At 40.3% G+C, this 210242-nt stretch overlaps 16 protein-coding genes across 27 annotated transcripts; 5 read left to right on the top strand and 11 right to left on the bottom strand.

Moving 5' to 3' along the window:
• Window positions 1-10021: 10021 nt before the first annotated feature.
• Window positions 10022-13157, bottom strand: LOC113136832 (gastrula zinc finger protein XlCGF57.1). Of its 3 annotated transcripts, none has more exons than XM_026317919.1 (3): window positions 13022-13157; window positions 12295-12758; window positions 10022-11715 (listed from the first exon to the last, which is right to left on the bottom strand). In XM_026317919.1, the coding sequence occupies exons 2-3, from the start codon at window positions 12722-12724 to the stop codon at window positions 10331-10333; spliced, it is 1815 nt and encodes a 604-aa protein (XP_026173704.1). In that variant the 5' UTR covers window positions 12725-12758; window positions 13022-13157; the 3' UTR covers window positions 10022-10330. The 3 variants fall into 3 exon arrangements, with proteins under 3 accessions (XP_026173704.1, XP_026173706.1, XP_026173705.1); XM_026317921.1 differs by having other exon boundaries at window positions 12325-12758; XM_026317920.1 differs by lacking the exon at window positions 13022-13157 and adding an exon at window positions 12840-13010.
• Window positions 13158-13955: 798 nt separating this feature from the next.
• megf8 (multiple EGF-like-domains 8) lies at window positions 13956-32611 on the bottom strand. Of its 2 annotated transcripts, none has more exons than XM_026317023.1 (44): window positions 32240-32611; window positions 31331-31520; window positions 31050-31213; window positions 30759-30968; window positions 30465-30645; window positions 30094-30182; window positions 29658-29871; window positions 29344-29527; window positions 28919-29064; window positions 28713-28823; window positions 28401-28552; window positions 28126-28227; window positions 27811-27958; window positions 27270-27433; window positions 26670-26873; window positions 26111-26308; window positions 25700-25957; window positions 25471-25589; window positions 25224-25355; window positions 24907-25020; window positions 24669-24752; window positions 24044-24283; window positions 23724-23908; window positions 23343-23556; window positions 22966-23215; window positions 22714-22846; window positions 22310-22557; window positions 22002-22112; window positions 21778-21896; window positions 21445-21682; window positions 21175-21346; window positions 20842-21005; window positions 20580-20715; window positions 20262-20493; window positions 20026-20152; window positions 19726-19936; window positions 19274-19488; window positions 18986-19181; window positions 18685-18853; window positions 18367-18559; window positions 18117-18287; window positions 17870-18000; window positions 17385-17517; window positions 13956-17141 (listed from the first exon to the last, which is right to left on the bottom strand). In XM_026317023.1, the coding sequence occupies exons 1-44, from the start codon at window positions 32267-32269 to the stop codon at window positions 15654-15656; spliced, it is 8670 nt and encodes a 2889-aa protein (XP_026172808.1). In that variant the 5' UTR covers window positions 32270-32611; the 3' UTR covers window positions 13956-15653. The 2 variants fall into 2 exon arrangements, with proteins under 2 accessions (XP_026172808.1, XP_026172809.1); XM_026317024.1 differs by having other exon boundaries at window positions 19726-19924.
• Window positions 32612-33081: 470 nt separating this feature from the next.
• On the bottom strand, window positions 33082-36770 carry trim35-28 (tripartite motif containing 35-28). Of its 2 annotated transcripts, XM_026317874.1 has the most exons (7): window positions 36712-36746; window positions 36117-36568; window positions 35743-35838; window positions 35182-35412; window positions 35066-35088; window positions 34748-34866; window positions 33082-34594 (listed from the first exon to the last, which is right to left on the bottom strand). In XM_026317874.1, exons 2-7 carry the CDS (start codon window positions 36537-36539, stop codon window positions 34062-34064), a joined length of 1425 nt encoding a protein of 474 aa, XP_026173659.1. In that variant the 5' UTR covers window positions 36540-36568; window positions 36712-36746; the 3' UTR covers window positions 33082-34061. The 2 variants fall into 2 exon arrangements, with proteins under 2 accessions (XP_026173659.1, XP_026173658.1); XM_026317873.1 differs by having other exon boundaries at window positions 36117-36770.
• Window positions 36771-43084: 6314 nt separating this feature from the next.
• LOC113136160 (C-X-C chemokine receptor type 3-like) lies at window positions 43085-50948 on the bottom strand. Of its 2 annotated transcripts, XM_026316687.2 has the most exons (4): window positions 50402-50948; window positions 49466-49819; window positions 45673-49171; window positions 43085-45543 (listed from the first exon to the last, which is right to left on the bottom strand). In XM_026316687.2, the coding sequence occupies exons 1-3, from the start codon at window positions 50402-50404 to the stop codon at window positions 48416-48418; spliced, it is 1113 nt and encodes a 370-aa protein (XP_026172472.1). In that variant the 5' UTR covers window positions 50405-50948; the 3' UTR covers window positions 43085-45543; window positions 45673-48415. The 2 variants fall into 2 exon arrangements, with proteins under 2 accessions (XP_026172472.1, XP_026172473.1); XM_026316688.2 differs by having other exon boundaries at window positions 49466-50948.
• cxcr3.1 (chemokine (C-X-C motif) receptor 3, tandem duplicate 1) lies at window positions 43169-46011 on the top strand. Of its 2 annotated transcripts, XM_026316685.2 has the most exons (3): window positions 43169-43219; window positions 44327-44725; window positions 44817-46011. In XM_026316685.2, exons 1-3 carry the CDS (start codon window positions 43199-43201, stop codon window positions 45549-45551), a joined length of 1155 nt encoding a protein of 384 aa, XP_026172470.1. In that variant the 5' UTR covers window positions 43169-43198; the 3' UTR covers window positions 45552-46011. The 2 variants fall into 2 exon arrangements, with proteins under 2 accessions (XP_026172470.1, XP_026172469.1); XM_026316684.2 differs by lacking the exon at window positions 43169-43219 and having other exon boundaries at window positions 44157-44725.
• Window positions 50949-52224: 1276 nt separating the features above from the next.
• LOC113136161 (C-X-C chemokine receptor type 3-like) lies at window positions 52225-55276 on the bottom strand. Of its 2 annotated transcripts, none has more exons than XM_026316689.1 (3): window positions 54733-55276; window positions 53797-54150; window positions 52225-53502 (listed from the first exon to the last, which is right to left on the bottom strand). In XM_026316689.1, the coding sequence occupies exons 1-3, from the start codon at window positions 54733-54735 to the stop codon at window positions 52798-52800; spliced, it is 1062 nt and encodes a 353-aa protein (XP_026172474.1). In that variant the 5' UTR covers window positions 54736-55276; the 3' UTR covers window positions 52225-52797. The 2 variants fall into 2 exon arrangements, with proteins under 2 accessions (XP_026172474.1, XP_026172475.1); XM_026316690.1 differs by lacking the exon at window positions 54733-55276 and adding an exon at window positions 54313-54726.
• Window positions 55277-56364: 1088 nt separating this feature from the next.
• cxcr3.2 (chemokine (C-X-C motif) receptor 3, tandem duplicate 2) lies at window positions 56365-59329 on the bottom strand. Of its 2 annotated transcripts, none has more exons than XM_026317936.1 (3): window positions 59300-59329; window positions 58495-58567; window positions 56365-58169 (listed from the first exon to the last, which is right to left on the bottom strand). In XM_026317936.1, exons 2-3 carry the CDS (start codon window positions 58528-58530, stop codon window positions 57069-57071), a joined length of 1137 nt encoding a protein of 378 aa, XP_026173721.1. In that variant the 5' UTR covers window positions 58531-58567; window positions 59300-59329; the 3' UTR covers window positions 56365-57068. The 2 variants fall into 2 exon arrangements, with proteins under 2 accessions (XP_026173721.1, XP_026173722.1); XM_026317937.1 differs by having other exon boundaries at window positions 56365-58166; window positions 59300-59326.
• Window positions 59330-68896: 9567 nt separating this feature from the next.
• Window positions 68897-69522, top strand: cnfn (cornifelin). The gene is made up of 3 exons (XM_026317784.1): window positions 68897-69020; window positions 69098-69234; window positions 69433-69522. The coding sequence occupies exons 1-3, from the start codon at window positions 68897-68899 to the stop codon at window positions 69520-69522; spliced, it is 351 nt and encodes a 116-aa protein (XP_026173569.1).
• Window positions 69523-69986: 464 nt separating this feature from the next.
• Window positions 69987-73993, top strand: tlr21 (toll-like receptor 21). Of its 3 annotated transcripts, none has more exons than XM_026317707.1 (2): window positions 69987-70028; window positions 70770-73993. In XM_026317707.1, exon 2 carries the CDS (start codon window positions 70910-70912, stop codon window positions 73847-73849), a length of 2940 nt encoding a protein of 979 aa, XP_026173492.1. In that variant the 5' UTR covers window positions 69987-70028; window positions 70770-70909; the 3' UTR covers window positions 73850-73993. The 3 variants fall into 3 exon arrangements, with proteins under 3 accessions (XP_026173492.1, XP_026173491.1, XP_026173493.1); XM_026317706.1 differs by lacking the exon at window positions 69987-70028 and adding an exon at window positions 70509-70606; XM_026317708.1 differs by lacking the exon at window positions 69987-70028 and adding an exon at window positions 70535-70606 and having other exon boundaries at window positions 70784-73993.
• A 520-nt stretch (window positions 73994-74513) lies between these two features.
• prr19 (proline rich 19) lies at window positions 74514-78304 on the bottom strand. Its single transcript, XM_026317332.2, has 4 exons — window positions 78175-78304; window positions 75901-77156; window positions 75337-75443; window positions 74514-75253 (listed from the first exon to the last, which is right to left on the bottom strand). The coding sequence occupies exons 2-4, from the start codon at window positions 77141-77143 to the stop codon at window positions 74636-74638; spliced, it is 1968 nt and encodes a 655-aa protein (XP_026173117.1). The 5' UTR covers window positions 77144-77156; window positions 78175-78304; the 3' UTR covers window positions 74514-74635.
• Window positions 78305-78763: 459 nt separating this feature from the next.
• pafah1b3 (platelet-activating factor acetylhydrolase, isoform Ib, gamma subunit) lies at window positions 78764-82438 on the top strand. Its single transcript, XM_026317924.1, has 6 exons — window positions 78764-78827; window positions 79129-79218; window positions 79840-79929; window positions 80070-80186; window positions 80343-80465; window positions 81045-82438. The coding sequence occupies exons 1-6, from the start codon at window positions 78825-78827 to the stop codon at window positions 81303-81305; spliced, it is 684 nt and encodes a 227-aa protein (XP_026173709.1). The 5' UTR covers window positions 78764-78824; the 3' UTR covers window positions 81306-82438.
• Window positions 82439-85578: 3140 nt separating this feature from the next.
• Window positions 85579-91911, bottom strand: ceacam1 (CEA cell adhesion molecule 1). The gene is made up of 11 exons (XM_026317931.1): window positions 91662-91911; window positions 91149-91460; window positions 89287-89568; window positions 88921-89190; window positions 88319-88594; window positions 87904-88155; window positions 87542-87793; window positions 87164-87415; window positions 86747-87016; window positions 86073-86324; window positions 85579-85733 (listed from the first exon to the last, which is right to left on the bottom strand). The coding sequence occupies exons 1-11, from the start codon at window positions 91714-91716 to the stop codon at window positions 85645-85647; spliced, it is 2562 nt and encodes an 853-aa protein (XP_026173716.1). The 5' UTR covers window positions 91717-91911; the 3' UTR covers window positions 85579-85644.
• A 1179-nt stretch (window positions 91912-93090) lies between these two features.
• On the bottom strand, window positions 93091-99275 carry LOC113136748 (carcinoembryonic antigen-related cell adhesion molecule 5-like). Its single transcript, XM_026317783.1, has 6 exons — window positions 99196-99275; window positions 95543-95729; window positions 94114-94378; window positions 93689-93955; window positions 93515-93604; window positions 93091-93104 (listed from the first exon to the last, which is right to left on the bottom strand). The coding sequence occupies exons 1-6, from the start codon at window positions 99273-99275 to the stop codon at window positions 93091-93093; spliced, it is 903 nt and encodes a 300-aa protein (XP_026173568.1).
• Window positions 99276-100435: 1160 nt separating this feature from the next.
• LOC113136747 (carcinoembryonic antigen-related cell adhesion molecule 18-like) lies at window positions 100436-107121 on the top strand. The gene is made up of 12 exons (XM_026317782.1): window positions 100436-100478; window positions 100680-101000; window positions 101285-101560; window positions 101730-101978; window positions 102080-102143; window positions 104049-104088; window positions 104455-104527; window positions 104670-105011; window positions 105328-105430; window positions 106057-106091; window positions 106207-106259; window positions 106423-107121. The coding sequence occupies exons 1-12, from the start codon at window positions 100436-100438 to the stop codon at window positions 106558-106560; spliced, it is 1737 nt and encodes a 578-aa protein (XP_026173567.1). The 3' UTR covers window positions 106561-107121.
• Window positions 107122-115461: 8340 nt separating this feature from the next.
• grik5 (glutamate receptor, ionotropic, kainate 5) lies at window positions 115462-181133 on the bottom strand. The gene is made up of 20 exons (XM_026316977.1): window positions 181068-181133; window positions 141412-141573; window positions 140371-140535; window positions 138006-138103; window positions 137436-137601; window positions 133692-133870; window positions 132864-132917; window positions 131889-132047; window positions 131334-131486; window positions 130161-130265; window positions 127649-127756; window positions 126375-126578; window positions 125212-125325; window positions 124512-124621; window positions 124111-124284; window positions 122364-122529; window positions 121020-121245; window positions 118764-118892; window positions 117291-117457; window positions 115462-116076 (listed from the first exon to the last, which is right to left on the bottom strand). The coding sequence occupies exons 2-20, from the start codon at window positions 141521-141523 to the stop codon at window positions 115462-115464; spliced, it is 3204 nt and encodes a 1067-aa protein (XP_026172762.1). The 5' UTR covers window positions 141524-141573; window positions 181068-181133.
• A 12936-nt stretch (window positions 181134-194069) lies between these two features.
• On the bottom strand, window positions 194070-209821 carry znf574 (zinc finger protein 574). 2 transcript variants are annotated; one of them, XM_026317143.1, is made up of 10 exons: window positions 209738-209821; window positions 207614-207771; window positions 202327-203539; window positions 202033-202247; window positions 201564-201743; window positions 201278-201372; window positions 199752-199846; window positions 198254-198402; window positions 197563-197850; window positions 194070-196415 (listed from the first exon to the last, which is right to left on the bottom strand). In XM_026317143.1, exons 2-10 carry the CDS (start codon window positions 207767-207769, stop codon window positions 195816-195818), a joined length of 2991 nt encoding a protein of 996 aa, XP_026172928.1. In that variant the 5' UTR covers window positions 207770-207771; window positions 209738-209821; the 3' UTR covers window positions 194070-195815. The 2 variants fall into 2 exon arrangements, with proteins under 2 accessions (XP_026172928.1, XP_026172929.1); XM_026317144.1 differs by lacking the exon at window positions 209738-209821 and adding an exon at window positions 209528-209638.
• Window positions 209822-210242: the final 421 nt, after the last annotated feature.

Genomic DNA, 210242 nt, shown 5'->3' with positions numbered 1-210242 from the left:
TCTCCACAGAGGCCTATTGATTTTATTCTCTCACCAACAGCAAGGCCCACGCTTTGAAATTACAAAATCAGGAAGCTGTAAGATTCATCTCTTGTATCCACCTCAGAAATGTTCCGATAGGCGTCAGAAAGTTCTCAGAGGCTTAAAAGTTGGAGATGAAGGCCAAGTGAGCTTTGGCCCTGAGTCATGAAGACAGATGTAGGCTGCTCAAATCAACAAAGGAAGTAAATCTGAATCAATTTGATTTTATTACACTTCAATAAATCCTTGAGTATGTTTACAGCCCTAACATGCAGGTAAAGATACTGAAGGAAAGAAGTAAAAGGGAGGGAGGTTTGCACAACATATGAGCATTTCCACAAGTCCAACTGAGGTGTAATTCCTGAATCCTGGCTCCACATTCAGCATAATGAGCTCCTACCCAAATTCTAAACCACACAGGATATATCCTCGACAATCCAAAATTAAAACATGGCAATATCTTGATATTTGACAATATTATTTCCACTGAGTTAGTCACAGGTGTATATTATCATAACACAACCTGTAAGAGCATAATGCATCATGGGAAAAGTATTCAGATTTTTTACAAAAGCAGCACAATCACTGCATACAAGTATAGCATTTTAGATGAAAGTCAGTAACACTTTCACTTGAGTAAGTATAATGCAAATGTATCAAAAGTATTCATTATAAAAACAGAATGGCTCCACTTGATGCTAATTCTTACAGATTATGTGAATAGTATTGTCTACAGTAAGACTCAGCCATTGCAAAAATGGAAGCTTTTTGATTGACCTTTAGTGAAAGCGAAATAAACACCCTAAAATCATACTTGAGTAATTGCACTATATCGCTAAGATAAATTGTCAGGCTCCAACTAAAACATATTTCCATACACATGTGTGGCAACACTGTGTACAGCAGCTTAAGGCTCATGCTACTGTCGAGCTGAAGGGGTTGATAAAATTGAAAGGTCTCTGTGCTCTGGGTATCCTTGAGGGGTTTACACTTCCACAGCAAACAGGACTGATGGTCGACCCACCCGGCAATATGACTTGTTCACTCAGCCCCTGCAATATCAGTGTCTCTATTTCGGTCTCCACATCTGTTATTGTCTGATTCTTAAGAAAAAAGTGGCTGAGCAGAGGATAATGAAATCAAAGCCCAACACACGCAGTCAACAAGCCCCTGGTAAGAAACACACTGTGTCAATATTAATCTCCCAGACAGAAAGTCGAAATATGGCATCTGTCACACATCATCTTCCCTCGCTCCTGTCTTTCTGTGGAGTGGAAAAAGATGGAGAGGAGGTGGTTTTGGTGGGAGTGAAGAGGGGGAAGTAGTTGGAAATTGAAGACATGGACCGGAAAGGGCAAAGGACTCTAGAACTTTTAAGAAATATTTATATTTGTGTCTCTTTGCATTTGTAATATTGAAAACTTTACATAAACATTAGAGGGACAGCTGTAACTGATGACACAAGTCCATAGCTCAAAGAATGTGTTGTTGCAGTTTAAATATCCATCTTTGTGACCAGTCTGTTCAACTGAGATTCAAAGAAGTGAAATTGATTTGCTTAACACTGGGGATGAACCACTAATCAATATTCAATAATTACTGTATGTGTATCAATAATCAAATACATCTTGTGCACTGCTCTTGGCTGCAGGTTCAGTTTTGATGCTGCCACTAAAAGAAATCATTAAGTCCTACAAATACAGTTTAAACACACCTGCTGTTTCAGATCAGATTATTTTTTTGGTGGAGATCTGTCACTCCTATATATATATATATAAAGTAAGTGGCATAAATTCATCCCCAACAAACCTTTTTTACTTCCCTTGGAGTAGTTTTTAGGAATAATTTGAGTGCCCAGCTGTTAGGAAATTATCTTGTCCTTTACAAGAAAATATATTCATGGCCCAACATAAAAACAGTAGTCCTCAGCAGGAAATGAATGGGCCTGAGGCTACGAGCTACATTTGCTGGCAAAGTTGGAGAGTTCTGCTGGTAACAACAGTTTAGGTTTAGATAACCAATACATTTTCTCGCCTCATGGCTTACTGGCACTTAAACACAAATAACTGAGTTCACATTAATCCACGCACAAATCCAAGTGTGCATATTCAAGGTCAAAATGTGAAAAGCTATGAGAGACTAACTTCCTGACTGTGGGGCAGCAAAACTAATGTTGCTCTCACAACAAAATGCTTAAGGCACTGATTACAACACATCTCTGATGAGATATAAAGCGTCCTGCTATATTTCATCACTTTTTCCATGCTTGAGGTTTCTCCTCTCTGTGCACATCTGCTATCCTTTATCTTTCAATCATACAGGACTCTGTCCTCCTTCTCAGCATGTTATCTCTTTCTCCCACTCGATTCACTCAGAACATTTTCCTTTCTTTCACCCCCTTTCCCTCTGCTTCCTATTCCACCCACCTCTCTTCTTCCTCCTCTTCCTCACTCTGTTCTCTCTTGTACATTTCTCTTAGTCCTTTCTGTATCCCTGCACACAGTCCTCTCCACCCCCTTTCCTTCCTCTTTCCCCTGTGATGAATGAGACTGTCTGCTGGGTGCAGTTCATATTTATTGAGCAGGGGAGCGCACACTGTCAGCCTCTCTCGCCCTCCACATCTCTATCCCTCCACTAAAGAGACAGAAAGAGCAAGAGGTTACAGTGGGATGAGAGGAGGAGGGAGGTCGTGGTCAAGAGATCCATTCCAGCAGTCACCACGATCGCAGCTGGTTTGGTGAGGAACATGTTAGTTTGGACCAGCAGAGTTTCTCAGCACTAGCATTAGAAGTGGTTGAGGGAGAGAGACACTTTCCCTACCTTTTGACCAACCTGTCAATGTGGTGATACTAATAGGGAATAAACAGCATCTTACCATCCCTTTATGTGTAACTTGGCAGCCCACTCTCAGCACTCAATGCAACACAATTTAATGGTGTTTTCTCTCTCCTTCCTTTGTGTGAGCTATGCTTTTAGGCACATTTGGACTTGAGAGGCAGTGAAGTAAGAGCCGCTACGAGCTGCAGCTTACCAAAGGCCCACAAAATACCCGGTTTCATCTACGCCCACACACACCAGTGTGTAGCAGGGAGTCAAACGGTGTGTTTTGACCCATGTGTTGACCCCTTCATGAATGAGAGGAGTGGATGTGGGCCTACCGGAGCCCGAAGGGACAGGCCAAGAGCCGCCGCAAAGCCCTGCTGAGCCACCATCTCTTCCCACACACCTGACCTCCGAGGCCAGCCAACACCAAAACCACCATAGCGTGACGGCATCAGTGACACCCAGCGCCAACGCACACAATGTGTTCCTCTGCCAAATTGACAAAATATAGACAGTAAATACAAGGAAAATTGGATAGCTCAAATTACATCACAAAAAGAAAATCCCCTCAACTAGACTTTTATAAGATTCAATATGGGGTAATTTAATTCTCAGTCTGTAACCTAAAACATTACCAACTGTCTGTCAAAGGGGGCTGACTGAAAATGTTTTTGCCATTTAGCTTTGGGACAAATAAGGCTAAAATACATGTAAGGTTTTATGTTGCAATTTGCAGATGCTTTGTGGTAGACTTTCAGCCACTGTAGCGTATCTATACCTGTGCTGATCTAACATAATATCATAGTAAACATTAATATCATGCAGCCATATGTCAGAGTCTAAGGAGGACAGTGGAAGAGAATCAGGGGAAAATAGGAACAGGAGAGGAAAAAAAGGAAAATGCTGAAATGAGGGAAGGAAAGCATCATGCCATAATCATCTGAATATTAGGGAAAATTGGACATGGGAAAGGCGAAAATTGGATATGGGATAGATTTCTGAGGAGCAGAGAAAAGCCTGAATGCATCAAATGTGAAAACAATGACCGATATCAAAACGGATGGAAACAAATGTAGGCTCCTCTGGATAAATCACTGCTGTAAAATATCCTTTAGAGGTTCTAAAAGCCATCTTCAGCAGACAATGACAGGGTCAGAGGTCTTACACAGGGAGCACCATCAGCTGCAACAACACTGTTTATGATGGAGGAGGCGGCATGGTGTTGCTTTACAATGGGACATAAAAAACATTTTCTATATGCAGTGCTGACCACAGGCTTATTCTATATAGTTCTAAAAAAAATGACCTGAACTTCAGAGCGAGAGGCATTTCCTGAGCTCGCCTATTCCCTGAAGCATCCTTTCCACAGCTACCCATTTCCCCCTGGTGCCTCAAGAGAGGAACTACTGCTGTTTGACTGCGGCCTTTCAGGGAGGATTCCTCAGCTGAGTCGTCCACTCGAAAACTGATGCAGGCCTCAAACTGCAGTGTATCCGGCTATCACCTGTCATACACTGAGATACAAACAAACTGAATGAAAAGGGTAAACAGTAAAACCTTTATTTGTCAGAATGCATTCTCTGCCACCCTGTGCTTGTGTGTTGCAGTGTCCTTCCCACCTCTTCATCCCTGGGTCATATTTGTCCATCTGCCTGCCACGGCAATGGAACATTCCAAAAAAGGCTGCTGTGCAATCTATCTCAATTTTCCAAATCTATTAACTTTCTTTGTGCGGCCTGCCTCTCCACGAGCTCGATCTTTAAAAACCGTGGTTGTTCAACAATTATGATAACTGCAACAGGGGGAATTAGAGGATCCTCCCATTCATCTCTCTGCCCCTCCTCCGCACAGACATGACGCGGCTAAATGAAAAATGGACACGCTTTAAGAAGTATTGATTCCAGCTTTAAACAAAGGTACAGTCAATATTATTTACTCCTAAATATATCTTTGTTATCTGTGCTGGAGTCGTAGTTACTGGTCTGTCCTTGTAATTGCGGACATAAAAATAATAGACCAATTCCCACTGAATTGACTGAGACAGGTTTGGTTGTGGCCCTTGTCCTAGTGATGCATATCCTGAGTGTAAATGAATGTGTGAGCAAGGTTTTCCTCTGATGACTGCTCTAGTAGAGGCAGATATATTGTCCAATCCAAACAGAAAATATAAAGCATGAGACACAGTAAGATTAAATCACTCTCTCACACACACACACTCACTCACTCACTCACTCACTCACCCCCCCCACACACACAATCCATTTCAAAGGTAATCTGAAACATTAAAATGGCAGTTCATCTTCTTTCCATTATTGGTTTTCATACATTTTATTTTAAAAGTTGTGTTTTCCTCTTCATAGAGGCTTGTTGTGTATTTAGTTTTGGATTTTATTAAAGAGCATTTTGTTTGAGATATTTCATAAGCCCCCTGTGGTTTCGGTTCTCATGTGGAAAATCCAAGTTTGTTTTGTTTAACAGTATATTATTTTTTGTGTACCACTTCCTGGAAAACTTCAGTTTTTATGCTAGTCTTTTTGCAGATACACACAAATACACATATGGAAAAAAGTGTAATTGCTTTTACAATCTATCTTCAGAACACAAATTTCCAACACTAGATAGGCTGTGTAAATATGTTCCAAATAAAACCATTGATCCCCAACTAATCTAACAAAGTTTTTCATATATGCTGTGTAACAAGTCATAGTATTTATAGTGCATCATGTTGTGTAAACCATAAGCAGCAAGAATGTATGGTAATTACCCATTTTATGGCAGTAAGTGTTCTACAAGTATTTCTTCTGATCAGGTACCGTATTTGTTTAAATCCTGGACATCAGCAACTGGTAGAAGTGGCCTCTTCCCTGTCAGGCTCAGCAAAGGTACAGAAACTCTGGAGTTTCCTATAGCAACAGCTGGAAAGAGAAAGAGTATAGCAGTGAATGGCCTAGAATTTTGTGGAGGTGACAGAATTTAAAAGATAGGCAATAATTAATGAATATATGGTAAAACACAGAGTAGAGAAGACATTTAGAATCCATATTGACACTTGTAAATCTTGCCAAAAATCACACACATTTACAATTTGGGAAAACAGGAAACTTGCTTACCTGCTTTTTATTTAGATGGAACATTGATTGCTTGTGATGTTGAAGTGATCCTAATTAGGTGCTTGAATCCTGAAGAATTTTTCTGTAGTTCAATTTTAATACAGTGCAAAACCAACAGTGACCCAGGCAGAGTTCTTGTTTTCTGGGTCAATAACAGTTACCTCACTCTGATCTATGACCACACTGTGGCTTATGTTACTTATAAACAGTAGCTTTTTTTAGTCAATCAACTTTTCAGAAGTTGAGTATAACACCAGAATTAAAAAACAAAAGCTTTGAACTACCCACAGCATCCATGCTGAACCTCCACTGTTAAAACTAACAGGCACCTTGTAGCCATGGCAAAGCATACTGTATATATTTAAAACTTTATCATTTTAGGCACACGTGGGTTTATTGTTTCCTACACCAGCAAATAAAGTAAAAAATAAGCAGAAATAGCTTAATTGCCTGGCAGAGTCCAGCCTTTAATTTTTGGCACAGTGAGGTTATTGTTTATGTATCATTTATGTTTATATGCAGTTTTAAATTTTCAATTATTTCGGGCTGCTTTGAAATTACCACTTTAAGGTTCACTAATTTTGGAATTTGAAACTGCACATTCCAAAGAAATCTGTACTGGTCTGAGCAAGAAATGAATATTCAAATAGTTATTAGAAGCAAGCTTGAAAAAACTCTTCAGTGAAGCATCTGGCTGCCTTGAGGAGAATTAGTAAAGATGAGAGTTAAGAATGGCTCAGTCTCTCCCCTTAAAAAATGCCTCGAGGCCTTCAAACTCCCAATTCCCAAACTTTGTTACATGGCAGATTTCTTATGTCTCTGGGTCTGCTGGCTCCACTATGACTTGTTTACAGTCTACATGACTTCAACTCATGCACTCCTGATCCTTTTTAAACTCTTCTTTACTTTGTGTAGTGCTATTTCAGTGCATCTGTACCACTAGGCAGTCAGATGTTCTTTTTGGTCACCCAAGTCCCATTTGACAGAACTTTTGATTTCTTCCTTTGTAATGCTTTTTCTATGGAGCATTATTTTCTCTTTATAGTAGTCTGACTTGTGGGATAGTCAATTCCAGTTTGTACATTTTTGTTTGGGGGTTCACCATAGGACTTACGAGAACAAATTATTCAGTTGGCCAATAATATCTACTCTTTGTTCCCTGGTATGGTTTTTCTCTATTAGGGCGACCTGGCCCTATCCATCTTACCTACAACAGGAGTTTTCTTCTTGGTGTATAAATGCAGTATATGAGGACAGGCCAAATCCCATCTTGGCAGAGTGGGCCATAGATTCTGCCTTCCTTTTCCCAGTAGAGGAAATTATCTATAAAAAAGCAAAGTCAGGAATCAATTCAAATGCCAAAACACTTGCAACTATACAAATAGGGAAAGGCAATTCTTGATTTTCTTTCTTAAATCTTGCCCAGAAATTTACATTATATCATTATATTTACATTAATTATACATTTCCTTTAGAATGTCAATTCATCAGTGGATTTCACTGCACATTACATGTAATTGCAAATAAATATATCAATTATATCAATAAACACATATTTAAATTATTGACAATGTTTGACTAATGCTTTGTGAAAACACATTGAAGCTGCTGTTGTGCTTTTATCGTGTCTGCAATTGAAACAAATTAACATAAAAATGAATTCGCTCGCTGCCTGCTTGTAAGCTGTCCATTTTAATGCCCATCTTCACCTTCATTTGTCCTGTAAAAAATACCCAAATGCCACTAGAGGTCACTGCATTGAAGATTGAGCTTCATCTTATTCTATGTGAACCTTAGAGGCCACAGTGCTCCGTTATTGTTTACAAAATAACATGTTGCATAATGCATGGCCTTATGAATGTTATTCTGACATAAGTGTGAGCTAAATGTATAACTATGTAATGAAAAAGTGTCACATTCTGTTATTTCATTTTAAATACAGGGAGAAGGTTATTGATTATATGACAAACTGAAGTGGGCAATTTACAGTAAACATGTGATGCACAACCACAGCTCAGCACACACAAAGAGAACCTTTCACTTGTTTGTCAATAAATCATGCAATACACATACATGTCCAAATATTTTTTCCTGTTAATCTGTAAGAGTAGTTTTAAGTGGATCGTTTGAGAGAGAACTACTTTTAAGCTGTATCTATTATTCTGGAGAATGGAAATGAGTATAATAAGTATGATGGTAAGCTAGTAGGAGCAGTATGGTCTACAACAGCAGGGGTCACTCCAAGAGGGCCAGCTCTGTACTGGGAAGTACCCTTGACCCAGTGCAGGTGGTGGGAGACCAGTAGGATATTGGCCAAGTGAACATTCCTGCTGGAGAATGACTCTCACCTGCTGCATGAGACCCTGGCAGCTGTCAGTGAATATACAATATAACGGAGTGCAATATGATCTGTTTTCACTTGTGTATAATATGTGTAAATATCTTGTTTTTTCATTTTGTGACAATTTTCTGTGACAATGTAAATGTCCCTGCTGTGGGACAAATCCAGGTTTTTCTTGTCTTATTAGGAGCCTTTCCCACTGTTTGTTTGACCTGCTGAGCTCAGACAAACACATTTAAAAAAAGTTTCTGCACACAAGCCAGAACCGCATTGAATACTCCTCAAACTGATTTTGGACAGAGATAATAACCACAGGAGCTTTATGTTTCATGTGTAATATTAAGTGTATGTAGAGACTTGTTTATTTTTAGTTTTTCCTTAGCTATCTTATAATTTTGTAGAACTTTTTAAAAACTTTTAACACCAATGAGGACTATATTTAATGAAAGTAAAGACTATTGACGTCCATTGAACAGTTTACAGAGCAGAGGTTAAGCTAACTTTCACTGTGCCTACACTTTTAGGGGGAATTTAAGCCCCGGACACAGAAAGCTCCACGTTTTCGACCTGACTAGAGCTGACTAGTTAATGTTATGTTGTTAAAGTGCTGACGGCTAATTTAATGACATTCTCCTGTTAGCTAGCTGTTAGCAACAGTCCCTCGTGTATTAGCATGGCTACATTACAGAGTTAAGCTAGCCCAAGTATCAGTTTCTATTCAAGACATTTAGAAAAAGCCGGAGTCGCTTAACAAACACTTACCACTGTTCTCATTGTACTTTCAGAATCCTCCAAGACTTCTCTGACCACCTGGATGAACAAATACTCCGTCCCCTGCACGACAAAAATGTTTTTTATACTTTTTCCAAAGGTGCGGGTCAGCTTCCGGTCCAGGTTGGACTGCCATGTTTGTTTTGATCCCAAACCAGAGACGCAGCTTTGGAAATGGTTTAATGTTAAATATCTTCATTATCAGGCCACTGAAATATCTGGAGATATTTAGTGAAACTTCTTTCCCATATATACACAGACATACAATGCAGATATTTTCTTAGCAAACTGTTGGTAAAAACACCCAAATTGTGTTTTCATCCATAAGATCTCTCATGAAAGAGACAACCTGTGCCTTTATTTTACCACAATCCCAGAAATGAAAATGCATGACATTTTTCTCTGAATGTGCTATTGTGACATCATGATTTTAATGTTCATGAAGAACATTTGTTGTATTGGGAGAAAGAAATATCCAATTATCACATACAGAATATGTTTAATTCAGAGTTCAAATAGTGTTAGTCTGGAGTTTTCAAACAGCCTTCTAGGTTATGGTTATTACTGGTATATCTGTATATATACATGGTAACAGAACATAAATTACAGACTATTTTGACAATAAGTTGTTTAACTAAATTTCTAATTATTATCTTGTTTCAGCTTCTCAGATGAGAGAATTCGCTGCTCATCCATGTTGATTATGAATGTTTAATGAATAAGCTTTGTCTGGGTTTTGGGGCTGTTAGTTGGATTAAACAGCCAAACTGAAAACATCATAATAGTCTAAGAAACTGTTAAATGCTTTAGTGCAAAAAATACCTCTCCCTGTGACTTCACACACAGCAGCATCACACACAGTGTTCATGCAATCTTCAAATAATTTATTTAATTTACACAGGTATTACAGCACTGATTAATGAAAAAAACAATTATTATCTGCACATCCCGCTGAAGTCCGCCTCGTACTAAATTCTCAAGGCTCCGTCTAGTGTTCTGCGAAACCGTTTTAGACCTGATCATAAATCATACACGTCCTGGGAGAGAACTGTAAAAAAGTTCCATGCAACACAAGTCTTTTTCAATTCATTTTTTGTAACAAGTTAGAATAGTCCTTTGAGTCAAAGGATGGAAAATTCATATTGTTATTTACAATTATGGGTTTCTACTTTAACACATTCATTAGAAAATCTAGTAGTAGACAGCTCCCACAATTACCATTTTAACACTGACACTTGCTTACTTACATTTTTGTCAAGAAAGCTCAGCGACATTTAGCCAGATGCCCGGAAAGATGGTGAGAGCGAGCAAATCTGCGGAGGCATTTGGGGCAGGAATATGGCTTCTCACCCGTGTGGGTTAACATGTGAGTTTTCAAATGGCCTGATAAGCGAAAGCTTTTTCCACATTCTTGACACGTGTAGGGACGCAGGTTAGTGTGACTCCTCCTGTGCTTGCCCAGATCGCCAGAGGAAGTGTAGCGGCGGTGGCAGTCTGGACATTCAAAGGGCTTTTCCCCAGAGTGTATCCTCTTATGCTTCACGAGGTCTCCGGACTGAGTGAAACTCTTGTCGCATTCATTGCATTTGTAGGGTCGCTCACCTGTGTGGGTGCGTTGGTGGTTTCGTAAATGTGCAAGGCGAATGAACCTATTGCCGCAGACTGTGCAGTGGTAAGGCCTTTCACCAGTGTGTGTCCGCAGGTGTATTTTCAAAGCCCCAAGATCTCCAATTTTCAGCCCACAGTCCCCACACTGGTGAGCTTTTTCGTTAGTGTGGAGTTTGGTGTGAACCCTGAGGTTTCTCTTGGTGTTAAAGTTCTTTCCACACACATTGCAGTGGAACGGTTTCTCACTAGAATGTGTTCTCAGGTGGAGATCCAGACTTGACTTGAATCCAAACTGCTTTCCACATTCAGAGCAAGAATATTCTTTCTTGCCAGAGTGTGTGGTTAAGTGGCACTTGAGGTGGTGAGATCTTAAAAAGGCCTTCTCACACACCTGGCATTTGTACGGCTTCTCCCCTGTGTGTATTTTCATGTGTTGACGCCAACCGCTGCGCTCCACGAATCTCCTGCCACAATCCTTGCAGACAAACGGTCGGTCACCAGTGTGGGTGCGCATGTGATCATCCAGGCTTTGAGGTGTGCGCACCTTCTTGCCACATTCTGGGCACTGCACACCAGTATCCAGACAGATTGGTTTGTCCTCAGGTTCTGTACTATTGGGTTTATGACACAAATGAGGCCCTTGACCCCAGGTAGCTATGAAACTCTTCCCACAGTCGGCACAGCTGAGATGACCTCCTCTGGTAAGCACAGACATGTTGTGCCAACGCTGACAGTGATTCTTCAGATTCTTCAGGTACTGGAAACTACGTGCACAGGTTGGACAAGGATGGAGCCTGCGTGGAGGAGCAGACGGGTGGGCTTCACGTATGTGAACCCTTAGGTGTACTTTAGAGTTAAAGGTGCTGCTACAGACTGTGCAGGTGTGTTTGGGGATGAGGTTCAGTGTGCCGCTAGAGAGGCATTTTCTTAGTTTGGCAAGATACTGTTTCTGATGAACCCATTTGACATGCTTCTCCAAGAAGTCCAAGTCGGTAAAGGAGACAGTGCAGTGAGGACATGGAAAGAACTCAGAGGACGACTCTGAGAGGGAGGAGAAAACACAGAAAGCAGAGTGCATTAAAAATGGGAATCATTGATTATTTTATTTTCAAGTTACTCCTAATTTAATATTTACTGATCTAATGTTAGAAGAAACAATATAAGGGTAGTGAAAATATGAGCGATGCACATTTTAGGCTCATTTGATACATATGACAAAAATGAGGTTGTGCATGTGTTCTACACAGGTTTCTACACGGCTGACATTGAGATGTATCTAACAAGGTAAATACAAATACAATACAGCAAGTGTATTTGTCCATGATAAAATATACTGGGTAAACTTGGAGGTGTTAATAAAGTAAACAAGTGTACCACATAAAGTGACAAATTCATTACAAATGCAGTTCCACAAATGACAAAATACTGACCATCTGCAGAGTTCTGTTACACATAGGACAACGTACTTTGTGTATAGGCTTTTTAAGATGGATACATCTGATAACATGCCACACTGGACAAATCTGATACAATGCCAGAGAACATGCACAAACAAGCACAAACAGCAAGTAATTCCCAGGGATTGGGAGGTGTTTTTTGTTATAATCTACTTGCTTCTACCTGTGCAGACCTCCTCTCCCTCTCCATTACCTCCCTGGGTGTTGCCTGAATGAGCTGCCTCCTCTTCATCAGCTCTGTCCTGTTTAATCCAGGACTCTGACTCCTCCTTGACAGCGGCTTTGGTGAATTCATATTCTGGCTGATGGTCGCAGTCGCACTCGTCCTTTATGTGTCCCAGTGTCCCAGTGTCAGGTTTAGTGTCTGTACAGCCCGAATCTCCATCCTGCCATTCACTGATCTCCTGACAATGTGGTTCCTCCTTGATTTGGATGTTAAGTCCATCACCATTAGTGTTAGTCTCACTGGAGTCTTCCTTTAATTCATGAGTTGGCTCTGATTCATTTTCACTTTTAACTATGTCCACATCGTGCTGTCTCTCTCCTCTGTGTGCTTTTTTCAGCAAATATTTACTCTTGGCTGGATCCTTCATGGTGTCACCATCAGGACCTTGTCTCTTTAGTGTGCTGTGGATCAGAAGAACATATTACAGATACACTGCAAGGTAACGGCAGCTGCACACAAAGCGACGTGACGTTACGCAGTACCTGAGGAAAATCAAGCTTTAGTTAATCCTTTTACATTATTGTCGTCTGTATAATCTAACGGAGCATCACCGCTAAGCGACAGTAACGATAGCATTAGCCTAGCAGCAGCGCTAGCTCTGTGGCTCATTTACTGCACTTTTCAGTGACATTTAGCTACTGTCCGCTATAAAGAAAGGACTCACCAAAATGACGCAGTCCAGCTAAAGGTGCCTTTAAATACTGACCCTGTGTTTTACTAACTGGCTAACGTTGCATTACGGGGTAGTGACAATAACACAGGAAGAGATCAACACTTCCTCCGATTCTGGCCAATCAGCGCGGAGCAACGATGACCTGTTTCCATCCCCCAAAAGTGAAGCAGCAAAAATTCAATGTTTTCAGAAAACCTGTTCCACTCGTTTACCATATTTAAATTGCAATAGCATCAGTGTAAAGTATAGCTTATAAAACATTGTACATAACTCACATTGTATTGCATCGAGTAGTTTTCCTTTTAATATTTTTCACTACACTTTACTGGTAATACTCTTACTTAGGTAACATTATCAATAAATACTTTTTAATGGTACAGTGGTTTAATTGTTCATCACAATTAGACGTAGATATATACAAATGTGACACCACAATCACATGAAATCTATAGCACTTTATTGCTCACTGTAATCACCCTATTTCATAGTGATAATATACTATTTATTTAAAAAGCAAAACAACCATAACACTTCTATTTTAGGAGCTATTAAGTAGTAAACAGATTTAAAGTCAGAGTCTTGATACTAAATACTATATAGAATATTGACGATTTAGTTTATTTAAGTTCTATATTTTTTCTAAATATCAGATTGGTAAGATTTAATATCATATAAATTCAAAATTCTGATCTCACAAATAATTGCTTACATTTTAAATTTGTGCACATACATATTGGGTATTTAGCTATAAATTACTACTTGCATTTGACATTTACATTATTAGAAGCATTATTTTAGTTATCATTCCAGTTTTAAACATGTATTTACCAGGTCTCAAGTCCTCAACAAGACAAGGATTTTAGTACTGTCTTATTAAATGAATAAACGGTATATATAGGTCGGATTAAAAAAAACACACACACAGTTATGTTTCACAGAGTTTATTTCAGCCAACTCTGAACAGAGAATTTTCACGCAGTTTTCTGTACAACACTGTTCCCTTCTTTGACAACAAAAAACAAATGCAACAAAAGTTATATACAAAAATATGTAAAAAAAATACACAGATGCAAGACAAATAATTATTAATGCTTATTTGTGGATGGCTGCTATAATTAGTGACAGTATTTATTTAGTTTAGGTTTGTTTTAGTTTAACTATGCTTTGAGTATTTCATGACAAAAGCTCTCATGATTTTTGTCAGTTGATAAGAAGCCAGTAGCACCATTCTGAGGTCATCCTTGACACTGTGTGCCATCTGAGGCAGGGCAGCATCCATGTGAATAATGGGGCTCATTGCCTCCATGCAGTGCAAAAAAGGAAATCAAAGAGAAAAAACAAAACAAAAAAAATGTTAACACCAAACAGTGAACAAGCAATTCATTGCAAATAAAAATCCTGTCAAGTTACCCCAAAACCTCTCACCCGGAGAATCTTTAAATGAAACTATTTCCTTTGTCATTAATATTTCAACATTCTTCATCGTCTTTTTCCCCACAAACAAAGTTTTTTTAATATCATATTTTAGCTATGGATGGCTAATACAATCATTTAGACAGGCAAGTTGCCTGAAAAAAAAAAAAACAGGCCAGTAAAACTAGCCAAACACCACCAACATTTCATGTCAACAAAATGTAACCAATATTTCCAAAACACGAAATTTCTTCACTTAATGGACGAGTTGTTGTGTTAAATTACCATAGTGTTAACAACTGAAGACAACTGAAACATTATCCTTCATTTTTTTAACGAACGCAATTCATGAAACAAAATGTAAAAGATGCTGCTATTATGTCCTGCAGGAGCTTCACCACACATTTTCATTAACACAAGTATTAAGTGTCAGCCAGTTGACTCACAGACAAGGCAAGAAGTGAAGGCAGATGAGCAGAAAATCAAACAATGTAACAGAGCGGGTGAATGAATATGCAAAAAACATACTAATTTTGTCAGTTTAACATAAACATCATAGCTTAGAAGCCTGCCACATACTGGGTTACAATTAGAGACCACTTATATTGACTATGATATTGAAACCATCTCACAAGCAACTTTAACTTTTTTCATCTGCGCTGAGCTGACAATCAAAATATTGCACATTATGCCGAACCACTTTAAAAAGTCTTTTGTTCGCAACAGCTATTTTGATTGTCAGGTTTTCGATAAAGCATAAAGCACATACGGGTTCCAAAGTGAGCAGATGTGTTTCTGAACATCTGTTGGTCAATGAGAAGAAAAGTAACAACGGTTGAGCTACAGTTCATTTCTAAGATTGACTGTCGAGTGTGCTCATACTCCTTTAGTAATCACAGACAGGATGCAACATTGTTTTGTTGATACGTATAGCTGCTGTAGTGCATTATAGAGACAGCTGGCTTGGTCATGTGAAGCACTGAAATGCAGTATAGCAATACATAATACAATAGGAGACAATAATTCATTATACAGTGTATGTACAACTCTGTTCGAAATGCTCACATAACGGACTCTGACTTAACTCTTCCTTTTGGACTTTGTAGCTATGTTTCTTTCAAAAAATTAATTTATTGTATATCAAACATTTACAGACTTATCCCATATTTTTTATCTTTGTGTATTTTATGTATATTTTTTATTTGTTTTCCTACATGGCCATAGTGGTCAGGTGCTGATGCCCTAGCAGCCCCTTTCGTCCTGCTCCCGCCCCTGGGTGCCCCCCTCCATTACCATGGCCACAGTATTCTTGCAGGTTCTGACGCAAAGTAACCAGTGCAGAGCCCAGACAGGCACGATTTGGAGCCAAGACTCCTCCGGGTAACTGGAAGAGGACAGTGGCCACCCCAGCCATGCCATCATCCGTGGGCTCTAGAGTGATGGGCCCTATTTTAAAGGAGGAATAGGAAAAGCCCATGAGCTGAGAGAGGAAGGGGTCAGCGCGACAAAAGTGCTGGTAGCCACTGTATGTTGATGGATGGTGATGTGAGGCCGGGGTGCCAGTGGTGGTGCTGGCATAGTGGTGGGTGTTCAGGTAGTGCAATGGGAGGTGCTGCCCACTGTTGCCCCCTCCGCCCAGGGTGAGGTGATGATGGTGGTGGCCTGTGGGTCCAGAGCCTGGGTCATGTTTGTAGGAGACAGCCCCTGCCCTGCCCCTCTGGCCCACCACCACTCCTAACTTGCTTGTGCGGGCATGAGCAAGTGATACAGTGCTGCCACCCACACCTCCACCAGTTGAAGGCAGGTAGATGAGCTGAGGCTCCTCTGGCTCGAGGTATATGGTGAGTTTAGCAAAGGGTCTTGAAGCCATCTTTGTCATCTCTTGAATGTGGCGACGCTGCTCCCGACGGAAGTCCAGGAACTGTTTAACCTTCCACAGGAGGACGCAGACAGACAGGAAGAGGAAAAAGCAGGAGAAGAAAACAGAGAAGAAGACAAAAAGATCTATGTGTGCTTGGTCCTGTCGCAGAAACAGTAGGCCCTGGGACTCTCCCTGTCTCTCGCCAGTTCCCACACCTCTCAGAGCAATGTAGAAACGGCTGGATTTCAGAGAGTGCACCTCGTGCGGGAAGGTGATGACCACACGATCTCGAACGCCACGGACAATCAGCACTGTCTGTGGTTTCCACACAGTGATGTAGGTGATGAGTCCTTCGGCCCGCTCCTCCCTAATTTCTCTTTCTGCCCCTGGGGACTTTGCTTGTAGCTGCAATGGACTATGAGAGAGCACGGGACCCCCGAGACTGGATGAAGCATTGGCAAAGACCTTTATAGGGGATGGAGGTGAATCCTTATCCATGGTTGTCCCTCGAGTTACTGATTCCTCCTCAATCTTGATGGTGTGAATCCCTGTGTACCGGTCCACATCCACAATGAAAGTGTCATGAGAGTTGGACACATACACCTCCACCTCACCAAAGGTAACATCAATGGTGACCCTAATGTCCACGTTTGTGAACTTTGGCTGGGCAGCAAAGAATACGGTGCGTCCTTTGGGCAGGTTGCGAATGGTGGGATCATGGAAGCAGTTGGTCTGAGATGTGGGGTCAAAGCAGCACTCGGTGTCAACGTTGAACTGACGGTAGCACTGACGCCCATTCACCGGTGTGCCATTAAAGGAGTCTTTGCACTTGGCGCACTGAATAGAAGCACAGAACAAATACAATTTGAGTAAAACCAAGTAATGAAGATAATAATGTCCTTTTAACCTTTTTCTCAATTTTTAATTTTGCTTTTAAAACATAGACAAAGAAAATCAAAGGACACATTTGTGTGCAGAAATATAATAAAAAATTATATATTATATAATATTAATAAAAATATTATAATACTATTAAATTCTCCCTTCTCCCATATCTGAAGTAATCTCAATCGTGTGAACCTGTTGCCTGTAGCAGTCTTTCCGGTCACTCTGAGGGCTGCTCAGACAGGAGGAGGTCTCTGTGTTGTTTTGGCAGGGGCAACCTGTGCCATCATGTTCATTACATGTGTCTGCATGGCCATTACACTGACACCTGCAATGAAGTGGAGAAAATCCAATCACTAAAAGAAAATCTGAACAAAGAAGAAAATTCTAAATATATCTTCTTCTTATATGAAAATTTCCATCTCATCACTACCATTTTTGTGGCGGGATGGCCACATGTCTTTGGCATGGTAAAATAAAAGATGAAACATTTAATAATACAAAATGCATTGCATGATGACATTGTGTATACCCAGAATGACATCAACTGTGAACACAGTCTTAATATACAGTGCTTTAAAACACTTTAAATGTTTAATTATATATAAATATATACAGTTTTTACAACAAAGTTTGTGACAGCATGTGAATCCACTGACTGAGCAATAAACTTTACTCACTTCTCACACTTTCCCTGCAGCAGGAAGTAGCCACTGAGGCAGCTCTCACACTTATCCCCAACACTGTTGTTCTGGCAATTCACACAGACGGCATTCTCTTCTGTGGGACCCTCAGACACCCAGTTCTGAATCTGATAAAAGAAAAAAAAAAGCAATGAAGCTACAAAAGAGATTGTCTGAGAAAAAAAAAAAAAAATTAAATTTACTTATTTTTTATTATATAATCAACATTATTTCAGACACTTACACTGTTGGGGTCCAGAGAGAAGCGCTGTGGGTTTTCAAGAGCCTTCTTATGTTCATCCCTGGACAAACACACAGCACTGTTTCCCCTGCAAAATTCCCGACATGGGCGACAGGTGCCGCCCCCCTTGGCGGAGCCCACAAACAATGGCTTACATTTCTCACAGTGTTTACCCTAGAAATCAAGGAAGGTAAAATTAATGTACGAAATGTTGAAAAACAGTATATGAAGGTGTATTATTGCAAGCACTTACTATGGTGTTATTGTGGCACTCAAGACAAACATCTGGTTTGTTAACACCAGCACAGTTGCTGTGTTTGTTGCAGCTGCACTGAGAGGAGCAGTTGTCCCCCACAAAGCCAAAGTGACACTGGCAAACTCCTGGGGACACACACGTCCCGTTCACACAGCCTTGTGCACACACTGGCTCACACTGACCAGAAACACTGAAAAGCAAACCAAAGTAGAGGACCACTGGGGAGAACCATTGCATTTACTATGACAGGCAATAAAGTATCTCATAATTATATTTGAATACTCCTGAGGCATAAAAGCTACACCCTAATCTTACCTGCTGAGTATGTAACCCTGTTTGCAGGTACAGTGGTATCCCTGGGGTAGATTGTGGCAGTCCTGGGTGCTGTTGCAATGGTGATGGCCATTGGCACACTCATCCTCTTCTGGACAGTAGAGGAAAGACCAACTGCTGTTTCTAAGGGGGCAAACACCCTCACTTACACCTGTGAAAGAATGGATGAAAGTGAGTAGAAAAGAAGAAATATATTGAGAGAATAATCTAACACTGACCTGGTTACACTCAATCATCAGCTCTTTTTGACTAAATCAACAGAAAAATAAAAAAAAATTCTCACCATCAAGTCCTCCTTGTAGGCAGTGTCCAGCCCCATTGCCACCCTGAGTAGCACACCAGCCACACTGAGGCCTTGCAATGCACTGGGAACATTGGGTAAGCTGGGAGCACTGTGGAGAGCAAGAGTCCCCCCCAGAGAGCAGACGACCACACTGACCTGCCTCACATCGGAGGGGTATGAAAGATGGGCTCATGCACTGGAGAAAGGGGAGAGAGTTTGGTTTAGCTTTATGCTTTAAAGTAAATAACCACACAAATAATCTGTAAAGCTTAAGCAGGACAGTTTTACCTGCTGCAGAGCCATGCTCCACACACAGTGCTGCCAGCCTCCATCAGAGCCTCTGGAGCCCAGACAGAGGCTGCAGTTATGGAGACTGTGGCAAGGTGGAGGGCACGGCAGAGGAGGAGAAGACTCCACCTGCATCGGCGAAACATTGAGCAGGGCGTAGCTGAAACACGTCCAGTCATAGGTGGGGTTCACACTCAGGATGCGCCTCGTCTCACCTGAAGGAATAGCAACACTGTTTATTAGTGGAAACATCTTGAAAATGTCCTAAATATAATTAACAAAATTCAGCTAAAGCTTACAGGGCTCTTTTATTTGAGCCATTCAAAATAATAACTCATCCATATGATACTTGGGACCATAATTACACTATCCCAAACTTCTAGTGTTTTTTTTTTTTTGAACATCTTATCTCTGTTCAGCTATGGACTGAAGATTTTCAACACTCCCCTTACCTGTGCGTTTGAACTGGCGAGTCCACATGCATTTTCCAGAAGCCGTACACTTGGGGCAGTCAGAAGCCTCACAGCTTGTCTCAGTGCAATTGCTGGACAGGAAAATCTCCCTCTGGTTGATCCGACAGTCATGTTCAGACGTACAGCTAACAGAGCTGCTGATACAGGCCCCCTCTGGACAGTTTGTGCACCATTTACACTGTAAAGTATGCTGTGAAATTCAGTGTACAACAGACTTTAGTTCACAGTTGCTGCCTCTCTTTGTCCTAAAGGTATGACATGAGGGGTGATGTATCTCACCTGTAAAGGGTTTGAGAATGTCTTAGGGTGTCGGGCGAGGCATTCGCTGCAGGTCTTCAGTCTGCGACACTGATCTGGCTGACGAGGGGTCGGAGAACAGGGAGACTGGCCAGTGAGGCAGCCCATTCTGATAGAGAGAGAATTGTCAGAAGGGCGAACATTGCCAAGACGCTGCACATAATTTCACATTTAACAACGGAATGTGCTCTAGTTTCTTTCAGCCAAATGCCAAGTACCTCTCTGCAGTATCAGAAGATACACAGGTTCCCCTACACCAGGCGCAGCTGCCTGTGGTGGTGTTGCAGGCCTCTTGCGTAGGAAGTAGGGCACAGGGGTCAGAGGGCACAGTTAAGGTTAGGACTCTGCCCAATGTGACACCATTGAAGCCTCCTGACAGGAAGAGACGGCCGCCCCAGTTTGTCATGGCAAGAGACACTGATCGATTAACTGGCTCTCCTATAACCGAGACTGAAAAGGTAGGGGAAAAATGGTTACGTTTTGTTATGGTAAGATATTTTGACCATTCCGATGTAGAAAGGAATCAAGACAGTCACCTGGTTGTATCCAAGTGTTGCAGTTGATCTGGTACAGAGACACCGAGTTACTGTAGTCTTCTGCCTCTGTTCTCCCTCCAACAATGACCATGGTGTCTTTGATCAGGGCTGCGGCGTGGAAGAAACGCGAGAGCGGCTGCAGAGCCAAGAGATGACACAGCATGAACATATAGGTTAACTTCATGCAGTGTACTGACAAATGCATAGTTTGGTCTAATACAGCACCTGTAAGAGAGGCAAAGACACTTGGTTGGTCTCTTACCTTGTTACCCTGTGAGGGGACCAGCAGAGACCACGTAAGGTTGGGGTAGTACAGACTATAGAGCTCGCCTGAAGGCTCTACAGTCTCCACATGAAAGCGGTAGCCTCCAAAGACATAGATCGCATCAGTCTGCTCATGGTAGATGGCTGAGTGGCCATATAAACCTAATTTAAAGAAGATATAAGGCAAACAGGTTCAAGGTTTGCTACATGTGTCTTTGTATTGTCTATTTTTACACATTTTCAAAATGTAATACTGAATTTCTCTGTGGGGCAGACTAAAATAAACTTCTTTTGCATCAGTCAGTGATTTACAGCAAAAGAATTCAAAAACCTGTAGGTGGTGTGCCAGTGTGAGGGGCAATGGTCCAGTTTCCAGAATGAGGGCTGAACTCCAGCAGGTGGTGGTTGAAGCCGTTCTCTGGAGAATAACCACCAATTAACAGTACGGAGGAGTCTTTCCGTACAGTCAGAGTGTGGCCTGCCACTGGTGGCAGCACGAAGCTCTGTCATGGGGTGGAAGGAAATTCTAATTTGTTAGAGGTTTAAAAAAAAAAAGAAGAACACATTTTCAGATAATTTCCAGTCCAAGTCTAATACCAACCTTGTGTTCTCTCCAGACTAAACTGCTGAGATTGAGACTCCAGGTATCCATGGTAACACCATTTTGTGTGACACCACCCACCACCAACATGAAGTTGTGACTGGCCCCATGGCTTCCAGAGCCAGACTCATGAGTGGTCAGCAGAGCAGCTGCATGGTGATAGCGAGCGTTAGGAGTCAAGCCTTCCTCCGCAGAGCTTGTCAACATCTGGGTCCAACGGTGCTCCAACACAGAGTATCTAAATGAAGAAGAGACAAAATTCATTATTATACAGATAAGAGAACAATAATTAATTAATACTACTTGTAACAGTCTCAAATTACATGCTCCTACCTATACACATTTCCCAGAATGCCCTCTGACAGAGAGAGGCCCCCATACATCCAGAGGTTGCCCTGTGGTCCAGACACCAGAGTGTGGCCCATCCTGTGGAGGAACCTATGGGCCTGGTTCTGTTGGGCAATAGTGCATTTGAATGTGAGTTTGTTTGAGGAGTGTAAAATTCATAAGATGGACCGTTTAAAGCATCTTTCTACAGTTTTATGTTCTGCCCCTACCACAGTCAGCTGTGTGTCCAGCAGTGTTTCCCAGACCAGGCTGTTGGAATCCCGAGGAATAGAGCAGTCAGAGCCAGCCCAGTTGGTAGAGCACACACACACTCCCAAAGACTGAGACCAACAAAATATTATTGGTTAGCAATGCAGGAATAATTGTTCTCTAATTTTTTTGTATATGAAAATTCAAACAAGAATTTCTTGCAAATCTGATTTAAAATTAGAATTAAATTATTCCTGTTCACAAGAGCAACAGAAATTAATGCAAAAACAAATACAAAATTGTTCATCTCAATTGTCACATCTCTTACTATATTACAGGTTCCTCTTCCTTCTGCTACTCCGCAATCCTGAGGACACATGGGCCGGTCACAGTGTGGTCCCCCAAATCCTTGAGGGCACTGGCAGAGTCCCCCTTGGCACTGAGCTCCACCTTGACATAAAGATGAGCCCTCTTCACCGTCAGAGGCCTGGTGACATCGCCGAACCCAAAAGGATGCATTGAAACCTTGAGGTTTATTTGAAGAGACGTTTGCCTCAAAGTAGACTGAGATCACACCTGGTGATTAAAGAGAAAATACAACACTGTAAAAGTGACTACACTTTACTTACTATAAGTCATTCATGGTAAATACATAGTTATAGCTAAAGTGTTTTCAGTGAATGTGACACTGAAGCTGGTGCCAGAAATTTAGGTGCCAAATTTGAAGGATACCTGACGTAGCCTCCACTGTGATAGGTTGAGTCCTTGTGGTGCCACAAAATGCTCCAATTAGGTTGTGGTCTGAATGTACCACCCCATTGCCCAGAAAACGAGGAAGTCCATCAAAGACATAGACATATGAGCTCTGCAAAACAAAACAAAAGTGAATGTAATGACAAGAGTAAAGAAAAAACTGACCATTTTTGATGTTACAGCACAGCTAATGTGCATTTGTTTGTATGATCACGGCATGTTTGTACTCACTTTACAATATGTATGGGAGTCTGGGTGTAGCGTGAGGGCTATGGGGGGACATAGAGCTTTGGGCAGACATGGTTCTAGTTTGTCATTCACAGACAGGACCCACAGGCAATGAGAAAGTCCTCCTTTTCCCTCTGTGCCACTTCGCCATCCGAGAGAAGAGGAGAGAGGCATGGTGGAGGAGGAGGTGGAGGAGGTGGAGGACAGCAGCACAGAGCGGCCTTGGCACTGGCGGTAGCATGTGCCATTGTTCCTATTGATAATAAAAAGACATCAGGATAGACAAGACATGTTAAAACAATCTGAACATATAAAAAGTAACCAGATGTTTCAACAGTTTTCACAGCTTTTATCTGTATCTTATAACTCCCACTCCTTACCTAGGGTCTCCGTAATAACCAGGCAGGCAGGACTCACAGTGTGGTCCCTGAGTGTTGTGGGTGCAGTAGCACTGGCCTGTCTGATTGTGACAATAGCCTCGTAGAGGGTCACCGTGGCCATTACACTCACAAGGAACACAGCCTCCACCATCAGCTAGAGCTGAACCAAAGCTCCCCGGGCGGCAGTGCTCACAGTGTGGCCCTGTAGTCCAGTCTGAAAACCCAAGAAATTACCCAATGCAGTTTCAGTTTCATGAATTGTGAGTGTGATTTTGGCGGTGGCATGGTGGAGCAGTGGATAAACTGGTGTCTCTAGATTGCAATTAAGTGTGCATAGACATTTGGAAATAAGCTGCTAAAACTGATTTATTTAGGTCTTACCCTGGCATTCATCACAGATCCCTGGGGCGGTAATACAGGTGGAGTGGAAATTGCACCCACAATCAACATCACATTCAACCCCACTCAGAACCAGAGTTGCAGGGTCGGATGTCCATCCCAGGGAACATTCACACTCAAACCGTGGGCTGCCGCTACATTGACCCTTACGACACTCATTGTAGCATCTGTGAATGAAAATGAAATGAAATAAATATCCTTTGTTCTGGATTTACAAACGCCATCTTGATGACTAAATGGGAATGTTGAAGAGGATTTTAGGTTAGGAGAGTTTAAAGATGACTCTTTAGGTGAAGACTTACGTCTGGTTGCAGTGCAGCGTGCCATCCCCTGTGTATCCTCTCTCACAGTGACACTCGTAGGAGGTAGGAGTGTTTATGCAGGTGGCAAAGGGGTGGCAGTTGTGGAGTCCTAATCTGCATTCCTCCACATCAGGGCAAGTGGGATAGGACCAAATTGCATCTTGTTCTTCGTCATCCAAGTGCTCCAGCTCTATCTCCATTTCCAGTGGTCGGGGCGGGGCCGAGGTCTGGGGCTCAGGGCTGAAGGAGCAGGAAAAAGAGATGGAAGATGCTAAACTAAGGTATGTGATGGTTTCAAAAAGTAAAGCCTAGCCATTACAGTGAAAATGTTTATTACAAGAGTTAGGAAAAAAAGTACTTTGTGTAAAGAGGAACCTTTACAAAGTAATCACTGTTTTCATTTTAAATGCAATTTTCTTATTTATCTTGGAGTGACTGGATTGCAAACAATTTCAGGATTTCTTCTCATTTCAAGGTCTAAAATATGACAAATAAATTCGGATCTTTTGGGAAACACTCCGCATGCGAAATTTAGAACATTATTATAAATGCTAAAAAACAAAGTCATATGCTTATATACAGCTTACTGTATCATGCCACAATTGTGTAATAAGAGATATCGTACTTTGCAGCCCGTGCTTCAGCTACAGCCAGACTGCAGTTATAAGCCAAAGGGTCATCCATTCCTGCCCAGTCCCCTCTCAAACATCTGAGGAGATGTAAACGAGGAATAAATATTAAAAAAAAAAAAGGTGAAAAACATATTGAGGAGTTGAAAATAAAAATGATTTATTCATTAAAATTTCAATTGAGTGGTGTGGTTGTACTCTTTTTGTAAACTGTGTATATATTTGCCTACTTACTTTCCAATTGTGGGATTGTTGTAGTCACCACACCAGCCACACTGGAACGTTCGCAGGCAGTCTGTGCATGTGCTTAAAGCTGAACACTGCTTACACTGCGGAACTGAATGAACACTGAGGGTTGGAGAATAGAGTGCAAATATGAGATCATTGATATAAGAATAATTTCAACTCACTAAGTGCCAAAACATAAAATTCCTACATTTTTAAAATTGAGTTAGTTTTTACAATAATAGGAAATTATTTGTGCAACTGTAAATGGTTATCATGTGCAACACATTTCAGCTAAAAATAAAACAAAGATGTTCTTATTTTACCTGTCGTACCAGTCCCTACACTCTCCATAGGGGTATTTTGTGAGGTAGGCAGCAAAATAGAAGCAGGCCTGGGCTGACTCACACCATGCACACTGGCTGGAGTTAGAGAGACACTCACCACATGTCTTTCTCCTTTGCAAGACAAAAAGATGACCGGAGAAGGGAAGAGGAGGGTGAGATGTGGGTCCTTGCTGAAAACATGTATGATCTGTAATTACTGCTGTTAAAATATAGTTTTTCAGCTCACTGGTTGCAGACTTTTGGACAGCCCCTTGGATCACGTATAGATCCGTCTAGTCTTCCTCGACGACTGCACTGGTAGTCGCCTTTCTTGCTCGAGTTTATCTGCCACTCACAATAAGGGTCCTGTGGGCCAGAGTTATTGTTTCATGAGCCATAAATACAGCTATAGGCTATATCGTAGAATCATAGTGATACTCTGTGTTAAAATATGTCGCACTGCCATCGTGTTGTACCTGAGTACAAGCAGAGCAGTCTCTGTACTCTTCACACAAGGTGCAGTGTTGAGGCGCCAACAGCAGATGGCGCTGACCTTCTCCTTTGCCTTCCACCTCTCTCTCGGGGCAGAGCTCCAGGTCTGTGCCATCCCGCAGGAGGCAACGGGACAAAGATGGACACCAGCCACATGACTGGTCTGACAGACAGGCTAGACAAGACATGTAACCTGCACAGGAACCTGAGCGGTACGGCTCCAAGAACAAGAATGAGATCTCCTAGATGAAGAAAAAAATATGGAAAAGAAATATAAAGGTTCAGACTTGACTCACAGTATAAAAAACATATCTGAAATGTAAATGTGCAATGACCACCAACTTAAGTTTTTAACTGCTTATAGAAGTTAAATTTCGAACTACAGCAGTACTCACACTTCCTCCTGGTAATGTTCTGTTCCAGGTCAGGGCCATTTCACTGGTCTGTCCTGAGCCGGAGTTGTTAAGGTAACCCTCAGCCTGAACAAGGTAATGGTTGCCCCTGGTCAGGTTAGAGAACAGTCTACTTCCATCATTGCGAGTCAGCAGCTTCAACTCCTTCTCCTGCTGGGCTGCCCAGTGTCCCACCACCTCCTGCAAGAAGTGGAGAGGAGTTTAGTGAAATGGTAACACATTTAAAAAAAAACAAAACAACTTTTGGTCATTTATTATTATTATCACAGCTTATATTTGTCAAAAAGCCCTTTTTGATTCTAGAATTATGCATTGTGATACTTTTCCAGACAGTTTCACTAGCAGCAAAATTGTCAAAAGAATGACATTTAGTCATGTAAAATAACCCAATCCAGGCTACACTAGATATACAAAAATTAGGTATACTATAAAATATATTACAAAATGTAACCTTCAACAACTAATCCATAGATGAGCAATTTGTTAATCATTTAATTAATTAAAAACACAACTTGAAATTTTGACATGCATTTTGTCTCACCATTTGACTGGAGTTGGGCCCTGATGCCATGCGAGCCTCAAAGTGGAGCCTCTGGATACGGGCCCACATGGACACAGTCTCAGTGGGAGCGGGCGCAGGTGGAGGGGCCCCCCATAGAGGGTGGATAAAGCCCTTGAACTGTAGTGCTACGTCCATTTCTGTGGTGGGACTAAGGATGATGGTGGTGCTGCGGAGGATGGACACCTGGCGAAGGGGTGAGGAGGATGGAGGATAATGGAGGATGGATGGAAGTGGAAACACATCAACAGAAGCACTGTTCTCTACAAACTGCTCCACAAGTTTGACAAAGTACTTGAAAAAGGAATCTTCTCTATGAGCACATTGCAAAACAGACAGAGAAAAGGGGGAAAAAGAAGAGAAAAGTGAGCATTGTATGTAAGAGGTTAAAAAGCAAAAAGCACAAAGGAGAAAAATTAGCTATTTAGGAGGAACAACGATAATATTCAACTCGGAGAACTGCAGTGGAGCTTAATGTCAAAACAATGTTGGAGGAAGGAAGGAGGGATAAGTATTAGCAGAGAAGGAAGTAGTTAACAACCACAATTAGTACAGTTAGCACTTGAGATTTGGACTCCATACCTTGTCAGGCTGGGAGTCGTTGCGGGGGTGCTGGAAGGTGAGCAGGTGCAGTCCCGGGACATAGTTCTCGGTGCGACAGGAGTGGAGGGAGGTTAGGAAACGGGTACGCTCCCCCCACCAACCGTACGCCCCTGAGATCTGGTCCACACGGCACGCACTTCGCTCTGTGAGACCGAGAGGGAGAGGTCAGCACACAAAAAACACATCTGACCTCTTAAAATCTTATAATACAGCAGTTTCCTAAAGTGTACTACTGTACTGAGAAGGGTGTGATCTGAGACTTTTGTGTGACGTGTTCAAAAGGAGTAAAAAGACATGACCTCACTGCACCAAGAGAAATAGACCACTGGACAGGCAAGTCAAATCATGGTCTGAGTAACCTGCCCAATCTCAGCTAGGTGTAGTCAAGTCACTGTGCTCCATCTTTGAAACACGCCCAACATGAGTCTAGTCCCTCCCATGTCAACTCCCAACATCTTTTTTTCCGGTCTGCAGCATAGCCCTTCTCTTCAGCCCTCCTTCCTCCCTCCCTGGGTCTCACCTGACACTGGTAGGCAGGACTCATTCTGAACACACCAGCCAAAATCACCGGGGGCACGGGCCAGAGAAGCTGGAGTGCCACTGAACACCAGACAGGACTGACAGTCAGACAGGAAGCGAGCCAGGCCCAGGCAGCCAGTACTGCCGCACTGTCAACAGAAAAGAGGGCTCTATCATTATATTGGTAATCCTGACAGTTTCATACTGACACATGAAAGAAGAAAGAATGTTCTGAATCAATATAATCATAATACCCTTTTACTACTTGAATCAGTCAGAGACAGTAAACGCAATGTCATGGAGATAAAGGTGTTACCAGATTAGTGGGCTGGTACTCTCGACAACGGCCTTCACACCAGCTGCACTCTGGGTTCTTAAGGCACATACTTTCATCTAGCGCCTCAGCACAAACAGCATCCTGGTAAGACAACACACACACACACACACACATATCAATTTAGTTGTACCTGGCTGCTCTTGTCCAACACAATGTGTACATCCTTTGTCTCATCAGCCCTTACACAGCTTAGGGAAATTTGTCAGTTTTTCCAATGATATGGCTTGTTTTCATATTATGAAACTATCACTCACCCTGTCACCTTGATCGCTACTGACAAAAAGTGGAACTTTATAGGCCACAAGATCTCCGAGGGCAACACCACTGTAACCCCCAGCAACCAGCAGCACTCGCCCTTCCATCACAGCAGCAACATGCGAGTAACGACCCCGCACGGCATCTCCATCTTTGGAAAAAAACAAACAAAAAAAAAAGTTTTGTAGGCGCTGTATGTATACAGTAGGTGCACAAGTAAGAGTAATATGGAAACTAGTTATTAAAAAAAGTAGACAGAGCATCCTGGCGTGTGAGAGTTGAGAGAGAAGACAAAGTCTACAAGAACTCACTGAGTGACCATCTCTCCCCAGCAGACACCCACTGATGACAGCCCAGATGGTAAAAGAAGATCTCCTCATCATAGCACTTCTCCTCCTGGTAGTGAATATGTACATTCCCCCCTAGAAGAGGAAGACAGAGGAAAAAAAGGAGGCAAATAAACAAAGGACTGCACTCACTAAACTGTATCATCTCTGCTGAATTTCTCAATGCTCACCATAGACCACCATATAGTTTCCAATGACAGTAGCTGAGTGAAAAGCTCTCTCTCTGGGACCAGTTGCTGGGAAACGTGAACGGAAAGATGTCCAAAACCGCTTGTCCACGTGGAACACGTCAGTGTTGTTCACCCTCACACTAAATCTTAGATAAATACACCAAAAATGTGTTAAATATCTACAAATATACTATATATTTTTCAGTTACTTGCCTTAATCTCGACCATGTTTATTTCTATTTTTATCTTATATACAAGTCTACAAAGTTTGATACACTCCAAAACTAGGCAGCAAAACTGTTCCCCTTTATTGCTGACAACCACAAATACAAAAGTGTGTACAAAATGTTGACAACACATTGCAGTCCTCATTGGCTCACACTCTTCAGTTACTGTGTCCAATTTGCCAATAACAGGGTATATACCTGGCAGTGGTCGGCCTGTGGCCCCCATAGACCAACAGTGTCCTGGATGGACTGTGGAATACCATGGAGTGGCCAGCAGTGGCTGGGGGCTTCCCACCAGTAGGATGAATGGTCTCCCACCGCCCAGAGCCATGCAGATCAAACCGATACAGAGAAGAAGAAAACATATCCTCCTCAGTGCGACCTGGAAAGTAAAGCGAAAGAACAAAGATGATGAAAAAAGCTTAAGCTGCTTAAGTATTATTTATTTTTCAAGGAATAAACTTATGAATCCAAACACAGAGTGAAAGACAACAATATAATATGAAACCCACCACCAAATACATATAGATCACTGTCTACTACAGCTGCAGCATGATTGGCCAGTTTAGGAGCGCCACGTGAATTTGAGAAGCCAAGCTGTTGCCAATCATCTTGGGATGGCCGGTACATCCAGACATCACTGGCCAGGTAGCCACTGGCTAGCTCTCCTCCAAAGATAACCATATTACCCATCCATTCTACTGCTGTGTGGGAATGACGAGCCACCTGACAATATAGCATAACCAAAAAGTGCATAAAAAACGTAAACAAAGAAATTTAACATAGTAAATTAGAGTGCCAATATCTACAATTACTATGTATATTGCATATGTGAGAAGAAAAATAGTAACCCCGTTATTTTCATGCACATAAGTCAATAAATACGATGCAAGAGGAGGCATAAAAAAAAAGGGGGGATTGTGGTTTGTGTATCCACAGACTACTTACAGGAGAGTGACCATAAGACCTGCTTTCCCACTGGCTTGATGTGAAATTGTATTTGATCAAGTCACCAAGAGCTCTGTTCAGATCAAACCCTGTGGGCAAAAGAAATAATACTCAAATATATACCACAGTCATTCATCGATAAAAGCATATCAGATACTATAGAGATGAGTAAAGGTTAAGTAAGGCACTAAAACAATTACTAAACTCTGACCCTTGGTGTCAGTTTTACAAGTTAGACTACAACAAATCTGGAGAATGAAAGACTATTAAATTACAACAAATGTGCAAAAAGGTACCATAAGATAGTTTAATGTTACAATATTTTAAAAAAAAAATAACACCAGTGGAAAATAAGAGCATGTCATTCTCACCTCCAAATAGGTACATTGCTCCAGCGGAGGACAGGTATACGCCAGCAGAACCTGTCCTGGGAGGAGTGTAGGGGTTTCCATCACTCACGCGCCACCATTGCCCCGCTCCGTTGTCATCATGGAGACCAAGCTGGCAGCTGTGACCCACAAAGCTGGCATTACACAGACAGCGCTCTCCTTTCTGAGACAGAACATGCAGAACAAGAATAATTTAGAGCCAATAATCCATGTTTCAAGAAACTGTACAAATGACACACACTTTGCTTGCAGACTATTTGCTCTGTGTGTTGGTACCTTGTCACATTGGCCATTGACAGAACAAGACTGGGAGCACAGGGGGGTGGTACAAGCTGCTCCTCCCCAACCCTGATGGCAATAGCACTTTGATGTCGAGGAATCACAGCGGCCATGACCGCCACAGGCTCCAGGGCACAAAGAGAAGGTGTAAGTTGCATTGAAGCCCAGAAGGTTGTAATTGGCATCGCTGAAGAGATGGAGTAGCATCTGGAGCAAGGACAATAAATAAAAGAGACGTGCCATACCCGTAATGCTTAATCATTTTATCATCATCTCTTAACAGCTAACCTTGCCAGACTTGGCTTCAATGGGTTGAGGCAGAGTGTTGCCACTCAGACTGGCTAGCAGAGGGCTCTGGTAGGAGTCTCCATCATAAACAAACAGGTAATCATAGGTACACTCTGTGTCCATGAAGGTGAAATTCAAGACAATGCGGTGACTGTTGCTTGGAGCTGAAAGATATAAAAAACATGGTAAATATCGATGAGATTAGTTTTAAACTCATACCTTTAAATACCCTTTTAGTCATCAACCTTCCTGTCTTTGACACAAGGTAACGGTCATAATACCTTTGATAAGCCACTCGCAGTTCCCATTGACAGAGTAGTTTCCAGGTCCATCTGTGACATAGCCTGGTGGCCCCCTCAACACCTGCCTGTGGCCCTTACAGTCCCCTGCCTGGCACACAGGCATCTTAGCCAACAACAAAACCACAAGGATAAAGGAGACAGGGAGGAGGGAGGCCATCACTGGCGCCGCCTGTGCAATAGGAAGCAAACATATATAGAGTATCATTTGGTCTGTCTCCTAATAGATAACCCTGGACGTGCTTTACCAGAAATGTGCAGCACCATCTTACAACAAATACATGGACCAGCCTCCCAAATTTCAGCTGGATCATCACTTGATCCATCACACCAGACAAAGAAACTCTACCAGCAGGATTAAAGGATTATGTCTAATGGAAAACCAACATTCATATGGCTTTATGGCCCCATAAACAACTCAATGTGGCCCGTTAGCATCACCCTTATATTGCTGACTGGTTTTTTAAACATGCGCAACCCCTCTGTAAAGTGCTATTCCGTTCATAATGCACAGCTGAACAGACATAGAGATGCTTGATGCTCACTTCAGGGGCAGCCTCAGTGTAATAAATCCTGATTCGGATGGAGCTAACAACTATTAGCCCTGTGAACAGCAGCGTTAGCTCCGTGCACAGATCTTACGTAGTTAGCTAGACAACTGCAATTTTAACGCCAAATGACGGTTTCCACACACGCCGCGGTATACATTAACAACGCTACACATCGACATGACATTAGTAATTGCGTTTATTTCACCCATTGCCACAAACAACCGGCTCCGTGGAGGCTATCATAACAAAGCTAACGTAAGGGGTTGCTAGGCTAAGCTAGGTGAATACCGTTAACAGCCTGGGTCCGTTAGCTGGTTAGTTTGCAGACTATCATACTCACCAGTTCCCGTCTCTTTGGCCTCATGGTCATTTACATTTTCAATGACCCTTTAAATGCTAACTGCCAGATGGGACGACGTATCGCCCGTGAGTGGTCGCTGCAGACAGCTAGCTACTAACTAACGCTAATTCCCAATCACTGCTGCGGCTACAGCACAGCGCTCGGCTAGCTTGTCTGCTAGGTAGCGGTTCCAATCCAGATGCGCAATTGTCAATGGCTGCAAGATCTACCAGGGTATGTCATTCTTCATAGCAATTCATCATCAACTCTGACATTACACCAGTGGGAACTGATGCTCACTAACAACAACGACGCCGTTTCACAGCACGGACGCGGCTCCAGCGGTTCATGCCAGTTGTTTTGGTGGTGGACCGGTGGTTGCCAACACAAAAGACAGCGCCGCGAGTGGCATAACCCTGCACTGCCATCCAGCGGAGAGCAGAAACATCGTTTAAACGTCTGGATAGTGTGCTGTGGATAGTGTGGCGGCCACTCAGCAGAATGTAACATTCCTCCCTCTGTATCCTTCTCTCTCCTTCTTTGTGCTGTCATCCAAATAGCAAGCCATATTGATTTATAATGTTATTCTAATTGAGTATTGAGTTGCAGTCAGGTAATGTTATTTTCACTTTACTTCCTCACCTGAACCTGTTTTTTTATATTATAATATATATATATATATATATATATATATATATATATAATAATCCTCTGCCAAAGGACCATCCTTCCAATTATTCCCATGTAATCTTCAATTTCATGAGCCCAAGGCACTGCGTTTCCTTTCATTCTAATTAGATCATGGATTTATTCTATTCAACAACAAATTAAACAAAACAAAATTGATTTAAAATATTTTATTGATTTTTCACATTAAGACAGAATATTTTGTTTTCTGCATAAAACAACAGTAGTATCAGTAGGAGTATATCCTACATCAAAGCCATGTCCAAAGCTGACCATGACTTTTGTGGCCACACTTCTTGTAGTGACTGAATAGCAACCCAACACAATTATCCTTAAACCAAGCAACCAGCATTACAATGCATAATTAAAAAAAATTATACATCTGTAAAAAAAAAAGCAAAAAGCAAATATACCCAAGCATCAATAAACTGCATGATCCTGGCAGTTAAAATCAATATAAATGTGCGTAAAGAAAAAATAATTATTATAGCAATATCCCCTAAATTTCATATAATACTATATTGTGCAAGACAAGAGTGGCCAAAGAAACAAGCAGCTTCACACTTACTTTCAAACTCAAATTAAAGTCTGCCTCTTCCTAATAAAATTACAAAAGACTGGTCAATCCAGTTTTCTATCAGACATTTGAACAGGTGATGGCTCCTGAGAAAAATCAGGATGTTTTTTAAATGAACTCTTCTCTTGTCTCAGCTTGAATCTAAAATGCAAAGTTTAATAAAATCAAAGACTACATTACACCTGCTGTAGCCTTGCTTTACTGGCGTCCTGCATGTTTTATACTCTAAATGACATTTCTGACATTAGTTTCTTACATGCAATCTTAACCTCTGCCTCAACATTTCAATCTTCAATATTTTTTATGCTTTTAGGTAATGTAATATGTTGTCTTCTCTATATTTTAATTGTCTTTCCCCAACCTTTGGTTTCATAGCCCGTTTCTGGCTGACTTTACATTTATTTGATGATTCTTCCCTGATTTGACATTTTCCTTGTTTGACTTCTGAAGTTTTAAGTTTGTCATGTTTTTATAAAATCCTTTTAACAATGTTACTGTTCTTATTTTCATTCCTACATCTGTAGATCAACAAACATCATTCTGTAGTTTCCTGGCCCATTATGTGTGTACAGCTATTTTTCCTGGAACAAGAGACATAGGTGTACTATGGAGCCCAGGGCCAAAAATTGGAAATATCTTCTCATCAAACTTGTGTGTAAGAGTGACCAGGTGCTTCGCTGTTCCCCCGTCCCAAAACGAAACCTCTCCCTTATCTATATTTAGTTTAATGCGAATTTTTTCAGGACGCTGCTGCACCTTTAGCTCTGTACGTTGAGGTGTAAGGACATTGTACGCCCCTTTACTGAGTGATATGGACCACACACCACGGCTTGTAGATACCGTAAACTTCTTTTTACGGGTCACTGACTCTTTGCATACCCCGACAATCCACCTGGGGTTGTCACCAACAATGACATCCCATTTGTGTTTCCCAGAGGTGTAACCTTCAGCACCCAGGACAAAGACACAGGGATCAAAGCGCTCTGGGTTTTCAGGGGCAGTCAGACGCTCTGAGCTTTCCCTCACACTAGTCAGGTCAGGATTCAATGTCAGCCATGGAGATGCTGTGTTCGGGTTCAGCACCACTGGATCTACAAACACAGGAATAGACGCAACAGTGTCATATAGCCTCCAACAGACTTGCTTAATGCATTGCAAAGTGCAGTATTAGTCCAGCTGTGGCTTTAGCTCTCAGTCCTTAAAACTGCAGGCCATTCCTAGTTTTCACTGTGTAATTTACTCACAATATTTGACATGGCTCTGCAAGTTCTTCCAGATATTGAAGCTCAAAGAACCAACATGCTTTCCCATGTTCAAAAGAGAGTCTTCAGGGAGGCGAGGGTCTTCGTTAGTCCACTGCGCACTAGGGCAAAGATGGAAATATGTGAAGTTAAAAAGAGACATTGGTAAATCAACAAAAAGCAGCAGAAACCTGGAAAAAAGTCAACAGTTGAATGAGAAATCTGCTGGCAGTCATATACTTAAAATATCCAGCAACAATACCAATATGATGTATAGGTGCATTACATATACACCACACAGTGAGTTTTACAGTTACTTACTTTCTTTTTAAGTTCTGAAAATTCTAAAACATAAAACAGAGATTGAGATTAGTTCAATGCAATGCAATGCAAACGTTTTAGTGTAACAAGTGCTGGGATCAGACGGCTTCTCTTACCCGCAGGAGGGGTAGATCTTCATTACCCATCTCTTTCTTCAGAGTGTCTATGAGCTGATTCAGAGAGGCGATGTCCCGTTTTGTGCCGTCAATCAGCTCCTGCATAGTAGCGATCTTCTGCTCCTCCTCAACAGCCAGGACTTTAAGACGCAGAGCTTCTTCTGTGACAAGCACTTTGTGGAGCCTCTCAAACTCTGTCTTTATCACTTTCTCTGCCTGTCCAGCTTGATACTGCATTAAGGAAGTACAGTACACATGTACAAAATTAGATGGATGTTGTGTCTGTCTTGTGCAGCCTCTTTACACTGTATGACAGCCCTAGACATACACTGTGAAACACTGTATCTTGATGAAAGCTTTCTGGAATCTTTGGTGTAAGTCACTGTAGCAGGGCAGCTGTTCACAGGTGGTGTAAAACTGGGGTGTCTGCTTCAAGGACTGTTTATATGTCTGCATGCAAGGCATCAGTTTTGTAGCCTGGTTAATAATAAACCAAGTTAATGACCATGCTTTTTGTAAATAAATCCATTCTAACACCATAAGGCATGTCAGTAACTTTACCTTTATGTATTCCACCGTGTTGCTGAATTTGTGTACCGCTTTTTTGTACGTCTCCACTTTCTTTTCAAAAATTTGAACTCTGAATCCGAGCTCTTTCTGCGGGATGAAAGGACAGAACATGAAAGAACAAAAAGAAAATAGTATCATCAAAAGCTGTTTTAGGTTAGTGATGATGATTATGTGCCAAAATCAATATTCCTTTAATCGATGCATAGGTATTATAATATAATCCAAATCTGGAGGCACTGCCCTATACAAAAAGGTGCTTCTATTATTTTGTCCACCTATTCTTCTTCTTTCTTTCTGTAAAACTGAGGCTAAATTTCTTTTCACGGAAATAAATATTTTAGGCCAGCACCACATGGGCACCTTACCTTACACAATGGTGCGCCCTCTCTGAGTTGCAACAGTCTGTGTGCGCCATGGAGACTGACGCACTCCACGCACACAGGCTCCTCGTCCTTCTCACAGAAGAGCTCCAGGGGCTTCAGGTGCAGGTTACACATGTACTCACTGGGACGTTGCTGGGGCGTCCGCCAGTTTGACTGTTTAAGGAAGGTTTCGCAGGCGTTGCTGAGCGCACGGTTGGAGATGGCCTGTCCCTCCTCAAAAGGTGCCCGGCACACCGGACATTTCTTGTTCATCTCAGAGCTTTTCTGCAGGCACTCCCGACAGAAGCTGTGCGTACAGTTCAGCAGTACGGGGTCCTGGAAGACGGCCTGGCACACGGGGCAGGTCAGTTCCTGCTGGAGCGGTAAAGACTCCTCCGCCATGTCCTCATCCACATTGTCAGCCATGGCTTCACAGGCCTTCCTCTTCACTTTCGCTACCGAGAAAAACCAAACCCACGCTACACACTGTGTAGTATATAAACGCTTCAGTAGTTTGAACTCACAAACAAAGTAACAACAGCCTTAGAGCCAGACTGAGAAAGACAAAAACATAAACTGCACTGTCACTGCACCTTACATTACCAACTTCGTTGACTTGTCTGGGCTGTTTTTTCCGCTTTTCTGTCACAGGCTGCAAACCTGATTGAAAAACCACAGCGCCCTCTACTGGAGCCTCCTCATTTTATTTTATTCGTTGGCTGGCACTAACCTCATGGAAGAGCTTTATCGCCACCTGCTACCCAAGAGTGTGAACTACAGTTACTGTCTCCTTTCTCTTCTTTTTTTCTTCTTTTCATCATGCTGTGTATGATCAGCCTTTAAATTCAATACTTAAATTTAAATCAGTGTGCTATTTAACCCTGTTTGTCCAAATCCTCAGTCTTGGTATAATTTCTTCTTCCCTTCTATTTCTGCAGCTCCATCTCATTATCCCCAGTTTATGTTGATACTGTACTACCACCTTCCTTAATATCCTCTATCCCACTCTTCCTGACACCTCTTAGTCAAACTTTTCATTTCTGCCTTACCATAATTTACTTCCCTCTTTTCTGCTCACCTTTTTGCCCATTCATCTGTCGTTTCATTTTCTTGCACCCTTATCCAAAATGGTACCCAAATAAACATAATTTTCACTCCTAACCCCGTAATCCTAAACAAAAAAACTGTTATATATAGTCTGCTTGACTCAGGTTTCATATTTCCAATACTGATTAATGCCCTAATTGAATCTCTTACGTCTAAGCTAAAGTGTAGAGCGAACACAGGGTTTTACTCTATTCTGTTGTTAGAGAAGTTAATAACAGCCAGTGACTCTCATGCTGTACCAAGGTGCTGTGTGACTGTTACTCCTTGCAAGTAAAACTTCTATATAATCTTACCGAAGTTCGTCCTCTGAGTCTATTTGTTAAAAGAATTTACCTATCTATCAACATTATCCAGTTTCCTGTGTGCTATGACATTACACAAACACACATTAAATGTCATCTTTTATTACATTTTGTGTGGAGCCTTTTCTGTTTTTTCTAATGTTTCGACCCTGAGCTTGGGAAGCAAATTGACATTTAGCTTTAGCAGGGATTAAAAACTGAACATGACCCTGAACGTGAACTTTAATTTAAGCTCTTGTATTGCTGCTGGTCTCTGAGAACACACAGCAGCTGTTGTTACATTACAAGTGAGCTGTCTTCCTGCGTTGGTGGAGACTTTTTTTTTTTAAAAAGCACAGCCCTTTTAGCTTTTTTCTTGATATTTTGGTTTTGTTTTCTGTTGTCAATGTCACGTTCCTGTTTGCCGCAACTGCCGAGATATTTCTTCTTATCTGACAGAGCAAAACCCAGTTCTTGATAAGCTGAATGGAACAAGACTCTGCATTCACTGCAGAGTCTGCTCTAAAGAGTCTTACAGGCTTATTTTTTTTAAAATCCCCTTTCCCGTGGTTTTAATTATTCATTTTTGTAGCTGAATATCCTCTTTAAAAACATTTTCCTGATCATCTTGTTTACTGGTATATACAAACCAGTGGCTGAATTAAATCATATGAAACTCCTTTATTCGAAACACTACTAGTGCGAGTACATCCTAGAGATGGAGCCACAGTTCCATTATGTGAAACTGTATGTTTGCATGCACTAGTTTGGTCTTGTCGCACCCTGTAAAACTGTGAAAACACACCGCACTACACTGATGTCAGATGTTTTTGGACATGAGCTACAGTTTGTCTGTTTTTGTAACATTACGCTTTATAAAAAGTAAAAGTAAAAACAGCAAAGGGGTTTTCCATGTCTGTTACCTTGGATTACTCACACTACGACTGCATGAAGCCATTAAAAGACAGCACTGATTTATGTGATGGTTACCGTAGACATGGTGTTTTTTTTTAATACTACGAAATCATAGATGCCCTAAAACACTACACAGCAACAAAAAATGTTGTTCTATAACCAAACACTGATGGTAAGAGAGGAGAGGAGAGGAAAGGAAAAAGGAGGAGGGGAGAGGAGAGGAGATGAGATGGGAAGAGAGAAGAGGACAGGAGAGGAGATGGGAGGAAAGAAGAGGAGAGGACATGGGAAGAGAAGAGAGGAGAGGAGATGGGAAGAGACAAGGAGAGGAGAGGATAAGGACAGGAGATGGGAAGAGAGGAGAGAAGAGGAGAAAGAGTTTAAATTCTATTCAGGATTTTACAGGAAGCCAATGAAGGGAAGCTAAAATAGAAGAAACCAGAACTTTGGCCCCAGCATTTTGGACTAACTGTAGGCCTTTTATGGTTACTGAGACATCTTGATAGTAAGTAATTACAGTAATCGAAACGTGAAGTAACAAATGCAGGAGCTAGCTTTTCTGCATCATTTTGAGACAGGATGTTCCTAATTTTGGCAATACTGTGCAGGTGAAAGTAGGAAGTTCTAAAGGTTTGTTTTGTGTGTGAGTTGAAGGAGCAGGGCCATTTGTGCATTATATATAACACACAAATGGATTTCTATGTCTTTATTCCTATCTACAGACAACATTCATGCTACACAGTCATTGTTATGTACAGTTCATGAATAGTAATAGCACTGCATCATAATAACACATTATCTCAATACATTTAGTTTTTATTAAAAGTTATGTTTATTCATTTTTCCTTGTTGTTACCATCAACAAAAATGTGTAAAAAAAAAAGGGAATAATAGAGTGATATTTCAGTCACACATCAATAATCATGTTTCTCCCTAAAAAAAAGTTAAATGGGTATTTTTCCTTTAGTGTTGGTTTTGCTTAACTATACACGCTGCACTGCTAAAAGTTGAATATAAGATTAATAACAGTCACAAGGGCATATTTCATACAGGAAATCCGCCAGGGTGCTGTGGGTTCTCTCTTTCTAAAGTAAAGCTGCATAAAATCATCTTTTTTTATGAGAGAGTTTTGAAGTCTGAGGGGGCTGTCAGACTTTTCCCTCATAAAAACAACATTACAACAACAGGAACATGAATACGCCATTTACAGTTAAAACTGGCATTCCCCTCTGAGCCACTGAGTCCCATTTTTAGTTTTTAGTCTATTAAGCCAGAGAGTGGAGTGCATGTTAATTACAATAACAGAGTAAAACCCCTACCCATTACACAGACAATCCTCAGTCAGCCAAGCACCAGTTTTGCATCTGAGAAAACATGAGTAAAAATCAAAAGCTTGACCAAAAACCACATGTGGAAAGACAGTTCTGCATTAAATGTGTCAAACCAACACCCTCATTCACTTGCACAGTGTTGACAGTGCATCAGGTCAATGTTGGGACAAATCAAAACGTGATACATGTGCTTAGGAAAGCTACCTTACTGTTTAATACAAGCAACATAAAGTGCGAAATGTGTATTATCAAAATGTGCATTAGCCAAAATAAAAGGCATAGAAACATCAGTCTCCTGAAACTTGGATCGATTATATGCAACAAACACAATGAACTTTGCTCTTCACGGGATCTTTGTTTACTGTAGAACTGGTCAAGCTGCAGCCTAATCAGACTGTGACACTTTAAACCAAACGCGATCTTGTCAAAGTGATTTTTTCAGAGATATGAGTATGACAACTGCCTTCAGTCATGGCTTTAAGTGTCAGGAACAATTTCAGTGCATCTTCAGATGATGTAATCATCACAGCTGCCATTTCTGGTTAGGCCCCTCCGGTAAATTTAGGTTCTGATGTTAGTGGCACATTAACCTAAAATGAGGTGATACAACCGCTGATAGTAAAAACCAGAAGGAAGAAGACATTCAAATAGAGGGGTGTACAAAATAACAGTGAACAGAACATATTCTTAAGGTGCTTTGTTATTTTATCTCCTTACTAATATCACAAATAATTAAATATTAAATCAACATTAAGTCTTCATTTTCCTACCTAATATTGATTTATGCATTTTAACACCAATGCACAATAATTCAATTGGACTGTGTAAATACTATCCTAAGTTAACAACAGGACTAGAACTATAGGAATCAAAACTAGCACGTGAAGAGATTTTTATAGCAGATATTTTTGTTCTTTCAGTTCCCCAAGCAACACATTTCCATGGTTTCACAAATGTACTTAATGAAAAGAAGCTAAATGTAGGGATGCATTCATAACCTAACATGCCTGGAGATTTATTCCGAGTTCCTAACTTCACCTACCATGCCTTGTCAAATGTTTTCTCATTTTATTCAAATTCTTAAAGCCAAAAGAGGAAAGAATAAAAGTAATTTGTGAAAGCAGTGATTTATATAACAACTGTTGGTAAGAGGCATTTGCAGAATCTTTAAGAAGTAGTTGTAAATAAAGAAAATGTTACAAAACAGCTAAAAAGAAGACACAAAGAGACACAAGGAAACCATATGAAGACACAAATCACATGGTTGCACCTAAAAATGTAGGAGATAGAGGGTCCTGATTTCCCATGATCCATCCATGAGTCCAACACTGCAGTGTACAGCAAAATGTGCAAAGAAAAGTCTGGGGGTGCATGCTGTTTTACTTTTATTTTAAATTGATAGATATTTTAAATGGTTAAACAAATATGACACTTATTTTCCAGCAATGTTTTTCTTTGGTTCTGGGCTGTCTTGATTTTCATGGTCGGATGAGTGCACTTCCATCAGCCCCTCTCACCACATGTATCATATAATGCTGCAAAACAGAAGAGGAACACAAAGGTGTGAAAACAACAGGAACACATTCTCAGCCCTTCTCGCAGTAGAGAGGCATGGGGGGGAAACAGTCAAAGACCTAGAAACCCTGCAGGTGCTTTGTTTGCATGTCAGTGTGACTGTGTGCAGACACATTAGTAATACTGAAAAAAGGTGTGATGCAAATCTTGTGGTTTTTGAGAGGATAACTCCATCTATAAAATGATGAGTGAAAATGCTTTAAGAGATTTTACACTGATATGCAATATATATTTATAACATCAAAGCAAAGAAAGTTTTTGATTATGTTGATAAGGCTGCAAATATCAAACTGAATTTCATTCATTAGTTTCATTCATTAAATATTAGTTTCATTAGACAGTACAATATAATAACTATAATCATATCTGAGTACGACCTAGTGCTGTGTTTCTGTGGCACTACACACTATTCCAGTACATCATCTTTGTACTAATAATACAAGAGAAAAAAACACATTTATGAATGATTGTTTCTCTGCCAAATCACATGGCTGTACAATTTTCACTAGTTTCAATCTTTTTAAAAGGTGATTTGCAAATTTTTTTGCCATAGTTGTAAGTTGCTCTTTAATTCGTGTTATTTTCCAATCATCCATTCACAGTGATTTCTACCGGTAAATTATCAACTTGTAGCTTAATCTCAATACTGTTTTTTGTTTCATTGTGATGTCATGAATGACATAATATAACTGCCCAGAGATATTGAAACTGAAATGGTGAAATTAATCAGGCATTATACACGTGGCCAACTTGCATTCTGATGGTTCATTTCTAATGATTCAATCTGAAAGAAAAAACAGCAGCAAGTTGTGTGACTTTTCCCCCTGAACTAAGCTGCTAGGGAAACATCAGACAGTCTGAATAAGATGATGCTTGGGGGAGGAGGGGGGAGACCTGGAAGATGGTTAATGTCCTCCCAAATCATATTTTTCATACATGTTTCGAAGCTTCAATTTTGTCATTCTTATGTTCCACTCTGGCTCTATTCAACACAGCTAAAATCTAATGCATGTATGTCTATACTGGACGAGAGATCCTGCTAAGGTTTATTAGATTTTTAAAAAAATCAGACTGAAGGGTTTGTACAGATTTTAAAGTCCCTTATGGAAAATGTGTGCATTATCACAGTATTCTACCTAAATAAAATGGATCTGATGCAATTCATCATGGTGGTGTTCAGTGAAGAGAATAAATGATGAATTATCTCTCCAATCTCAACAATTAAAAAAAAAAGTCATCACTAAGCCTATTTCTTATAAACACCACTGAGAACATAAGAAACTGACATGTTTTTAGATTCTGTCTGCAAATTCAGAGAAATGTATTACTTCAGCAGTTGTCTGGAAATTGTAGCAGCCTACTCGACCACAATGCCATGTCATGTTCTTAGCATATTCAGATCTTAGTGTAAAACCCCTTTAATAACGGTACCAAAAAGAAAAGGGCAACACTTTTAAAAAATTCAATTCTAAGGGGATTTATTTATTGGTTATGTAGCAAGGCTGGTTTCAAATGTTTGAATTTTCACCTTCACTTCAGATTTGTTCAGTGTTTTTATTAAATGAAGTGAAACAATAAAAATCAACGGGCTTTGTCATAATAAAACTGAAATATTTAAAAAAAAATCATCCCTTTTTTAAAAATATATCAAAATAAGTTAAGCTACAATGCTTTTTTGTAAATGCAACAGTAACAAAGTTATTCTAATTTCTCCTAGAAACACAATGGTTTTGTTTTTCATTGTAAAATACTGTAGGTTGTGAAACTGTTTTTTTTTTTCCTCTGTGGACTTCCTGATGCGTCTATAACTACTGCTACACATGACTTGATCACCAGAGCTAATTTCTGCATCAACCTGTTCACTGAGGAGATCAACATGTCTGAGGATTACAATTTGGTATGTTATTCATTTACAGCTTAATTTGTATATATGATGCATCTTTTTTTAATTCAAATGCATATATCAGGATTTTAATTCACATCTGCAAATTTGAGCTCTTTACCTTATTAACTAACAGAAGTTCAACTTCATAATTTTATTTTACTACATTATTTTTTCTTTGTTCACTTTTGACTCATAATAACAAAGTTTACACCATATTAGACTGTGATACTGACATTCAGTAAATTATATATATATATATATACATCATTCAGTAATATAGAAAAATATCCTACATAGCTCCTATATAGAATGTTGGCTTTGGAAAGCTTTACTATGTCAAAAGAGTCATTTATGCAACAAGATGCACAATCTAAATAACCTTTTGATTCATATTTGAGTATCTCAATGGACTTGCTGCAAACATTATACATGCTTCCGCAAATACATGTGATTTAATTTCTCTTCCCCATCTGCGAGCATAAGGAAAATTTCTATATAGCAACAGTAATATCACTGAAATGATCATAACTTTCTCCGGTTAAACAAGAAACTGAAATCATGCAAATTGGTACAAAATCGTACATTTTTTTCAGATGTCAAATCTAAAAAGTTTTTCTTTCAGCTTCAGAATGAGCTGCAAATTTCATGCCCACTTCTCTGTCCAAGGGGCACTAAATGACATGTACATTTTTTGTAGAAGCTCCAACTTGCTTTTTTTCTCGTGAAAAGTACGTACTGAATACTCCAGCGACAGTTTCAACAAATACCTCAAAATTTTGACCTCAGGTTTCTAAATTTGTTTAAAATTTATGTATGTTCTGGATCATGCTTACTTGCTGTAATGGTCATTTATTTGCTTTTACTTCACATTAATGCAGGTTCAATTACTATGGCTTCAGTTTTTACCTTGTAGTGATGTTATCTAGTCTGCTCTGGTTTATTTAACTTTAAAAAAATGCTACAAATATCAGAATGAAGATAGATAGACAGACAGACAGACAGATAGATGGTTCTGAAAGATTGATGGATAGCACCACCCTGTGTTTGAAAATGATACTACACAAGTTAAATGCTCAAACCAAACTAATACATGGATTTCTTCTTCCTCTTTCCGTACAGGATTTGTGGTTGGAGACAGGGGGTGGGTTCACATTGAATGAAGACTACAATAATTCGTCTGAGAGCTATGACAGTTTATATAATGACTCCTATAATGACACTTGCTGTGAGGGGGGAGATGTATGCGACCTGACTGAAAGCATGACTTTTGAGGCAGTGTTCATCCCAGTTCTGTACTCTGTGGCATTTGTTGTGGGTATCCTGGGGAATGGAGTGCTGCTGGGAGTTCTGGTTCAGAGCAGGAAGACCTGGAGCGTGACAGACACCTTCATCCTCCACCTTGGAATTGCAGATGTCCTTCTGCTGATGACATTGCCCATTTGGGCTGCACAAGCGGCTCAAGCTGAAGGATGGACATTTGGTACTCCTCTCTGCAAGATCACTGGAATGGTTTTTACGGTAAGAGGTGTGCAACAGTAAAGCTGCACTAAACCTACCTCTATTAATCAAACAATAATCAGAGTAAACATATATATTTTTGCACCCTCAGATCAACTTCTATTGTGGCATCTTTCTGCTGGCCTGCATCAGTCTGGACCGCTACTTGTCGATTGTTCATGCTACCCAGATGTACTCTCGCAGGAAGCCGTGGGTTGTTCAGGCCAGTTGCTTAGGGGTGTGGCTCTTCTCCCTGCTCCTCTCTTTCCCTGACTGGATATTTTTGGAAGCTGAAAAGGATGACAGACGAAAAAAAACAGAGTGTGTTCGCAACTACCTGAAGTTTAACTCTACGGCAAGCGACTGGAAGCTGGCTTCCCGTTTTCTCTACCACACAGTGGGCTTCATTCTTCCTTCAGTTATCCTGATCTTCTGCTACTCCTGCATTCTGCGTAGGCTGAGGTGTGGTACCCAGGGCCTTCAAAAGCAAAAAGCTTTCAGGGTCATCGTGGCTGTAGTGGTGGTTTTCTTTCTCTGCTGGACACCGTTCAACATCACCCTCTTTTTGGACACACTTCATTCCAGCAACAACATCGACACCTGTGGAGTTAGAACATCTTTGGAGAAAGCCAAGATTGTCACCTCCTGCGTGGGTTACCTTCACTGCAGCCTCAATCCCATCCTGTATGCCTTTGTGGGTGTTAAGTTTCGGCGTCAGCTGTTGAGCATCCTGGGGTCTCTTGGCTGCAAGCTGAAGACAAGTGTCAAATTCCAATCTGCTGTGAGCAGCAGGAGAAGCTCCATTTGGTCTGAGTCTGCCGACACCTCCAAGTCCATTGCTATATGAGACAGAACACACAAACATGACAAGAATAAGGATGAACCTGGACAAGCTTACAAACTGACTTTAATTCATATGGAGACATACACATGAGCATGCAATGTGTGAATATTTTCTGTTACATAACCTGAAAGAGGCTGCGCTTCCTTCCAATTTCCTGCGGTGCATTAATGCCTGAAATGAACATGGACACAAGACAAAAGACTTCATGTCATACCTGTACTTGTGGTCAACACATTTCTTTTCTTTCTGTTTTTTTTTTTTTTTTTTGTATAGCAGAACTATAATGTTTCCCCTGCCTTATTGCCGTACAATGCTTTAACATAAAGTCAATGTCACATATATTAATGCAATTGATGTTACTATTGAGCTATATTTACTACCACAGCTATTCTGTAAAATGCATCATATTTTTGTTTGTGGACCTATTGAAATACAGAATAAAATTGTGTTTTTATATCATAAACCAGTGTGTTTCCAACTTTACAATACAGCAACAGGGCCCTTTAAAAGAACATGAGACAGCGATTCAGTTCCAGTGGTGGAAGAAATATTCAAATAATTGCTTAAAATAGATCAACTGCAGTGCAGGAACACTGTTACAAGTATACTTGATAAAATATACTTCCTAACAGACTTAAATACTGTATACTATATTCCACAAGGAGACTCCACACAGTATTTGTTGCTACATCTAAACAGTAACACACATTACAGAGTGGATACAGGATACATAGTCTTGTATTTGTATTGATCAGGCGTGCTGTTGTTCAGGTTTCAGCTTCCCTTTAGAGCCTGTAGACCACTTTGCTCCAGTGGAGACCTCTCCAGCTGATTACAGGTAATGGCACAATGCAGCCTTTCTAGCTGCAGAGAGCTCTGGGGGACGTGGATCCCACCCACACTGAACAAAGGCATTCCACAGCAATCAAATTGACCTCTTGCTTACATTACATTCTACATTTCCTTTGTTAATGCTTTTGTTTTACTTGTGATATTTTCACTGTAATCTTTGATTGATTAAACAGGCATTTGTGCAAATTTCTCTTTAAAACTTGGAGCATGTATATAAAACATGTCACTTATAAAAAATGTAAGATTGTATATCATCCCTTTGTATTCTCTTTCTGTCTGTATCTATTTGATAATTTTGTGAATGTAGATCTTTCTAAGAGATTTTATCTATCTGGTGAGATCAGATGGTTACGGAAAATATATGCAAAAAAAAAACAACAATGAAAACTTCTAACCCATATGGTTTCAGTGGAAACACCTTAGGGGTTTGTGACAGGAAATTCAAAGTGACAATAAGCAACCGCACATGATTAAGTATGTAGTTTAAGCAGAAGAGTGAAGCATGTACATGAAATGCTGTGACTGGCAACCAATTTGTGTATGCTTACTACAAAAAAAAGACTATAGGAAAACAGAACACAAAAGGAACGTCCCAGGAACAAGCACTTGCAACAAGTCTACAATATTATCATTTAAGTCCTGAAGCAGAAAAGCTACTGGTTCAGTCACTGCTGAGAGAAAAGCGGGTTCATTCCATGCGTTCTTCAGAGTGCAGGGATAGGCTCCAAGCCCATTCAGACAAATAAATCTTTGTGTGCTATGTGTGTGTGGTCAGAATGCATGGGTTTTTGTTTTCCATGCACTTCAACGAAGCAATGAGCCCATTCAGAGGCAACTGTTCCCTTTCCTTTGAAGCAAGCTTTAGGTTTGTACTGATAACAAGGTTTTTACACATCTAAGTCTTGATTAGCCACTTGTCACTACCTTGGTTGACAGCTAAGTTCTAGCTGAAACAGGAAATACCGTTTCCATCTCAAGACATACTTACTGAACTAATTATAACCAGTAAGGCTCTAAATGTGACATGTCACAGTAAAACAGAATTTCCCAGATTAGGAAAACAGGCTGACCTGGGGGGGGGGGACTTTATTTTCATATGACACATGTGAAGTCTCTAAAAGATCTCATTGATATTAACACTGACATTAACATTATCGTCTTGCATTATACAAGCACAACAATGTGGAGTTGAAAGCACAGAGTTAGTGTGCAGAGCGTGCTTTCTATATCCTCTTCGTCCCTCAATTTTCCACCTACATTTTCGTCTAGTGAGAAGCCTTTATAAACAAAGCATGCCACAGTTCCATCTCTGTCAAACAGGCAAGTCTTTAGATGGAAATAAACAGAGCTACAATGGTGCTTTATCTTCCTCCTCTGTTGTCACCTGACTGATTATAACATCACTTGTTTTTGTCATCCTGTGTCCTAAAGTATGATACTACAGCACACATGTACCAATGTTGCAACTATGAAGTCAAAAATAAAAAAAAGGATTCATGAAGGGGATATTCCTTCATTATATCATGCTCAATTACACAATTACAGAAGTCACAGTCTTTAAGATAAAACAATCCGTATATGACACATTATCAGAAAAGCTTCTAAGCTGTGTTAGTGTTTAATGTAAGAACATGATAACACTGGGACCGATAAGATCTTGTAGATTATGATTGCAGAAACTGTTCATTGACAGTTCACTGCATATCAAATAAAAGGAAATGAAGTTTCCTGCCACTTATAATAACATAAATATAATGTACCAGAACAAACAACAACTAAAAATCTCTATATATAACTGAATAAAAAGCTCTTAATTTGTAATTCACAATTAAGAGTGTGTAATGGTGATTACATAAAGGTTCAAGAAGTATAAGTTACCCACTGCACATCAAAAACATTAGTGTTAAGGAGATGAGTCATTTTTTATAATCAGTACTTCTTGTTACAGAGAATACAGTCACACCACCTGAACTCTTGATATGACTTAACCCTAATTTCCCCTCTGTGGTGGAACATTATTCAGTAGGCCTTATTTGCCTGTTTTTCAGCGCAGTCGACTTGTGATTCTTTACACTTATCTGCTTCAACTCCTCCCCATCATGACTTTGTTCAGGTCGGACTTCCTCACCCACACCCAAGTCCCACAGTGAACCTCTAGATTCAGCTGGAGCACACCTCAATATGGCCAGTGTCATTTTCCTGAAATTTTCATGCAGGCAGAAATATAACAAAGGCCTGATGCAAGCATGAATGTAGCCCAGAACAGATGTGATGCTCAGAGGTGTTTGCAGGGAAACATCAGGAGCATTTTTAGAGCTGGTTTTGAAGGTGTCCACAATGAGGGTGATGTTGTATGGTGCCCAGAAGAGAAGGAAGACCATCAGCAGGACCATAAAAGCTCTGTGCTTCTGGAGGCCTTTTGAGCTGCGCTGCAGCCGTGACAAGATGCAGCAGCAGCAGATGATCAGGGTGGCTGCAGGTAGCAGTAAACCCAGCGTGTGATGCAACACGCGTGACAACAGCTTCCAGTCAGCCCCTGACTGAGAGTAGCTGTGAACGCACAGTGTTTTCTCGTGCTCTGGGGCTTTCAAATTCTCCAGGAAAACCCAGTCAGGAATAGTAAGAAGCAGGGAGACGAGCCACACCAGCAAGCAGCTGAGATGAACCAACACAGGTTTCCTCTGGGAGTATAGCTGAGTATTGTGGACGATGAACAGGCAGCGATCTAGACTGATGCAAACCAGTAAGAAGATCCCACAGTAGAAGTTGATCTAAACAAAAACAAAATGTAAACTTTAGCCATCCAGGCACATCCAGCCAACTCTTACCAACTTTCACTTCTCCCTATTCTGATCCCATCTTTTTATCAATTCCCAGAAATGCATGCAAGTATGAGTATATTCAATAACAGCAATAAGTACAAAGTCCCACGCCTGTCAAGAGTCTTCAAAGAGCAGGAAATAGCCTATTGCCAAACAATATGCATACACAATCAACTTTCTCAGAAAACTTCTCCCTTTCGGTTTTAGTCTCATCCTGTTCTACACACCACTGAAGTTACTTACATTAAAAACAGCTCCACAGATCTTGCAGAGAACAATCCCAACGCACCACCCAGAAGTTCGAGCATGCTGTGCAGCCCAGAAGGGAAGCGTCAGCAACAGAAGGATGTCCACTACGCCCAGGTGGAGGACAAAGGTGTCAGATATCCTCCAAGACTGCCTCTTTTTAGCCAGGACAACCAGGAGCAGTGCATTCCCCAGAAGACCCACGACCAAAACCAGAGTGCACAGAACCACAGGCAACGCAACTGCACTGGCTTTTCGCTCAAAGTCATAGTCGCACACATCGTACTCAGCAGAGTCATAGGTTGTGTTTTCTTTAAAAATTCCATCGAGCTCCACGTCCATGTTCTTCCACTGTAGAGACAAAAAGTTTACACAGAGAGAAATCAAAGAAACACCACAGTGACCCAGAGACCGCCTGTCAAAAATACCAGCATACACACTCTCCTCCTATTCACACCTTCATCTGGAAAGCCCAGACGGGGGATTTATCAACAATACTGACACAAGACTCACATGCTGCGATGTCACTGGATGAAGCAACTGGGTTTAAACGGAAAGCACAGTTCCTCTTGTTCAAGCCCTGCACGAACACTTTAACAGCAATACTTCATGCACACAGGGGATGTGAGAATTTGTCGGTGTTTATTGTCGGTGCAATAGGTTTGACATAAACCGTAAACTGCAGTAAGTGCTAAGATAAACATGTGCAGATCTTCAGTCTACACCCAGAAGCAGTTTCAGAACAGAGAAGTAAACAGAAACAGAAAGTGAAGGGCTTACTTAGCAAAGTATTAGTACTGCAATTACTACTACATTAAATATGGATCGAGTTAACATATGTTATAGATATTCTTGTTACAAAAGACAATCTACTTAATACGACAGATAAATCTAACCTTGAAAGATTTACATACAGGCCTATATGTCACTTACCATGAAGGGTTTCAGCTGTAGTCTGACGACAACAATCTGTCCGTGCGCACTTGACAGATACTAAACAAATGAAAAACGGCGACCCGCACGTCTCTCTTCATACCGAGGTCAACAAACTTTAAACTACCATCGGTATTTTCCGAGAGCGAGGGCGGAAGAGCACTTCAAGTCCAGCTGGCAAACACACACACGTCTCTGTGTCTGCGCGCAAACTTTAGACATCGATAACACAACACCTTCTTCAGTGGGTAGGTCGTGTGTTTAAATGAAGTGACAGGGAATCCGAAAAAACAAGACAAAACTACCAGGTATCAGGTGAAACTGAAAAACAAAACGCTTATGACACAATAACAAAAGCAACGCTCACCGGCTGGTCGATTTTAATACATTCACGCCCGGTTATGACACTGACGGGATCTTAATAGACTGACTGTATTACAGGTATAAAACAGACTTACATGTACTTTATTTAACTTAGCAGGAAATTGTTTGGTTTCGTTACAAGTAACCTTGTTCGCGCGTTGGCTCGTTTGCCAAATCTGCCAAGTCACACAAAAACCAATCCACTTTTTGAATTGTTTTTCAAAATAAAATCTTTCATCAAAATCACAGCCCCTACAAAAGATTTTTTTAAAACGTGTCTAATAATTCTACAATATTCTTTAGTTTATAGTTAAAACCATATGAAATTATTAATAAATCTCTATCCTTAAGGACTAAGCCATTATTGTGGAAAACAGGTAATTTATTTTGAAAATCAAACCGTCAACTTCCCCGTCCCTTGACTATGGGACTGGAACGCAATACGTTCAAAACAAGGTGCCGTACAAACAGACACTTTCCACCAGATGGTATTATTGTGTTGTTTCCAAACTGAACAATAGATGCAAACGGAAACCTGCTCCAACCAGCGGATTTGACCAGCTGTCACGTTAATTAATATTATAATACATTTAAATCCTGAAGCAGAAAAGCTACTGGTTCAGTCACTGCTGAGAGAAAAGCGGGTTCATTCCATGCGTTCTTTAGAGTGCAGGGATTGGCTCCAAGCCCATTCAGACATAAATCTTTGTGTGCTATGTGTGTGTGGTCAGAATGCATGGGTTTTTGTTTTCCATGCACTTCAACGAAGCAATGAGCCCATTCAGAGTCAACTGTTCCCTTTCCTTTGAAGCAAGCTTTAGGTTTGTACTGATAACAAGGTTTTTACACATCTAAGTCTTGATTGGCAACTTGTCACTACCTTGGTTGACAGCTAAGTTCTAGCTGAAACAGGAAATACCATTTCCGTCTCAAGACATACTTACTGAATTAATTATAACCAGTAAGGCTCTAAATGTGACATAATGTCACAGTAAAACAGAATTTCCCAGATTAGGAAAACAGGCTGACCTGGGGTGGGGGGGGGACTTTATTTTCATATGACACATGTGAAGTTTCTAAAAGATCTCATTGATATTAACACTGACATTAACATTATCGTCTTGCATTATACAAGCACAACAATGTGGAGTTGAAAGCACAGAGTTAGTGTGCAGAGCGTGCTTTCTATATCCTCTTCGTCCCTCAATTTTCCACCTACATTTTCGTCTAGTGAGAAGCCTTTATAAACAAAGCATGCCACAGTTCCATCTCTGTCAAACAGGCAAGTCTTTAGATGGAAATAAACAGAGCTACAATGGTGCTTTATCTTCCTCCTCTGTTGTCACCTGACTGATTATAACATCACTTGTTTTTGTCATCCTGTGTCCTAAAGTATGATACTACAGCACACATGTACCAATGTTGCAACTATGAAGTCAAAAATAAAAAAAGGATTCATGAAGGGGATATTCCTTCATTATATCATGCTCAATTACACAATTACAGAAGTCACAGTCTTTAAGATAAAACAATCCGTATATGACACATTATCAGAAAAGCTTCTAAGCTGTGTTAGAGTGTTTAATGTAAAAACATGATAACACTGGGACCGATAAGAGCTTGTAGATTATGATTGCAGAAACTGTTCATTGACAGTTCACTGCATATCAAATAAAAGGAAATGAAGTTTCCTGCCACTAATAATAACATAAATATAATACACCACAACAAACAAAACAACAAAAAATCTCTATATATAACTGAATAAAAAGCTCTTAATTTGTAATTCACAATTAACGTTGTGCAATGGTGATAACATAAAAGTTCAACAGTATAAGTTACCCACTGCACATCAAAAACTTTAATGTAAAGGGGATGAGTCATTTTTTTATAATCACTACTTCTTGTTACAGAGAATACAGTCACACCACCTGAACTCATGACATGACTTAACACTAATTTCCCCTCTGTGGTGGAACATTATTCAGTAGGCCTTATTTGCCTGTTTTTCAGCGCAGTCGACTTGTGATTCTCTACACTGTCATCTGCTTCAACTCCTCCCCATCATGACTTTGTTCAGGTCGGACTTCCTCACCCACACCCAAGTCCCACAGTGAACCTCTAGATTCAGCTGGAGCACACCTCAATATGGCCAGTGTCATTTTCCTGAAATTTTCATGCAGGCAGAAATATAACAAAGGCCTGATGCAGGCATGAATGTAGCCCAGAACAGATGTGATGCTCAGAGGTGTTTGCAGGGAAACATCAGGAGCATTTTTAGAGCTGGTTTTGAAGGTGTCCACAATGAGGGTGATGTTGTATGGTGCCCAGAAGAGAAGGAAGACCATCAGCAGGACCATAAAAGCTCTGTGCTTCTGGAGGCCTTTTGAGCTGCGCTGCAGCCGTGACAAGATGCAGCAGCAGCAGATGATCAGGGTGGCTGCAGGTAGCAGTAAACCCAGCGTGTGATGCAACACGCGTGACAACAGCTTCCAGTCAGCCCCTGACTGAGAGTAGCTGTGAACGCACAGTGTTTTCTCGTGCTCTGGGGTTTTCAAATTCTCCAGGAAAACCCAGTCAGGAATAGTAAGAAGCAGGGAGACGAGCCACACCAGCAAGCAGCTGAGATGAACCAACACAGGTTTCCTCTGGGAGTATAGCTGAGTATTGTGGACGATGAACAGGCAGCGATCTAGACTGATGCAAACCAGTAAGAAGATCCCACAGTAGAAGTTGATCTAAACAAAAACAAAATGTAAACTTTAGCCATCTAGGCACATCCAGCCAACCCTTACCAACTTTCACTTCTCCCTATTCTGATCCCATCTTTTTATCAATTCCCAGAAATGCGTGCAAGTATGAGTATATTCAATAACAGCAATAAGTACAAAATCCCACGCCTGTCAAGAGTCTTCAAAGAGCAGGAAATAGCCTATTGCCAAACAATATGCATACACAATCAACTTTCTCAGAAAACTTCTCCCTTTCGGTTTTAGTCTCATCCTGTTCTACACACCACTGAAGTTACTTACATTAAAAACAGCTCCACAGATCTTGCAGAGAACAATCCCAACGCACCACCCAGAAGTTCGAGCATGCTGTGCAGCCCAGAAGGGAAGCGTCAGCAACAGAAGGATGTCCACTACGCCCAGGTGGAGGACAAAGGTGTCAGATATCCTCCAAGACTGCCTCTTTTTAGCCAGGACAACCAGGAGCAGTGCATTCCCCAGAAGACCCACGACCAAAACCAGAGTGCACAGAACCACAGGCAACGCAACTGCACTGGCTTTTCGCTCACTTTCATCTTCGTACTGATAGTCCTCATCATAGTCATAGGTTGTGTTGTGTTTAAGAAATCCATCGAGCTCCACGTCCATGTTCTTCCACTGTAGAGACAAAAAGTTTACACAGAGAGAAATCAAAGAAACACCACAGTGACCCAGAGACCGCCTGTCAAAAATACCAGCATACACACTCTCCTCCTATTCACACCTTCATCTGGAAAGCCCAGACGGGGGATTTATCAACAATACTGACACAAGACTCACATGCTGCGATGTCACTGGATGAAGCAACTGGGTTTAAACGGAAAGCACAGTTCCTCTTGTTCAAGCCCTGCACGAACACTTTAACAGCAATACTTCATGCACACAGGGGATGTGAGAATTTGTCGGTGTTTATTGTCGGTGCAATAGGTTTGACATAAACCGTAAACTGCAGTAAGTGCTAAGATAAACATGTGCAGATCTTCAGTCTACACCCAGAAGCAGTTTCAGAACAGAGAAGTAAACAGAAACAGAAAGTGAAGGGCTTACTTAGCAAAGTATTAGTACTGCAATTACTACTACATTAAATATGGATCGAGTTAACATATGTTATAGATATTCTTGTTACAAAAGACAATCTACTTAATACGACAGATAAATCTAACCTTGAAAGATTTACATACAGGCCTATATGTCACTTACCATGAAGGGTTTCAGCTGTAGTCTGACGACAACAATCTGTCCGTGCGCACTTGACAGATACTAAACAAATGAAAAACGGCGACCCGCACGTCTCTCTTCATACCGAGGTCAACAAACTTTAAACTACCATCGGTATTTTCCGAGAGCGAGGGCGGAAGAGCACTTCAAGTCCAGCTGGCAAACACACACACGTCTCTGTGTCTGCGCGCAAACTTTAGACATCGATAACACAACACCTTCTTCAGTGGGTAGGTCGTGTGTTTAAATGAAGTGACAGGGAATCCGAAAAAACAAGACAAAACCAAAAACAAAACTACCAGGTATCAGGTGAAACTGAAAAACAAAACGCTTATGACACAATAACAAAAGCAACGCTCACCGGCTGGTCGATTTTAATACATTCACGCCCGGTTATGACACTGACGGGATCTTAATAGACTGACTGTATTACAGGTATAAAACAGACTTACATGTACTTTATTTAACTTAGCAGGAAATTGTTTGGTTTCGTTACAAGTAACCTTGTTCGCGCGTTGGCTCGTTTGTCAAATCTGCCAAGTCACACAAAAACCAATCCACTTTTTGAATTGTTTTTCAAAATAAAATCTTTCATCAAAATCACTACAGCCCCTACAAAAGATTTTTTTTAAAACGTGTCTAATAATTCTACAGTATTCTTTAGTTTATAGTTAAAACCATATGAAATTATTAATAAATCTCTATCCTTAAGGACTAAGCCATTATTGTAGAAAACAGGTAATTTATTTTGAAAATCAAACCGTCAACTTCCGCGTCCCTTGACTATGGGACTGGAACGCAATACGTTCAAACAAGGTGCCGTACAAACAGACACTTTCCACCAGATGGTATTATTGTGTTGTTTCCAAACTGAACAATAGATGCAAACGGAAACCTGCTCCAACCAGCGGATTTGACCAGCTGTCACGTTAATTAATATTATAAAATACATTTAGCTATAATGGATGGATTTTAGGCTATATTATGGCTTTTACCGAATTATTTAGACAACTCAAAAAAAAGAGAGGAGAAACTGAACCATTAAAAATATCTATGTATATATTTTAAAAATAATATTTTGCATGGAAACGTTTAATAAGCTTACCAATGCTTAGTTAAAGCTAGTTGGTGGTCTTGTATTCTTTGAAATTTCTATGATTTATTAGCAGATACTCTGATATGGTTTCAGTTGTCACACAACCTCTAAGATTTATCTTGTGACCCTTCGATTGGGTCACAAACTATGTCTGGAACCACTGGACTAGACTACTTAACTGTATGGATCTATACACTATTAGTGCTCACACCATCCATCCATTTTCTATACCTGCTTATTCCTTAACCAGGGTCACAGGGATCTGCTGGAGCCTATCCCAGCTCTCTTTTGGGTGGAAAGCAGGGGTACACCAGATGCATCAATCTCTCCAATGCACTTTTCCCCACAAAGAGTTCACTGTAGTGCTAAACATATATTCATTGCTATTTTCATTTACCAAATCTGCGAGTGCTGTGCTGAATGAAAGTTGATCACAGCAAACCTGCAAAGACGTAACCTCAGATGATGTATTATATATATATATATTTTTTTTAATCCCAAAACATTTATTATAAAAATCTTTGTACATCACAGAGGGGTTAGGGTTTTAAGGGCACATACAAAGTTCACAATATGTCAATCATTTCCTCTGTCACGGCTCAGAGTATTTTTTTAGATGCATGTGTTAGAAAACAACTGCAGGAGTACATTGAAAAAAGAAAAAAGCTGAAAAACCTTTCCATATATACAACCGTTTTCACAGTTTTATAAACATGTTTTACTGTAAACTGTCAGAGTGTATTTATTGAGAAAACTCCACTGAGTATAAGGGTGTGAAATGGCATGAGTGACTACTGAGGCTACAAGCCAAGTCTTAACTGATAACCAGGCTGTTTTGCAAGTATGACAAAAATCTAGATGCTGCATGAGATTTGAACCACAAATCAAAAAAAAAATTCAGCAAATTCTTCTGAAGAAGTTATATAGATGCATCAGCATGCAGGATGTTGAGTTTTTCCTCCAATATTTTATAACAGCGTTTTTTAAAAAACAAACAAAAAAGGAAAAAGGAACAAAAAATGACAACTAAATGGCAAATCAGCAACAGAAGAAATACATAACAGGCATGAAATATTTCCCTCTGAGAACATTGTTCAGTTTTAATTAACCTGAACAGAAATTATTCATTTAGCCCTTTTTCCACCTCCTCACATCAAACTACCCCCACATGCATACAACCACAGAGATATCTCTTGCTTTCACATCTTGTCTCTCTAACCCGTCACACCATGACAGAGTAGGAGGTGTTTTCACTTTCTGCAGAACTGAATGATCCTGTGGCTCTTCTAAGCCTCTTCTCCCTCCATTCCTCCATCCCACGCCATCCTCTCTGTCCCAGTAGCCCCTTACACATTCTGGCCAGCTCCCTCCTGAACTTAACCCCCACAAAGCCATACAGCAGAGGGTTCAGGGCACAGTGTGACAGCCCCATACTTTCAGTGATTATAGTCCCGATGTCTACCACACGGCCAAACTGGCAGCCTCCAGTCACAAAGCCCAGCCTCTGCAGACTATCTACCAGCTGGAAGCAGTTGTAAGGTGCCCAGCAGATGACAAATACAGACACGAGCGAGATGATGAGACGGAGAGACTTGCGCTTTTGGCGCCGAGTGGCATTACACAGAGACCTGAAGATGCGGATGTAGCAGTAGAGCATGATCAACAAAGGGAGCCCAAAACCCAGAATCACACTGACCAGCTGCAGCCCCACCTGCCACTGTGTGGAGTTCTCAGTGAACCACACTTGGCACAGGAGTGTATTCTGCTGCTCTGCAGTGTTCACATTCACTACCTGTTTGAAGGTAATGTCCACTCCACTCAGGCCCAGGCAACACATCCATATGAAGGCACACGCAATCTGGGCATGGCAAGTGTTGCGCTTCCAGCCAGAGCTGACAGCATGAACGATGGCCAGGTATCGGTCAAAGCTGATGCAGGCTAGGAATAGGATGCCACTGTAACGGTTTAGAGAGAACAGGGCACCAGAGATCTTGCAAACAGTCAAGCCAAACACCCACTGGTGAGCCCACTGAACTGCAAACAGGGGGAGGGTGAAGGCTAGCAGAAGGTCAGAAATGGCCAGGTGAAGCAGGAAGGTGTCGGTCAGAGAGAAGGCACAAGCTCCGCCACTCTGCGAGTTTCGGTAGCGTCGGATCACGCAGAGCACCAGCACGTTGCCTACCACAGCCAGGAGAAACACCAGGCTGTACACAACAGGGGTGTACCTCTGTGCAAACCCATAGATGTCTTCCTGCAAGCAGGGAGCTGCATGAGTCCTGCTTGTGTCAGGGTAGTTGGTGTAATTTTCATCATAATTGTCCTGCTTGAAAGGAAAAGAAAATGATTATTCCAGAAAATGTCACTTCACTTTGATAGGTGTCCAGTCTCATCGCATCTTTACAAACCAAAAAAGAGCTGGGAGTCAACAATTTCCTGGTCCAGTGTTAGAAGTGATAAAAACAATATAAGCCTGTATATGCACATGCTTAATTTTTTAATATCTATTGATTAACTATCATCTGAGAAATATCTAGTTTTCACAGCAATTGTAATTTACTTGCTTATGTTACAGAAAACATTATCTGACAGTTTCACAGTTTTTGGATACTTAAAGATGCACATATTATTTTATAAAAATATCCACTCACCCAGTAATCCTCTGTGGTCGGTGTGATTAGTTCCATATTCACAGTGAACAAATAGGCAGAAGGACACTTGAAACTGTACAAGAGTCAAGAGCCAAACACATTAGCTAAATATCCTTTTTTACAGTCCCTTTTCATAGTGCTACAATTGTCTGGATGAGGGAAGGTCAGAAAGAAGAAGTCATAATTTCAGGAACTGAATCTCGGCACATTTTGGTCGTATGCAAACATAGGAATCGATGACTGTCTCAGGGAAATTGTGACATATTTTTAAGACAAAGCTGCAGACAGCCATAAACCTCTATCAAACAGACAGTGACTGACATACTCTATATGGAAAAATATCCTATTTTTGTTCACTCACATGGAGATCAAATCTATGTTATTTTGAAGCATAAAATGTTTATATATTATTATATCAAAAATAGAACAAAGTTTGTGGGAATTTAAAGTTCAAGAGACAGAAACTGGTTTTGAAAAACAATTCACCACTGGAAGAGAAGTGAAAGTGCTGAACTGGCAGGAATTTCACTCCAGTGTGTTGTTCTTTGCAGCCAGACTATTTTGTAGTAACCTAATACAAAATTGTCTGAATTTTTAGTAGTGCTCTTTGATTGTCAGGAATTTTACACATCTCACAATGTCAAATTCTAAAACGACAGAGCAGGATTACAGTTACGTTTTTAAATGTAACTAATTTAAAAACGTCAAACCTGGTAAAAAGGTAGAATCATTTATCCGTCAATATGCAGTAAATCAACATAAACAAAGTACATTCAATGAATTTAATATAGGCGATAGGTCTCACCCTCTGAGATCTTGTACAGAAGACAGAATGGAAAGTCAATGGCACCACCCAGACAGATAGCAGGCTTTAAATATGCCTAAAAAGAGCTTAACAGGAAATGATTTTTTTTAAAATTTGTTAAAACGTAGGCCAACGATGAAGATTATCTAAGTGATTATAATGTAATATTAGTTTTGCACTGGACAATCTCACACCAAAAAAGAATCCTCAAGAAGGGTTTTGCATCATAATAAAATAGATGTAAACCTCTCTCATGCTTTGTACATCAACTTGAACATGATGAAGTCATCATGGTCGTATGGTAAAAATTTCACACCTTCACGCCTGATATGATGAAAAAGTCAACACAAGTAGTTTAGCAATGAGTCACAAAACCCTTTTTAACTACTGTCGCAGACAGAGAGTTGGCCAGAGGTGGCAAAATCCCCTTCCCCTATCACTACAAATCATCTCCAAAAATAAGTGCGTTACATGTGTGTGTAACCAAGCACGCCTGTGGCTACTTCTGTGTTAACTGAAGTCTTCTGGTAAATTATATGATTTTGCAACATCACTGATGTGTTGCTTCCTTGTGCCATTTTTTGTTTGATGAACAGTGCAATGCAAATCAGCATATGTTACTTTTGTCTGTATATAATCTGGTGTCAACACAAGGAATGACCACACTCTTCTATAAGGCCAAAGTGCCAATTTAAAGAAAAGATGTGTCTGGTGCCACAGAACACTTTACATTTCTTTTTTCTTTAAAACTTTCTCTAATGCTATTTTTGCTACGTAATTGACTGATCAACCTGCCTGATTTATCTATCCAATTCTATTAGAATTTCATATCTCAGCCACATTTGTAAGTTAAATCTCAATATCAGCTCAATATCAGCTCTTTAGTCAACCGAGAAAAACAAATGTGGCTTCTTTTTTTTTTTCATACAAAACAGAAAGGGTATTGTACAGCCTATTTTTTTTGTTCCTGTTTGGCATTTATAGATTTCAGCCAAGCCCTGATTGAAAATTTGAGCACTGTGAGATAAAGGTCAAAACGTGAAAAATGCACTTGAAAACCTCAAACACGTTCATTTGACACATCAATGGCAAACTGCCCTTTGACAAATAGTGAAATTATACACAGGGAATGAGTCACTGCAGAGCATTATGTTGCTTTTATCTAAAGCCTTGTCTTGTTGTGGCAGGTGTTATCCTATTAGGCTTTGAGTTTTGTTCATGAGATCATTTGCTGTTTTATGCCACTGGGATTTTCCATATAAATAGGGGGTCTACTTTATTTGAATGTAAACGGCTAATATTGATTTAATTTCAGCCAGAAATGTTAGATCTTGAAAAATATAATGCATTGCCTTGATGCAAGAAAGTAGTGACTATGCATGTAATTTACAGTGTCTCTACCGATTCAATTCAATTTATTCAATTCAATTTTATTTGTATAGCGCCAAATCACAATACAAATCATCTCAAGGCACTTTACAAAAACTAAAACTAAGAACCCAACAATTCCCTTATGAGCAAGCACTTGGCGACAGTGGAGAGGAAAAAACTCCCTTTAACGGAAGAAAAAAAAACCTCCAGCAGAACCGGGCTCAGTTTGGGCGGCCATCTGCCTTGACCGGTTGGGGTGAGTGGATAGAGCAGAGAGAAAAGAACAGCAACAATAAACAACAAATAGACACTGCAAGTTGGTGGGGCCAGTAACTGCACATCAGCGATAAACAGCTCCAGGACCAGGGACACCTGCAGAAGGTACAGAGAGAACAGAGAGAGAGGGAGAGAGCACAAACTAGGGGAGAGAGAGAGCACAAGGTTAGTAACATTCAATGGTGGAATATACATGAGGTGGGAGAGAAGGGGGGGGGGGGGGGGGCTCAGTGCATCGATGGTCCTCGGGCAGTCTAGGCCTATAGCAGCATAACTAACTAAGGGATGGCTCAGGGTTGCCTGAAGCCAGCCCTAACTATATGCTTTGTCAAAGAGGAAGGTTTTAAGTCTAGCCTTAAAAGTACAGAGAGTGTCTGCCTCCTGAACCCAGGCTGAGAGCTGGTTCCACAGGAGAGGAGCTTGATAGCTAAAGGCTCTGCCTCCCATTCTGCTTTTGAGAACTCTGGGAACCACAAGTAGGCCTGCACTCTGAGAGCGAAGTGGTCTATTGGGATAATATGGTACTATGAGGTCTTTAAGGTATGAAGGAGCTTGATTATGAAGGGATTTGTATGTGAGAAGAAGGATTTTAAATTCTATTCTATATTTTACAGGGAGCCAATGAAGAGAAGCCAATATAGGAGAAATATGATCTCTCTTGCTAGTTCCTGTCAGGACTCTGGCTGCGGCATTCTGGATTAATTGGAGGCTTTTTATTAAGATATTAGGACATCCAGATAGTAATGAGTTACAGTAATCTAGCCTTGAGGAAACAAATGCATGGACTAGTTTTTCTGCATCATTTTGAGACAGGATGTTCCTAATTTTGGAAATGTTGCGCAGGTGAAAGAATGCAGTTCTAGAAATTTGTTTTATGTGTGAGAGTTAAAGGACATGTCCTGGTCAAAAATAACTCCAAGGTTTTTTACAGTAGTGCTGGAGGCCAGGGCTATGCCATCTAGAGTAGCTATAATTTTAGAAAAGTTATTTCTGAGATTTTTAGACCCAAATATAATGACTTCTGTTTTCTCCGAGTTTAAAAGTAAAAAGTTACTGGTCATCCAGGCCTTTATGTCAGTTAGACAGGCTTGAAGTCTGGTTAACTGGTTTGTGTTAACAGGTTTAATAGATAGATATAACTGAGTGTCATCCGCATAGCAGTGGTAATTAATAGAGTGCTTCCTAATGATATATCCTAAAGGAAGCATGTACAGGGTGAACAGAATCGGTCCTAGCACAGAACCTTGTGGAACTCCATAACTAACTTTTGTTCGTGTGGAAGGTTCATCATGGACATACAACAAACTGGAATCTGTCCGATAAATAGGATTGGAACCACTTTAACGCTGTTCCTCTGATACCAATCACATGCTCCAGTCTCTGTAATAAGATGTTGTGGTCAATGGTGTCGAATGCTGCACTAAGGTCTAGGAGGACAAGTATCGAAACAAGTCCATTATCTGAGGCTAAGAGAAGATCGTTGGTAACTTTCAACAGTGCTGTTTCTGTACTATGATGTGCTCTAAATCCTGATTGGAAATCTTCAAATAGTTCATTCCTGTGTAAGTGGTCTGATAGCTGCTTAGCAACAGCTTTTTCTAGGATTTTAGAAATAAATGGCAGGTTGGATATTGGTCTATAATTAGCCAAGACTCCTGGATCAAGACTAGGCTTTTTGAGTAAAGGTTTGATTACTGCAGTCTTAAAGGCCTGTGGTACGTAGCCTGATACTAGAGATAAATTTACCAAGTCCAATAAAGATGAGTTCATTAATGGCAGGGTGTCTTTAAGCAGTCTAGTCGGGATGGGGTCCAAGAGACACGTTGATGATTTCGATGAAGCAACTACTGATGTAAATTCAGAGAGATCTATAGGAGAGAAGCAGTCTAAACATAACTGAGGTCCTACAGATGATTCAAGAGCTACTGTAGTAGAAGATTCATTTATTGCAGGTATAGGAAGCATCTGCTGAATTTTATCTCTAATAGTTGTGATTTTATTTGTAAAGAAACTCATAAATTCATCACTGCTGAGAGCTAAGGGAACACTGGGCTCAACGGAGCTGTGACTTTTTGTCAGCCTGGCTACAGTGCTGAAAAGAAACCTGGGATTGTTCTTATTTTCCTCTATTAGTGATGAATAGTATGCAGTTCTGGCTTTACGGAGAGCTTTTTTATATGTTAGTAGACTGTTTTTCCAGGCTAGAAAAATTTCCTCTAAGTTTGTGGAACGCCACTTCCTTTCCAGCCTTCGTGATGCCTGCTTTAAGGTACGAACATGTAAATTATACCATGGGGCTAGTCTTCTCTGAATCACTAACTTCTTTTTCAGAGGGGCTACAGAATCAAGCGCTTCATGCAGTGAGGTTACAGCGCTATCAACAACATGATCAATTTGGTAGGGAGTAGGATTAAGGCAGCTGCCCTCCACTATGTTTATACTTGGCATAGATGCAAATAAAGATGGAATCATTTTCTTAAATTTATTAACAGCGTTGTCAGATAAACATCTGCTGTAGTGGAATTTTCTTCCAGACGCTGCATGATCCATCATTTTAAATTCAAAAGTTATTAAAGAATGATCTGACAAAACAGGATTTGGGGGAAAAATTATTAGATGTTCAATTTCGATGCCATAGGTCAGAACAAGATCAAGGGTGTGATTAAAACAGTGGGTGGGTTTATTAACGTTTTGAATGAAACCAATTGAATCTAATATAGAATTAAATGCAATGCTGAGGCTGTTGTTTTCAACATCTACATGAATGTTAAAATCTCCCACTATAATGACTTTATCTGATCTAAGCACTAAATCAGACAGGAAGTCAGGGAATTCAGTTAAAAACTCTGAGTAAGGGACAGGTGGACGGTACAAAATGACAAGTAGAACTGGTTTTGTGTTTTCCAGTTTGTATGTGAGAGACTAAGAGTGAGGCTCTCAAATGAGTTATAACTGTTCTGAGGATGAAAGTTTAATAATAAGTTTGAGTGGAAGATTGCAGCTACTCCTCCACCTCGACCTGTGCTTCGAGGAACATGATAATTTTTATGACTGAGGGGGGTTGATTCATTCAGACTGACATATTCATCCTGCTGTAACCAGGTTTCAGTAAGATAAAGTAGGTCAATTTGGTGATCAGTTATCAAATCATTTACTAACAGAGATTTAGAAGAAAGGGACCTAATATTTAATAATCCACATTTGACAGTTCTGTTTTTCTGTTCAATAAGAGGAGTGGTCTTAATTTTTATTAAGTTTTTATGAATAACTCCTCTTCTATTAACTTCTGATTTATTTGATTTATATGTTCGAGGGGCAGACACAGTCTCTATGTGGTTTGAGGGGGGCGGCGGCTCTAAGGAAACTGCAGAGAAGCGTTTTAGACTGAGTCTCTGCATCCCGGTCCCCACCCTGGATTGTCAGGCTTTAGGTCGGCTAAGAAACTCGGCCAAATTCCTAGAGATGAGAGCTGCACCATTCAAAGTGGGATGGATGCCATCTCTCGCTATCAGACCGGGTTTTCCCCAGAAAGTGGCCCAATTGTCTATGAAGCCCACATCGTTTGCTGGACACCACCTAGACAGCCAGCGACGGAACGACGACATGCGGCTAAACATGTCATCGCTGGTCAGATTGGGGAGGGGTCCAGAGAAAACTACGGAGTCCGACATTGATTTAGCAAAGTTACACACCGACTCAACATTAATTTTAGTGACCTCCGATTGGCGTAATCGGGTGTCATTGCTGCCGACGTGAATAATAATTTTCCCATATTTACGATTAGCCTTAGCCAGCAGCTTCAGATTTGACTCGATGTCGCCCGCTCTGGCCCCAGGAAACATTTGACTATGGTCGCTGGTGTCTCTAGCTTCACGTTCCTGACTATGGAATCGCCAATTATCAGACTCGGTTTCTCAGCAGGTGTGTCGCTGAGCGGGGAAAATCTATTAGAAACATGAACAGGCAGGTGATGAGCCGTGGGCTTCTGCTTAGGAGTATGTTTCCTTCGGACCGTCACCCAGGCTAATTCTCCGGGCTGCTCCGGAGCTGCCCTTGGACCGCTAACAGACCCTGAGCTCGGTGGCTCCACACCAGCTAACGGGGCCTGGCTAGCTGGCTTTTGTTCGAAGGTGCGGAGCCGCGCTTCCAAATCAGTGATCCCCGCCTCCAAGGCTAACAGAACCTTACACTTAATACAGGTATCATTATCGCTAAAGGAGGCAGAGGAATAACTAAACATGTGGCACACCGAGCAGGAGAGAGAGGGAGAGGCCATGTTAGCAAGCTAACTAGCTAGCTAAGCTAACCGGTAGGCCAACGAGCGCTAAGTCAGGAAATAGCAACAAACACCGGTCAAAACAGAAAGGTACCCGACCAGCACCGGAATGCAGCAGCCAGTGAACCGTTCAAAGTCTAGCCGGTTCCCAGGTGTGCCAACCACAGCTAGTCTGCCGCCAATCTGCAGACGAACCACCCAACACACACAACACGACACGCCTGCAAGACAAAAGTGATTCGCTTACCCGGATGTTCAGCTCAACATGTGGCCTTTTTCTTTAGCTACTCATTAAACCTGCTTGAATGTTGGGATTACATACTACGCAAACATATTACAAGTACATTTATTTAATAAAGATCAATATTACTATTGAGGCCCATAGATATGTAGGTATGTCATCCCACATAGGAAATTCACATTTGGGGCATACCCTAGAGATGCCTATATCCCTGTCACACCTTTTATGAATGAAAAACTCCAATACTCCAATTACTTGGGAGGGTAGGCTTGATTAAAAAGTACTGTTAGTACATTTTGCAGAAATAGAGCACATGAAATATATTATTTATATTAGTGTATTTTCAGGTGTCTTGGTTTACAAGTGAGCAGCATAAACAAGTCTTGTTTATGGCCAGGATCACTATGGAAATAAATTATGCCTGTGATTTCATCTGATGTTATACTAAAAGTTTATGCATTATATATATACACAGTGGGTACGGAAAGTATTCAGACCCCTTTAAATTTTTCACTCTTTGTGTCATTGCAGCCATTTGCCAAAATCAAAAAAGTTCATTTTATTTCTCATTAATGTACACTCAGCACCCCATGTTGACAGAAAAAAACAGAAATGTAGAAATTTTTGCTAATTTATTAAAAACGAAAAACTGAAATATCACATGGTCATAAGTATTCAGACCCTTTGCAGTGACACTCATATTTAACTGTGTTTAATTAAACTGATTGGACTTGATTAGGAAAGGCACACACCTGTCTATATAAGACCTTACAGCTCACAGTGCATGTCAGAGCAAATGAGAATCATGAGGTTGAAGGAACTGCCCAAGGAGCTCAGAGACAGAATTGTGGCAAGTCACAGATCTGGCCAAGGTTACAAAAGAATTTCTGCAGCACTCAAGGTTCCTAAGAGCACAGTGGCCTCCATAATCCTCAAATGGAAAAAGTTTGGAACGACCAGAACTCTTCCTAGACCTGGCTGTCCAGCCAAACTGAGCAATCGTGGGAGAACAGCCTTGGTGAGAGAAGTAAAGAAGAACCCAAAGATCACACTGTGGCTGAGCTCCAGAGATGCAGTAGGGAGATGGGAGAAAGTTCCACAAAGTCAACTATCACTGCAGCCCTCCACCAGTCGGGGCTTTATGGCAGAGTGGCCCGATGGAAGCCTCTCCTCAGTGCAAGACACATGAAAGCCCGCATAGAGTTTGCCAAAAAACACATGAAGGACTCCCAGACTATGAGAAATAAGATTCTCAGGTCTGATGAGACCAAGATTGAACTTTTTGGCGTTAATTCTAAGCAGTATGTGTGGAGAAAACCAGGCACTGCTCATCACTTGCCCAATACAGTCCCTACAGTGAAACATGGTGGTGGGAGCATCATGTTGTGGGGGTGTTTTTCAGCTGCAGGGACAGGACGACTGGTTGCAATTGAAGGAAAAATGAATGCGGCCAAGTACAGAGATATCCTGGAAGAAAACCTCTTCCAGAGTGCTCAGGACCTCAGACTGGGCCGAAGGTTCACCTTTCAACAGTACAATGACCCTAAGCACACAGCTAAAATAACAAAGGAGTGGCTTCAGAACAACTCTGTGACCGTTCTTGACTGGCCCAGCCAGAGCCCTGACCTAAACCCAATTGAGCATCTCTGGAGAGACCTGAAAATGGCTGTCCACCAACGTTCACCATCCAACCTGACAGAACTGGAGAGGATCTGCAAGGAAGAATGGCAGAGGATCCCCAAATCCAGGTGTGAAAAACTTGTTGCATCATTCCCAAGAAGACTCATGGCTGTACTAGCTCAAAAGGGTGCTTCTACTCAATACTGAGCACAGGGTCTGAATACTATATTATGACCATGTGATATTTCAGTTTTTCTTTTTTAATAAATTTGCAAAAATTTCTACATTTCTGTTTTTTTCTGTCAACATGGGGTGCTGAGTGTACATTAATGAGAAATAAAATGAACTTTTTTGATTTTGGCAAATGTCTGCAATGACACAAAGAGTGAAAAATTTAAAGGGGTCTGAATACTTTCCGTACCCACTGTGTGTGTGTATGTATATATATATATATATATATATATATATATATATATATATATATATATATATATATATATATATATACACACATATATACACACATATATATATATATATATGTATATATGTATATATATATATATGTACTTTTATTTTTAGATTATTGCATTTTTACTTTTATTCTTGTAGTGGCTTGTGGGGAGGGGACAGGAACGTAAGTCAGCAGCACTATGCTAACCCCATATTGCTGAAACTTATTGTGTGTTGGACATACACTATGTGCTAATAGTTTTATGTGATCTTGTATCATTTTTATATTGTTTTCACCCAATAAAGCTTAGTCTAACTTATTGACACTCATCATGGGAAGCTTTGTATTTGTTTTGATTTAATGTAAAATGTGTTCTAATATTTCTAATGGATTTTTCCTGCCTTTCCTACCTAAATGTTACTCTTGTGTTATATGCCTGTATGAACTCCACAAAGAATCCATTACTGAGTATACAGGAAGACGAAGGCTACCTCTTGCCGTACACAACCATGGCATGCTAGAGTTGAGCACTAGCCACTAGTGAGTTCTATACACCCATATGCACTGTACATGTGGACATACCATATAAATACACACATGCTGTGACACATGTATGACATAAAAAGATGTATTGAAGCAACAACCCTTTTCGCAGTCAACTCAGGTTAGCACTCAAGGGTCAAATCTCAATTTCACTCTTATTTTCCCATTAAATTGTTGGGCCCACAGTGTGTCCACATGCCACACCTGCCCTGAAAGCAATACCTACTTTATGAGTTATAGAAGTACAAATATGCACTGTCTACTTTGTTCTTCAGTTACTGTATGCTGATAAAGAAGGCATAATCCCTTTTTCCAAGCACGATACGCCTCAAAGCTAAACATCTGCAAGTTGTTACAAGATGTTTGCACCTGCCCAAATGGTCACTATTTGCCATGTCGTATCAGCATAGAAACTGGACTGACGTGTACAACTGATGTCACAGTGGGTATAAGAGCTGCGGCCATGCCCTTGCCCTCCTGTTCGTGGACTTGTGACGGGCTACGTCAGACCACTTTTTCACGGAGTAACTACCCTCCGAAGGAGAAATCAGGTGAGATGTAATCTTTCTTTAAAACCAAGACTGCTTGGTCTTTCTCCATGGAAGAGCGTTCAGGTTATCCTTCCTCTCTGGTGTGTGGCATGCTGTTAGTTAAAGAAGCTCAAACTGGATATTGGCTTTTTGCAGAAACATTGGGAAATTAGTCAAGAAAATATTGCCTTTAGTATTATCCAATTATTACATTATGTGAAATCACATTGTGATGTTTTCACATTTTACATACATGGCTCACATTCCTTTTCTGCTATTTGCAGCAATGGAGTTCCAATCAAATGTGATCAGCTCACAGCCTCAGATCTCAGTGACACAGTACACTGTGGCCAATGGATTATCGGACTGGAGTTCAAATGTGTGTGACTGCTGTGAAGACTGTGGAATCTGTACGTGTTTTTGTGCAAAATGAACACACAATGCTATGAAATGAACTCCGTTACGATCACATGTCTCACACCTCCAGGTCTTTGCGCAACATTCGTCCCTTGTATTCTGGCCTGTAAGGTGGCTCAGGACAACGGGGACAGCTGCTGTGTCCCCTTCCTTCCCGGCGCTATGATTGCCCTAAGGACAAGTATCCGCAGCAGATACAACATTGGTGTAAGTGTACTAACCTTTTCTAATCACCGATTAGACTGGAAAAACCATTTAATAATGTAAGAAAAGCAACAATAGAACTGATTTTGTATAGAAAATGATGAATGATATTTAGTTAAGAGCATAAAAAAAAATGCTGTCAATGCAAAACAATTATTTAAAATAATATCTGACAAAAGCTTTTTCTTTCTTTCACCCCAGGGCTCTGTGTGTGATGACTGGGTTGTCATGGCCTGCCTGCCACTGTGTGGACTGTGTCAATTGGCACGTGAGCAGAAGAGGAGAAGCTAAAAAGAAGGAATCTAATTTTCAACTTATAAAACAAGCTCAGATGTGAACATCTTATTCTTCAACAACTTGCAACCGACTAAATAATTTGAAGGAAAAAGAAAAATGGAAAAATAATATAATATTTTAGTAAGGCTAAACTAGTGTCTTTCATAAAAAGTTAAACAGCCACGCACTAAAAATAAATCAAGTTTATATTGGTGAAAGTATACACATTTATTTTGGAATGTAATTGTACTTGAATAGTACTGTTCTTACATACAACATTGCTCAATAATGTATAGCATGTTTTTAACTAATATTCTAAAAAAAGGACTATTTTATGTTTGTTCAAATAACTACTGTATAGTCAAAAAACAGTATTTCAATAAAACCTTTTTGGAATTATCTTGTGTCAGTAGTTGCAACTGAATATGGAAGGAAAAGAACGGTTTGCACCATGTTCCTCTTTCTGAATTAGTGGATATCCAAGATGGTTCCAGTACAGTGAAGCTTTCTGAAGTAGCAAGGTGAGGTGACCAACTTATTCGAATAGTTAAGGCTGCCATGGCTAAATAGTGCTATACTTTGAGCACAGTAACATATGTGGACATTTCAAGAAAAGTATTTTTAAGTGTTTGTTTCAGAGTACAGGAGAATCACTATCACCATTATTTGTAAATGAACGCCTTCCTTAAAGAGGTTGACTCAAAAGGAGAACAAAAAAAAAAAAAAATTAATAAAATCGGAGAACGTTTATGACAGAAGAACTACAAGCTTTAGTTCAGGAGCCTCCCTTTTTGTGTTAGCTGCCATGACTCACATGACTGTCACACATGTTGCAATAATTAAAGTTGCACATTCCCGTAGCAGTAAAGTTGAAATTATTTGCTATTTAGCCAGCAATGTGATTATATGATAATATGATTACCATATTATAATAAATGAAGCACATGTCAGAAAAAAAAAAAAGGATATGAAACCAAAACAAAAGAGGAACAGGTATTTCTATAAGCTTCATATTTCTTGGTAAACACTACAGTTCCTCAGGTGAACATTACAGCATGCTTTAAACTTGGTTGACTTCGATAAGGACCTGGTGAAACTGGTAAGATATATATCTATATATAGATTTGTGTTAAGATGTCTCTATTTAGAAAGTTCAAATTTGCGTACAAGAAACGCAGCAACAGTTTTGTTCTTATCCTGACTTGAACATGCATCTGTCACTCTGTTAGTACAACATAACATGTGATATGTATTATGTCCAGTTCTCTGTCCTCAGATTCCTTTACCAAGTGCAACTACTGACCAACGCTGGGGCATTTTCAACATTTATTTTCGAACCAACAAAGGCACTGATGAAAGAAATTTAAAAAAGGACAGTTTCTCAGGACTACTGCACGACAAAATGGCAAGTCTAACTCAGCGGCTGTTGTCACTTACAGTCATTCTAGGTGCTGTTCAAATCAGTGGCTACAGCTTTAAGAACTGCATTGCAGACCCTTACTCAAATGGAAAAAGCTTCAACTGCATCCGCCGGAAGGAAAAAAGCATGTCTGCTATTATAAATGACCTGCCGCAATCTGTCATCAATCTCACCATCTCCATTAATCCTCTGTGGGACATTCCCAACTCCAGTTTTGTTCATCTCTCAAGGCTTCAGAACCTCAGAATAGATCATAACCACGTGCAGATCATCGCTGAATTTGCTTTCAAAGACCTACATCAACTTAAGTCTCTAAATTTGTCCTTTAATAACATTTCAGAACTCAGCCATTCTGTGTTTAAGGACCTACACAATCTCACTTTCCTCTCACTGACAAACAACAAATTAAAGCAGCTCCCTGTGGGCATTTTCAGCTCTCTTTTTAATTTAGACACTTTAATCGTGAGGCAAAACTTTATGAAAGATTTCTCAGGAATTGCTGAGTCTGTGTCACATCTAAGCAACCTAAAGAAACTAGACCTTTGCTTTAACAATTTGACCTCTCTTAGCCACTCAAACGTATCACTACCCAAATCCCTCACAGTTTTATATGTATGTAAAAATAATCTGCTCAAACTAGGATGTAACTATTCATTTCTCAGGTACATTGAGACACTTGATTTGTCATACAACTATAGGCTCAACACAATGGCTTTTCAAGGAGTGGATTTGGGAAAAATAAACTATCTGCGTTTGCGTTCAACAAGTGTCAAGGTAGTGGAGTTTTTAAATATCAGCAACATTAAGGCCAGTCATGTTGATTTCTCTGGTACAGGTCTAAGAAATGACAGCCTGCTCATGGTGCTCTGCAGATCGCTAAAGAAAAAGTTGAGATGGATACAAAATTTGAACCTAAATAATAACAAAATTAAAAATCTAACAAACTACACTCTGTACTATTGCCCAAATATCACAGGGGCTGTGAATGTATCGAATAATGAACTGAAAACCACAAACTGTCTCAACTTTCTCCATAATCAAACAAACATAAAGAGCTTCAGTGCAGAGCATAATCATATCACCTCCCTTAAATCCTGTAAAACACAAAATATGGTTTATTTCCAAAACCTGGAAGAGCTGAGCTATCGTTATAACCGCATCCTCTATGTCGATTCTTATGCTTTCTATCATACACCAAATATAAAGACACTAAAACTCAACATAAACACAATTGCTTTTCTCAGCCGTAAAGCCTTCAACGGGCTAGAAAGACTTCAGACACTGCGTTTGGACAATAACCTCTTAACCGATTTGTTCAATGAAACTTTTGAAGACAACGTCAACCTGCAAATCCTTAACCTACGCAACAATCGGATTTCTGTCATTTTCAATGGGACATTCCACACCCTCGGAAGACTGACAACACTGGACCTTGGCGGTAATAAGATTACTCACTTTCAGCCATCTGGTCTAGATGGACTAAAAAGTCTGTCCAAATTCTACCTTGATGGAAACAACCTCAAACAAATTGACACTTCTTTTTATCATGTGTTTCAAGATACACTCACAGTGCTCGATTTACAAAGTAATAAGATTAGCTTCCTCAATGAAAATATCAGTTCACCATTTATTAATCTCACCAAACTCCATGATTTGAAATTGGATGGACAGCAACCTTATGGCCTCACCGTTTTACCCCACACTCTTTTCCGTGGCCTCCACTCATTGAAATCTCTTTATCTCACTAACAATAACATCTTCCATATTGCTCCTGAGGTATTTGATGATCTGATAGGCTTACGTTTCCTCTCACTGGATAACTGCTGTGTTGGGGTGGCAAATCTACAACCGGGAATTTTCAAAAATCTTAGAAATTTGACCAAGCTGACTGCAGAAAATATGGGGATTCAGAACTTTTCCAAGGAGGTTTTTGGCAACCTTACACAGTTACACACCCTGCAGCTCAACCGCAACGTGATGCAGAGCATTCACATAGATGCTCTTGAAAGTCTCCCTAAACTCCGCTACCTTGACCTACGGAATATTCCTTTAAGCTGCACCTGTCAGAACAGTTTGCTGCAAAACTGGACACTACAAAACCCAAATGTCCAGATAGTCTATCTCTACAATCTCTCATGTCAACACAATGCAAACCTTAAATTCTATAACTTTGATACCAAAGTTTGTTACATAGATCTAGGAAAATACCTGTTCATTAGCACAGCAGTTGTGATCTTCCTGTTCACAGTCATTCCTTTACTTTACGTCAAACTCTACTGGAATCTGAAGTACAGCTACTACGTGTTTCGTTCCTGGTTTAGTGAGCAATGGCTCAAAATCAGAGAGGAAGAGGAAAATTGTAAATATGATGCATTTATTTCTTATAATTCCTCTGATGAACAATGGGTCATGGACCAATTACTGCCCAACCTGGAGGGAAATGGATCATCTTTTAAACTTTGCCTTCATCACAGGGACTTTGAGCTTGGACGTGATATTGTGGACAACATTGTCTCGGCCGTATACAGCAGCCGTAAAACAATTTGTGTGGTGAGCAGGAATTTCTTACAAAGTGAATGGTGTTCTCTGGAAATCCAACTTGCCAGCTACCGACTCTTTAATGAACATCGAGATGTTCTTCTGCCTCTGTTTCTGGAGTCAATCTCTGAGAGACAGCTGTCATCCTACCATCGCATGAGGAAAGTCATGCTAAAAAAGACTTATTTGCAGTGGCCTGGCTCAGACTGCACTAACCCAAAGCAGGCCCAAGATTTGTTTTGGAATCAACTGCGTAGGGCGATGAGAACGGGGAGCCAAGTCAGAACAGAAGAAAGTGACAAAAGTGAATATTGTGTTGCTACTGAAAGCGAAAAAAATGAACATTTTGAAACATCAGATGAAAATTATTACTTGCTACCTTAATTTTGGGGAATTTAAATATGACAATTTTTAATGTACAGGGTGGGCCATTTATATGGATACACCTTAATAAAATGGGAATGGTTGGTGATATTAACGTCCTGTTTGTGGCACATTAGTATATGTGAGGGGGCAAACTTTTCAAGATGGGTGGTGACCATGGTGGCCATTTGGAAGTCGGCCATCTTGGATCCAACTTTTTGTTTTTTCAATAGGAAGTTACGTTAAAACCAAGCACACCATTGTTTTTCTTGTGAAATTCCCAATAAGTTTGATGTGTCACATGACCCTCTTCCTATTGAAAAAACAAAAGTTGGATCCAAGATGGCCGACTTCCAAATGGCCACCATGGTCACCACCCATCTTGAAAAGTTTGCCCCCTCACATATACGTGAATATAAAGTATGATTAATTTTAAGACCAACAATAACAATTGTACAAGTGAGTATCAGCAATTTCTTGTGATTAGTTTATTTTTAGCTTGATATGACATTTCTCACTTCCTCTTATAGCATCTCTGTTAATGAAGGTATGTGTTTATAAACAACTCTGCATATTAAAAATGTTCCAAAGACGCAAACAATACATAATCGTGCCTTATCACATAAGACAAAATAATAAAAGAGGTAACTCATAACAGCTATTGCTATTACATTTAATGCTGGCTTTTTCATAAAATATGCATATGCAACAGTGAACAAAAAGTCTTGATGGTATAAATTAAGAGAGCATTGTTGTTAGCCAAAGAAATGATCACAAATATGTCTATATGCTGAACTTTACCATACATTAATACAGTTTCATAGGAGGGAAGGACCAGTTCTCAGGGCTTGGGAAAGAAGAAAAAGGAGATGATAGTTTTGTTTCTAGCATGTGGGATGGGGGGTAATGCATCATGTCAGTGTGATGGGACATGAGGGGAGGGCAAGTGGAAGAGTGACCAAATTCGCTAAAAGGATGGAAGTGTCTGCTCTGATTAGATTGGAGAACTTTGGTAGAGAAGGAGGAAACAAAACGATATCGGTCAGTGTCAAAGGGGTCTTGCTCTGGTGGAAAATGCACCAGTTCTGCTAAATGTCTATCTGGTATCTGTTCTTGGTGAGAAAAGAAAGGCTGGAGGTTGCTGCTGCTATTTTGTGGCTCACAGCTCCTCTGTTTGACTGGTCTGTTATGGTTCATAAAGCTGCTTCCAAAAGAATCAAAAACTACTGTGTCTTTTGTCTTTTGTCTGTTGAAACTGTCATCCCACTTCTGAGATTCTCCCCACCGTGGGGTGGCAGAGGAACAGAACAAGTGATCACTTACTGGCTCAAAGTCTATGCGCAAATGAGGAGAGCAACTTTGTCTGAAGATATTATCCAAAAGACTGGCAGAAGTATCTTCAGGGCCTGTTGGCCATTCAGCAGCCTTCACATGAAAAACAAGAAAGCATTTATTCATGTTCCAGTGTAAACTTCAAGTAAATGAGTAGCACACATTTAAGGGCTTACCCTTTCTAGGCTCTGCTGTGGTTGTACATGTGTACTTCCTGGCATTTTGAAAGAAGTGGATATTTGGGTGTCAAAACAGTGCTGGCTGGCAGTGCTAGCATGAACTGCTGATAGAAAAAAAAAAAAACAACTGAAAAACAGTCCACAAACTACTGTATAATGCAGTATTTATTGTAGTAACTTTTCAATGCTTGCTACTGCTGCTTTGAAAACAAGAATTTTACATTATGGCTTGAATTCATGCTGTTGTGATGTATTTAACTCCTGAATATTGCCACTTTAAACACACCAAAACAAGAAAGAAGAAGTCATCAAACTAGTTAACATCAATGCTAACAAAAAGTGGTTTTGAAAATGTTACATGAGGAAAGAAATTAATTAAATGCATATGTCAGGCCCCAAAGATACAGTGAGTGTGCTACAAAACCAAATATAATTATTTTGCTTACAAAAAAACTCAACAGGGCAGCTTTAAAAGGTCTATATGGACAATTATCACAATGTAATCGCCATATCAACAATGTATTATCATTTATTGAAGTGAGAAGATGCTTTGGTGCCTACCTGTAAGTAAGAGCTCATTTTCAACAATCACGGTTGGTTCCTGATCCTGGACTGTCTTTGCAACCAGATCAGTACCAAAGTTGAGGCATTGCTGCACCTTAAGGAGGTTCTCATGAAGTTGGGGTCCATGCCTCTCCTGCAGAGCTTTCAAAAGCACCTCCCTACTTTCTGTTGCCAGATTTCTCCTCGTCAAAAATGGAAAGTGCAGTGAATCACACAAACGCGCTGCCATTACACTGACAGAATTAAATACATGGTTGGGATCTTGTCTGTGTTGTATGTCAAAGCTATCAGCAGTGGGTGAAGTAGAGATTTGAGGTGGGCTTGAGTGGAGACCATGAGCTTGGTTCTGTTGGGCAGGAGGCTCTTGCTTCTTAGGGGTGTGCTCAAAAGTAGAAATCTGGTTTAATATCTTCATATTTTCAACAGGAGGAGACAGAAGTGACTTTCTGTCCTTATCACACACGACAGAGTTTGGCTTCTTGCTCTTCACTTCCTTATGGGAGCTGCGTTTAGATGAGAAGATGCTTTTGTGGCTTCCAGAAGAAAGATAAGGTTCTTGCTGTGGCCTCTGGCCTGATGTAATATCTGATCCGTGACTGAGTTTCTTCTCCCAGCACTCATCATGAGTATTTGTAGCAGGGTCTGCTTTCTTTTCAAATGGCACAACCCTGTTAGTATTAGCACCCAACAAATCATTATGGGAGAGTGGAGAAGCAATGAGCAATGTTGAAGATGGATCTGACACAGCATGGTTCTCTTTGTGTAGTTGCTGTCCACTTTTCTCGACTTTTCTTTGATCACTTAACAAGCGTTCAATGTCAGTCGACTTGACCTCATGGTTGAAGAGGCCGTGGTGTCCTATTAAGCGGTTGTCTGTGATAATGCTGGGCTCCTGTGTAGCAGGAATGGCATTTGGAAATGGTGCATTTCTCTTTGAAGAACATGGACAACGACTGTAACAACAGTTATGGAAACATGCCATGTCTTTTCTGCTTTGCCAACAGCAATGAGGGTGATGTGATTTGGTCTTTGAAGCCTCTTGACCACCACCTCTCATGTGACTCCTCTCCTTGCGAGTCTTTAGTCGTTTCATTTTGTGCTGCCCATCTGTCTTACTATACTGGTTAAAACAGTCTGCAGTGAATCTGTTCACTGAGCAACAGTTTTTCTCTGTTATTTTTGATTGTTTGTTGAAAAGATTTAAGATCTTTTCTTTGTTCAATAAAGCCTTGTCACTCATGTTGCACCTGATTCTGTAGGCAGAGAAAAGCGGTTAGTAATTTACAAGGAAACAGGATCTAGGTAGAAAGATACAGTAAGAGAGAAAGAGGTAATCTCCACAGGATGCTATTTCACCTCAATGATATCTACTCTACTAGATTATGAAGCAAACTACTAAGGTTTAGATACCAAATGCATTTTTCTTAAGAATAATATGGATGTGGGGAATTTGATTGAAGATTGTTAAGAGTCCACTGTTTAAAATATCATGAAGAGCATAAGAAATCAGGTGACAACAGAAGCAAAGCATAAGAAACTGTGACCCCACTGTGTTGTTTCCTGAATCATCATATTATTGGTAAAAGGAGACTGACGTTCTGAAAAGAACCATGAACAATTTTTTTTTTCATCCATCAGAAATATTTTCTCTGCATGATCTATTATTTCACCTTTGCACCCTGAGTGATATTATAGACAGGAAGAGCATCTGATATCCTACAGCAATTTCCTATTTTCATTCCCATTTAGTGTGTCAGAGAGAAACCCAATTTGTTTAAAACATTTGGGTTAGTAAATAAAGTTGTTTGGAAAATGTACGTGAGAAAAAACAAACTCCACATCAACCAAAGTCACCTGAGCTCAAAAACCCGAGTGATGGCTGTTCCAGCTAGTTAAGCCGCCGTGATCAGAAACGCTTCAGACAACGGCTGAAGGACGTCTTATGTTTCTAAATACTCCTGCTTCTCTTCTAGCACGTTTCTCTTGCATCACAAAAAGACGCAAGTGAAGGAAACGTGGACACAATTGAAACAATCGAGATTTATACGTTAGTTAGTCTATACCGCAGCTAACGCAGCCTCGCTAGCTGTTAACTAACGTTAACCAGCAAACAGGTGACAGTGTCCGCCAACAGGTGTGTGAAGTTAGCATTTAACTGGAGATGCTAAAATCAAATCAAACTTTGACTAACTTAGACATTTGTCAGGTAACACCACACAATTAACCTACAGAAAATATTTTATACCAATGTTCAATCATCAATTAACTTACCGAAATTGTTGGCCGTTGCATTTGCCACATGTCAGTCTGGCGTTGCTGGGCAACACACCGCAATCAGTTTTACCGGTTTAGATCCGTTTAGGGTCACGTCACGCATTTTACGTAAGTCATCTTATATCAGGGGTCCACCGGCATGTCCCTTCACACAGTATCTTTGCCTTATATCGCTCTATCAAAGCCTACATTAGTTTGAAAACCTCTGTCACTGACATTTTAGTACATGTTAAAACACCTTAACGGTACAAATATGAGACCACGTTATATGAACCCATCCAATTAAGAAAAGTCTAGTCTAATTAGGCGACAGGCCGCCCAACCTGCCTTCATCAGCCACAGATGCGTTTCATTGCGCAGCATCAATCACCGCGAACACCACAGCTCCGGGCGAATCCACTTACACAGAGGAGGAGGTAGAACCGTCTCGGCTTTTTTAAATTCCTCTTAACTTCAGCAGCGCTTCATTTGTTATTTCTTCATGTCATTTATCCCCAAATTATCCATAAATCACACTGTAATAATAAACTCTTAGACAATGCTAAAATGTATGAAAATATATATTAGTTGCCCATAGAAGATGATGGTATGTTCAACCGTAGTGAAAATTCACTTCCTGAAACTGGATTGGGAGCTATTTTGATTTTATGGTATCTTACATTGAGTAATATTTCTAAATGTGACCACGATGGTTATGTTAAGCTGCGCCTTTTTCTGTGTTGCATAATTAAGCATTTACGGTCAATAACAATCTGTGCTACTAGCTAGTGTGTGACCGTTGTCTCTCTGTTAAACTATTTTGTGTTTCAGTGAGTAGGCTAGCTGCTGTGGCTAATTCTGTCACGCTTCATACATTTATCTTGCAATTAGCCATAGAGGCTTTTAATTTATCGGCTTGTTCCCGTTGTAAAACAATACCAAAATCCTACGTGACTGTTTTCCACCACACAGAGCCAAGGAATGAGTGCAGAAGAACCAAATCCAGCCGCCACACCCACTCCCTGTGAAGACACCCAGGGAGATGGACGATGGATGTCTCTGGTGTGTGAAATAACATTATTATTAACGCTATGGGTTTTTTTGTTTTTCTTAATGTTTTATCAGTCTTTATTGTGGCTGATGTTTAGTTTTGTCAGGTTATGGCTTTATGGCGCGAAGAGGGCCGTTCAAAGCAGGTGAAAATGGTCTGACATGTCGTACTTCATATTGTTTCTATCATAAAGACTTTTTTTTTTTTTTTTTAATTGTTTGGATAAATAATTCATTAATTGCAATTCAGCTTTATGAAACATCATTATATAGTTACCCAGCAATTATCAGTTGATTCATTGATGAGTATATTTAGAGAAAAATGATCGTCTATTAATTATTTTCATATTAGATTTCATTTACAGCTTTTTTGAGGGGGGGTCATATTTCACAATAAAATTAATGTTTGTTGGACAAAACATTTGCAGCCAACATCTTCTGCTCTTCAAAGTCGTGTGCAGCTTTTATTCACATTTTGCAAAATAAATCATAAATCAGTTGATTAAAAACTAATTTAGTAATGACTTGTTTTAGAACCCTATAACATGACATGAATCCTGACATGAATTGCCTTTCACAGGAACCTTTGATAATGGAAATGAGCAGTTTTGACATGTCTTTTCCTTTTTGTAGCATAACCGCTTTGTGTGTGACAGCAAAGATAAAGAACCTGATGTTCTGTTTGTTGGAGACTCCCTTGTTCAGCTTATGCACCAGTTTGGGGTAAAGCAGATCACATTCTGTATGATCCTGCTCTGTGCAGTACAGTACAGTCATCACATCTTATAAACATGTATGCACACTTTCAAATTCTATGAACTTAAGAGTTCAACATGTGGAAATTCATTTTGGTTTGTCTGCAGATATGGAGGCAGCTGTTCTCTCCCCTCCATTGCCTCAATTTTGGCGTGGGTGGTGATGCAACACAACATGTGCTGTGGAGACTGAGCAACGGCGAACTGGATAATATCAGCCCAAAGGTTCCAAACCAAAATAGAGAACACGATGCTTGTTTATTAAGATAGTAGACTGATTGTTCTCAGCTTTGTGCTGATATCCTATTCCTAGGTTCTCTGACCCCAATCTATCAATGATATCTGCTTAGTTATACAATCTTTTCTCTTTTGTTGTTTTAGGTTGTAGTGCTGTGGGTAGGCACCAACAATCATGGTCACACAGCTGAACAGATCTGTGGAGGCATCATGGCTATTATCCAAGTTATCAAGAACAGGCTCCCCCATGCCCACACGCTTGTGCTTGTAGGTTTTTGTTTGAAAAATTCCTTCAAAGGCTTGCAATTTCCTATTTTTTTCCACAAATCCCATCCAGATAAAATTTGGATAGTCACGTGTCTGTGTGAATCCAGAATCTGGTTCAGTTTGTTCATTTTTGCCCCAGGCTACAGCAAAAACGAATGAAAACACACCAGTGAGTTACATTGCTGCACTGAACGACATATTACTTTCTCACAACATATATGAGTTAGTTCTGTTTTTAAAAAAGAGCTCCAGAGGCTTAAAGGACCATTACTTCATAACTCACTGAAATAAGAAAGAACTGTACCTTCATTTGATCTCTGCTCTGTTTCCACTAACTCATAACCCACTCACCCAACTGAGAATCTTCAGACACTAACTCAAGTACCCCATGTATTTCATAAGAAAGAAACATGTCACCTAGTGCAGTGGTGTGGCTTTGATAGATTCTGGACAACAGTGGAGGTCTACAGCACAGATGAATCTGCTAAAATGGGTTCTGGATTCACAGACATTACAGTGACTACACAAAATACATTGTTACATAACAATGGCAATTTTACATCTATTTGTTTGATGCAGGGTATTCTGCCAAGAGGAAAATCACCTAACCCTCTGCGAGAACGAAATGCCAAAGTGAACAAGCTGGTTCAGGAGGCTGTATCATCCCTGCCCCATGCCTCATTCCTCAATGTGGACCCAGGCTTCGTCCATTCCAACGGTACAATCTCCCACCAGGACATGTACGACTACCTTCACCTGACCCCTAAAGGCTATCAGTCTGTGTGTGAACCCCTGCATGCTCATCTCAAATCCATGCTAGATAAACCTGCCGAGAACTGAACAACAAGAGCACAAACGTACACTACCACAGTGGTCCCTGTCCCTGCTTCAAGAGAGCATCACACCCAGCTTATTAATGCCCTTTTTGGTGGATATAATCAATTATTCAGGGCTAAGTGCTGCAGAAACTATTTGGGTTAGTCCTCTCCATGATCAGGGTTGGTGACCGCTGTTACAGGTAATGGGACAAATAGGATAAAAATGTCTTGTGTTAACGATGCAGTCAGAAATTAAATGTCCTGTGCTATAGAGAGACCAAAGTGCTGCCATAATTTCCAGTAGGCATCTGTCACACTAGTTTTTGGCTCTAAACATGTTTTTCCATCAATGGATTATTTCACCTCTCTACCAAGTTATAGCAGGTTTGAATATAATAATATGTAAATAAATCTAGATGTTCAGTGGTTATGATTAAAGCTTTTAACAAGATACAGCAGCTTTTTACTCTAGACATACAGTATGTGCTTGATGTCAAAATATTAGTTGCTGCAGCTTATCTAGAGCTTTATTTAAAACCATAGTATTTAGATTTCTGCTCCTCTATCTGAGGCTACTGGAACAGAAACTAGTTGGAAAGGATGTCAGACTGGACATATAGGTTCCAGCATATGTCTGGTAAAAAATAAAAATAAAAGATACAAAAACTGTCTTGGAAATACCTGTAAGTTGTCAATTACCTTCTCAGTTCCACTAAGTTGTATGTGTTCCTTTTTTTTTTTTTTTTAAGTAATAGCTCTATTTACTCATCTGTCTTTTGTACATGTTAATTTGAATGATCAGATGTTTTCGATTGACCGTTACTGCCTATGTGCTTTTGATCATGTCATATATTATCTCATTATTGTCCCTTTTTCTTCACCTCTTGTAACTGCAAAAGCTTTTTCCATGAGAGGCTCTGTTTCATTGCAAACATAGATTTGAGTAGGTTGTGAAATGCATTTAGACCTGCTGTTTCAAGTTCAGTCTCGTCTACAACACAATGGACCATTTGACTATCTAAAAGGCTTGATTTCACACTAAAATGCTTCTGAGCCTCTCCGATATGTAAGGATTCTGCTACAGAACTTGAATTTATGCTTCAGGGTGCCTGATGGTGTAAGTGATGAAAGAATGCATTAAACATGAGAAAACAATTTCAGTTTTCTTTGAATGATTAGATCCACATGCTGAGACTGATGGTGAAAGATTGTCCCTGATCAAACTTCGAAGTTCATCAAGAGTACACATGCTTAGGAGTTTGCTGACAAAAGATTGATTGCATTTGGATGAACGGTTTTGTTCCTGTTTTAAATGTCATTGTCAGCACAGAGCTGCATTTCTGAAACATGAGGAGAGCGAACAAGTTTGACTTTGCTTTTACAAGCATCCAGCCTTGCTAACATTACAGTTTTTCTCCGCTGCTGCGGTGCACTCCTCAGATCAAAATTGCAGTGAGCAGAACAGCAAGTGCATTTCTCAAAGCAATTCTTACATGCTGCACCACATTGATGGCCCACAGAAAGCACGTGACAAAACGCTTAACCTATCGAGTTTTTACATCAACGATCAAGTTACTGCCATCAGAAGGTTAAGTGCATGTTATTGAAAGAAAAGTGTAAAGCATATTCAGATGTAAACTATGACTAAGGTTTTAATGACAGTGTTTGAAAATCCACAATCCTGCACCCCTTTTCTGTGTAGCACAGATTATGTTTTACAAAATAAAGTTGAAATAAAGTTAAAAATTAAAGTATGAGGGAGGCTCATAAGAATAGATTAGACAGGATTTAGATGTACACTCACTGTTTTTACTGGCACTAACATACAGAATTTACAGTACAGTGTTTATACAGCACTGCAGAAGACAAAGAAAAACATCGGAAAGACCCCTTCAGCTCTGTCTACACATGCCTGCCAGCTAAAGGTTCATGAGATGCACCTCTGAGCTAATTCACAACACTGGTTGATCGTTGTTTGATCTAGCACATCACACTTTCCCCTTCATTAGTGTCATGATTCACCTGACAGCACTTTTATCAGTTCTGGACACATTGCCCAAACCTCTACTAGAAATGTATACAAAACAAAGATATATTGGCATATTATGAGAACACGTTCAGCAATTTTCCTAGTGTAGACTTCTGAACTCAAATAGTGACTTTGTTTTGGGGGCTATAACGACTCAATGGAGAACCAGAACAAGTTATTTTGTCGTCTTGATGAAAGCAGCTGGAATTGGAAGAGACAGCGAAAATGAAATACTACTTGTTGAAAGCCAGAAATTGCTCATATGATGGGCGTGACTACATGGTGTGGCGGTTCAACGGATAGTTTTGAGAAATTCACCAAAACAATGGAGAAAAACTAGTGTATGACTGATGCCTTTTCTAACAGGTATCACATACTGAAATACAATATCTGTTTCCTGAAAAACAGCGAGCATGATCTCACATGTGAAAGTCAGTACCATGTATCAGTTGCTCTGGCACTGACAGGGCTGATAAACCCCTAAAATTGTGATTGATTGTAAGTCTTCCCCGAAGTAGACGGCTTCAGATTTAAAAACAAGGGTATGATGCAGGTCCACCACTTGCTCCCAACAATGAGCCACTACTCAAACAACTCAGGCGTGCTTGGCAAAAATACAAAAAAAATTTTGTTCCCATTGTTCAGAGCCACCCACTGTAAAGGTGGTGGTTGGGCAAGACATTCCTTCCTGCATCTGGCAGTTGATTAATGTGTCATGGTTCTAATTTCAGACATCAACCCTAACCTTTATAAAGACTCACACCAACAACCACTTCATGCCCTCACTGAGGCTGAAGTTAGTGCACCATTTCTTTCCCTGAACACACTGCATAGTACCGCCTTTACTAGAGCATGGGATTAAGGATGTATTTGCTGTTGGTTCTTGCCTTGCTACTTTTCACTCATCAGAGCCAAGGTATTGTATACTTTTTTAGAACGCAATTATAATGACTTGTCAAAGTAAGTTTACAACCTGGGCATTTTATTCCGTGATTTTTTAATTTTTTAAATTTTTTATAAAGGTGTTCCTGAGAGACAAGAGCATTCCTTGTCTGTCAGCAGGTTCACTACTGGTATGGAAAATTAGTGTTTTACACATTTTCCATTTTATTGATTTTCTTAAAAATGTCCATTCATTCATTGTATTGATTTTTTTTTTTTTTTTATGTTTGATGCCAATTGTGTTGTAGACTCTGCTGCTGGACAACCACTGCCAAACCCAAATCCAATCAGTGCCAGAAAAAACTTCAAGAGACGGTGTGACTGTAAAGGTGAAATAAATGTTATCGGACAGTAAAGAAAAAAATCTCTGGTAGTGTCTCACGGGTAAATAAATAAATGGAGCCTCAGTATTTGTGGGATGCATTATTCTAACCCATTCTACTGTATTGTGTATTTATTTGTCCAGGAAAGACTGCATCCGAATGTCTGCAGCAGTCTAAGAGACAGAACAGCAAATACAAATGTGAGTAACTTCTATTTTTTGAAATTTATAAAACAATGAAGAAACAACCACTAAGTGATAAGACAAGTCTTGTATTTGGTCTGTTCTCCTGTCCTAAACATAAAGGTGATTCCAACTTAAGAGCTTTTTGTAAATGTGAGTTACAAAATCTGAAAATATTTCGGACAGTGAAATTAATCTGTTGTTTTTCTTGCTCCACTGCTTTATCTGTCTGGAATTGCTCAAACCACGAAGTCAAAATGTGCCAGAAGAAAAACAGGAATTCCAAATATGGTCCCAGTGTCCCCATATGAACAACAATAGCAAACCATCTTCTGTATATCTTCATATATTAATCATCAGTTAAACATGTTACTCCGTATACAATTTCTTTAAAAAGCAAAATGTTACAAAATGATGTAACTTTCTGAATCTGCCCAAAGGCATGCTGTAGCCGCTTCAATAAAGTTCCTGCAAAATGAACTGCGGTGATTTTTATTGATTAATAAACAGACGGTCAATCAAAGTATGATAACACACATTTTGTTACAGATTTAATGTTATCATACATGAAAGAAAAAAAAAAAAAGCTAAAAGGTGTTCAGAGTGAAGAACTGCAATTTGTACCAAAAGAGTATGGAGGTATTTAAGAGGAACACACTTGGACTGCTGTGACACAATAATGCTTACTTGCAAATAATAACATAAAAGCCCAAAACCAGTTACTGCAATAATATAATTCTATATAATTTAATAATACCCGTTCCCTGTGATTGTGAATGAAACAATAAGGCTACACAGTACTTATCTGATATTTTAAAGTAGGGCTCTTTGAAAGCAAGACTGCCGACACTGACTGCAGAGGGAACCGTCTGATGGGTGAGTGATTCAAGTGAACAGCACAGGGACACACAAAGTTAACAGACCCATCAACATCAGGCTGCCACGGGACAGGAAGTGGATGGCCGAAGCATGACCTGTGGGGACAGAGAGCCACAGAAATAATAAGACATGAAGAGAAATGTCTGGTGTTCTGAATGGAAAAGAAAGTTACACTTAATAAAGTTTATCTGTAATTGTAGAGCAAATGCACTTACAGTGTTTTAACTGCAGTTATTAGCAAAATGATTTAAGTGGATATAATCATGTTTGTTTTTCCAACTATGGCACTTTAAAAACCATCATTTGTTCATGAAAACACATTTTGAAATAATCTCGTCAAAGTCAAGGATCAACTTTCACTCATACTTCACTTGTGAGCTCATCCCATACCACAAAATAACTTCTTCAAAGAACCCATTGTAACCCTAACTCACCGACAGTAAAGGCTTTAGTCTGGTAGTCTGTGATGTTGGTCACAGGGTTCCATGCCTTGCAAGTGTAGTTCCCCTCACTGTCTTTTATGGCAGAAATTTTGATAACAGAGCCGTCCTGGAGAGGCACTGACTGATTGTTGAAGAACCACTTGAAGTAACAATTTGGCCTAGACGTAGCAGAGCATGTCCAAGACACAATGAGACCAGGTTTTGCTGAGTTTGGACCAGAGATGTTCACACTCAGGGGGCCGTCTGCAAGTACAGAGAGTTTGTTAGAATGATGTACAGTTAAATGATGAGTATTATAATGTTTTGTTACGCCACAAGTGTAAAACATTTTCACAGGTTCACATTTATTCTGATCAACTTTGGAGGACTTTGTAAAACTCATTCAAGTATTTCTGGTAAAAGTCAAAAAGTCGCATCATGCAATTATAGTAAATATCATCAGTACCTAAGTACCAATACCACAGTGTACAAATGTTCCATTTCAAGCTCTGCATGCAAAATTCTACTTCAGTAAAAGTAGCTAAGTACATGAGAAAATCATTTACTTAACACTAACACTTTTCATGCAATGTTTTAAAATAAGATTTCAAAAAGCTTAATTAAATGAACTGAATGTGTTTTTGAAAAAATAAAAACTCGGTTGTTTTCTACAACACTGTACTTACAGTTCACCTGCAGCATGTATTCAGGGCTTTTATGTGGTGCCACCTGATTGGTAGCGACACACTGATATGTCCCATCATCGTTCAGTGTCACTGGAGTGAATTGCAGAGTGTTGTTAACAAATTTAGCATCAGAGTTGTTCATGTTGAGGGTCTTGTTGTCTTTTAGCCAGGAGATACTGTCGTAGGGCCCAAAGACTTCACAGGTGAGAGTGAGGTTTTTCATATTTATTGGTACCGTGTCGTTTTTGATGATCACTGACTTTATGGCCTCTGTAGACACCAAACCGTGAGTAAGAAAGCAACGCATCATGATTAATGCTTCATTTTTAAGCAGAATTAAAACTTTACACAGTAACTTGGTCAGTTATAGCAACTTGACTTGTGCTGAAAGAAGCACATTCACAAATGTTTTCTTACCAATAACAGTGAGCATTATGGAGCTTTGGCTGTAGTTTTCTGTCACAGAATTGTAGGCCTCACAGGTATATTGTCCACTCATGTTTAAAGACGAAGAGTCAATTATATACTGTGAGGTATTGGCTACAGTTCTGTTATTAAACAACCAGGTGAACTGACTGGGAGGTTGTGACTGGGCAGAACAGCTGAAGTGGGCAGAATGTCCTGTCTCAGCAAACTGTGGTCCATTAATGATAGGGGTTTCTGGTCCAACTGCAACAGCAAAAAAAAAAAAAAAAAAAAAAAAAAGATAGAAGGCACTTAAAGTATTATATTTCAACAAATGCAACTAGTATGCCTTTGTGTCAGTTGCATGAATCCTTTGAATGTTATACTCACAGTTCACAAGGAGGTTGTAAGGAGGGCTGGTCATGTTTCCAACAGCATTCATAGCTAAACATTGATAGACTCCTGTGTCGCTGATTTCTAGTGAGTTAAAGATGATGTCTGTGTTGTTTTCATCAAGTGGCACATCATTCATCATCCAGGAAACACTCGTAGCAGGACCCGTCACGTTGCATGTAAGCTTATATGAATGACCAACTATGGCAGGATTTGTCTGTGCTGTTATTTGGACGTTTGTTATTGGATCTGATGACAAAGCAAAAATCCACAAGTTATGCATTTCTCATCTGAGCCACCTTTACCAGCTTTTGCACGAATGGAAAAAATGTATTTACAGAGATATAAAAATAACTCACCAATAACATCAAGCATTAGGTATGCAGTGCTATTTTGGCCTGTGATGTTGTTGTAGGCCATGCAGGTGTACTTCCCACTCATGTCCTTGGTGAGAGGAAGTGTGACATACGTAGATGTGTTGGCCACTACAGAAGAATTGAAGTACCATTCATAGCAGCTGGGAGGGTATGATAATGCAGAGCAGGTGAGTGTGATGTTGTCTCCTGTCTTTGCCACATTTGGTCCCGTGATAACTGGATCCTCTGGTCCATCTAAACACATGGATACCACTTTAAAATCACCTTCACTAAAAAAAACACGACTTCAGATGATGAAATGTACATGAAAAGAGTATTTCACACTGGATTTACTGACACCAACAATCTGATGTTTATGTCATTTCCGTGCGTATTTTGCGATAAATAAAATACTCACAGTTTACGTAGACGGTGTAAGGGCTGCTGGTTAAGTTGCTCACAGCATTTAAAGCCTGACACTGATACACTCCATTATCTGAACGGTACACTGGGTTGAGGACCAGTGTTTTGTTGTCATTGTGAAAGAAAGTTGCATTGCCAGAGGTAATAAGCTGATCATTCCTCCACCACTGTATACTCCCTAAAGGACCAGTCACTTCACACTGCAGAGTGAATGGGTTATTAAGTATTGCTGGTCCATTGGCCGGACTCACTACAACACTGGATATTGGCTCTGTAGAAGGAGAAGGAAGTTCAGTGATTTATGTGGGCTGAGTGGATAAAGCACATGCCACTGAACAATTTGAAGGAATGGTTTAACATTTAATCTTGTTTGTTTCTTAAATACAAAATCAACAGCTGCCTGATGATTTCCTGACATCACGGTGACAAATGTGTGAGAAAGCCGTAATGCATGACAAAGAAATAGCCCGATACACAAAGTACAAATCTTGCACAAAATGCTGAACTATGTCTTACAATCTAAGCATTTTTGTTTAGAGAAATAAACTCAAATAAACAAACAAATTATCCTCTAAAATATTACAAATCCAACCTTACCCATAATCAAGATCGCTGCACTTGCAATGTTGAGCCTGAGCGTAACGTTGTTGTAGAACAGGCATACGTAATCTCCTGAGTTGTTTACTGTGGCATTCTGTAGTTGAAGCTGTGGGCCAAAATGTGACAGGTACACATCATTAACCTTCCAGGTGATCATGGCTGGAGGACTGGACTCCGCTGAGCATGACAGTGTGATGCTAGATCCTGTTCTGTAGATGCACTTTGATGCCATGGGCGTGATCATCATCGCTGGGTCACTTGGCCCATCTGAGGAGGAAAACAGTTTTAGGAATCACTGTAAAGTGTGGAGTGCTTATTCAACTATGGAGGACTATATATTATCTTCGTTTAGGTAAAACTCACAGCTGATGTTCAGATTCACAGAGGGGCTGGCTCCATGGCTGACGCCGTTGGACACGTTGCACGCGAATGGCCCCACATCATAGCGGGTCACGTTGAAAATGGTGAGATTAGTGTTTCCATTACTGAGCTGTACTCGCCCACCCTCAGTAACCACAGAGCTGCCATTGAGCCAAACATAAGACAGGGATGTGCCACTGCCCACAGAGCAAATGAACACTGCTGTGTCATTGAACTCCACCAGGTTGGTTGCTTTTGCCCACAGGGTCACATTTGAGATAGGCACTGCAGAAAAAGTAAGTAAGCCATTTGTCAGGTTTTGTGTCAATGTGGGCATGCACTAGACAAGCAAAAACATGTTATCTCTGGGCAGCAGGAAGACCTGGAATCAGAAACTCCATAACTTCAACTTAAGTCGGATCCAAGCCAATAAACGCGTTCCTAGCATTAACAGCGTCTGTTGATGGTAATATTGATTTTTTGATCTGACCTTTTGTAAAATATCCTTTACGTTAAAAATGACCTTTGGTGCCCATAAGAGGCGCAGACGCCAAAAGAACCTGTGCGTCGATGAGACGCAGCGTCAGTGACAAAGAGTCACTCTTTGACGAGCTGAAGTGAATGTGGTTAACAAACCTGCTAAAATATCAGTCTGATCTTCTTAAACAGGGTTTACATGAACATTTACATCAAATCCCTGCAGCACCGAAGATTTGCGCAGCCTCGGTGTCCGCACCTGTTAACTCTCACCTGATCTTCCCTGACAAAGGGGAGGTCAGGTGACCAAGACAACGTATTTTAACTGTAATAACTCTTCCACCAGTCCCATTACATTTAAATAGTTGAATTATATTTACTAACTTTTAGCGATGTGTAAAAATGAACGGAAAAACATGTTTTTTTAAAAATGATTTTTAGTCAAATATCCCATTTATCTTATGTGACGACTGAAACTAAGACCAAGACGAAATTGAGACCGACGCAACCGTGAATGAATCTGCCGGCAAATGCAAGGTGGCCATAGTAGCTACAGCCTCCCAGTATCTCCTCTTCTTTTGACATGAGAATCAGCACTTTGCAAACACAGAAGAAGACAAAGGAATATACAGATACTATGTTCCTTGAATGTGGTGAAAGAAGTAGGTACTGATATCTTTTATTTTAGCAAAAGTATAACTAGTAGAATATAATATTCTGTTACAGGTAAAACTTTTTCATAAGTAATATGAAAAAGTTTTATTAGCAGCCAAAAACACCTGAAGTACCAAAAGTAGGTTTACTCAATGGCAGATCTCAGATCAGTATATTTAGAATTACTGGATCATATTTATTGATGCCTTTTTGTGTTCCTCACTTTAATGTTGCAGCTGGTGAAGGAAGAACTAATGTGTAACTAATATACAGGTGTGTATAATTAATTTCAGCTACTTTACATACTGCTGGGTCACTGGGTGAGTTACCTTCTGAGGATAAATACAGTTGTAAGATTATACTGTATTATACTGTTAAAGCTACAGTTCTAAAATAAAAGTAGTGGAGTAAAAATACAGTATTTTGCTCTGAAATGTAATAAATGAAAGTGTGAAGTAGCAGAAAATGGAAATACTCAAGTAAAATACAAGATACTTCAAATATGTAGCTAAGTACTGTACTTGAGTAAATGTACCACCACTGGATTTCAATACAATACAGGATTACAATATATGATTAACCCACAGGTACAAAGGGGTGGAAATAAACGTTCATGTACACGCATGTGTGTGTATAGGCTGACCTATGGATTCTCTCCCATGTATTTATACAATGTGGGGAAGCATGTTAAGAAATGAGTGAAATAAAATGAAAATCAAAAAAATGGTCCTTACCTTGGACTGACAGTGTTATCTTAGAATTAAAGAGATTCACTGCATCTAATGTGTACACTCCAGAGTCGTTCAAACCTAGTGACCTTATACACAGTGATGAATTGGTTGGATTGAATGTAATCCTGTTGCTCCAAGTGTTAGCTATGATGGAGGTTCCTGGGTATGATATCACAATGACTGTGCTCTCAAAAAGCCATACACCTGTAGTGACACTGGCAGTGCTATAAATTGTGACATTGCTGCCCACAGGTATGGGGTTCTGAGAGGCATAGATCGCTCCTGGCACGTTGCTTGTCTGACTGCACACCTGATCTGGAAACAGACAGTAACAGACAATATGTTAACTCACCCCGGAGCGTAATTATCAACACACACATAAATATAGGTTTTAGTATTACACTATATTAAAGTAGCACATTTTGAAAACTTGTCATCTTTACAATTTAGATTTTCAAAATCTGTAAACTGTTAGAAGTCAATATAATAAAAAATGGATAAATAATTCAAACATACCTGTGTTGAATGTTATTGTGGCCAGTATTAGAACAAATACAACTGAAGTCTCCATTTTGATCTTCTTATGGTTGAAAAAGTCCTCCTCAACTAAATGGTCTTGACTCTGGCTGCAACAATATGAAATCTGGGAATATTGTGTGGTCACCGCTGCCTTGTGATCAGCAAATATTTACTCTACATCACTCCGGCCTTCTGTTGTCTCGATGGAAATGCTTACCCCTAGTCTACCATCACCATGCCACCTCACACACCTTGTAATGGCCACACCTTGTTTTGCCCTGGTCCACTTTGAGGTTTTGCTAGTACACATCAAGGAGTGTCCATTTACTGTAAACCTTTTTCATTCTGTAACATTTAAAGACCAGAGGAGGACATGGGGATATTTTGTAGGTGTGCTGCGTGACATGAAAATGTAACACGAGCGAAAACCCATTTAGTGGAATCATGCACACTTGATAAAAGATAGGTGCTATCTCACAAACATATACTGTGGTCTAACAAAGCACTTAGAGCTATCTGGTAATAAGCTACACCCATAATAACAATACTGACAGGATTTAAAAGCACACGTGAGACCATCTGTCTCTTTGTTAACCTTAATATTTCTCTTCCTCTCTCTGTTTACTGTAACCATAAGCCCACAGAATGATTTTCCTATTTAGGTAAACTGTCCATAAAAACAACATAAACACTTTGCAATATGCTAACTAAACCTAAAGAAAAATCTTTATTGTTTAAGGCTGCATAGGAAACACCCACTCCCACCTGAAATGTATGTTTTCTTTATTTGACTAAACAATGACTAAAATAACAGCAGCATTGAACTAGGATATAAGTTCTTTACCTTAAAGTTGACCCACATGCAGGGAGTCTGTACAGTGGCATTTTAATTGAGGATTAAAGGTGAATTGGCAGGATAGTACAGTTAATTTACCTACAGCCTATTCTGTGTTTGAGGTATGAGGTTGTGCTTGTGCAAAGCATTTTCTACGCATTTTAAGTTCTCTTAGGGCATGGCTTGGTTCGCATTACAATTAAAAGGTTAAAGGTAAAGCCATTTATTGTCAGTAATGCTAACAAAATAAAAATCACAATATGATTCAAGTTTAAACATTGTTAAATTTTAGAAAGTTTCCCTGCCTCCATTGTATTTTCATCATCATCCACAGGCTGAATGAGCCACCAACATCTGTGACAGAGAAGCAGTCATTCAGGCTATTAGTAATTTGATCTAGATTTCTGTATGGCAAAACAAATTAATTGTGCAGAAACATTGTCTATCAAGACAGGCTAGGATAGGCTTAATAACTGGATTGGGTTAATCAAATAATCATGTTAAATTGATTCATGTTATCTGCCCAATACAAACACAGTCTGACCTGTTGGCCATGGATCTGCTTCACTGGAGCAGTTGGCATTAAAGGCCTTATTCAAGGGCACCTTAAAAAAGGTTAAGGAATGAAAAAACATTTGGTTTAATCAGCAGTTCAAGTTTTTGTTTACAAAACAAGCTGTGTGATTCTTTACAAACTTAACTTAGGAATCTGACATTCTGTACACTAAATGATAACTCAGTTACTAACAAAAATAATTATCACATTAGTCAGTGATGAAAATATACAATCATTTCATCATTTCTGTCTGTTGGTTTTCAACAGGAAGCAGATTTGACCCCATATCATGTAACTGTAGCTGAATTATTGTGGAAATGTCAATATTTCCATGGAATAATTCACCCTTTTCTTTTCTAAGGGACAAATTAAGCAATGTATGGCAATTCATAAATCTAAATATTTTCTGAGTAGCATAGCTGACAAAACGTATGATAAAGTAGTTACTGTGTAACTTGCCTGGTAGTGGTAAGAGTAATCCAGTCAACAATAGCAGAGGAAGGAAACACACAATAGCTACTTGTTGTTCAGATGCTGAGAACTGAGAACCTGTAGGGATAAAACAAAGAAAGGGATAAGATGGGATCAGATGGATAAATATGGATGATGACATCACTTTACTAACACACTCACTTGCTATTGTGACCTGTGTGGTGATTTTGCTGGTCATGTCGGTGAGAATATTGAAGGCCAGGCAGGTGTATGGACCACTCTGAGCCTCACTGATGCTGTACAGCTCTAACAGCGGACCTGTAGTGTTCATAAGCTCTCCTCTGAAAGCCCACTGAAGCTGAGCTGGAGGATTGGACTTGGCTGAACAGAGCAAGGTCAAATTGGATCCAACTAAAAAGGAAGTCGTGATCTGTTCATTCACCGTGAGAGCCATGTTATCTGGGCCATCTAGAACACACAGAGAGAACGAGAACCAGGGCAAATTAGAGCTATGTAATGGAACTGGACAATTAGGCTTCATAAAATTACAGCAAACATCGATTACACTGACATTGTCCTACTCACAGCTGATGGTAAAGTTCAATGGACAGCATTGAACACATAACACATAAATGGTCCTTGGTCATAGCGGGTCACATTGACTATAGTGAGAGTGGAGTTTCCGTCAGTGAGCTGAACTCTGTCGCTGGCTGTAACCTCAGAGCTGCCGTTGAGCCAGAGGAATGAAAGGGACGATCCAGACGAAGCAGAGCAGGTAACGACAGCTGAACTCTTGAACTCTATTAGGTCAGTTTGATTCGCCTTTAATGTCACATTGGAGATGGGTACAAGTGGGAAACAAGTGGATGAATCAAAGATCAAGATGTGCCACTAAGAGATGGAGGAACAGCACCTTTAATGAAAACAGTGAGTTAATATTTCATAGGCCTACATTAAGTGACCACATTTTAGTTAAAATTACAACAGGTTATAATATCTTTTGTTACAAGGTTTTTAATGTTACATGCTTGGTGACATTGTCAGAAATGTGTACACTTAGTATGTACCCTGGACAGATCACCAGCCTGTCACAGGGCTGAAACACTTACACTCACTCCTATGGGTAATTTAGAGTGACCAAGTAGCCTATCCCCAAACTGCATGTGTTTGGACTGTGGAAGTACCTGGAGAAAACCCACACAGACAAGGTGAGGACATACAAACTCTACACAGAAAGGCCCCAGGTTAGAACAGGATTCAAATCATGAACCTTCTTGCTGTGAGGCGACAGTGCTGATTACTGTGCTGCCTGATATTCAAAGTTGTACAATTTTATAACATACTGAGTTTGCTTCTTAAACTGTACTTTTTTGTTTTTATTGTGGGCTCACAGAGATACGTCGGAAGCAAAACCATCGCCTATGTGAAACAGAAAAAACAAGGAGTCTGTAAGACAAAAGGACAATATGGAGGTGAGTGTTGACAGACAGACAGAAACAAACCAGAGGGCACCGTCACGTGAACAAAAGGACAGGAAAACCAAATCAAGCAGGCAGTTACAGTAAGCAGTAGTTTGTCGTTTGTTGGTCTAAAAATCACGAGGAAGAGACACGAATTCCCGTAAGTCCTTTCTCAATATTGTTTTGGGTTTTTGTTTGTCATTACACCAGAAACCCGTTTCAGTTAAGAGGACAGTATCAACAATTCATTAGCTCATCTTTCTCTCCCTCTTCCATGTGATTCTCAGTGCACCTGTTCAGTGCAAAGAAATTAACTCACATTCAACTCGCCACAGTTTCTTTTTATGCTTCTATTATGGTCTGGTGGAAAACCTACAGCAAAACCTATAACTAACTTCTAACAATTGTGGAATCTGAATAAGGCACAGACATGACTCATCAGTTTATGTTGGAAACACTTCACAAACTAAATGCTAAGTCAGTTTTTGTTGTTAAATGAAACTCTCACCTTGAGTGACATTTAGGCCAGTTACTATAGGACGACCTCTGATGCAGTGTTTTGGAGCAGTTATGGAGTTTCTAATGTATAAACTACTGAAATCAGTTCCTCCCATCTGTGAATATTGGTATATATCATGTGCTTAGTCTCATCCAGAACAGTGATGGAGGTGTTGGCCCAAAGCTTGGGGTCACTGCTCTGCACTACGTAGACTCCTGAGTCGGCCACAGTGATGGAACTCAGAGTGAGCGCTCCAGTCAGGTCGTTGAATGACACTCTGCCACTGAAACTGGGGAAGACTGCCTGCTGGTCCCCCAACCAGGTGATGATGAGGGACCCACCCACTGCCTAGCTTCCACTCCTGAGAGTCGTCGAAGGAGACAGGGACAGCGTTAGCGTGCCCCTGGCTGCAGCAGGGTTGCTGGATGGCAGGATCTCCACGTCACTGAAGGCCAGAACAACTGAGGAAAACAACAGTGTTTGTTATTTGCTGTGATAAATGACATGAAAGACTCCATTACATTTCTATTTTAACTAGTCCATTTGAGTTGTCATCACAAATTCAACAGCTGTAACAGAGCTTACCTTGGATTAAAACCAGCACTATAATAACCAAAGTTCCTTCAAATTTCTTTTCAATTTTTTATCAGTAATCTGAGGATGTCCTCACTATTTCTGCTCTGTTATATATATCCATTGTATGTCCAACCCCCTACCTAAAAATATGTATAGTAGTGACCCCTGTTCTTATCTGCAGGTGTTTCTGGTTATTTGGTGTTCACGCTAATCAAACTTACAAAAGGTGAATTACATTTTCTGTTTACCCATGTGGGTGAAGGTCTGTAAATATTCTTTAGGAAAGATGACAAATTATGACAGAAGGTATGTGCAGTAGTGGTGGGTTGACGGCGGGTTTGTTTGGTATCATTTATCCTTTATTTGATTTAATTTTCTTAAACATTTAGTGGAAGATTTATGTTGTTTTCTCCCCATCAGCATCTCATCCAACTCTTTTATTCCTATTTTGCAGGGGTTAGATGTTGGGAATTTTTCTTTGCTTTCTGCCGCCACTCCAGACAGTTTCGGTGTACATATCTCACAGGTTGACACTTTCAACTCAGTATTTTTATCTACGTATATGAGTCAAAGAGTTGCCAAATGTTTTCAGTATCATTACCTTCAATCAGACCACACCTGACCCGTGCAGCAGCTTTGTGTTGTACATATTGACTGAGACCTTCAATTTGTTTTGTTCTGTGTACACAGTATATCTGAATCTTGCAAGTAGCAGAGACACAATACTTACTTACTTACACTTATTTTTTGAGCTAGGTAGAACAAGATATGATATACAGATGAGTCCAAAACATTTATTTGTATTTACACAATTCATTTAATTCATTTTTTTTATCGGTTTCATTAGGAGTTGATTCTAATTTTAGTAGGCAAAGCATTATTTAGCCCATTACACCACTCAGGAAACACCTGTGGTAATATTTGAATGGTGGTGATGCAAAGTTCGGAATCCGAGCACACCAGTGTGATGTGCCTCACCACAGTACCTTGGGTTATTTGTAAAGCATGTGAGTTAAGTAGCAGCATTAAAAGCTAAATACCATGGAAGAAAAATCTGATTTTAGCTATTAAATGAAATTCTTTAAGAGAGAGGTGTACAATGCTATTGTTGGTAATATTTACATTTGTAGAAAAATAGGCTGTTGCATTTTTACTGTGACACTGTGACACTCAAAGCTTGTATTTAGGTACAGGTATAGTATAGTAAACTACAGTAAAAACTCTCTGAATTAAAATTCCTTAAGTAAAAATTTTAGTGTGATGGGGCCTTATATGCCCAGCATAGGTACAGCAAAAATGCATGTGTAGGTAGACATCCATGGTGTTGGTAAACCATGTGTCACAATCGTTTTGAATATATGTCATATTTAAAATTCTGTTGCATGTATTTTTCAGTTGTGTTCTAGTTTCACTTCACTAGTCCACATGTGCCACATGAAGAAACAACACACCTAGGCCTCTGTCTCCCTCATCTGTTTTCTCTCTGTGTTATTTGTTCAGTCTCCCTCGTCTGTTTGCTCTCTGTGTTATTTGTTTAGTGTGAAAAGGGTAAGAGAGAGATTGGCTGTCACTAACCACAGGTACTTTACAAACACATCGGTGTGTATGAGTCAAGGTTGAAAATTCTATTTTATGAATAGAGACAAACTTCACAAAAACCTCTATTCAGCATGCAAGTAAATCAGTAACATTTGAACATTCATGTGATAAGTCAAAGTCTCATTATACTAAATCACTTTACTTTTGTTCATTTACATAACATTTGTGTCTCTTAAACTTTAATGCTACATGTGGCTGAATATGCAGTTCTATGAATAGCTGCTGTATTTGTTAATAACATAATTAAATATGTAAGTCGTTCAGATTGGGTCAGACACTGTGGAAGTGAAGGTGTCCGATGCCGCTTGCAGCTATATGTTATATCAGAATGTAGCAGAATCAACATTGTCCAGTAAGCTCTGAAATATTCTTGACTTTTATTCATTCACTTATAAGAAACAATAATTATAAACAATAGAAATGTTAGTGGTTAAACAAAATTATTTGCATTAGAGTTTAGGATAGTTTTTCATTAGTTTGTGCCTCTTGATTTGACTCTTAATTGATTGCAACATCCTATAGAAGCGAAATGAATGTTTTCAGACTTTCCTCCCTATGAATGTGGCCATTTGGCAGCTGTAATTATATAACTGTTGTTTCAGTAAAGATTAAAAATCAACCTATCTGTTGTATGGCAAAATGTCTGAATTATACAATAAACCCTTTGAATCATTTTCATGCCAACAGCTGCAGCATGCTGCCCTCCTGTGGTCTACCTGGAGTGTTGCTAGCACTGTGGTAGATAAATGATATTGAGCAGTACAGTACTGGTAACACACAGCTGAACACTGATATTGACAAAGCTATTTTATAGAAAAAGGGGCCTTGGTTGTAAATGTAAACTTGTTAAACAACCAATCTGTTAAACAACAGCCTTCCATTTAGAGCAGACTAACTGCAAGTTAAAGAGCCAGAGAATCCATTCAGAGCTCCTAAAAACGTTGTGTCACATGACTCCCTATTTAAGGAACATATTTTGGATCCCATAAAACTTCAGTTCAGTTGTAAAATGCAGAGTTGTAAAATATGAGTCAGTAGAATATTTAACAATGAAGACTCTTTCTGAATAAGGACATGTTTTACACAAGGCAGCACCTCTGGGCCTGGTAAATATTTCAGTTCTGTGTGTCACCATATAAATCTAAGGATTTGCAAGCAGTGTGACAACAGAGGTCCACCAGGCACAGTCACAGTGTGCCATTTCCAAAACCCGTTATGAAGCACATCATATCAGTTAGTGACAAATCTCTGATGTTTCACCTCCCACACACCGTCCATTCAGCACGTACGATTATAGACATGTGACAGATTGCTCATAACTGCATCTGGACAGTAACATATCAAACACACAAACTGGTTAGGACTTAAATAACAATAACAAGCACATACATAGTTATGGATACTCCGCAGAACTTCTTGAGTTTTGTCCAATTTATAAATCAGTGTGTCTGCAGAAAATGTGTGTTTGCTGTAAACCTGTGTGAGGGAGGCTCAGTGTCTCCTGGACAATCTTTGATCCTCCTCGTCAAGGAATGCTACGGCTCACTGCTGCTTCTCAAACACAAGCCACTTACCTGAAGAGCTCATAAAAACCGACGCCTAACAGCACACCGCCACCATGACTCAGACCTCTACTAGATATCTTCACGTGCATAATATACACTTTAATACTGGATACGCAGCTGGCCTATTATTAAAGACAGTTACTCTTGGCTGCTTGTAATGTTGAAGATTTATAAATTTAAGCCTATTTAAATCTTATTTAAATTTTATCCTGTGGCTCACTTCCTTATCCCAGAGGCCCTTGTTTTAGAGTAAATATGTGTTTCTTAATTTATGCAGAACTAATGAATGGCTCATCTTAATCTGAGGAATCCAGAGTAAACAGCGGGAAAAGCTTTCCCAAATCGGTCGGTAACAACATGCAGAAAAAAAGCAGTGGAGCTCAGCTTGGATTTAATCAGTGACATTATAGGTTTTTCAGCTCTTGTGGCTCAATATTAAGACATGACCACGTCAAAATTATTCAATAGTAGTAGGCCAAGCCTTCTCTGAACAGTGGTCAGCTGATCCAAAGCAAAAGGGCTAAATACATGACATCTGTTATGTGTGTATTTTTGTGAATATGTAAGTTTTAGTGCAGAGTTCTGGTGCAACCACTGATACAACCAGCTCCATACAGATCTGGGACAATGGACTGATCAGTTCCACCACAACTTCTGTAATCTACCGGTAAATGTTAATTCTAATTAACCTAAGAATTCATTTGAGTCAAAAGTCAAATTCTGATGTTGAATTAAATGTTAAGTAATTACATGACATTAGGATTTTTTTAGATGAGATTAACTTTATTGATTAAAGCAATATGATTCCAAAAATGTCAAAGAGTTGAGTGTAGAGATGAGATGTGTTAGATCTGAGCTGTTGATTATAGTTGATCCATCGCTTGATTCAATTGTTTTCTGGCAGTTTTAAAGTGACATTGGGTCAAACATTTGTCCCATCTGTACAGCTGACTACTTTTTGTCTGTTCACAGGGCATTTCTACAAAAACAGGTTAGTCCAACAGAGTCCATCAACCTGAGTCTGGGCAACGCCCTATCTGATCATATATGTACACAGGTATTTTAGTGTATGTACATAGTGGCATTGTAAAGACTGATTCTGTCTTTACTTACTGAGTGGGGGGCTGGAGTCGGCCATGTGCTGTGGGTGTGGGCTGATAAAAGAGCAGGAGAACCTGTGATTCTCCATGTTATTGACTTTTGAGACTGTGAGACAACTTTCCAGAGGACATTGTTCACCTAAGACAAGATGATGCCCTTGACCACTGCTTCCCTGGTGCTTGTTTTATCAGGTAGAGTTACAGAAGCTTTCATTTATTTACCTGACCTGATGTAATGAGTTACATCACATTATACGGATTATATGTAATTTTGTTTTTTGTGTTATATTTGTGTGATAAACAAGGTTTATAAGCTTGTTAAACATTCTATGTACTATGGCAATTTCAGAGGTTTTACACTTCTGTTCTCGACCTATTCTGTGGGTTAATTAGGTATGTGTGTAGGTGAGGGTGTCTTACCCGCAGGGCCCCTGAGCGGAGCTGTGGCCGGCACCGTGAAGTTCACCACCATCCTCAGGCCTCCTGAGACTCCATTTCTCTCTGTCAGCTGGAGCTTCAGAGGGGTGAACATCATCACTTCTACCAGCATTAACATCACTGACCCCACATACACCAACAGGATCTCATTGGATCGAGCCACAGGGGCCCTGGAGCTCCGGAACCTGGTGTTGGAGGACAGCGGACAGTACACCGTCACCCTCATTCCAGACAGAGGGCAGCAGAGTCAAGGGACAATCTCGCTGAATGTGTATGGTGGGTCTGCCGTGGTAGTGGAGTTGGAATATTTCCTTCAAAAATCTGTAAAAGAAAAGGGAAACAGTTCCTCTGAAATTGATTCTGTACTCTGACTTATTAGCAATCAAACAGATTTTATTCAAATAATCTTGTGAATAAAAAAAAATTGAGGACTGGTCTTCATTTAAATTTTTTTTTTAATTTGAATCTCCAGCTATACACTAGAGAGACAAATATTATAATACATAGTTAATACCCTGAAACAGAAACTGAATTGATTGATACTCTTTCTGTCCTGCCAGTGGTAATAACAGAAGCCACCATCCGCAGCCCTGCAGTCATCCTGATAGAAGACAGGAGCTCCGCCAACCTCACCTGTGACGCCTCCGGCTCCATCAGTACCAAAGTGTGGATGAAGGACGGCCAAGCCCTTTATCCCAGTGACAGAATTAGCTTCTCCACAGACAACAGGACAGTGTTCATAAAACCTGTCCGCAGCTCGGACCATGGCACCTACCAGTGTGAAGTCAGCAACCCAGTCAGCACCATGACGGCTGCCTATAATCTCACTGTGAACTGTCAGTACTGCGTAATGTAGACCCCCAGTAGTTTGAAACATTTTCCTCTCTAAAACATCATGTTCTCATTTTAAAATGTAAATGAAATGCATTTGATGAAATCTTTAGAAATTTGCTCTACACTTTCACTGCCTTAATTATTATGGTGTAAATTCTTTTTTCTATGTAGTTGGACCACACAATATCTCGATTATTGGCCCATCGACAGCTCCACCAGGCCAGAGAGTGACACTACAGTGCACAGCAGACTCTGTCCCACCAGCAAACTTCAGCTGGATGTTTAACGGCAACGAGACATGGGTTAATAACTCCATGTACATTATTGAGAGGCTGGCAGCAGAAAACACAGGAAATTACACATGCACTGCCAGAAATACGGTGACCATGCGGCAAAGCTCTGCAGTCTTGAATCTGAGAGGTAAGAAACTAAAAGGTGATGTATCACATTGCATTATATCCATTTCAAAGCCAGGTGACATTTAAATTGATGGTAATTGCTATGTTCTTTACTCTCTGCAGCGTCCTGCACTGCTCCCTGCTGGTCATTTTCAGTGCTGCTGTTCAGTGTGCTGACACTGAGAGGGTTAGTGTAAGAGAAAGTGACAGGTGAGATTTGAAACTAATGATATATCTGTTTAATTGTTTATATTGCAACATCCATGGATTGTGTATATATTCTTTTTAATGTTATTAATTTCCATTGCTCCATTTTTCCACTCAGATTAATGATCTGTTTCATCTGGTTTGAACCAAAAGTCATGATAGTTTGTAGAAAAAACAAGGGAAGCTGATCAACATTTTAAACAACTCATATCATCAATCATGAGGGAAACTTGGATTTCTGATTTCTCCATCACCACTCAATGATAAACCTGAAAATTGTGTCAACTTTTTTTTTTTTTTCCCCATACGATTGGCAGGCTTTGGCTTGTCCACGCAGTGATATATTTGATCATATCATAAATAAAGAGCTTCAGACTGACATAGGCATAGTGAAATATAAGTTTATGTCAGTGGCATGCTTAAGAGATTGTGTATTTGAAATTAAATAAATAAAGATAAAATATACATGATGTGTTTTGAACAATGATCCATAAATAAAGACATAACTTTCAAGTAGTGAGTAATAAAAAATGACCTTGCTGAAGAAATGACTGTGCATTTACAAGATGCAACAAAGCTAAAGTCTTACTGTTCCAAATGCTGTTCCTGTTTAAGATAAGATACATGAATAAACACTGTAGTGCCTTTTAACAAATTCTACAACCTTTCTTTTTACAAAGTCTGTGTAACATAAATATTTAGTATACTATATAGAGTTGTATATTGAGAATAATAAGTACGTTTTCTAATTTTAAGTGATATAAGTTGGCCCCTGATAAAGGGCCATCATAGATAGTCAGAATACAGAGCTGGGCTGTTTCAGTTGTTATCCCTGTCCTTCCCTGTAGACCAATAATTTACATGCATGCAACAGGCTGGGTTTGACCAACTGAAACATCCCTGACCCGATTACCCTGTTGAACACCTGGGGATAAATTAGTAAAGGACTCTGATTGGTGGAGATAATTACATGTCATTTCTCTAAGATGCAGCTCCTTTAGGAGGCTTGACACAGTTCACTGGTGTGAGGCTTTAAATTAATGCATTGTTCTCCTGTATGCTCTTTACTTCAACACTGCTATCACTCAGGATCTTAATAACACTGTTGAGCATGGTGAGCTGTAAATTTGCATGACAGACTGAGCATGTGGTGGTAAGGTCTGTATAGAATTACTAAAGTGGGAAGCCGCTGTTTCCTTGGGCACAATTGTCAACTTCAGTCTGTCCATTGATTTGATTTTAAAGTCATCATTAGATAATTTGAACATTTCCAGTATTTTAGGTAAACCTGATATCATATTCATTGCAGCTCTTAGCTGTAGCTGACCTTTTCACTTTTTTTTCCCAGCTGCTGTAAAGGTCATGAAGCTCAATACATCACATATGGATTAATAAAGCTTATCTTATCTTATTCTTATATTATTAATAGCTACAACTATGTCATTTAAAAGAACAAAATTGCTAATTGAACCTTGATATTTACAGAGCTAGTTTGGACTTGCTGGCAATATTTCTAATTTAATCTCAAGAAACTCTATTTTTTAATTTTTTTAAGTGATTTCACAAGGAGGGAAGTGATGTAACTTTTCATACATGAAAAAAATGTATTTCCTTGTATCTCAGGATGAATGATAACTAAAATTATATAGTAGCCAAAATATTTTCATGTTTCTGTGGATGTCATTACCTATGTTTGACCACATGGGGTCACTATTCTATCAGGGAGGGTACACCCAAACATTTGGATGTATGCTGAATACAGTATAGAAAACCATACGCTGAAAAAAAAAAAAAAAGACAGCGACCCTAAGAGTTTTGACAGTTTTTTTTTTCTAGTTAAATGCTGACATGTAAAAAAGAAATGCTGACGTAAAAAAAAAAAAAAAAAAGCTTTCTTCTGGAGATCTATCCACTTCTCTTTCTTGGTAAGTTATTTTGTTTACCAGATGATGAATGTAAAATACAGTAGCGCTACACCAGTTTGGGTTTAAGATGCAGTGCAGAGTCGTATCAACAAAATGTTCCGCAGGCTGTCAGAGCTGGTGTTTACCTGGGTCAGACTATTTTCGTTGTATTTGCCACATGGCCACAATCTGTCCTCACGCTGCGCGTCTCCGTGTTTGCGAATAATGAAGCAGAAACCGGCCCGATCCCTAAATGTTGAAGTGAAAACTGTCATAGAAAAAAGACGATCGCGTCCAATTCACATAGTGAAACACAGCAACTTCCTAAATTGCTGCTGTGTTAAAGGAAGATTGTATTGTTTCTGTTATTCTGTTCACCGCCTGTAGCTGTGCACGATGCGAACCTACAGAGAATCACCCGCTGTACTGCTGGAGCTGTTTTACATGGTGTCACTGACAGGTACGACATATTGTTTTAAGTCTGGACTGTTGATTTTTTTTTTTTTTTTTTTTTTAACTCTGACCTCAGTGCAAACAATTTTCAGTAATAGTGTATAACAAAAACTGCATCTGCTGCCATCATGTCATTGTATTTTCTGTAGTTCTGGAGGCGCAGCAACTCACAGTGTGGCCTGAAGTGACTGGATACCTCGGACACAATGTCACCCTGCCCTGCAAGTTCAACAGTGGAGCAAAAGGCACTGCCATGTCTCAAGTTCAGTGGGATCTCCTGCAACCTGAGGGGAAGAACATCATAATTATTGTTTCTAGTGTTCAACATGGAGCTCACATTCATGAATCCTCCTTGAAGGGGAGAGTGGGAATTTCAGAAGAGTCTTTGATAATTAAAAGTGTGGAAATGAGAGATGCAGGGTCTTACACCTGCAGGGTTGCGACCTTTCCCAGTGGTTCATTTGAAGGAACGACAAAACTTATTGTTTTAGGTGAGTATGTAATTGGTTTACCCCACATTGAAAGTATTTGAATCACTGTTATTTTATTTATTTGAGCTTTGATATTAGATTTTTTAAAATTCTGTTGTCTGTTAATTGTAAGAGGAGAACAACATGGCTCTGACTTTCTTGGTAAATAGTTTTTTTTACAGAGATTTTAAGCTACCATGATAAATTCCTAAGTTTATCCTACCTACTTTGTACTAAACACTGACACATCTCACATCTCAACAAGTGGGGGCTATATGAATATTTCAAACTAAGATTAGAGTAACGCAGCAATAAATAGGCATGTTTGTTCTCCCAGAACAGATGCTGCATATCTCATCAGGGCATACCTCTGCTATAGTGGTTGCTGTTTTGCTGCTGGCAGGGATGGTAGCAGCCATAGTCTACCTCATCTTCATCAGGTCTGTGTATGTGTTTTGTGTAGGTGTGTACAGTAGAAACAAAGACTCAAGTCATACAAATGCAAATTATTAACTAAATATTTTAGATTGTGTTATATTTAAGAGTATCCTGCAGATACTGGACTAGAGAGGACGATGATATTTAGATACATTGTGTATGTATGTGTGTGTGTATAAATATAATTGCAGTGATGGATGACAAATTAGAGGAAGAACCAAAAAGATTCTCTATTCACTGAAATGCAGTTATTGATTTAACTTGTTCTAAACATTGAACCAAAATAAGCATTTAGGAATTATTTTAGGTTTGAATGTTAAATTAAATTTACAACAAGTAAAGCTTGGTGTTAATTTCCTATAAAATGTAAAAGGATGATGATAAGACAGGAGTTTTTTGGAACTGATGAGTCAATCAGCAGAAATATAAGTGGCAACTACTTTGATAATTGGTTATTTGTTTGACATTTTTAAATAGAAAATGTGGAATATATATCAATTACTCTCCAATTTCAGTTTCTGAAATACATCCAGCAAAATAATCAACAATGAAAACAGGTTAGTTGCACTTATAGTTTCTGGAGATGGAAAGAAAACCCAATAACAGTCCTTTTGATTCATTTGCACAGACGTGGCTCTTCAGCCCGACTACATGTCGACATTGGTGAGGACAAATACAGCTTCTATTTCAGTCTATTTCTAAACAGGACCTAAACATTTTCTAAATATATGTCTTGGATTGTTTTTAGTTCATTGATTAAAGTCAGCCTGTCTTACAGATACAAATGGTCCGGTGATGGATGCACATGGGTCATCTGATGTAAGTGATGAGGTGAGCTCAGGGCTGGTTTGAAGCTACAAGTGACTTCAGGTTTAGGTCAGATAAAGTTTGATTACTCTGTGAAAAGAAAATGTGAGGTATGCAAGGTTTTAGAAAAGTAATATGATGATACAACTAAGTCTCCACTGAACACTCTCTCTGTCACATTTCATAGACTGTGGTCTACTCTGATGTCGTGGTGAAACCAACCAGAGATGCTGCACAGTTTTACAATGACAAACCCACAGAGATGGCACCTGCGGATGATGTCGTGTACGCCAGGGTTATGGTTTTGCACAAGCAGCCCAAATAAGATGACATGTACATAGAAGTGCTGCAGTTCACTATCCTATGCAAAAAGTCACTGTTAAAGCTGCTGTATAGAAGATACATTAGCCATGACTGTGGTATCATTTAGTCAAATCAGCATATCATTACATTTGGTAATGATTCAGCTATGCTGGTTGCTATGTGAGGATAAACACTGAGCTATAAGAGTAAAGCTAGCAGGCATGTTTACCATCTTCACATTCTAAAAAAAGGCTAATTAGCACTAGGAATGTCATTCATTTTGCAGTAACATTCTGACCTGGTGGTGTTGCTAAATGAAGACAAGAGATGAAAAATGTGGAGATTAAAACATCCTATAGAACCTGAGTGTGCATGCTACTTGCAGAAACCCTTCTAGTCCTAATTGATGAGATATTTTGAAATAGAACTTAAAAGCCAGCGTAATGAAGCCACTAGAGTCTTTATACTATCTGGACCTTAAAAATCTAATAATTGAAATATTTTACTTTGAAACAGAAATATCAGCCTCACATGTTACCATTTGGTCAGCAGACCAGGGAATAAAAGAATATGCAGAAACAACCACAGAGAGCTCTTTTTTTTTCCAAACCCACAAACCCACGCGCCTGTTTTACTTTGCTGTACTTTGAAAAAGCACTTGCATGATGCCAGCACGGCTCGAGTTGTCAAGTTTTCACACAGCTGAGATCTTCACGACCGTCTCTAATCTCATTGAAAATCTTCCGAATCTGCACCTGAATCTAACTCAACCATCAGCATCTGTGTCTTCGGATTTCAGTCAGTAAGAACAGTTCCAGCTATGGCTGTGCATGGTTGGATCATGGCTTGCAGTTTTGGCTGTGGCCATACTAAACTCCCCCAAAAACACGGAATGGCGTATCAGCATTAACTAAAAATATTAGCAGGCTTTACACGTGACACCAGACTGTAACATTAACTTTTGAATTTGCAGTCTTAGTGTTTTTCAGAACTAAGCCAAAAGACTATGTGGCAGCTGCTTTGACCCTTATTTAAGTTTAGAGAGAAGTCAGAGCAGACATCTGTGGTGGTTTTATTGGTGGTTGTTATCTAAAAATCCTTATTCCTTTTTTGGTTCTGCTTATTTTCCTTTTGCACACAGATTAACAAAATAATTCACTCTACTTTGGGTCTGTTATATGGAACACTTCTCACATTGTCACAGTCTGTTCTGCAGGTGTTGCAATCTAAAGATGCCAGATGCATTAAGGTGACAAAGCAGGGTTTGCAAAGTTAACTGTAGTGATTCACACATCAATCAATATTACTTACAGTCAACATCGCACATGTCCTACTGCAGCAATGTTATTTCCTGACACTAGCATGTGGGTGTCTGCTACATTCACTCTCAGTTACAACATACGGGAACAGCTTTCTGCTGTGTAAAAAATATTAATGACTATTATTTAAATGTATTGTGTGTAAGTCAATGGTTAAGAAATTATATTGTAACGAGTGTAATAATAGGTGTAGTGCTTCTGAAGTAATAAGTGACTACTAAATTATTTTTCTGCATTTTCGTTTAAGCAGAAAGTTCTGCATTTTCACAGGTCTAATCCAGTCTGACTTGTCACCTCTTTTATGAAGATTTCTGTTATGGCAGGAAATAGATTAGCAAGATAAGAAAAATGCTGTTAGGAAGGTAGTGCATTGAATAATATCATGTCATAGAAGGCCTGTTAACAAAGATGCACAAGTTTAGACATTGTTTAAAGGATGGTATAGAAATTTATCATTAAATAAAAAAGTCTCATACCTGGAGGTGTTTGTATTTTGTCCATCACTAACAGTCGGGCATAATGAATGCTAGCAGAAGTCTTCTGATGCTAAAGTTGATTTATTTCACTTTACCAGGTAAAAGCTAATATTTTCAATTTTCTCTAATTTTCTCTATGTCAGGTAAAATTGTACATTTGGGTTGTTTACTTTGGATCTGAGATATGGGGATTTGAGTAATTGCCAAAAAGTAATCCCAAAGGTGGTCTCTGAGTTACTTGTTTTGAATGATGAAGCATAGAGGATGAAAATCAGCAAGATCTATTTTCTGTAGTTCTGGAGGCGCAGCAACTCACAGTTTGGCCTGAAGTGACTGGATACCTTGGACACAATGTCACCCTGCCCTGCAAGTTCAACAGTGGAGCAGAAGGCACCGTTATTTCTCAGGTTCAGTGGGATATCCTGCAACCTGAAGGAAAGAAAATCATAATTATTATTTCTGGTGTTCAACATGGAGCTCACATTCATGAATCTCCTTTAAAGGACAGAGTGGAGATTTTAGAACAGTCTTTGATCATTAAAAGTGTGAAAATTAGAAATGCAGGATCTTACACCTGCAAAGTTACATTTCCCAATGGTTCATTTGAATGAACGACAAAATTTATTGTTTAAGGTACGTGAAGAACATTTACACAAAACTCTCATTTTAACATGAAGTGTATGAAACGAGCATCTTAATTCTACTATATATAAGATGTTTGGCTTTGTTACGTTCTCTGACTCTTCATGCTGCTACATACAGATGCAAATGTACCTTTTTATACAGTATGTGTCTGACCTGATCATGTAATCACTGGGCTTTAACACAGAACTTGTAAGTAGCTTCAATTTTACATCAGATCAGAGAATGTGTAGTTGTGTGATGCTTCGGTCAAGCACCATGCTGGCAATGGTGAGTGAATTATTACTCACCATAATTCACAGGTTCCTCTTCTCCTAACACTAAACATGTTTATATATAATATCTCCTGTTGTTTATTTCAGTTCCCTCTAATGTAGCTTTCCTCTCTGATATATGTGGTTCTGAAAGAGACGGGGTCAGCTCAGAGTTGGTTTTGAGGCTGCTATTTTAACACTCGGTTTCCTCTAATGTTGAGCTGCTCCAGAGATTTTACTTCTGTAACCAGTGACAGACAGAAATTTTAAAAGCTTAAGGTGCTGCATATGCTCCAACAGCTGCCGAATGTGAGTTGTATTTATCATATTTTATGTATTGCGTTGATATCCATCCATCCGTTATCTATACCCAGCCATCCATCCATCCATTATCTATACCCGCTTATTCCAAACCAGGGTCACAGGGATCTCCTGGAGCCTATCCCAGCTCTCTCTGGGTGAAAGTATGTGGGACTGACTCTTAGTAAACTGCAGTTTTTATAGTGAAACGTGTCACCAAGTGTTACATCACTGATGTGTTGGTAATAGTCTCTAGACAACAGCAGATCAGTATTGGTTTTGTTCTTTTCATGGGATTTGTTGACAGTAAGAAAAGCAGTGAATATGAGCACTCATCTCTTAAATAAAACCTCAAACCAGGGGTTTCCATGGGTCTTTAACTCATGCTGTCATAAATCTTACTGCACCTGTAATTGAAGTATCTTTGAATGTATGTTACACCCAGGAAATTTGTTTCTTACAACTCTGTCAGTTTTGATGGATGAGTAAGTGGGAAACGTCAGTCTTAGTCCCAAGGTGTTACAGTGCATGAAATGTAATATTGAAAGTGGCTATTAAAAATCCTTCCACAGACAAATGTTGAAGAATGGAACAGAAACATCTCTCACCAGACTGGAATTAGCCAAAATACAAAGTTATGTGAAATGGTACTAGAGCAGTAGCCAGTTTTATTTTTCACTGCTGCTCAAATGTGATAAAAAAAGACAATATGTTCTCACATTCAGTTAGCACGTAAAGTTCCTATTCTTCTGAAAGCGGAACAAATAAAAATACAAATAGTGTGAGAGCCAAAAGAAAACTGAACCCAGTGTATTACTATTTTAATTTTTTGTGGCCATATCAGATTCTAGGTTCTCAGTTTTATTGTGATTTTTCTCAACTAAACTGGACATCACATTGTTTGGCAGCAATGATGTGTACATCTTTCTTTGTGAATGAGAGATAGAGGCTGGAATTGTGGTTGGGCTAATTCCGTAAACTTCTCTACAGTAGTTTTAAACCGAAAAAAGCAGATTTGCATGTCATGTATTGTGTCTAATCCAGTAATACAGGTTGTAGTAAAAGTTGTTGTATCCTGCTCAGTATTCTGTGTACAATGTCTGTCTATTGTACCAAAAAAAGTGCTAAAATTTGGTTTGTAAAGCATTATTATACTGTATTAGTTTTAATTCTTTGTATGCTTCCATAAATTTTATATTGAAATTTTGTGATTACAGTACGATTCAGTGGTGTGCTGTCGATGTGTGAGAACACTGAGAACTTGTTTTCTGCTGTGTAAAAAGATGTGTTTAAGGGTTGATATTTAATTCTAATTTTGTGTGACATTACAATTTTTCTGTGAAGTGTGTACTTTGTTCACAATCTGTTTGCTTTGAGATTATTCTGTCATTTATCAAATCATGCTGGCAATTAGGCAGACAAAATTATTGCATGCACAGTTTGGAAAACAATACTTTGTTAAAAACATAACTTTGTTTGTCACTTTGTGGCTTCACAAAGTTCTGCATTTTCACAGACCTTCCCTAACATGTGTTTTTTAATCTACTTAGAGATCTGTCACAACAGGACAGATGACAATTTAAAGGGAGTGCACTGTGCAGTGCTGCAAAGTAACTAAGTACATTTACTTGAGTACTATACCTGTATGGTTTAATTTGGGGCCTGACCTCCCAGTTACTTTACTTGATCACACTATCAAATAGAAGTATATTTAAATACATAAACTCACTTCATCATGACCAGCTCATCAAATCACCCATGGTCTGCATACAGTACATGATTTACCCCAAATGCTCATTCTGATGCAACCTTCAGCCTCTGGTATATCTGGAGAATCTCTTATCCACATACTGCTCAGCTTCCATGGGCTGCATGTATCGTATAACTCAGACATAGGAATGCAGTGAACGGTCCCTGTGAAAAGCAAGCCACATGTCACTGTGGGACTGTTTGAACATTTTTATTCCAAAAGACGTTTGTGTGTCTATAGGTTTGAACAACAGGGCGAGCTCTCTCAAAAACATCTTTGCACCTCCACCCCTGAACCTCCAATGCCCCACCTTTAACGCACAAGCATACTATAGAATCTCTTGCTCTGCAATAGGAATAATACCAACAATTGAATCATAGTATTTGTCAGTTTTAATAATCCATTTAGCACTAGTATAGAAATATGAAAAGATACCAAAGGAAAGAGAATAAAAAAACAAAAAAGGTTTCATTTGTGGAGCGACCATTCACCCCATCTGATTTGTTTTGTTACCCTCCCTTCCCTTTGAAATTCATATTAGCAATATTTTGGCTTTTTAGGATTTATACCCTTCTGTTTCCTCTCTACAATAATGCTTTGTAGCTAATAAATGCTTTCGGCTGTAGCTATTAAGTGACTATGTTGGTGTTGTCATAGGTGTTGTATACAGAACAAACAAAAGACGAGGAAAAGAGACTCTGAAGACAAATTTGACAACAACAAAAACAACAACCAGATGAGTTTACAGCCTTTAGACAACAAGGGAATCAGAAAAGAAGATGTTGTGCGTGAGTGTGTTTTTGTTTGTGAATGCATGTATACAGTTCAGCTTGTTTGGTCTTGTCAGCATTCTGGTCACAAAGCAGAAACAGACACACATCAGATCCAAGCCCACTTCTGCTGACAACAATCAGTCAGAGAAGCAGAGGGATATGTGCAAACAATGTTATCATTCATTATCTGCAACACAACAGTATTGACAAATCTGTTTCACTGCTAAATGCATATTTTTATACATCAATGTTACGTAGACAACAATGCCTTCGTTTTTCAAGGGATTTTGTAAAGGAATAAATTGGTGGTTTTGCATGTTAACTCACATGCTTTGTATTGCTGTTGATTATGGATGGGTGGGAGGCCAGTGAGGGATCATGTCCTTGTTGTAGTTCCTCAGTTACAGATGAAAAAGCAGCTGCTAACGCTGAACTAAAATGGAAAAAACTCATGGCACTCAAAAGGTTAGAAATCATTTTTAGAGAATTGTCATTGATATGTTCAAGAAAGCACTGAGAAGGATTGAGAATCAGCTGCTGAAAAAGGAATTTGGTAATATTTTGCATTTAAACATTACATCAGCCAATTCCAAAAATCTCTGGATCTCAGTATTTCCATAAACACACTGAACCTGTAGAGTTAGTTAATATATACTATTACAAGTATATTAAAACTAAGAGTGTGTACCAAAACCACCCCCTTGTTCAGTAAGTAGTGAATCACTGCAGGGAATATTCTGGGAACTAATTTGGCAACCGATTAAATAAACACTGCATCACTGAGTCACTGACCTGCATGATAACAACATATCATCCTGGAATAGATATTATGACTGTGTATTCGGTCTGTGTATTAAAACATCAAAACATAATACTAACTAGACTGTTTAATAGAGGTGCATGTGCTTCTGCAGAAAACCTTTTACAGAGGTGGTATATCATAAAATACACAGATGCAACACAGAAAACGATGAACTAAAGAGGAGTCATTCCTGATATATGTGTTGCTTTCATGTAAATAAATGGATTGCATCTCATTCCTTAGTGCATTCCAAAGAAAAAGACAAAAAACAATGTGATTGTTCTACTGCTGTACCTAACCTTCAATGGAGGCTAGCACTTCATTCCATGTGAAGGATCAGGATGACTGATGTGCCCACAAATAGCTGAGGATCTGATGATGGGAGGTGACTGGGAGGTGATAGTGCAGCCTGATGCTCGTCACATTTCATACTGTAAGATAAAACGCTGTAAAGATGATTTAAAGGGTAAGATGGACAATATTTTTGTGAGACCAAAAGACCAGAGCAAACACTGAATTAGTTCAATACCCCAGTCTGGCTCCAGCTCCATCTGAAGATGCAATAAATACACAGTTTTTAAAGAGGCAGTGTTTCTCAAATTCCAAAAACAACTAGGCACTATTGTTTACAGGAAACATTACACAAATGGGACTTGTAGATTCACCTGCTTGTGTTTACTGCAACACAAAAGTGTGTTGAATTGACTACACATAAACTACAGTGTTCATGGTCATCGGGACTTAGCTATTTATTAGTCAGTTCAACTCCCCGTTTGGTAATTTCATGGGATTTGTTGACGGTAAAGAACATTTTGAATAACACAGGGGTTATATTTGAATGCTCAAGCTTGTGCAACTTTTCTGCCACAGCTGCTTGGTGTGAAAGCAGCGGCTACTTGGGAAATCGAAGAGGTGTTTAAAAAACAGATGCTTGGCTTTGATGAGCAGCAATAAAATCAAATGTACACACTAGAAAATTAAGGGGCTAAAACATGCAAATCCACCAGTGTATTCCTTTAAGCACCATAGCTGATATAATGTAGTGTTTAGAATTTTAGTTGGAGTTTCACAGAACAGTGGGGCTGTAACATTAACAACACACACAAAAAAAACACAAGATCTTCTACCCAGCTTCAGTGGAAAAACATGTATTTCTCCTAAACCTATTTATCTGCATGTTTTTCTGTTTAGTTCCCTTCTGAATGGGTCCCCAGCCGCTGAGGAGAGTAATTAGGCGATCAAAAGCTTGAGACAGTATTGACAAGGCTGTGTTGAGACTATCACTCTGGCAGGAACCTCTACTGTGAATGGCCAAGTCTGTCTGTTAAACAGAGAGAAGGGAAGAAACTGCAGCTACAGCCTGCTGGCACATTAACAAGCCCCTTAAAAGATGCCCAGAATTAACAGATCAGGACAGGATCTAATAATGGATGTAGTTCAGTCAGGGATTTCTCATTCAAATTCACTTGTATCCTTTTTGCTCTCCGCATCTCCAGATCTCCTCTGTCTGTTCTTCCCTCTCTCTGCTCTTCTCTATCTTGCCGTTCTGTCTCTGGCGCTGCCTCACCCAGCCTCTATCTTTTGCACGCTGTGTGAACAGAGGTGAAAAGGAAGTAAAGGCTTGGCAAGCCGTACCCAGGATAACGAGGGACATTAATTTCACGTTTCAAAGGCTCTCGCTCACTCTTGTCTCTCTCTCTCTTTCTCCTCTTTCTGTGGCTGTCTGATTATCTAATATTAGGAGAAGGATGCTGTCGCTACATGGTTCTCCTCGCTGTGAGCAGTAACAAACAGACTTACAGGAAGCACAAATTTTATATGTACACACAGACACAGTGTAAAGAAAGGCAGACCCACAGTTTCCTCTGCTACTGCTTGTGTTATGTGTCTTGAAGTCATTTCACCGACCTTCCGAGAAGCCATCCAAAAAGCAGCTACAGGGCACAGGGAGGGACACAAAACTTTTGAACACAATAAGCCATATTAAAGATTCTTAGTTTGCTATAATCCACCATACTGTCACACACAGTCTGTATTTAACTCTGTACTTCCCACTGAGAGCAATTGTAACAAAACAAGAACAACAACAAAAGAAAAAAAAACAACAGGAAATAATTCTCTGGAAGTCTTTTAGTTGCTGTTTTAAAATCACATACAGATACAGTATGTCCTCCACCAAGGCTTCATTTTACTAGAGGGGTGGTTAGCTTCCAGGAAAGTGTCTGTGGAAGAAAACCAGCACCTGCCAAACTAAAGGTGAAGTAAGAGGGGAGTAAGGGGAGACAAGGGAAGCTAATGGGAACCATCATCTGGTCATGTGCATTTCCAGTCAGATTTGTCCAAACTGAACTCTTCGGAATTGATTACAGAAGTTTCTAGCCAGTTTTGTATCTGTAGACCAAAGGGTTACATTTTATCTTCTTTATTCATCTTTTAAAAGTTGTCTCATTTCCTATTGGCTGACCTGACCGAGTTCAACTTTTTTTTTCTTACCCTCTTTTATAATGTGATGAATTTCATTTGTGGAAACAAAACAGTGTTTCAGCAGCACAAATGTCCTCACATTACTCAGGCTCCATGCAGCCCTCTCATCCCACCCACTGCCTTTCAGTCCTGCTCCCTCAGTAGGTCTGTTGTGTTGCTGTTCTGTGGAGGCGGAACAGGTCTGAGGGTGTGAGGTGGGGGGCTGTGATGTAGCCGCCGTGGGCTGGGCCCCCCTCCACCCTCACTGTCTGTGTTGGATGAGGATTGGGGTGGGGGTGGGGGTAGCCGGGGCAGGGGTGCTGATGAAGGTGGTATTCTTGTTGAGGTTGATCCTATACTGCTGCCTGATCTCAGGCTCTGAATCCTTCGGCACTCCTGGCAGATCCTCACATGGGTGCAGCTGCGGGCAGGCAACATCACAGGGGTAGGCGCTGGTGGAGGAGGGGTAGTGTTGGCTCCCAGTGGATCATCTAGGATCCGCTGTGGTCCAGGCCCCAGATCTGAAGGCCCTGTGCCTCCTGCTCCACCTGTCAGAGGGCCAACTCCACTGTAGAGCTTGCCATTGCTCAGGCGCATCTCCCGGACCATGCGCAGGGGCCTAGGGGCCCCCAGTGCTATGCGTGTGGGGTGACGCAGTGCTACTGAGCTGCTGAGGGGCCGACGGCGACGCATTCGTGAGCTCTTCTTACAGGAGACGGCGTTTCGGAACTCTGTGATCATCTCCTGACAGACAGACACCTATTGGAGAAAAAGAAGGAGGAGGAAAGAAGGGAAGACAGAAGGGAAGGGAGGGGGCAAAGGTAGGAGGAGTGCCACAGACACAAGGTAGGCAGGCAGCAGAACAAGACAGTGGTAAGGCAGTACATAAATAGGAGAGCAGAGGGAGAACGAGAAAATGAAATAAAAAGCAAATAAAGAGAACGAGGCAGAAAGAGCAGACACAGTAAGGCATGGTAAAAAGTCGCAGGAGAAGCAAGGGCACAGCGATCAACAAATGGAGGGATGATTCAAAAATAAGAAATGAGGAGGTGACCAGGGAGGATGTGGAGATGGATAGAGATGGGAGAATATCCAAGGAGCAGAGAGAGTTATTACAATCCAAACACACCAAACACCAAAATGTTGTTTACATTATGGGCACTTCATTATGGCACTATGCACTATGAACACACAGGCAGGCCTGCAAACTCAGGTGTATACACAAATGCACACTCACGCCACTCACACATACGCACGCACGCATTTCTTTTTACATTCCGACAGTATGACGACTGCAATTTGCACACACGACAAATACGATGCATCACCATGTCCACTACAGAGAAACAACATTTTCATTGAAATCATAGTAAAAAGTCATGTGCTCACATAAACAGAAACAGTACTCGTTATCCGAGAACAGACACTGATGGCCGAATGAGAGGAGGTGTGTGTGTATGTGTGTTTGAGGGAGAGACAAAGCCAAACGCACAGTGAGATGGGTGAGAAGTAATCCAAGAATGGAAACGAGGAATACCAGCGTACATGTGAGGCATGTAAAAGAAGATACATCATGACATTTAATGCCAGGGAAAAAGATCACACTACTTCTTTATGCAAGCAAATATTGGCATTTCTCAATATTGCTTATCCGTACCATCAAGATTTAGCTCACAAACACTGCCAAACTGTTACACACCAAACACTAAAAGAGCACAGCAGGCAGGACATGCAACGCAAAGTTATATTGTCTATTTTTTGTAACATTTTTGGAAGCTATAGCAGTTCAGTGCTGCATACTTCAGCATTCCTCTCATATCACATGCACATAAAACATTGAACCTCAAAGAGCACACACGAACAAATACATAGAAATGGAGTCAAAAGCTGAAAAAGGAATCTATCCACTCCCATACACAAACAAACAAAAACAGCATAATTAAAAGTGCTGGCGGGATGCCATGGTAACCTACTGGGGTGTGTCTGTGGGGTCGGCGAGGGCAGGTATGAGGGCATACCTCATCAGTCTCTGCCGAGCGGCGTGTCGACCACACAAACTCCATAATGGCCACAAACACGGCAATGATGAGGCCACAGATCAGCACCACAAAGATGCCCCCAATGTTCTCCATGCCCAGACCTGAGAATGGGCAACAGGAAACACATGTTAGTACATATATATTCATATACATTCACAATGGACACACAACTTGTCATGTGTGTACTGCACAGCCTGTGGAAATTGTGATATTCTGTGGTTAAAGAACAATTAAATATTTTTGACAACTTTGCTTATTTGGTTTTGGTTAATATTAGAAGCTGGTTAGCACAGTATGGCATAAAGACTGGAAACAGCTAGCCCGGTTCTATCCAAAGGTAACCCAGCCAGCATAAAATCACCTTCAAACCTCAGTAATTAACAGGCTTTAAACACACACTTTAAACATGCATTAAACATGCATGTGTTTAAGCCACAGAAAAAATAAAAACAGCAGTCTGGGGTGTGTGTTGTGCTCATGATGAACTCTATCTAGGGCTGGTGTGTCATGACTTTTCTGAAAACACAGCTTACTGAGAAAGAACAGACTAAAAAGTGACATTTAGAGCTTCTGATGGTGAGATGTTACCTTTGGACAGAATCATACTAGCTGTTTCTTATAAAAGGTTTTATGCTAAGCTAACCAGCTGCTAACTGTAGCTTCATATTTATTCCACAAAATGTTTAACTATTCCTTTAAGCACCTGAAAAAAAGTGCATAACATTACAAACACCACAGTGAACCTGGAGAGCTTGTTATGATGTTGCATTATAGAAAGTGCAGGATCCAGGATTTTTGGAGCTTGATCCATACAAAAGACTAAAAATCAGGTTTTCCTCAGCTTCAATTTTGATCATTCTTTTGAAAAAAAATCCCAATTTTGAGCATGTGTAATACTAAATTGCTGGAGTGCTCTTTCAATTCCATTAAAAAAAAAACACAAATTACCTAAGACGACATGTCTGAGTAGATATCAAAATTATGAGAGCCTGAAACACTTAAAACTGTGCGGCTGAACGTCAATGGTGCCGAACAGCCAAGCATGAAGTGTTTAGTTCAGAGTTATCTTAACCGTTTTAAGAGAGATTTACATCTGACAGCAGTGGCATTATTGCTGAGGCATTTTCACTGTACTGGTCATTTCTACTGACACAGGCATTTAACACTCACACGTGCACAGTCACCATGCATGACAAACAGACACACTCATACTAATAAAATTCCCATTACACACCACCTGGGACAAACAGAAGACATTTAGGAAAGTAGACTGTGCTAAGCACCCTTCACAAGGACATTAAGTTAAGCATTAGCCATTAGCAGTACTGTAGCGCAGAGTGAGGAGACTATTACTGGGTACATTAGAGAGAAGGAGGGAGAGGAGGCAGACAGATGCAGTCGACTGACCCTTGGCACGGTGGTCCTCCTCTTTGGGACACTGGCCTCCTTCCCACCACCTCCTTTTTAGTATCTCCAGCCTGTTATTTTCCTGCAGCTGGAGGATGGCCAGGGTGATCTCATCTCTGAACGGAGACCCTGGCAAATGACAGGAAAGTAGGATAAGAGCAAGTGGTGGAAGATGGAAAAGGTGCAGTAAAAGAGCAGAGAGAAAAAAAAAGAAAAGGTCTATTTTAGAAGAGAACATAAACATGAAGTGAAGAAAGTGTAACAAAAAAAGAAAAAGAACCGCTGTTGCAGCCTGGAGATGCCTGAGTGATGTTATGGTAAGAATGAAGACAGGATTAGTGAGAGATGAAAAGTGAGATTACACCCAGATAATGCCAGCGGTTAAGCTGCTGGTCAGGCAGCATACAAAGCATGTTAAAAACTAAACACAGTAGAAGAGGTTGGAACAATTTAAAGGATCAGTTCACCAGAAATTGCAAATATATTTTAGCAGTTTTGTTAATGTTATCTAGACATGAAGATAATCAACAAATGACATGAACAGTTTTTCCAATAGAGCTACATACTACAAATAATAAATAATATAAAAACATTTTTTGCGCCCACGTGTTTGCTTTTGCAATAGAAATGCTGTTACACACTGTACTAGTGACAAATTCCAGTAGCACTGTTATGTGTTCACAGAGTCATTTCAATTCAATTAAAGGAACTGCACTTAGATGTAAATGAGAAGATCAATACCACTCATGTTTTCCTCCTAAATGTGAAGCTTCAGCCAGGAGATGATTAGTTTAGTTTTGCACAAAGGGGGAAACAGCTAGCTTGGCTCTATCAACAAAACTAAACTAAACCAAAAAAATCTACTAGAACCTATAAATCCCACAAATTAACAGATTATGTCTTTGTGTTTTTATCTCGAGAAAAAGAAGAAAACGTTTTGCAACAATTTTCTAATTTCCTTTAATAGGTTTGTTGATTCAGAAAGCCAATGTTTCCTACCAAGAAATAGTTTAGCACATTCTCACTATCTTCAGCTGTATTGATCATCATCAATAAAGCATATTCAAGCATATTTCCCAGAATTCCTTTAAATTGGACTCAAAATCCCTATAGGTAAGTGAGAGAATATATTTTTTCTATAATTTAGGTAAAGGGACCTTATAAGAAATCCTTCAGAATATATAAATGTCTTAGGATCTCTTTCCGTTTGTCTACTCAGTAACTCTGCTTTATCCTTCTTCACAAGTTTAGTCTGTCCTTCCTCTTTCTAGTCATGTCTTCCTCTTCTTCGCAAGAATAGATCACTGTGATTCAGGGACACCACCTCTATGTGCTAAAAAGGAGCTTCAGAGGAGCCAGATGTGTGTGGAAAAGCAATTAACCGCATGTTCATTACTTCCACTTGAAATATGTACTAAGCCCTCAGATAAAAAAAAATTAAATCAGCCACTTACAAGACATTTTCAGATCTAATCTCTTAGTACAACTATATGTGTCTATTTAGCATAAGTGATCTCATGCAGGTGTTTCTGCCTCTCCCCCTGTCAGTAAATGAGTTTTTATTCATTTTGAGTTTCGGGATCAAGATAACCCCTCATCACCCTGCACTCTGTTGGACATGAGCAGTCACAGTATGACCATTTCTCTGCCAGATCTTATGAATACTGTAGCTGTTCACCAGTCCAGCAGACTTAATACCAGCTCTATTCTTTGTCTAAGAGGTCACTGGGGCTATAGGTGACCTACTTCACCCTTAACTGTAAATAGCCCACAGTTTAATGATTTTGTCTCTGACTATTTAAATAGAGCAGGAATCCAGTTTTTCTGAAGAGATTCACCTTGAGCTTAAGGATTATACAGAAAGTCCTTTAAGGGGATCATTTTTACACAGTTGTGGGGATACATTATGTATATGTCATCTTTATATTTTTAGCTACAGTAAATTTGTGAGATACCACTACTCATAACAGACAAAGACAATATATTTACTTCCCCGGCACTGCACTGGCACTGTTCTTATTTTAACCTTCAGGCTGAAAATGTTGTGTCCCATTGGTCATTATGTCGCTTTTGTGTCTTTAGTTACATGTGATGCCATTTCCTTGTCTTTATCCTTCCTGTCTGTATATTGCATATCAAAAAATTAAGAGGCTTTACTGCATATTTTAAGATTTAAAAATAAAAAGGTCATTTGATGTCACCAACAAGTTGGTATTAAAACATGCTTTGTTTGAGAAATGATGCAAGTATTATTACCCAGAGGCATGCCGATGCCATAGCCTTTGGTGTCCAGCAGGCCTCCTATCTGTGTGAGATTGCAGTTGAGGCCACGGTGGTACTCGTTCATGGTGCTCTCCATCAGGAAGGCGTATTTGGAGTTGAGCACACGGGCAATGCCCTCCTCTGTGCTTTTTACAAATACACTGGGCTGCTTGGAGTTCATGTAGTTCCACATGCGCTGGTAGGTCTGGTAACGAGAGTTCTGTAGAAGAAAAAACAATAGGAATTCAACACAGACTACAATTGAGTGTTCATATGAGCTCCATGTCCTATCATCTGTCTTTGCTGCATTAAACAAATGGAGGTTGATACAAACGCAAGAGAGGAGACAGATAAAGAGAAATATGCATTATGGATAAAGAGGGAAGGGAAGTACACGCAGAACAGTAAATCTAGTGTGAATAATGATAAGCAGAGTAAAACATCAATGGCAAACAGGGATAAAGGAGAGAAGAGAGTAGAAGGAAAACAGCAAGGTGAATCAAGGCAACAGTTTAATCGCTGACAACGTAGCTGATGCACCATCTTTCATGCATATGGAGGAAAATCAGCACACGAGGTGGTTCGGCTCCAAAACAGGATTAAATGTTTAATGTGTACAATTATATGTGGTATGTCTATGTATTGTCAGAAGAAAGGGAAAGACTTGAGAGTGTGGCAACAATACAGGTATATAGTGTATGCATGGATGGATTAGGCATTGAACAGGGTTATGTACTGTACCACTAAAACTGGATTACATAGGCAAACATAAACTACTTTTTCCATACGGAGAAACACCAGGAGAATGCAAAACACACACATTCACAAACTGGCATGAGGCCATTTCCCAAGCATGCATATAAATAAACATATACACTCACCTGCACACACTCCTACACGTAAATACACCTACACACAAGGACGAAACCCAAGCGCACGATGACAAACACAGATGTCGACACACATGCCGGAAGCGGTCTCATAAGCAAACACAGGCAGTCAGCCACTTAACACAAACACAAACATCCATAAAGAAACAACACAGGAACTCAAAGATATAGTAGCAAATATAAGGACAACCATTCACTCTAGGCATGGCAATAAAGACAGAGGTGCTGCACTAAATCACACACACAAAAACTTTATGAAAACTGGTTGCTATACAGGCAATTCAGGAAAGTCCATTCAACTGCAATCAAAAATTATACAATTTAACATGTACACACTAATACAAAAACACACATATTACCATCCATATTACCATCCACAAATCCCAAGAAAAAAGAAAAGAAACAAAAAAAAGAGAATAAAAACAGAACTATTTGAACTAGGTCCTACCATGAAGAAAGTCATTGTGCTCCCTCCATGGATGGTACCATATTCGATGTTGGTCTGGTCAGCCAAGTCATCAGGAGACTCGATGGGAACCTCCATCCTCTGGACAGTCAGGAAGGCTGCCAGGTTGGCTGTGTAGGAGGAGATGATGATCAGGGTGAAGGCCCACCTGTGAGGTAAAGACAGAGGAAGGAAAAAAAGTAGGAATCAGAAATATGGATGAAACTGCCTACATGGCATCATTATACAGAACTGCGCAAAGGTTTTAGGCAAGGAGTAGCATCAGGTAGGCATCTGATTCATCCCACATGACAAAGAGCCCAAAAAAACACACAGTTCGAGTCAGAAATAACTATCTTCAGAGAGCAAAAGAACAAACAGTCATGCAACAGATGTTTTAGACCCCACAGAGTTCCGATCTCAATATCACAGAGTCACTTTGGTGTTACATGAAGAGACGGAAGACACTGAGACAGACTGAATCCATAGAAGAACTGTGGCAAGTTCTTCCGATGCTTGGAGGAACCTATATGCCATGTACCTTGAAAAACTGTGTACAGGTGTACCTAAGAGACCTGATTTTGTTATTAAACACTAATGGAATTTAGTGTTGTTCTCTTTACTGCACTTTGTTTGAAGGGATAAACATCCATGGCATTATTGCTAAAAGCTTCCTAACATTACTTTTATGATGTAGACCCTTTGCACAACACCATACATAATGAAAACATTTTTCCCCTGATAAACCAATTCAGAGATTATGAGTAAATTAACTGATTATGTTGTGTGGGAATGTTTGTTTTTAGACAATGTAAATGAAACAGCTGACAAATCAAGACATTTTATCACATTAATGCAAAAACCATGGACAGTGCTGTAATACATCCCTAAATGTTAAAGGGATACATACAGTGCCTTTGTATAAATAGTATTCCTAAATGTGCAACATTGCATTGTAAGTTTCATTACATGGATAATACTCTACAATTGCAAACCTGAAAATGGGACCCTTGCTGAATATCTAAAATCTTCATGAAGAACATTATGCACTTACTATATTTTATAAGATCACTTATCCCATTATCTTGCTCAACTCAGCGTAATTTGCTCTTCCTTCCTTCCTCCTTTATCTCCTTAGCTCCTAGCAACTATTATTTCTTTCAGTCACTGTTGCCACAGGAATATCATCAGGCTAGTAATTCTGTGAGCTTAGTGTTTTTTGTATTATTTGCATGAAATACTGCCTCCTAGAAAATGTAAAAAAAAAAACTTGCGCTCTATGGAGGCTATTGTATACGCCTATAACTAAGAAAATCATGTCATTCTTTTACACAGCAGATATGTTAAAAAAGAAACTCTTGAGAAAAGATAAAGATTCCTGATTAAGAAACGTATAACTCTGAATATGAAATCACATGTCTACATATGTGGTTTTAAGGTTCATTTAAAACTATCAATTATTGGAATCCACAGGTGCAGGCCAATGGCACATAAAGCAGCATCACCTCACATTTTAGTTCTAGTCTGGAGAAGGAGACACTGGATTACGATCAACTTCAACATCACTTGTAATGTCACAAATACTCATACTCATATCTCATTTTCCAGCGACGTAATGTCAGAGTGCGCATGCATCATTCTGCACTGTGAAATTATCAAGTGAATTAATAAGTAAAACACATTTTTGAGTGGATAGGGGCTTCAAACTGGATGTGAACACAAGCACAAATTTAACCCTTCAATAACTTACCACACTCCACTGACACATCGGGTGGACAGAGCTCTTGGCATTATCTCTGATCCCTGCTGCATGAAGCCTCCGACCGGAAACCACAGGCTGTTTCCCAGAGTGTACTGGTTCTCCAGCATGTCCCTGCGCTCTCGCAGACACGGGTGGGGGTTGTACCACTCATACGGGCTCAGCCTGGTTGGGGAATACAGGTGTAGGTGAACGACCTTGAAATCATACTTAAGCAGAGCAATGTACTTCTGTCATCTTTATGTAGTCACCACCAATGAGCCATTAAATTCCAGTCAAACTGTCTGCATGAGGCTAAGGTAAAAAAAAAAAAAAGACCCATGTTTAGCAAGATAACTAGAGCACAGATGTGAGCTACAGACTATCAGTAGTGTCCAATGTAATGTATTGACCTTGCAGCGAGGAAGAGCACACAGCTGACAGCCAGGTAGGCCAGCAGCATGAAGAGCCAGACAGCTGGAGAGAAGGGATCGAGGAAGGAGAAGTAACCCGGTTTCCGACCCTGGAGCAAAGAAAAAGAAGAAGAAGAAGAAGAGAAAGAAAAGCAGAAAGATGAAGAAAGAGAGAGAGAGTGACAGGTTGTCAGAAACAAACGTGTCAGGAGTTAGCAGTCATTAAATGCTCCTTTTGCACCACAGGAGGGCAGTATCCTTCTCTGCACATTATTTACTGATAGTAAGTCTGCAGTGCTTTGATTCATTAATGCTACAATCCATATACGCTCCATTTCACAATGCATACTACTGAAGCATACGTGGCTTAGTCCCAAAACCTAATTTGCAAAGCTGCCACAGTTACACAGCACTGACATATTGAACAATTTAAATCATATCTATAAATTTCAATGTGCACACAGCTGATGCAGCAAACAGCATACTACACACATACAATCTTCATCTTCAAAAGATGAGATCAACTATTATGCGATAAGCAGCCCGATTCTTTATGCTTCATCTAACAAGTGTAGCCCATTGGCTTTGCTATGTCCCATTGGCTTTACAGCAGTGCAAACAAAAGAAATGAAATCCAACACAAGATCTGTTGTGATTATCACTCAGCATGAGCCTTACATGCCCTAGATAGCACCCTCACCAGTTGAACTCTGTACAAGATGCTGATCCCCAGAGTCATGAACGGCTTAGAGAAGTCAATAACTTTCTCTCTCTCTGACGTGATGGTGAAGCCTGCCACAGCCAGGTCTGCTTTCTGTAGAATTGAAAGAAAGGAAAGGTAGGCAATTTGGATAGGGAGAGAAAAGCGAGAGCGAGGGAAGATAAAGACAGAGTTAGTGGAGGAGAGTCAGGGAGAAAAATGACAACTTGTCAGGTAAGTGTATACAAAGACACTTGATGCTTCACTGAGTATATGAGAGCCCTGTTGGAATAAAATGGAGGTTTCCCGAATGATAAAGGAAAAGTTTGACTATCCACTTGAAAACACATCTGCAAAATCATATAGCACTCACTGCCTTTCCCCGTGGTACACACACATTATCCACATCCAAATGAGGATAATTGGAAGTAAGCATTGGGTGGCTGGTCTTTGCACCTGTATAAAGCCTTGCAGATCTCTGGTTGCAATGCCTCCCCTCCATCTATTCCATTAAAAGCTAATTGATGAACATGGGCTGCTAATTAGAGCTGAATGATCAAGCATTGAGGAGGGCAGGGAGGGAGAGAAAGCGTGAAGAGCTGGGGGAGCAGCAGTGTGGAAGGCCCCACACAGGGACCACAGCCTGGTAATTGAAGTATACCGTATGGTAATTAAGCAGAGAGGGGCTCTCATTAGCCTGCTTCAGCCAGAGTGACTGTCAGCGGCACACTAGGCCTGGACTGGGGGAGAAAGAGAGGGGGCGGGCTGGGATGGGGTGGGTTACTGCGAGGAAAGATAGTGCAGATGATTTTAAGCAATGCTACCACTCTCTTTTGGGGAATTATCAAGTCAGCTTTTGTCCTAGATAAGAGTCTTACTCCCCTCTGAGGGCAATTTGAGACATGGGAAGTTACAGCAGAGTTGTGGTTTGGGGCTACAGAGTGAGAGTGTGTGTGTGAAGGAGGCTGTGTGTGTGCTTGCTTGTGTGTGTTAAATATAAGCTTCTGTTTGTAGAGACACTAGAACATTTTAGCATGTTTCTGTGTTTCTGGTGTGTGTGTGTGTGTGTGTGTGTGTGTGAGAGAGAGAGAGAGGGAGAGAGGGAGAGAGAGAGAGAGGGAGAGGGAGAGGGAGAGAGGGAGAGAGAGAGAGAGAGTACTCACCCTGTTGATTAACTCTCCAACCATGCCAGTCCAAGAGCCATTGGGCTCTGGAGCCCCATATAGCCCATCATCCACCAGCTTGATTTTGAAGGAGAATTTCAAGATGTCTGCCAGCTCCCTCAGCATGTCGACACAGAAGCCCTCATACTGATCATTGCCCTGGAAGTCCTGGTAGTTGTCTTTACGCATCACATATGGGTTCTCCTGAACATGGGCGAAACATTACCCAGTTTGAGGAGATATTACTGTCTAAAATGCAAGGCTTTTAATGGTCCAAAAACAGATTTCTATGGTTAAAAAAATGACTTATGTCAGAAAAAATGTAAATGATTGTCAACACTTCATTGATTTCTGTCTGTGTTGGATGTGAAGATTAATGCCACTCTAATATCTACTCCTTCAATATGAAGCTACAGTATATCCAGGATATAATTACTTTAGCTTAGCACAAAGACAGGGCACAGAGTGTCGCCCACCTGCAGCATCTCTAAAGCTGACTAATTGACACGTTATTGTTTCTTTGTTTAATCAGCGCGGTTCAGTCTTTACACTAAGATAAGTTACCTGGCTGCAGCCTCATATTTGCTGTACAGACATAAGAGCGATATTGATCTTCTCATCTCACTCTTGGCAAGAAAGCAAATAAGTGAATCGAACTATTTCTTTGCTTGAGTGCGCCAATTATACTGAGCTAAAGAAAGAATACTTTCACAATGCTAACATCCTATGAGCAGAAATCCCACGTTACACAGTCAAGGGTAAACTCATCTTGGGAGAAAGCAGCAAAATAGCTCATCTGACTGCAAACACATATGCTTGTCACAACACTGAATATCTGATTCACCTCCTTTGTTCTAGGTTGGTCTATCATCTAGTTTGTTTTCTGCAGTATTTAAGGTTTTTGCTGTTCTGTTGGATTGTCAGCATTAGGTTATATTAAAGCACAGAGCAGTGCATAGGGATTAACTCTATCAAGTAAGAGCAACATCATGTAAGAGATGTATTGATTTACTAATATGGAATGACTCAATTCAAAACCAGAAGGAGACAACTTCAAGTGTTTTAACATTATCGCAGGACTCGGGTTTCGCCAGTTTGAATTGACTAACACGTCTCTTTCAGTGCTCTGTCAGTTTCTATGACAGCTACAAGAACAGCAAAATTAACAGAAACAGACCACAGCACAGCATGAGCTGTGGCACAGCCTGTGCAGCTCCACAAAAACAACTCTAACCTCACCAGTGTGGTGGTCCAGAAGGTAATTGCAACCTTACCAGTATGGTGGTGACAATGAGGGTCTTGTTTGCCAGTGTTTCAGAGACATTAATATCCAGGCTTGTGGAGTTCATTGCCAGAGTATTGTTGGAGTACCAAATCCCAATCTAACAGAGCAGACAATGTAAGAGAAAATCAATGGCTATTGTAGGGATAAAAAAATGTACTGTTAGGCAAATAAGGATTTCAGTGAGTGCAAGTAACCCTATTGGTCTATTTTGCAGAGCGCATGTTTAATATTTCATGCTTTATTCTCCATTCTGTTACATACTGTATATGCACGTTAATTTAATTGTTCCCTTTGGACCTATACACATACCTGCAGTACCATGCACTATTGTAAAGAAAACGTGATGTTTATAAGCAGAGTAATGAACTGGGACGAGATGGTAAAGACGGTAATGAAAAGCATTCATGATCAGCTTCATCGCCATGTCTATTTTCCTTTACTAACACCCTTCTTAAATTGCATAAAAACAGCTCACATATTTTGACTTTATGGAGACAATAAAGTCACTTAACTACATAAGTGTGTGATTATGACATAACCAGTGTGCAGAAGTGGAACCGCAGCTCGCAGAGGCATTTCTCTAGAAGATATTACTGTACATCTTTCAATAGGTCAGAGGAGAGGTAATGACTCCTCAGACAGAATCACAGTTTTTCTTTGACTCTCTTTATCCAGCCTTGACATTTAAGACCAGTCTCTCTCAATGAACCACCGCTGCTTGTCTACAAGGTGGGTGTCGCTGTGAATAGAGGTGGTAAGAGAGTTAAAATGTTAATTGTCGCAACCTAACTTTCCCACCAAGTTAAAGATTACATTTAAGCGCCATTTAGTGTTAACACTAGAGACAGCTGACCTAGTAGAGCCTGCGAGGACATATTAAGGGAAGGTGAAGAGGAAGTGCTTCCTCCTGTCAATGAACCACAGCAAAATTCTCTCAGTCTAGATCTGCAGTGATGTGTGTATCTATGCTTCATTTACACTAGTCTTGACTTTGAAATGCAGGCAAAATGGGTTTAGATTTCCATTTTCTGCATTTATTGCTCACTACAGAACTTTTCATTGACAAAATAATGCCTCAAAATGCTCCTAAACGCTTTACTGATTGAGTCTGCCAACATTTTATTATGGTTTTCACATTGTCCAAGTACCCATAACAAATGTGTTGTGGCTTTTATCTAGTAGATCAAAAAGACAAGATGCCCAGAATATCTGATCCAGTAAAATGAATTTTAAAAAAGATATATGAAATAAAGGTTAGGATTACACAGAGGCAATGTAAAAGAAAAAAACGGCACAAATCCTTTTCAAATTAAAGAGACCCTTGCTTGAGATTTGGTGCTGCAGCCTTAATTGATCATTAGCTTATAGAGGATAATGTTAGCTAATGTTTGCAAACTTTAGATAGATATTGCTCTGTAACTGACATTACTGAAGATGTTTGTCTTTACTCTAATTGAGAAATTGTTACACCATGTTTTAGCATTCATAGTTATCTAGTAAATGCTACTTGTGACGAATTTTGGTGGTTTTTAATTACATCCATCCATTTATTATATATACCCGCTTAATGCTGTTTTTTGGGTCACAGGGATCTGCTGGAGCCTATCCCAGCTCTCTTTAGGTAAAATGCAGGGGTACACCCTGGACGGGTCACCAGTCCATCACAGGGCCACATAGAGACAAACTACTACACACACTCACACTCACTCCTATGAGCAATTTAGAGTCACCATTCAACCTGACATACATGTTTTTGGACTGTGGGAAGAAACTGGAGTACCCAGAGAAAACCCACCCAAAGACCAGGTCCACATTAAATAAAACCAGTGCAGTTTAAACAGAACTCCTGTTCTGTAAAAGACAAAGGCAAAAATAAACTCCATGAAGACCTCATAAAAATTTTACATATACTGTAGAATGAACAGTAGATCTATTTACTTATTTACGCTACATTGAGCTTGAGGCTAATTAATGAACAATGATTTCTGCAAATAAAGCAATGTTTAGTATAATAGAACATTCATTATTGAAATAGCACTTTCAGATTAAAAAAAACAAAAAAAACAAGTTAACGCTAATATTCTGAAACAAGCCTGAAAAAGAAAATACCTACATGTGTCCTACAATGACAGATAATAAAACACTCAAAACTACAGACCTGCTAGAAAATTGAGCAGTTGTTTGTAATTCAATTGATGAACTATTCATGCTGCTAATATATTCTAATAGTCTTAAGATAAAACAAATATTAACATATATTTGCAGCTGTTACATGACCCACATCAGATTGTGGTTACACTACAGTGCCGGCAAGTGAGACCCATTAAACAGGCCTAACAAAATACAGATTTTTGACCACTATCAAAGGAGTCTGTGGTGAGGCTGACCTCAGAGTTAAATGCTTCTCCCGGCATTGTGAAATCAGATGGGTGACCTGTAACTAACCCAAAGCCTATTGGCGATGTGACCTGTCTGCAGCATGATAACAGGTGACTCCTGACCTCTTTGTGGCCTCCTCTGTGTTTCTCCAGGATCCGCAGGGTGTAGTTGGTTCTCTGACCTTTGCTGTTGAACTCCACACGCCCTGTCAGCCCATCGTACTCCACCTGGCAGGCAGACACAGAGGGAGAGGTGAGGACATATGAAAGAGGCAAAGAAAACAGGCAAAGGAAAGATAAGAAAATGAGAGAATAGTTGGTAGAAAAAAAAAGAGGAGAGATGGAGAAATAAGCACTATGTTCTGTATTCTTCTCACTACCAATCATGATTAGGCAAACAGATACAGAGACCAGGAAGCAAGAGAGGGTGAAAGAAAAAGAGAAATAAAGTGTAAAAGAGATAGAGGAAATCTGTAAGACTGGACAGGGATCATCAGTTTTGGACTAACTAGGAGAAAAGTGACTGCAAGGCTCAGATCGAGCAGCACAGAGTCAACAGCTGCCTAATAAGACTAAGGACTGCACCTCACAAGTCAGCTCTCACTTTCCAAAACCCAGGTGCTGGCACAGTTAGTGAGATCGATGACAAATGGCACAGTGCTGGAGATGGAGCGCACCATGATGTTGACTAACAAAGACAGATGTTGGGCCGGTGGGGCAGAGGCAATGAAATATGGGGCTCGGGCTGCCTTGACAACAGGTCGTCGATGAGAGAAACACACAGAAAACCAGAGATGGGAGATGACAAAGAACAATAAAAGACAGAGATTACATGCAACATGAGATGATGGTGATACAGGAGGTACTTGTACTGTCATCATTTATCAATAAGTCAACCAAAGAAATTCATTAATATATGAAATATGAGGCTTGAATCTTTTAGCTTGTTTATATTATGTGATATAACATTGTGTGTTGATCCTCATAATTTGTGTGTTGATCTTCATAATTTTGTCATTTTGCTTAAAATAAATCACAGTTTTCTGTTCATAATGAATCTATTGTTTCAGCTCTAATTTGAAGTTACAGGGATTTTTATTTTATTGTTCACAAGTTTATGACTTTTGTTGAATAAATAATTAATGGCTTAACAAAAAAAAAGCTGTTTAATCAAGGAAGAAAATAATTGTTAGTAGCAAACATATTTTAGAAGTATTGTTCATGTGTGTGAGCATGCTTGTCATCAGGTGATTGCAGAAAACATACTGCACACATGCAGATTTATCAAGCGTTTACCATACGCAGGTAGTTCATAAGGCTGGTCCCGTGTTGCCAGATCTGAGGTGAGGTGCAGCTGAGTGGTTTCACTCCAATTTCCTGACTGCGGTTCAATTCCCTCACTGCGCCCACTACCACATGCACCGCATCAAACATCAGTGCTGATGAGAGCTGTGGAAGGGGAAGAGGAAACACGAGAGGAATGAACGGCAAGAGAGGCAGAAAGAGGAGGGGAAAAGAGCCATGGGAGAAGATGCAACGAGGGAACAAGAGAGAGGCGTGAGCACAGATAGTTGAATGTTTAACAAGGACGGAGGGAAGGAGGCAGAAAAAAAAATCAGAGGGGAGAAAGAATAAAGGTATGAGCAAACCAGTGGGGAGGAAACATAAATGGCTACATCAATACCTATTAAATACAAGAAAAAAGACTAGTTGAATCTTTTTAAATGCTCAATGAATCAGTTTAAGAAATAAGGTAGCTTAATGTTACTCAGCACACGCACACACACACAAAGCTCTAAAAATTACTCCTGAATTTGCATGTGTGACTACTCATGCATCAAAGAGACTTACCGCAGGGCCGGGGTACGTTAGGTCACAGCCTTCCCTCCAAGAGAGGTTCAGGCTCCTGATGAACTCCAGATAGAAGGGATGGGTGGTGTTAAACATGGAGAAACCCACAATGTTGGACTGATCATCCACTATATCATCCAGTCTCAGCAGGGGGAAATCCTAGAGAAGCAGAGAGAGAGAGAGAGAGAGATAGAGAGAGAGAGAGAGCGGGGAAAATGTTTGCAGAGAGAGACAGAATATTCAGGTGAGTGACAGTGTTGACAGTGTATCAAATCAGAAGAAAAATGCTATGCAAAGAAAAGTGTGATAAAGAAAAAAAGAGACTACAGTGAGTGACAAAATCTAATCTCTGAGGGAGAGAGAAAAAAAGGATATAGACAGCTGGGAAAATGGGAAAACAGTGATACAGGGGAAAGAGAGGCTGATGGAAATGACTCCAGTAGCTTTTCAGAGATATACACACAAGATGCAGCATCTGAAGCACGAGAGCACATCAGACACACAGGGCAAAAAAAGGGGGGGGGGGGGGGGAATAAAAATCAGGCACACAGCATAAAGTGACACATTAATTCAAATGGTTGAAGGAGAGGGAAGCGTATCAAAGAGGCAGATGAAAACAGCAGAAGTGTAGAGAAGGTGGCGGGTGGCAGAAGAAGGGTGCATCACGTCTGTCATCACCTTCACCTCAGACCCCTTTTTCTTCAGTTTTTTTTTTTTTTTTTTGACATCTTCGTCTGCACTTCCACATCTTTGTACAGTGTGTTCGTTTCTCAGATCTCACCCTCTCTCTCTCTTCTTCTCTCCCCCTTCATCTCCTCTCTCTTTTTTCTCTCTGTCACCTCTGTCTTCTTCCTTTATTGAATACTTTCCCCACCTTACACTGTTGCTTGTTCATAAAGGGACAGACGAGGAGGAGGAGAAAATGGAGGAACAGACCCCACTAAAGGAGAAAGTGAAGAATTGGTATGCTCTTACCATGGTCGTGAGAATATACTTGTAAAATGCTGATGTCATCCCCAGCTCTGATGCCTGTAGACCAGAGAAAAAGAGAGAATAAAATAAAAAAAAGATGAGGCGGGTGGGATACAGAATGTGGACAGAGAGATTAACAAAAAATGCAGAAAGATTGAAGGTAGAGTTAGTGAGGGCAAAGGGGAAGAGTTACTGAGAGTCAGAGAGCAAAGGAGACAGTTGGGGAACAAAGCAGGGGAGAATGTGGGGGAGGAGAAAGGGAGGGAGAGGAAGCATACGCTAATCACAGTTTTACATCATCAGGCTAACACTAGGACATTTTGCTGAGGGCGGACAGCCTCTTTGATGTGTCCAGCGGAAACCCCCCCCCCCCCCCCCCCATGCATTCAAACTGTGACTCACCGAGCTGGCTATCGGCATCACAGGCCATACTATGAATCAGAACAAGCCTTGGTAACATCTGCACCACGTCCCAGCACAAGATATTCTTTTGTCAAATACTTTAAGAGTGTAAGTGATTGTTGCTGGCAGACATGTATAAATATTGTTCCCTATGCTGCCCCAGAGGGCAGAGAAGGTAAAAATAGTTAATTCTTTTACGACAACAAATGTATCGCCTCGGGAACTTTGAGAAGGAGTGTTTTATTATTTTACAGATGGTAAGCTATGCATGCCCTTCATGACTGTAACCTGAATTTCCCACATGAATGCATAAAAGAGAAAAGTGCAAATCCCCTTGAATGTTACTGGGTGTAATGTATACAAGACTAAATTTGAATCCTGAACATGTGTGGGTTGATCTGAAGAATGTATTGATCCTTGAAAGTTGACCTTCTTCAGGATGAGATAGGACACAGAAGCGTTGGCGTCAATGATGATGGTTGCCACTTTGTCATCACGGATCTCCTTCAGCAGTGGTGTAGGGTCCAGGTTGTCATCCAGCATCCTGATTGACAGCGTTTCCCGTGAGATGAGAAAGCGGCGGACCAGTTCCTCCAATCTTAGCAGGCCTGAGGCAGAGCAAAGGCAGAGCTGAGCTGAATGCCAATGTATCAGTAAACACAGCTCATACTTACAAAACATGAGTTTTGCGGGACCTATGAAAATCTTGATTCATCGTCAAATGATAATATGTTTGTATCAGTTTTGTGAAGTATGATCAAGTTTACAGTGTCAGGATTCACAGTTTCTTTCTACTCACACTCCCATTCACACCTATGGGCGATTTAGAGTCACCAAACAACCTAACCTCCATGTCTTTGGACTATGGGAGGAAGATGGAGTACACTAACCTATTTGACACAGTTAACAGTTGGGCTGGGGAAAAGGTGATTAGTTCTGGTGCAGCTAGCGCCACCAAGTGGCCATTTATACATTAACACTGTTTGACCATAATGCTTGAACTCTGATGCATCAGAGAAAAATATTTACCCATTGATCCTTTCAATCCACTTTACTACATCCATTTATACCTAAACAGACTTCCCATTACCATTAACATTTTGCAAAAGTAGGCAAAAGTACAGATAGACTTTATTAAATAAAATGTTTTATTTGTTATTATATTTTATATCTCATACAATCTTTAATGTTCTTACTGATGCAATCTAATCTTCACTAAATTTGGTATGTATAGTACCTGAATGGAAGATAGAAAAACACTCTGCTTTGATAAATAATACATAGATACATGGTGTGTCTCAATTAACATGACATGGTGCTTGTGAGTCTGACTCAAATGAAAGTCAAAGCCCTAAAATTCCCAGACAGGGTTTGGTATCCTAAAAAAAAAAAAAAAAAATCAAAATAACAAAATTGTAAACATTTTCTACAAATAATAGAATAACAGAATAGTAAATGTGGGCATCGTGCAGCTTTGGTTGAGGTATGCACTGTTTGAGTGCTTTGTAATTAACTTTGTGTCTGTTGTCTCATCCCTCAATGTTTTTCAGTTCTTCGAGTGATGTGTGTACTGTGAGTGAAATAGTCTGTCTTTATAAAACTCAAAAACCTTAAACTAAATAACAAAACTGGAGATGCAAGGATTCTGCAAACCCCTTGGAAAAAAAAAAAGGAAAGAAAGGGCAGAACAGCTGCAGGAGCAAAAAGACTGAAATACAGTACTTGAGACAATTTGCCCACTTCAAGTGAATTCCTCTTGAAAATAAGCATAACCAATGGCAGTCAAGACTCACTTGACATCCTGCATGGAAGAAGCCTTTACTAGAAAGTCTACCCTGCTGTTTCCTAATTGTAATTCTATACTAAAGCTCCCCTAGCTATGTAAATAAGTGGTGAGGCATGGATCTGGGGGACGGAGGGGAAGGAAAGAAAGAGGAGAGGAGGGGAGAGGTAGTGTGCAGAGCCCTTCAGCAGAAGAAAGCCTCTGTAAGCAGTGGGGTAATCACTGAACCAGGCCAAAACTTTAATTAGTTTGAGGAAGGAGGGGAAAAAAAAAAAAAAAAAAAAAAAATCAATGCACTTTACAGCTTCCTTTCCACACCCTTCTCTCAATTGGCTTCTTTCATATATTCTCTCTCTCTCACACATAAGCTCCAACCTCTCTATCTCGCTCGTCTTAGCCCTGTGCTCTAGTTAACTCACTCTGTCTGTATCCATCTCGCCCCTATGCTGCCACCATCTCCTCCTCTTTGTACTCAGTCACTCCCTCTCGCTGTCCTTAGCCTCATCCATCTTATAAAAACAGTATAATGAAATTGGGCTCAGTAAGCACGTTGTGATATAGGTATATTAAGAAAAGGATACATCAAAAAATACCCCAAATCTCTGACTCAATCCCATTCATAAGAAAATCTATGGACTGCTACCTGCATGAACTAAATAAAAGAAAATTAGATTTCTACCATCATGGTTTTACAAAAATGATCCGTTTTTAAATACATTCAGATAAAAAATAGAGATCATGTCTACCACCCTTGGACACACCACTCCACAAAAAGGGATTGCATTCAGCCACTTCACTGCCAAAGCAGAGCTGCGGACATAGACACTCAACCACACGTTCACACAAGTTCCCCTCACTCCATGTAAAGATGTGCAGCATACTCAGGCGCAACAGTACACAGACACACTCCTGAAAACGTAAACTGGCACTCAAACATAAGCTCAGGTATGAACAAAGTTAACCAAGCACTCAGGGGAAAAAAAAAAAAAAAAAAAAAATCTGTCACGCACACACATACTGTGCCACACACCCCCACACTGTCATTCAGAGTGTGGAACAAGTCTGTTGAGTGGCAGTTAGCACCTATTCTGCAGCCATGGCAACCAGCACCATGGCGATAGATAGCGCAGCCAAGTGGGTCAGAGTCTGTGAGTGTGATAACCTTGTAAAGATCACCTTCAAGCCAAATATATTACACACACACGCATCCCTCAGTCTCACCACCATTAAAAGCAGCATCTTCTAGCCCAGATGGTAAATCAGGCTATCTGTTGCCTCTAATTCTTAGGAGAGGAAAACCCTGGTGAAAGACAAGGCTCTTATCTACTCATTCAACTGATGATCAAAACTGGAAAAAAGATGTCTGATGCCATTTCAAAGCTCTTTTAGTTCAGTGAAATGACAAGTCCACAAGGAATTCAGCTTAATTTCAGGAAACCTTTGGAAGGCTGGCTAACTGCTGGGGAGATAATGAAAGCCTCTAAATGATTGAATCCATTTTTCATAATATCCCAGCTTTTTGTTTGTCACCCATCCTTTGTTTGTTCACCATCCACCCTTTTTACACTGCCATGAGAAGTGTTCAGACTTCAATGGTCCCACTTATTCTTTATATGACTGCCGGTTCTTGAAATTGTCAGTACTCGTATGGTTGTACTTGGCTGCTGTGAGAGGTCAACAGCTGCACGGAAGCTCATCCCAGTTCAGTTTCACTGGACAGATGTGACAATAAGTCAGGTGATTATTATTCAGTGCCAAGGTTTTGCCACCTCCTACAACATATAGTGCATCCTGACATGTGTTCACAAACCTCCGTTCGAGTAGTACAACCACCATCTGACCAAGCCCTTGACTGGATGCAACTCTCAATAGGACAGTGCATAATAACATGCTCTTTCAAAAGAAAAATAAAGAAGGCTACTAACTACCTGAATCCTCTGCGATGTTCAAGTTCACTGAGTGTCTGGCAAGTTATATCAAATGTCCCCTAAATTCATTCCACACTGGAAAGCATTTCAAACACGAATATTTATGAAATTGGTTTGGGCTAATAACCCTCCAACAAGGATACACAGTGCACAGTGTGCAAGAGCATGAGTTATAAAAAGGAAGGTTGCAGTGTGAGCCATGTTCTCATCTCTGACAACAGACAGAACTTTATGACCAGACTGTCAATATGAGTATCCAACAGTGCAACACAGTCATATCCACCCCACTAGTGTGAATGTGCCAGCACTCCCACAGAGGCATTTGCAAACTCACATATACACTGCATAAATAAGCTCAAAAGAACACAACTGATGCATTTACACCCACCTAAATACATCCATAGCCATGCAGTCACACATAATTTACTGTATAACTATACAACAGACTGCATGGGGACTCACACTCAGCTTTGGCGCAGACCAGGCTGGCTGATGGGTAACTGAAAGAGCCTAAGATGGCTCCTATGGCCAGGCTCAGGTCCTCATTGCTAGGGTACAATGTGACAGAGGCAAAGCGCAGGTACGGCAAGCGAGGAGTTTCCTCTGGACCAATTTTTACATGAGGGATCTGTAAAAAAATAAAAATAAAAAAATAAATAAAAAAAGAGATGGGAGAGGAGAGAAACATTAAGGATGGCAAACACACCAACAGGAAAAACTGTAAATAAAAAAGATCCATTAGAGAGGCTAGAGGGTACAAAGAGATACATGGCAAAAGAAAAATGGCAGAGGCAGGACACAGAGAGACCTACGGATAAAATACTAAGTTAAGAAAGAGGAAAACCGTTGGAAGAAGTGGATGATTGTTAATTATAAGAGAAGGAATTCAATAGAGAACAACGATCAAATCTCCAGATACATTCATCATGAAGTCTGTGTGGGTAGCAGAGGTAGTAACTCAGAAAGCTGTACTATACAGTATGTGCACAGATTTGTACACATCTACACGTGTGTGTTTGCATCCACACTCACCTCCTTCTCTCCACATATGTGACTGACAGTAGAGCCAGAGGCGGGGCTGGAGGCGGGACCTATCACAGAGACGACGCCTTTGGGTAGAATCTGACACACTGAAAGGTAAAATGCAAAATAAACACTGAATGCACAGACATACACATTCCCTCTGCTTCGTTGATGGCAGCACAGAGCTGGCATACAGTCGGAGCTGCAGTCAGGTCAAAAGTGTGGAAATTTAAAATGCAAGTAAAACTCAGAGGACACATTATGATTTCACTTTAACCACTGATTCTATTGTAGCAGCACAATCTGTCTCATTATAATCTGATTTATTTTGAGATAAATACTCCAAGGACTACAGCAGGGTAGCCCACGGGTTGCCTTCTGCTATTATTCGCTTGTTTACACAGTCATTTTAAATGATTTTTAAGACATTTTTTCTCAAATTACATCTCTGGCATTAGAACAATACTAACAGATTGGTGATACCCTTCAATTAACATATGCCAGTTTGTATTGTTACCCTTTTTGCAGGAGGACATTAATAATGCAGGAGAAATGCTATTCATGAAATTATATGGCTAAAGTATTAACTCAGTTTCCCCAAGTCTCCATTATATTCACATACTACAGTGAATTTAGGCCTAAATGTTTTATACCTTTTGTGAACACATATGCCAGCACAAAAGTATTCATGTGTAGTTGTTCTTCATTTGAGTCAATTACCATGTTTACCTTTAAAGACCAGAAACAGGGGGACCCAACAGACCTCGTTCTGTCCAAAAGTTGCAATGGTCTACCTACAAGCACCTTTAAAGCTCACTAATGAACATTTTATATCTCATTTGTTTAATCTGTACAAAAACCATGGAGTAAAAACATTTATGGGGTGTTATACAGGACTATTTTCTTGGCTCTCAGCTGAAACAGTCCCACACAAAACCCTTGATAATATAGCAAACTGTTTTTCTTTAAAGTTTAGTTGTTGTACAGAGTAAACAAACAAACTGCAGCGTGCTAATTAATTAGCTGTAAAGGGGTTTTTGTTACCTTTGGACAGAGCCAGGCTGGCTCCCATATTTTCCCTGTTTTTACATCAAGGTAATGTAACTAGCTGTAAGCTGCCGTTTTGTATTTACAGTAGCATGCTTAATTTTGGCAAAAAATCAAATGAGCAATTTTCCCAAAATGTTCACTTGTTGCTTTAAAATGAAATACCTACTATTGAGCAGTATCCATAACAGTCAGAAGTTGGCCCATGTTGTACATTCAAGGGCAAAATTCTTTATGCTACCAAAAAACTTCAATGTCTGTGTACACTATGTCCCAGCTGTGCACCAAATTCATAGCTTTCCAACTAGACACCTGAAAAAATACTAGATAGGTAGAGCAGAAATGAGTATGATGACTTATGAGTTCATCTTACTGGTATTTTAATTCATCCCAATTAGTCCCCCTTAGTCCCTGCCATTGTCTGTGTGAGCGCATACACCCACACTCTGCCAGTGTGTGAATGTGCATGTGTGACTGCAGAAAGTCGTGTGTGTGTGCAAGCGTGCGTAAATGCCTGTGTGCAGATGTGTGCGTGCCAGCATGCCTCAGACAACCGTAGCTGTAAGATGATGAGTTTCTGATCCAGAGACTAAAAAACCCTGCAAGCAAACAAGCCTGTCAGAGTCTCCTGCCCATTGGTCAAGGACGCACACACAAAGACACGTACATACATGCCCACAACTCAAGCATGCACATATGTACAAAAACCTTCCTGAATACACAGACATTTTGCCAGTAGCTTGTGGCAGGGTCACTGACCCAGTAGAACGGGAACAGCGAGACTCTGTCTCCTCAGTGGCTAGACTCAGCAGTACATCTTCAGTCTTTACAGACTCCAGACAATGTGTTTTAACTCCGTGCATCAATACAAATTCAACAGAGCAGTCTTTGTGGTATGGTGCCGCTTATCTTGGGACTGCATTTCTAATCTGTACTAGTATTTCTTGATTTGTTTTTGACTTGGTCTGCACAGCAAACAATGCCAGCTGTTACTAGAAGGCACTGGTCAACTATTTGTAATTAAAGAAGCTCAATGGCTCATTACTGGTCTCCAGTGACTTGTAAACTAAACAGGACTAGCTCTTACTGGGTCTGTTTTGGAATAAAAGCTGTAGTGCCCAGTAGTACTGTTCCTTTCTGTACTGGTCACTATTAATATTAATAGTCTTTGTTACTAATAATATCTACTGGTATTTTTAGTGGTCACTTTTTGCCTGTGTTAATTAGACACTATGTCCTATGGCATTTAGCTGGAGTTCATCCCTCTCCGGTGGGTTGTGTGAGTCTGCTGTACTGGTCTTCATTGGCAGGCACTGGCTCCACTCACTGGTGTCAGTAGTGTCGTACTGGGAGTCTTTTTGCAGCTCATATATGTCCACCTCCACCCGGGCTCGGGCCGGACCCTCCATCACACTGTTGATGTTCTCCCTGGCCAAGGCGAGCGCCAGCCGCTCCCCACGCCCACACACGGATTGGTCATCCAAGATTGCAGCTAGAGAGGCAGAAAGGGAAGCATGGATGAATGGAACAAAGGAGTGAAGGAGAGAAAATGAAGATGGAGGGGAAGAACCAGTGAGGAGTAAGAAAAAGATGTGAGGAAGTGAGAGGTGGAAGATTTTTTAACAAAGGTATCCATGCTCATATGTGGGCAGGAATGTGTATTGGGAAGATAAGTGTAGTATGTGATGATAAATACGAAGTGAAATTCAGGAACAGGAACAATACTAAATAAAACTGTTAAATATTAAGCTGGAACTAAGGATAAAACAAAAAATTCATCTACCTGTATCTCCGAAGCACAAGTGAGTCATTATATCCTTTTGATTTATGCTTTACACAAAGTAAAGTGTAAAAACATCTCTCACCTTTGGACAGCCATGCTAAATGCAAACCCCCTTACTAAAAATGTAAAAATGCCATAAAAAAAAGCTTTGACTTCACAGCTAAATCACCACTGCAAACATTTCCAACAATGGATGGAAAAATGATGGCTTCAGCTTTTGACTACAGACCTTTAGCTTGTATCATTTTGTCATACCATCTACAGGAAGTTTAAAGTCCAGAAAAGGAGAGACAAGTTGTGGCTCGACAACACCTCATGATGAATGTTTTAAGATAAAATGAAAAACTTCAAAATGGAACAAAGCATCTGTGAAAACTTTATATCTGCTAGTCATTCTTTGACCAAAAATAGTTTACTGCACTTTTTGGACACCAGCAGGTATGCTTTGCAGTCATCTTGTCTTTAATTGCACTGTCCTCTCTGATAATCCCCACTTTGCACCAAAGCAGAATGAGAACAAACCTCATCATATGCTGAGGAGGTATTTGAACCAGGTGGAGTGGGAATAGAGGGATGGCCACTCACCCATGCGGACGGAAGATAGCAGGGGAGCCTGACTAAGGGAGCGTGGTGGCATGGTGACTAGCAGGAAGGAGAGGAAGTGTACTGACAGCAGCAGTGCTGGCAGAGCCGGCATCTTCTACTGCTCCTCATGGAGAATGGTCTGCTGGCTGCCTGTACCACCACCTGCAGGAGTGGTGGACACATTGCAAGTTATTAGACACTGTCATTCTCCTGACACAATATATATCTTTTATAAGATGCCATGTTGTAGCTTATCTTCAGTTTACAAGTGGGAGGACCTGTAATTTTACCGAACATACAATAAACTTCATATTCAGTTCTGAAGATGTTCACTGTCATGTCAGAAAGGCAGCCTAGACCCATGCACACAGCCTGTCAGAATACACACAACACAATACACTACACACATCTCTATTCATGTCTTATGTTGAGAGACAAGTGTTTAGAAGTGACAGGATTCAGCCTTGAAGAGATCTCCAGAGGCAGTTCACCATCATAACAACTAGCAGACACGTCACCGCACATTCAGTCACACACACTGTAAATACACATGCATATGGACATATAAACAAATGCAAACACACAGATACTCAGTCATGTACTAGAAAGAATAAGTGTACACATGCACAGAGATTCACAAGTACAAAGATCAGTGCTGAGAATAGACACAAGGCCATGTTTTCCATAACCTAACCTCTGCCTCGAAACACACACACAAACACACACATACACACAAAAAAAAAAACTCAAAGAGTTGAGCTGACTTCCACTCGTGCTAAGCAGCCCTCTACAGGAGTGACAAAGTGTGGCTCTGACTGACAACATGACAGGGCAGTGTGAAAGGACTGAGAGATGAAGGCAGGAATGAAGCCAGACGAGAGGAGGAGGCATGCTGTGTGACAGGTAGACAGGCAGGTTATGGGAGGAGTTGCACTGGTGATGATGGTGATGGTGGTGGGGGCTGTTGACCTCGCAATGTTTCATACATCAGGTTTTTTAGATAAAAGTCTCATGGCCTAACTTCGTCCCTTGCAGCTGTAAACAGGGTTGTGCTGGAGCATTAGGATGCTGACCTTTGACCCTGACAAGTGCATGTCAGGGCAGAAATTAGTTGGTGTTCTGTGTCTGTGCATACACTTGTGTGTACCTCAAAGAAGCAGATGAGGATTTGTGGTCATATTGAAAAAACATCCTCCCACCCTTGCTGCCAACCTTGATTTTTTGCTGCCATTTTCATTTTGAGATCTTCACTTTGGCTTTGACGCTTAAAGCACATCAGAAAAATCTGCAACCTTGTGCTTTTAATCCATCTCCCCCTATGATAAACCAACTACAGTTTTTTTTTTTCCCTCCTTTTCCTCTTCACTTGCTTGGCAATTACTGAGCCCCCATTTCTTCTGGTCTAACTTTACGTGTCTTTCATTTGCGAGTTTGTTGTGTCAAAGGGTGGCCAGACGTGTGTGTGCGAACATGTTTGTAATACTAATGGCATGCGCCATACTGTGCAGATGGCTGTGTTGCTCTCATTATGGTGACCACAGCTCAAAGTGAACAGAGGCAGGGCTTACTTGAGGCCATCTGTATGTGTGACACAACATAGAACAGGCTCACAGTGAGAATATTGTTTTTGTTCCCCCACTCATTGATTAAGGAAAAAAAAAAAAACTTTCTTCTTCTACCACAGTATGTTACATTAAAGTATCCAGTAGCTAATTACTGCGAAAAAAAACAAAAAAACAAAACGAAAACAAAGTTTCATTCGGTTGTGATATGTGTGTGTGCATGTGTATGGCGGCATAACTTAGACATGTGCAGCAGAGAGAGTTACGAAACAGCTGATTATTCTGACCACACAGTGAGATTACAACACTACACTACAGACAGCTGTGCATTATGCTGCCCACTGTTCCATTTTGCCAGCTGTTACTACTGTATTCTGTTTCCTTCCCACACCAGTGGTCTCTCTCTCAATTTACTCCTCATGACAAAGTGTGTATGGTGTCCACAGCATGTATGGGCATGCAGTTGTGGCAGTGTGATAGCGTATTGATTGAGCCCAGCTGAAGTGACCCTCAGGTGCAGTCAGTCAAAACAATGGGGAGCCTATCATGGATGCAGTGCATTTCACAGAATCCATCCGATTGGCTATTACCAAGAAGCAGATTGCCATGATGACAAAAAAGATCCTAACTGAGGCTATGCTTTCATCAATGATGAGATGGAACCGGTGCTATTTCACTGTTAGTGAGAGCTATTGACAGCAGTAGACAGAGAAGATTACAGCATCTATACTCCAAGGAGATGGAGAAGAGGGGGGAAGGGAGGAGATAGAAAATGTGATAGAAGTATGAAGAATGAGAGAAAAAAGAAGCAGAGGGAACGTGCTGGAGACGATGAGGGAATAAAAGAACAAAATTGAATACAAAGAGAAGAGATTGGAAAGTATTTCTGCAGACAGAGAGACGGATAGGTAGATAGAGATGGAACGACAGAATAGTGGTGGAAAGTACATTTACTCAAGTACTGTGATATAATTTTGAGATACTTACACTATATCTGTATACTATATCTGTATCATTGTTATAGATTAAGTTCCAAATAGCACATTAAGTAAATTAGCTCCATAGCTCATATGCTGCAGTAAATCATCACAAATAATAGTAATTCAGCATAGACTTATGCTGCCCCATCATTAATTCAGTAGTGAAACCTATCACAGGGTCCAATGCTTCATCACTATTGACAAATTTTGTTTTCATCATTGCTCTCTATATCGACACAAAGAAAAAAATCATAGTAATACTAATTTCTGAAGCGGACAAAGTTCCCAAACTATGTCACATATCTTGATCTCTTGCCTCATGTTCTCACATTTCTCTTAAAAAAGTTGTTTAGTCCTGCCTGATTGAAATACACTATAAAACACAAACACTTTTAAGGCAGCTATTACACTACAAAGTACGCTAGTACTTTCACTTTACACAATTTACTTTAAGCATTAAGCTCCTCAACCTAAGTAAGTTTTTAAATGCAGGACTTCTGTGACTGATTATTAGAAAGCAAGCAGCTATATAATGTTATAATATAGTACAACCCCAATTCCAAAAAAAACAAAAAACAAAAAATTGGGGCACTGTGTAGAATCTACATAAAAGCTGAATGCAATGATTTGCAAATCCCATAAACCCATATTTTATTCACAAAAGAACATAGAAAACATATCAAATGTTTAAACTGTGAAACTGTACCATTTTAAGAAAAAAAAAAAGGTAATTTTGAAATGGATGGGAGCAACATATCTCAAAAAAGTTGGGACAGAGGCAGCAAAAGCCTGGAAAAGTAAGTGGTGCTTAAAGCTGGAAGAACTTATTGCAACTAATTAAGTTAATTGACAACAGGTCAATAACATAATTGGGTACAAAAAGAGAATCTTAGAGAAAAGTAAAGGTGATATAATTTTGAGGTTCATCAATCTGTGAAAAGCTGCATCCACAAATTGCTGAACCATTTCAGAATAATGTTCCTTAATGTCTTTAAATATATCATCATCCTAAAACATGCCACGTTCTCTGGGCCAAAACTCATGTAAAATGGTCTGTGGAAAAGTGGAAAACTGTCCTGTGGTCAGGTGAATCAAAATTTGATTGGCCTCTGGACTAAAGAGGAAAGGGACCTTCCGACTTGTTGCCAGCTGTTCAAAAGCCTTCATATCTGATGGTATGGGGGTGCATTAGTGCCTATGACATGGGCAGCTTGCACATCTGGAAAAGCATCATCAATGTTGACATATATATCCAGGTGTGAGGGCAGCATATGCTCCCATTCACATGACGTTTTTTTCGAGGAAGGCTTTGCATATTTCAGCAGGACAATGCTAAACTGCATACTGCATGTATGACAACAGCATGGCTTCATAGCAGAAGAGTTCAGGTGTTGAACTGGTCTGCCTGCAGTTCAGGCCTTTCATTAACTGAAAATATTTGGCACACCTTGAAACGAAAAACATGACAGAGACGACCCAGGACTGTTGAGCAGTTAGAATCCTATATCAGGCAATAATGGGACATTTCCAAAACTCAAGCAAATTGTTTCCTCAGTTTCAGTTGTTTGCAGATGAGGGGATGCTACAGAGTGGTAAACATGGACCTGTCCCAACTTTTCTGAGACGGTCTATTGTGAAAATGGGTTTATGAGATTTGCAAATCATTGCATTCTGTGTTAATGTAGATTTTACACAGCATCCCAACTTTTTTGGAATTGGGGTTGTATTATAAGGTGGAGTGACTGAGAGAAATAGACACTGTTGGAGAGAAAGAGAGAGCACAGTGAGATATTCTTTCCATGTTTAATCTGCGAGGACTTTGTGTCTAGTTGCTATACGTGATCTGTTGCTGTAGTAGTACATGGTTGAGTCCCTGTAGCGGCCGGTTGTCGGTCTGCGGGGAGCTGGAGCAGCGAGAGGGCTGAGCAGAGTCAGACTCATCCAAGCTGCACAGAAAACAGCGCTTCTAGCCCACCCCCCAGTTCACTTTCATTCTGCACCCTGCTGTAAGTCACCCCATATGCTGGCACCACTGAGAAATACACAAAAGCAAAACTACATAAATATCCTGACTTGCTCAGTGTGTGTGTGCGTGTGTGTGTGGTGCAGGAGAGGCAGAGACAGAGAGAATGGAAAGTGAGAGAAGGGACATTCATCCCAGTTTGAGATTTAGCTGTTGGTGCATGCATTCATCTCAGTGTGTGTATGAAGGCATATGCATATTTGTGTGTGTTTGCGGTTCTCTTTGTCTGTGTGTGTGTGTGTGTGTGTGTGTGTGTGTGTGTATGCTCAAGACTTGGCGGCTTGCTTATAGTGTCTGCAGTGCCTATTATGAAAGAGAAAACCGTAAAATCAGAGGTCTTAATTATCTAGAGAGAGCGTGAGGGAAAAGGGGTGCGTGGCAGGCGAAGGAAGGGACACAAAAGGAGGACCAGACTGGATGTTGGCAAGGGGGGAGGACTGTGGGTGTGGTGGTGGTAGTTGAAGATATGAGAAAAAAAAAAAAAAATCAAAAAACAAGTGAACGTTATCTTGCCTCACACCCCCCAGGCAGATGAGGAGAGGATGAGCAGAGACTAAGGCAGAGGAAGCAGAATGAGCGATAACAGGGGAGGAGTGGAAGAAGAGAGGGATGCGGAGAAAGACAAAAACAACTCAGATGGAGAAGAGTAGCTTGAGGGGGGGATGAAGAGAAGGAGAAGAGAAGGATGTTGTTGGGAGTGGGGGGCTGGAGAATCATTTGTTTTTTTCCCCTTCTGCCTTATTGTATGACACAAGGAAATCTGACAGTTATCATAATGGAAGGATGAATCATTCTCATAATTGAATTTGCAAGTGGAACGGCTTCACTGGCTGTGGATTTAAGAAGACTGTACCACCAGCCATCATGGGACACAAGTGTTATTTTGCTCATTCTTCTCACATTTAATAGTCATTGTTGACTAGAAAGAGCCTGCTGCAGACAACTGGGCTGCTGTCCCTGATTGAGCACCCTTAGACCATTTCAGAGTATTTGTTCTGAGCATTTGTTTGTTTGTTAACCCTCAAACAATACGGTCAGGTGGGGTTGGTGTGTATGTACAGGGAAGGTCAGTGGGAGTGAACAAATACCAAGGACCCTTTGCTCCCCCCTTTCAGCTTGCTTTAGGATTAAGTGTTTAGTATATGAAAGCATCTAATATAAAAGCAGAAGCAGATGTTCTTGGTTGCACTGACTCACACTTGTATTTCGCATTTTCTCCCTCTTCTTCTATAACATCTATCTCTCTCTGTCTGACCTTAGTCCAGATCTCTATAACCCCACCTCACTGTTCCTCTTATCCCTTTTCATCACTTCCATTTTGGGGGGATTTTAGCCCTCGCCTTTCATTCTTATAGCCATTGTCAGTGTTAAAAGTTTGTGAGCAGTTGGATTTGAAGAATGCCAGAGTTTAAGAAGATTTATTCAGGCAATTTTATTCTGCCATGAAGCTGCTACATCTATCTAAAGTTTGAATTGTGTGTGTTGAGTGTTCGGTAGAAGAAAGGTAAATGTTTCATATCTACTCTACTGTAAAACCACTATAAATGCAAACTAAACCACATAAAGGGGGTGGACAAAATAACATGAACAGATAGGGTACATAATGGTAGTGGTAGTAATCAACACGACCTTGAGAAGCTCATAGTGTGAAGTGTTTTGAGAGTTCCCTCTCCCTCTAGTGATGAGAAAAAAAATAAAATGATCATCTGAAAATATAGTGCAGTCTAATACAGCAAAATCACAAGCGTCATCCTCAAACATCAGTTGACGTAATGCTAGTTTAGAAAATGCAACTTCATAGCCATTAGTCAGACATCTTCCGGTCTTAGGGACACAAATTTGGGACTGTGTTTCATATGATTAGAAAATGATTCACTTTGGATTTTGGCCTGATGGTCAAACAAATCATGGTGCTTGATGACATCACCTCGGGCAATGGGCATCATTTGTAGAATAATGAAAATAAAAGTCAGACAAAAGACATAAATAGAAATTTTGTGTACTTAAAGAGGTAAATGCATGAATAATAATTACTCTGATTACTAACTACACAATATTTATTACTGGGAGAATATCACACTGTACTGAATTTTACTGTGTCCAATCCAAGTAACCTCAGTCTCAAGCCTTCTGTCTCACAGATAATCCCAACCGCTTCCTATATGTTTTCACCTTGTCCTCCCTCAACAGGGCTGCAGACACTTTGATCTCTCATTGTCACCCTCTCTGCTCTCTCCACTCCTCTCCCTCACTCTCTCCACCTTCCCCCCACCATCGTATCTCCTCTCACTCAGCCTGTATTTATTTTGTCTCTTTTCCTCTGGAACACTCTATACCCCTGTCTCTTCAGTGACCTCTCTCTTCTTTCTCCCTATCTTAGCTCTCACCGGTCTCTTCAATCTCGACAGTGCAGTTTCTCTGTTACAGTCTCGCCCCCCTCCCTCCCTCACTTTCTCTCTTTCTCTCCCTCCCTCTCTTCATTCGTTGGACATGGATAAATTCTTCCCAGTGTTCTCCTTGACAAAGAGGCCCTCAGTCAGTGACACCGGCTGCTTGGGGAACCACTGTGCTCCCCTGACATTGTCACATCTGAGTATGTCATGTACAGGCATACACACAAGGATCCACAAGCTGCACACACATGCACCAACTCTCAAGGAAGGTTCAAAGAAAATCTCATGCATGTTTGTACGTAAGCACTCATCCTTTTGTTTTCTCTACATCTGCATCCTGATGCATGCCTGCCTGCTATTTGTTTGTATGTGGAAGCAGTTTGCATCTGAGGATTCCTGCATGGATGTGTACCACCCACTGTTCAGATTCAGATCAGAGCAGTTTAATCACAATTAGAAAATCCTCCTTGAACTCACTCAACCCCTGGAGCTAAAATTTGAATTTAGAAGAAAGCCTTCACAATATGTAAGTGATATTATTACACACGGCACTGCCAAGATAACAACATATGAGTGAGAATAGAGTACTGTCGGTTTAAATCAGTGGTCAGTTCGAGTATTTTATACAACAGTATTCCTACATACTTCAGCAGTTGACTTATTATCATCCCATTGTAAGAGTATAAATTTTTACAGCTTTTTTTGTAGTTGTCTTTTTTCCACCTACAGCTATTGCTTTACAGCCGGCCATTCAAAAAGAGTCTTTTTGAATTGCTTCTCCTGAGACATCTTTTCATTTTTTTTTTTCACTTACATGCTAAAGTTTTTTTGGTTTTTTTTTTTTTTTTTGTGAGTGTGAGTGGTATTTTCCTTGTCTTCTTAGAGAGCTTGTAAAACCCATTGAGACATTTGGATGTTGGCTATACAAATAAATCTTGACTTGATTTGACTTGGCACACAGGCTTGCGGGATCTCGTATTAACATATTCTTCTGTACATCTCAAGTGAGTACTAATGCTGAGTTTTTACATTTTGTACACTTACTGCCACTGTAAAGTAGAAAAATAAACATGTTACTGTACATCAGGAAAGCAGAGTCAGATGTTTAGTTTGAAGCATCAGTCAGAACATGATGACTTCACTACACAGACGTCTGAGAATCATCAGAAGCTGGTGAGAGAATATTGCTCTAAAATAACTACATATATACAGTGAACATGAAATAGGAAACGGAAACGACACCGCTACATGCAGACAAAGTGTTTGCTTTCGCACTACCATAGCTCTGTGATGAACCAATGAACTGCTCTCCCACTTAGACACCCACGAGCCACACATACACACACACACACACACACACACACACATATAACAGATACATAGAGACATACACAAACAAACATAACATATTCATGTGGACACACACATAGATATGTACACACATACACAGGTTGTGGATTACATGACTCAGATGGCATTTGCTCTTTCTGTCTCTCTTCCTCTCTTGCTCTCTCATTGTGAGGTTTTGCTGCCGTGGCAACAGAGTTGAGGATGAGAGGAGGAGGAGGAGGAGGAGGAGAAGGAGTGAGAGTGGGGAGGGGTGTGAGGGAGCTGGTGATGGAAACAGGTAAATGAGTGATCGGGGAGTCAGAGCCCAGTGGTCATGTGAGGCGGGGCTTTGTTGGTGCTGCAGTGTGTTTATGTGTGTGTGTGATTGACGGCGCAAGTAGTGAAAGGCAGAAACAGGAAGAATGTTTTCGCTACGTGACTTGGAGCGAGTGTGTGTACTGCGCCTGACTCGGGTGTATGTACTGTATGAGGACATGTTGCGTGTCCACTCAGATTACAGTTGTATAATTCTGTCACCCACGAACACATCTAAAATTGGTCATCTGAGCTCAGGACAAGCCATTCACATATGAGCGCTGATACAGAACGACTGGAGGGAGAGGCGATAAGCCAAAAAAATACATGAAAATAAAAAGCCAACTGAGTGCTGTGAAAGTGCTCTTGTGATTCAAGTTTACATGTGGGGCTTCTGGTTTGTGTTTTCGTCTGTACTAATTTGCTCTGCAGAAAGCAGCATGCTCAAATTTGGTTTGTTTTCAGCTGCCTGGGGCAAGAGACAAATTCTCTCTGACTGCACTTCTCAGGCTCAGTTCAACATCTGAAAAGGACTCAGTTGCAAGTACACAAAGTAACTATGCAAAGACCACAATATTTAGGGCACAGCAGAATAGGAATGATCATGCTCTCCAATAAAGTTACAATGTCAAGTATTACTATATAACTCCAAGGTTAAAATCCAGTTAACAAACAAAGGCTTACATCATGTTTCTACCGACTCTTTCATTTAAGACATTTCACAGAAAAATCAATAGGAAATTTGTTTCTCTGCTCAAGGAACGTGTGCACGGATGTGTAATAAATGAACACAAATCATCTCCAAGTAAGATGAAATGTATTTTTATGGTCGCTGCAGGTATTATGAAAGGCTTTTAGAGAGTCAATAAGACTATATAAAAGCATCATTACAAGTTTCCAGTAAATGTATTTCTGTGAATAGACATTTAATTTGATCACTGAAATGATAAGACAAGGTGATAATTTCAAAGTAATTTCAATGTGTAAATACTTGCTGACCTGTTCGGTCTTCCTGGTTGAATCAAAGCATTTCTGTGCATATTAGCTACCTTACGTGTCACTGTAATACATTAATGAGTTCAGTATTCACCAGGCAGCGGAAGAAATAATAATATTTAACGCAAGCAAATGTAGTAATTATCTTCTTCATCTGACGTTAAAATAAAATAGCCGAGATCTGCGTTAGTGGCAAATGGTGAATATACAGTATGTTGTGTAAAATGCCACAACCTTATTAATCTGACTGAACTCAGCGACAATCTTAAGTCTCTGTCTTAATAGATAATACTGATGTTGGCCTTTATGTTACTATAGCAGAAAATTTACTAAACTAATTCTACACATGGCATCTACTATTAAATGAATTCTTGTAACAATACGAACAACTCTAGTAACTCTATTTCATAGCCCTGAATGTGCATGTAAAGGAATAAAATTATATTGAACAGTGCTGGATTTATGGGATTACATAATTGACCAAATTATTCATGAGCAATTTCATAAAAACAGAGCATCAGCACATGGGGAACAAAGAAACAAAACAGAATCGTCCATTTTAAAAAGGTCACAGTAGCAATATGATAACATAATGAAGCCATAGGGGGGTTTTTGTCTTTTTTTTTTTTTTTGTCAATGTGTCTCATGTTGAAAACAACATGGGTATGAATATTACCCATCACCTTAGATGATGTCATTCCCTCCCTCCATTTATCCATCATTTGAGATGCTAGTTGTAAGCCATATAAAAATTAATGTAGATATTCATATTTCTGTAGTAAGTTGAGGAACTACAGTAAAAAAAAAAAAAGATTTTTTAGTATTCTGTTTGTGTTAAGCCATAAATTATTCTTTCACACAAAATATTTTATCAGTTTTACTGTACAAGCCTAGAGACAAAAAATACATTAATATTTGTCTTTTCATACTCACCATGAAAACCTGCTTCCATCCAACCACATTTCATTGAAATAATCCTAAAGTTGTGCATATGTTCTCTCTCAGCTGCTTAATACAGATTATAATTGCATATAGTGAATTGAAAGTTTAATTTATTGGTATTTATGTTGTTTAAATTGCCCAGAGATAATTTGTCCAATCCTGATTGATGTTAGTCTTACTGAGCTATTCAATCGACTGTGATACATAAATCAGACCAAATTAGTCATGTAATTGCATTTCTAGATTTGTGACCTCACCAGACACTAATAGTGGATATTTATCCAAATTTGATTCCCCTAAAGAGTATTTCAACAGTTTACCCAAATAGGCATGTGTCCTCAAGATGTTGTATAATTCTGTCACCCATGACTGAATCTAAAATTGGTCATCTCTGCTCAAGATGAGACATCACACTATTAGACCTGATAGGGTCTGACTGGAGAGGAAAGAGGGGACAGGCAGCAAAATTTGGCAAAATGCAGAAATGTGGAGTAACTGGGCACTTTCAAAATGTTGTTGTGCATCAGTTTTGCATTAAAGCTTTTTATTTGAGTATCCAGCTCTGCTCTAATGTACTGCAGACAACAGCATTCTCAAAGTGCTTTCAGAAGCCCTGGGGTGGAGACATTTTCTTCTTTTGTGTACTGTTTAGGGCTATCTGGGAAACAAACCAGGACAACATGAAGCAAAAGGGAGGGCTTTTTCAGGTTTCACCAGCTTCGTATGTTGGAATGGTATTTACTATCACTGATGTGAATGAGTGAACAGATTACACATTAAAATTAATGTGATAAATGTGCAAAATTTACCCTGACCAAAATATATAAAAGGAATGAACTAATAGATTGAAAAATGAAATAGTAAAGTAATACTGTTTCAATAAATGCCTTGCTGAGCTACAAAGAGTAATTATAAAAAGAAGATTTTAGAACTCAATTGTGTTGTGATGTTGGTAAGGGGTGGAGTGGAAGAAGAGGTGTTGTGAGCAAACGCAGTTACCTTTGGTCAACAGTTAGTATAAAGTTAAAAACTGTTGTGTCATGTGTAAATTCCTAATTTCATCTAGTTAAGTATATTTCCAGCTGCTCAAATTGTGCTTTTAAGACATAAGCTGTTAACTTTAATATCTATTACATCTTATGATGATATTCAGCCCAACGTCAACAGCTCAGATTGAAAACATTGCATGTGACAAATGATGAATAATTTCTTGCCATTCAGGCCTTGATTCTGTGTGTAAGTCAATATTTAATGTCTTACACCAGTTGAGACAAATTGGTTGTTCCATATCCACCATATTCACAAACTATCTGTAAGCTAAGCAGGAGAGCTGCTTCACTGCAGAAGAGCCATCCAGTTGAAAACGAAAATACATTAGTGCTTATTTGTGGCAGAAACGAAGGCCACTTTCAGGTTGTCTGTGTTCGTGTTTGTGTGTGTGTCTCTATCACTAGCATGTAACCTTCATAAGGTCAATTAAGTGATTCAGATAGTCATTCAGTAATCAAACACTGCTGGCTACATTCAGTTCTGCTTTCTGATGATAAATTGTTGGGTATTACTCCCCTGGCTCTATGCTAATATATGGTAGCATATGCTAAAATGTCTGTTAGAATATTTATACACTAGTACCATATTTAATACTTGATTAACATTTGTTTGCTCCATTGTTCAGTAAATCAGTACCAAGCACTGGTGAATAAATGAATAATGCATTTAGTTAGCCCATGGTACATTAGCCTTAGAAGTTCCCCAACTTACTAAAGAATTATGAATATCTACATTCATTTTTTATACGACCTACAAGTGGCATCTCAAATTAGAATCACTCATTCAAGTTACTTGATCTAGGTCAGCTTTAACTCAATTATGTATGAGAAATGTGTGTCTGTTTAATTGCTTATTTATTTTAATTGCTATTTGCTGTGTACTACCACCGTTTCAGGCCACCAGCTGGTTTTACACTTTTGAATACAGAGTGAATGAAATTATTAAAACTAAATGGTTTGAGGGTGAAAGTGATCTAATGTCGTGCAGTCACACGATGTGATTACATGTGTATAAGCATGAATTACATGTAGTATGTGCGGCATATTATGACATCAGGAATGATGATTCCACCCATGCTGTATTAGGAATATAGAAATAGAAATCACATAATTAGGCATTTGGCATGCAATAGATGCATCAGAAATAAGTTTAGATAGGTACAGTATTTGCAATAGTATCTGGCTTGGGCCCAAATGTCACAGGCTCTCTCCATTAGATCAGCACCATGAAACAAAATCCTTTGCACTGTCAAAGGAGCTGCTGCATAAAACTCTGCAATCATCATGACAATGTCCAAAAACTGCCCAAGAGAAGAGAAACCCGACTCTTTGTTTCCATAATAATCCATAAAAGAGTGGACACAAAAAGCCACAAAATGGTGTTATGGGCGATGGTTTTAATTGAATCGCCCATATTAGCATTTTAACTGCAGTATATATCTAACAATGTGTTGCTGTCCATGCTGCAGTGGTGATTATTGAGGAACATGGCTCAGGATTTGGCAATAAAAAAAAAGAACAGAAAGCTTTTTGAAAGCCTTATTTTTGATGTCCTGCACATCTGAGATAAATGTAAAACAATGGCATTGCAGACCAGTGACTGCAGTTCCTGAATTTAAGCTCCAGTGTTTTTACATGATGCCCTCATCAAAAATTTGTTCCCTGAGGAAGAAATAGGGTACGATTGGAGAGTTGCCCTATATTTGGCTCAGTTGCTTTCAAATGCAGCCTGTCAAGTTGCATTGCGTGTTGCCGTCCGCTTGGTCAGGTGAGTTATTGCCAGGACTGTTGCTTAAACACCCACCCCCCACCATACACACACACATAAACACCCACCCCAAGTCATCCATTACTGTGCCTGTCAGCCAAGCGTGCAATCAATACGCTCCCTCCGACAGTGTGCACACATGTGATGGAAGGCAAAAGCGAAGGAGAGGAGGAGGACAGCTAGGGTAAAGAGGGGATGCTGGAGAATAGGGAGAGAGAAGAGGGGCAAAAAGGCTGGGGAGGCAGGAAATGTTAGTGATGAGAAGGTGTAGGGCTCAGGGACTGAGGGTGAAGGAACAGGGGAAAAAAGAGATAACATGAAAAATATCCAGAGACAGAGAGCACTAATATATAACAAAACACGGAGATAGAGTGAGTGTGGGAGTAGGAGATGGAGACCAGAGATAGGGAGTGGCAGAGGCAGAGGAGAGATGGAAAATAGAGGCAAAAAAGAGAAAATGCGTTTGAGAGAGAGAAATGGAGAGAGGTTGTGGGTGGATGAGGAGAATGCTATATATAATGGCTGAAGTTCAGGAATAGATTAGAGTAATTGTGTTTTGTGATTACCTAACACTCACATCTGCAAACAGTAGCAGCCACCAGCTGACATAAAAGACCACACACACACACACACACACACACACACAAATACCCAAAAAACTCACACACACACTCATTGACACACATACACGCAGGAATCCACTCGGCAAAGTAACACTGACACATGCAGGCCAGCAAACCTCATCGTCATGCTAAACTGAACTAACCCTCCACTAAAGGGTTTCTGTCGTCTGGCCCGGATTGATAACAGAAGCAAACACTAACCCCTCACAAACACAAACACACTCCTGCCATGCCACTAACACATCTCATATGCATAAAACGCTTCATAATCGCATATAAACACACAGACATGGCTGTATTGTAAACACTCCATCCAAGTAGCCATGCTACTCCCAACACAGACATACAAAGATATAACACACAATAAACCGTGGCAAGGGCATAAATTGTTCTTTTCTTGTGCAAGAACTCTAAACGTTTCATACTTTTGAGAGGAGGGGTTTTAAATAAGGTTTAGCACTTACAGTTGAGAATCTGAAAATGCCTGGAATTCTGGCCCACATCTACTCCGTTTTTAATCTGTTTGAGCCTTACGTGTCTGTGTACACTTCAGTGTTCACATAGTGACTATGTTTATAATCTTATCAAATTTCATTAAGGTGTTATATGAAGTCTAACCGTGATGTGGCATTATTAGGGATTCATTCTTGCTTCAGTTTGTTAACCCGTTCTGCTAAAATGGTAGGTTACAGTTCAGCTGTGTGGCAAATTATCTTTAAAAATAACTGTAAAATTTGTCTAACAGCTGGCTTAGTAAGACATTCAACAGGTGGAGCATCGCTTGTAGAAAACAGTGGCAATGTTAAGTAAATATATAAACAAAAAAATAAATTTGATCATTACTTCGCTGTAGTTCTCTGTTTAAAAAAAAAAAAACAATATAAAAATAAAATGAAGGTACCAGGGGATGTGCACATATGAACATGTGTTTATGTGTATTTGTGTCTGGCTCCCATATTGTTTCTTCCAACCTCGGGATTACCTGCTCCCAGATGGGCCAGTGCTCATCTACTTCTCCTCCTTTGATTCCAAACAACTGGGGAAATTAGCTGTATATCTATGTTTGTGTGTGGATGTGCTGTATAAACGTCTACACAACATAGCCTGGTGTGTTTCCTTACATTCTGATGCGATGAGAGGAAAAGCTGAGGGCTCAGAGGGAATGCTACAGCCAGGACACAGGAGGAGCCGATCTCCTCTCAACTTAGAGAACAAATTACTAACAAAAACTAACTATCATTTTGTGTCTCCTTAACAAGCTGCGGAGTCCAAGAATATCTGAGTGGGGAGATAGTAATGGAAGTGCTCCAGTTTCATGCCTGCATAGAGCAGGCCGTGAGCTGCACACAGCCAAGGTGATCCCTGCCAGCCATTTTGCCCTGCATTTAGTATTCATTTTCCAGGCGATCAAACCCACTGCCAGGAGGTGGAGAGTATGTGTGTGTGAGTATTAACGTGCTCTCTCAGATTGAGTGTGTGTGTGTGTGAATGTGTGCATGCATTAACAAACACATGGATGTGTAGATGTAGGCTTAAAACCTTCACAGACAACAAAAGTGCCTGTGCACGTGTGAGGATGTGCGTACGTTAATGAATTTGCAAACACATGTGCAAGGTTCATTAGGAACACAGGGGTTGGAGCCAGAATAGGCCAGGGGCCAGCTGACCAGGCTCCCTGTGCACAGCCAGTGGAGTAAACCTGGATGTGTAGAGTTCCTGTTGGGGAAGGATAAGGAAGAAAGGAGGAACACAGGAAGTAATGAGAGGGGAAATAAGAGGCAGTAAAGGAGGGGTAAGGCAGGGAGAAGGATGGTGAGTGGAAAAAGCTGGTTTGGGGGAGAAAAAAGAGGAGGAGAGGAAAGGAATGATAAGGGGCAAAGTAAGAAGAATGAGAAACCAGGGGAGGAATGAAAATTGTTCAGCTCTGGTGGTGGTGGTAGTGGAGGAGGAGGAGAAAACAGGAGAAACAGGGATATATGACAAGAACTAAGTAACTGAGCAGCAGTGCCCTGGCAGCATGTGGCGGAGTCAGGCAAGATGGCTGCAGGGGACAGAGCACCCGGCCAAATATGGTCATCAGGACCCAGCTCTGTCCTACTTTCTCTAATGGGCTAAATCAGAGCCTGGATGATGCAGGAAAAACCATATATGGTCAGCGGGCAGCAACGTTGGCTCCTGTCTCTTTGATGTGCCATACTGGAATGAGTGATGCAGGACTGGGGCTTAATATACAAACAAAGGCCCACAGCATGGTACACTCACAGTCGCATACACATACAGTAATGGTGAAGTAGTTGGCGTGCTGACTCTCTAGACACAGCAATGAGGGATGGTTCCAGACTGGGCGAGAAGGACCGAACAAGCTGTGAGGACATTGTACCTGGCCATCTGTGTTTTGTTTTGAATGTGTGTCTTTCTCTGACCACATCTGGTGTGCCCACTTGCTCCTATGCATCTGTGTCACTCTACCCAGTGCTCCACTGACCTGTGTGAACTCTCATCGATCTATGTGGGCTACTGTGAGGTTTCACTATAAGCAATGGTGTAATAGACTTGAGATGTGCACCATACACACACCATGTAGCCAGTCTTTAGCCACAGCATCTTTACGCATGCCCCGCATTGAGGAATGGACAAATAGGTATCAACCAAGGGCATCGCAGCAAGTGGGTGACCTCTTGTTGCTGTTATTTCCTCTGTAGTTTGCACACAGCCTGATAAGTCAAGGCAGCATTCTCAGAGGGGGAAAAAAAAAACAATATACTTACTGTACTGTTATGTGATAAACATTATTTTTCATTTGAAGTATTCCAAGTCCTAATTAGGTGCTTTTGTCCACAGTGTTTTTCTTGGCAGTGTTATCCACCCCAGAATGTGGGGACAAACTGACAAATACTGATCACAAAAGCATTGTTATGGCCAGGAAATAAAGCATGCCAACAGTAAAGCACTGCTACTGATTCATCTCATCTCTTTCAGTTGTCCTACGCAGGTCTTGTTGCTATGTGAGTTGCTATGATTGACCAGTGGCTCTCACATCATACGCACAGCAAATTCCATTCCTGCCTGAGTTAAGGTATTGCATAAGTGCCAGTGCTTCAAAAAAAAAAAAAAAAGGGGGTCTCTTTCATTATGTCTTCTGTGTCAGGTGCTGCAGAAACAGTCACATTCCCTCAGCTTTAGGACAACTCCTACATTGAACAGTAAAGCCAGTCATGCTGTAATAAATGCCTTCAAAGAAAAGAGCTGCTAGGTGAGATGGCTCCAAATGTGACAAAGTGAAGTTACTGTACACTGTTCCATATATGGACACATAAGGAGAGGTGTCACTCTTACTAACATTGAAGCGAATAAGTCTTAAATGATCCCATCACAAGAGCCTGCAGGCTAAAACAAAAAGCTGACAAGCTGTATACAAACTGCTGAAGCAGCCAGGAAGGCAGCATATAGGTTCAGAGAATTATGACTTTGTTATTCTAGGCAGAAAACATACATACATTTCATGCAGAAACTGAAACATACAGTACATTGTAGCTGCCAGCATACTCTAAACAGTGGCACACCAAAGAGATGCTGTACACAGTATGTATGTGACAGCCCCTACACAAATATATCCATAACTGTCAAATAAATATTCTCAGTAAAATCGCATCTTCAAGTGTTTTCCCTCCACGCAGGAGATATTTTGTTTAAGTGTTCAAATGTCACTTGTGTTCTTTGGTAAGACACAGTCTTCTTCATCAGCCACTCATCTGGTGTGTGTTTGAAATGGGCCCCAGTGTGGGCTTAGTTCCTGTTCCTCCCGACAGCTACATTCACAATAAGGCCTGTTGGCATTACAGTATTGGTTAACATTCAGCTACAATGCTGCTTAACAACTCCGCTGTGGCTGCTAAGCCCTGTATTAAAGTAAGATAGCACGCCAAAATAGTTCTCTGCATGCCATGTTAGACAGGCATGCTTTCATTCAGAGTCCCACTGAGCAGAGAAAATTATAGACTTCCTGAAAACAAGAATACCAATTTCAATAAGCAGTTACATGTCCAGTATCCTGAATATCCTGGCAACTGCTTTATAATTCTCTACAAAAAAAAAATGAAGGATTTATCTGTTTAAAAATCCAGCAGTGGTCATGTGTAATAGAAAAATAAGGGATACCCTGATTTAACAACTTAGTTATTCTCTTTGCTCTTCTGTGTTGATTGAAGCCGGGTGCACTCGTAATCATTAAAGGAGACTTCTGCCTGCAATCTCTTCATGTTTACTCTATTGTTGAGTTCATCTAAGAAGAACTTATCTAACAATAATATGCAACAGAAGAATTAGATAAGGAAGAGAAGAATCAAAGAATGAGTCAAAGTTAAGTGTGTATACATCAACTTAAGTGCTGTCATAAAGGCTCTGCCTTAGGATAGGGGAGGCTGGAGTTAGGAAAAGTGATAGTGAGTGAGGAAAACTTCCCCCCTGTTCCTGTCAGGTGAACTGACACACACTCAGAGTTTCTGACAGTGTTTTGTTATGAGTTTGCACAACATACACACTTGCCAACATCCAGTGAGAGAATTGACTGAGCAGGAACCCTATGCATTTACGTCGTAGCATGGCTTATATTTGTCTATGTTCGCAGAATGCCCAAGAAAGATTAAATCAAATATGCAACCGTGTATGTATTTGTGCACATTTCAGTATTTATGCTTTTGTGAAGGTGTGCCCATCTCTGTCAGTGCTCAGGATGCAGTCAGCAGTGTGCTGACGGCTGAGCTGCATGTATGACACCTCCCGCTGACAGTGGGCTTGGAGCGAGGACGCTAGTCATAATATAACAGCAGGAAGGTGGGAGGACATCACCTCCAAGCACACACACATAAACAGTGACACACTATGACACAGTGCTAAAGTCATATCAAGGTCCCTTTTTAGACTGGCTATCATCTCTGACCTCTCTCTCCATCCTCATTAGTCGGACGAGACAGCCTCTGCAGGCCTGAAGCTGCCGCTGGCCCACACACAAGATGTCACATTGCTTCATCAGTGGTAAAGTAACTAATGCACACAGCCCATGGGTTTCATCCTGCTCGTGGATGTCTTGCTGTGCCATAATTGACTGTTTGATTGACATCCAGTTCTTATGATAGCTTTTTTCCTAACCTGGAAACACTTTCCAAATAAACTTCTAAACACTGGTTTCTAATAATATATTTATCTGCTTTTTCTCTGAATGTAGGTGCTGTGGGTTGTACAAGATCTTTTGATAGACTTGAAATGGATAATATTATGTATTATACAACACCATGGCTCTGTAATTTGGATCCTGTCATTGTCACTGGAGGAACAGTTAGAGGTGTAGAATGACTGAAGAGGAGGACATAATGTGAAATCTGGCAATACTTGAGAACTGACACAAGAGCCAAAATGGGTTTAAATCAGGCCTGTGTCACATTTCTCTCTTCACATTTTAGCTTCAATGGACTCTCCAAAAAAATATACAGTACTAATAAAATGCCAAAGTTAAGTCTACTGCCCACCGCTTTTAAATGTCAGATGTCAAAATGTCAAATGCCCCTCAAGTACGACCTTAAAAATCAAAATGAAGGTTGAAACAAGCATTATTTAAAGACGTCATCTGCCCTTATCTATGGACCCCATCTAGCCTGACTAGCCTTTAAATATTAATCTTAGCATGGGTGAGAGAAAAAAATCCACAAAATTCAGACATACCTTGGCAGGTCTTTACCTAGAGGACAAAACCTTTCATTATCTCTTTCCTTCTTCTAGTCTTTGTTCCTAATTCCCTTTCCCTTTTAGTTTTCTTTCTTCTCCACCCCTTTTTCCACATGTCTCAAGTCAATTCGGTTCAGTTCAAAGGGTCTTTATTAGCGTGACTGGCCCCTGGGCAAAGTGCCAGCTCAGTAAGAGGGAATACTATGATGGAACATCAGCACACTACAGGAATCTCAGCACCCACTATGTAAACACAGGCAGTTGGGTGTAAGACATGCCTGATGATCATGATGAGAAAATGGATGTGCATTTATGTACCTGCCTGTGAAGACATTTGTTCACTTCATCTTCTATCATATGTGATAATCCAGGCTTATGTATATTTAGCAGATGAAATTATTTTTAAGCACACACCAAAAAGGTAAATGTGAGAGTGCGCTTGCCCACACACATCTGGCTCTCTTTGACTGGCAGATATATTATGTGTTCCATGCATTAGTTAAGATACAGATGGAGCAGCAGAGTGACTGGCTGGACTATTTTACTGTAGAAAACTGGGGGATTTGCGTCGGGAACATCATAAAAAGCTGACTGATGGGAGACTTTAAACCCTGTAGTTTTAATCGCTCATTGCCATCAGATACCAAAGCCAAAAATGACAAATTTCATAAATGGCATGGCAACAGAGATGGTTTGAGCAAGCAGCAACCACCACAGCCAAGTGCAATTCACAGAGCCCTGCTTCAAGTACAAATTCAAGTACAAATGTCGCATTTATGGAACAATATCTAAATCACCACCATGAAACACTTCATAAAATGTACAATCAGGGAGCAAGACTGATTTACAGAGTGCTAACCTTCGATTTCTAAATGGGAGTAAAGTGTTTTATCTCAACAGAGTCAAAGTGCTGATGTGACATTTGGGCATTTCACTATGCACACACTAAGATAAATGAGAATCTGTTATAGCTCCTTTCATGATAAAGGTGAACAATTAATTTGTTGTCATTCAAATGTAGCTCCCACAAATTCTTTTCCTGATTTACCTGTTTATCCTCATAACTGTTTCTTCATCAGCCTTCCTTATCTTTATCGTCTCCTCTTACTCCTTGTTACAGCCATGTCTGGACTGGAGATTGAGAGGTCCATTAGCTCACAACTCAACCAGCCTCAGTCTGTCAAACTGGTAACCTTTAAAGGAATATTTTGTTGTTTTTAGAAACAATATGTCATTTACACACTTAAGTCTGTGGATTTGGGGAACAAACAAGAAACAACTTGTTAATTACAGACCTTTAAAGGTCGGTTCATGTAACGTTGAACTTGCTGAACTTTGAAAGGTGCCAGACAGAACCAGGCTAGTTGATCCCCTTAGTCTCCAGTCTTATCCTAGTTTATGCTAAGCTAGGGCAACTAATTTACTGCCACCTCCAGACTCTGGCTGTGTAGTTAAGGTACAGATATGAGAGTGGTATTGATCTCCCCAAGAACTACTGAGCATATTTTATAAATATCTAACTAGTCCACACACCCTCAGTAGTGTTTGGCTTTCTGGAAAGGAAAAGGAGCCTAAATCAAAATTACAATACCAAAACAAATTCTTAAAAATGTCACCACCTTGGTTATGCAAGCAAACTGAACTGCACAACATATAATTAGCTGGATTATGTTAGGACAGGATTTTTATTTTCCAAGTTGTCTTAATGACAGTTTGTTATTTTAGGTTTGAGTCCAGCTCAGTATGTTATATTTGGTTCAAAGACTCCGAGCTTAACATAAGTTTTGTCCTCTGATTGTTTAAGAGGACAACTCAAGTGCTGCCTCAGCCACAGTGGCTTTATGCTGGATAGTATGGCAGCTCTTGTGCTTTGTAATGAGCACATACCATCTTCATCATAGCCTAATGAGCATAACTAAGGCAAATGCTGCTGCGCACTCACACATACACGCACTATCAAACAGGCCATGAAACATATGTGCATGTACACGCACCCAGGTGCTCCTCTATCCTCGATGTGTCTCAAGCCAGCTTACCTATTAGAAAACCAATCATGCTCTGCACCTGGGCCTATCAACGGTAGGAATTTAGAGCAATGCTAGAAATCTTGTTCTCCTGCAATCTGCTTATTTCTTGTCCTACAAATGTTCCATTTGTCATAGAAGGAAAATCCTGAATGCTGCTGGAAAAGCTGAGAAATTGGGCAGCATTTGCTAGACTGTTTATATATATTGGAGTAAATGTTTTGTGTCAGACAGGTATGTTTATGTGTATGTGTAATACAGTGAGAGAAAGACATTAGACATAAACAGAGCAAAGGGGAGGCAGCATATGTACGGTAATTTATGAGTTTTCTGTGCACAAATACTGATCCAGAATCATTTTAAACTCATAAATGATAAAGTAGAAGGTCAAAGTGGTCAACACCCTCTCTGTGTTGTCATATTTTCTATAAGAAGGAGATAGAAAAAGGTTAGTGAGTGACTGCTTCAGAGTTATATAATGGCAAATACGGAGGTCAACTCAATAACATGAACACCCGTACAGTATGATGTGAACGATACAACAAACCTGCAACAGCTACAGCTTATGAGAGGACTTTACTACCATGGAAAGTTATCACTGCCACTATAACTTGAACCCCTTGTACTGACGGGATGATTCTTTACATAACATTGTAATTTACCAGGAATATGCAAAACAGCAAGAATATGTAAACCTAACAGAATTGACATTTTTTTATCCAATCAACAATTTTGTTTTCTGGTGTATAACAGGCATTAGAGTCTCAACACAATGAAATACTACACACTACAGCCATTATTTTTATTTTAAACTGAAATTACTGTTCAGATGTGCAGAAAAAATAATAAAATACTAGACTCGTAACCATTTGTTTAAATTTAAAAACTGAGTGTTTGTGTGCAACTGTCCACAGTTGTACTTGAGAGTATTCCTAAAATGTACTGTTCTCCTGTCAGAAATCTAAGTAAGAGCAACACTAAGTAAGAGGCTATGATGCGATACAGTTGTCTTTGTGCACTGCACTGTGTCAACAGCACATTCAAAAGTCAGGGGTTCTACAGTATGCATACTGACTATTTTGATATACACTTACTTTTCTCATTTTTTCCAGTGTGAACACATTGCAGTCTCAAAACCAGCTTGGAATTAATGTGTAGCATGGAATTAGGACACAGTTCTTTTTTTAGCATTACTTTACAATTAGATCATTTTCAAAGCCTGTAAATAATAAAGTCTAACTAAATCAAAAATATGTAGCATGTAATTAAGTGTCTGTGTCCTTCGGTAACACTGTGAGACCTGAGTGCAGCCCTCTAATTATCCTGGGCTGTAAACATTGTATAATTCCATACTGAGTTGTAAATTACACTGGGCTGCCACAGCCGGTACTAAATATTGCTGATAAGAGAAGACACGCTTATGCCTCAATCTGTAGCTGCACCGTGTGTCTGACCTTTCACCTATTTCCTAAGATAAGCAGTCTCTCAACACACCAACATCAGCATTCCCACACACCACACCACAAACCACCTAATGCATCATCTACCATAAGCACTTTCACACCACAGAGGGACAGAGAGAGGGAGAAAAACAGTGAGAAACAGTGGCAGAGTGATTAGTTTGACATCACACAAAATAAGGGTGTGATAGATGAGAGAGGGGGCAAGCATGAGGGAAAAAAGGAGAAGACGTGAAAGAGGGAATGAGAACAAAGCTAATAAGAAAGTGAGGTAGAGCCAGTCACAGAACAGAAGCATAGAAATGAGAGACAAAAAAGAGATGGCCAGTCACCGCTAAAAAATAGATGGGACATTGTGAAGGCAGACAATGAAAATCAACACCATTTCATTTTTATTTAAAAGAAAGAAGAAAAGGAGAAAGAAAAATTCCTTCATGACCAAGGAAAAAAGAGCAATAGATAGAGCATGCCTGGAGGATATGACTATATTTATACTCTACTATGCTATTATTTATTTCTTTCCCTTTCTCACTCCCTGCTCCATTGCTCCCTTTGACGGGCCTGCTTTTTAATAACATGCATATCTTAGTTCATAGACTCTTTCTGCCCCTCCCTAACTCCCTATCTCCCTTGTTCCCCCATCTACACACTTCTCATCTTCATCTCATCACCCACTCTCTGAGTCACTGTCATTTACATAGGATGGCCTCTATTTCACAGCCCTGTTTATTCATTTTGTGGGAACACATTTCACCCTTATGCTGGGCTGGAAAATGTGGCTGAAACCAATACCACAATTTTAAAACTACATTTCCAGATATTGATATACATTCGATATATATGCAAAATCACATATAAAATTGTTAAATTTATGTTGTGATGTCTGTCCAGCTTTCCATCTGGCACAGCCTAGACGCATTTGATGATAACAAAGATAGATTGACCATTTGGAAACTATGGGTATTGATGTCACACAGCGGCAGGTGAAAGCCAGCTTTTTATTTCTATCAAATGATCCTCGATTTTGCCAAACCTATTGCCTGCCGCCTCCAAAGGTCACTTCAGTGTAAATATACACACACATAAACATATAACAAAATGACTGCAGTGCAAAATTATATCATCTTACAATAATTGTGTTATTCATGTTCAAGCATATATGAAGGATATTTGATCTTATGTACAAAATAAAAACAAACAAGTTAAAGTACATTAAAGAACACAGCGTCCAAACCTCAATGGAACAGGATTACACCTGTGAACACTGTGACAAGTGAGACTAACGGCATGAACAAGGTCATAACAGAAGCTGTGAACACCACAAATTTCTCAGTTTTCAGTCTGGATTGAGTCCAGTGTGATATGGCCTGAACAAGGCAACAACCAGAACGTGAGCCTTTGTAAAATTGGCAGCTGGACCATAAGCTAAAAAAACATTTGCAGCAGCAGTTAGAAGGTATAGGAAGAAAACCAATAACAGAGAATAAGCAATAAAATGGCCCCATGCACAATTCACTATTTACACAACCTTGCACTGAATAACCATCAAGTAAGTAGACCTAGTTCTAATTTGGCAGCAGGATTATCTGTGGAAACCAGTGATTCACTGACTGATCAGACAGTGTGAAATATATTACATGAAGTCAACCCTACAGATGGTGTCCAAGAAGAAAACTGAATATTGGCAGGACAGTCTTTGATAAAACCAAAATAAATTAGTTTGGATCAAATGGGGTCCAGGACGTTTGGCATGGTCCTGGCCAGAACTACCACAGTGACTGCATAGTGCCAACGAACCTGATATGAACATAGATGGCACTATGAATACAAATTTGTAGATGCTGCCTGAAAAGATGACTCCCAATATCAAGCAGTTTGGTAGGAAAAGAATTTTCTAAAAAGACATTGACCACAAATACAGCAACAAATCAAATAGCGAGAGGTATGATCTGGCCAAGTATGGCCCCTAAGCTGAACCCAAAACAACACTTCTGGAACATTTTAGAGCTTAAGGTTGAGCAACAAATGCCCTCCAGCAAACAGCAGCTGAAAAGAAACATCTGTGAAGAAAATCACAACATCTCTTCACACATTTGTGCAAGGCTGTCACCAGCTTCTTGCAAAATATTAAAATAATTTTTAAAAAAAAGGAAGTTAGACCAATTCTTGTTGAAGTGGTTCTTAAATTACAGCAAGTGATTATAGTATAATTAATGAAACATTTTATAATTTGGTTTTATTCTACTTGAGGTTTAGCTAAAACAAATGAATGTGTGATAAGTGGAGAGTAGTTAAACACAGGCGTATACTTTATACTTTAGTTCATTTGTGGGCATTTTCTGATTGAACTGCTAGTTTTTTTTTTTGGTTTTTTTTTTGGTTTTTTCCTTGGGAGAATACCTTTTCAAAAGTATAAAAGCTTGGAGGACTAACTACTGGATTTGGCAAAGTCCTGACTCTACTGAGTTTGGTGTTACTAGAGTGCAAACTTTGCCAAAGGCAATAAAGAGCAGGACAGAGCTACTAATGTGACTGTACACTCTAATACAGTAGCATGGCATTACTGTGTGGCAGAATGGGGCTCAATGCAACGTAACCTGTAAACGAAATAAATGAAGTAACGCTAAAGATGTGCCAGCTGAAACACTTTACACAGACGTATGAGAGGTTTTCTGTACATTTAATTATTCTGCTGGAATAGCTGTCACTTCCTGTTAAAGAGCTGGCTAAATTATTTAAGAATGAAAGTTTTCCTTTTCTGTACACATCACCTTCATCCTCCCACTTCTCTGCTCCTCCAGCTCATCCTGCTGGTAACAAACCAGTTCTCCAGCCTTCCTGGCATATTAACATGACAGCCATCAGCACCTCTGTGCAGCTTGGCCTTTGCGCTGTGAGTCTGTAAGGATGCGTGAATGGATGTGTATCTGTCAAGACGTGTCATGGCACGTGTGTTTCAGTCAAGTGTGCGGGAGCGGAAGCAGACAGCACATGCATGAATATTTGCTGTGTGTGTTTGTGGGCAAGTTGTCTTTTCTCTGCTGTTTCTTGAGTTTTGCTTCAGTGTACTTTTTTCTAACACGTGTATTTGACAGCTTTGGGTACTTGTTACTTTTCAAATTAAGATTTTAACACAAAGCCATCATCAGTTCATAAACCTTCCTTCTTATGAATTAAAATATCATATAATGCTAAAGTAGTTCAATTTAAGTGCAACATTAAATTGCTGATTACTTTTTAATGCATCAGTATTATCGAATAATAGAATCAAAATATCATTTACTGTAACACTGAAAAAGGCCATTCTGCATAGTCTTACTTTTTTATACATGTAATATGTATGTAAAAGTCTATGTATGTATGTATGTATGTATGTATATATATATATATATATATATATATATACATATACACACCATATTTATTGTGCTATGCAGATCATTTTTTTCGTTTTGTAATACACTATCAATAGATTTCATAGTAAATATTTTTGGGGTAAAAAGTCGTTCCAGTGAAAAATGTTCGCAATAAGGTCTGTGGATCATTCAGAGTTACTGTGGCAGTGTTTCTGAAGAGACACAAGCTGCTCAATTTTTTAAAGATAATATTTTATTTGGTGAGCACCACAAGCAAAATTCTGCTCACCTATAGTACAGATACTGGATTCCAGAGAAAAATCTTAGAGATAGATATCTCAAAAAGCTGGGTGATTAAAACAATAATTGTTTGCATGGATAGATACCTTCAGACTTAAGTGAGAAATCATAATTTTAGTGAACTGACTATTTAGGTATGATTAGAAATGCAGACGTTTTGTTAGTAATAGAGTATTTGTGGCAGTGTTACTTATGGAAATAAAGGATTCAAATGCATCCTCCGCCGCTGCTCTCTTGGCAAGCATCACCACAGCAACCAACCCCAGACAGGCCACTGCTTGATGCCAGCATTTATTGGTCCGATAAAGCTTGAACAACGCACTCTTGCCTGCAGTAAGCTGCTAAAAATACACAAAATAAATAGGCCTAACGAAATATGTGTGTACATGTCTGTGTCAAAGCATTTGTGTTCTATGAGTGACAGAAGAGTCTGTGTGGCTTCAGTCACTATGTACTGTTCCAAATTTCTCACTAACATCATGCACTCTACCTCTCCATATCTCTCATTATCTTCTCTTTCTTTTTGCCATTTCATGCTATCTGTCTGACTGGGACGCATTTTCTGTTCCTTCCCTGAAGCCCTAATACATGTGTGGCCACGCACACAAACGGATTGCGGATGTGCTGACACAAGGATATTCTTCCTTCCGCATGAGCCTTCTGCTCTAAGCTTCATATCAGGATAGAGCATATAGCATCCACATACTAGTAAGAGTGTAAAGATTGGATATCATTTTTTTTTAAATTGACATACATAAACATGTGTGCACAGACAGTAGTAAACATACATACACAATAACACATCTATTTTTCATTACCCTTCATCTTCTCTGGAAGCTTGTGTAAGGAACACAAGCTTCCAGAGTAACAGCCATCTTTCTCCCCCTCATTCCCTCCTGGAACAAAGGTGAAGGGCACAGAAAAGAGCAAAGGAGGGAGGGAAAGAGATGGAGACTCTAATGGTGATGTTTTTCAATTGGGTTGATTTATGGCTGGCTGTTACCATTATTTTACCATTTACTCCAGCGGGCTGGAGGAACCAGGCTGGACAGCTGAAGCCAGAGGGAGGACAGAGGGGAGCACAGAACAGAAAGAAAAGGGCAACACGAGAGCCATGAAATATACAATAGGGAGGACACAGTAAACAAGAATGCAGCCAGGCTTTCAGGATGAAGACAGCCAGGGCAACGAAATATATAAGAGAATGAAATAATAAAGGAGTGTGCTGGAGAAAGATAAAGAGAGAGCGGAGGGGGCGTAATGAATGTAAAAGCTATAACAGTGAGGAGAGGTAAATTGTCCATTAACACGAGTTTCTCATGTGTGTTGCCTCCCCATAACATTCCAATTTAACAGGCTACACTCTGGTGCCTCCTGGCCAGACACATGCAAAATGGCTCTGGGATACCAGGTCAGGCTGATGTGAGACAGAAGAGAGTGACTGAGGTGGACAGATAAGAGGCAAAAGAGAATTGTGACAGAGCAAAGAAAGGAGGAGGTGGGGGAATAAGACGGAGAGTGAGATGGAGGAAATGTAGTGATGAAGGAGAGATAGGAAACCCTGAGAGGAAATATTGAAAGTTGAGAAACAGAGCAATAGCAGGAGAATGGAAAATTCAACTGGAGAGGAGAAAATTCACAAGGGGAGAGAGATACCATCAGTTCTTCAGATACAGAGGGAGATAGCCACTACAGAGGGACAGGATCGAGATTTCAATACAGACCCGAAGAGAAGGAGAGTGCTTCACATTATCACACAGCAAGAAACACAATTATTACTTTCGACAGCCTCTGAAAGAGTGGAACAAAAAACAAGTGTGAGCCTGGGCAGCCACAGTGCTCTGTAAATAACACAACAATTCGGTGGCACCGAGGACCGGACTGGGTAGGGGGGTTAATCCAATTTAATTGGTCTGTGCAATCACTGGGTGTGATGAGGAAGATAATGACAGGACAGACAAAATGACTTCTTACTCTGATGTAACCTAACTGAGTAAATTGAGTCTGTCACATCAATGTCATTAAAGCAATTCAACAATGGATATCAAATGTCACATATCAATTAATTTTTAATGAGTTGACTGAGTGTGCAGCAATAGATAAGGCACCTCGTGCTACAGAATATTTGCACACGGTAGCATTTGATGCTAGTGACAGCAGACATTTGGCAGAGTTTCCATACTGCAAACTAAACACGAAGGGACACCTGTCATTAGCACTTATAATGAGTCCATTTGGTGTCTAAGTAGCTTTTAGTGTTGTGCCAGGAATAGCCAATGCACTCTGCTTTAACACCTTAGCCAATAGCATGACTTGGATGAATACTACATGGCCTGGGTCTTGGTAGGTGGACAACATCTATCTGGTTACTGTGGTCTGAGTAGTTTTGATAGATGTCAAACTTAAGTAATAAAACAGGTGAAAAATTATCAACAGGTCAAAGATCATTTATCGGCTGAGCCAAAAATGCTAAGATAAAAGCTTAAATAACATGTGTTAAATGTTTATGAATGTATGCTTCTGTGGCCATGAGTATATGCATATGTGTGTGTGTGCGTGTGTGTGTGCACGCTCTGTGCCTGTGTGTAAGTGGTAAATGTGTGTTTGGAGGTCGCCAATATGTTTAGAAAAGGAAAACAGACAGACACACACACACACACACACACACACACACACACACACACACACACACACACACACACGCACACACACACACACACACACGCACACACACACACACACACACACACACACTGTATAAAAAGGATTAGCTCCCTATTATAGAGGAGCTGTCAGATGCCTATAAAACCAAAACACATTTCCCCTCCTATCTCTCTTTAACCGATGTTACTTAATCTCCACCCCAATCCGCCTCAGAAAGACTTAAGGGCTGTTACTGATTCTTCTAATGCTTTTAGATGAACCTTATGCTCTGACATGTTTTCAGACAGCTAAAAAAAAAAAAAGCCTTAAAAAGCCTAATGGAAAGGCAGTGAAAACCGTGTGTTACACCCAGAGTGAGATGGGGGAGGGTCAGTTATGCAGAGGGTTATTCAGAACCAGCAGTCTGCCATACTGGAGCCTATCAAGCTCCTGCGGATCCATTAATAGTTCACCATGGAGGGTTTCTAATCACACCACCATTGTACAGGGTTGCATGGAGTCACAAGGTGTTGGTTCATACTCTCGGCTTTAGGGCAGCATTGATTAATAATTTAAGTGCCTATGGAGTTGTTATGATGTGGAGTGGAGGTGTGAGGACTGTTATGTAATTTGTTGTTATCAGCAGTAATAGACATTATCATCAGCTTGTTTCCATCAACTAAAAAATGTAGAACCCATCCCTACAAAATGGAATCACAGCAAAACTACAAATTATTCTAATGGTGTTCTCAATAAATGCGTTGACAAAATAGCATTATTAGGTAGTTGACAACATAATTGGTAGGTAATTGTGAAATTCTGAGCAATGAATAGATATTATGGTGCAGCAGATGGTCTCAGGTGTTTTCGTGTGTATTGTACATGATTCACCTATTGGAACATTGTTTCTAACTAGTGCCTCCGTTTTTTTTTTCTTGTCAGCATGATTAGAGATACATGAGGGTTAAAATGATGAATCCTAAAGGGCGATCCTGCAGAGCATTTCAGTGCAGTAAATAATCCTGGGCACAGTGCTTTCATCAACATGGCCTCTTGGTCTCTAATGAACATCGCACCTTCAGTCTTGCTTTGCTTGAAAGCAAACAGTGCTCATGTATATTCATGATATGCCAATATGGGCCACTTCAAAAGATTGTCCAGTTGGTTCTCTCAAGAAAGTTTCTCTCTTCCTCCCTTTCTCTCTCTCTCTCTCTCTCTCTCTCTCTGAGTTAGAGTAGCTCTCCATTGGCCCAGCCTGCTGCACCTGTCTCCCTGCCAGGACTCAAGCTTTATTTACCGTAAAGCTTTCACACAGATAAACACAGCACCAACACAGCTGTCGTGCACAGACACTCACAGACATGCGTACACACTCAGGTAGACACACACAAGCTCACTTGTGCACAGTCTTTGTCTTATGATCAGAGAAATAAAAAAAACATGACTGTTCTGGGCTCGCTTGTTTGTTTGGTTCCTGTCTTTTGTCGATTGTATTCATTCAACACACCTTCCTCACACTTTCTGCCATCTTCTCATCCTCATCCCAGTCTCCATGCTGTATCCATATGTTCCTGTGATAAAGCTGTGGCCTGAGGAGATGGTGGCACCGAGGAGGACAGGGAGAAACTTACTCCATTTCTCCCTTTTTGCCCCCCAGTACACACACACACACAAACACTCACGCATGTACACACATGCGCGCGCACACACACACCTCCTGACAGTTAATCAATGTGTTTGGGTTTCCCCTTGTGGCTGTGGCCCAGGCTGTTTGCCCCTTCCTCCTGAAGGCATGGAGAAAACCAGCCGCCCTAAGCCGGGAAGATTAGCTAACCACCGGAGGACTTTACACCTTTTTGCTGAGCTATCGCTTCCTATCTCCTCTCTCTGTCCTGCCTCCCCTCTGCCTCCGAAATCCCCTCACCATAGAAGGATACAGTTGTACACACACACACACTTCCCTGTATTAGCATATTTCATTTATTGTACAACAGTGTTTTAATAGCGAAGCCACTGAGGAAAGTAAATCAGGTTCCTGCTGAAATAGTGTAGTATCCTGTGAAAGAAGCTTTATATTTTCTCCAGGTTAGCACCAACACACACACACACACACACACACACACACACACACACACGCACACGCACACAGACACACAGACAATCACACACATACTGTACAATCATCCAAACTGCACACTGATCTCTGCAGCAGCGTGGCCCGACAGGCCATATTGCCAAATGAAAACAAAGGCTGCATGTACGGTGCTGACACACACCATCAGTCACAGATAGCCTGCAGTCACAATGATTACCTGCTGTATGTAAATCCATTGAGCAATAAGGCAGGTTATCCCCTTATGAGGCCGTGTTGCTATTATCGTAGACAGGATATCACCAGCAAGTGCCACTGGCCAACTGCTAGCGACTGATTATATCCCATTGAGACTTGATGGAACAATTGGAAAATGGTGATATACAGAGCTGAGGTTACATAAATCTTCAGGCAAATGATGGCTGTGTTTTTGTTTGTTTTGTTCTCGTTTGTTTAAGGTCTGACACTGTCAGAAGATGAAACAATGAATCTTCATCATATAACTGATAGTTAGCTACATGGCATTGTGTCACTAGGAAACAATCAGATTACAAACCCAAAATCAAATTTTTTGGTCTGTTATTTAGATTACCATTAAGTGTACCATTGTATTACATATTATGCAAAAGGGGTTGTTTGTAGATCAGATCACCTAATTGCAGTTCCCCTCAGCCGTGAAGCATATTTTAGCATCTTTGAGCTCATTGTTTCAGCTTTAATGTTTAGTTAGTGGAGACCAAAAATAATAAGCAGTAGATTTCAGTGTTACATTCATAATGTACATGAATGATAATGTTAGGTGTTGAAATATGCATGTTAAAATTTTATGAGGTGGTAATATGTCAATATTGTGCTCAGAATCAGCTTCTGAGGAAACAATTAACAAAAACAAATAAATCAATCAATTGCTGCAGGTCTAAATGTCAGTAGGAAAATATTTTATCTGTTATATTTTACCTACAATCTATTCCTAATCTCCACTTTGCTCACTAATACCCAATGCTTAACTGCTGGAAGCTAGCAGCTTTTAGGTAAGACACTCAATATGTTGGATCCCGAGTTATTTTGCTGACTTCTTTATAGTATTTTTCTACTACTGACCTGCCAGCAGCAGGGCTGAGGCTGACTGCAGGTACTAATAGATGAGCGTTACTAGTGTAGATCAGTAGAGTATGTGCTCTCCTAGCCTGTTTTACTTTGGATCAAAGACTGTCTTATGAGCAGTCAGAAATCCACTGTGCCTCTCAGCATGACCACAGCTCAGCTTGTGTGAAACACATTGATTCTGGCATCTATCACACAACAGCGCTGCTACCCATGACACTGGCAGAATGCACAGATGAAAAATCCTAATAAGGCATCATCACATATAAAATTATAAACGCAGAGGCAGCATAACACAGATCTTGCTTTGACGGATCACTCATAACACATGACAACAAAAACACCTACACAATATTTATACATATGCACACACGCACACGCACGCACGCACACACACACACACACACACACACACACACACACACACACACACACACACACACACACACACACACACACACACACACACAGAGGCTGTGTCAAATGTTCATGTAGAAACAGCAGAGGTAAAAAAATAAGCTATGATGCAAACAGCAAACATTTAGCCAGTGTTCTTGTGTTCAAATGGAGTTCATTGTGAATAGATCTACCATGTGTTTTTTAATGTCTGGGTGAAAGTCACTGCAGGACTTGCAGATCCATTGAAAAGCACTAGATAAATTACTCAAGCTTTAGTCTTTGATTCCTGAGTATGTGACTATAGCTCAGGAGGAATTGAAATAAAGGCTGGTCAAACAACTCTGTGGATTACACTAAGTACCAGGGAACCAGAAACGAAAAATGTTTTTCATCTTAACTGAGCCTCTTGAACGATGTGCTGCTATTGTTCAGTTTAAGTGCAGTTTTTAAAAAAAAGCCAGGAAGGTGGAAATCTGTTTAAAAAGTTACTTTTCTTTACAGAAACATTTTACTTTAACTCCATATTAGCTTAATTACAGTCAACACTTTCTTCCCTGGGTGTTTAAAAGTTATACCTCCAAGAGAAGTGATGCAGATAATATTTTACTGGCTCGTGTCGTGACACTTTTGCGTATATATAGTTGTCGCAGCAGGAGATGGTGGCAGGGGGTTGTCTTCACAGCCAAGTTTTGACTCAGCAGAAAAAAATGTTGCCATATTCTCCAGACCCACCACACGGTTGTGCAAATCTAAAAGCCATAAACCCGTAAAATGAGTTAATTAATCACATCTGTTTTATTTCTCAAATTCATTTAAAATGACATGATATTTGCCTGTTTTTTAGTATTTCGTTTCATTGAGGCATTTAAATATTCAGTTTAAGCTCAGGCAGTAGACCATAATCAACTACCACCAAACCAGCCGAGCTGAAACCAACTCCCATGTTAATACTTCGGATTGGTGGAGCTGATTACAGACTTACATCCCAAAACAGCAGTGTTGTAGAAAGACACAAGATTCAGGGCAAATAATGGAGAAAAAAAAAGCAAAACTTGGTCTTGTGCTACATTTTAGGAGTGGGAGTGGGAAGTAGACACTGTTGTAATTTAATGTGCTAAATAATTGCTGGCCATATTTTCAGTGGTTTACACTGTTTATAACTGCTGGGTGGTTGAAAAGGGTGAGTATCAGTGGACTAAGAGAAGAGATAAGAGAAGAGCTGGGAATGACAACTCTCAATGACAAGTCTCGATAAATACATTTACCATTTAAAGATTCTTCTGGACAGGTTGATGTATCTGCAGGTTATGTGACTAAATGCTGTGTGTTTGTGCTGTTGTTGTTTTTTTATAAATAGTACTTACCATAGTTGGAATGATGAAGTGGATGGAAACCTTTAAATCATCAGAAATCATTTATAAGTATATAACTAGTGAAATTATCTGGCTTTGGAAAAGACTTGTCAACATGTCTGAGCTTTAACAGGGATATCTTGCATGGACATCCTTGGATTACTGAGGTGAAATCTTTACATGGAAAAACTAATTCCAGTGTATTAATCAAATCTTGTTTCACTAGTGCAATGATATATTTGTCCAATCCATGGAGGCTCTGGCATCTGTGCATAACAGTAAACAACAAGCGCAAACTAAATACTACATGAGCAGTGTGCGACTACATTTCTATTTTAACAGCATTTTGTTTGTCCAAGTACACTGAAGGAAAATTTCTCAAATGCTATAGAGTCCTATAAAGACAAGCGGCTCCAAGCTAAGTCATACATGTGTTAATGATTGCCTCAGAGAGACGATACCAGGAGATATCAAGAGTGTCATTATTACACTTTTGTTTAGCTCCTACACTGCTTAGCAGGAGCAGCAGTGAAACGTTAAAATGTAAAACAGAATCACTAGACCAAGGCTGACAATGCTGCAACCTGAAAGTATTTTCAACAAATCTTCACACAAAAGCAGTTATGTAGAATCACACCGGAGTGGGTGAACAGTACAAGGCTGCTTGCACAGTGCTTCAGCTCGGAGTGTAATAAAAGACTGTAAGGTTTTCTAAATATGGCGTTTTCAAACATCTTCACAAAAGGCTCCTTGAAAAAAAAAAAATGAATGAAATGAAAATCTCTGATCAGAACAGTTATATCTAAAATATGCAGACATTATTGTATCTGAAAATAAAACAACAATGAAATTAAATGGGTTTTCCTTACTGTGCAACATGACCCCCCTTTGGCCTCCTCAGGGGTCTGCAGACTAGTTTGATCATTGATTGCAGTATGACATCTCATGCTGAGACTCCATTTTCCACCTCCTGGCCTCTCCTGCTTAGTAACTGATTAGATGAAAGGTGCATTCTCTCACTCAGAAATGTATTTTCTGATCTTCTGATACCTGCCTGACACAATTTGATAGGATTTTTTCAGTATTTATTAAAATGTGCTAAAATTAACAATACAAAAACTATTAACTCTGTCTGGCCTAATTTGTAAGTGTTTTATTCTGGTTAATTATTTTCTCATGACTTCATATTGATTTTGCCTGAAAACCATCTTTGTGGTCCATTAAAGACTCAATACAAGTCAGCTGGACCAGCCAAAGCTAAAACTTAAAATACGATGAGCACAGTGATGTAAGCTATCCAAGCCTCTGGTAAGAAAGAAGTTTACACACTTAATGAGCAGTCATGCCACCATGAAAACAACACGCAACACTACCCAGAATGCCTTTCACTAGCCTTTCTGTGTTCTCTCAGGGGCAGGTCCTGAAATGACTTCAAATTAGGATTTGCAGCTTTTGTCACTTAAACACTCACACAAAGCAGCAGCAATCTGGTGAAATGTTATAATTGTGACTTTCTGAGCCTTCTCCAATCAGCTGATTAGGACGGGCCGAGTCAGGCCTGATCACCTGAGCCTCAGACAGTAGCTACACTGATGGAATACTGACCTTTCCTACTAATGGTAATGCACTGCCACCTTTAGTGTTGTCCTGGGTGCAGCTACTGAAGCACTAAATAACTAGAAATACACAACGCAGTTACAGTAACAGTACACAGATACAAACAATCACACGTCCATTCGGTTCACACACATTATACACAATGCTTTTATCTTCTTGCTATCCAATCTAATGACTCCATTAACTGAGAGGCCATTAGTGGCATTCACTTTATGGCCAGCCAAACAGCCCAGCCGGGAGCACATTATGGAAAGGGCATGTGTGTCCTAATGTCCATTTCTTGTCACCCTCCTCACACACACTCAGACACTCAGTCAATCTTTTGGCCCCCAAGGCCAGCTAGCCTAAAGCAAGCAGGAGTGGACAAACGGCTAAGCAAACAGGGCCATTTTTTGTGCTCCATTAGGCAATGAGGAGCAAAGGTTTAGTGCAGGCTGCAGTGCCTCGCGCTGGTGGTCAAGCGGCGGAGGACTGAAGGAAGAGGAAACTGAAATGCTGCTCAGTGTTCGGAGAGATCTCATAGCCCAAATTAGTCTGACTGGCTTTGGAGCAGGAGCTGTCTGAGACACTTCAGGAGCGAATTGTCACACAGGAGGCATCATGGGGCATGACAGTGGGAGCTAATCACACTCCCAAGTTGACAAGAAAATGATAGATTCAATGTTGATAACAGTGCAACAATGATCTATTTCTGCCTTAACACTATAAATCAATGACTTTCTGAGAAAAATGAAGCATTTCCTGCTACACTGCAGAAGAGTGAAAAAAAAAAAAAGTTGCTGACCACCTTAGAAGAAGGAAAAGCTGTTGCCATCAAAGTACACTAAAACATATTAATGATGCAGACAATGTATTTTTGCTTAAACAATAATTGGAAATGATATTGACAAGCAAAATCAAAACCGGAATCAGAAAATTAAAATCTGAACCAGCTATTAGAAAATATAACCCAGAGGGATGATGGGATCACTGATCTGAAAGGACCTAACTGGTACAAACAGGGGCAATAGAAAGCTCTGAAACGCAACATGTAGGATTATCTTCTGAACCATGTGCATTTCTGCAGCAATTTAGACCAAGTCGAGTGAAATGATTGGAGAATACTGTAGTATACTGCTGACGGGAAAAGCACTTAAAGAGGGGAGACCGAATGACACAAACACGTAACTGATAATTTGGCACATCATCTCCATGCCGCATTTTTGTTTCTGCATGTCTGGATTCATTGAGCTGAGTGCATGTGTTTCAACATGGATGCTTTTTGACTGGAGCTGTACTGGTTCTACAGAGTGACTCATACAGTAAATGTGTGACCATGGGGCTCAGCTGGGGAAGGCCTGGGATCAAAGTTCATTTGCTGACACTGAAGCAGATATACTCCATGACATGTACACGAAACCTCCACTAGATCACAAACGTGCTACACAGAAACCCAAACTGAAATGAATGGTTGCCAGCTCGCAGTGGTTTAGGGCTGTGTGTCATAATTCATTGATTTCGTTTTGCGCCCTGCGCTGTGGTTTGTTAGTCCTTACTCTTACCCTACAACATCACATGCTAAATGCATCTTTTCTGTTTCCTGCTCCAAGCTAATCCTTAGCTCAGCAGGCAAATGGTTGTTCACGCTGAGAGGCGAGTGGAGATTCTTCATATCGCATAAGAGGGGGGTTTGAGGCCAGCACAACCCTGATATTAGCTCACTACTCTGAGATCAGTGGGTTTCAGACACTTGTACTTTACTTCCACTGAGCAGAGCTGGACAGCGGTTTCCACTGCCTGCTTGTTTTTTCCCCCTTTCCCGAGGGTTGGGAGACCATTTATCAGCTACCAGAAGAACACATATCGATGTGCAGCATAGCCAGGGAATTCAGTTTTTATTACACTTTAAAGTATGAGGTCAACTTGGCAGGAATGCATGCGAAAGCTGTCAAGCGCAAAAAGATGCAACAAATACACGGAGACTGGGGTTTACACATGAAGATGAGGGGGGAAATGCCTCACCATGAGAACCTTGGTTTACATTTACAAACAGATTTGAGTGGTTTGCCTGTTTGCTTGTTTTGTAGTCCCCTTTTGGAAATGACAACTGCCATCAACAACTGAAACGAAGACCGAATAAGCCAAATTGTTTGGCACATGGCAACATCCATCCGTACGAAACATCTGGGCTTGCGTTTGTTTTGTCTCAGTATCCTTTTGTCTGTGGCCACTTGTTGTATGAAAAGTCACATCAACTTTTCCATTTTTACTCAGCAACAAGCAGCGAAGCCTTGTTGTGTACTAAAAAGGCCCCTGTGACACAGTGTAATGTAGTCAGTGTTGTCACGTCTTTGATGCCATCATATGCCACTCCACCACTCTCCTCTGGGTTTTCTGACAGTGACAAAGGGGATCAGCAGCAGCGTGTTATCAGTGTGCAGCTGCAGTAATCGTATTATTTAGTAATCTTAATTCTGAGAGGGTGACCAATAGTGTGAACAAAGCAGGGCCTTGCTAAGCCCATCACACTGCTCCCATAGAGCAGAGGTCTTTTCCAGCTCTGCAGCCCCTCCGTCTGTTTCTCACCCTCCCTCCTCTCTGTTGCTTTCTGTCTCACACTCCTCTCTCAGTCCTCTTCTACTCTTGTTCTTCTATCTCCAAAATGGTTTTTATTCTCCCTCTATCTTGCTTGCTCCCATTTTTCCTTCATTTTTCTCCCCCCCTCCCACCCAATCTTTCTGTCTCCGTAACACTGTGAGCTGGGAGTTTGTGTAATGGCGTTATTCACAGTTCATTGGTCTGTTTGAAGGGACTATCTTGATTGAGCGTCTCCCGATGCAAGGCCTGGTGACTGTGGGAGTGTATAAAGATGTGGATGTGTCCGCGGAGATAGATGGGCTTAGTAATATGCAGGACATTGCAGAGGCTGGGTCTCAGTATATGGTTTCATTCAAGGCAACACATAGGAACATAAAAAGAGGCTGAAATGATATGTTGGGTATTAAATGTGAAATGAAAGCAACAAAGAAGTAGTCAGAGTCATTCTCATTAGCCAGTTCACCCTCTTCATCTGTAGTCGCCCCCCCACCCCGCTTTCCATCTCACCCTAATAAATGCAAGTACACTGACACAGAACCAGAAAACTGCTCCAAGAAGCAAAAATACTCACCACTAATTAGTTCAAATTAACCTCAGGAGCAACATGTAGCCGTGAACACATACACACACATTCACACCAAGAGAAAGGCACCTCCTTTGCCTTTTTCTGACACCACTCTGATGCTGTTGTAAGCTTGGATGTAAGATCAAAATCTTTCTTTGGCAGACACACACACAGACACACACACACACACACACACACACACACAGACACACACACACACACACACACACACACACAGACACACACACACAGACACACACAGACACACACAGACACACACAGACACACACACACATTGCCGGGAGCAGAGGAAGCACAGGAAAGCAAATCTGCTGTGAAGACACCCTAAAATCAACACTGCAGAAAAATGGACCATGTCTGTGTTTCTGTAAACATGAGCCAGTGACATTCAATGTACATGTGAACACATACATTCACACGGAGAAAGAGAGAGAGTGCTACTTACAGAATGAATCAGTCGGTATCAGAAGCGCTGTGCCATGTTATCTCCGTAGTAGTGAGTCAACACAGGCATTGAGATCTGAAACCACAGGGTTTTAGCACTTCAGCCAAGGGGTTGGCGCCGTGGGGGAGTCAGTGGGGTTCACAAGGATCATGAGGACATTTTGAGGGAATCGAGAGGATTCTAGTGTTAATACTCAGATTGAGAAAATAATCCCTTCAGAAAAAGGCAAGAAAAATCAGCAACTGATAAACAGTGAGGTTCAATTCTGTGTACAAAGATAATGAGGGATTGATTGGGCTGGTGTTTTTCTTCCTTCTGTCTCTAACTTCAAGGGAAAAATAAGAAAAAAACAAGAGCCCCTTTGTGACAAATAAGAAAAAGAAGGGTTGAAAGTTAGTCAATCAAAATTGGGTTCCACCTTTTGTTTTATGCTGTCTCTTTCTGCTGTTCTCTGTCTGCCCACCTCTTGTGTTCCTCAGGACTGCGGCGGGCCTATGAGCAGAGAAATACCGGCATCAGAAAACCAATCACCTCTCCAGACAACGGGAGAACATAAAGGAGTAAATGACAAGCAGATGAAGGGGAGGATTTCCGACACCTGCTCTCTCCCACTGTTTCTCTGCCTGCCTCCTCTCTCTCGCCAACCTGTTTTTCCTTTCTAGTAATGCCCCCCTCCCTCCCTGGCTGTTTTTTTAGTGCATGGGCTTTCCACAGTACCAAATGAGGTGGATGGCAGAGGAACTGAGATTCTCCAGAAGCTACAAACACATGGATATTCTTCTTCTATCTTTCTGTCTCTGATTTCTTTCCTTCTCTCTTCTCCACACACTGCATAGAATGACAACCAATCACACACTGTCTACTGTGCTGGTCTGCCTGGCTTTTCTACCTGTCTTCCTGTGGGTCTGTCTTACCATCCTCATAGCTTGTCTGTCATTCAATACAACTGTCTGTTTACCAGGCCATACTCCAGTCTCTCTTCCTGCCAAACACTAAGATGCAGACCAGGTGGGTGCAGGGGGGCACATAACCCTATTCTCCTACTCAAGTGCCCCCTCTGGTGTAAAGCCTGACCCCTCCCCTGCCCATTGCACTAACTAGCTCTAACACAGCGCAGACAAATTAGAAACACTCCAGCCTCCAAGAGGATTTCAAGCAATTCTAGTTAATTCTCTGTTTTCCTCTCTTGCTTTCTCTTCTTTCTCTCTCTCTCTCTCTCTCTCTACCTGTTTCCTTTTATTTCCTGCGCTTTTTCTCCTTCTCCTCCTGTCCTCAGTGCCAGTCTTCTTGCTCGTTATCTAGTCTAGACAGTCTGTCCCTTCTCTCTCTCCGTCACCAAGGGAAGATGAAGAAAGGAGCCGCTTCATAATGTATTTCTGCACAATTTGTGAGAAGGACGGAGAAAAAGAAAATGGGTATGTGGGATGAAGAGTTTTTTTAATGCTTTCTTTAAAAAAGAAAAAAAAGTCTTCCTCTCAGACAACAAATCAGAACAGAGAGTCTCTCAAGGGGCAATTTTCAATTACTCGCTTTTGCCCACAAGCCAATCTGGAAAAGTGGCCCAGCTCTGAGGTATGCACAAAGGTGTTATAATCTTGAAAAGATATCCAGTTGATAAATCCGGACATGTCAGAAAGCTCCATGACATTGCTCAAGCATCACTGCAACCTATTTCGTTTCTCATGAAGTCCAAGAAGGTCACTCATTTGCGCAGGTTGACTCAACAGGTTGTACAGGGCTGCATTAACTCGTCTCCTGAGCTTTGTCACCCTCTGCTTTTCTCTGCTTCCAGGAATCACAGACTGGCTTGTCTGGCCTCAGCTCTGCAGCCTAAAACCTTCCTGGTATGGTTCAGGCTGATGGCTGGGGATGGTGCAGGCAGTTAGGTTTGGAAAGCTACTTGCCGGAGGGTGTGTGTAGACGTCCATGCTGCCCATTTGGTGTCCATCTCTCCGAGACTTCAGATCTAGAAGGAGAGGAAAAAAGTAAACAGGAGAGAGTGAGAGTGCATGAAAGGTTAGCATGGTGACATTTGTGTCACTCCACCTTATCCCGTACATCATTCTTCTCCTCGTCACACTCCACCCTGCCTGTCGTCCTGCTGTCTATTCTGTCCTTGTCACTCTTCCTCCGACTTTGCTGCTTGTATGCTCCTTCCTCCTCTTCCTTCACTCTGTGACTTGATCCTTTCACTCTCTCCTCTCCCAACAAGCTCATCTTCCAACACCCCTCATCACACCTCTCTTCTATTCCCTCTATCTAGCCATCTACATCTATCCTGCTTCCACCCAATCATTTCTGCTGTCAAAGTTATTTGTCCATCATGTTCCACAGTATCCAAAACCAGAAGCATGTGAGGGACCATCCTGATGAGCAGAGAGACCTCTGCTCGAGGCAGGTGGATGACCGCAGTCCAGGCTCATAGCACTGATCCCATACAAGTAGACACACTTGACTGACGTAGAGCAGAACAGACATTTTTGTTATTCAAAATTCAAACTTGTGTTTGAACTTCTGAAAAAAATTCAATATCCCGCTCGTAATGATCTGTTTTATTTGCAGTAAACTTTGCAGTGTAGAAAACACACTGTGTATCTGAACCATCGTATGCCTTGTTTGCCTCAGTAAACTTCACAATTGTTTTCTTTGCTACGCAAAAACAAGAAAACTAGTGAGCCATGCTAAATGGATAATTATGACACCAAACAATGAGAGGTAATGGGAGAAAGAATTCTCTATTTGACACCAAAGATGGAAAAAAACTGTGGATAAATATAAGACCTTTTATTACCTTTGTAAAATAAAGCTGCCTTACAGTAACTGTGAGACAGCAGGAATTAAAGTTAATTCTAACATACTTTACGATTAAGCCACATGGGCTGCATGTAAATTAATTAGAACAAATGCTATGTTAGAATGTGCTGTACACAATACAAGGAACACAGTTATAAATGTGTCAAAAACAGAAAAAAAAAAAAAACTTACTTGCTCTTAATTACAAAAATGCTTAGATTTTCAGTTTTACTGTTTGTACTTTTGTGTTTAGGTTTCAAATGCAACAAATTAAACCTCTTAATTAAAATGCAAAACAGTTTTGTTAAATAATTGTTAGTCCTTGTATAAATAAAGTAAAGAATGCATGTTTCTAGAGGAGAACATCCCCTTTAAAAATCTCTTAACTTTGGGTGACATTCTTAGTTTGCAATTTTCAGCTCTTTCCACAAACTGATTATAGATTTAAGAGAAAGACAAGTGTAAATGCAGGAAGCACTTCAGGCAGGTCATGATAGCGTTATATAACTGTGCTCTCTTGGATATAGACTGTACTCCCATAAACATCAACCCCCTAGTTGCTGTGAGCAAAAAGCTTATTGTGACCGATGTTTAGATTTTATTGTTAAGACTTCAAAATGCTTCCTAATAATATGTTCACTTTCAAGTGACAAAGCCTTGTAGCGGCTCTAGTAATTATGATGGGAACAAAGTCAGGAAATGTTATTATACAGTGACCAACTCCATAGGGAGGAGGTCACAGGCGCACGAACATGTAGAGAAAACTTTAACATGGCTGCTGTTTGTCATCACAGTCATTACTTTTTCTCTCAAAAATGACCGTTCCACAATCTTAACCACATATTTCTTATTTTAACCATGACAATGAAGGTCCTCAAACCTTAAATGACCTACTGTAGTTAGGCTGGAGGACTAGCTGTGGATTTGGTCTGTTCACAACTGAGATTAGTTTATACTCATTTTTTCAGCTCTACAATGCAAAATGATATATTTATGTATCACTTCATATTGTGCCAAGATGTATTTTTACATCCCTTCCAGGCACAAAGGTACACATGTAGATGACAGACGGAAAAACTAACACTGGCCCAAGCTTAGACAGACTGCCTGTTGAGTGTCTTTTTACTTCCTAGTAAATCATACTGCCTTTTGCCAAACTGATACATACATATAAAAACACCAGCATGATGTCAAATCAGTACCAGTGCCTGTAAGAAGCCTCGCCCACGTGAATACACAGGGGTTTGCACCTGTTGAATATATAAATACTTTTTGAATTCTACTAAAACACCTCAACTTGCAGCTGAGCAACAATTCTTAATTCAGAACTATACAGATGCCAAGCTACAGCCGTGTAGTGACAATATCGCCTCTTTTAACAGAATGCGATCATTAAATAGGTTTAGTTTTTCCAGAGTTCACTGAGGTGATGGCCCATTTAAAATGAAACATTAGAGCCAATTCGGTGTATCAGCTCCCATCAATACTGTGCTGTGGATAGATATGGGACTCCTGTGACACCCATATCCTCCTGGGACAATTTAGGATGAAGCTGTGTGTGTGTGTGTGTGTGTGTGTGTGTGTGTGTGTGTGTGTGTGTGTGTGTGTGTGTGTGTGTGTGCGTGTGCGTGCGTGCGTACGCGTGCGCGTGTGTGTGTGCGCGTGTATATGTGTGTGTGTGTAGCCTTTCCTGGCATCATTAGCATGCTATTGTGTCATTCCTGTGAAAAGATGTAGGTGGGTGTGAATTGGTGTGCAGAAGGTATGTCAGCAAGGAGTGCAAAGACGAAGATTTGTGTAAAACAAGCTTGTGTGCGTTTGTGTGTGTGTGTGTGTGTGTGTGTATCTGTCTGAATGTACAGTACGTGTACAGTACATAAGTGTCACGGTGTGTAAAGCAATTAAACATATTGATCTAATTCCTAGCCGTCTGCTCCCGGTCCCACACACTGAGGCTGCCCTCTCTGTGTTGTGTCACAGATATTCACACACAAAACACTATAAAAAAGGATTGACACAGAATCAGAAATAGTCCTTTACATACACACACATGCACAGCATCACCATTCAGGAAAGAAGACTCAAATGTTCTCAGTTTGTCTAAATTTGAGAGGACTAAGAGAAGGATGGAAGCGAGAAGGGGGAGGGGTGACACAGCCAAAGGGGGGAGGACAGAGAGGAAAAGAGGAGGTGGGGGAGAGGTAGGGAGAAAAGCAACAAATTTAAGTGAGCTATTTAGAATTGGTCTAAATCGATGAGGAAAGGGGGGATAAGTAGAGAAGGATGCTGGATGAGGAGAGGTGGAAGGAGGGATGGAGGGAAACAGGTGGGGGAGTGGTAGGAAGGTGGGTTGGACAGGGTGAGTGGGGGAAAGAGACAAGCAAATGAAGAGAAAAATCCAGAGGTGAAAATTCACTGAATACAACTGCAGACTAAAGAAGAGGGACCAGAGATATATATCAGAAACAAGAAAAGGATAGGTGAACAAGAATGGAGAGAGGGGAAAAAAAAGAAGGATGAGAGAGACGGACACTCACCCATTTCAACGGGCTCACCACAGGCGAGCACAATCCCTGCTCTGTGATCCCATCCTGGGGAAAGGCGCAGCGAGATCCTGGAACTCCCTCGGCTGAATACCAATGGGGCTGCTATTATCAGCTCTCACACACTCACACTCACACACTCACTAAAACCGGCACTGTGGAGAAAAAGGCACAAACACACAGAGTCAAGTCTGGGCTAGTTAAATTAAACAAAAAAAAAAAAAAAAAAAAAGAAAAAAGCCGTCCAGTGATGCAAACAGCATATCACAACAGAAGAGTCATTGCAGCACAAGTGCATTTGCATTCCCTTCATCCTCTCTTATTTTCTCTCTTTTCTCTTTCTTCATGAAAAAAGCATCAGAGGCAGCGCACAAGCCAGAAGCATCCATCCACACACGCATACTCACACTCATACACTGACATTTTCAGCCTATACAAACACTTACTGAGCATATATTCAACCCCAGCAAGTCCCACACTCGACTCTGGCTCGCAGCTCCTTGGCATCCAAGGGTGTTATAGAGAAATGAGTTGTCCGCTATTTTCCTTTCCCTCCCCGAGGGTTCCTCACAGCAGTATCTGATGCAGAGATAAAAGGATATGAAGGCAGGCTCTTTGTCCTCCCTTACTTTTGCCTCATATACACTGTACATCCAGTTTTTCTGTATCCATTTGTTGATTCAGGTCCAATCCGTCCGCCCGCCTGTAGACTTCACTGTGATTCAGCGACACGCGACGGCAAACTGCATTCACTTAGTCACCCTCCCCTCTGCCTCTCTCCTCTCTGTCTCTCCCCTTGCTCAATAGTATATCTCCTTGGCTTTCTCCAATGTAATCAGTTCTCCCTCTCTCCCCTCCCTTCCTCCTCCTCCTTCCCAACACCCACTCCTTTACGCTCTCTCTCTCTCTCTCTCTCTCTCTCTCTCTCCCTACTAGGTATTTTTCTCAAAGATGAATATCAACTCACCCCCACCCTCTCCCGTCTCTCTGTCAGTCTCTGAGATAAGCATTTGAAATAAGGGCAAAGGCAAAAAAAAAACTGGCCATGAAGAAAGCACACATTATCTGAAAGAGACACACACGCCAACAGAGAGAGAGAGTAATCATACAGATGTGTTCCGTCCTCAGCCAGAGTAAACTACCCTGACAGAGTTTGACATGGCTCAGGGTGGCAAACACTGTCACACCACCACGCGACTCGCCCCGGACCCTATGACACACATCATCACGCACTGTCATACACACAAACATATACATTACTACACTCTCTCACAACGGAATCGGATGTAAACAAACATTTGGGCCCACATACTGAGGCACATATTGACATAATGTCACTGACTGGGAGAAGTGGAGGTAAACACACACTCAGGCATATATCAAAGAATGAGGTAAGCTCAAACATGTACACTACATAATGAATTACATTTATTGAAGAATGCTATTGTACTTATTACTCTACTTTACAGCCATATTTACAAGATGAAATATTATCTTTATATTTTATTCTTTTACTGGATACTTGACAGCCAGGGATGAATAGAATTCATAGAGAAATAAAGGTCCTCAGTCGGTGGGTGTGGGTACAATACTATTTAGGTTCAGCACCTTAATGCTCAATGATGGAGACTTCATATACAAACAGAGTGAAATTGAATTAACTCCTTAAAAAATGAATAATAATCAGAATATAATACTAAGTCATTTAAGCTTCAGGGATATGAATATGTCCATTTAGAGAACACATGTGCTTGTCAAGTGGTAAAAGGTTCAATCCAGAAGCAAAAGCAAGACAACTCCCAAAAAGGGAATCGTTTTTCCATGTCCATGCCCACAGCCAAATGCTCTCTCCTGATCTTTCCTGACTGACTTTACTAAAATGCTAGTGTCCTTGCCACTCCTAGTACCATGAGGCAGTACCTGCAGCCCACTCAGATTAAACAGGTTGTATTTCTGAAGAGGGCACTTCCATGCATGGAGTCACAAGGAGCTTTGCTGTAACTCCTAGCACAGGCTCAAGTGTGGAGGAGACAGCAGGAGACCATACATTACACCAGGAGAGCTGGACAAGCCCATAGAAGTGCAGCAACCCAACAACAGGACTAGTATTTGTTTCTTTGGGCAAGGAGGAACAGAAGGAGCACAGCAAGAGCCCCACAAAATGTTATTTTTTAAAATTTTATTTATGCATAAATGCATATATAATAAGCTTTTACTTTGTCAACATTTGCATAGAGGCCTTTTTCTTGTAATTAAGTGTTCTGCATTTTACAGGCATTTTTACTGCTACTTTAGGTAAAAGGATTTCACTTCTCTCAGCACACATTCTGTACAGTCAAACATCGCTGAAAATCATCTCCCCTCTCACCAGAGCAGCCTGACACTTCATGCAGGGCTCCTTTGAATGGAGCTGACACCGTCCTCACTATTTATAATGTTCACTCATAACTCCACAACAGCATGAGTCCACTGCAAGCAGACAGCAGTCTCCAGAGAGAGCAACTCACACTATATGATGTCACTGCCTAACTCCCATATCCTACTTCTATCACGCCACCCTGTCTCATCCCCCCTAACGAGACTGGGACGATGGCCCTGTGATGCCCTTGTTCCTCTCTGGTGTTTTGGTCAGTCCAAGCAGGCTTTTTAATATAGATCTGTTTCTTAACCTTGCACCCCCAATGCTCCCCTTAGCATTTTATGCCCTCCAAGGCTATTAAACTCACCACAGTGTGTTGAATCATTGATTTTGTCACTCTGTGCATGAGGTGACTCTTTAATTGCTAGTGACAACACTTTGTTGCCTTGCAGTGATATTTGTAAATTATGCTTTAAAAGAGTTTACAAGAGGTGCTAGGTAATACGAGCGCTGTTAGATTTTACATTAACAGCTAAATTGTGTGAATATGTGTATTACCATTAATTCCCAATGACACACGCACACAAATGCATATACAGTGACATAATGCAAAATTAGTGCCTATTTATGTTGACTAATAAAGTCTGATTTGAGCCTTTGGATACATCATCTCTGGTTTGTGTGCTAAACTGTCCCCTAATCAAACAGGGAAGCAAATATAGTATGTGACAATGTTGAGCTGTCTCCTCCGCTTTGGTCTCACACAGAACCCCTACCAAACGTTTCATCGCGTTTTCACCTATTCACTTTGCATCTCATAAAATTATGTGCATCTCAAGATGTCTTTGTCCAGTGGGCGGACAGTGCTGGAACACCTATTACTCACTCATGCTTGGGCCTGTTAGACCGCAACCATGTCACGCCAAAGATTTCCTTAGGCCATGGCATGTTTGTGTGTTTGCGTCTGTGTGGACGTTTGGAAATGACTGTATCTTGCATCCGACCAACTTGCAAATCTAAAATTCTTTATTTAGGCTCTGTGCACGTGGTGTGTGTGTTGGAAGGTTGGGAGGGCCAGAGTTACCCCTGGCTGTGACCCCACAGCTGCAGTTTTCAGGAAGTCAGGAGGATTCTCCATGTGATGTCTCTCCCATTCCATCACTCACACACACACGCACACACACACTGACACAGGCCCTGCAGTTACAGTGTGTGTGTGTGTTTAATTTACCTCTGGTCTAATTTACCCCCCCCCCCCCCCCCCCGGTTTTCAGCACTACTGGCTGACCCTAAATCTGCCCTGTGGGAGTAATTGTGTGTATATTATACTGCAGTGTTTTTATACAATATACTCATAATCCAACATGGACACATGCCATAAGGAATTTAACTTAATATTTCTGGTGATTTAGGCCTCACTGAAAGTCTGCTGTCACTCTGTGTTTCAGTCTCCCTCTTCTCTCTAAATATGCATTCAACAGCTGTCTCTCTCTCATCTCCATCCCACACCACTTTGTTCTTGACAAATTGATGTGGAGCGCTTTTACATAACAACTACGTATCACACACACACACACATACTCCAAATACCATCCACAGCACAAATGTAAACCTTACTCAACCATTACACATACACTTTGCTGCGGGTGTTAAGAGCCCAGTGTTGCAATTGCAAATGTGTATTTATCAGTGTCCCTTTACTTTACTCTTTGTAGAGCACTAATGTGGCTCCCGTGTTAACTATTGCTTGGAAAACATGCAAAGGAGGGGAGGGAGAAAGAGACGAAGATAGAGGGAGGGGGGAGAATTGACATTCTGCCCAGGCACTGCGCTCTGCTCGTGGAATAATGATTAGCTCCTCAGGATTCTAGTCACATATGCTTCACTATCAATGAGAGAGAGAGAGAGAGAGAGAGAGAGAGAGAGAGAAGAAAACATGAGGCAAAGGGGGAGAGAGAATTGGGAGGCATGGGAGAAGAGGAGCACCCGGGGAGAAACAAGGTGAACAAGAGAGCAAGGAATGAAAAAGTGGCAGGTAATGGGAGACAAAACAGGAGTGTAGTATGACATGAGCAGCAGACGAAGGTGTTGGTATACTGCAATATGCTCACATGCACACAGATGCACGCTGCATGTGCTCGACATGAACATGAAAAAAAAAAAAAAACAGACAAATTTGCAAACTAAAAAATGAAGCTGGCGCAAGCACTGCATGCACACAAACACTGTTGTGCACCCTTGCATTCACATTCACAAACACACACAGAGAAATATACCACTACACACATGGAGACTACTTTGTCAACGTCAGAGCAGGTACAGCCACCTCAGCAAAGGGAGACAGAGGCTATGTCGCAGGGGGGAGGACAAGGAGAAGGAGAGGGAGAGAGGGAGAGAGAGAGAGAGAGAATGGGAAAAAAGAGAGGAGAAAATGAAAATAAAAAGGACAGAGAGTAGAGAGGAAGCATGTGTAAGCAATAAATATGTAATCACAAGGCATATAGAATGATAAATGTATGGTATTACTTAAATAGGTCAATCATACGTTAATAACTATGGTGTGATAATAGAGTTGGGAAGCCAGCTGTAGCTGACTGAATGAGCATGCATAAGCTCGCTCACTTAGTCAAATACAAAGAACGACATGTTTTTGCATGGCTCCTAACTCAGATGTTTCTTTTTCCCCAAACAGATTATCATAAGAGAAGTTAAACGTTTTTTAATAGAGACAAAAAAAAATACTATAATTATAATTTACTGCCCATCAAATAGCTTTAATTATTCTAACAGATAACAGTCACTTTTATGATATAAACAGCTAAACCAATGTTGATACTTTAATTTTAGACAGCCAAGAACAAGTCTATAAAGTCTAAATATACAAGTCTATAAAGTACATCTAGTTTCAGCATGTTGGAGCTATAGTTAGGTAACCTTAATCACACATCTGTAATCTAGTATCTATATCTACAAAGAGAAAAATATTAGCACAGCAGAGTAGCTAAGATAAATATAAATAGGGATGCATACTTACAATATGTTCCACGCAGAGGTCACCAGTGTCGTTCAAGATTCAGCATGTACACCTGCAGTATATACTTAAATATAACTTAATAAAACCTGGTTGTCTCCCTGTATAAGAAACTATCATTTTTCTTGCAGGGACATATTGTATAGCACTGCACATGCAGTACTTTGACCTTATTTAGTGATTTATGATGCTTTCTTTCTCTAGCATTACTTAATGGGATTTTCGCTGGCAAAATTTTTGACCTTTAATGGCTACATTATTGTTTTGCTATGATATCTATATTACATCCCTCAGGTATGTACTGCAGTATTTCTTTAGGTCTTTGCATGAGGGCTGGATGAAATAAGTCATTTCTCTGTCACATCTGAAACGTTATTTGCATGAAATACTTTTTGGTAATGTACTACTAATCTAAGTAATCTAAAAATACTCACACAGTACTTAAAGACATGTCACTTTGAAGATGACAGTAACCCTGAAATTACCGTATTTAAAGACAATTGTTCCGTGGTTAAATTATGTGTCTCCTCTAATCTGTGTCAACAAACAGAAATATTTCATCTTGTTGCCTTGGAAACAAAGCTTCACCCCAACTTACCAAGATGCCAATAAATTGCCATCAACAAAGCATGATTTTAATACTTCTCTGGGGACTTGGTGGTTAGTGGGTTTACAATGACTGTATAGAAATTTAATGTAGGACAATATTGCTTTATTTCCACAGATATATTATAAAGTACCACCAGGATATTGTAGCTTAGTTTTAGTATATCATTCAGACAGATCATTATAGCTTTACTGTAGGCCATGTACTAAAAGCCCATATAGCAGAAAAAGATTTTGTTTAACAGGAAGACCAAAGTGCTGATTATACAGCAGCATCTATTCCTAACATTTAATAATGTGAATTTCTTTGTTATTATTATATTATTTAGGACAAGCGTTTACACCACTATGCCCCAACTGGGGGATATTGTGCTGCAGGGGGTACTTCACAACCAGTATGGGGCAGTGTGACCAACCAGTGGTTGCTAAACATAAATGATTGAACTTTCTAAAAGTGCTATCTGAAATGACCAAAATAGAAAAATAACGTAAACAATTTAATAAATGGATGAAATGACTGGTTGAAGTAAATCTAAAATTATTGGGTACATAGTTGAAATTGTTAGATAAAGTAGTGTGAAAAGGAAGCTTAAATGATTTAAAAGGATATCTAAAAGTAGCAAATAAATGCTTGAAATAATTACTTACAAACAAAAAAGTCCTGGGTTCGCAACCCGGCCTTTCTGTGTGGAGTTAGCATGTTCTCCCTGTGCTTGTGTGGGTTTTCTCCAGGTACTCCTGTTTCCTCCCACAGTCCAAAAACATGTATCTCAGGTTGATTGGTGACTCTAAATTGCCCATAGGAGTGAGTGTGAGTGTGTGAGGTATGTGTCTCTATGTGGCCCTGTGATGGACTGGTGACCTGTCCAGGGTGTACCCCTGCCTTCCACCCAAAGAGAGCTGGGATAGGCTCCAGCAGATCCCTGGGACCCTGGTTAGGAATAAGCGGGTAGAGAAAATGGATGGATGGATGGATGGATGGATGGATGAATGGATAAAAGTGAAGCAGTTAAAAGATATACAAATTCTTGAAATACCTAGGAGTAAAGGGAAGAAGAAGGATAAATATCGGAAATTGTTAGCTAAAAGTAATGCAGGGCTTTAACATCTGAAATTATTAAAGGCAATGAAAAACAAGAGTGAGAAGAAGAAAAAGTAATGGATAGTTTGAAAAGTTAAAATAATGGCTATGCACATAAAACTGCTAAATGTAAGAGAGGTTAAAAAAATACTCTGCCACATTTATCATTCTTTAAACACAATAAAATGCAAAGCAAGTTGTCAGAGATTTAAATCTGGATATCCTACATTTCTACAACTGTTCCTACCTGGAGGTGTAAGTCAAAAATGGAGCTCCTAGTGTCCTCCACCTGCAGGGGACACTGTGATGTCAGCTGTTTACTGCTGCAAGAGCTGAATATGCACATTTCCTCCTGAGGGTCACTGGGGTATTTTTAGTGTTTAAAAAGAGGTGAGAATCAAAGGGATGCCCAGGGTAGCTACTTCATGTGCTTGTTTCTCATTTTATCACGTGTAACAAGGACATTCCTAAATCCGATGGTTATGTTAGGCCCCAGGTATCGTAATTGTCCTTTTTTCTGTTATATTAAACAACAAGTCTTTTCACAGTCTGTAAATTTAAACAAATACTTGTAAAAACATCACACATGTAAGCGTATACAGTGGTTTTATATTCATCTCAGCTATGTACATGCAGGCTTATACATAGTAAACTGTACATCAATTTGTGTGTGTGTTTTCATCAATGAGGTGCAAAACAGAAAAATAAAATGAAAGATCAGATCAGATCTGTTTGCTAACATCTTGGCATCACATAATGTAAAAATCAGGCTTAAAGCCAGGAATTAAACAATACACTTGTTACTAATACAGAAGCAAAAAACAAAACCACAAGGCTAAGCCTGAGATAAGGAATGAATACAGCCAAAAATACTCTCTACTCTCTTGTTTACAGCAAACTGAAGTCCAACTGTCTCCCTAGAGCATACAGATCCCATGATTTCGTCGTCAGCATAAATGATTTCATTACATGTCGTTGTGTTGTGTGTTTTTGGTTTCACTGTTAGGCTAGGTATGATAAATTACACTCCACCAAAATATCAGCTCTCAAGATTTGCTGGGAAGAGGGAAAAAAAAAAAAAAACACGTATTTATCGACTGGTTGCCTGTTGACTCTCTCTGAAAAGCAATGAAGAGCAGCTTAAATTCTTGGCACTGACTTGGTTTTGCTCCTCAGGAGCCCTCTATTTCCTGATATGCTTCTCACTCTGCAGAAATGCTGCCATTTCCTCATTTCAGTTCCCTGCACAATCATCAGCATTTCTCCCTCCATGACATGAAAACAAACTAAGACTGAGTGCCTCTGCATGTGTGTGGTTCCAAACCCCCCTGTCAGCAATCACTGGGTGGGAGTCAGCCATAAACTGCACTTTAGAGGCCTATAATGGGCAACTGCAGAGCTGGCAAAACTTATATCATGCCTCTTCCCATTCAGACACAAATAGGATCATTATTTTTGGTAACTATACTGCAAGTGCTGGATAATTTCATTACAATACTTGCCATTGCATAGTGCTGCACTTCAGCTAAATCAACATTAATCTCACTGTATTTCTGTTATTGTGCTTAATTACAGCACGTAACCCATCAATAACCTAACATCCCACAAATGATTAGAACATTAGGGTTGATCCATACACAGTTTTTCTTTCTGCCTTCCACTAACATTATCATGTAAGTGACACGGCAGGACAAAGCATTTAAAAAGCTGTACGTTGACTGGTGCTCAGTTGGGTCAATATATTTCTCAGCTCAAAACCTCATATTGTTTGTCAAATGGCAGATGTGGCAATTTACAGCAGGACCTATAAAGTTCAGCTCATCTGATGAGATGGGGGAAATGCCCTCGTGTCATTCACCTTATAAAATGATGGATGCTCACAGATGTGAAAGCTGAAGCGCTTTATTATAAAGAAAGCAGAAGACATTTCATGGGCCACCACCAGTCTTCCCCTAATAAATAGGGGCTGTAAATACACAGAGTTACACAATCGTGGGCCAATTTTACAACCTTTTTCCGATGTGTTTGAAAGACTAATTTAAGGAACATCCTGCTCTCCTGAGCATTCTGTCTGTGTATTAACCTTAACTTTATTAGTTTTATGTTTCAACAGTGTTATTAAACTTATTTTCTGCACAAGAAAAAAAAATTCTATTACTTCACAGGATGGGACTTTATTTAAACTGGCATAGAAACCTATCAAACTATATACATATAAAGGTAATAACTGCAAACGTCCTTCAATGACCAAACTTTTGGCTCCATTAACAGACTGCATTTTCACCTAACCTTTCAGGGTTTTTAAACCATGCTGTCCTGGCCACAATATAGCTTCTCATACAGTCTCCTCTACAATGAACTCAATGGCATGCTGTGGTGACTGACAGGTCTCCACCATGGCGATTTCCTTTCCATCTACAGTGATAGTGGGAACAGTAATGGCCTGAGTTCCCAGAACAGTGGAGGGCAGGATGACAACCTGTGATGTACCCTCGATGCCACTGAGCTGATCAGAAGGAATCATGACCGTCTCAGTACCTTCTTCAGTTCCCTGCAGGACATAAATTGTCTGCACTGAGCCAGAATCAACCTCCCCTGTGGCGGCCAGAGAGGACAACACTTTGGCCCCCTCCAGCACCTTCTGGACATGGACGGCTTCGGCAACCTGCACTATCTGCTCGGCTGTTTCCAGAGGCAAGTCTCCGTGCAGCCGGATGTGTTTATCCAGGTTGGAGCGAGATCGGAAAGCAGCAGGGCAGTGGGGACAGGGGTAGGGCTTCTCACCACTATGGGTGCGGGCGTGCTCTGTGAGACGGGCGGCCACGCTGAAACTCTTGCCACAAATCCAGCAGCAGAAAGGCCGCAGGCCCGTGTGGATGCGCTCGTGGTCCTGCAGATGGGGCAGCTGGCGGAAGCGTTTGCCGCATTTAGCGCACTGGTGAGGGGATGGTGGACAATGGGGCCATGGAAAAAGGGAAAGTATAAAAAATATTTTAAAAAGTGAGAAGGTGGGAAGAAAATATAGTTATGTTATGTTCACAACAGTACCAGCGCACAAACTCAACCGCAATTAATATTTTTCAAGACCTCTTTATAGTATTCCTGCAGAGGCAGCACTTCTGTCTGGGACAGAGGAGCAGAGAACTGGGTATCGGGGGAAGACAGAAGTGAACGACAAACAAAATGATGAAAATGATGCACTACCTTGCAACAATTCAGTGTCAAATCTGCAGATAATTTTCACACAATTAATAAATTAATTGTTTGGTCTATAAACTAATAATTTAAAATGTCCATTGCAATGTCCTAGATTTTGAACAAGTGTTTTTTTTTTTTTTGTTTTGACAAAGAAAGCTAAATCCAGAGAATATAAGACTAATTATTATAATATTCTGGCAATAAACTAAAACCATTAATCGAGTACTCTTCTGCTTTACAAGTATGTAAGAGAAGGTGTGAGCATTTACACCATGAAGGACAGATTTCAATATCTGTTGGCATTGCTCTCTATTCAACAAATGTAGGTGTTCCCTTCAGGAAGGCACAGTATGTTTTATTTAAATTACAATTCAACCCCCTTAACTGCCCCTGTGCTTAAGGACCAATGCCCCTTGAACCTCAGTATTCAGAATGCCTGAGAGATATGGCTCAATGCGAAGCCCACAAACATTAAATCAATTTCTACAGTCTGATGTGCTGTGATGGGCTTGAGTGGGTCTATAGTTGATGTCCTGCCTCATCACCAGAGCAGCACAGAGAGAGGCAGAAAGTCCCAGAATAGTAACAGGCACAGGGGGGAGCTGACAGGCCCTAAGTCAGCTCTCCCATTAATCACAGGTACACTGGGAGGGAGGAAACACCCGCAGGGGACACACTGCACAAATGGCCGTGGTCCGGAACCGGAGAGATGGCCGCTGCTATGAAAGGGTGTGACCATGGGGATGAGGCAATGCTGGATTTCGATTTGAAATACAAGTGTTAAAGCGTGTGAAAGACTTATATAAAAAGGACAAAATATGATTGGGAAGGATGAGAGAAATTACTTCTTTATGCAAAAAACATACACCACCCTTCCTCCTTACCTCGAAGGGTCTCTCATCAGTATGTGTCCTCATGTGGACACTGAAGGTGGAATTGTAGGCAAATTCCTTCTGGCAAATCTGACAGCGGAAACGAGGTCGGCTTTTGGACTTGCTAAGCGTTCCTTGGAAATGAGCCAGCACATGCTCCTCCAGGGCACTGTTGGAGGTAAATCGGCGGCGGCAAGGCCTCACTGGGCATTTGAGAGGTGTCTGGCCCGTGTGGGACAACCGATGAAGGTCGAGGCCCTCTTGGGTCATGCAACGGTGGCCACATAGGTCACACTCAATCTGAGGGAAAAATACAGACATGAGTAAAAATGGATGGGAGGGGGACAAACTGGAAAGTACAGACGCACAGAGAGAACAGAGGGAGGCAATTAATGAAAAGATAAGGTCAGTGTCTTCATGGTCAATTGTGATGTAACCACAAGGTCTCCCTTCAATTATGACTGGAGACCTTTGTTAGAGATCACTCCTTATCTCTATGGCCACCTCAGTATTTTTGCCACAACAGCCACATATCCTCTTGGTCTCAAATGCCAGGTCTCGAATGAAGGCAAAATGCTGAAAATCATTTTTTAAATGGTGGAAGTAAGTTGAGTCCTGTAAAATTTCATGCACTTTCTTCATTGCTGTTATAAACATACATAATTTAACTTTTAGCAATCACTATTCTTTCTATGCTGCTAACCTGCCCGGTGCATCGTCCCCGGCCTTGGCCCCGTCCACGGCCAGCATTCCTCTCTTCCTCTGTGGTAGGACAGCGCTGCAGGTGGATTTCCAGCACAGACTGGTTCACGAACTGTGATGAACAGTGAGGGCACATCGCTGGCTCCTTGTCTGCAGTGGAATAGTGGTAGGTTTTAGACAGGTTGTCAAACTGTGTCCTCAGAGTCCAAGCAGCTCTACTGTGCCATGTTAATGTCTGGTGATTTGAGCATGTTGATTGCTAGAGATTAGGCAACAGTCAGTGACAGGTGGTACATGCAGAAATGGCTGCTGATGGGCAACAGTGCCAAAACATTCAGAGGCAGCCAGTTTTTGTGTGTCAACAAACGATCGTGACTATGCTCATTGGTAGCTCATAATATAACACATAGGATGAATTCAACTAAAAACTCTATGTCATAAGAAGTAAAATATGAACCTGTGTTGTAATCAGCTGTTTCACAGGATATTTTTTGATTTTATTTATTTTTGACAACTCAGTATAAAAAAAGTCAAAGTCACAAACTTTTATAATTATTAATACTTGTGCTTTACCTAATACGACAACTCTCTGCTGTGAAACAGGCCTGTTGGTCAATGAATTGATTAGTCCATCAAGAGAAAACAATTTTGAATCAAATCAATGGAAAGTCATTGATTGTTTGAAAATGGACTTTAGGTGGTTAATCAACTGTCAAAATTGTTAAAAATTGCAGAATTACTTTTCTGTCAGTTTGCTAATCAATTCATCAACTAATCTTTCTAGCCCTAATCAGCTGGTGTCCTGGTGGTGTTTTGGCAAAGAAAAACATCCTCTCATTGAGTTGTTCTTTAAAAACTTGCCTGGGAAATCCCTGATTCTAATGGTATGTCCATAGGTCATCACACCAACATCTTGCAATCTGCTAACCATCTGTACTGTCTATCCCAGTGGGGACGATCCACCCTGCTCCCCAATGGGACCCCCTAATTAAACTTTTAATAAGGACAATCTCAGCCCATGGCCCTGGACTAATCAATAGATCAATCTCTCCAATCATCTCTCTCAGAGGAGCCACGCACCTCTGACCCCCGATGCATGCTGACTCATCAAGCTTAACTAATAAGGTTGTTATGCCAACACTCCTGATTAAGATGAAGTGTCAACATGTTGACCCAATTCATTTACCTCCGCCTTCTTCCTCCACTCCACATGGGATGCAAATCAATGTTAAGTCATTGACCTAATGCCTCAGAGGAACAATACACATATAACATGGATGTATGTTTGTAAATAAACAGGATAGAGTACCTAGGAAAACTGATAGGGGCAGTTGTTGCCGACTTTGCTCTAATCAATACTAATTCAGTGCATGCTCTACTGATAAAAACATCATATCTTCCATTTCAATGAGGCACACATGCAGCACAATCATCTATCTTGAGGTTGTCATATATATTTTATGTATGTCATATATATCTGGCAGCCCTGAACCCTTTACCTTGATGAGTTAGGGAATGCAGGTCCAGGTCCTTCCTGCGTTTGAAGGCCTCTCCACATTCGGAGCAAGGGAAAGGGTGGCTGGTGTGGAGCAGTCTGTTGATACACACAAAACCAAGTTTAGACAGGTACACAAAAACAACAAGGTAAGATTATTTCATTTTATAATTATCTATCCTATTAACAATACATGTAAAACTTCTAACTCACACATATATATATATATATATAAAAATAAAAAAATAAAAAACCTGTCCAGGTGGAAAAAAGGCAAAAATCAATTTACATTAAATTAAATATTTACAGCTAAACCCCAAATATAAAGACCTAAATGTCTCGGTTAAAGACAAACCGTCACAGATAGGTGGAAAAGTCGTGTTTTGGTTTTAAGCTGGCATCCTATATGTGACTTGTAGGAGGATTACCAGCAAATGCACTCTCAGCTGTGCTTCAGGTTAAATAGCTGAGTGTCTAACTGGAGATAAATGAATAGCCTTAAATTGGGAGGAGTCAGAGTTAGGACAAGAAAGACTACATTTATCCACTGCATAACGTTACATGGGATACAGCCTTAGGGGAGGAGAGAAGTGTTAGGATGTGTTCACCTAATGCTGCATCAGACCTGCTTCCACAGAACAGGAAAAAGAAAAACACTGGTTCTTTTGGCAGCTTTTCATAATCAGAATACAGATGAGGCTATAGCTAATATTAGTTCAAAACTAGTCAAATCCACAAGTTGCTTAAGGTAAAGCACGATGCTAGAGGTGACCTCCCAAGGCCGCATAACAGGCCCGGCTGTTTCTGTTCTCTGTTAAATAGACAAGAGAAATCAATATTTCAGGGACAGCTGACCCTGAGCCAGCTGGGAAAATTACATTTCCAGTCAGGGTCACCTCTCCTCCCAGCCAGATGTTCTTTAATGAGTGGGGGTGATGTTGTACATGCAGCATTAGTACGACATGTATTGATACACTGGCTAGATGAATAGCCAATAATTTTCCTCTATGTCCGAATATTTCTATTAAGTTCAAAATTCATTCTTGACCTCGGAATTAAAACAATCTAAACTTGAGGTCTTCATTCACATTAAGATCATTGTGCTGCTGTAAAGGTGCAGTCAGTGCTAAAAAACACACACATTCCCACACACTATATTCCCTTGCTCAGCCAGGTAAGACAGGACCAGGCTCTTCTTCCATCCAGGGTTGTTATCGTTGCCATCTTAATTTACTGGGCCTCTGTCTGTCAAAGTGGCTGAGGCTTAAGGACATCTCAGTCAGTCTGTTTGCTACACAGCTTAAAGTTCTTTCTCAGTAGCTGGACACGGCTCAGCTACTACTACACCTTCTGGTGAGCGAAAGGAAGTTTATCTATATCCTGCCCTGTGTTCTGTTTGAAACAGTAACAATAATGTATTTACAGTCAACAAGGGTTGAAACGACTGAATATTGGCAATTCTACTAGTTAATTCCACCTACACTTCTGTAAGTAAAAGATGCTAAAAACCTGATGACAAAGTGATATTACTTGTGATGGTTAAGTTGTTCCTCCGTGTTGAACCGTGAGGGGCAGTGGGGACAAGCGAAGAGATGAGCAGCACCCTCATTGTCCAAAGAACACACCTGCACACACAGCAGTCAAGGTCAAGAGAAAAGGATCCCCAAGTTGTCCAAAAAAAAAAAAAGAATTTTTTCAGCTGTTCATCATTTCCAAAGTATGACACCTGACAGAATTTGTGCTGAAATCCTGTAGACCTCTAATTTGCATTTGATTTTAATATATTTTAGCAAAGAGAAAAAGGTAGAAAGCATACGGGTTTTCGTCCCCTCTTGCGCCGAGGCTGCATTGATGTGTGAATGAGTTGGTGTCTCTTCAGGGTGGCTGCCTGGGAGAAGTTTTTGCCACAAACATCGCAGCTGAAGGGTTTGGTGCCTGTGTGGCTCATGCTGTGGCGCAACAGGCTCTGGGAGTTAGTGAAGGACTTTGCACACACCTTCACAACAGAAATAATAAGGATTAGTGCCACAGATACATTTACAACAGATTTAAGGTTTAGGCTGTACATGATTAAATTTGATCAAACTATAATTTTCAAAGCAATTTTTCTGTTGCAAGAAACCAGGGAATCTGTCAAATATAATGAGGATGAAGGATAAAATTAAGTTTGCCTCAACTTCGAAGCATTTCATCATCCGATCAGTGCCAGCTGCATAACACACATGGCATTTACATCAAAGCAAATGATCTGTCAGACATAAGAAATGACAAATGTTAAATGACACCTTGCACGTGAAGAGCTTTTCTCCAGTGTGGCTGTATACATGGGTGCGAAGGAAGACACGTCGTGTGAAGGTTTTGCCACAGTAGGGGCAAACATGGGGTAATGGTGTGCGGGCCCAATCCTGCAGCAGCTTGGCAGGTGGAGGGGGGTTGTTGTTGTCTGAGTATGCTGCGGTACTACCCTCTGATTGCTCTTTGGTACTTGAACCCTTGTTTCCTGACAACAAGCAAAATGTTTATTAGGACACCAAAACATGCCGCAACTAATTCCTTAAATGGGCATAATCTCCACTTACCTTTGAGCGCATTATTTCCACTCAGGATCCTGAAAGAGGGCCTACTTTTCTTAGGAAGAGGTGACCCCGACTCACCAGCTGAAGCAAGTGAGGAGAGCAGCCGCTTTGAGCTCTGTGCGGTTTCCTGAGGTTCAGAGAAGGCTGTTTCACTAACTTCAACTCCATCTGCCACCTCTGTCCCTGATGTGAGGCGGTGCTCGCGGAGATGGTACAGGTACTGGGTGGTGTTCATAAAGCTTTCACCACAATAGGAGCAACTGTGTAGTGGCTCCTTCAGGCCATGTTTCTGTATACGATGGTCAACTAGTCCACTATCATCACTGAAGCTCTGCCCACAGTGGGTGCACAGAAACATCTTAGGCTGTGTGAAAGTGGAGCCCATGCTGGTGGTGGAGGGAGTGGCATCTTGCTCATCAGATCCACAAACTTCCTCTAATGTTGATTCAGGAACCACGGCCACCTTTTCCTCACCTTTCTGTCGGTGTTGCTTGCGGTGATAAAGAAAAAGGGTGGTGTTTAGAAAGCTTTCCCCACACACAGAGCAGCGGTGTAGAGCTTCCTCAAAGCCATGTTGGGTCTTGCGGTGGGCCACTAGTTCAGACACCAGACAGAAGCATGAGCCACAGTCAACACACAAGAGCACTGCTTCAGGTTTAGGCTTTTTGTTTGCCCCTCTTTTCTTGGGTGATAACTCTGGATTAGATGACACAGCAGCCACCTCAGAAACAGGTTCAGATTGAAGAGCTGAAGGGCTCTCTGCATCCCCCTCCTCCTCTTTCTCTGCAACCACTTTATTCTCAGTCTCTGCAACCACCGGATTCTCTGTCTCTGTAGCAACATTCTCTGGTGGTTCTGGTATAGGTTCCGTGCTAGTTTCACTCTTTGAGAGAGAAGGATCATCAAGATCTGAAGTTGAAGCAGAGCACTGAGCTGCAGGGGTCTCGGCCTCAGGTTGTGAATCAGAATTTGACTTGCTCCCAGAGGCAGACTGCTGACATGACTCTTCTTTACGGTGCTGCTGCCAAAGGTCTAGACTCTTGAAAAGTTCATCACAGTCTCCACACTGGTAGAGGATTCTGGGCTGGTCTGATGGCAGCTTTGCACTGACTGTAGCCTGCTTGAGCACATTCTTAGCAGGCTGCACAGAGGTATGCCCTGCCTGGATTTGAAATTGTGGGACTGCAATTGCCCTTGATATATTTATGGTTTGTTGCTGCAGTGACAAGAGAGGGGAAAAAAGACAAAAATTAGAGATTATTTTCAATGTGTCACTTGTTCTTTGTGTACAAATGAAATGACTTGTAATACTAACTATAATACTGACTAAATAATCATCCTGAGTCCATTCAACCTGAAATGTTTTTCTTTAATATTATTCTGTTTGGCAGAGGAATGAGAATTCAGTGTTGTGGTACTGAGGTCAATTAGAGAAGCATGTGTTTAGAGCCAAGGTTCCCCTGAGACCACCAGACAGCCAAGATAAGGCCTCAGCCTCGACAATAACTACCCAATTCCCCCCATCCATATATGGATGATAGAAACAGAACTTCAAGGTCAAGGTTAAAGACTTCTGAAACCTCCTAAATCATGACAGTTTAGCGTGTCTTACACACAGTAACAATTCATGGGGTTTTGTGGTAGTAGTCTTAAGTGAGTACTGAAGACCACCTCCAAATGTGATCTGGCTGATTCAATAGCATTCTGACTGTACCTAAACTTTGCAGTAATGTGCATTTCTCATAGATACAGATCACATAATAATATGAGGTTTAAACATAGATGGATTAGGAGAGAATGGACCCCTGGTTGTTTTTATGCCCCATTGTAGTTGTTTTGCATCTGGTTTTAATTGTTGTATTTTCTACTTATTCATATCTTTAAGATTTGTCCCTTTTTGTTGCATTTTAAAACTAAATGGATTATTATATAGTATGTGCTAAACCTCTAGTCAATAAAGGGCATATGGATTTTTATTAGTGTGGAAGAGAATATAGGTTTGCCATCTCTAAACTATGCTGTGTCTAAGTGCTTGATGTCCACATCACTCAGGTCTGTAATGGAGCAGAAAATTAAGCTCAACAGGTTTTACACGCAAACGGTAGTATTTAAAGGTTTGGACCTTGATATGCAGCAACAGCATTAACTTTTGATTCTTCAGGTAAGTGGACAGGTCTTCATTGTTGTGAATGAGGCTTTTCACACTGTGCATGAAAAACCTTGGACAGTTTTACAATCGAGGCTATGCTCCCATTTTTCACATATTTATCAGATGAATGATTTTTTTTTTAAACCTGTAACCAATTACTTTCTCCTTCACAATTCCAAATGAACATCACAAAAGAAAACAAGCGTAAAAGGACTGAAATATTTTGATTCATTTGACTTTTTAAGTGACCATGTTCCTGACTGTGATATCATCTTTCTTAACCTACAAAAGTCAAAAAGTAATGTTTATGTTTAGTCTAACACAATTTACAAATTGGTGTCTTTCATGTTTAGGACCACCTTTCAATTATAACCCTGAGCCATCCTGATTTTTTTAAATGAGACTTTCATTAAAACTGTACCAGTTGTAGCATATAGTATATAAACAAGATCCTATTTTATCAGACTGAGAGTGGGCCATTTTAAACAGGCAAACTGTATTTCAAAACAAGATAAAACAATAAATAAGTCTGTTTGACCTGCAGGAAAAGTGTAAAGGGTCTGGATTGTTTTGTTCCATTATGAATTACTCAACAGCTGCAGTGCATAGTTTAAGTCAGACAACACAGCTAGATGATTCTGGCCTGGCGACAGGGACCAACCACTGTTCAGCGGGCTTTATCTTCACTACCCATTTAGCAACTACCCACACTAAACTTGGAAATGATACAAATCTATTTCTGAATAAACACAGCTTGGTATTTCTCCTTGCAATGTGCATACAAAAAAAAAAAAAAAAAAATCTACTTTAAACAAAAAAACAAAAAACAACCATCTCAAAATTGTGCCCACTACTGCCTTTTTTTCCTTTTGTTTTTCTCTAAATTCGGTGTGTGAAACTACAAAATTGGCAGGAACATAGTTTGTTGCCATTACCACCAAGAAATGTAACACCAGAGTACTGAGATTGAAAAAAGCAAAGAAAACTAGAGGTAGATCTAACAAGACTACAAGACAACTGTTAAAACTAAAAAACGAAAAGAGTTTAGGCTTCCAGTTGGCAGCCTAATTTCTCATACATTATTGTAGAGCTCCTAATGGCACCATTTATGTGAAGTATATATTTTTAGTACGTTGATAAATATGTTTGCAGATCACGCACAAACATAAATAGGCCTTTTTATATATTCAGCCATATTTTAAATCAGTGTCACATGAATTGTAATTTGTAGTTAATGAATTAGGGATCCTTGCAATTAACCAGTTGTTAGGTTAAGTAAGGGCCAGTAAGCCAAAAGGTACACAGGATTTATAGTGTTTCTCCAGCTGATTCATCTATGAGAAGGACAATGAGCGATCCATCAGGGGAACGGGTGGCACTGACTGATGCATTTCTCACGCTTCTCTTCCCACTGGCAACTCAGGATGCAATCTGTCTGTCATGAGAGCCACTGTGCTTTATGGACGTGTGCTGAAGACTGAAATAAAGGAGGTCTAGGCACAAGCTCAGACAGCTATGCCTAACTGCTAAACAGGGGCCAATGACTGCTTTTAACCCTGAGGGGCTTCTGAAACTGTCATGGAAAAAGGCAAAAAAGAGTGACAATCACACGAAGACTCAGCTCAATATGTCAAACTTAAAATACGCCCCATCATATAATTTTCAAACTCTGTAATTCAAATGATGTCTTTCTAGGACTCTGAATTAATAGAGCTCAGCATTTTGATGAAATGCATCATGCAACATTCTAAACAGGAAAAAAATCCACAGGACTCAAATTCAGCCCAACAATACAAATGCAATAAAATGTACATACACAAGGATAGATTTAGTGCACTGAGGGAAAACAAGATAAAATGACACAGTGTGTTGACTTCACCCACAGAAGGAAGAGGATAGCCTTGTCACAAAAGACAAAAAAATTTTTTTCATCCTCTTGCAAACAATTACTACTGGAGCATGAGGAACATTCTGGTGATTCAGCTGGCCTCACCCGACACCACAAAAATATGACATCTTGGGCCTCAATCTGGACTCTTCTTCTCTTGATCCTTCTTATTTTAAACTACTGTGATTTATCATTTTAATAACAAATGGGGGGGGGGGAATAAAGATCATATAACCAAAAAATATTATCTTTACAAAAGCCTATACGTCATAATGTAGGTTAACGGACAAAACTGATGTAGGGCCCACAACAGCAGAGCACATTTAAAACATCAAACATGTCATACATTTTGAAATATAAAGCCTGATTAAGAAATCCAGCACTCTGTAATCCATAATCAATCCTCTTTTAGCACTGCCACACTTGTGCCTGTCACACTTGCTTGCCTCACTAGTGACTCATTACACTGATAAACAATGTGCTAATGTGTTACTTTGCCATTACTCTAGACGGAAAGCAGGTCCAGGTAGCTCTTAAGTAAAAAATATGTTGTATACTCTGCAGGCCTTACTACACAACCACTGCTGATTTCTCATGGTAAAAATTGAATTTCTGAAAAAATGTGTTACTAGATAAGATTAGATGATAACTTAGTGACGGATATTTGTTTTAAATATGTAAATGTAGTAGTGTAGCACAGGCAGAAAATGGGGAAATCTGTCTAACAAATTCAATGTAATGTAAAGATCTAGATCTTTTAAAAAAAAACATTCTATTTAAAAATATTTGCCTTGTAACTGAACTTGTGACCACATGCTGAATATTACCTGATAAAGAAATTAAGACGTGACACTTTTACCTTAAGGAAAACTGAAAACGAGCCATATCAAGAGTGAATTACACCACACAAAAAAAGCTCATTTACCTTCCCTAATAATCTCTTTGTAACACCAAAGAACTACTGGCTATTCTGTGATGAAAAACATGACACAAGACAAACCCTAAAGCAGATCTTAATACACAACGATGGATTAAAAAGAGGAAATCATTACAAACTCAATATCAAGTGCTCTGATGAAGGTTACTGGGATGAGTAGCAGTTACTTTACTGTCATTCTTTAGATATGATTTAAAGACCTTTATGCAGTCACACAGCGAGCCATTTCAGGCCCCATTGTTATAACATTCATGTTCTATGGATTATGTTCTTGGTCTTAAAATGCCCAGAAATTGATGATTTTGCCAGTATTTACCTGAGTCTGTAAAAAAGGAACAGTGATAGGGTTGGATCCAGATGTGTCCAGCTGTTCATCACCAGCAGTGCACGTCAATTGGTGCTTGAGGACCTCTTCCAGAGTATTGAACTCCTGGTAACAGGGGAAGCACATGTACACTGACGAACTCTCCATGGCTGCAAAGGGATTAGAAATCAAAAACATTTCATAAGAGACGCAACAATACAAAACTGATTTAGATAACACTACAACAGTTCACAAAACTCAACATGATCTGAATATGAAAATAATATCACAACGTGAGACTCATACAGATGCCTACACACAGTGCATTACATTCGAAGTTAGGTTGTGAACATTGCCCTCTCCTGATGAAATGAAGTGCCTGCATATATTATCAGCTTGGACTCAAGTGCCAGGAGGTTAACTCTGGGGTTGCCAAGATGACTCACCATGCACTCAGCCTGGACTAATTGTTATTTTGACCATGCAGGTTGCTGTGCAGGTACAGACTCTGCCAAGTGATTCTCTCTCCCTATCATGTCATTGGATGAATCGAGATTTAGCTCCAGCATCAATTAGATATGTGCTGTAATTGGATCATCTAGAAGTGCAGTCGAGTTCATGCTGCTGCTAAATCTAACTATAATGAAAGTACAATCAGTGCCATACTTCTCACTAGCTGGATACCAATTAGATCTCATACTGCACTAACAAACCTTTACCTCAAAAACAGAAACTTACAAAAGCCTTCAATGTCACACAGTTATGAATATGATTTAAATAGTTTCAGCAGCAGTCATCATAAAGAGATAAGATCATACAGTAATAACAGTGTGGCTCAGGGATGCGTGACAACAATGGAGTTGTACAACAAAAAGAGGTAAAAGCTTTATTAGGCATTTGCTAAACAGAAAACACTCCTTAGTGGGCTCAGTTGTTTTTTGTCAATATGTTGATATGCTGAAATAAAAAATCTTACTTAGAATTTAGTAGACTTATAATTTAAACAGCCATTTATTGCTTAATATGAATATTAAGCCAATAAAACAAAATGAAATACCCCACTGCCCTGTATTGGGGTCATAGTCTGGCAAGGTCTGAATGTTTGTGTTCTTCTTATCAGCAGAAATTGTGCCATCCTGACAGATGGCCAGATACAACACATTGGGTTTGTGGAAGGACTGCTACACGTCTGTCCCATAATAAGGGATGAAATGTGAGGTGGTCTGCATCAAAGCTGGATTAACAGGTGAACTGCATAAGGGCCCCCAGAAGCTCACTCCATATTTGGTTATTTTACTATTAACCAATGATCAAAGTTGCTGCCACTTCATTTCCCATCGTCAAACTGATTATGCAACTAGCTAGACGTCAATAATAATGTGTAGTAGGTGTCAGTAAAGGCCCAAGTAACGTCCCTTTCTAAAATACCGTGTTATTCGTGAGTCAGTTGGGTCTAACAACTGTCTAAACGCCATCAATGTTATTCCACGACGTGCAATATGGACGATGACCTCAAGCTAGCCAACAATGCTGAGTAGTAACTGCAGGGCGCTGTCAGCAGTGAACACTGAGGCCAAAGATAACATTACCAATCACTCATAGCTAATGAGTTAACTGGGCAACAGCAGAGCCTCATATTAGCGCATTTAAACGACTTGCTAATCGTCTGATCTGAGAACCAAACAGCGAGCTAGTTGAAGCTAGCTGTTAGCCACTAGCTAGTTAGCTGTTTAATCTCCAACTAACAAACAGCGATGGCCATCTTTCTAGCAACATGGCTAATGTCTACGCGGCGTGGTAGCTAGCTTTGTTTTGCTAGCGCAGTGGCTAATGGAGCAACCACGGCATCGTTGCTTGATAGTGGACGTAGAAGGCGAATTGGCGAGCACCTAAACCCCTTTTACCACCCAGCCCAGTGGAGCTTACTTTGTGGTACCAAGGAGAAGAAGAAGAAAAGACCGAAGAAAGAAGGCGGGATACGCTTCTTCGGTGGTATAATGGCGGCGACAGACTAAAAGTTAACATTAACTGTCTCCCCCCGTTGAAATCCTCCATTCATACAGAAATAGCGTGAAATATGTCACCGAAAAAGTTGCATTTATATAAAATAAGTACAATAAATTCATTATAACTCACCGCAGCCAGACGTTACCGATCGAGGAAATCGGACAACTTCAGTTTTTTCTGCATGCTAGAAGACGCGATGTAATTGGCTGTGGCGGTCACTTCATTCACCAATAGGGTTCGACTACACAACACACCGAGGGGTTTTGTAGTCCAAAAGCGCGCCAGTGTAGTAGGAGCAGACACAGTCCAGTAAAATGCTTACAATGTTCTGCAGCTGTAAAATAATCCAATAAACTACTGTCTATACACACTCTTCTCTTCCTTTCTGCGCAGTGAGTACTTTATATTTAATACTCTTAGCAAATTGTACAGGGTTACACAGATAAATAAATATTATTTTTCAGATGGCCGTTGTTTCGTTATTCAGATGTCATTCATTTAAAGGCAGTACTAGGAACATTATTACCTTATTACTGTCTTAGCCAAAAGAAACTAAAAGAAAAGCAGGCCAATGCTTTCATGCAAACATCAACCTGTTCTTATGTTAATGGTAAATAAGACAGTACTTTACTGA

The sequence above is a fragment of the Mastacembelus armatus genome, chromosome 16, assembly GCF_900324485.2.
Source record: "Mastacembelus armatus chromosome 16, fMasArm1.2, whole genome shotgun sequence".
Taxonomy (NCBI): Eukaryota; Metazoa; Chordata; class Actinopteri; order Synbranchiformes; family Mastacembelidae; genus Mastacembelus; species Mastacembelus armatus.
The sequence above is the reverse complement of the archived record's forward strand: the minus strand, read 5'-3'. Positions and strand labels throughout refer to the sequence as shown.

Bases quoted from the DNA above. Each gene is read 5' to 3' on its own strand.
- LOC113136832 (XM_026317919.1), bottom strand. From the start codon at position 12,724: ATGAAGGATCCAGCCAAGAGTAAATATTTGCTGAAAAAAGCACACAGA. The intron at 11,716-12,294 runs GTAGAAGCAAGT...CCTCCCTCTCAG, and splicing joins GGGAGAGGAGGTCTGCACAG to AGTCGTCCTCTGAGTTCTTT.
- megf8 (XM_026317023.1), bottom strand. From the start codon at position 32,269: ATGACCATGAGGCCAAAGAGACGGGAACTG. The intron at 28,228-28,400 runs GTGAGTGATAGT...TTGTCTTACCAG, and splicing joins GTAGCGATCAAGGTGACAGG to GATGCTGTTTGTGCTGAGGC. The intron at 17,518-17,869 runs GTGAGTAAAGTT...ACTTCATTGCAG, and splicing joins CTGCAGGGAAAGTGTGAGAA to GTGTCAGTGTAATGGCCATG.
- trim35-28 (XM_026317873.1), bottom strand. From the start codon at position 36,539: ATGGCTGACAATGTGGATGAGGACATGGCGGAGGAGTCTTTACCGCTC. The intron at 35,089-35,181 runs GTAAGAGAAGCC...TTTATGTTTTAG, and splicing joins AAGATCTACCCCTCCTGCGG to AATTTTCAGAACTTAAAAAG. The intron at 34,867-35,065 runs GTAAGTAACTGT...TCTTTGCCCTAG, and splicing joins TTTCAGAACTTAAAAAGAAA to TGCGCAGTGGACTAACGAAG.
- cxcr3.1 (XM_026316684.2), top strand. From the start codon at position 44,180: ATGAAGATAGATAGACAGACAGACAGACAGATAGATGGTTCTGAAAGA. The intron at 44,726-44,816 runs GTAAGAGGTGTG...TTGCACCCTCAG, and splicing joins TCACTGGAATGGTTTTTACG to ATCAACTTCTATTGTGGCAT.
- LOC113136160 (XM_026316687.2), bottom strand. The intron at 49,172-49,465 runs GTAAGTAACTTC...GTTTTTGTTTAG, and splicing joins TCTGTGGAGCTGTTTTTAAT to ATCAACTTCTACTGTGGGAT.
- LOC113136161 (XM_026316689.1), bottom strand. The intron at 53,503-53,796 runs GTAAGTAACTTC...GTTTTTGTTTAG, and splicing joins TCTGTGGAGCTGTTTTTAAT to ATCAACTTCTACTGTGGGAT.
- cxcr3.2 (XM_026317936.1), bottom strand. From the start codon at position 58,530: ATGGAACTAATCACACCGACCACAGAGGATTACTGG. The intron at 58,170-58,494 runs GTGAGTGGATAT...TTTCCTTTCAAG, and splicing joins CGACCACAGAGGATTACTGG to CAGGACAATTATGATGAAAA.
- cnfn (XM_026317784.1), top strand. From the start codon at position 68,897: ATGGAGTTCCAATCAAATGTGATCAGCTCACAGCCTCAGATCTCAGTG. The intron at 69,021-69,097 runs GTACGTGTTTTT...TCACACCTCCAG, and splicing joins CTGTGAAGACTGTGGAATCT to GTCTTTGCGCAACATTCGTC. The intron at 69,235-69,432 runs GTAAGTGTACTA...CTTTCACCCCAG, and splicing joins GCAGCAGATACAACATTGGT to GGCTCTGTGTGTGATGACTG.
- tlr21 (XM_026317707.1), top strand. From the start codon at position 70,910: ATGGCAAGTCTAACTCAGCGGCTGTTGTCACTTACAGTCATTCTAGGT.
- prr19 (XM_026317332.2), bottom strand. From the start codon at position 77,143: ATGAGTGACAAGGCTTTATTGAACAAAGAAAAGATCTTAAATCTTTTC. The intron at 75,444-75,900 runs GTAGGCACCAAA...TTTTTCTATCAG, and splicing joins AAATGAGCTCTTACTTACAG to CAGTTCATGCTAGCACTGCC. The intron at 75,254-75,336 runs GTAAGCCCTTAA...TTTCATGTGAAG, and splicing joins CACAGCAGAGCCTAGAAAGG to GCTGCTGAATGGCCAACAGG.
- pafah1b3 (XM_026317924.1), top strand. The intron at 79,219-79,839 runs GTGTGTGAAATA...TCCTTTTTGTAG, and splicing joins ATGGACGATGGATGTCTCTG to CATAACCGCTTTGTGTGTGA. The intron at 80,187-80,342 runs GTTCCAAACCAA...TTGTTGTTTTAG, and splicing joins TGGATAATATCAGCCCAAAG to GTTGTAGTGCTGTGGGTAGG.
- ceacam1 (XM_026317931.1), bottom strand. From the start codon at position 91,716: ATGGAGACTTCAGTTGTATTTGTTCTAATACTGGCCACAATAACATTC. The intron at 88,595-88,920 runs GTAAGGTTGGAT...CTCCTTCTACAG, and splicing joins TGCAGCGATCTTGATTATGG to AGCCAATATCCAGTGTTGTA. The intron at 85,734-86,072 runs GTGAGTTAGGGT...CTGTCCCCACAG, and splicing joins GACTAAAGCCTTTACTGTCG to GTCATGCTTCGGCCATCCAC.
- LOC113136748 (XM_026317783.1), bottom strand. From the start codon at position 99,275: ATGCACGTGAAGATATCTAGTAGAGGTCTGAGTCATGGTGGCGGTGTG. The intron at 95,730-99,195 runs GTAAGTGGCTTG...CCCCAGTTTCAG, and splicing joins GGTTTTTATGAGCTCTTCAG to TGGCAGAGTGTCATTCAACG. The intron at 93,605-93,688 runs GTGAGTGTGTTA...TTATCCCTACAG, and splicing joins CACACAGGTCACAATAGCAA to GTTCTCAGTTCTCAGCATCT.
- LOC113136747 (XM_026317782.1), top strand. From the start codon at position 100,436: ATGATGCCCTTGACCACTGCTTCCCTGGTGCTTGTTTTATCAG. The intron at 101,979-102,079 runs GTAAGAAACTAA...TACTCTCTGCAG, and splicing joins TGCAGTCTTGAATCTGAGAG to CGTCCTGCACTGCTCCCTGC. The intron at 106,092-106,206 runs GTGAGGACAAAT...CCTGTCTTACAG, and splicing joins CCGACTACATGTCGACATTG to ATACAAATGGTCCGGTGATG.
- grik5 (XM_026316977.1), bottom strand. From the start codon at position 141,523: ATGCCGGCTCTGCCAGCACTGCTGCTGTCAGTACACTTCCTCTCCTTC. The intron at 126,579-127,648 runs GTAAGGTTGCAA...GCCCATGTTCAG, and splicing joins TCATTGTCACCACCATACTG to GAGAACCCATATGTGATGCG. The intron at 121,246-122,363 runs GTAGGACCTAGT...TTTCTTCTACAG, and splicing joins GCACAATGACTTTCTTCATG to AACTCTCGTTACCAGACCTA.
- znf574 (XM_026317143.1), bottom strand. From the start codon at position 207,769: ATGGAGAGTTCGTCAGTGTACATGTGCTTCCCCTGTTACCAGGAGTTC. The intron at 201,744-202,032 runs GTGTCATTTAAC...TCTGTTGTGAAG, and splicing joins AAAAGCTCTTCACGTGCAAG to GTGTGTGCAAAGTCCTTCAC. The intron at 197,851-198,253 runs GTTAGCAGCATA...TTTTTCCCTCAG, and splicing joins GGGGACGATGCACCGGGCAG to ATTGAGTGTGACCTATGTGG.